Source organism: Ranitomeya imitator, chromosome 5 (genome assembly GCF_032444005.1).
Source record: "Ranitomeya imitator isolate aRanImi1 chromosome 5, aRanImi1.pri, whole genome shotgun sequence".
In the NCBI taxonomy this organism is placed as follows: Eukaryota; Metazoa; Chordata; class Amphibia; order Anura; family Dendrobatidae; genus Ranitomeya; species Ranitomeya imitator.
This window is the reverse complement of record NC_091286.1, coordinates 360100975-360389332: the sequence shown is the minus strand read 5'-3', so window position 1 is coordinate 360389332 and position 288358 is coordinate 360100975. Positions and strand designations below refer to the sequence as shown.

At 43.5% G+C, this 288358-nt stretch overlaps 1 protein-coding gene across 1 annotated transcript; it reads left to right on the top strand.

Moving 5' to 3' along the window:
• Positions 1–115736: 115736 nt before the first annotated feature.
• On the top strand, positions 115737–273036 carry LOC138637692 (CD109 antigen-like). Its single transcript, XM_069726554.1, has 34 exons — positions 115737–115888; positions 120003–120163; positions 124937–124965; positions 127274–127507; positions 148228–148353; positions 156293–156332; positions 157267–157354; positions 161578–161668; positions 163020–163125; positions 181234–181343; positions 191006–191137; positions 191930–192091; positions 192959–193054; positions 193231–193293; positions 194077–194262; positions 194347–194484; positions 194716–194742; positions 196247–196292; positions 202046–202139; positions 202333–202450; positions 214332–214445; positions 215250–215468; positions 215570–215714; positions 219659–219835; positions 229742–229823; positions 240198–240429; positions 249049–249220; positions 250713–250903; positions 251517–251669; positions 252809–252874; positions 259417–259553; positions 260736–260880; positions 261725–261827; positions 272659–273036. Exons 1-34 carry the CDS (start codon positions 115815–115817, stop codon positions 272859–272861), a joined length of 4260 nt encoding a protein of 1419 aa, XP_069582655.1. The 5' UTR covers positions 115737–115814; the 3' UTR covers positions 272862–273036.
• Positions 273037–288358: the final 15322 nt, after the last annotated feature.

Sequence of the window (288358 nt, the reverse complement as noted above, 5' to 3'; positions counted from 1 at the left end):
AGGTTCTTTTTTATCTAAGTGGTGGAAAAAAGTCTGATAAAAAAATGGCGCCATTTTCCGATACTTATAGTGTGTCCAATTTTCATGACCTCAGGTTGGGTGAAGGCTTATTTTTTGCACGCCGAGCTGACATTTTCATTGTTACCATTTTGGTGCCAATGCAATGTTTTGATCGCCCGTTATTGCATTTTAATGCAGTGTTGTGGCAACCCAAAAAATGTAATTCTGGCGTTTTGACTTTTTTCTTCTTTCGTCGTTTAGCGATCAGGTTAATTATCTTTTTTATACTGATAGGGCTTTTCTGAATGCAGCAATACCAAATATATGTGTGTTTGATTTTTTTATTGTTTTATTTTGAATGGGGCAAAAGGGGATGATTTGAACTTTTATATTTCTTTATTTTTTAAATATTTTTAAAAACATATTTTTTTACTTTTGACATGCTTCAATTGTCTCCATGAGAGACTAGAAGCTGCCATAACCCAATAGGCTCTGCTACATACAGGTGATGATCAGATCGCCTCTATGTAGCAGAATTGCTGACTTGCTATGAGTACCGACCACCAGCAATCCTGCAGTGACAACCATAGAGGTCTGCTTGAGACCTCTGGTTGTCATGCCTATGCATCGGTGACCTGGTCATGTGACATGGGCGCAGACGGTGGTATTTCCATCATGCTTGCCGGAAGCGCATGTTAAATGCCGCTATCACAATTTGACAGCGGCATTTAACTAGTTAACAGCCACGGGTGGATAGCGATTCCATCCGCGGCTGTTAGAGGTACATGTGAGCAGTTCAAAACAGCTGACATGTGCTGGAAAGATGTGGGCTCAGCGCCGCAGCCCACATCAAAGGGAGGGAATCCGACATTGGCTTACTATTACTAAACTTTATTATTAAAGGGGTTAAAGGTGTTAGAATTATCCAGGACTTTTATTATTTTTGTGTATGGGGCTAAGAACTAACTGGCAGGTAGTTGCTAACTACCTGAGTCGTCTGCATGGGGACAATACAATATCTACTGACTCAACAGGTGATTCTCCTGTTTCATGTCACCTTTTCTCAAAAGAAAACATCTTCTTTCTAGTCTTCTCTGTCGATGAGGCATCATTGCCAACTTCATGCTGATTGACAGGCAGCTTCCCACTGTTAGGCAGTTGTTCTCCCCCTCTTCTCATATGCAGAACTAATAAAAGGCCTAGATAACCTATATAACGTGTACAAAATGCTGTGAAAACACACAGAGGAACAGTAATATGCCTCGGTCAGTGGTCACTTGGCAGCTCTAAAATGACTACTACAAACAGGCTTAGTACAAGCTATTCAATTTTCCTGAGCCCTGGGGCTGACTTGGCCTTCACCCTTTAAACCCTATACAGAAATCTGCACATACACAGGGGTCCTGGGCAAGGTCCGCAGAGTCAGCTGCAATTTGGTGGCGCAAGCTGGCGAGAAGGATAGTCGGGTAGCCGGGTCAAAACAAAGAGGGCCACAAAGGTACAAAATCATCAGGCAGTGGGAACATCAAGAATAAACCTAGGTCAAAACAGGAAAACACAATTCAAAACTGAAACACAGATCCAACCAGGGAAGCACAGAGCTATATCTGGCAGCTTCCAGCATCAAACTGGAAGCTTTAGTATGATGTGGTACTTTCCAATTGGCAGGAGCAGGGAGCTAATAACTTCAGCTGGACAGCATACACACCGTCACTGTCATATTGGATAGCACATCAGGTTCCAGCCACTCTAACCTTAGTGGCTGGACAGAGCCTGCACAGTCCACAACTTCTGGTTCTGACACTTCCACTATTACCAGTGTCGCCCGCACAGTGAATATGGCAGCACCTGGAGACAGAAGAAGACATATCAGCAGTTTCTGTTAGAGATGTGACAGGAACAGAAGAGGTATGGGAAAAGTCAAGTCAAAGATCAAGTTAATAAGATGGGGATGACATACATTATTTCTGAGGTTTATAGGGGACCAAAGAGCTGCAGCTTAAAAGTAGGATGTTTTAAATTTGGTTATAGGGAGAGGGATATAGCGTTGTTCAAATTTGGGCCTGTATCAGTTTGAAATCATGGGTCCCATATATTTTGAGTCTGTTCAAGCTTATCAGAAGTAGTGGCATGTACTACGGAGGACAGAGAATGAACTTCAATCCAATATTGCAGCCAGCATGCAGCCAGCGGGTAAGGAAAGGGTGAATCAAACACCCAAAAACCCCGCCTCCATGGCTGAAGATTGTTCCCTCCAAATTCAGGTGACAGTGTCCCTTTAAGCAGTGTGTACATATAAGAAATAATTCCCCTACCAGAAGAATCATTTAGACATATGTCTCAAATCCCATGGAACCAGCTGTGCATGTGTTTACCAGCGATTAGCGAAGTATTTATGAAATAAAAGACTTAATTATTCCGTAATGATTCGGATGATAGGGATTGGAATCGTTCGGTGAATTCATGCTCCATAAATAGATTTGTTCCTAACTTAAGGTGTTTAAGTAAACCTCCATGTTTCCACTATTGGAATCATTTTGAGTCTAAACCATGTAGAAAGATTAGATTTGCATACATGCTACGAAATGTCAAAGGGTTAATTGAAACTGAAACCCTCTTCAAAGTTGAAATGAATGAACTGTAAGGCTATATTCACACTTTGCGGGTTTTACCGCGGAACCGCCGCGATTTTGATGCTGCGGGTACGCAGCAGTTTCCATAGCGTTTACAGTAACATGTAAACCCTATGGAAACCGCAAACCGCTGTGCACATGCTGCGGGAAAAACCGCGCGGGAACGCAGCGGTTTACAACCCGCAGCATGTCACTTCTTTGTGCAGAATCGCTGCGATTCTGCACCCATAGGAATACATTGAACCGCTTACTTCCCGCATGGGGCTGTGCCCACGTTGCGGGAAGTAAGCGGATAATGTGCGGTTCCTACCCGGGGTGGAGGAGAGGAGACTCTCCTCCAGGCCCTGGGAACCATATTTGGGGTTAAAAAATAAAAAATCTGGTTATACTCACCCTCTGATGTCCGGATCTCCTGGGCGCTGCACGCGGCCGTCCGGTCAGAGTTGCTGTGCGACCAGGACCTGCGGTGACGTCGCGGTCATATGACAGTGACGTCACGAAGGGTCCTTCTCGCACAGCATCTTTGGAACCGGACCGCCGGGTGCAGCGCCCAGGAGATCCGGACATCAGAGGGTGAGTATAACCAATTTTTATTATTTTTAACATTACTATTGATGCTGCATATTGCTGCATATGCAGCATCAATAGTATAGGCGGAAACCCGCAGCGGAAACCGCGGAACAAACCGCGATAAATCTGCAGGGATAACCGCAGTTGTTTTGCCCTGCAGATTTATCAAATCCGCTGCGGGAGAACCCGCAGGGACCCGACGCAAGGTGTGAACATAGCCTAAATGAGTTAGTATGCAGACTGGGAGAAACTAGTCCAGTGGCCCACATATATGGTGTTTGGATCATGTAATCTGTATTCCAGACCTACACAGTGAGGTGTGCCTGTTACTGAGGATAGCACGGAAAGAGGCTATTTGTGCAACATTGTACTAAATTTGAGGGGGATTTGCCCCTATTCATCTGTGATGGAACATGCTCTGCTGAGCAATCCTTGGTGTTATGCTACACCAGATGAATTTAGACATAGAACAATGAATGTTTTGAGGTCATGTGAAGGAATAGGGATGGGGAGGGAGTGGAATAGGTTTAAAAATCATGGTAGGGGTAACAATATTAATTGCATGAACTCAGCCCAGACATGATACATATAGTGAGTAGTGCTGGCATCCCTGCATGCTCCTCTCTTCCCCCAGCAGGGATGCTGGCTCACTCACCGAAACAGCGCTCATCCTGTGCTTCCTCCTCTTTCTCCAGCTGCTGCCCGGGGTCTGCACATAACACGCAGATTCCTGGACACTGTACTGTCCTTGAGTGTCCCTAGGCAATGTCTGGGAGACACTTATTATTTAAGGCACCTTCACCTGAATGGAGGTGCCTGAGCAATGTGTATAGTTAGTCCCCTGATTGTCTCCCTGTATTCCAGTTGTACCAGCCCCCACCTGCCAGTGCCTATCTATATACCAGCCGTACCAACCTGCACCTGCCGGTGCTTATCTGTATAGCAGCTGGACAAGCCCACACCTGCCAGTGCTTATCTGTGTACAAGCTGTACCAGCCTGCACCTGCCACTGCTTATCTGTATACTAGCCATACCAGCCCACATCTGCCAGATCTATATACCATTTGTGCCTGCTGGCATCTGTGGTTTATGTGTTCCTGCCCTGCCTGCCTGTATCAACTGTACTCTTCTACCTGGGCCCCCCCACTATCAGGGGCTCTAGTGAAGAGTCAGATACTCACAAAGTCACACCCCTTCAGGCTCTCCTCGGACCAGTCCTGTTACATAGTGTGGAACAGCCTAGAATATCCATGGACATCATCTGAATTAGGGAGAAGAAATTCTATTGAAGAACAAGTTTTTGTGAGGTTAATCCCCAGTTAAGTGATATAATGCTCTCTCTGTAGAAAATGAAAGTTTGAGATAATGTTATCTTGTTCAGAAAGGTGATATGTTCTCTGACTTCTCAATATTTACTGCTAGAGCAGAAGTAGCATCACATTTTTGTAGTAATGAGAATAGGTTATTTTATGTGATGTGAGGGTTTATGATTGTCAGTAATAAGTTATCAACAAAGAGTCAAACCTTATATTGGTCTGTGCCCTGATGAAACCGAGATACAGTGGGGGAAATAAGTATTTAATCCCTTTCTGATTTTGTAAGTTTGCCTACTGACAAAGACATGAACAGTCTATAGTTTTAAGGGTAGGTTAATTTTAACATTGAGAGATAGAATATCAAAAAATAAAATCCAGAAAATCACATTAAGACACAAAAGAGAATAGTAAAACCAAAAACACTCAGTTTGAAAAAATGTTGCAGTAATCCGCAAGTGCTAGTAAAAGATGTAAAAAACAGGGTATTTGGTTGATACGTTTTTTGCAAAAAATGTATACTAAGCTGCTCTACCAATCTTCACGGTATACCCTTATCAGAGCAGTCCTAACTAATGTATGCAATCCCTATCTGATGTATTTAAAAACCTGATCATCTGTATATAACCTGTGTGAACAGGGTTCAGAGAGGAAAAATCCATGTGTGCATACAGGGTAGAACAGCTTTTGTGCAGATAGCCCAAGAGGAGTGGTGGAACTCCCCAGTCTTGTAGACACAAGAGAACAATTATGGAAACAGGAACACATGGGCTACTTGCACAGTGAACAAGTCTGTATGATCATGTTCACACACCACCAAGAAACCTGAAGACACAAAAGAGAATAGTAAAACCAAAAACACTCAGTTTGAAAAAATGTTGCAGTAATCCGCAAGTGCTAGTAAAAGATGTAAAAAACAGGGTATTTGGTTGATACGTTTTTTGCAAAAAATGTATACTAAGCTGCTCTACCAATCTTCACGGTATACCCTTATCAGAGCAGTCCTAACTAATGTATGCAATCCCTATCTGATGTATTTAAAAACCTGATCATCTGTATATAACCTGTGTGAACAGGGTTCAGAGAGGAAAAATCCATGTGTGCATACAGGGTAGAACAGCTTTTGTGCAGATAGCCCAAGAGGAGTGGTGGAACTCCCCAGTCTTGTAGACACAAGAGAACAATTATGGAAACAGGAACACATGGGCTACTTGCACAGTGAACAAGTCTGTATGATCATGTTCACACACCACCAAGAAACCTGAAGACACAAAAGAGAATAGTAAAACCAAAAACACTCAGTTTGAAAAAATGTTGCAGTAATCCGCAAGTGCTAGTAAAAGATGTAAAAAACAGGGTATTTGGTTGATACGTTTTTTGCAAAAAATGTATACTAAGCTGCTCTACCAATCTTCACGGTATACCCTTATCAGAGCAGTCCTAACTAATGTATGCAATCCCTATCTGATGTATTTAAAAACCTGATCATCTGTATATAACCTGTGTGAACAGGGTTCAGAGAGGAAAAATCCATGTGTGCATACAGGGTAGAACAGCTTTTGTGCAGATAGCCCAAGAGGAGTGGTGGAACTCCCCAGTCTTGAGACACAAGAGAACAATTATGGAAACAGGAACACATGGGCTACTTGCACAGTGAACAAGTCTGTATGATCATGTTCACACACCACCAAGAAACCTGAAGACACAAAAGAGAATAGTAAAACCAAAAACACTCAGTTTGAAAAAATGTTGCAGTAATCCGCAAGTGCTAGTAAAAGATGTAAAAAACAGGGTATTTGGTTGATACGTTTTTTGCAAAAAATGTATACTAAGCTGCTCTACCAATCTTCACGGTATACCCTTATCAGAGCAGTCCTAACTAATGTATGCAATCCCTATCTGATGTATTTAAAAACCTGATCATCTGTATATAACCTGTGTGAACAGGGTTCAGAGAGGAAAAATCCATGTGTGCATACAGGGTAGAACAGCTTTTGTGCAGATAGCCCAAGAGGAGTGGTGGAACTCCCCAGTCTTGTAGACACAAGAGAACAATTATGGAAACAGGAACACATGGGCTACTTGCACAGTGAACAAGTCTGTATGATCATGTTCACACACCACCAAGAAACCTGAAGACACAAAAGAGAATAGTAAAACCAAAAACACTCAGTTTGAAAAAATGTTGCAGTAATCCGCAAGTGCTAGTAAAAGATGTAAAAAACAGGGTATTTGGTTGATACGTTTTTTGCAAAAAATGTATACTAAGCTGCTCTACCAATCTTCACGGTATACCCTTATCAGAGCAGTCCTAACTAATGTATGCAATCCCTATCTGATGTATTTAAAAACCTGATCATCTGTATATAACCTGTGTGAACAGGGTTCAGAGAGGAAAAATCCATGTGTGCATACAGGGTAGAACAGCTTTTGTGCAGATAGCCCAAGAGGAGTGGTGGAACTCCCCAGTCTTGTAGACACAAGAGAACAATTATGGAAACAGGAACACATGGGCTACTTGCACAGTGAACAAGTCTGTATGATCATGTTCACACACCACCAAGAAACCTGAAGACACAAAAGAGAATAGTAAAACCAAAAACACTCAGTTTGAAAAAATGTTGCAGTAATCCGCAAGTGCTAGTAAAAGATGTAAAAAACAGGGTATTTGGTTGATACGTTTTTTGCAAAAAATGTATACTAAGCTGCTCTACCAATCTTCACGGTATACCCTTATCAGAGCAGTCCTAACTAATGTATGCAATCCCTATCTGATGTATTTAAAAACCTGATCATCTGTATATAACCTGTGTGAACAGGGTTCAGAGAGGAAAAATCCATGTGTGCATACAGGGTAGAACAGCTTTTGTGCAGATAGCCCAAGAGGAGTGGTGGAACTCCCCAGTCTTGTAGACACAAGAGAACAATTATGGAAACAGGAACACATGGGCTACTTGCACAGTGAACAAGTCTGTATGATCATGTTCACACACCACCAAGAAACCTGAAGACACAAAAGAGAATAGTAAAACCAAAAACACTCAGTTTGAAAAAATGTTGCAGTAATCCGCAAGTGCTAGTAAAAGATGTAAAAAACAGGGTATTTGGTTGATACGTTTTTTGCAAAAAATGTATACTAAGCTGCTCTACCAATCTTCACGGTATACCCTTATCAGAGCAGTCCTAACTAATGTATGCAATCCCTATCTGATGTATTTAAAAACCTGATCATCTGTATATAACCTGTGTGAACAGGGTTCAGAGAGGAAAAATCCATGTGTGCATACAGGGTAGAACAGCTTTTGTGCAGATAGCCCAAGAGGAGTGGTGGAACTCCCCAGTCTTGTAGACACAAGAGAACAATTATGGAAACAGGAACACATGGGCTACTTGCACAGTGAACAAGTCTGTATGATCATGTTCACACACCACCAAGAAACCTGAAGACACAAAAGAGAATAGTAAAACCAAAAACACTCAGTTTGAAAAAATGTTGCAGTAATCCGCAAGTGCTAGTAAAAGATGTAAAAAACAGGGTATTTGGTTGATACGTTTTTTGCAAAAAATGTATACTAAGCTGCTCTACCAATCTTCACGGTATACCCTTATCAGAGCAGTCCTAACTAATGTATGCAATCCCTATCTGATGTATTTAAAAACCTGATCATCTGTATATAACCTGTGTGAACAGGGTTCAGAGAGGAAAAATCCATGTGTGCATACAGGGTAGAACAGCTTTTGTGCAGATAGCCCAAGAGGAGTGGTGGAACTCCCCAGTCTTGTAGACACAAGAGAACAATTATGGAAACAGGAACACATGGGCTACTTGCACAGTGAACAAGTCTGTATGATCATGTTCACACACCACCAAGAAACCTGAAGACACAAAAGAGAATAGTAAAACCAAAAACACTCAGTTTGAAAAAATGTTGCAGTAATCCGCAAGTGCTAGTAAAAGATGTAAAAAACAGGGTATTTGGTTGATACGTTTTTTGCAAGAAATGTATACTAAGCTGCTCTACCAATCTTCACGGTATACCCTTATCAGAGCAGTCCTAACTAATGTATGCAATCCCTATCTGATGTATTTAAAAACCTGATCATCTGTATATAACCTGTGTGAACAGGGTTCAGAGAGGAAAAATCCATGTGTGCATACAGGGTAGAACAGCTTTTGTGCAGATAGCCCAAGAGGAGTGGTGGAACTCCCCAGTCTTGTAGACACAAGAGAACAATTATGGAAACAGGAACACATGGGCTACTTGCACAGTGAACAAGTCTGTATGATCATGTTCACACACCACCAAGAAACCTGAAGACACAAAAGAGAATAGTAAAACCAAAAACACTCAGTTTGAAAAAATGTTGCAGTAATCCGCAAGTGCTAGTAAAAGATGTAAAAAACAGGGTATTTGGTTGATACGTTTTTTGCAAAAAATGTATACTAAGCTGCTCTACCAATCTTCACGGTATACCCTTATCAGAGCAGTCCTAACTAATGTATGCAATCCCTATCTGATGTATTTAAAAACCTGATCATCTGTATATAACCTGTGTGAACAGGGTTCAGAGAGGAAAAATCCATGTGTGCATACAGGGTAGAACAGCTTTTGTGCAGATAGCCCAAGAGGAGTGGTGGAACTCCCCAGTCTTGTAGACACAAGAGAACAATTATGGAAACAGGAACACATGGGCTACTTGCACAGTGAACAAGTCTGTATGATCATGTTCACACACCACCAAGAAACCTGAAGACACAAAAGAGAATAGTAAAACCAAAAACACTCAGTTTGAAAAAATGTTGCAGTAATCCGCAAGTGCTAGTAAAAGATGTAAAAAACAGGGTATTTGGTTGATACGTTTTTTGCAAGAAATGTATACTAAGCTGCTCTACCAATCTTCACGGTATACCCTTATCAGAGCAGTCCTAACTAATGTATGCAATCCCTATCTGATGTATTTAAAAACCTGATCATCTGTATATAACCTGTGTGAACAGGGTTCAGAGAGGAAAAATCCATGTGTGCATACAGGGTAGAACAGCTTTTGTGCAGATAGCCCAAGAGGAGTGGTGGAACTCCCCAGTCTTGTAGACACAAGAGAACAATTATGGAAACAGGAACACATGGGCTACTTGCACAGTGAACAAGTCTGTATGATCATGTTCACACACCACCAAGAAACCTGAAGACACAAAAGAGAATAGTAAAACCAAAAACACTCAGTTTGAAAAAATGTTGCAGTAATCCGCAAGTGCTAGTAAAAGATGTAAAAAACAGGGTATTTGGTTGATACGTTTTTTGCAAAAAATGTATACTAAGCTGCTCTACCAATCTTCACGGTATACCCTTATCAGAGCAGTCCTAACTAATGTATGCAATCCCTATCTGATGTATTTAAAAACCTGATCATCTGTATATAACCTGTGTGAACAGGGTTCAGAGAGGAAAAATCCATGTGTGCATACAGGGTAGAACAGCTTTTGTGCAGATAGCCCAAGAGGAGTGGTGGAACTCCCCAGTCTTGTAGACACAAGAGAACAATTATGGAAACAGGAACACATGGGCTACTTGCACAGTGAACAAGTCTGTATGATCATGTTCACACACCACCAAGAAACCTGAAGACACAAAAGAGAATAGTAAAACCAAAAACACTCAGTTTGAAAAAATGTTGCAGTAATCCGCAAGTGCTAGTAAAAGATGTAAAAAACAGGGTATTTGGTTGATACGTTTTTTGCAAAAAATGTATACTAAGCTGCTCTACCAATCTTCACGGTATACCCTTATCAGAGCAGTCCTAACTAATGTATGCAGTCCCTATCTGATGTATTTAAAAACCTGATCATCTGTATATAACCTGTGTGAACAGGGTTCAGAGAGGAAAAATCCATGTGTGCATACAGGGTAGAACAGCTTTTGTGCAGATAGCCCAAGAGGAGTGGTGGAACTCCCCAGTCTTGTAGACACAAGAGAACAATTATGGAAACAGGAACACATGGGCTACTTGCACAGTGAACAAGTCTGTATGATCATGTTCACACACCACCAAGAAACCTGAAGACACAAAAGAGAATAGTAAAACCAAAAACACTCAGTTTGAAAAAATGTTGCAGTAATCCGCAAGTGCTAGTAAAAGATGTAAAAAACAGGGTATTTGGTTGATACGTTTTTTGCAAAAAATGTATACTAAGCTGCTCTACCAATCTTCACGGTATACCCTTATCAGAGCAGTCCTAACTAATGTATGCAATCCCTATCTGATGTATTTAAAAACCTGATCATCTGTATATAACCTGTGTGAACAGGGTTCAGAGAGGAAAAATCCATGTGTGCATACAGGGTAGAACAGCTTTTGTGCAGATAGCCCAAGAGGAGTGGTGGAACTCCCCAGTCTTGTAGACACAAGAGAACAATTATGGAAACAGGAACACATGGGCTACTTGCACAGTGAACAAGTCTGTATGATCATGTTCACACACCACCAAGAAACCTGAAGACACAAAAGAGAATAGTAAAACCAAAAACACTCAGTTTGAAAAAATGTTGCAGTAATCCGCAAGTGCTAGTAAAAGATGTAAAAAACAGGGTATTTGGTTGATACGTTTTTTGCAAAAAATGTATACTAAGCTGCTCTACCAATCTTCACGGTATACCCTTATCAGAGCAGTCCTAACTAATGTATGCAATCCCTATCTGATGTATTTAAAAACCTGATCATCTGTATATAACCTGTGTGAACAGGGTTCAGAGAGGAAAAATCCATGTGTGCATACAGGGTAGAACAGCTTTTGTGCAGATAGCCCAAGAGGAGTGGTGGAACTCCCCAGTCTTGTAGACACAAGAGAACAATTATGGAAACAGGAACACATGGGCTACTTGCACAGTGAACAAGTCTGTATGATCATGTTCACACACCACCAAGAAACCTGAAGACACAAAAGAGAATAGTAAAACCAAAAACACTCAGTTTGAAAAAATGTTGCAGTAATCCGCAAGTGCTAGTAAAAGATGTAAAAAACAGGGTATTTGGTTGATACGTTTTTTGCAAAAAATGTATACTAAGCTGCTCTACCAATCTTCACGGTATACCCTTATCAGAGCAGTCCTAACTAATGTATGCAATCCCTATCTGATGTATTTAAAAACCTGATCATCTGTATATAACCTGTGTGAACAGGGTTCAGAGAGGAAAAATCCATGTGTGCATACAGGGTAGAACAGCTTTTGTGCAGATAGCCCAAGAGGAGTGGTGGAACTCCCCAGTCTTGTAGACACAAGAGAACAATTATGGAAACAGGAACACATGGGCTACTTGCACAGTGAACAAGTCTGTATGATCATGTTCACACACCACCAAGAAACCTGAAGACACAAAAGAGAATAGTAAAACCAAAAACACTCAGTTTGAAAAAATGTTGCAGTAATCCGCAAGTGCTAGTAAAAGATGTAAAAAACAGGGTATTTGGTTGATACGTTTTTTGCAAAAAATGTATACTAAGCTGCTCTACCAATCTTCACGGTATACCCTTATCAGAGCAGTCCTAACTAATGTATACAATCCCTATCTGATGTATTTAAAAACCTGATCATCTGTATATAACCTGTGTGAACAGGGTTCAGAGAGGAAAAATCCATGTGTGCATACAGGGTAGAACAGCTTTTGTGCAGATAGCCCAAGAGGAGTGGTGGAACTCCCCAGTCTTGTAGACACAAGAGAACAATTATGGAAACAGGAACACATGGGCTACTTGCACAGTGAACAAGTCTGTATGATCATGTTCACACACCACCAAGAAACCTGAAGACACAAAAGAGAATAGTAAAACCAAAAACACTCAGTTTGAAAAAATGTTGCAGTAATCCGCAAGTGCTAGTAAAAGATGTAAAAAACAGGGTATTTGGTTGATACGTTTTTTGCAAAAAATGTATACTAAGCTGCTCTACCAATCTTCACGGTATACCCTTATCAGAGCAGTCCTAACTAATGTATGCAGTCCCTATCTGATGTATTTAAAAACCTGATCATCTGTATATAACCTGTGTGAACAGGGTTCAGAGAGGAAAAATCCATGTGTGCATACAGGGTAGAACAGCTTTTGTGCAGATAGCCCAAGAGGAGTGGTGGAACTCCCCAGTCTTGTAGACACAAGAGAACAATTATGGAAACAGGAACACATGGGCTACTTGCACAGTGAACAAGTCTGTATGATCATGTTCACACACCACCAAGAAACCTGAAGACACAAAAGAGAATAGTAAAACCAAAAACACTCAGTTTGAAAAAATGTTGCAGTAATCCGCAAGTGCTAGTAAAAGATGTAAAAAACAGGGTATTTGGTTGATACGTTTTTTGCAAAAAATGTATACTAAGCTGCTCTACCAATCTTCACGGTATACCCTTATCAGAGCAGTCCTAACTAATGTATGCAATCCCTATCTGATGTATTTAAAAACCTGATCATCTGTATATAACCTGTGTGAACAGGGTTCAGAGAGGAAAAATCCATGTGTGCATACAGGGTAGAACAGCTTTTGTGCAGATAGCCCAAGAGGAGTGGTGGAACTCCCCAGTCTTGTAGACACAAGAGAACAATTATGGAAACAGGAACACATGGGCTACTTGCACAGTGAACAAGTCTGTATGATCATGTTCACACACCACCAAGAAACCTGAAGACACAAAAGAGAATAGTAAAACCAAAAACACTCAGTTTGAAAAAATGTTGCAGTAATCCGCAAGTGCTAGTAAAAGATGTAAAAAACAGGGTATTTGGTTGATACGTTTTTTGCAAAAAATGTATACTAAGCTGCTCTACCAATCTTCACGGTATACCCTTATCAGAGCAGTCCTAACTAATGTATGCAATCCCTATCTGATGTATTTAAAAACCTGATCATCTGTATATAACCTGTGTGAACAGGGTTCAGAGAGGAAAAATCCATGTGTGCATACAGGGTAGAACAGCTTTTGTGCAGATAGCCCAAGAGGAGTGGTGGAACTCCCCAGTCTTGTAGACACAAGAGAACAATTATGGAAACAGGAACACATGGGCTACTTGCACAGTGAACAAGTCTGTATGATCATGTTCACACACCACCAAGAAACCTGAAGACACAAAAGAGAATAGTAAAACCAAAAACACTCAGTTTGAAAAAATGTTGCAGTAATCCGCAAGTGCTAGTAAAAGATGTAAAAAACAGGGTATTTGGTTGATACGTTTTTTGCAAAAAATGTATACTAAGCTGCTCTACCAATCTTCACGGTATACCCTTATCAGAGCAGTCCTAACTAATGTATGCAATCCCTATCTGATGTATTTAAAAACCTGATCATCTGTATATAACCTGTGTGAACAGGGTTCAGAGAGGAAAAATCCATGTGTGCATACAGGGTAGAACAGCTTTTGTGCAGATAGCCCAAGAGGAGTGGTGGAACTCCCCAGTCTTGTAGACACAAGAGAACAATTATGGAAACAGGAACACATGGGCTACTTGCACAGTGAACAAGTCTGTATGATCATGTTCACACACCACCAAGAAACCTGAAGACACAAAAGAGAATAGTAAAACCAAAAACACTCAGTTTGAAAAAATGTTGCAGTAATCCGCAAGTGCTAGTAAAAGATGTAAAAAACAGGGTATTTGGTTGATACGTTTTTTGCAAAAAATGTATACTAAGCTGCTCTACCAATCTTCACGGTATACCCTTATCAGAGCAGTCCTAACTAATGTATGCAATCCCTATCTGATGTATTTAAAAACCTGATCATCTGTATATAACCTGTGTGAACAGGGTTCAGAGAGGAAAAATCCATGTGTGCATACAGGGTAGAACAGCTTTTGTGCAGATAGCCCAAGAGGAGTGGTGGAACTCCCCAGTCTTGTAGACACAAGAGAACAATTATGGAAACAGGAACACATGGGCTACTTGCACAGTGAACAAGTCTGTATGATCATGTTCACACACCACCAAGAAACCTGAAGACACAAAAGAGAATAGTAAAACCAAAAACACTCAGTTTGAAAAAATGTTGCAGTAATCCGCAAGTGCTAGTAAAAGATGTAAAAAACAGGGTATTTGGTTGATACGTTTTTTGCAAAAAATGTATACTAAGCTGCTCTACCAATCTTCACGGTATACCCTTATCAGAGCAGTCCTAACTAATGTATACAATCCCTATCTGATGTATTTAAAAACCTGATCATCTGTATATAACCTGTGTGAACAGGGTTCAGAGAGGAAAAATCCATGTGTGCATACAGGGTAGAACAGCTTTTGTGCAGATAGCCCAAGAGGAGTGGTGGAACTCCCCAGTCTTGTAGACACAAGAGAACAATTATGGAAACAGGAACACATGGGCTACTTGCACAGTGAACAAGTCTGTATGATCATGTTCACACACCACCAAGAAACCTGAAGACACAAAAGAGAATAGTAAAACCAAAAACACTCAGTTTGAAAAAATGTTGCAGTAATCCGCAAGTGCTAGTAAAAGATGTAAAAAACAGGGTATTTGGTTGATACGTTTTTTGCAAAAAATGTATACTAAGCTGCTCTACCAATCTTCACGGTATACCCTTATCAGAGCAGTCCTAACTAATGTATGCAGTCCCTATCTGATGTATTTAAAAACCTGATCATCTGTATATAACCTGTGTGAACAGGGTTCAGAGAGGAAAAATCCATGTGTGCATACAGGGTAGAACAGCTTTTGTGCAGATAGCCCAAGAGGAGTGGTGGAACTCCCCAGTCTTGTAGACACAAGAGAACAATTATGGAAACAGGAACACATGGGCTACTTGCACAGTGAACAAGTCTGTATGATCATGTTCACACACCACCAAGAAACCTGAAGACACAAAAGAGAATAGTAAAACCAAAAACACTCAGTTTGAAAAAATGTTGCAGTAATCCGCAAGTGCTAGTAAAAGATGTAAAAAACAGGGTATTTGGTTGATACGTTTTTTGCAAAAAATGTATACTAAGCTGCTCTACCAATCTTCACGGTATACCCTTATCAGAGCAGTCCTAACTAATGTATGCAATCCCTATCTGATGTATTTAAAAACCTGATCATCTGTATATAACCTGTGTGAACAGGGTTCAGAGAGGAAAAATCCATGTGTGCATACAGGGTAGAACAGCTTTTGTGCAGATAGCCCAAGAGGAGTGGTGGAACTCCCCAGTCTTGTAGACACAAGAGAACAATTATGGAAACAGGAACACATGGGCTACTTGCACAGTGAACAAGTCTGTATGATCATGTTCACACACCACCAAGAAACCTGAAGACACAAAAGAGAATAGTAAAACCAAAAACACTCAGTTTGAAAAAATGTTGCAGTAATCCGCAAGTGCTAGTAAAAGATGTAAAAAACAGGGTATTTGGTTGATACGTTTTTTGCAAAAAATGTATACTAAGCTGCTCTACCAATCTTCACGGTATACCCTTATCAGAGCAGTCCTAACTAATGTATGCAATCCCTATCTGATGTATTTAAAAACCTGATCATCTGTATATAACCTGTGTGAACAGGGTTCAGAGAGGAAAAATCCATGTGTGCATACAGGGTAGAACAGCTTTTGTGCAGATAGCCCAAGAGGAGTGTATAAATTATATAAAGATTTTTACGTTTTGCAGTGAGAAATAAGTATTTGATTCCTCTGTCAAACAGGACTTAATACTTTGTGGCAAAACCCTTGTTGGCAAGCACACACAGCCAGACTTTTTTTGCAGCTGATGATGAGGTTTGCGCACATGTCAGGAGGAATTTTGGTCCACTCCTCTTTGCAGATCATCTCAAAATCATTAAAATTTTGAGGCTGTCGCTTGGCAACTCAGAGCTTCTTTTTGAGCCACTCCTTTGTTGCCATGGCAGTATGTTTTGGGCATTGTCTTGCTGGAAGACCCGGCCACGACCTATTTTTAATCACTATTAAGTAATTTTAAACTTTACCACCAATGTAATTGTGATCAAAATAAAAAAAAAATATTAAATCAAACCCCCCCATTATCACCCCCTTGGTTAGGCAAAAATAATAAAATTAAAAAAATGATTTTTTTTCCGTTAGGGTTAGCATTGAGGTTAGATCTAGGGTTAGAGTTGTGGCTAGGGTTAGGGTTGGCGTTAGGCTGGTTTCACTTCCTCCGTAAAGCTCTGCCCGCCGCCACACCTTTTCCGGTCAGCTCCGCCTATGTCGGCATGCGACGTGCGTACCCTATGTTTACCATTAGGTACACAGGCCATGCCAATGTACATGGATGCCTCCGCATGCGTAGTTTTGACGGTTCGGCTTCACAGAGGAAGTCCGCAGCCCTCCGCAGACCTGCCAAACGCTACTGTGAAATTAGCCTTAGAGATAGGGTTAGGGATGGGATAGGGTTAGGGTTGGGGCTCGGGTTAGAGGTAGGGTTACGGTTGGGCTAGGGTTAGGGTTTGGTCTAGACTTAGGGTTAAGCCAGGGTTGGGGTTAGAGTTGTGTTGGGTTAGGGTTGTGTTGGGTTAGGGTTGTGGTGTTGGGGTTAGGGTTGTGGTTAGGGCTGTGGTAGGGTTGGAGTTAGAATTAAGGGGTTTCCACTGTTTAGGTGCATCAGGGGGTCTCCAAATCGATATGGCACCCGCCATTGATTCCAGCCAATTTTGCGTTCAAAAATTCAAAAGGTGCCCCATCCCTTCTGAGCCCTGCTATGTGCCCAATGAGTGGCTTTCCCCCACATACAGGGTATCGGTGTACTCAGGAGAAATCGCACAACACGTTTTGTGGTCCATTTTCTCTTGTTACCCTTGTGAAAATAAAAAAAGTTTGGGTCTAATGTAATTTCTTTTTGTGAAAAAAGCGAAAAATTTGTTTCTTCCTTTCACATTGCTTTAGTTCTCATGAAGCACCTGAAGGGTTAACCCCTATCTGACCTTGGACGGGATAGTACGTCCAAGGTCAGATCCCCTGCTTTGATGCAGGGCTCCGCGGTGAGCCCGCAGCAAAGCCGGGACATGTCAGCTGTTTTGAACAGCTGACATGTGCCCGTAATAGGCGCGGGCAGAATCGCGATCTGCCCGCACCTATTAACTAGTTAAATGCCGCTGTCAAACGCAGACAGCGGCATTTAACTACCGCATCCGGCCGGGCGGCCGGAAATGACGTCATCGCCGACCCCCGTCACATGATCGGGGGTCGGCGATGCGTCTCCATTGTAACCATAGAGGTCCTTGAGACCTCTATGGTTACTGAACGCCGGTGGCTGTGAGCGCCCCCCTGTGGTCGGCGCTCACAGCACACCTGCATTTCTGCTACATAGCAGCGATCAGCAGATTGCTGCGATGTAGCAGAGCCGATCGTGCTGTGCCTGCTTCTAGCCTCCCATGGAGGCTATTGAAGCATGGCAAAAGTAAAAAAAAAAAAGTTGAAAAAAATGTTAAAAAAATAAAAAAAATATAAAAGTTTAACCCCTTCGCGCCATGCGCCGTACTAGTACTGCGCTGCCGGCACTGCATTTGTGCCAGCAGCAGTACTAGTACGGCGCACCGATCGGGTGCGGGTGTCAGCTGTATATGACAGCTGACACCCCGCAGCAATGCCAACGATCGGCGCTATCGCCGATCGCGGGCATTTAACCCCTCTGATGCCTCTGTCAGTAGTGATCTAATACAGAGATGTCCCACCCTGGGACAATGTTAGAAAGTTCAAAAAAAAAAAAAATAGAATGTGTAAAAAAAAAAAAAAAAAAAAAAAAAAATCCCCAAATAAAAAAAAAAATATTTCCCAATAAATCCATTTATTTATGTAAAAAAAACAAAACAATAAATGCACACATATTTGGTATCGCCGCGTCCATAACGACCCGCTCTATAAAACTATCCCACTAGTTAACCCCTTCAGTGAACACCGCAAAAAAAAAAATTAAAAACAAGGCAAAAAAGATTGCTTTATTATCATACAGGCGAACAAAAAGTGGAATAACACGCGATCAAAACGACGGATATAAATAATCATGGTACCGATGAAAACGTCATCTTGTCCCGCAAAAAAAAAGCCGCCATACAGCATCATCAGCAGAAAAATAAAAAAGTTATAGCTCTCAGAATAATGCGATGCAAAAACAATTATTTTTTTATATAAAATAGTTTTTATTGTGTAAAAGCGCCAAAACATAAAAAAAATTACATAAATGAGGTATCGCTGTAATCGTACTGACCTGAAGAATAAAACTGCTTTATCCATTTTACCACACGTGGAACGGTATAAACGCCCCCCCTAAAAGAAATTCAGGAATTGCTGGTTTTTGTTCATTCTGCCTCCCAAAAATCGGAATAAAAAGCGATCAAAAAATGTCATCTGCCCGAAAATGTTACCAATAAAATCGTAAACTCGTCCCGCAAAAAACAAGACCTCATATGACTCTGTGGGCCAAAATATGGATAAATTATAGCTCTCAAAATGTGGTGATGCAAAAACAATTTTTTGCAATAAAAAGCGTCTTTTAGTGTGTGACAGCTGCCAACCCTAAAAATCCGCCAAAAAAATGTTATAAAAGTAAATCAAACCCCCCTTCATCACCCCCTTAGTTAGGGAAAAATAATAAAATGTAAAAAAATGTATTTATTTCCATTTTCCCATTAGGGCTAGGGTTAGGGCTAGGGTTAGGGTTAGGGCTAGGGTTAGGGCTAGGGTTAGGGCTAGGGTTAGGGCTAGGGCTAGGGTTAGGGCTAGGGTTGGGGTTAGGGTTTCAGTTATAATTGGGGGTTTCCACTGTTTAGGCACATCAGGGGCTCTCCAAACGCGACATGGCGTCCGATCTCAATTCCAGCCAATTCTGCTTTGAAAAAGTAAAACAGGGCTCCTTCCCTTCCGAGTTCTCCTGTGTGCCCAAACAGTGGTTCCCCCCAACATATGGGGTATCAGCGTTCTCAGGACAAGTTGGACAACAACTTTTGGGGTCCAATTTGTCCTGTTACCCTTGGGAAAATAAAAACATAGGGGATAAAATATCATTTTCGTGGAAAAAAAAATATTTTTTATTTTCACGGCTCTGCGTTATAAACTGTAGTGAAACACTTGTTGGTTCAAAGCTCTCACAACACATCTAGATAAGTTCCTTGGGGGATCTAGTTTCCAATATGGGGTCACTTGTGGGGGGTTTCTACTGTTTAGGTACATCAGGGGCTCTGCAAATGCAACATGACGCCTGCAGACCAATCCATCTAAGTCTGCATTTCAAATGGCGCTCCTTCCCTTCCGAGCTCTGCCGTGCACCCAAACAGTGGTTCCCCCCAACATATGGGGTATCAGCGTTCTCAGGACAAGTTGGACAACAACTTTTGGGGTCCAATTTGTCCTGTTACCCTTGGGAAAATAAAAACATAGGGGATAAAATATCATTTTCGTGGAAAAAAAAATATTTTTTATTTTCACGGCTCTGCGTTATAAACTGTAGTGAAACACTTGTTGGTTCAAAGCTCTCACAACACATCTAGATAAGTTCCTTGGGGGGTCTAGTTTCCAATATGGGGTCACTTGTGGTGGGTTTCTACTGTTTAGGTACATCAGGGGCTCTGCAAATGCAACGTGACGCCTGCAGACCAATCCATCTAAGTCTGCATTTCAAATGGCGCTCCTTCCCTTCCGAGCTCTGCCGTGCACCCAAACAGTGGTTCCCCCCAACATATGGGGTATCAGCGTTCTCAGGACAAGTTGGACAACAACTTTTGGGGTCCAATTTGTCCTGTTACCCTTGGGAAAATAAAAACATAGGGGATAAAATATCATTTTCGTGGAAAAAAAATATTTTTTATTTTCACAGCTCTGCGTTATAAACTGTAGTGAAACACTTGTTGGTTCAAAGCTCTCACAACACATCTAGATAAGTTCCTTGGGGGGTCTAGTTTCCAATATGGGGTCACTTGTGGTGGGTTTCTACTGTTTAGGTACATCAGGGGCTCTGCAAATGCAACGTGACGCCTGCAGACCAATCCATCTAAGTCTGCATTTCAAACGGTGCTCCTTCCCTTCCGAGCTCTGCCGTGCACTCAAACGGTGGTTCCCCCCCACATGTGGGGTATCAGCGTACTCAGGACAAATTGGACAATAACATTTGTGGTCCAATTTCTCCTGTTACCCTTGGGAAAAAATTGCGGGCTAAAACATCATTTTGTGGAAAGAAAAAATGATTTTTTAATTTTCACAATGCTACATTTTAAACTTTAGTGAAACAATTGGGGGATAAAAGTGCTCACCACACATCTAGATAAGTTCCTTAGGGGGTCTTCTTTCCAAAATGGGGTCACTTGTCGGGGGTTTCCACTGTTAAGGCACGTCAGGGGCTCTCCAAATGCGACATGGCGTCCGATCTCAATTCCAGCCAATTTTGCATTGAAAAGTCAAATGGCGCTCCTTCCCTTCCGAGCTCTGCCATGCGCACAAACAGTGGTTTATCCCCATATATGAAGTATCGATGTACTCAGGACAAATTGCACAACAACTTTTGGGGTCCAATTTATCCTGTTACCCTTGGGAAAATAAAAAATTTGGGGCAAAAAGATCATTTTTTGTGAAAATTAATATAAATTTTTTTTTACGGCTCTACATTATAAACTTCTGTGAAGCACTTGGAGGTTCAAAGTGCTCACCACACATCTAGATTAGTTCCTTAGGGGGTCTACTTTCCAAAATGGTGTCACTTGTGGGGGTTTCCACTGTTTAGGCACATCAGGGGCTCTCCAATCGTGACATGGGCTCCGATCTCAATTCCAGCAAATCTTGCATTGAAAAGTCAAATGGCGCTCCTTCCCTTCCGAGCTCTGCCATGTGCCCAAACAGTGGTTTACCCCCACATATGGGGTATCGGCGTACTCAGGACAAATTGTACAACGGCTTTTGTGGTCCAATTTCTCCTGTTACCCTTGGTAAAATGAAACAAATTGGACCTGAAGTAAAAATTTTGTGAAAAAAAAGTTAAATGTTCAATTTTTTTAAACATTCAAAAAATTCCTGTGAAGCACCTGAAGGGTTAATAAACTTTTTGAATGTGGTTTTGAGTACCTTGAGGGGTGCAGTTTTTGGAATGGTGTCATTTTTGGGCATTTTCTGTCATATAGACCCCTCAAAGTCACTTCAAGTGTGAGGTGGTCCGTAAAAAAATGGTTTTGCAAATTTTGTTGCAGAAATGAGAAATCGCTGGTCAACTTTTAACCCTTATAACGTCCTAACAAAAAAAAATTATGTTTCCAAAATTGTGCTGATGTAAAGCAGACATGTGGGAAATGTTGTTTATTAACTATGTTATGTGATATAACTCTCTAATTTAAGGGCATAAAAACTAAGAGTTTGAAAATTGCTAAATTTTCATAATTTCCGACAAATTTTTGTTTTTTTCACAAATAAATGCAAGTCATATCGAAGAAGTTTTACCACTATCATGAAGTACAATATGTCACGAGAAAACAATGTCAGAATCACCAGGATCCGTTGAAGCGTTTCAGAGTTATGACCTCATAAAGTGACAGTGGTCAGAATTGTAAAAATTGGCCCTGTCACTTAGGTGAAAACAGGCTTTGGGGTGAAGGGGTTAAATCACCCCCCTTTCGCCCCAATCAAAATAAATCAATAAAAAAAATATAAAATCTACACATATTTGGTATCGCCGCGCTCAGAATCGCCCGATCTATCAACTAAAAAAAAGCATTAACCTGATCGCTAAACGGCGTAGCGGGAACAAAATTCAAAACGCCAGAATTACGTTTTTTTGGTCGCCGCGACATTGCATTAAAATGCAATAACGGGCAATCAAAAGAACATATCTGCACCGAAATGCTATCATTAAAAACGTCATCTCGGCACGCAAAAAATAAGCCCTCAATCGACCCCAGATCACGAAAAATGGAGACGCTATGGGTATCGGAAAATGGCGCAATTTTTTTTTTTTTTTTTTTTTAGCAAAGTTTGGAATTTTTTTTCACCACTTAGATAAAAAAGAACCTAGTCATGTTAGGTGTCTATGAACTCGTACAGGTCAGTTTTAGCATTTAGTGAACCTAGCAAAAAAGCCAAACAAAAAACAAGTGTGGGATTGCACTTTTTTTGCAATTTCACCGCACTTGGAATTTTTTTCCCGTTTTCTAGTACACGACATGCTAAAACCAATGAAGTCGTTCAAAAGTACAACTCGTCCCGCAAAAAATAAGCCCTCACATGGCCAAATTGACGGAAAAAAAAAAAAGGTAAGGCTCTGGGAAGGAGGGGAGTGAAAAACGAACACGGAAAAACGAAAAATCCCAAGGTCATGAAGGGGTTAATAAACTTCTTGAATGTGGTTTTGAGCACACTTTTGGGTATTTTCTGTCATATTGATTCCCTGACGAAGGACTTAGTTCAGAAACACGCGGGAAATCCACGAAAAATCCACAAAATTAATGAACAGGATGCTCTTTTTTTTCGCGGAAAAAACGCAACATATGCACAAAAAATGCGGATTGTATTCTATTAATAGAATGCTTAATGTATGCATTTTTTTGCGGCTTTATCGCATTTTTATAGCGAAAAAACGCGGAAAAAAACATGAAAAATCCAGAACGTGTGCACACAGCCTAACACTTTTACTCTTTATCTACATTTACTTTGTGCTTGAACTGAAACTAAGTATTTATTGTATTTATATCCCCCCTTTTCCATGCATGGCTATAAGCTTATTATTATATTTCGTATTTTTTATTTCACGGGAAAAGACTGTTACATCTATTAACTCTTTATGGTACTTGTCCTTAGTGCATACGAAAATACTCTAATATTTTAACTTTTTAGTTTTTTATTATTTTTTATTCTTCTAGGTATATATCTTACTTTGTGTTAATAGTAGGGGCTATACAAATACCGTAGATATAAAAAATATGTATTTACGTATTTTCTGACACTAAACCATCCTTTCATAAAAACTTGATATGTTTTAGGGGGTCAATATGACAAAGGACTTCTGAAATGCGAGTCGAGGTGTTTGCAGTACTTGACTGGCGGACCTTAAAGGTATATACCCCCTCTATTTCTCCTGAGCTGCTTTTCATTGCACTTTAAGGCCATGTTCACACATAGCGTCCTGTCCTGCGGGTTCTCCCGCAGCGGATTTGATAAATCTGCAGGGCAAACCCGCTGCGGTTATCCCTGCAGATTTATCGTGGTTTGTCCTGCGGGTTCCGCTGCGGGTTCCGCTGCGGGATTTACCCCTATTATTGATGCTGCATATGCAGCAATATGCAGCATCAATAGTAGTGTTAAAAATAATAAAATCATGATGATATACTCACCCTCTGACGTCCCGATCTCCTGGGCGCTGCAGGCGGCGGTCCGGTTCCAAAGATGCTGTGCGACCAGGACCTTCGGTGACGTCACGGTCATGTGACCGCGACGTCACCGAAGGTCCTGGTCGCATAGCAAACCTGAGACCGGACGGCCGCGTGCAGCGCTGAGACTTCAGAGGTGAGTATAACATAATTTTTTTATTTTAATTCTTTTTTTTTTAACACAAATATGGTTCCCGGGGCCTGGAGGAGAGTCTCCTCTCCTCCACCCCGGGTATAACCCGCACATTATCCGCATTACTTCCCGCATGGTGTGCACAGCCCCATGCGGGAAGTAAGCGGATCAGTGCATTTCTATGGGTGCAGAATCGCTGCGATTCTGCACAAAGAAGTGACATGGTCCTTCTTTTTTTCCGCAGCAATTCAGCACGGTTTTTTTCGGGTTTTTCCGCATCATGTGCACTGCGGTTTTTGTTTTCCATAGGGTAACATTGTACTGTTCCCTGCATGGAAAACAGCTGCAGACCCGTAGCGGCAAGATCGCCGCAGTTCCGCAGTAAAAACCGCATAGTGTGAACATGGCTTAACACTTTTACTCTTTATCTACATTTACTTTGTGCTTGCACTGCCACTAAGTAATTATTGTATTTTTATGCCCCCTTTTTCCATGCACAGCTATAGGCTTGTTATTATATTTTGTATTTTATGTTTCACGGCAAAAGCCTGTTACATCTATTAACTCTTTATGTTCTTAGTGCATACAAATATACCCTAATATTTTGTATTTATTATTATTATTTATTCTTCTAGGTATATTTCTCATTTTGTGCAAATAGTATGGGCTATACATATCCATATAAAAAAATATCTATTTTCTGACGCTAAACATCCTTTCATTAAAACACTTCATATATACCGTGTATATATATATATATATATATATATATATATATATATATACAGCTCTAGCAAAAATTAAGAGACCACTGCAAAATGTTCAGTTTGGCTGATTTTTTTCTGTATAGGTATATTTTTGAGTAAAATTTAAATTTTATAATTATTCTATAAACTACTGACACACTTCTCCGATTTTCCAAGCAATGTATTTTGTACTTTTTTTTTCTGAAAAGGAGAAATGGTTAATATTACAGACTTCAAATAATGCAAAGAAAACAAGTTCATAATCATTTAGAAACAACAATACTAAAGTTTTAACTCAGGAAAAGTTCAGAAATTAATATTTTGTGGAATAACCATGATTTTTAATCACAGCTTTCATGCGTCTTGGCATGCTTTCCACCAGTCTTTCACACTGCTTAAGCAGTTCTTCTTTGTTTGATGGCTTGTGACTATCCATCATCCTCTTGATTACATTCCAGAGGTTTTCAATGGGGTTCAGGTCTGGAGATTGGGCTGCCTATGACAGGGTTTTGATGTGGTGGTCTCTTAATTTTTTGCCAGAGCTGTATACATTATATATATATATATATATATATATATATATATATATATATATATATATATATATATATATACATACATACATATATATGTATATATATATTATATAAAATCCTTTTATGATTTCTGCTACAATATTATCTGTCATCTGAGGCTCTATTTATGTTACCATTATGTGTTTAATATCAATAGCCTTCTTTTGGTCCGCTGTTTTTTCCATCATTGTATGTTTTTATTTATTCATTATTGATTTTATATTCCAAGTTAAGGGCACACTTTTGCTATGGTGCTACCGTTTACCATTTCTGTTCAATAAAGGTAATTTTATTTAAAGCAATTTTCAGTCCTTGTACCTTTTTCTTTTGACCCAAGTTGTTTTTTTTCTTTTCGGTTTCTCTCAATTTTTGAATGGTCCACCATTTCTCTGCCTAGCAACTATATATCATTTACTGCATTATACTTATTGATTGATATGTTATTTTCAGATATATAGGTATTGCTACGTTCAGCTTGTGTTAATTTTCAGCAAGATATAAGGTAGGATGGATTGTTTAGCCTGTTCAAGTTTGGATAATTTTTACTTGAGATCAATTTTTGTAGAGCCAACCCCTCTTTTTTTTCTTTTTGAGGCTAGGTGCATGAGGGTGCCTGTGACATATTTTTTGTGAGCCATCTGCATGGAACGCATCAACACATACTAGGTGACATTAAAGGAAAAATAATTATATAAGTCATATTCAACCTGCTCTTTCATCTAAGGATCAATGAAAAGTGTTTTGTTTAATCTCCACCTATCCAGGTGTGATGTGGGGATATCAAACATGGGAATAGTAAGAGCACAGAGTCATGATGAGACCATGCTGAAGGCATTCAGCACATGCAGTGGCACCTGAAAATCCCACAATAATATATAATCTCAATAAAATATTATAAATGTGCTAGTACATTAATTACCAGGTGCACTGAGAAAGAAAGTGGAGACCACTCAAAAATGTAGAACCCGGAGAAAAGTACCCCAAAACAACGGACTGAAGGAAATATCCGACAACAGAAGTGTTCAAATAAAGTTGCCTTTATTACAAAAAATTGGCAAACAAGTAGTACTACATATGAATAAAAGCATGTACCCATGCTAGGATAATTAAGATGGTATATACAAAATAAAAAATAAAAATTAAGATTAAATATATATCTCAAATATTCAGAAAGACGGACCAAGGAAAGAAAAATGAATAAACAATATAATAATATGTTCACATAAAAGTCAATAAAGCTATGTGGTCCAAGTAGAAAGCCTGAAAGGAATTGATTCAATTATTCATATCAAATAAGTAAGTGAAAAATTAATATACAAAGAAGTGAATACAAACAATAACACATCCACAAGGGAAATATATATCACTAATTAAACAAAGAAAAATCCCTATCCAATGTAGGAACAATTTAAAGTGCAATAATGCAATGAAAAAAGTAGAAACAATGTGATATATAAGGTGCCAAAAGTGCAGTGAGTTATAGTATGGAATCCAGGGGCGGGCTGGGCTGGGTGGTAGGATGGCAGATGCCCCCCGGGCCGGTCCCCCAGCAGCAGTTTCAGGCCGCTGTCTGTTTGATGGGTAGAAATCAGGTGTCGGCACTGTACCTTTAAATAATGTGTACAAGTGTCGGAAGCCGCATCCCAGCACTGCACACATGGCCACACACTGTGTGCAGTCAGTGTCAGCTAAACTCACCTCACCTCACTATCTGGCCGGACAAGAGTGGGAGCAGGATGGAGATCATGATGAGCCCCAGGAGAAGCAGGAACTGAGGCAGAAGAATGAGGAGGTAACAGGAAGATGTTTATCTGCAGTCTGTGGCTTACACTGATTTATTGCAGCAACCTGAACTTTCACCCCATCTGTGTAGAAGTTCAGTCTGCATCAATAACTCACAGCCAGGGTCAGATAGAGACTGCAGGCCATGTGTACAGCACCCTGCTCTGACTGATCCGAGGCCTACAGGACATGATATAGTATTTGCATTACCATATATTATAGCATGTGAGGTCCTGTAGACTGAGAATCAGTCAGTGCATATTATACTGTATATCTGTACACAGTAGAACACCCAATATTGTTATATACCCTTTGATCTCTGTAGCCCAGTACATTATATACTAATCTATATGCTGGTTGTGCTGTACTTTGTGCACAGACGTCAGAGGGACAGTGGCATAACTAGAATCCTACTGACCCAGGTGCAAAATTTGGACTGGTGCCCCTAATATGTTGGTTGGATCTATGGGCCCTGTAATAACATCCCCTGTCCAGTAATATAGTCCCCCATCCTGTAATAACATCCACCGTCCAGTAATAACGTCCCCTGTCCTGTAATAATGTCCCCGACCTGTAATAACACCCCCGACCTGTAATAACATCCCTGTCCTGTAATAATGTCCCCAGTCCTGTAATAGCGTATCCCATCTTGTAATAACATCCCCATCCCGTAATAACATCCCCGTTCTGTAATAACGTTTCCAGCTCCGTAATAACATGCCTTATTCTGTAATAAAAGCCCCAGTCCTGTAATAACGTCCCCGGACCTGTAATAACATCCCTTGACCCGTAATAACATCCCTTGTCCTGTAATAACATCCTTCAATCTGTAATAACATCCCTTGTCGTGTAATAATGTCCCCTGTTCTGCAATAATGTCCCTTGTCCTGTAATAACGTCCCCAGTCCTGTAATAAAGTCCATTGTTCTGTAATAACATCCTCTGTCCTGTAATAAAAGTCTCCTGTCCTGTAGTAATGTTCCATGTCCTGTAATAACATCCCCTGACCGCTGTCACGTAATAAGTCTCCCATCCTGTAATAACATTTCCTTTCCTTTAATAAGAGCCTCCCATCCTGTAATAACATCCCTCATCCTGTAATAACAGTCTTCTGTCCTGTAATAACAATCTCCTGTCCTGTAATAAAGGTCTCCTGTCTTGTAAGCGGGATTACAAGGTCCCTTCCTCAGGAAGTCTGCAGCGGCAGAAGTGGGGCAATGCTGCGAGCCCTGAGCGCGAGGAGGGGATGTCTCAGCGGTGCAATGCTGCGGGCCTGGTGTTGGTGGTGAGCAAAGAGGAGTGCATTGCTTTCCTGGCGGCCATGTTCCTAAAACTTTTGGCCACCGAAGATTGGGATTTTGGTCCAGCTAATATCTCAGTCTGCTCATGTGTCGCCTATGGCATCCATCTTCCTGAACCCCTTACGCCAGGAAAGCAATGCACCCCACTCTGCCTCACCGCCGCCAGTGGGCCTGCAGCATCGCACCGATAGGACACCCCTCCTCCCTCTCAAGGCCGGCAGCATCGCACCACTGGGACACCCCCTCCTCACACTCAGGGCCGGCAGCATCGCACCGTTGGGACACCTCCTCCCACTCAGGGCCGGCAGCATCGCACCACTGGGACACCCCCTCCTCACACTCAGGGCCGGCAGCATCGCATCGCTGGGACACCCCCTCCTCCCACTCCCACATAGCTTTTTTAACAGGGATATGGTGCCCACATTGCTATATACTACGTGGCTGTGCAATATACTATGTGGCTGTGCTATATACTATGTGGCTGTGCGATATACTACGTGGCTGTGTTATATACTGCGTGGGCTGTGTTATATACTGCGTGGGCTGTGCTATATACTACGTGGCTGTGCTATATACTATGTGGCTGTGCTATATACTATGTAGCTGTGCTATATACTACGTGGCTGTGCTATATACTACGTGGCTGTGCTATATACTATGTAGCTGTGCTATATGCTACGTGGCTGTGCTATATACTACGTGACTGTGCAATATACTACGTGACTGTGCAATATATTATGTGGCTGTGCTATATACTACGTGGGCTGTGCTATATACTATGTGGCTGTGCGATATACTACGTGGCTGTGTTATATACTGCGTGGGCTGTGTTATATACTGCGTGGGCTGTGCTATATACTACGTGGCTGTGCTATATACTACATGGCTGTGCAATATATTATGTGGCTGTGCTATATACTATGTAGCTGTGCAATATGCTACGTGACTGTGCTATATACTACGTGACTGTGCAATATACTACGTGACTGTGCTATATACTACGTGGCTGTTCTATATACTATGTAGCTGTGCTATATACTATGTGGCTGTGCTATATACTACGTGGCTGTGCAATATACTATGTGGCTGTGCTATATACTACACGGGCTGTGCTATATACTATGTGGCTGTGCGATATACTACGTGGCTGTGTTATATACTGCGTGGGCTGCGTTATATATTGCGTGGGCTGTGCTATATACTAGGTGGCTGTGCTATATACTACGTGGCTGTGCAATATATTACGTGGCTGTGCTATATACTATGTAGCTGTGCTATATACTACGTGGCTGTGCTATATACTACGTGACTGTGCAATATACTACGTGGCTGTGCCATATACTACGTGGCTGTGCTATATACTATGTAGCTGTGCTATATACTATGTGGCTGTGCTTTTGCTACGTGGCTGTGCTATATACTACGTGGCTGTGCTATATACTTCGTGGCTGTGTTATATACTACATGCGCTGTGTTATATACTATGTGGGCTGTGAGACTCTTTCGCTGGGGCCCTCAAAAACCTGAAGCTGGCCCTGGCTTCACTGATTGGTCATGCCCGGCCGAGCATGACCAATCAGCGACAGATGCAGTCTGGCCGCGAATTGGCGCGGGATTTGTACCACGCTTCACTAATTGGTCGCGCACGGCCGGCCCAATCCTGTATATTCATTGCATTATTCTAAAATCTTTATAAATAAACTACATACATATTCTAGAATACCCGATGCATTAGAATCGGGCCAACATCTAGTTGATTCTATAAACTTCTGACAACATGTCTCCGAATTTCCAAGCAATAAATTTTGTATTTTTTTATATTCTGTATTTATGCTAATGATTTCTTCCAGGGCTCGGAGCATGCGGTGCTGTAAGAAATCCCTGCCTCCTCTCCTCATTACAATACTAACCCCTCCCATCAGTGTCAGTTATGGCCCTGGAATCCTGCGCCCTGCTCTCCCTCAGAAATCCATACCTCATCCTCCCTTCTATGGGTGCTGCATTCAGGGATCTTCTGAGCAGGCGAGTCACTGTGACCCCTGGCATGTGCGTGCCTATAAGGTGCTCTCCCCACATCGTTGCTGCAGAGTCATTGCTAGGAACCATGTGTACATGGCGATGACTATGCAGGGAGGAAGTGGGGGGAGCACCTTATCGGCACACACTCCAGAGGACCGGAAGTCGCCGGCGCCTGCGCAGAACATCCCTGAATGCAGCGCCCATAGAAGGGAGGTTGAGGTATGTATTCCTGAGGGAGTGCAGGGCTGTAACTGACGCTGATGGGAGGGGTTAGTACTGTAATGAGGACAGGAGGCAGGGATTTCTTTCAGGTGCCGCACGCCCCGGAGCCTGGAAGAAATCATTAGCATAAATATAGAATATAACATTTCTCTACAACACTACCATTAATATGAGGCATACAGGTAGGACCAGTGTAATATTTCTATTACCTGTATGCCCATAATAATAGGTCATACACGTCCCAGGGTGGTGGGGGGGTGGACAGATTACCTTTAATGGAAGGCCTCTTAAAGTGGACCGTTTTATCTTTTTTACTGTGGATAATGAAATGGTATATAGGAATGAATTCTATGAAGACAACTTGCCACAAACTGTTTTTTTTTTCACTTTGCAAGTAACTTTGCAGTATTGTTGCTTCAATTACAATTACAATATTAAGCCTCGTTCACACGAGCATATAACACAGCTGAGCGCTATGTGATAATTTATCGGGTAGCACTCGGCTCATTGTTATACTATGAGGCAGTGTAGATCTTAATTTCTTATGACGTTACGTCAGCATGCTGCGATTGGCAGCGAGATTCAGCTCACTCGCATCCCATGCAAGTCTATGGGTGCAGGTGAGACATCGGACTGCACTCGGATGTGATCCCACTGCAGTCCGATATACGCCAAGACATGCAATGTGAGAGATGGAGAAATTACTATCTCAGTATCCTCCACAGCTGTGCAGTAATGCTCTCATGCTGAGGATAGGAGCACAGGGCACTGACACTCGGATCACACTCGCAGCAAAGCTGGAGCCGAGGGTCATTAGCATCTCGCATCGGATGTTATACTGTAGTGTGACACCGGCCTTACGTATGGTATAGGACAGTCCCAATTTGAGAACATCTTGTCGTGGTGAGATGGCTTTTCCGCTTTTTTTTAATCAAAAACAGTGTTTACAAATTATCCTATGTTATTCCTATGCACCATTATGTTTTACTTACTTACGGCAGGGTAGCTGCTCATTTTGTTTCCCATCTTAGGTTTTGTCTGTTTAATGGCCGTTGTGAATATGCTCCTATACGTTGCATGCATACTTATACTGCGGCTCATTATTTTCAGTATCTGCAAGTAGTTGTAGTAAACTTGGTTGTTGTTGTACCTGTACAGTACACTTGGATCTGTTATTGCCTTTTTAGGTTAAAGGGGTTTTACGGGTTTTATAGGCAAATTTCTGTAGTCCACCTATCCCTGCAGATTGCTGAATCGCAATAGCGCGCTGTGCACACACTGTCACGATTCCTCTCCATTTCCAGCATAGTTAACACAATTGTACAATTCGCATACAGTAGTTGTGTTTAAATGCCGACTAGAGTCTCAGCTGCTTCTCTAGTCGGCATTTATCCGCAATTGTAAAAATCACATATCTGGGATCACTAGAACTCCCGCTCACGCTGGGAATAGACTGGAATCGTGACAGTGTATTATTATTATTTATTTATATAGCACCATTGATTCCGTGGTGCTTTACATGAGAAGGGGTTACATAAAAGTTACAGATATCACTTACAGTAAACAAACTAACAATGACAGACTAATACAGAGGGGCGAGGACCCTGCCCTTGCGGACTTACATTCTACAGGATTATGGGGAAGGAGACAGTAGGTTGAGGGTTGCAGGAGCTGCGGTGTTGGTGAGGCGGTAGCTTCGGTAGTGATGAGGCGGCAGCGGGGTCAGTGCAGGCTGTAGGCTTTCCTGTAGAGATGGGTTTTCAGGTTCCGTCTGAAGGATCCGAATGTGGTTGATAGTCGGACGTGTTGGGGCAAAGAATTCCAGAGGATGGGGGATATTCGGGAAAAGTCTTGGAGGCGGTTGGATGAGGAGCGAATAAGTGTGGAGGAGAGAAGGAGGTCTTGGGAGGACCGGAGATCACGTGAGGGAAGATATCGGGAGAATAGTTCAGAGATATATGGAGGAGACAGGTTGTGGATGGCTTTGTAGGTCAGTATTAGTAATTTGAACTGGATATGCTGAGGGAATGGGAGCCAGTGAAGAGACTTGCAGAGGGGGAAGAAGAGGAGTAGCGAGGAGAGAGATGAATTAGTCGGGCAGCAGAGTTAAGAATGGACTGGCGAGGTGCAAGGGTGTTAGCAGGGAGGCCGCAGAAAAGGATGTTGCAGTAGTCAAGGCGGGAGATGATGAGGGCGTGCACAAGCACAAGTGTATGAGTCATTGGCAATGTTTCCGAAAACCCATTATGGGTATGTGCACATCTGGTCAACCAAGTTTTTCAAGGCAAAGATGCTTCAGAAAAATGCCAGTGTAAGCCACGTATAGGGTGTATAAAAATATGATACCCCTAGAGGTCCTCAGACAACAACAGGCACAAAAGCTAAGAGAACAACTCATATATATAAATATCTAAAATATAACTTTTATTAAAAAGTAACTAAAATATCATGACACGGGTGTTACCTGCCGACGCAGGGACTCCCTTATCTCAAAGAGAAAAAATCCCCACACATATATTTCAGCTAGTTCCCCTGAGGATTCTCCCCTATGGGAGAAGAAACGCATAGGGAAGGTTACCTTGTCGTGGTGGGTACAACATATTAGACTGACTTGGGAACTGCCCTTGTCAGGGCGGGAGCCACGCAGGGGCACGACTGAGGTAGTATAGAGATTTTTTCCTCCCCTCCCCCGTCAGGTATTGCAGTGGATACTCCCGGAAAAAGGATTATGTGGTGAGACAAAACCATTTTTTAATAGAGCACTGGTATTATGAGCACTTTTTTGCACTGTTCACAAGCGACGTCATTATCCATTTGATATTTTAGTATGGTCTAATAAAAGTTATATTTTAGATATTTATATATATATTGTTCTCTTAGCTTTTGTGCCTGTCAGAAAAATGCCAGTGCTCATTTTCCTAAAGCACTTTCACTGGTGGCTTTGCCATAGTTTTCCGTGATGGCCCCGGCGCCAGAGTCTTTTCTCTTTATTTTACACAATAGTGGGAGAGTAACTTTAGCAAAAAAAATGAGCGCATCACTTCTTTTAACCTATTCACAGTTTCTAAGCCCTGAAGCGGTGAAAAGAGGTAACCAAACACTAAACGTGCACAGCAATGTCGTTTATACATTGCTGTGCAGTATGTTCATTTTTTTGTGGCATTTTGCAGCTCTTTTTCAGGCAGAATCCACCCGAATAAGATATTACACTAAGTTTGGTTTTGGCACCATATCTGTGTAGCAGGGTTTTGTTTTTTCAGTGCTTCTATGTATGTGTATGTAGCCCACTCAATGGTGAATTTCAGACTGTAAACACTATAAGGCCGGCATCACTCTAGTGAGTTTTACGGACGTATGAGAGGTGCAGAAAATACGGATTGCATACGGTACAATGATCCTCTATGGCCCAGCTCCTATCTGCCGTATTTTAGTGATCCGTATTATACGGTCTTCTACGGCCGTAGAAAATCGCAGCATGCTGCGTTTGTCACCGTATTGCGTAAAAAAATCGCCAATGCTGGATGTCCTCATATGAACTCGATCCTGGGAAAATATTCTGAAAAGTTCCCATACCCCATATCTCACCGCTACACGGGAATGGGAAGAGAGTGGCCAAGTGTCAGAATAGGTGCATCTTCCAGGTGTGCCTTTTCTGGGGTGGCTGGGGGCAGATGTTTTTAGCCTGGGGGGGGGCAATAACCATGGACCCTCTCCAGGCTATTAATATCTGCCCCCAGTCACTGGCTTTACCACTCTGGCGGAGAAAATTGCTTGGGAGCCCACGCCAATTTTTTCTGCGATTTAACCCTATAATTTAATAGGTAGAGCGCCCAAATTTTGCACATACACACTACTAACATTAGTAGTGTGGAATATGCAAAAAAAAGGGATATGAGATGGTTTACTGTATGTAAACCATGTCTCATATCATGTCGGGTTTGAGAAGGAGATGGCTTAAAAGCCAGTAATTCAATTGCCGGCTTTTCCTATCAAGCGCCGTATGATATATTAATATATATATATATATATATATATATATATATATATATATATATATGTGTGTGTCTCACTGACATATATATATATAAACAGTATATATGTTTTTACGATTATTTGAGCCCATGGATCCATTGAATGTCGGTTTTGCAAGCCTGCGAGAAAATCTCGCAGTACGGATGCCATACGGATTACATATGGAGGATTCCATGCGCAAAATACGCTGACACACCCTGCCTACGGATGACATACGGATCACTATTTTAGGGACTTTTCTGCGTATTACGGCCGTAAATAACGGACCGTATTTTCATACGCTGAGTGTGACGCCGGCCTAAAGATGGGCCGCTGTTCATGGGCCACTGCTGTCTGCTTGCCCCCCAGGCCAAAATTTGCCAGCCAGCCCCTGATGGAATCAATAAAAGGGGCTTATACCTTTAAACCCTTAACCCCCAAGGGTGGTTTGCTTGTTAATGACCGGGCCAATTTTTACAATTCTGACCACTGTCCTTTTATGAGGTTATAACTCTTGAACGCTTGCATGGATCCCGGTGATTCTGACAATGTTTTCTTGTGACATATTGTACTTCATGATAGTGGTAAAATTTCCTTGACATTACTTGTGTTTATTTGTGAAGAAATGGAAATTTGGCGAACATTTTGAAAATGTTTCAATTTTCCAACTTTGAATTTTCATGCCATTCATCACAGAGATACTGTATGTCACACAAAATACTTAATGAGTAACATTTCCTACATGTCCACTTTACATCAGCACAATTTTGGAACCCAATTTTTTTTTTATTAGGGAGTTATAAGGGTTAAAAGTTGACCAGCAATTTCTAATTTTTACAACACCATTTTTTTTTTAGGGACCAAATCACATTTGAAGTCATTTTGAGGGGTCTATGTGATAGAAAATACCAAAGTGTGACACCATTCTAAAAACTGCACCCATCAAGGTGCTCAAAATCACATTCAAGAAGTTTATTAACCGTTCAGATGTTTCACAGGAAGTTTTGAAATGTTTTTTAAAAAATGAACATTTAACTTTTTTTCACAAAAATTTGCTTCAGATCCAATTTGTTTTATTTTACCAAGGGTAACAGTAGAAATTGGACCCCAAAAGTTGTGCAATTTGCCCTGACAGATACCTCATATGTGGGGGGAACCACTGTTTGGGCGCATGGCAGAGCTCGGAAGGGAAGGAGTGCCATTTAACTTTCCAATGCAAAAGTGGCTGGAATTGAGATAGGATGCCATGTCGCATTTGGAGAGCCCCTGATGGGCCTAAACAGTGGAAACCCCCCACAAGTGACACCATTTTGGAAAGTAAACCCCCTAGATATGTTCCATATCTAGATGTGTGGTGAGCACTTTGACCCACCAAGTGCTTCACAGAAGTTAATAATGTAGAGCCGTAAAAATAAAAAATCATATTTTTTCACAAAAATGATCTTTTCGCCCCCAATTTTTTTCCCAAGGGTAACAGAAGAAATTGGACCCCAAAAGTTGGTGTGCAATTTGTCCTGAGTGCCCTGATACTCTATATGTAGGGGTAAACCACTATTTGGGCGCATGGCAGAGCTCGGAAGGGAAGGAACACCGTTTCACTTTTTAATAAAAAATTGACTGGAATTGAGATAAGAAGCCATGTCGCGTTTGGAGAGCCCCTGATGTGCCTATACAGCGAAACCCCCACAAGTGACACCATTTTGGAAAGTAGACTCCCTAAGTAACTTATCTAGATGTGTGGTGAGCACTTTGAACCCCCAAGTGCTTCACAGAAGTTTATAATATAGAGCCATAAAAATGAAAAATCATATTTTTTCACCAAAATGATCTTTTTGCCCCAATTTTTTTATTTTCCCAAGGGTAACAAAAGAAATTGGACAACGAAAGATGTTGTGCAATTTGTCCTGAGTATGCTCATACCACAAATGTGGGAGTAAACTACTGTTTGGGCGCATGGCAGAGCTCGGAAGGAAAGGAGCGCCATTTGACTTTTCAATGCAAAATTTCCTGGAATTGAGATTGGATGCCATGTCGCATTTAGAGAGGCCCTGATGTGCCCAAACAGTGCAAACTCCCCACAAGTGACACCATTTTGGAAAGTAGACCCCCTAAGGAACATTATCACGACCGCGCATACTTACCGACCTTCTCCCATCCATCGGCGCATCCCCGACTCTGTCCCTCGCCTCTCCTCCTCTGTCTTTGCTGGTTCCTGGCTCATTGTTTCTTCGCGCATGTGCTGTCGCGCCTCCTGTGCCACAGGGCTCCCTGGGAGGTCACAACCTGATGGCTCCACCCCAACATGGCGGCGCCCATCGGGTATTTCTTCCCGGCGTCTTCCCAGGTAAGACGCCTGAGCTTCTGAGGTTTCTGCTGTACCTTGTTGTCAGCGTTCCTTTTTCCTTTCAGGCTCCTCCGTGTCTCCGTCAGCCCTGTGCCTGAACTCAGTGTCTCCGCCTTATCTGCCTTGTGCCTGTGTTCCGTGTCTCCACCATACCTGCCCTGTGCCTGTACCCCGTGTCTCCACCGTATCGGCCCTGTGTCTCCGCAATACCTGTCCTGTGTCTTAGCCCTGTGTCTCCGCCGTATCGGTCCTGTGTCTCAGCCATACCTGCTCCGTGTCTTCGCCATACCTGCCCTGTGCCTGTGCCCCGTGTTTCCCAAATTATGTCGAGGTTTTTTAAATCAATGCTGCCTCCATTTTGAACTTTTGCCCCAGCAATACCCTACTGATCGGGCAAAGGTAACCTTTTTGATTTCCCATTTGGACGGTGATGCCTTGTCATGGGTTAATCCCCTCTGGGAGCGAGACGATCCCATTGTCTCCCAGTTATCTGTATTCTTGGAGACTTTTGGTCATGTTTTCGATGAACCGGGACATCTGGCCTCTACTACAGAGGCTCTCTTTAATCTCCATCAAGGGTCCCTAACTGTAGGCCAGTACGCCATCCAGTTTCGCACCCTATCTTCCGATTTAGGCTCGAATAATGAGGCTTTGGTGGGTGCCTTCTGGTGGGGCCTCTCCGGGCGTATAAAGGATGAGCTTGCCGGTAGGGACACTCCAACGGTCTTGGAGGATTTGATTTCCCTGGCTACCCATATTGATCTTCGTTTCCAGGAGTGTGCCCTGGAGAGGAGACTTCTTCGGCCTTCCCCTGCTACTCGTAGACCATTCAGTCCTCAATCCGGGACATCTTCCATGGCGTCCACTCCTGAACTGATGCAAGTCGATCGTCTCAGGATGTCTGAACAATGATGTAAGGAGGGATCTACTCAAGGGCTTTGCTTCTATTGCGGCAGCTCCCCTCATCTGTTGCGGACTTGTCCTGCACATCCGAAAAACTTCTCCGCCTAAGTCAGGTAAGAGGCCTCCTTAAGTGTATGTGATACCTGTCTACCCCTCACTTTGTCTGTTTTATTGTACATTTGTGGTAAGGGTTTCTCTTTAGAAGCTTATGTGGATTCAGGCGCTGCAGGGAATTTTATTAGGCACGAGGAGATCATAAAATTTTCTGTCAGGACCTTGGAGAACCCTCTGATCCTTGCATCTGTAGATGGTAAACCTTTACAGGAGACCATTACGCAAGTTACACATGAGATGGAGCTTCAAGTAGGGGCTTTGCATAGGGAGAAAATTGCATTTTTTGTTTTAGCCGGTCTTTCTTATCCTGTACTTCTTGGTCTTCCTTGGTTGCGGAACCACGAGCCCTCTTTAGATTGGCATAATGGTATTGTTTTGCTCTGGGGAGAGTTCTGCCAACAACAGTCTTCTTCTTCCTTCATCCTTTTTCCTTCTTTCTTCTTCCTTCTTTCTTCTTCTTCTTTCTTCTTCTTCCCATTGATCTTGCTCCTGCTGCTACCCCTCCTAGAGGTAGGATCTATCCTCTCTTGCCTATAGAGACACAAGCCATGTCGGAATTGTGGTGCAGTAACCAATGTGACAGCCAGGGGGTGCTGTGTGTGCTGTGTCTGCGCTGCAGGATGCGCTTGGTTGTATAACTGTGTCGATGAGACAAAGTCCGGCAGGATTATAAATGGCCATTATGTGTGTCGCAGAGGAAGACACCCTGTGTTGTCAGTCTAAAGTTATTTTGTGTTCTGGGACCTGTAGTCCCACAAGTAATGTTGTAGTTCTAATGGGAGACTGGCAGGGCTAGTTATGAGAGATGGGAGGGTCAAACTAGCCACACACACCCACACTCCCACCCAGGGGAGTGGTTACAGGTATATAATGTGGTTCATGTGGGTCATGTGGGTTCCTGTGTGTGGATCTGAATGATCCAAGTGCAAGGCCCTGGAAGCCTGCGTTAGAAGTCCTGTGGAATAGGATTCCTGAATAGCACATGGTTGGGTTTTGGCACTGAGTGGACGGTTAGTCTTGAAGTCTCCTGGCAGTGGAGATGTCCTGGAAGCACTGAGAGACCATCGACCTAGACGATCAGTGTTGGAGTCTCCTGGCAGTGGAGATGTCCTAAAAGCACTGACAGACCATCGACCTGGACAGTCCGTGTGGAGGACTTGGAACTGACGTGGAGTCAACCTGTGGAGCAGGAGCTCCTGAGAGGTAACCCCTGGTATGAGGAAAAGAACTGTGCACAAACATACGACAGTTGTGGAACTGTGTAGTCACCTGGTTGCTGGAGAGTTACAGGCGTATCTACTGAGTGCTTGGTAAAACCACATGTGTTAAAGCAACAGACTACGTGTAAGCTGGTGATGTACAACCTGACATACGGTGCGGTTTATGACAATTAATAAACCGTATGGATTGATTTGTGTGAGATATTGTGCCTGTATGCGTTATTCCCGTGCAAAGCGAGTGTTCCCCAAGACCCGAAATAAGGGAAAAGCTACAGAATATATTCAAGAGAATCTTCCGAAGGATTTTATTCGGAAGTCCTCCTGCCGGAGCAGGCTTCTTCTTCGTGAAGAAGAAGGATGGCTCTCTTCATCCTTGTATTGATTATAGAGGTCTAAACAACATTACAGTGAAGAACAAATACCCACTGCCACTTATTCCTGAACTCTTCGATCGCCTGAGGGGAGCGCAGATTTTTACCAAACTTGATCTACGTGGAGCGTACAATCTGGTTCGAATTCGTGCTGGGGATGTGTGGAAGACCGCATTCAACACTTGTGATGGTCACTATGAATACCTAGTTATGCCGTTTGGCCTCTGCAATGTTCCAGCTGTATTCCAAGAGTTTGTAAACAATGTATTCCGGGATCTCCTCTACTCCAGTGTCGTGGTATATCTTGACGACATTCTCATCTTCTCTCCAAATCTTTCCACCCATAGACGAGATGTTCGTCAGGTTTTGCAACGACTAAGGGAGAGTCATCTTTTTGCGAAGATTGAGAAGTGCGTCTTCAAGCAGTCGTCTCTGCCCTTTCTTGGTTACATCGTCTCGAAGTCCAGTCTGGAGATGGATCCCGAGAAGGTATCTGCTTTTCTTAACAGGCCTCGTCCTCTTGGAATAAAAGCAATCCAACGTTTTCTTGGCTTTGCCAATTACTATAGACAGTTCATCCCTCATTTCTCTTCGATTGTCAAGCCTATTTCTGCTCTTGTTCGCAAAGGAGTTAACTCCAATATTTGGACCTCTGAAGCTGAAGTTTTGTTCTAGTCTCTGAAGCAAAAGTTTGCTGCGGCTCCTGTGCTTCATCGCCCTGATGCAAATAGGCCATTTATCATCGAGGTTGACGCATCTTCCGTCGGAGCTGGTGCAGTCCTCTAGCAAAGATCCTCCTCTGGCCACTTAGTTACTTGTGGCTTCTTCTCCAAAGCCTTCTCTTCCCCTGAACGGAATTATTCCATAGGAGATAAGGAACTACTGGCTATTAAGTTAGCTTTAGAGGAGTGGTGTTATCTTCTTGAAGGGCCCTTTCATCATATACACAGACCACAAGAATTTAGCCTATGTTCAGTCTGCTCAGAGGCTCAATCCACGGCAAGCTAGGTGGTCCTTATTCTTTGGACGGTTTGATTTTGAACTTCATTTCCAACCTGGTAATAAGAACGTCAAGGTGGATGCTCTTTCCAGATCCTTTCCTGATCCTTTCAGCCAATGGACGTAGAGGAATGTCCGGCACATATCATCGATCCTGTGAGAATCATCACTCTAGCCCCTCTGAGGGTGGTCTCTACACCACCTGGCAAGACGTTGGTGTTGGACCATGACAAGGAGAGTTTTGCATTGGGGACATTCCTCCAAGTTTGCAGGACATATTGGATCCAAGAAGATACTCGCTCTTACCTCTCGCCACTATTGGTGGTCGTCCCTTCGCCAAGATGTCTCAGAGTTCATTGCTTCTTGTCCTTCCTGCACCAGAAACAAGGTTCCCAGACAACTACCGTCTGGACTCCTGCATCATCTGTCAGTGCCTTCTGTCCCTTGGAGCGATATCGCTATGGATTTTGTTACTGATTTGCCTCGCTCTTCGAATTGTGCTGTCATCTTGGTAATCGTAGATCGGTTTTCCAAGATGGTCCACTTTGTTGCTTTGCCAGGTCTGCCTTCCGCTCCTGAGTTGGCGAAAATCTTTTTACATCAAGTCATCCGTCTTCTTGGCTTCCCACAGCATATTGTCTCTGACTGAGGGGTCCAATTTACCTCTCGTTTTTGGAGAGCTCTTTACCGATTAATGAAGATCAACTTAGACTTCTCTTCCGCCTACCATCCACAATCCAACGGTCAAGTGGAGCGAGTTAATCAAGTACTATCTACCTTCGGCATTTCTCCAATGCTCACCAGGATGATTGGGTTTCCTTCTCCCTTCGGCTGAGTTCGCTCATAACAATCTTCCCAGTGAATCTTCTTCCAAGTCTCCTTTCTTTGTAGTTTTCGGTCAACAATCTGGCATTCCTCTTCCTGTTTCTCTCACCTCAGGTGTACTGGCGCCAGATTTCTTGTCCTTGGAATTCTCTAAAGTCTGGAGGGAGACCAAAGAGGCTCTCGAAAGAGCTGGTTGCAGAATGAAGAGATATGCCGATAAGAAGCGTCTGGACGCTCCCCCATATATTCCCGGTGATAAGGTTTGGCTCTTTTCATGCTATATTAAACTTAGGATTCCTTCTCACAAACTAGGTCCCCGTTACATTGGTCCCTTTCCGATCTTAAGTCGCATCAATGACGTATCCTACAAATTGAGACTACCTGCTTCGCTACGAATTCCCAATGCCTTCCATGTGTGTCTTCTCAAATCTGCAGTGTTTAATCATTTTCATTCTTCTCCCTCTCACTCTCCTCAACCCAGCACTTCTGGTGATTGTCTTTAATGTAAAAGATATCCTTGCCAAAAAGATTATTTGGGGGGAAAACTTATTTTTTGATTGATTGGGAGGGATTTGGTCCTGAGGAGAGATCGTGGGAGCCCCGAGAAAACATCAATGCTCCTCTTATCATGAAGAGGTTTCTCTCTATCACTATAAAGAGGGGGAGTAAAGGGGGTACTGTTAAGACGCCTGAGCTTCTGAGGTTTCTGCTGTACCTTGTTGTCAGCGTTCCTTTTTCCTTTCAGGCTCCTCCGTGTCTCCGCCAGCCCTGTGCCTGTACTCAGTGTCTCCGCCTTATCTGCCCTGTGCCTGTGTTCCGTGTCTCCACCATACCTGCCCTGTGCCTGTACCCGGTGTCTCCGCTGTATCGGCCCTGTGTCTCCGCCATACCTGTCCTGTGTCTTAGCCCTGTGTCTCCGCCGTATCGGTCTTGTGTCTCAGCCATACCTGCTCCGTGTCTTCGCCATACCTGCCCTGTGCCTGTGCCCCGTGTTTCCGCCGTACTGATCCTGTGTCTCTGCCATACCTGCTCCGTATCTCTGTCATACCTGCCCTGTGCCAGTGCCCCGTGTCTCCGCCGTACCACTCCTGTGTCCCAATCATACCTGCCTCGTGTCTCCGTCATATTTGTCCTTGAGTCTCTGTCTTTCTTGTCATAACATATACTTGTCCTGCATCTAGCCTCGTCTTCCTGGCTTTATTACATTTTGTCTCCTTTTTTGCAGCATCGTTTTTGTCCATGTCCAGCTCCTGAAGTTCCATCATATACCCAGCTTTCCCAGTTCCAGTCTTTTCTGTTCTGTCTTCTGTCTCCTTTTCTCTGTCTTATTTGCCCCTTTGGCTTTAGCAGTTGTGTCTCCATCCCCCTTGGGCCTGCTCCTAACGCTCCCTGTATAGGGGGTGGTTCCATCTGGTCCGCTAGTCCTTGGGGCTCTAGAGTCACGACCCTCTGAAGGACTCTCAACTCCGTGGCGGAAAGAACATAATCAGAAAGATTTATGACATGTGTTTTTTTAAATGTTGTTTTAGATATTAATAAAGATAGTCTTTATACCAAATATTTACATATTATTCACGTCTGTAATTTGTATTATGTACATATGTTTGCATTGATCACTATCTGACTGTCATGGACAGGGCTTTTTTGTCTTTGTGTTTTTTCATTATGCTTTATTCTCATGTGGTGTGTCAATAAAAATCTTGTGTTTTCATATTCTTCAGTATCATGTTTCTATTTTTGTAGATGTGGTGTGCATATTTGGAGTGATGCTTTTCTCTTTTTTATTGTTCAGTATGAGGTAGTGACGCACACTGAGCTGTCTACAACTGGCTGTGGCTACAGAACAGACTACAGCGTGAGCTGCACTCACACAGAGACCTTGCAGACAGCCTTGAACCGCACTACAAGGCCTAAAAAAGCTCCTCTATGTAATCCTAATAGTGTTTTTCCACAATCTAGCAGGATATGGATGGAAACCCACTAATAGGATAATTCAGGACAAAATGTGCAGCAGGCAGCACTAATTGAAAAAAAGGACAATGGAACAGTATGAGGCAGAACAGACTACAAAGTGAGCTGCACTCACACACACAGAGACCTTGCAGACAGCTGTGAACAGCGCTGCAAGGCAAAAACAAGGTTCTCACACAGCGATTGCTAAATTAGCCTGGGTAAAGCACAATGAAGCAAATCACTATCTCAAACTGGCCCTCAGTCAGAACACAGCGTCCTGTCCCTAACTGAATTCACAGCAGAGTGAACCCAAAATGGCGGCGGCGACTTTTATAGTGCATTATGACATAATTTCAGCAGCCAATCACAGCCATGCCAGTAGTTACATGACTAACATGCATAACAGGATGTGCCCACACTTCTTAGGCTTCCTCATTGGCTGAATTAAATCAAACAGGCTCAGTGAATTATGGGAACTTCCGATTCCGGTATCCGATATTGAGAAAGTATCGGAACTCAGTATCGGAATTCCGATATTGAGAAAGTATCGGAACTCAGTATCGGAATTCCGATACCGCGAATATCGGCCAATACCCGATATTTGCAGTATCGGAATGCTTAACACTAGTTAATAAACTTCTTTGATGTGGTTTTGAGCACTTTGAAGGGTGTAGTTTTTAGAATCATCTCAATTTGGTGTATTTTCTGTCATATAGACCCCTCAAAGTCACTCAAAATGTGATGCGGTTGTTAAAAAAATTTGTTGCAATAATGAGGTCAACATTTAACCCTAACTTCCTAACAAAAAAGTTATGTTTAAAAAATTATGCTGATGTAAAGTTGACATGTGTGAAATTTTATTTGTTAACTATTGTGTGTAACATAACTCTCTGATGTAAGGGGATAATAATCAAAGGTTTGAAAATAGCGAAATTTTAAAAAATTTCACTAAATTTATGATTTGCATATAGTGGCACTGGCCAGAATTGTAAAATTTTGCCTGGTCATGAGTGAAAATAGGCTTGGGAGTAAAGGATTTAAAGGTGTCCAGCTTCTTAGGTGAGAAGTTTGAACCTTTAAGCTTTTTTCTTTAAACTTTTCCTTTAAAGATCCATGAACTTCAGTACCTCTGAGCTTCACCAATGCTGTAGAATTAACCCCTTCATGACCTTGGGATTTTTCGTTTTTCCGTGTTCGTTTTTCACTCCCCTCCTTCCCAGAGCCATAACTTTTTTATTTTTCCGTCAATTTGGCCATTTGAATGCTTATTTTTTGCGGGACGAGTTGTACTTTTGAATGACATCATTGGTTTTAGCATGTCGTGTACTAGAAAACAGGAAAAAAATTCCAAGTGCGGTGAAATTGCAAAAAAAGTGCAATACCACACTTGTTTTTTGTTTGGCTTTTTTGCTACGTTCACTAAATGCTAAAACTGACCTGACATTATGATTCTCCAGGTCAGTACGAGTTCATAGACACCTAACATGACTAGGTTCTTTTTTATCTAAGTGGTGAAAAAAAATTCCAAACTTTGCTAAAAAAAAAAAAAAAAAAAAAAAAAAAATTGCGCCATTTTCCGATACCCGTAGCGTCTCCATTTTTCGTGATCTGGGGTCGGTTGAGGGCTTATTTTTTGCGTGCCGAGATGACGTTTTTAATGATAGCATTTCGGTGCAGATACGTTCTTGTGATCGCCCGTTATTGCATTTTAATGCAATGTCGCGGCGACCAAAAAAACGTAATTCTGGCGTTTTGAATTTTTTTCCCGCTACGCTGTTTAGCGATCAGGTTAATGCTTTTTTTTAATTGATAGATCGGGCGATTCTGAGCGCGGCGATACCAAATATGCGTAGATTTTATATTTTTTTTTATTGATTTATTTTGATTGGGGCGAAAGGGGGGTGATTTAAACTTTTATATTTTTTTTATTTTTTTAACATTTTTTTCAACTTTTTTTTTTAACTTTTGCCATGCTTCAATAGCCTCCATAGGAGGCTAGAAGCCGGCACAACACGATCGGCTCTGCTACATAGCAGCGATCTGCTGATCGCTGCTATGTAGCAGAAATGGAGGTGTGCTGTGAGCGCCGACCACAGGGTGGCGCTCACAGCCAACGGTCATCAGTAACCATAGAGGTCTCAAGGACCTCTATGGTTACAATGGAGACGCATCGCCGACCCCCGATCATGTGACGGGGGTCGGCGATGACGTCATTTCCGGCCGCCCGGCCTGATGCGGTAGTTAAATGCCGCTGTCTGCGTTTGACAGCGGCATTTAACTAGTTAATAGGTGCGGGCAGATCGCGATTCTGCCAGCGCCTATTACGGGCACATGTCAGCTGTTCAAAACAGCTGACATGTCCCGGCTTTGGTGCGGGCTCACCGCGGAGCCCTGCATCAAAGCAGGGGATCTGACCTCGGACGTACTATCCCGTCCGAAGTCAGATAGGGGTTAAAGCTGCCTGTGCTAGGAGCATTAGAGGGTGCACCATTTTGACCAGTGGAATGACCATGCCTTTAGTTTAATTGGTCAATGTTGAAGAGTGCAGAGCCCCCGACAAGAAGGAAGCTAGGAGACACTGGTTCCAAAGTTGGAAGATGAGCAAACTCCTTTGAACATTCTTTCATATTTACTTTTTATATTATTTTGTGCTAATTATTTTACGTTTGTGTTTTCTTCCATTTGTATCATTCTACCCAAACATTTTATTTTCTGTTTTTCACCTTATTTTAATCTTTGATGTTATAGAAAGCAGTTCCTGAAAATACATTGTGTCATGAAACTTCAGACAAGAAAGAGCTTGTGGGAGTATCATTAATATTTCACAACGTATTCTTGTTGCGCAATGAAATTGTCATATTTCTTGTAGACTTAATCAATACATAGTGACGTAATCTTTTTCCTCCTTTTGGATACCTCATAAATGTATTTATCCCTTTATGTCTGTACTGAAAATAATTATTAGTTATCAATTATAGCTCTGAGTCCTCATAGTGAATCCTTTATGGTCTTGGTACATGAGGAAACTACAATTTCTCCTGGCTTTTCTTTGCAAAACTGCCAAACTTTGTCAAGTTGTATACAGTAGCTATTTTAAGTCAACAGAACATTTTTCAGATATTCATAAAATCATAGAATGTTAGAGTTGAAAGGAATCTTCAGGGTTATCATGGCCAACTTTCCACTCAATTCAAGATTCATTGAACAATCTCAGACAAATGTCTGATCAGCCTTTGTTTCAAGACTTCCAATGAAGTAAAACTTACCACTTCTCATGGCAGCCTGTTCCATTCATTGATCATGCTCACTGTCATTTTATTTTTCTAATATCTAATCTGTTTCTTCTCCCTTTCAGTTTCATTCCATTGCTTCTTGTGTTTCCATGCGTAATGAGAACAAAGGTGATCCCTGTACACTGTGACATCTCTTCAGATATTTGTAGACAGCTATTAAGTCTCCTCTTAGCCATCTTTTTTTGCAAGCTAAACATTCCCAGATCCCTTAACTGTTCCTCATAGGACAGTTTGCAGTCCGGTCACCATCCTGGTAGCTCTTCTCTGAACTTTCTCCAGTTTTTCGATATCTTTCTTAAAATGTGATAGCCAGAACTGGACACAGTATTCCAGATGAGGTCTGACAAAGGAGTAGTAGAAGTGGATAATTACTTCACGTGATCTAGGCTCTGTTTCTCTTCATACATCCCAGGACCTTGTTTGCCTTTTTTAGTGCTGCATCATACTGTTGACTCATGTGCAATCTGTGACCTACTAGTATACCCAAGTCTTTTTCATCACACATGCTGTTACTTAGTTCTATTCCTCCTATTGTGTAGATGTCATTTTTATTGCCCAGATGTAGAATCTTGCATTTCTCCCTGTTAAATACCATTCCATTAGTCTCTCCTAATTGTTCAAGCTAGCTAGATCCTTCTAAATTATTTTTCTGTCTTCTCTAGTGTTAGCTATCCTTCCTATCATCTGCAAATTTGATTAGTTTACTTTCAGTCCCCTTATCTAGATCATTTATAAAAATGTTGAACAACAAGGGGGCAGGCAAAGCCTTGTTGTAGCCAACTTGAAACACTTTCAATTGGATGCAAAACCATTTATTACCACTCTTTGAGTGCGATCACCAAACCAGTGATGAATCTACCTAACCATAGCCTTATCAATCGCATACTTGGTCATTTTTTCAATAAGGATAGTATGAGATACTTCAGAAAATGCTTTTTCTGAAGTTCAGATATAATTAGTGTTGAGTGATACCTTCCGATATCCAGAAGTATCGGTATTGGATTGGATCGGCCGATATCCAAAAAATATCGGATATCGCCGATACTGATACCCGATACCAATGCAAGTCAATGGGACACAAATATCGGAAGGTAAATAAGCCCTTTCTGTCCTTCTACATCCTGTTCCGGAGGGGGGAAGAGTGTGAGTGGTGCGTGGGCGGACACTGCGCGTGTCTGTGTGTGCGGGCGGGCTCTGTGCGGTCTGCCGGGGATCTGTACTGGCCTCTCGGGGGTCTGTGCAGGCTGCTGGGGGTCTGTGCGGGCTTCTGGGGGTCTGTGCGTGCCTGACAGGAGTTTGTGCGTGCTGCCGGGGGTCTGTACGGGCCTGCCGGGGGTCTGTGAGTTAACATCGTAGATGAATAGTTTGCCTTTCTCCTTCCACAGTTGTTGCATCTCCTGCGGATCATTTGGACCAGGGTGTGAATCTGCCTGCGTCAGCAGCTCTTTCACCAGAAGTAGTGTTAAGCATTCCGATACCGCAAGTATCGGGTATCGGCCGATATTTGCGGTATCGGAATTCCGATACCGATTTCCGATATTTACCGCATATCGGATACCGGAATCGCAAATTCCCAGAATTCAAACTGCACGAATTCAGCCAATGAGGAATGATTGGAAGTGTGGGCACATCCTGTTTAGCATGGTGGGCATGTAACTACTGGCAAGGCTGTGATTGGCTACTGAAATGATGTCATGATGCACTATAAAAAACGCTGCCGCCATTTTGCGCTCACTCCACTGTGAATTCAGTTAGGGACAGGATGCTGTGTTCTGACTGAGGGCCAGTTGAGATAGCGAATTGCTTCATTGCGCTTTTCCCAGGCTAATTTAGCAACCGGTGTGTTCACCTTGCTTTTGCCTTGCAGCGCTGTTTTAACAGCGTTCTGCAAGGTCTGTGTGTGTGTGCAGCTCACTCTGTAGTCTGTGTGCAGCCATAGCCGGTTGTATTCAGCTCAGGGGGGTTCACACTGCCTCATACTGTTCTATCCATTGTCCTTTTTTGCTAATAGTGCAGCCTGCTGCACATTTTTTCAAAAATTTCCTATTAGTGGCTTTCCACCCGTATCCAGCTAAATTGTGGAAAAACACTACATAGGATAACATAGAGGAGGTTTTTTGGGCCTTGCAGCGCCGTTTACGACTGTCTGCACGGTCTCCGTGTGAGTGCAGCTCGCCCTGTAGTCTGTGTGCAGCCACAGACGGTTGTATTCAGCTCAGGGTGCGTTACTGCCTCATACCGTAAAATACAGTGTACTTTTTTGCTAATAATGCATCTTGGTGCACATTTTTTCAAAAATTTCCTATTAGTGGCTTTCCACCCGTATCCAGCTAAATTGTGGAAAAACACTACATAGGATAACATAGAGGAGGTTTTTTGGGCCTTGCAGCGCCGTTTATGACTGTCTGCACGGTCTCCGTGTGAGTGCAGCTCACCCTGTAGTCTGTGTGCAGCCACAGCCGGTTGTATTCAGCTCAGGGTGCGTTACTGCCTCGTACCGTAAAATACAGTGTCCTTTTTTGCTAATAGTGCATCCTGGTGCACATTTTTTCAAAAATTTCCTATTAGTGGCTTTCCACCCGTATCCAGCTAAATTGTGGAAAAACACTACATATGATAACATAGAGGAGGGTTTTTTGGGCCTTGCAGCGCCGTTTACGGCTGTCTGCACGGTCTCCATGTGAGTGAAACTCGCTCTGTAGTCCGATCTGCCACCCAAAAAAAAAAGTAAAGTTGACCAAACACACCACTTAACAGTCCACACTTTAGAAAATTAGTGTTTCTTATACCTGTTAGGAGGAGCTGTTCAGGAATAAGCACACTAAGGCCTTGGTACTTTTCTGCTTATCTTTATCTGTCAACCAAGATGAAGAGGGCAGGGAGTAAGGCGCGTGGGCGTGGTCGCGGTGCAGGGAGAGGAGCAGGGAGAGGACGTGGTGATTCTGTGCCTGCTGCGGGCATCGGTGACTCATCATCACCCTCCATAGAGAGAGAGAATTTTAGTCTAGGAAGAGGTTTCACATGTACCCATTCAGATGTAGACGTTTATTCTCAGCGAGGTAAGGCAAGCGTAGGACCTGGTATAAGAGAGATGCCGTAAAGTGGCTACCAGGTACACATAAAATTGGCCATTTTTATGCGCTAAACGCTCTCATTTTTCATATTTCTAGTGCAGTAATGCAGTTCAAATTTCGTATTTCAAGTTTGTATGTTCTAGCGCTGCAGTGTGCTGCCTTATTTATTTAACTATATACGAGTTGGCGACTCTAGGTTCAGCACCTGTTCACACTTAGTCTATGTTTGGATGTGCAGGTCAGGTTTTTGAAATGTCATCATCAGCCAGGTTCAGTAGGGAACAGTCCTTCATGCGCAGCTTTGTAGGAGAGCGCCGTACACCGCTGCTGCGTGAAGATCAAATTGAAGCCGTTGTCAGATGGATGGCAGCTAACACATCCACTTCAATTAGTGCCACATCCTCACAGGCACAGAGCACTGGAGAGCATCCATCTGTCTCTTCACCACCTGCCAAATTGCCCAGGCAGTCAGAGAGCCCAGGACAGGAGCCATCTCTACTTCTGTTCTCTGAATCTCTTGGCTTGAAAACAGGGGGCCAGCCAAGCAGCATTGGAGAAATGGAAGAAGAGGCAGTGTGCAGTGATGCCCAACAGCTTTGTCTCCCTGACTCTGAAGAGGCGGGTGGGCCAGTGCCTCCGGTCACCACAGCGCATTATGCATCTGATGATGAGACTCAGGTGCCGCTTTCTGGTGCGTACTGTGCTGCCGAGACTACCCAGGAGGAACAGTTGGTGGCAGAGGGTAGGGTAGATGATGAGGTCCTTGACCCATCGTGGCGTGAGGTACAGGAATGTGGTGGGAGCAGCTCTGAGGTAGAGATTTCCCGAACGGGCCAAAGAGGGAGAGGGAGGGGGAAAACTGCGGAGCCTGTAGCCTCCACTTTGGCACTCGTTAGGAGCTTGTCTCTTCCAAAAGCCAAAAAGGGCGCTCCCAAGACTTGTAGTGCCTGGTCCTTTTTTGACACAGTTGCAGATGACATTTGCTTTGTCAAATGCAAGCTGTGTAATCAGAAAGTCAAAAGCGGGAAAAGTGTCAGCAACCTCAATACCACAAATATGTGGAAACATGTGCGGAACAGGCATGCGGTGGAGTTACAAAAACACACTGAAGACCTAGACCAACCAACAGCGGCAGCTACCACCTCTTCAGCTTGTGCTGACTCTTCCTCCAGCTCACACACAGCTGGTTCGGCTTCCTCCCAGGATCGCCATAAGAAGACCCTCTGGCACTGTTGTCCAGAGACCCACTGTAATTCCACCCACAGCACCACGTTCCCAGTCATCCTCACACTCCCAGCCCAGTCTACAGCCATCGGTAGTGCAGGCATGGGAGAAAAGGCGGCCATTCTCGGCAAACCACCCCCGAGCACAGACTCTGAATGCAGGCATTGCCAAACTTCTGTCACTGGAAATGCTCTCATTCAGGCTGGTGGAGACTTGATGGCATTGGCAGTCCCACAGTACAATGTGCCCAGCCGCTTTTATTTCAGCAGGCAAGCCGTCCCTGCCCTGCACAAGCATGTGGAGGGACAAATAAAACACGCGCTACTGAACGCCGTCAGTAGCAAGGTCCACCTCACCACCGATGCGTGGACCAGTCAACATGGACAGGGGCGATACCTTTCCCTCACTGCCCATTGGGTTAATGTTGTTGAGCCGGGTACAGATCGTGCGAGAGGCGCAGGACGTGTCCTGCCCACTCCAAGGATTGCAGGAATCCAGTCTGTACGCATTGACTCCTCCTCATACACAAGTTCCTCAGAATCATCGCTGCAGGAGCCGTCACAGTCCACCTCCACATGGACCCGTGAACGTTTACCTGTTACGACCGACATGAGCACAGCCGTGGCCAAACGTCAACAGGCCGTCTTGAAATTAGTTTCTTTGGGGAATCGAAGGCACACAGCGCAGGAGCTCTGGAATGCCATCAGCCAGGCATGGTAGTGTGTGACAATGGCCGAAATCTGGTGGCAGCTTTGGCCCTTGGCAACCTCACTTTATTATGATGGAATATAGGCTGAACTGGATGGACAAATGTCTTTTTTCGGCCTTACTAACTATGTTACTATGTTACTATGTTACTCACATCCCATGTCTGGCACATGTGCTCAATTTGGTTGTGCAGAGTTTTCTGAGGGACTATCTGTATCTTGATGCACTGCTGCACAAGGTCCGCCTAGAATGTGCTCACTTGCGGCGTTCCAGCACGGCAAGATCGCGCATTGCAGCTCTGCAGCGCCGATTCCGCCTTCCGGAACATCGCATCATATGTGACCTACATACCAGGTGGAATTCCACGTTACATATGTTGGAGCGGTTGTGTGAGCAGCAGCAAGCAATAATGGAGTACCAGCTGCATCAGGCGCAAATAAGTCACACTCCGCGCTGTTCAGACTTCACAACCACAGAGTGGGCCACTATGAAGGATATCTGCCGGGTTTTGCATCCCTTCGATTATTCCACGCGGATGGCGAGTGCAGATGATGCAATAGTCAGCATGACTGTCCCCCTTATCTGCCTGCTTGAAAGAACACTGCAAGCGCTAAGGGATGATGTTGTGGAAGAGGTGGAGGATGAGGATTCACCATTTCCATCAGCTTCTGGACAGTCAGCGCCACGTGGTTCCTCACAAAGGCGTAGGCAGGGGACACTTTGTGAGGAGGATGAGGAGGAGTCAATGGAGGAGGAAGACATCCGTCCAGAGGAGGGAGTTACACAATTGTCCAGTAGTCAGTGTGTACAGCAAGGGTGGGGTGATGAAGAGCGGGCAGAGATCACGTCTCCAGCAGGGGACAGCGTTTCTTGGCCAGTTGGCAGTCTGCAGCACATGGTTGATTTCATGCTTCAGTGCCTGAGAAACGACCACCGCATCGACCACATTCTCAACATGCCTGATTATTGGGTGTACACCCTCCTCGATCCTCGCTACCGGGACAACGTACAAAACCTCATCACACCGTTGACCCGGGAGCGTAAAATGCGGGAGTACCAAGACACACTGGTGAATTCCTTCATCTTCTCCAGTCCAACTGAGAGGAGTGCTGCTAGTGCTTTACAAAGCAGCTCAGTGCGTCGAGGCAGTGGAGGAGGCTCTGCACAAAGAGGGAGCAGAAGCAGTGCCTCTGCCCAAGGCAAGACCAGTATGGCCCAACTGTGGCACAGTTTTGTGTGCCCGCCCCAAATGTCTACATCATCACCGGCGGCTCCAGTCAGCAGGAGGCAACGGTTCCGTCAGATAGTGACAGACTACATGTCTTGCCCTCTTACTGTACTCCCAGACGGCTCTTCCCCTTTCAAGTTTTGGGTCTCTAAGCTGGATACATGGCCAGAGCTAAGCCAGTATGCAGTGGAGGTGCTGGCTTGCCCTGCGGCTAGTGTCTTATCGGAACGCGTCTTTAGTGCCGCAGGTGGTGTACTAACAGACCGTCGCATGCAACTATCCTCCGATAATGTTGACCGGCTTACTTTTCTGAAAATGAACCAGGCCTGGATCTCGCAGGAATTTGCCACTCCTCTGCCTGATTAAATAATTGGGTGTCATCCAGGTCCCCTGATGTGTTCATCTTTCTACCACCTGAACTGTAATTCCTGGGCTCCAACACCGCCAGTTGAGGCTCAGAAGTGCAGGCTGCACAGTCAAAACATACGACCCAGTGTTATTGGGTTTCAGTAACGTCAGCTGATCCCCAGCTGTGTAGCCGGCAATGTGTCCTGCGACCGCCACGCTGACACAACAACTGAAATGTAAGGGAACCTGTCCCTCCCCCCCAGGCATTTGTTACTGAAAGAGCCACCTTGTGCAGCATTAATGCTGCACAAGGAAAAGGTAGCTCTTTTAGTTTAGCTCCTTGAACACTTATAAAATGTATCCACTGATACCTTTAAACCGTCCCGGAGGTGTGACTTTCCTTCGTAATGTGACGCAGCACAGCCGTCATTCATACCCCCTTGGTGCCGTGCGCCGCCTCCTCAGCGTTGTTTTAAGCTGTCACTGAGCCTGCACTGTTCTGTTATCCCTTGGCCATGCACAGTTAGCGCTGCCTGTCTTCTGACATAATTTGGTGTCAGGCTGGCTGGGCCTGTGCGGCCGCGCTGCCCGAGATCCCGCCTCACAGTGTCTTCTGATTTAATCACACTGCGGGCCTGGGATCCATGGGCATGTGCAGTGCATATCTTCACCTCAGGCTCTCGCTCATCTCCCTCCGCCTTCTTCAGACTGTACGCCGTCAGCTGATCCCTAATAGCATGCCACGGCCGTGATGCTGCACAGTCTGAAGAAGCCGGAAGGAGGGGAGTGAGAGGCGAGGATATGCACTGCGCAAGCCCAAGTATCCCAGGCCCGCAGTGGCATTACATTAGACAACACTGCGAGGTGGGATCTCGGGCAGCGTGGACGCACAGGCACTGCCAGCCTGACACCTAAATTATGTCAGAAGACGGGCAGCACTAAGTGTGCATGGCCAAGGGATAACATTACAGCGCAGGCTTCGTGACAGCTTCAAACAACGCTGAGGAGGCGGCGCACGGCACCAAGGGGGTAGGAATGACGGCTGTGCTGCGTCCCATTACGAAGGAAATTCCAACCTCCAGGACAGTTTAACGGTATCAGGGGACACATTTTATAAGTGTTTAGTTCTGTGTTTGCAAGGAGCATAATTAAAAGAGCAAGCTTTTCCTTTTGCATCCTTAGTGCTGCACAACATGCCTCTTTCATAAGAAACCAGAGGAAAAGAAACATGCAGAGAAGCAGGGATCACAAAAATATAACAAAATTTATTTTTAACATGTCACAAGCCACATATATAAGATTAAAAACACTTAAAAAGAAATTCACAAACAGAAATAATACACGTAAACCCAAGAAAAACCACACAGGATAATCTGCCCTCGCCTCCCTTTCCCACCGAGCAAAACCTTTCCTACTAATAATAAAGCGACAAATATCACCTAGTAATAGCTAACCCAAATGCATCCTAAGCCTCTATATATATGACAGAAACTAAATTTTAATCCAGGCAAAGTAGAGACAGAGCTATTACAGAGCTATCAATATAGGTGCTACATATGTAGGCCCCTAAACACAAAAGTGCAGTGTACCTATAATGGACAAGTTCATATCGCATACTCAAGGTTGAATCATACCGCTCAGGAGGCACCAAAGGGAGGGGAGGGCCAGTTCCCGTGTGGTCAGAGCTTCGGCCTACACTCTGCTCCTCCTGCTGTCCCTGGGCTCCAACACTGCTGGTTGCTGCCCGGAAGTGCTGTTTGCACAGAGCCAAACACCTCGCCAAATGTGTTAGTGGGGTTCAGTCACGCCTGCTGCTCCCCTGCTGTGTATCCGGCAACGTGTCATGCGACCGCCACGCTGGCACAACTAAAATTTAAGGGAACCTGTCCCCCCCAGGCGTTTGTTACTGAAAAAGCCACCTTGTGCAGCAGTAATGCTGCACAAGGAAAAGGTGCCTATTTTCGTTGTGCTCCTTGCACATGCTGAACCTAACACTTATAAAATGTGTCTCCTCACACCGTTAAACCGTCCTGGAGGTAGGACTTTCCTTGTGACGCAGCACAGCCATCATTCCTACCCCCTTGGCTCCATGTGCCGCCTCCTCACCTTTGTTTGATTCTGTCACGGACCCTGCGCTGTTATGTTATCCCTTGGCCATGCACAGTTTGCGCTGTCCATCTTCTGACATCATTTGGTGTCGGGCTGGCTGCGCCTGTGCGCCCACGCTGCCCGAGATCCCACCTCGCAGTGTCGTCTAATGTAATCCCACTGCGGGCCTGGGAGCCATGGGCATGCGCAGTGCATATCCTCGCCTCTCACTCCCCTCCTTCCGGCATCTTCAGACTGTGCGGCGTCAGCTGATCCCTAATAGCATGCCATGGCCGTGACGCCGCACAGTCTGAAGAAGCCGGAAGGAGGGGAGTGAGAGGCGAGGATATGCACTGCGCATGCCCATGGATCCCAGGTCCACAGTGGGATTACATTAGACGACACTGCAAGGTGGGATCTCGGCAGCTTGGCCGCACAGGCGCTGCCAGCCTGACACCTAAATGATGTCAGAAGATGGCCTGCACTAAGTGTGCATGGCCAAGGGATAACATAACAGCGCAGGCTCCGGGACAGCTTAAAACAACGCTGAGGAGGCGTCACACGGCACCAAGGGGGTAGGAATGACGGCTGTGCTGTGTCACATTACAAAGGAAAGTCCCACCTCCGGGACGGTTTTACGGTGTGAAGGGACACATTACATGAGTGTCTAGTTAAGCGTTTGCAAGGAGCATAATTAAGAGAGCCACCTTTTCCTTTTGCAGCATTAGTGCTGTACAAGATGGCTCTTTCAGCAACACACGCCTGGGGGGGTTAAAGGTTCCTTTTCAACTTGCTCCAGTGCAGGCTTCGTCCTACACTCTGCTCCTCCTGCTGACCCTGGGCTCTAACACCGCCAGTTGGTGCCCGGAAGTGCTAGCTGCACAGAGCAAAACAACCAATGTGTCAGTGGGGTTCAGCAACGCCAGCTGTTCCCCTGCTGTGTAGCCGGCATCGTGTCCTGCAAACACCACGCAGACACCTGAACTGAAATTAAAGGGAACCTGCCCCCCCCCCAGGCGTTTGTATGTATAACAGCCACCTTGTACAGCAGTAATGCTGCATTTGTACAAGGTGGCTCACTTAATCTCCTTGCACACATTGAACTCAACACGTAAAAAATGTGTCCCCTGAGACAATTAAACCGTCCCTGAGGTGTGACTTTCCTTTTTAATGACCCGCAGCAACCCCCTTGGTAGCGCTGCCCGTCTTCTGACATCATTGGTTGGCTGGCTGCGCCTGTGCGTCCGCCCTGCCCGACACAACACCCCTCGTTGTCTTATTTATTTTGACTGCGAGGGTGTGATTGATGGGCATGAGCAGTGCATATCTTCGACTGTCACTCATCTCCTTCCGCCTTCTTCAGACTGTGCGGCTTCATGGCCGTGGCATTCGATAATGGATCAGCTGACGCCGCACAGTTTGAAGCAGGTGTAAGGACATGTGTGAGAGGCGAACATATTTACTGCGCAAGGCCATGAATCCCAGCCCCGCAGTGTGAATTTATGAAAAGACACTGCGGGTCTGGGATTCATGGGCATCGCTAACCGCACAGGCCGACATGAAATGAGGTCAGAAGACGGGCAGCGCTAACAGCGCATGGCCAAGGGATAACACAAGAGCGCAGACTCCTGTACAGCAAATAACGCCGCTCAGGAGGCTGCGCCCAGCACCAAGGTGGGATTTTTTGACAGCTGTGCCGCGTCTCATTAAGAAGGCAAGTCACGCCTCCAAGACAGTATGACTGTATAAGGGGCTAAATTGTATACGTGTTACATTCAGCGTGTGCAAGGAGCAAAATGTAAAGCGCAACCTTTTACTTGTGCAGCGATTCTGCTGCACAAGGTGTGGCTCTTCTAGTTTGTAACACCTGAGGGGGGGTTAAAGGTTACCTTTGAAATTGGTTCAATTAGGCTTCGGCCTACACTCTGCTCCTCCTGCAGACCCTGGGCTCTAACGCCGCCAGTTGGTGCCCGGAAGTGCTGACTGCACAGAGCAAAACACCCACCAATGTGTCAGTGGGGTTCAGCAACACCAGCTGTTCTCCTGCTGTGTAGTCGGCAACGTGTCCTGCAAACGCCACGCAGACACAAAGCTGCGCCAGTGCAGGCTTCGGCCTACACTCTGCTCCTCTCCTCCTCCCGCTAACCCTGGGCTCTATGTCATGATTCCAATGGCAGGGAATCACAAAAGGACAAGCACCAACGAGCTCTAGGGTGATGGAACTTGAGCTGACCGCGACCCTAAACCTGAACACACAAATAACAATAGCCGGGGAACGTGCCTACGTTGATCCTAGACGTCTCGCACCAGCCGAAAATCTAACTTCCCCTATTAGAAGAAACACAGACCTCTCTTGCCTCCAGAGAAATACCCCACAGAAATAGCAGCCCCCCACATATAATGACGGTGAAATGAGAGGAAGGCACATACACAGTATGAAAACAGATTCAGCAAAATGAGGCCCGCTAAAACTAGATAGCAGAGGATACAAAAGTAAACTGCGCGGTCAGCAAAAAACCCTTCAAAAAACCATCCTGCAATTACTTGAACTCATGTTCCAACTCATGGAACATGAGGAGCAATTACAGCCCACTAGAGCAACCAGCAGCAAAGAAACAATTATATGCAAGCTGGACAAGACAAAAATAAAGCAAAACGTGGAACAAGAAAATCAAAAACTTAGCTTGTCCTGAAGATTACTGAAGCCAGAAGCTGAGGTAACAAAACACTCTGATAACCTTGATAGCCGGTGGGGAAATGACAAGAAAGCCCGGTTAAATAGGAAACTCCCAAATCCTAATAGAACAGGTGGACACCAGAGACAGCAGAACACAAATCACCCAGTACCATCAGTAACCACCAGAGGGAGCCCAAAAACAGAACTCACAACAGCTCTAACACCGCCAGTTGGTGCCCGGAAGTGCTGACTGCACAGAGCAAAACACCCACCAATGTGTCAGTGGGGTTCAGCAACACCAGCTGTTCCCCTGCTGTGTAGCCTGCAACGTGTCCTGCAAACGCCACGCAGACACAAAGCAGCCGCCAGTGCAGGCTTCGGCCTACACTCTGCTCCTCTCCTCCTCCTGCTAACCCTGGGCTCTAACACTGCCAGTTGGTGCCCGGAAGTGCTAGCTGCACAGAGCAAAACACCCGCCAATGTGTCAGTGGGGTTCAGCAACGCCAGCTGTTCCCCTGCTGTGTAGCCGGCAACGTGTCCAGCACAAGCCACGCTGGCACAACAGACCTAAAGCTGCCACCAGTGCAGGCTTCGGCCTACACTATACTCTTCTCCTCCTCCTGCTGACCCTGGGCTCTAACACCGCCAGTTGGTGCCCGGAAGTGCTGGCTGCACAGAGCAAAACACCCGCCAATGTGTCAGTGGGGTTCAGCAATGCCAGCTGTTCCCCTGCTGTGTAGCCGGCATCGTGTCCTGCAAACGCCACGCAGACACCTGAACTGAAATTAAAGGGAACCTGCCCCCCCAGGCGTTTGTATGTATAACAGCCACCTTGTACAGCAGTAATGCTGCATTTGTACAAGGTGGCTCACTTATTCTCCTTGCACACGTCGAACTCAACACATAAAAAATGTGTCCCCTGAGACCATTAAACCGTCCCTGAGGTGTGACTTTCCTTTTTAATGACACGCAGCATCCCCCTTTGTAGCTCTGCCCATTTTCTGACATCATTGGTTGGCTGGCTGCGCCTGTGCGTCCGCCCTGCCCGACCCAACGCCCCTCGTTGTCTTATTTATTTTGGCTGCGAGGGTGTGATTGATGGACATGAGCAGTGCATATCTTCTCCTGTCTTCACTCATCTCCTTCCGCCTTCTTCAGACTGTGCGGCTTCATGGCCGCGGCATGCGATAAGGGATCAGCTGACGCCGCACAGTCTGAAGCAGGTGTAAGGACATGAGTGAGAGGCGAACATACTTATTGCGCAAGGCCATGAATCACAGCCCCGCAGTGTGAAAAAATTTAAAGACACTGCGGGTCTGGGATTCATGGGCATCGCTAAACGCACCGGCCGACATCAATTGATGTCAGAAGACGGGCAGCGCTAATAGCAGTGCTGCGTCTCATTAAGAAGGAAACTCCCGCCTCCAAGACAGTTTGACTGTATAAGTGGCGAACCTTTATACGGGTTTCATTCAGCGTGTGCAAGGATCAAAATTTAAAGAGCAACCTTTTACTTGTACAGCATAAATGCTGTACAAGGTGTGGCTCTTCTAGTTTGTAACACCTGAGGGGGGGTTAAAGGTTACCTTTAAAATTGGTTCAATTAGGCTTCGGCCTACACTCTGCTCCTCCTGCTGACCCTGGGCTCTAACACTGCCAGTTGGTGCCCGGAAGTGCTGGCTGCACAGAGCAAAACACCCGCCAATGTGTCAGTGGGGTTCAGCAACGCCAGCTGTTCCCCTGCTGTGTAGCTGGCAACGTGTCCTGCAAACGCCACGCAGACACAACAGACCTAAAGCTGCCACCAGTGCAGGCTTCGGCCTACACTATGCTACTCTCCTCCTCCTGCTGAACCTGGGCTCTAACACCGCCAGTTGGTGCCCGGAAGTGCTGGCTGCACAGAGCAAAACACCCGCCAATGTGTCAGTGGGGTTCAGCAACGCCAGCTGTTCCCCTGCTGTGTAGCCGGCAACGTGTCCTGCAAACGCAACGCAGACACAAAGCTGCCTCCAGTGCAGGCTTCGGCCAACACTCTGCCCCCCCGCTGACCCTTTGCTCCAACACCGCTAGTTGGGGCTCTAGGAAGACAATCTTGAATAGGTCCACATCCTGGTTCCAGCACCGTCAGCTGGTTCCGGGTAGTGTCAAGGTCACTTACACGCCTATACGTTGTCCCATCGTGTTGCGGTTGGGTTATTATTATTATTATTATTATTCATTTTTATAGCGCCATTTATTCCATGGCGCTTTACATGTGAATGGGGAAAATATAGACAAGTACAACAAACATGAGTAAAACAAGGCACACACAAGTACAGGAGGAGAGAGGACCCTGCCCGCGAGGGCTCACAGTCTACAGGGGATGGGTGAGGATACACTAGGTGAGGTTAGAGCTGGTCATGTGGCGCTTCAGTAGACTGGGGATCACTGCAGGTTGTAGGCTTGACGGAAGAGGTGGGTCTTCAGGTTCCTTTTGAAGGTTTCCGTGGTAGGTGAGAGCCTGATGTGTTGGGGTAGAGAGTTCCAGAGTGTGGGGGAAGCACGGGAGAAGTCTTGGATGCGGTTGTGGGAGGAAGAAATGAGAGAGGAGTAGAGTAGGAGATCATGAGATGATCGAAGGTTGCGTGTAGGTAGGTAGCGGGAGACCATGTCACAGATGTATGGAGGAAGAAGCAAAAGACCAGCGCTCCATCCGGGTGTAGTATTCCAAAATGCAAACTTTATTGGGCCATGTAGCAGCAACGTTTCGACCCGGAGGTCTTTATCAAGCATACCTAAACATGCAGGGCAGCGGCCTTAAATAGTGTGGATACCACACATGCACCAATCACCATCAGGTCAGCCCCCTGTCTCATAATATCACATAGAAATAACAAAACACACATCAGATACATATCGTTAAAAAACCACCACCGCAGATACAAACACCATAGAGGAGACATGGAAAAGATCTATAGCATATACAATACATAAGTTGTTTACCTTTCCATCCACCAATAAGGTAGATGCATCAATCGTTACCATAGAGATGTGAACCAATCATAGATAAAACAGACTCCACCAATACATAACCGTTGTAAACGGCGCCTAAATATACAGATGGCCTATCAGATAGTTCCGGACATATGAGCAAACATCTAACGACCAACCGACCCCCCTGTAACATGCCGCATCACTCACGTCATGTCCTGCTCTCGTCTCCACAGCTTACTGAGCCGATCACCGTAGCCGGCGATATCAGCGTCATCACAGTGACGCGCATGCGTACATCAAGCCGCAAGAGCATATCGCGGAAAACAGGGAAACCAATCAGCGGAGGAGACCGCCCATACCTCCGGTCACATGACTAAAGAAACCATGTAACCAAGGTAACATAAACAAAAGCAGTGCTCCTAAGCTACCTCATCCAAAGCCGCCCAGATAGAAGTCCTATATGCAGCCTCTGTATGAGAGAGTGTACCCGCAACTGACACGGCCAGTGCACCACCACCAGATAGTGCAACCCGCCGGTCAGCGCGTGCACCTCCACAGATAACAGAAGCGCAATAAGGGCACAACCAGGAGCAACAACCGCTAATCTCCTTAGTATACCCATAAGCCAGATGGCTATAACGCCCTGGAGAACTATAAAAGACAAAAAGGCGCCTGTTGTGAATTCTGTGGCTGAGTTCACTTCTGTGGTCACAAGTGGTATTGCAGTCTCTGGGCTTCCTCCCTCAGGTGTTTTGGTGAGCTCGTTGGCTGCCTTGCTATTTAGCTCCACCTGAGTCTGTCTTCCTTGCTCCTTGTCAATGTTCCAGTGTTGGATCTGAGCTACTGCATCTTTCCTTGGGCCTGCTGCTCTGCTAGATAAGTGCTTCTAGTTTGTTTTCTGTTTTTTCTGTCCAGCTTGCTATTTACTTTTGCTGGAAGCTCTGAGAAGCAAAGGGGTGCACCGCCGTGCTGTTAGTTCGGCACGGTGGGTCTTTTTGCCCCTTTGCGTGGTTTTCGTTTTAGGGTTTTTTGTAGACTGCATAGTTCTCTTTGCTATCCTCGCTCTGTCTAGAATATCGGGCCTCACTTTGCTGAATCTATTTCATTCCTACGTTTGTCTTTTCATCTTGCTAACAGTCATTATATGTGGGGGGCTGCATATTCCTTTGAGGTATTTCTCTGAGGTAAGTCAGGCTTGTATTTCTATCTTCAGGCCAGTCAGCTCCTCAGGCAGTGCCGAGTTGCATAGGTAGTGATAGGCGCAATCCACTGCTGCTTATAGTTGTGTGAGGATAGATCAGGTACTGCAGTCTACAGAGATTCCACGTCTCAGAGCTCGTCCTATTGTTTTTGGTTATTGCCAGATCTCTGTATGTGCGCTGATTACTGCACGCTGTGTTGCCTGATTGCCAGCCATAACAGTACAAGGAGCCACACCAATGGTTCCCAATAGAGGGAAAAAAGAAATCCTGACATCATTTTTTTTTCTTAGCTCTGTCTTCAGTCTTTTTTTTCCCCTAGACATTAGAGTGCTTCAGGACACAGCTGTGGACATGGATATTCAGGCTCTGTGCTCCTCAATGAATAATCTCGTTGTAAATGTACAAAAGATTCAAGATACTATTGATCAGAAATCGATGCTAGAACCAAGAATTCCGATTCCTGATTTGTTTTTTGGTGACAGAAAGCTTCAGAAATAATTGTAAGCTATTTTTGGCCTTGAAACCTCATTCTTCTGGTAATCCTATTCAACAGGTTTTGATTATTATTTCTTTTTTGCGCGGCGACCCTCAGGACTGGGCATTTTCTCTTGCGCCAGGAGATTCTGCATTGAGTAATGTTGATGCATTTTTCCAGGCGCTGGGATTGCTTTACGATGAGCCTAATTCAGTGGATCAGGCTGAGAAAAATCTGCTGGCTTTATGCCAGGGTCAGGATGATGTAGAAGTATATTGTCAGAAATTTAGGAAGTGGTCAGTACTTACTCTGTGGAATGAATCTGCACTAGCGGCTTTGTTCAGAAAGGGTCTCTCTGAAGCTCTTAAGGATGTTATGGTGGGATTTCCTATGCCTGCTGGTTTGAATGAGTCTATGTCCTTGGCCATTCAGATCGGTCGTCGCTTGCGCGAGCGTAAATCTGTGCACCATCTGGCGGTATTGTCTGAGAGTAAACCTGAGCCTATGCGGTGCGACAGGACTATGACTAAAGTAGAACGGCAAGAACACAGACGTCTGAACAGACTGTGTTTCTATTGTGGTGATTCTACTCATGCTATTTCTAATTGTCCTAAACGCACTAGGCGGTTTGATAGCTCTGCCGTTATTGGTACTGTACAGTCCAAATTCCTTTTGTCCATTACCTTAATGTGCTCTTTGTCATCGTATTCTGTCATGGCGTTTGTGGATTCAGGCGCTGCCCTGAATCTGATGGATTTGGATTATGCTAAACGTTGTGGATTTTTCTTGGAGCCTTTGCGGTGTCCTATTCCGTTGAGAGGAATTGATGCTACACCTTTGGCCAAGAATAAGCCTCAGTACTGGGCCCAGCTGACCATGTGCATGGCTCCTGCACATCAGGAAGTTATTCGCTTTCTGGTACTGCATAATTTGCATGATGTGGTCGTGTTGGGGTTGCCATGGCTACAAATCCATAATCCAGTATTGGATTGGAACTCTATGTCGGTAACCAGCTGGGGTTGTCAGGGAGTACATGGTGATGTTCCATTTTTGTCTATTTCGTCATCCATTCCTTCTGACATCCCAGAGTTCTTGTCGGACTTTCAGGATGTATTTGAAGAGTCCAAATCTGATGCCCTCAGATTTGCCAAAGCTTCCAGGTGTCCTGCCGAGAGTGAAAGAGAAAGTTCTCGACCGGACACCTGGATTTAACCCCTGTAGGAGTGGCCGTAGGACCCCTCCCCTCCAGTGCCCACTGGCCGGCTGGGGGTCTTCCAATCAGTGCATCACTAAGGGGGAGTGATGCTAGGGGGGGATCTGGCACTTACAACCTTTACGTGCAGCTCTCTCTATGTGCTCCCCAGTCAGAGACGCGTTCCTTAATCAGTACCGCGTCTGCCAGACTGCGGAGACCTGGGTGTCGTAACCAGTGCCTTCCCCCCTCCCATCAGTCCCGTAATGAAACACACACAGTCCTAGTTGGGTTGAACAGGTCGGTCACAGTTTATTAATTAAATAATCGGAGAAAGGGCAATTACATATCGTAACGAGCGGCTCGCGCCGAGCTCCTGTCCGTGATCGACAGGGGAATTGGCCCAACGAGCGGTTACGACCTTTGCCCTCCTCCGCTTTTTCCGCCACGGAGGATCCCGTGTATTAACTACGCGGGACTCCGACCCCACCCCTCGATGCTAGGGCCTGTTCAACCCCATCCTGTAAACCAGACAGAAAAATATCGATGCCAATGTCCGTTAGGTGAACTCCGTCCGGCCTTAATTGTGGCGTGTTATCCCCTTGTAGCTGGTGGTGACGAATCACGATACGATACCGCCTCTTCCTCTCACATATTTTCCAATCCGCGCGTTGAATTTCCTTCTTGTCCGCTCTATGGCTTTTTTATCTCTTACACCTCGCCACACGGCCCGTGGTGTTATATCCGACCACACCAGTATTATGTTCCTGAATAGGCAGGTGAACCTTTCCATATCCGTTGTCACCCATTTGTACAATTCGGCCACCTTTTGTTTGCCGAGGTCATTGCCACACGCATGCACCACCATTCTCACCAGGTGTTCCGCCATCCTTGCTATGCCAACCATCTCTTTGAACACCTGTCTCCACTGGAGGCCTCTGACACCCCTCCAGTTAACTTTTTTTTTTTTTTTTTTTTTTTTTCCGGGAGGTAAAGATTTGTCCCTCCTGGCCGCCGTTCGGCCCTCTTTTCGGCCCAGTAAACGTAGGAATCTCCTACAACCCAAACTTCAACCCCTGTAAGAGACAACACATGTTAATTAAGCAAGTCGGGTCTTATGTATCTGGCGAAGCATGCGGACTTCCAACGACCCATTCTCTGCAACTCGGCCTCTGACACTCCTGCCCTGGCCGCTTCTGTGGCTGCACCTATGCGAAACGAATGTGTTCCGTACTCCTTTGGATTTGCGCCGGCTTTTTCCAAGCATAGCTTGAACATCGCCTGAAATTGGTACTTGGTCAGAGGGGACCCGTCTGTATGAGTGAAGAAAAATCTACCAGCGTGTCTTATCCCGGCGTATCTTCTAACCATTTTTAGTGGGCCAGCTGGGCCATCTGTGGAGTTAACCAGTACCCATGTGCCCCTACCGGTGGGGTCGCATTTGGATTTTCTAACCCTGATGCGCAGGGCGTCACTGCATATAACTATGTCCTCATTAATTAGGCCTCCTTCCGACGCGTTTTTTTTTTTTTTTTTTGACCGCGGTAGCAATTCGCTGATACGCAGTGCTCCGAAAAAGACGGTCGCAAAAGCTGCTGATATGAGGGCCGCCTCATATTGCGATAAGCAGACCGACGGGGATATCGCAATCAGTTCCTGCAATAATCTCAGTGAAATGGGGCGGCGACATTCTTGACTTGGCTGAAGCCTCTTCCAACCTTTTATGGCTTGTCTTATGCAGAAGGACTTAGTTACGTCTACCCAACCCAATAATTGAAAGAAAAATGCTAGCCCCGATAATTTCCGTTGTGCCGAGGTGCCCGACGCCCCACCTTCCCTCATCCGTAATAGGAAATCGGTTGTCACCGCGCTTCGTGCTCGGTTGCATTTATCGACTGGCCTACCCTGAATTAATGAGCACCACTCCTCCCAAGCCTTACCATACACCTGCCAGGTAGCTGGCGAAACGGAGGCCCGGATTAAGGGCATCAATGATTGGCTACTGTGTCCCACAGGGACTGTGGACACAGAATACCCCGGTGTTGCGCGTTGGGCTGCTGGATTCTGAAAGCTTGCCAATTGGAAAATAACAATGGGTTAAAGATATTATCGTCAACTTCCGCCACCTCAATGGTGCCTCCGGTTTAGGAGCTTACTATGTGGGCTGCGGGAAGTGGCAATCAAGGCTGGTTCTGTAGTGCCAGTAGGCCAAGCTCCCCCTGTAGGACTGTTGGTGTTCGGTAACTGCGGCAGCCTCGCGGCCTAGCTGTTCTCTCTTCTCCTGTGGACCTTCTGGTCCACATCCTGGTTCAAGCACCGCCAGCTGGTTCCGGGCAGAGCCTTTGGCTTAGGTGCCTCCTTCTGGGTATCTGAGTTCCGCCAACGTCCGGCGGTCCTTGGTAGTGCTTTTTAGCACGGGTACCTCCTGCTTAGTAACCGGGTTCCAGCACCGTCAGCTGGTCCTCGGTCATGCCATTGGCTCTTGCACACTTGGGCAACGCATCCGGGTTCCAGTACCGTCAGCTGGTTCTCGGCAGTGTCTTTGTCACGGGTACTCCCTCCTGCCCTGCCTGGTTCCAGCACCATCAGCTGGTTCCGGGTAGTGTCAAGGTCACTTAGACTCCAATACGTTGTCCCGTCGTGTTGCGGTCGGGTTAGCCAACTCCATGGTGCCTCCAGTTTAGGAGCTTCCTATGTGGGCTGCGGGAAGTGGCAATCAAGGCTGGTTCTGTAGTGCCAGTAGGCCAAGCTCCCACTGTAGGACTGTTGGTGTTCGGTAACTGCGGCAGCCTCGCGGCCTAGCTGTTCTCTCTTCTCCTGTGGACCTTCTGCTCCACATCCTGGTTCCAGCACCGTCAACTGGTTCCGGGCAGAGCCTTTGGCTTAGGTGCCTCCTTCTGGGTATCCGAGTTCCACCAACATCAGGTGGTCCTTGGTAGTGCTTTTTAGCACGGTACCTCCTGCTTAGTAACCGGGTTCCAGCACCGTCAGCTGGTCCTCGGTCGTGCCATTGGCTCTTGCACACTTGGCCAACGCATTCGGGTTCCAGTACCGTCAGCTGGTTCTCGGCAGTGTCTTTTGCTCTTGTACCTTCTGCTCCCCATCCTGGTTCCAGTACCGTCAGCTGGTTCTGGGCAGAGCCTTTGGCTTAGGTGCCTCCTTCTGGGTATCCGAGTTCCACAAACATCAGGTGGTCCTTGGTAGTGCTTTCAGGCACGGGTACCTCCTGCTTAGTAACCGGGTTCCAGTAACATCAGCTGGTCCTCGATAGTTCCATTGGCTCTTGGACCATCGGGTAGCCATCCGAGTTCCAGTTCCATCAGCTGGTTCTCGGCATTTTCTCAGACTTCTTGTACCTTCTGCTAGATTTCCAAGTTCAAGACCCTAAAGACGACGACCCGGAAGACCACCCCTAAGATGACGACGACACCAGAGACGACAACCACTGAGATGACGAAGACCCTGGAGACGACGACCCTGAAGACCACCCCGATGACGACGACGACGACTCCGGAGACGACGACCCTGGAGACGACGACATGGAAGACCGAGAAGCAGAAGAACAAGAGGCTGCAGAACAAAGAGCAGAAAAACATTAAGCATAACACTTAATATCAGAGCAAAAGATATTATCTAAATTATAAGCAGAAGAAGACTAAGCAGTGCATGGGGGTGAGTCCGTTCCTCCTCGTGGTGCCCCTGGATAAAGCCTGATGCAGCAGGCTAAACTGAACGCGGACAAATGTAACTCTTTTGTGACAGGCAGAACGGAAGGTGTAATCTTCAAACTTTTCTAGATAACAACTACAGGAATGCCTGCCACAAATAAGAATATGATGAAGAAGTAGAATATGAAGAAGAATAATGGTTGAATAAAAAGAATATGAAGAATGTAACAAAAAAAAAATAGGTAGAAGATGAAGAAGAAGATGAATAAGGTGAAGAAGAAGTTGATGTCAAAGATGCTGATGATGATGAAGAAGAAAGTGTGGGAAAAGTAAAAAAAAAAGGTGAAGGGCGTGGAAGTAGTGAAACATCAATATCTGACAAAATAAAAAAAATCTTAACATAGTCAATATCTTTGTAACTCCGAACATCTTTAAAAAAAATAAAATTCCTGCTATTCTATTTGATTGGGCTAAACCTCTATGCCTTTAATGTCTCCGCCACCTCCCCCAATACATCCTACATTATTCTTAGTTGTTTTCCTTCATGTAGAATGAACCTACAAGGAAAGAAAGGGTTTATTTTAATTCCGATATTTTGGTCCCATTGACTTGCATTGGTATCGGGTATTGGTATCGGCGATATCCGATATTTTTTGAATATCGGCCGATCCAAACCGATACCGATACTTTCCGATATCGGAAGGTATCGCTCAACACTAACCAGAAGGACACTGGTGAACACAGGCTCACTGTTCTGAGTTTCTGGCCATCCATGGTGGGGCAACGGGTTCAGCGTGGCTTCTTGTTTGTTTTTTGTGCCTGTTTCTCACATAATGTGAGTACTGAGTCGCTCCAGGGCGATGGAAAGCTGGCAGCTCTACTTCCTCAAGTTCCTGTCTTACATCTGGTAGGTTGGGCATTCTGGATAACAAATCGGCATTGGCATTTTTGTTCCCTGCACGGTACTTGATAGTGAAGTCGTAATTAGACAACCGGGCCATCCATCGCTGCTTCAAGGCACCTAGCTTTGCCATCTCCAGGTGAGTCAGCAGATTGTTATCAGTATAGACTGTACATTTTGCTGAGGCCAGGTAGTGCTTGAACATTTCTGTCACTGCCCAGATGATGAACTCCAGCCTAAAGGAACTATAATTTTCAGGGTTCCTTTCTGTGGGGAGCAGCTTCTTGCTGGCATACACAATTACACTCTCTTTGCCTTTCTGTACCTGGGACAGTACTGCTCCCAATCCCAATTTCCTGGCATCCGTGTACAGCACAAACGGTTGGTCATATTCTGGGTAGGCCAGTACCTCATCTCCTGTGAGAGCCAACTTCAACCAGGTGAAGGATCCTTCCAGCCCATCGTTCCAGTCAAATGGGGTATTCTTACCCTTGGTTTTCTTAGATTGGCCCAATAACAGGTCTTGCAGTGGTGCGGCTACCTTGGTGAAGTCTTTAATAAATCTTCTGTAATAGCCTACCAACCCGAGGAACTGTCGGACTTCATGGAGGTTACTGAATTTTGGCCAGTTCTTGATCACGGTGACTTTGTCAGGGTCTGGGGCCACTCCTTCAGAGCTCACCACATGGCCCAGGTACTGTACTTTGAATTTCCACAGGTGACATTTAGATGGTTTTACCTGCAAGCCAAAGTTGGACAGGGCTTCAAACACCTCGGCTAGGTGCTTCAGGTGATCTTCATACGTCTTGGAGAAGACAATGATGTCGTCCAGGTACAACAAGACAGTTTAGAAGTTCTTGTGCCCGAGACAGCACTCCATCATTCTTTGAAATGTCCCTGCGGCGTTGCACAGTCCAAAAGGCATGTAATTAAATTCAGCGAGTCCCATTGGTGTTATGAAGGCCGTCTTCTCCTTGTCCGCCTCTGCTGCGGGAACCTGCCAGTACCCAATGGTGAGATCCAAGGTAGAAAAGTAATTAGCAGATTTTAACGCAGCCAATGACTCCTCTATTCTAGGCAATGGGTATCCATCCTTGTGTGTAATGCAGTTTATCTGCCTATAATCTACACACATTCTCATGGTGCCATCCTTCTTTCTGACGAGGACTAATGGAGCTGCCCAGGGGCTACAACTATCTCTGATTACCCCAGCCTCCCTCATCTCTCGCAACATACTTTTGGCACACTGGTAATGAGCTGGAGGTACAGGCCGGTACCTCTCCTTGATGGGTGCATGACTTTCCGTGTGGATGTGATGTTGTACCCCTTTTACCTGCCCAAAATCTAGTGGGTGCTTGCTGAATACCCATTCATACTCATGGACCACCCAGAAAGCCCCTTGTTTCTGGTGTGAAGGTGTAGAATCAGTACCCACGTGTAGTTTCTGACACCAATCTTCCATTTGTCCTGCAGAGCCATTGTCGTCTGCCTGGTTGGACGGGACCAATGGTCCTGTCACCTGTATCACATTATTATCAACAGTAAACAGTTTGGCAATCATGGCATATCTGGTTACGTGAACCTCCTTCTCCCCACAGTTGACAACACGTACTGGCACCCTCCCCTTGCGGATTTCAACCACCCCTCTGGCAGTCAGGATTGTAGGCCTACTGTCCGAATACACAGGTTCTACCAGGGCCTGGTAGTCTTTACCTTGGATACCTATTGCTGCCCGACACCATATCAACATTTCACTCCTGGGGGGTATTGCAATGGGGATAGGATCACTCACTGTTGCTCTGCCAATTTCTCCACCAGATAGTTCTACCTGTTGTCTTTGTACCAGGGCTCTGATTTTCTTCTGCAGGACTCTCTGTTCACTGGAACCAGCAGTTTCTGCCACCTGTTGTAACAAGACAATAACCTCTGCCAGACAATTTTCAATAACATTAGTACCAATGGTCATCATAGGGTTACATTCATGTCGATCAATATCAACAATCACCATCCCTTGGGCTTTTAATTCTACCCACCCCACTTTAATGGTGACCTCCTTGTATCCCACCTGTGGCAAAGGCTGACCATTACTGGCTACTATAGTTAAGTCACTATCTGGACCATGGGTAATTTCTGTATCGGCCCAATAACGCTTATAAAGGATGTAAGGCATGGTTGTAACCTGTGAACCGGTATCCAACAAAGCGTTCATCGGGATGCCGATGAACACAATGGGGAGAACTGGTCGTCCTCCGATGTATTTGCCTCACCAGTTGTGTGAGCCTGGTCTTCCTATTCCTAGGGGTTGGCCCTCTGCCCCAGGTGTCGCTTTTTTAAATGACAGTACCTTGCAATGTGTCCTGCCTGGTTGCAGCGGCGGCAGATGGATCCTCCATCCTGGTGATAGCGGTCGTCGTTTCTCCCTCTGGTCAGCGGGATCCTCTTCTGTCATCGCCAGGGGACGTCCTCCGATCTGGAAGCCAGCTCGATCCACTCCTTCGGGGATTTCTGTAGAGACTGTACAGTCTGGGCTAATGCAGCTAGACTCTTGGTCAGCTCCTGCACCTGGAGGCGTAATCCTGAAGAAGAATCTTCATCTAGGACCTGTGCATCAACTTCAATAGGAACCTGAGGATATGATGCCACCTCCTGGTGGTACGTGAGGGCTGGATGCTTAAGAGGCACTGCACGGCTGGGTGGAGGTTTGTGTAGCACCCGGATGGCTCTGTCCTTGATTTGCTGTACGGGGTCTTCACTTCTGGCATTCCTCTCAGCAGCACCCGTTTCTCCTTTTTGCGCTCTTTTTGGCTGTTTCCACCCACGAAGGTATGTTTCCTCCCTCGCCTTGCGCTTTACGCGGCGCGGCAATGGAGGTTTTGGCGGCAAACTGTTAGTCACTGGCACACAGTACCTGGCGATGTCAGGGCATGAAATCCTGTTTGTGATGCTAAAAGTTGACGTGCCCACAGGGCAGTGGGATACTTGATGCAGGGTCCGGTCTCAAAGGGGGATGTCACGGTGGCTGCTACCCATGATGTTCCTCTGTCATTTGAGCAGTGTTTCCATCATTTTCTAATGTTTTTAGACCTTAAAAGGACCCGCTGGGGGGATCGCTGTAAAAATGCTTGGGTTTCCCATAGACTTACATTGGGCTCGGTGCTCGGGTCAAGTACCCGAGTATTCCAATTTGCTCGACCCAAGCAACGAGCACCCATGCATTTTAGTGCTCACTCATCACTAGTTATCAGCCACATGGCAGTGCCAATATTGAGATTTATGCCTTGTTGTACTCGGTGAGCTAATTTGGTCTGATTGCTTATCCTGTTTTGGTTTACCATACCTGAACCGTTCATTTTCTTAATATATAATTAGACTGTCTGGGTCTCAAATTAAATTAAATATGGTGTAAAGGTCAATTTACTAAACATGTATGATTTGACAGGGCCCATCACCCTTATTTGGTGGATATGTGTACAGTCACAAGCCAGACTTTTAATTGTTTTTAATTGTTAGTAGTCTGCATTAATAAAAAACTTTTTCGTACATACAGTATCATTCTGGTGATTCCTTTTTGTATAGCATGATCTTTTTTCTTCGTTCCTTGCATATTCTCACTGCATGCTATAGGTGATCCTAAATCTATATACCGTGGTGCCCTATATTCCTTCTCTGCTTTAGATTATAGCTTTGGGTTCTTATTACCCAGTGTTTTCTAAAGTGTTCGCACACTGAGAATATTCTTATTGGTATTAACAGTCAAGCTGTTATTATGGATCTGGAGGCAAGGGAGGTGGCCTGGAACAACCAGTCATCAGGTATTTTTTCAGGTACGGCTAGTTTAGTACAGGACAGTGGTGGTGAAACAGGTTTTCAGAGTATCTCACGTGAAATTGCTAGATTACATAAAACCCTAACAAGGGTGTCGTGGAACATTAAAAGTTTTGAAGAATATAAAAAAATGTTGTCCCAAAAGGTTTAAGGGTACAAATCGTTCCTGCTTGGGAAGCAGATGACAGCTTTCAGCACACATGGGAGGTTGGTCTCCTCAGGTGTTCTTCGATTATTATCAATATACTTGAACATAATCGTGCTCTCTTGATCAAAATCAAGGAGAACATTAAAAGTAGTGAGGCCAAGCTTAGTTAATTTGATGTCAGTGGTGTTGTTATCCCATTCCAACTAAAAATTACTATAGTTCAATATGAGAAAGATAAAATGGACTTTGACAACAAGCGTGCCTAAAAATGGGTCCATCGTGGCAACAACAGGTCATCCATGGCACCAATGATGAGTATTAACAATCCAGCTGGTACGCATGAGCTGTCATCCAGTGATTTAAATTTTTTTTTATCCTCAGAGCAAATTGATCAAAAAGGCGCCACATGAAAGGGAGACAAAACAATCAGAAAGAGAAGAAGAGGATACAGGAATTGGTCACCATCGTTCAAGCAAAACACCAGATGGAACAAGAAATGATAACTCCAATGCATGCTTTGGGGGAGCATAGTACAGGGTAGCTTGCAGATTGTTAACCTATCTAATTACCAACGGTCTGACATTAAAAGATCGGTTCTGTCACGAGGGTTGTCTTTCTCTCCAACAAATAGTCTAGCTAAGTTTACACTTATCAAAAACTTGTACCTCTTTTGTAGGCAATTGACTTTTAAATTGCTGTACCATCAGCCAAGTATTATTGATAGCCTATCTGGGGATGAAAAACAAGCTTTTAGAGTTTTAGTTGAATTATTACAGGAAAACGAGGATACTGACACCATGAGGAAAAGATTTATGGGGAGATTAACTTCTCAAGCTACCCCTTCCTTCTCTTTATTTCCTGTTATTCAGATCTTTTTCAATGCTGTCTCAAGAGAAATCCAAGATTTGAAACTACATCCCAATAGTTTCAATAATTTGAATCAAGCCAAGAGACAGGTGATACAAGGACTTAGATGAAACCAGGACATCGTTAAACGCAATGCAGATAAAGGAGGTAATGTTGTCATTTGGCCTACAGATATGTATGTCAGAGAGCCAAACATCAACTCAGTAACTCGGCATGTTATCGTTCACTACCTTCTAACCATACCTCTTTTTTTTAAGACCAGATTTGATGATCTCTTACAGAATGCCTTTCCATCTAGCATATTGAATCGGAAGGAAATGGACTTTCTTACAAACTAGTATCCTAATGTCCCTACCTTTTAGATACTGCCTAAAGTGCACAAAACTCTACTTGATCCTCCAGGTAGGCCGATATTTGCCGGAATTGAGGGTCTTTTCTCCAGCCTCTGGACTCGTCACTTGATTAAATTATCTGCGACTCATCACATCTTATCCAGTTGCTTGAGGATATTGTGGTTCCTCCGGACACAATTCTGATTACACTGGATGTAGAGTCATTGTATTCTAATATTGAACATGATCTAGGCATCCGAGCAGTATCTTATTTTCTGGACCAACACTCTATTGACGACAGGCAACATGATTCGTACCTCCTTAATCTACTTCATTTCGTTCTGGATAAAAACTATTTTGTTTTTGATCAAAACTTTTATAGGCAAGTATCCGGGACTGCAATTGGGGTGTGATGCGCCCCTTTATATGCTAACCTCTTTTTGGGTTTGTGGGAGGAGACTGTTGTTTATCATCTTCAGGCATTTATGAAATTTACTTTTCATTGGTATAGGTTTATTGATAATGTTCTGCTGCCCTGGATTGGATCTATTGAGGAATGTCATGCCTTCATTGGGGAACTCAGCAACAACCCCTGGAACATTGTTCTAAAGTCCAATGTGTTGACAACATCTGCTGAATTCCTGAACCTATCAATACGAATCCAGGGTACTAGTAAGAGTATTACGACAACTATGTTCTGGAAACCCATAGCAACGATTGTCCTCTTGCATTTTTTGAGCTTTCACCCCAGTCTTCTTACGAAAGGAATACCGAAGGCCATTTCTTACAGCTAAAGGCTACTTTCACACTTGCTTCGGTACGGGTCCGTCGCTAAGCATTGACGCGACATACCGACAGAGTTATGAAAATTTGGCACGATGTGGGCAGCAGATGCAGTTTTTCAACGCATTCGCTGCCCATTCTAAAGTCCAGGGAGGAGGGGACGGAGTTCCGGCCGCGCATGCGTGGTAGGAAATGGCGGACGCGATGTACAAAAAAGTTCCCTTGAATGTTTTTTCGTGCCGACGGTCCGCCAAAACACGATGCATCCAGTGCACGACGGACGCGACGTATGGCCATACGTTGCGATCCATCGGCAATACAAGTGTATGGGCAAAAAACGCATCCTGCGGGCACATTTGTAGGATCCGTTTTTTCCCCAAAACGACGGATTGTGACTGAAGCTGAAAAATGCAAGTGTAAAAGTAGCCTTAGGAGAAACTGTTGTAACTTTGACAAGTTCAAAACGCAAGCAGGGGGTCCCACATAGTGTTTCTCTCAGAGAGGTTATCCATAAAACTGTTAAACTGTGAAGTGCTGCGGAATCTGTTGGCGCTATATAAATAAAGATTATTGCTATTATTATTATTATAGATGCTGCTTTTCGTTTTGCCAAAGAAAGTGACTGAAGGAACCTTTTTCACAAACAATGAAAGGATGGAACAAGATCAATCTATGTCATCACAACTTGTAACAACCAGTGACAGGACATACGTAACATCCTCACTCACAATTTGGGGATTTTATTACGTGAACCTAAATTAGCTTCCTCTCTTTCCACCACCTCAACTCTTGTGGCCAGGCGAGGCCAACAACCTTAAGGATAACCTTACCTGTAGTCACCTTAAGAGACTGACAAAAAACTAAACTGTGGTGGTTGTTGTGAATTCCATTATGGAGCTCCCTCCTGTGGTTGCTAATGGTATTTTTGTGAGTTCTGCCCTTGGGCTCCCTCTGGTGGTTTCGAGTGGAACTGCTGCTCCTTTAGGTAGCTGTAGCAGCTGCCTTCACTAATCGCCTTGCCTGGGTTTGTTATTTAAACCTGCTCTGGGCTTTAGTTCATGCCTGCTGTCAATGTTCTTGGTTGGATTTAGTTCTCTCCTTGGATTTCTCATATGGCCCGTCCCTGTCAGCAAAAGATAAGTTTTTGCTAGTTTTTGTTTGTCCATTTGTTTGGACTCTACTGCTCTGCAAATATGTCTCTTTTTGTCCAGCTTGTCACTATCTTATTCAGGCTAGCTGGAAGCTCTGGGAAAGCAGATTTGCCCCTCCACACCGTGAGTCGGTGTGGAGTTCATTTTTGTAAACTCTGCGTGGATTTTGTAGTTTTTATACTGACCGCACAGTATCCTTTTCTCTCTGTCTATCAAGTTTAGTATTGGCCTCCTTTGCTGAATTCTGATTTCATTTCTGTGTTCGCCATTAACCTCTCCATTCACAGTCAATATTTGTGGGGGGCTGTCTTTCCTTTTGGGGGTTTCTCTGAGGCAAGATAGCTTTCTATTTCCTTCTTTAGGGGTAGTTATTTCTTAGGCTGTGAAGAGGTGTCTAGGTAGAGTCAGGAACATCCCACGGCTATTTTTAGTGTTGTTGTTAGGATTAGGGACTGCGGTCAGTAGAGATACCACCTTCTCAGAGCTTGTCCCATGTTGCGTTTTAGCCACCAGGTCATATCAGTGTGGCCTCTTAACCACCAGGTCATAACAGTACAGCAGGCCAAAAATGAATTAAATGCATCTCAAAAGAAGGAAAAAAAAAGAGTTCTGAACCATTTTTTTTCTGTGCTCTGTTCTGTCTTTTTTTTCCTCTTGATATCTGGGTGATGCTGGATATATGCTCTGGCATGGAGGTTCAGGGTTTGTTTTATCGTGTGGATCAACTTGCTGCAAGAGTCCAGAGTATCCAAGATTATATTGTCCAGACTCCGGCTCTAGAGCCTAGAATTCCTACTCCTGATTTGTTTTTTGGGGACAGATCCAAGTTTTTGAACTTTAAAAATAGCTGCAAATTGTTTTTTGCTTTGAAACCCCGTTCTTCTGGTGATCCCATTCAGCAAGTAAAAATCATCATATCCTTGCTGCGTGGTGATCCTCAAGACTGGGCTTTTGCTCTTGAAACAGGGGATCCGGCATTATTGAATGTAGATACATTTTTTCAAGCGCTCGGATTATTGTATGACGAACCTAACTCTGTAGAGCATGCTGAGAAAACACTGTTGGCCCTGTGTCAGGGTCAAGAAGTGGCAGTTATACTTCCAGAAATTTAGAAAATGGTCTGTGCTCACTAAATGGAATGAAGAGGCTCTGGCTGCTATTTTCAGAAAAGGTCTTTCTGAAACCCTTAAAGATGTTATGGTGGGCTTTCCTACGCCTACCGGTTTGAGCAAATCTATGTCTCTAGCCATTCAGATTGATCGGCGCTTGCGTGAGCGCAAGGTGGTGCACCATATGACAGTGTCCTCTGAGCAAAGTCCTAAGCCTATGCAATGTGATAGGATTTTGACTAGAGCAGAAAGACAGAAATTCAGACGTCAGAATGGCCTGTGTTTTTACTGTGGTGACTCTGCTCATGCTATTTCTGATTGCCCTAAGCGTACTAGGAGGGTCCCTGGGTCTGTTACCATTAGTACTGTACAGCCTAAATTTCTCTTGTCTGTTACCCTGATTTGCTCATTGTCGTCCTTTTCTGTTATGGCATTTGTGGATTCTGGTGCTGCCCTGAACTTAATGGACTTAGAATTTGCCAAGCGCTGTGGTTTTTCCTTGGAGCCTTTGCAGAGTCCTATTCCCTTAAGGGGGATTGATGCTACGCCATTGGCCAAGAATAAACCTCAGTACTGGACACAGTTAACCATGTACATGGCTCCAGCACATCAGGAAAATATTCGCTTCTTGGTGTTGCATAATTTGCATGATGTTGTTGTGCTGGGTTTTCCATGGTTACAGGTACACAATCCAGTGCTGGATTGGAGATCTATGTCTGTGACTGGTTGGGGTTGTCAGGGGATACATAGTGATATTCCTTTGATGTCCATTTCCTCGTCCCCTTCTTCTGAAGTTCCTGAGTTTTTGTCGGATTTCCAGGATGTATTTGATGAGCCCAAGTCCAGTTCCCTGCCTCCTCATAGGGACTGCAATTGTGCCATTAATTTGATTCCTGGCTGTAAGTTCCCTAAGGGCCGACTTTTCAATCTGTCTGTGCCAGAGCATGCCGCTATGCGGAGTTATGTAAAGGAGTCCTTGGAGAAGGGGGCATATTCGCCCGTCTTCGTCACCGTTGGGAGCGGGATTTTTTTTGTTGCCAAGAAGGATGGCTCCTTGAGACCCTGTATAGATTATTGCCTTCTCAATAACATCACGGTCAAATTCCAGTACCCGTTACCTTTGCTTTCTGATTTGTTTGCTCGGATTAAGGGTGCCAGTTGGTTTACTAAAATCGACCTTCGTGGGGCGTATAATTTCGTGCGTATTAAACAAGGTGATGAATGGAAAACAGCATTTAATATGCCCGAAGGCCATTTTGAATATCTTGTGATGCCATTCGGGCTCTCTAATGCTCCATCGGTATTTCAGTCCTTTATGCATGATATCTTCCGGAATTATCTGGATAAATTCATGATTGTGTATTTGGATGATATTTTGGTTTTCTCCGATGATTGGGAGTCTCATGTGAAGCAGGTTAGGATGGTATTTCAGGTCCTTCGTGCTAATGCGTTGTTTGTGAAGGGGTCTAAGTGCCTCTTTGGAGTTCAGAAGGTTTTTTTTTTGGGTTTCATTTTTTCTCCCTTGGCTATTGAAATGGACCCTGTTAAAGTCCAGGCCATTCATGATTGGACTCAACCTACATCTGTAAAGAGCCTTCAGAAATTTTTGGGCTTTGCCAATTTTTATCGCCGCTTTATTGCTAATTTTTCTAGTGTGGTGAAGCCTCTGACCGATTTGACGAGGAAGGGCGCTGATGTGGTGAATTGGTCCTCTGCGGCTGTTGAGGCCTTTCAGGAGCTTAAACATCGTTTTACTTCTGCCCCTGTGTTGCGTCAGCCAGATGTTTCTCTCCCTTTTCAGGTTGAGGTTGATGCTTCTGAGATTGGGGCAGGGGCGTTTTGTTTTAGAGAAATTCTGATGGCTCTTTGATGAAACCATGTGCTTTCTTCTCCAGAAAGTTTTCGCCTGCTGAGCACAATTATGATGTCGGCAATCGGGAGTTGTTGGCTATGAAGTGGGCATTTGAGGAGTGGCGACATTGGCTTGAGGGAGCCAAGCATCGAGTGGTGGTCTTGACTGATCACAAGAATTTGATTTACCTCGAGTCTGCTAAGCGGTTGAATCCTAGACAGGCTCGGTGGTCTCTCTTTTTCTCACGTTTTGATTTTGTGGTCTCGTATATTCCGGGATCTAAGAATGTGAAGGCTGATGCCCTTTCTAGGAGTTTTTTGCCTGATTCTCCGGGAGTTCTTGAGCCGGTTGGGATACTCAAGGAGGGGGTGATTCTTTCTGCCATCTTCCCTGATTTGCGGCGGGTACTTCAGGAGCTTCAGGCTGATAAACCTGACCGCTGTCCTGTGGGGAAATTGTTTGTTCCTGATAGATGGACTAGTAGGGTAATTTCTGAGGTTCATTGTTCGATGTTGGCTGGTCACCCTGGGATTTTCGGTACCAGAGATTTGGTGGCTAGGTCCTTTTGGTGGCTTTCCTTGTCACGGGATGTGCGTTCGTTTGTGCAGTCCTGTGGGACCTGTGCTCGGGCTAAGCCTTGCTGTTCCCGTGCCAGCGGGTTGCTTTTGCCTTTGCCTATTCCTGAGAGGCCCTGGATGCATATTTCCATGGATTTTATTTCTGATCTTCCTGTTTCTCAGAAGATATCTGTCATCTGGGTGGTTTGTGACCGGTTTTCTAAGATGGTCCATTTGGTGCCGTTGCCTAAGTTGCCTTCCTCCTCTGATTTGGTTCCATTATTTTTTCAGCATGTGGTTCGTTTGCATGGTATTCCGGAGAATATTGTGTCTGACAGAGGTTCCCAGTTCGTTTCTAAGTTTTGGCAGTCCGTTTGTGCTAGAATGGGCATTGATTTGTCTTTTTCTTCAGCATTCCATCCTCAGACAAATGGCCAAACGGAGCGAACCAATCAGACCTTGGAAACCTATTTGAGATGCTTCGTGTCTGCTGATCAGGATGATTGGGTGACCTTTTTGCCGTTGGCCGAGTTTGCCCTTAATAATCGGGCTAGTTCGGCTACCTTGGTTTTGCCTTTCTTTTGTAACTTTGGTTTTCATCCTCGTTTTTCTTCAGGGCAGCTTGAGCCTTCTGACTGTCCTGGTGTGGATTCCGTGGTAGACAGGTTGCAGAAAATTTGGACTCATGTGGTGGACAATTTGACGTTGTCTCAGGAAAAGGCTCAGCGTTTTGCTAACCGTCGTCGGTGTGTTGGTCCCTGGCTTCGTGTTGGGGATTTGGTCTGGTTGTCTTCTCGTCATGTTCCTATGAAGGTTTCTTCCCCTAAGTTCAAGCCTCGCTTTATTGGGCCTTATAAGATTTCTGAAATTATCAATCCAGTGTCTTTTCGTTTGGCCCTTCCAGCTTCCTTTTCCATTCATAATGTGTTCCATAGATCCTTGTTGCGGAGATATACCTATGGTTCCCTCCGTTGATCCTCCTGCTCCGGTGTTGGTTGAGGGGGAACTGGAATATGTGGTGGAGAAGATTTTGGATTCTCGTTTTTCGAGGCGGAAGCTTCAGTATCTGGTCAAGTGGAAGGGTTATGGTCAGGAGGATAATTCTTGGGTTGTTGCCTCCGATGTTCATGCTGCCGATTTGGTTCGTGTTTTCCATTTGGCTCATCCTGATCGGCCTGGGAGCTCTGGTGAGGGTTCGGTGACCCCTCCTCAAGGGAGGGGGGGGGTACTGTTGTTATGGAGCTCCCTCCTGTGGTTGCTAATGGTATTTTTGTGAGTTCTGCCCTTGGGATCCCTCTGGTGGTTTTGAGTGGAACTGCTGTTCCTTTAGGTAGCTGTAGCAGCTGCCTTCACTAATCGCCTTGCCTGGGTTTGTTATTTAAACCTGCTCTGGGCTTTAGTTCATGCCTGCTGTCAATGTTTTTGGTTGGATTTAGTTCTCTCCTTGGATTTCTCATATGGCCCGTCCCTGTCAGCAAAAGATAAGTTTTTGCTAGTTTTTGTTTGTCCATTTGTTTGGACTCTATTGCTCTGCAAATATGTCTCTTTTTGTCCAGCTTGTCACTATGTCTTATTCAGGCTAGCTGGAAGCTCTGGGAAAGCAGATTTGCCCCTCCACACCGTGAGTCGGTGTGGAGTTCATTTTTGTAAACTCTGCGTGGATTTTGTAGTTTTTATACTGACCGCACAGTATCCTTTTCTCTCTGTCTATCAAGTTTAGTATTGGCCTCCTTTGCTGAATTCTGATTTCATTTCTGTGTTCGTCATTTCCCTCTCCATTCACAGTCAATATTTGTGGGGGGCTGTCTTTCCTTTTGGGGGTTTCTCTGAGGCAAGATAGCTTTCTATTTCCTTCACTAGGGGTAGTTATTTCTTAGGCTGTGAAGAGGTGTCTAGGTAGAGTCAGGAACATCCCACGGCTATTTTTAGTGTTGTTGTTAGGATTAGGGACTGCAGTCAGTAGAGATACCACCTTCTCGGAGCTGGTCCCATGTTGCGTTTTAGCCACCAGGTCATATCAGTGTGGCCTCTTAACCACCAGGTCATAACAGTACAGCAGGCCAAAAATGAATTAAATGCATCTCAAAAGAAGGAAAAAAAAAAAGAGTTCTGAACCATTTTTTTTCTGTGCTCTGTTCTGTCTTTTTTTTCCTCTTGATATCTGGGTGGTGCTGGATATATGCTCTGGCATGGAGGTTCAGGGTTTGTTTTATCGTGTGGATCAACTTGCTGCAAGAGTCCAGAGTATAATCAACCACAATCTTACCCCCATATGGAAGAAGCCTGGTAGGCGAAACGGCGCTGTCGGGGTGGCAGCACGGACCAGTTAGGTATACCTTTACACAACATGTAAGTTACACTCACTTTGTATACAAGCCTTATATATGGCGTTTGGGCTTCTTTAATAATGTTTAGTAGGTAAGGCAGGAAGCTGGCAAATGCTAATTTCTTTGTGTACTTGAGCACTTGTAGTGATCTGCGGTTCCATGTAGGCTGCTTTTCTTTAGCACTGAGCACTTTAACCCCTTAGCGACCGCCGATACGCCTTTTAACGGCGGCCGCTAAGGGTACTTAAACCACAGCGCCGTTAATTAACGGCGCTGTGGAAAAAGTCAATAGCGCCCCCCAGAGGCCGATTTTCTCCGGGGTCTCGGCTGCCGAGGGTAGCCGAGACCCCAGAGAACATGATTCGGGGGTTTTTTAACCCACCCCGCATTTGCGATCGCCGGTAATTAACCGTTTACCGGCGATCGCAAAAAACAAAAAAACAAAACGCGATCTCTTTTTAATTTCTCTGTCCTCCAATGTGATCGCACATCGGAGGACAGAGAAAAGGGGTCCCAGGTTGCCCCCCAATACTCACCTAGCTCCCCCGATGCTTCTCGTGTCTCCCGGTGGGCGCCGCCATCTTCAAAATGGCGGGCGCATGCGCAGTGCTCCCGCCGGCCAGCACCGGGAGAATCTTTGGGGTCTCGGCTGCCGGGGGTAGCCGAGACCCCCAAAGAGCATGATCGGGGTCGGTATTACCGACCCCTGTTTTGCGATCGCCGCTAATTAACTGTTTACCAGCGACCGCAAAAAAAAAAAAAGTAAAGTGTAATTCTCTGTCCTCTGATGTGATCGCACATCAGAGGACAGAGAAATAGGGGGATTCGGGGACCCTAGCATACTCACCTAGGTCCCTGGATCCTCTTCTGCTCCTCCTGGCCGCCGGCAGAAGAAAATGGCGGGCGCATGCCCAGTGCGCCCGCCATCTGTCTCCATCTGCTGGCCGGCAGGAGAACAGCAGTTGGGGCTAAACTTAGGGTTAGGGGTAGGGTTAGGGGTAGGGTTAGGGGTAGGGTTAGGGTTAGGGTTAGGGTTAGGGGTAGGGTTAGGGTTAGGGTTAGGGTTAGGGGTAGGGTTAGGGTTAGGGGTAGGGGTAGGGTTAGGGGTAGTGTTAGGGTTAGGGGTAGGGTTAGGGGTAGGGTTAGGGGTAGGGGTAGGGCTAGGGTTAGGGTTGGGGCTAAATTTAGGGTTAGGTTTGGGGCTAAATTTAGGGTTAGGGTTGGGGCTAAATTTAGGGTTAGGCTTCTTTCACACTTACGTCGGTACGGGGCCGTCGCAATGCGTCGGCCCGACATACCGACGCACGTTGTGAAAATTGTGCACAACGTGGGCAGCAGCTGTAGTTTTTCAACGCATCCGCTGCCCAATCTATGTCCTGGGGAGCAGGGGGCGGAGTTACGGCCACGCATGCGCGGTCAGAAATGGCGGATGCGACGTACAAAAAAACGTTTCATTGAACGTTTTTTTGTGCCGACGCTCCGCCAAAACACAACTGATCCAGTGCACGACGGACGCGACGTGTGGCCATCTGTCACGATCCGTCGGCAATACAAGTCTATGGGCAAAAAACGCATCCTGCGGGCACATTTGCAGGATCCGTTTCTTGTCCAAAACGACGGATTGCGACGGAATGCCAAACGACGCAAGTGTGAAAGTAGCCTTAGGGCTAGGGTTAGGGTTGAGGCTAAAGTTAGGGCTAGGGTTGGGGCTAAAGTTAGGGTTAGAGCTGGGATTAGGGTTAGGGTTTGGATTAGGGTTGGTATTAGGGTTAGGGTTGGCATTAGGATTACGCTTGGGATTAGGGTTAGGTTTGGGATTAGGGTTAAGGTTAGGGTTGTGATTAGGGGTGTATTGGGATTAGGGTTAGGTTTGAGGTTAGGGTTGAGATTAGGATTAGGGGTGTGTTGGATTTAGGGTTTTGATTAGGGTTATGGTTAGGGTTGACATTAGGGTTATTTTGGGGTAAGGGTTGTGATTATGGTTAGGGTTAGTGATTAGGATTATGGATCAGGTTGGGATTAGGGTTAGGGGTGTGTTGGGCTTAGGGTTGGAGCTAGAATTGGGGGGTTTCCACTGTTTAGGTACATCAGGGGGTCTCCAAACACGACAGCCAATTTTGCGCTCAAAAAGTCAAATGGTGCTCCCTCCCTTCTGAGCTCTGCCGTGCGCCCAAACAGTGGGTTACCCCCACATATGGGGCATTAGCGTACTCGGGATAAATTGGACAACATCTTCTGGGGTCCAATTTCTCTTGTTACCCTTGTGAAAATAAAAACTTGGGGGCTACAAAATCTTTTTTGTGAAAAAAAAAATATTTTTTATTTTCACGACTCTGCATTCTAAACTTCTGTGAAGCACTTGGGCATTCAAAGTTCTCACCACACATCTAGATAAGTTCCTTGGGGGGTCTAGTTTCCAAAATGGGGTCACTTGTGGGGGGTTACTACAGTTTAGGTATATCAGGGGCTCTGCAATCGCAACATAATGCCCACAGACCATTCTATCAAAGTCTGCATTCCAAAAAGGCGCTCCTTCCCTTCCGAGCTCTGCCGTGCGCCCAAACAGTGGTTTACCCCCACATATGGCGCATCAGCGTACTCGGGATAAATTGGACAACAACTATTGCAGTCCAATTTCTCCTGTTACCCTTGTGAAAATAAAAACTTGGGGGCTACAATATCTTTTTTGTGGAAAAAAAAATATTTTTTTATTTTCACGACTCTGCATTCTAAACTTCTGTGAAGCACTTGGGCATTCAAAGTTCTCACCACACATCTAGATAAGTTCCTTGGGGGGTCTAGTTTCCAAAATGGGGTCACTTGTGGAGGGTTTCTACTGGTTAGGTACATCAGGGGCTCTGCAAACGCAACATAATACCCGCAGACCATTCTATCAAAGTCTGCATTCCAAAACGGCGCTCTTTCCTTCCGAGCTCTGCCGTGCGCCCAAACAGTGGTTTACCCCCACATATGGGGTACCAGCATACTCAGGACAAATTGGACAACAACTTTTGGTTCTCACCACACATCTAGATAAGTTCCTTAAGGGGTCTAGTTTCCAAAATGGGGTCACTTGTGGGGGATTTCTACTATTTAGGCACATCAGGGGCTCTCCAAACGCGACATGGCGTCCGATCTCAATTCCCGCCAATTCTACATTGAAAAAGTAAAACGGCACTCCTTCTCTTCCAAGCTCTGCGGTGCGCCCTAACAGTGGTTTATCCCCACATATTGGGTATCAGCATACTCAGGAGAAATTGCACAACAACTTTTGTGGTCTAATTTCTCCTGTTACCCTTGTGAAAATAAAAATTTGTGGGCAAAAAAATCATTTTTGTAGAAAAAATGCGATTTTTTTTTTTTCACGGCTCTACATTATAAACTTCTGTGAAGCACATGGGGGTTCAAAGTGCTCACCACACATCTAGATATGTTCCTTAAGGGGTCTAGTTTCCAAAATGGTGTCACTTGTGGGGAGTTTCCACTGTTTAGGCACATCAGGGGCTCTCCAAACGCGACATGGCGTCCAATCTCAATTCCAGCCAATTCTACATTGAAAAAGTAAAACGGCGCTCCTTCACCTCCAAGCTCTGCGGTGCGCCCAAACAGTGGTTTACCCTCACATATGGGGTATCGACGTATTCAGGAGAAATCGCACAACAACTTTTGTGGTCTAATTTCTCCTGTTACCCTTGTGAAAATAAGAATTTGTGGGCGAAAAGATCATTTTTGTGTAAACAAAAGCGATTTTTTTATTTTCACGGCTCTACGTTATAAACTTCTGTGAAGCACTTGGGGGTTCAAAGTGCTCACCACACATCTAGATAAGTTCCTTAAGGGGTCTAGTTTCCAAAATGGTGTCACTTGTGGGGAGTTTCCACTGTTTAGGCACATCAGGGGCTCTCTAAACGTGACATGGTGTCCGATCTCAATTCCAGCCAATTCTGCATTGAAAAAGTCAGACGGCGCTCCTTCATTTCTAAGTTCTGCGGTGCGCCCAAAAAGTGGTTTACCCCCACATATGGGGTATTGGCGTATTCAGGAGAAATTGCATAACAAAATTTATGGTTACATTTCTGTTTTTACACTTGTGAAAATAAAAAAAATTGTTCTGAATTAAGATGTTTGCAAAAAAAAGTTAAATGTTCATTTTTTCCTTCCACATTGTTTCAGTTCCTGTGAAGCACGTAAAGGGTTAATAAACTTCTTGAATGTGGTTTTGAGAACCTTGAGGGGTGTAGTTTTTAGAATGGTGTCACACTTCATTATTTTCTATCATATAGACCCCTCAAAATGACTTCAAGTGTGATGTGGTCCCTAAAAAAAAATGGTGTTGTAAAAATGAGAAATTGCTGGTCAACTTTTAACCCTTATAACTCCCTAACAAAAAAAAATTTTGTTTCCAAAATTGTGCTGATGTAAAGTAGACATGTGGGAAATGTTATTTATTAACTATTTTTTGTGACATATGTCTCTGATTTAAGGGCATAAAAATACAAAGTTTGAAAATTGCAACATTTTAAAAATTTTCGCCATATTTCCGTTTTTTTCATAAATAATCGCAAGTAATATCGAAGAAATGTTACCACTAACATGAAGTACAATATGTCATGAAAAAACAATCTCAGAATCAGCGGGATCCGTTGAAGCGTTCCAGAGTTATAACCTCATAAAGTGACAGTGGTCAGAATTGCAAAAATTGGCCTGGTCATTAAGTACCAAATTGGCTCTGTCACTAAGGGGTTAATAGTGATGTATGTACACATATACAATTGGTTTGCATATATTATTGCCAAGCGCCTTGATGCCATAACTTCATTGCCCATGCCATTATTTGGCAGTTTTTTCATTCATCTGTTCCTACTTTGGTCCGTTGCTGTCTGTTTTTATTGAGTTTTTTCTGTATTTATATATGCGTTTGGCTTATCATAATTTTTGTTTTGTTGTTTCTTTAATAAAATTTTGTATACAATTTTTCACCTTTGTATGCCTCGGTTTTTCTCCTTTCTTTTTGGGGAAATGAGTATATTATTTAAGAGTCCAGAGTATCCAAGATTATATTGTCCAGACTCCGGCTCTAGAGCCTAGAATTCCTACTCCTGATTTGTTTTTTGGGGACAGATCCAAGTTTTTGAACTTTAGAAATAGCTGCAAATTGTTTTTTGCTTTGAAACCCCGTTCTTCTGGTGATCCCATTCAGCAAGTAAAAATCATCATATCCTTGCTGCGTGGTGATCCTCAAGACTGGGCTTTTGCTCTTGAAACAGGGGATCCGGCATTATTGAATGTAGATACATTTATTCAAGCGCTCAGATTATTGTATGACGAACCTAACTCTGTAGAGCATGCTGAGAAAACACTGTTGGCCCTGTGTCAGGGTCAAGAAGCGGCAGAGTTATACTGCCAGAAATTTAGAAAATGGTCTGTGCTCACTAAATGGAATGAAGAGGCTCTGGCTGCTATTTTCAGAAAAGGTCTTTCTGAAACCCTTAAAGATGTTATGGTGGGCTTTCCTACGCCTACCGGTTTGAGCGAATCTATGTCTCTAGCCATTCAGATTGATCGGCGCTTGCGTGAGCGCAAGGTGGTGCACCATATGGCAGTGTCCTCTTAGCAAAGTCCTGAGCCTATGCAATGTGATAGGATTTTGACTAGAGCAGAAAGGCAGAAATTCAGACGTTAGAATAGCCTGTGTTTTTACTGTGGTGATTCAGCTCATGCTATTTCTGATTGCCCTAAGCGTACTAGGAGGGTAGCTAGGTCTGTTACCATTAGTACTGTACAGCCTAAATTTCTCTTGTCTGTTACCCTGATTTGCTCATTGTCGTCCTTTTCTGTTATGGCATTTGTGGATTCTGGTGCTGCCCTGAACTTAATGGACTTAGAATTTGCCAAGCGCTGTGGTTTTTCCTTGGAGCATTTGCAGAGTCCTGTTCCCTTAAGGGGGATTGATGCTACGCCATTGGCCAAGAATAAACCTCAGTACTGGACACAGTTAACCATGTACATGGCTCCAGCACATCAGGAAAATATTCGCTTTTTGGTGTTGCATAATTTGCATGATGTTGTTGTGCTGGGTTTTCCATGGTTACAGGTACACAATCCAGTGCTGGATTGGAGATCTATGTCTGTGACTGGTTGGGGTTGTCAGGGGATACATAGTGATATTCCTTTGATGTCCATTTCCTCGTCCCCTTCTTCTGAAGTTCCTGAGTTTTTGTTGTCGGATTTCCAGGATGTATTTGATGAGCCCAAGTTCAGTTCCCTGCCTCGTCATAGGGACTGCGATTGTGCCATTAATTTAATTCCTGGTTGTAAGTTTCCTAAGGGCCGACTTTTCAATCTGTCTGTGCCAGAGCATGCCGCTATGCGGAGTTATGTAAAGTAGTCCTTGGAGAAGGGGGCATATTCGCCCGTCTTCGTCACCGTTGGGAGCGGAATTTTTTTTTGTTGCCAAGAAGGATGGCTCCTTGAGACCCTGTATAGATTATCGCCTTCTCAAAAACATCACGGTCAAATTCCAGTACCCGTTACCTTTGCTTTCTGATTTGTTTGCTCGGATTAAGGGTGCCAGTTGGTTTACTAAAATCGACCTTCGTGGGGCGTATAATCTCGTGCGTATAAAACAAGGTGATGAATGGAAAACAGCATTTAATACGCCCGAAGGCCATTTTGAATATCTTGTGATGCCATTCAGGCTCTCTAATGCTCCATCGGTATTTCAGTCATTTATGCATGATATCTGTTGTGAATTCTGTCGTCGAGCTCCCTCCTGTGGTCATAAATGGTACTTCGGCTTGTTCTGTCCATGGACTTCCTCTGATGGTTGTGGGTGTTTCTGAGTTTCCTTCCACAGGTGACGAGCTTAATTCGTTAGCTGGCTACTCTATTTAACTCCACTTGGATCATTGCTAGATTCCAGCTGTCAATGTTGTTCTATGGTCTAGTTCGCTCCTGGATCGTTCTGGTTACCTGTTTTCTCCAGCAGAAGCTAAGTTCCTCTTGCTATTTTCTTGTTTTCTATTTTTTTCTGTCCAGCTTGCTATTGTGAATATTTCCTTGCTTGCTGGAAGCTCTGGGATGCAGAGGGGCACCTCCGCTCCGTTAGTCGGTGCGGAAGGTTTTTTTTTTCCCTGCACTCTCTGCGCGGCTTTTTGTAGGTTTTTGTGCTGACCGCAAAGTTATCTTTCCTATCCTCTGTCTGTTCAGTAAGTCGGGCCTCTCTTTGCTAAATCTATTTCATCTCTGTGTGTGTGATTTCATCTTTACTCACAGTCAATATATGTGGGGGGCTGCCTTTTCCTTTGGGGAATTTCTCTGAGGCAAGGTAGGCTTTATTTTCCTATCTTTAGGGCTAGCTAGTTCTTAGGCTGTGAAGAGTTGCCTAGGGAGCGTTAGGAGCAATCCACGGCTATTTTTAGTGTGTGTGATAGGATTAGGGGATTAGGGATTGCGGTCAGCAGAGTTCCCATTTCCCAGAGTTTGTCCTGTGTTTTTGTAGCTATCAGGTCTTTCCGTGTGCTCCTGACTATCAGGTCCATTCTTGTCCTAACCACCAGGTCATAACAGTGCAGCTGGCCCAAAGTATTAATGCATCTCAATAGAGGGATAAGAGAAGTTCTGAGACCATTTTTTTTTCTTTGCAGCGTGTTTTGTCTCTCATTTCCCCTTTACCTCTGGGTGGTTCAGGACACAGGTATAGACATGGACATTCAAGGTCTGTCCTCTTGGATGGATAATCTCACTACAAGGGTACAAAACATTCAAGATTTTGTGGTTCAGAATCCGATGTCAGAGCCTAGGATTCCAATTCCTGATTTGTTTTTTGGTGATAGATCTAAGTTTTTGAATTTCAAAAATAATTGTAAATTGTTTCTTGCCTTGAAACCTCGCTCCTCAGGTGACCCTGTTCAACAAGTAAAGATCATTATTTATTTATTACGTGGCGACCCTCAAGACTGGGCATTTTCCCTTGCGCCAGGAGATCCGGCATTGCGTGATGTTGATGCGTTTTTCCTGGCGCTTGGATTGCTTTATGACGAACCAAATTCAGTGGATCAGGCAGAGAAAGTCTTGCTGGCTCTGTGTCAAGGTCAGGATGAAGTAGAGACATATTGTCAGAAGTTTAGAAAGTGGTCTGTGCTCACTCAGTGGAATGAGTGTGCCCTGGCAGCAATCTTCAGAAAGGGTCTCTCTGAAGCCCTTAAGGATGTCATGCTGGGATTTCCCATGCCTGCTGGTCTGAATGAGTCTATGTCTTTGGCCATTCAGATCGATCGACGCTTGCGTGAGCGTAGAGCTGTGCACCATTTGGCGGTATTATCTGAGCATAGGCCTGAGCCTATGCAATGTGATAGGACTTTGACCAGAGCTGAACGGCAAGAACACAGACGTCGGAATGGGCTGTGTTTTTACTGTGGTGATTCCACTCATGCTATCTCCGATTGTCCTAAGCGCACTAAGCGGTTCGCTAGGTCTGCCACCATTGGTACGGTACAGTCTAAATTTCTATTGTCCATTACTCTGATTTGCTCTTTGTCATCCTACTCTGTTATGGCATTTGTGGATTCAGGCGCTGCCCTGAATTTGATGGACTTGGAGTATGTTAGGCGCTGTGGTTTTTTCTTGGAGTCCTTGCAGTATCCTATTCCATTGAGAGGAATTGATGCTATGCCTTTGGCCAAGAATAAGCCTCAGTACTGGACCCAATTGACCATGTGCATGGCTCCTGCGCATCAGGAGGATATCCGCTTTTTGGTGTTGCATAATCTGCATGATGTGGTCGTTTTGGGGTTACCATGGCTACAGGTTCATAATCCAGTATTGGACTGGAAATCTATGTCTGTGTCCAGCTAGGGTTGCCAGGGGGTACATGGTGATGTTCCATTTTTGTCAATTTCGTCTTCCACTCCTTCTGAAGTTCCGGAGTTTTTGTCGGATTATCGGGATGTATTTGATGAGCCCAAAGCCAGTGCCCTACCTCCTCATAGGGATTGCGATTGTGCAATTAATTTGATTCCTGGTAGTAAGTTTCCTAAGGGCCGATTGTTCAATTTATCTGTGCCAGAACACGCCGCGATGCGGAGTTATATAAAGGAATCCTTGGAGAAACGCCATATTCACCAGTTGTCATCACTGTTAGGAGCAGGGTTCTTTTTTGTGGCCAAGAAGGATGGTTCTTTGAGACTTTGTATTGATTACCGCCTTCTTAATAAAATTACAGTCAAATTTCAGTATCCTTTGCCATTGCTGTCTGATTTGTTTGCTCGTATTAAAGGGGCTAGTTGGTTCACCAAGATAGATCTTCGAGGGGCGTATAATCTTGTGCGTATTAAACAGGGCAATGAATGGAAAACAGCATTTAATACGCCCGAGGGCCATTTTGAGTACCTGGTTATGCCATTCGGGCTTTCCAATGCTCCATCAGTGTTTCAGTCCTTTATGCATGACATCTTCCGAGAGTACCTGGATAAATTCCTGATTGTGTATTTGGATGATATTTTGGTCTTTTCGGATGATTGGGAGTCTCATGTAAAGCAGGTCACAATGGTGTTCCAGGTCCTTCGTGCGAATTCCTTGTTTGTAAAGGGGTCAAAGTGTCTCTTTGGAGTTCAGAAGGTTTCATTTTTGGGGTTCATTTTTTCCCCTTCTACTATCGAGATGGACCCTGTTAAAGTCCAGGCCATTTACGATTGGACTCAGCCGACATCTGTGAAGAGCCTGCAGAAATTCCTGGGCTTTGCTAATTTTTATCGTCGCTTCATCGCTAATTTTTCTAGTGTTGCTAAACCATTGACTGATTTGACCAAGAAGGGTGCTGATGTGGTCAATTGGTCTTCTGCGGCCGTGGAAGCTTGTCAGGAATTGAAGCGTCATTTTTCTTCTGCCCCTGTGTTGTGCCAGCCAGATGTTTCGCTCCCGTTTCAGGTTGAGGTGGATGCTTCTGAAATTGGAGCAGGGGCTGTTTTGTCGCAAAGAAGTTCTGATGGCTCGGTGATGAAGCCATGTGCTTTCTTTTCTAGAACGTTTTCGCCTGCTGAGCGCAATTATGTTGGTAATCGAGAGTTGTTGGATATGAAGTGGGCATTCGAGGAGTGGCGTCATTGGCTTGAAGGAGCCAAGCATCGCGTGGTGGTCTTGACAGATCACAAGAATTTGACTTATATTGAGTCTGCCAAACGGTTGAATCCTAGACAGACTCGATGGTCGCTATTTTTCTCCCGTTTTAATTTTGTGGTTTCGTACCTTCCGGGCTCTAAGAATATGAAGGCTGATGCCCTGTCAAGGAGTCTTGTGCCTGACTCTCCGGGTGTTCCTGAGCCAGCAGGCATTCTCAAAGAGGGGGTAATTTTGTCTGCCATCTCCCCTGATTTGCGGCGGGTGCTGCAAAAATTTCAGGCTGATAGACCTGACCGGTGCCCAGCAGAGAAACTGTTTGTCCCTGATAAATGGACTAGTAGAGTTATCTCTGAGATTCATTGTTCAGTGTTGGCTGGTCATCCTGGAATCTTTGGTACCAGAGATTTTGTGGCTAGATCCTTTTGGTGGCCGTCTTTGTCACGGGATGTGCGTTCTTTTGTGCAGTCCTGTGGGACTTGTGCTCGGGCTAAGCCCTGCTGTCCTCGTGCCAGTGGGTTACTTTTGCCCTTGCCGGTCCCGAAGAGGCCCTGGACGCATATTTCTATGGATTTTATTTCGGATCTCCCTGTCTCTCAAAAGATGTTGGTCATTTGAGTGGTTTGTGATCGCTTTTCTAAGATGGTCCATTTGGTACCCTTATCTAAATTGCCTTCCTCCTCTGATTTGGTGCCATTGTTTTTCCAGCATGTGGTTCGTTTACTTGGCATTCCGGAGAACATCGTTTCGGACAGAGGTTCCCAGTTTGTTTCAAGGTTTTGGCGATCCTTTTGTGCTAGGATGGGCATTGATTTGTCTTTTTCCTCGGCTTTCCATCCTCAGACGAATGGCCAAACCGAACGAACTAATCAGACTTTGGAAACATACAGTGGGGCAAAAAAGTATTTAGTCAGTCAGCAATAGTGCAAGTTCCACCACTTAAAAAGATAAGAGGCGTCTGTAATTTACATCATAGGTAGACCTCAACTATGGGAGACAAACTGAGAAAAAAAATCCAGAAAATCACATTGTCTGTTTTTTTAACAATTTATTTGCATATTATGGTGGAAAATAAGTATTTGGTCAGAAACAAACAATCAAGATTTCTGGCTCTCACAGACCTGTAACTTCTTCTTTAAGAGTCTCCTCTTTCCTCCACTCATTACCTGTAGTAATGGCACCTGTTTAAACTTGTTATCAGTATAAAAAGACACCTGTGCACACCCTCAAACAGTCTGACTCCAAACTCCACTATGGTGAAGACCAAAGAGCTGTCAAAGGACACCAGAAACAAAATTGTAGCCCTGCACCAGGCTGGGAAGACTGAATCTGCAATAGCCAACCAGCTTGGAGTGAAGAAATCAACAGTGGGGGCAATAATTAGAAAATGGAAGACATACAAGACCACTGATAATCTCCCTCGATCTGGGGCTCCACGCAAAATCCCACCCCGTGGGGTCAGAATGATCACTAGAACGGTGAGCAAAAATCCCACAACCACGCGGGGGGACCTAGTGAATGAACTGCAGAGAGCTGGGATCAATGTAAAAAGGCCTACCATAAGTAACACACTACGCCACCATGGACTCAGATCCTGCAGTGCCAGACGTGTCCCACTGCTTAAGCCAGTACATGTCCGGGCCCGTCTGAAGTTTGCTAGAGAGCATTTGGATGATCCAGAGGAGTTTTGGGAGAATGTCCTATGGTCTGATGAAACCAAACTGGAACTGTTTGGTAGAAACACAACTTGTTGTGTTTGGAGGAAAAAGAATACTGAGTTGCATCCATCAAACACCATACCTACTGTAAAGCATGGTGGTGGAAACATCATGCTTTGGGTCTGTTTCTCTGCAAAGGGGCCAGGACGACTGATCCGGGTACATGAAAGAATGAATGGGGCCATGTATCGTGAGATTTTGAGTGCAAACCTCCTTCCATCAGCAAGGGCATTGAAGATGAAACGTGGCTGGGTCTTTCAACATGACAATGATCCAAAGCACACCGCCAGGGCAACGAAGGAGTGGCTTCGTAAGAAGCATTTCAAGGTCCTGGAGTGGCCTAGCCAGTCTCCAGATCTCAACCCTATAGAAAACCTTTGGAGGGAGTTGAAAGTCTGTGTTGCCAAGCGAAAAGCCAAAAACATCACTGCTCTAGAGGAGATCTGCATGGAGGAATGGGCCAACATACCAACAACAGTGTGTGGCAACCTTGTGAAGACTTACAGAAAACGTTTGACCTCTGTCATTGCCAACAAAGGATATATTACAAAGTATTGAGATGAAATTTTGTTTCTGACCAAATACTTATTTTCCACCATAATATGCAAATAAATTGTAAAAAAAACAGACAATGTGATTTTCTGGATTTTTTTTTCTCAGTTTGTCTCCCATAGTTGAGGTCTACCTATGATGTAAATTACAGACGCCTCTCATCTTTTAAAGTGGTGGAACTTGCACTATTGCTGACTGACTAAATACTTTTTTGCCCCACTGTATCTGGGATGCTTTGTTTCTGCTGATCAGGATGATTGGGTGTCCTTTTTGCCTTTGGCTGAGTTCGCCCTTAATAATCGGGCCAGCTCGGCTTTGGTTTCGCCGTTCTTCTGCAATTCTAGTTTCCACCCTCGTTTCTCTTCAGGGCAGGTTGAGTCTTCGGACTGTCCCGGTGTAGATACTGTGGTGGATAGGTTGCAGCAGATTTGGACTCATGTGGTGGACAATTTGACATTGTCCCAGGAGAAGGCTCAACGTTTCGCTAACCGCCGGCGCTGTGTGGGTCCCCGACTTTGTGTTGGAGATTTGGTTTGGTTGTCGTCTCGTTATGTTCCTATGAAGGTTTCCTCTCCTAAGTTTAAGCCTCGTTTCATTGGTCCGTATAAGATTTCTGAGGTTCTCAATCCTGTGTCATTTCATTTGGCCCTTCCAGCTTCTTTTGCCATCCATAATGTGTTCCATAGGTCGTTATTGCGGAGATACGTGGCGCCTGTGGTTCCATCCGTTGATCCTCCTGCTCCGGTGATGGTTGAGGGGGAGTTGGAGTATGTGGTGGAGAAGATTTTGGATTCTCGTATTTCGAGACGGAAACTCCAGTACCTGGTCAAGTGGAAGGGTTATGGTCAGGAAGATAATTCCTGGGTTTTTGCCTCTGATGTTCATGCTGCCAATCTCGTTCGTGCGTTTCATTTGGCTCATCCTGGTCGGCCTGGTGAGGGTTCGGTGACCCCTCCTCAAGGGGGGGTACTGTTGTGAATTCTGTCGTCGAGCTCCCTCCTGTGGTCATGAATGGTACTTCGGCTGGTTCTGTCCATGGACTTCCTCTGATGGCTGTGGGTGTTTCTGAGTTTCCTTCCACAGGTGACGAGCTTAATTCGTTAGCTGGCTACTCTATTTAACTCCACTTGGATCATTGCTAGATGCCAGCTGTCAATGTTTTACTATGGTCTAGTTCGCTCCTGGATCGTTCTGGTTACCTGTTTTCTCCAGCAGAAGCTAAGTTCCTCTTGCTATTTTCTTGTTTTCTATTTTTTCTGTCCAGCTTGCTATTGTGAATATTTCCTTGCTTGCTGGAAGCTCTGGGACGCAGAGGGGCACCTCCGCACCGTTAGTCGGTGCGGAAGGTTTTTTTTTTTCCTGCACTCTCTGCGCGGCTTTTTGTAGGTTTTTGTGCTGACCGCAAAGTTATCTTTCCTATCCTCTGTCTGTTCAGTAAGTCGGGCCCCTCTTTGCTAAATCTATTTCATCTCTGTGTTTGTGATTTCATCTTTACTCACAGTCAATATATGTGGGGGGCTGCATTTTCCTTTGGGGAATTTCTCTGAGGCAAGGTAGGCTTTATTTTCCTATCTTTAGGGCTAGCTAGTTCTTAGGCTGTGAAGAGTTGCCTAGGGAGCGTTAGGAGCAATCCACGGCTATTTTTAGTGTGTGTGATAGGATTAGTGATTGCGGTCAGCAGAGTTCCCATTTCCCAGAGCTTGTCCTGTGTTTTTGTAGCTATCAGGTCTTTCCGGGTGCTCCTGACCATCAGGTCCATTCTTGTCCTAACCACCAGGTCATAAAAGATATCTTCAGGAATTATCTGGATAAATTCATGATTGTGTATTTGGATGATATTTTGGTTTTCTCCGATGATTGGGAGTCTCATGTGAAGCAGGTTAGGATGGTATTTCAGGTCCTTCGTGCTAATGTGTTGTTTGTGAAGGGGTCTAAGTGCCTCTTTGGAGTTCAGAAGGTTTCTTTTTTGGGTTTCATTTTTTCTCCCTTGGCTATTGAAATGGACCCTGTTAAAGTCCAGGCCATTCATGATTGGACTCAACCTACATCTGTAAAGAGCCTTCAGAAATTTTTGGGCTTTGCCAATTTTTATCGCCGCTTTATTGCTAATTTTTCTAGTGTGGTGAAGCCTCTGACCGATTTGACGAGGAAGGGCGCTGATGTGGTGAATCGGTCCTCTGCGGCTGTTGAGGCCTTTCAGGAGCTTAAACGTCGTTTTACTTCTGCCCCTGTGTTGCATCAGCCAGATGTTTCTCTCCCTTTTCAGGTTGAGGTTGATGCTTCTGAGATTGGGGCAGGGGCCATTTTGTCTCAGAGAAATTCTGATGGCTCTTTGATGAAACCATGTGCTTTCTTCTCTAGAAAGTTTTCGCCTGCTGAGCGCAATTATGATGTCGGCAATCGGGAGTTGTTGGCTATGAAGTGGGCATTTGAGGAGTGGCGACATTGGCTTGAGGGAGCCAAGCATCGCGTGGTGGTCTTGACTGATCACAAGAATTTGATTTACCTCGAGTCTGCTAAGCGGTTGAATCCTAGAAAGGCTCGGTGGTCTCTGTTTTTCTCACGTTTTGATTTTGTGGTCTCGTATATTCCGGGATCTAAGAATGTGAAGGCTGATGCCCTTTCTAGGAGTTTTTTGCCTGATTCTCCGGGAGTTCTTGAGCCGGTTGGGATCCTCGAGGAGGGGGTGATTCTTTCTGCCATCTCCCCTGATTTGCGGCGGGTACTTCAGGAGTTTCAGGCTGATAAACCTGACCGCTGTCCTGTGCGGAAACTGTTTGTTAGGGTAATTTCTGAGGTTCATTGTTCGGTGTTGGCTGGTCACCCTGGGATTTTTGGTACCAGAGATTTGGTGGCTAGGTCCTTTTGGTGGCCTTCCTTGTCGCGGGATGTGCGTTCGTTTGTGCAGTCCTGTGGGACCTGTGCTCGGGCTAAGCCTTGCTGTTCCCGTGCCAGTGCATTGCTTTTGCCTTTGCCTATTCCTGAGAGGCCCTGGATGCATATTTCCATGGATTTTATTTCTGATCTTCCTGTTTCTCAGAAGATGTCTGTCATCTGGGTGGTTTGTGACCGGTTTTCTAAGATGGTCCATTTGGTGCCGTTGCCTAAGTTGCCTTCCTCCTCTGATTTGGTTCCATTATTTTTTCAGCATGTGGTTTGTTTGCATGGTATTCCGGAGAATATTGTGTCTGACAGAGGTTCCCAGTTCGTTTCTAGGTTTTGGTGGTCCTTTTGTGCTAGAATGGGCATTGATTTGTCTTTTTCTTCAGCATTCCATCCTCAGACAAATGGCCAAACGGAGCGAACCAATCAGACCTTGGAAACCTATTTGAGATGCTTCGTGTCTGCTGATCAGGATGATTGGGTGACCTTTTTGCCGTTGGCCAAGTTTGCCCTTAATAATCGGGCTAGTTCGGCTACCTTGGTTTCGCCTTTCTTTTGTAACTTTGGTTTTCATCCTCGTTTTTCTTCAGGGCAGCTTGAGCCTTCTGACTGTCCTGGTGTGGATTCCGTGGTAGACAGGTTGCAGCAAATTTGGACTCATGTGGTGGACAATTTGATGTTGTCTCAGGAAAAGGCTCAGCGTTTTGCTAACCGTCGTCGGTGTGTTGGTCCCCGGCTTCGTGTTGGGGATTTGGTCTGGTTGTCTTCTCGTCATGTTCCTATGAAGGTTTCTTCCCCTAAGTTCAAGCCTCGCTTTATTGGGCCTTATAAGATTTCTGAAATTATCAATCCAGTGTCTTTTCGTTTGGCCCTTCCAGCTTCCTTTTCCATTCATAATGTGTTCCATAGATCCTTGTTGCGGAGATATGTGGTACCTATGGTTCCCTCCGTTGATCCTCCTGCTCCGGTGTTGGTTGAGGGGGAATTGGAATATGTGGTGGAGAAGATTTTGGATTCTCGTTTTTCGAGGCGGAAGCTTCAGTATCTGGTCAAGTGGAAGGGTTATGGCCAGGAGGTTAATTCTTGGGTTGTTGCCTCCGATGTTCATGCTGCCGATTTGGTTCGTGCTTTCCATTTGGCTCGTCCTGATTGGCCTGGGAGCTCTGGTGAGGGTTCGGTTACCCCTCCTCAAGGGGGGAGGGGGGGTACTGTTGTTATGGAGCTCCATCCTGTGGTTGCTAATGGTATTTTTGTGAGTTCTGCCCTTGGGCTCCCTCTGGTGGTTTCGAGTGGAACTGCTGCTCCTTTAGGTAGCTGTAGCAGCTGCCTTCACTAATCGCCTTGCCTGGGTTTGTTATTTAAACCTGCTCTGGGCTTTAGTTCATGCCTGCTGTCAATGTTCTTGGTTGGATTTAGTTCTCTCCTTGGATTTCTCATATGGCCCGTCCCTGTCAGCAAAAGATAAGTTTTTGCTAGTTTTTGTTTGTCCATTTGTTTGGACTCTATTGCTCTGCAAATATGTCTTTTTGTCCAGCTTGTCACTATGTCTTATTCAGGCTAGCTGGAAGCTCTGGGAAAGCAGATTTGCCCCTCCACACCGTGAGTCGGTGTGGAGTTCATTTTTGTAAACTCTGTGTGGATTTTGTAGTTTTTATACTGACCGCACAGTATCCTTTTCTCTCTGTCTATCAAGTTTAGTATTGGCCTCCTTTGCTGAATTCTGATTTCATTTCTGTGTTCGTCATTTCCCTCTCCATTCACAGTCAATATTTGTGGGGGGCTGTCTTTCCTTTTGGGGGTTTCTCTGAGGCAAGATAGCTTTCTATTTCCTTCTTTAGGGGTAGTTATTTCTTAGGCTGTGAAGAGGTGTCTAGGGAGAGTCAGGAACATCCCACGGCTATTTTTACTGTTGTTGTTAGGATTAGGGACTGCGGTCAGTAGAGATACCACCTTCTCAGAGCTTGTCCCATGTTGCGTTTTAGCCACCAGGTCATATCAATGTGGCCTCCTAACCACCAGGTCACAACAGGTGGTATACTAGTGGGTACTTAACCATGTAGGAACTGTACAATCTGTCCTTTTACCCTGGCAAAGGAGGGTGTTTCTCTCACAACCTTTCCTTCATTCATCAAGTCCACAGTTTACTTTAATTGTCGATCAAGGAATGCTCTGGTGTATGACATGACCCAGGTCTTGTCAGCACATGGTGGTGCCGGCTCTACAGGTGGAGATAAGTGGACATCCTCCTACCCACTCTATCGATGTCCACATAAAAGCCAGCCTATTTGTGCAACTCAGCTTAATCTCACAATATGTAGTGTACTGGAGGAAAATATTTTGGGTTTCACATCACTGACGCCATTAGGATTAGTTACACATATGTCCCCTCCAGTACTTTATCAGTGACTTTGTCACAACACACACAGATTCCTTTAATTGCCAAAAGCACACCCTGACAATTACCCTTTTACCCATTTAATAGAAAAAAATAAAGTAATCCACAAGAGTCTGTCATAAATCCATAAGAAGGAGGTCCTACGATGATCCCCCAACTCTTAGGATTGTCATCCGGAGGCAGTGAAGAGCTGTGACATCAGTAATGTTACCACTCACCACGGCCACCGGAACACAATTAGAGTAGCAGGAGAACCCGGCTGCAGTGACAAGCAGTAACATCAGTAAGATTATCTCGGTTCACAGCCGATGAACCTTAGTGACGTCACTGCTTGCAGAGTGAGAGCCGGCAGTATGTTCACCCGCTGCAAGCAGTGATGTCAGTAAGGTTACCACAATTCGTCAGCTGTAAACTACGATAGCCTTACTGACATCACCACTCATCACTGCAGCAGTCACTGCAGTGCTTTTCACAATTAACCCCTTAGTGACAGAGCCAATTTGGTACTTAATGACCAGGCCAATTTTTGCAATTCTGACCACTGTCACTTTATGAGGTTATAACTCTGGAACGCTTCAACGGATCCCGCTGATTCTGAGATTGTTTTTTCGTGACATATTGTACTTCATGTTATTGGTAACATTTCTTCGATATTACTTGCGATTATTTATGAAAAAAACGGAAATATGGCAAAAAATTTTAAAATTTTGCAATTTTCAAACTTTGTATTTTTATGCCCTTAAATCAGAGAGATATGTCACGAAAAATAGTTAATAAATAACATTTCCCACATGTCTACTCTACATCAGCACAATTTTGGAAACAAAATTTTTTTTTGTTAGGGAGTTATAAGGGTTAAAAGTTGACCAGCAATTTCTCATTTTTACAACACCATTTTTTTTAGGGACCACATCACATTTGAAGTCATTTTGAGGGGTCTATATGATAGAAAATAATGAAGTGTGACACCATTCTAAAAACTACACCCCTCAAGGTTCTCAAAACCACATTCAAGAAGTTTATTAACCCTTTACGTGCTTCACAGGAACTGAAACAATGTGGAAGGAAAAAATGAACATTTAACTTTTTTTTGCAAACATCTTAATTCAGAACCATTTTTTTTATTTTCACAAGTGTAAAAACAGAAATGTAACCATAAATTTTGTTATGCAATTTCTCCTGAATACGCCAATACCCCATATGTGGGGGTAAACCACTGTTAGGGCGCACCGCAGAACTTAGAAGTGAAGGAGCGCCGTTTGACTTTTTCAATGCAGAATTGGCTGGAATTGAGATCGGACGCCATGTCACGTTTAGAGAGCCCCTGATGTGCCTAAACAGTGGAAACTCCCCACAAGTGACACCATTTTGGAAACTAGACCCCTTATGGAACTTATCTAGATGTGTGGTGAGCACTTTGAACCCCCAAGTGCTTCACAGAAGTTTATAACGTAGAGCCGTGAAAATAAAAAATCGCTTTTGTTTACACAAAAATGATTTTTTCGCCCACAAATTCTTATTTTCACAAGGGTAACAGGAGAAATTAGACCACAAAAGTTGTTGTGCGATTTCTCCTGAATATGTCGATACCCCATATGTGAGGGTAAACCACTGTTTGGGCGCACCGCAGAGCTTGGAAGTGAAGGAGCGCCGTTTTACTTTTTCAATGTAGAATTGGCTGGAATTGAGATTGGACGCCATGTCGCGTTTGGAGAGCCTCTGATGTGCCTAAACAGTGGAAACCCCCCACAAGTGACCCCATTTTGGAAACTAGACCCCTAAGGAACATATCTAGATGTGTGGTGAGCACTTTGAACCCCCATGTGTTTCACAGAAGTTTATAATGTAGAGCCGTGAAAAAAAAAATCGCATTTTTTCTACAAAAATGATATTTTTGCCCACAAATTCTTATTTTCACAAGGGTAACAGGAGTAATTAGACCACAAAAGTTGTTGTGCAATTTCTCCTGAGTACGCTGATACCCAATATGTGGGGGTAAACTACTGTTAGGGCGCACCGCAGAGCTTGGAAGAGAAGGAGTGCCGTTTTACTTTTTCAATGTAGAATTGGCTGGAATTGAGATTGGACGCCATGTTGCGTTTGGAGAGCCCCTGATGTGCCTAAACAGTGGAAACCCCCCACAAGTGACCCCATTTTGGAAACTAGACCCCCCATGGAACTTATCTAGATGTGTGGTGAGAACCTTGAATGCCCAAGTGCTTCACAGAAGTTTATAATGCAGAGCCGTGAAAATAAAAAATATTTTTTTTTTCCACAAAAAAGATTTTTTAGCCCCCAAGATTTTATTTTCACAAGGGTAACAAGAGAAATTGGACCCCAAAAGTTGTTGTCCAATTTGTCCTGAGTATGCTGGCACCCCATATGTGGGGGTAAACCACTGTTTGGGCGCACGGCAGAGCTCGGAAGGAAGGAGCGCCGTTTTGGAATGCAGACTTTGATAGAATGGTCTGCGGGTATTATGTTGCGTCTGCAGAGCCCCTGATGTACCTAACCAGTAGAAACCCTCCACAAGTGACCCCATTTTGGAAACTAGACCCCCCAAGGAACTTATCTAGATGTCTGGTGAGAACTTTGAATGCCCAAGTGCTTCACAGAAGTTTAGTATGCAGAGTCGTGAAAATAAAAAATATTTTTTTTTTTCCACAAAAAAGATATTGTAGCCCCCAAGTTTTTATTTTCACAAGGGTAACAGGAGAAATTGGACTGCAATAGTTGTTGTCCAATTTATCCCGAGTACGCTGATGCGCCATATGTGGGGGTAAACCACTGTTTGGGCGCACGGCAGAGCTCGGAAGGGAAGGAGCGCCTTTTTGGAATGCAGACTTTGATAGAATGGTCTGTGGGCATTATGTTGCGATTGCATTGCCCCTGATATACCTAAACTGTAGTAACCCCCCACAAGTGACCCCATTTTGGAAACTAGACCCCCCAAGGAACTTATCTAGATGTGTGGTGAGAACTTTGAATGCCCAAGTGCTTCACAGAAGTTTAGAATGCAGAGTCGTGAAAATAAAAAATATTTTTTTTTTCACAAAAAAGATATTGTAGCCCCCAAGTTTTTATTTTCACAAGGGTAACAAGAGAAATTGGACCCCAGAAGTTGTTGTCCAATTTATCCCGAGTACGCTGATGCCCCATATGTGGGGGTAACCCACTGTTTGGGCGCATGGCAGAGCTCAGAAGGGAGGGAGCACCATTTGACTTTTTGAGCGCAAAATTGGCTGTCGTGTTTGGAGACCCCCTGATGTACCTAAACAGTGGAAACCCCCCAATTCTAGCTCCAACCCTAAGCCCAACACACCCCTAACCCTAATCCCAACCTGATCCATAATCCTAATCACTAACCCTAACCATAATCACAACCCTTACCCCAAAACAACCCTAATGTCAACCCTAACCATAACCCTAATCAAAACCCTAAATCCAACACACCCCTAATCCTAATCTCAACCCTAACCTCAAACCTAACTCTAATCCCAATACACCCCTAATTACAACCCTAACCTTAACCCTAATCCCAAACCTAACCCTAATCCCAAGCGTAACCCTAATGCCAACCCTAACCCTAATACCAACCCTAATCCAAACCCTAACCCTAATCCCAGCTCTAACCCTAACTTTAGCCCCAACCCTAGCCCTAACTTTAGCCCCAACCCTAACCCTAGCCCTAAGGCTACTTTCACACTTGCGTCGTTTGGCATTCCGTCGCAATCCGTCATTTTGGACAAGAAACGGATCCTGCAAATGTGCCAGCAGGATGCATTTTTTGCCCATAGACTTGTATTGCCGACGGATCGTGACGGATGGCCACACGTTGCGTCCGTCGTGCACTGGATCAGTTGTGTTTTGGCGGAGCGTCGGCACAAAAAAAGGTTCAATGAAACGTTTTTTTGTACGTCGCATCTGCCATTTCTGACCGCGCATGTGTGGCCGTAACTCCGCCCCCTCCTCCCCAGGACATAGATTGGGCAGCGGATGCGTTGAAAAACTACAGCTGCTGCCCACGTTGTGCACAATTTTCACAACCTGCGTCGGTATGTCGGGCCGACGCATTGCGATGGCCCCGTACCGACGTAAGTGTGAAAGAAGCCTAACCCTAAATTTAGCCCCAACCCTAACCCTAAATTTAGCCCCAACCCTAGCCCTAACCCTAGCCCTAACCCTACCCCTAACCCTACCCCTAACCCTACCCCTACCCCTAACCCTAACCCTACCCCCAACCCTACCCCTAACCCTAACCCTACCCCTAACCCTACCCCTAACCCTAACCCTACCCCCAACCCTACCCCTAACCCTACCCCTAACCCTACCCCTAACCCTACCCCTAACCCTAATTTTAGCCCCAACTGCTGTTCTCCTGCCGGCCGGCAGATGGAGACAGATGGCGGGCGCACTGGGCATGCGCCCGCCATTTTCTTCTGCCGGCGGCCAGGAGGAGCAGCAAGAGGATCCAGGGACCTAGGTGAGTATGCTAGGGTCCCCGAATCCCCCTATTTCTCTGTCCTCTGATGTGCGATCACATCAGAGGACAGAGAATTACACTTTGCTTTTTTTTTTTTTTTTGCGGTCGCCGGTAAACAGTTAATTACCGGTGATCGCAAAACAGGGGTCGGTAATACCGACCCCGATCATGCTCTTTGGGGTCTCGGCTACCCCCGGCAGCCGAGACCCCAAAGATTCTCCCGGTGCCGGCCGGCGGGCGCACTGCGCATGCGCCCGCCATTTTGAAGATGGCGGCGTCCACCGGGAGACACGAGGAGCATCGGGGGAGCTAGGTGAGTATTGGGGGGCCACCTGGGACCCCCTTTCTCTGTCCTCCGATGTGCGATCACATCGGAGGACAGAGAAATTAAAAAGAGATCGCGTTTTTTTTTTTTTTTTTGCAATTGCCGGTAAACGGTTAATTACCGGCGATCGCAAATGCGGGTTGGGTTAAAAAAAACCCAAATCATGTTCTCTGGGGTCTCGGCTACCCCCGGCAGCCGAGACCCCGGAGAAAATCGGCCTCAGGGGGGCGCTATTGACTTTTTCCACAGCGCCGTTAATTAACGGCGCTGTGGTTTAAGTACCCTTAGCGGCCGCCATTAAAAGGCGTATCGGCGGTCGCTAAGGGGTTAAACGACTATTCTATGTGTGTGTTTCTTTTACTTATGGGGTTAGTAATGTCTGATAGACACCTCTTTATTACTAACCCCTGGGCTTAATGTCAGCAGACATTAACCCCAAAACTATTATTTTGATTGCTAATGCACCAGGACCATCTGGAAGAGCCAAGGTTAAGCGCCAGAATTGGTGCATCTAATGAATGCACCATTTCTGGGGCGGCTGAGGGCTGCTATTATTAGTCTTGGAAGGGGCCAATATCCAGCCTTATGGCCCCTTTTTAGCCTTATAATATCAGCCTGCAGTTGTTAGCTTAGCCTTTGCTGGTTATTAAAAATAGGGGGACCTTACATCATTTTTTTTGGGTTTCCTCTTTTAAGTATCCAGTAAAGGCTACACAGACCACTGTGAGGTGATGTTAATATGCTGGGAAGACCTACGTATATTTGCCCCTTCCCAGAATAACACCAGTTCACAGCTGTCTGCTTTCCCTCAGCTTGTTATTAAAAATAAGGGATACCCCATTTTTTTCATTTATTTTTATATTTTTTTATCTAGATAGATGTACAATAAACTACACACACACACACACTGCACAAAATATATCTCTCACTGACATATTTCTATCTTTCTATCTATTTTATTCTGATGGTTCTTGCTGTGAATTTTCTGTACTTGGCTGATGAAATGTTGGATTTCCCTTGAGGGTGGGTGCATAAAAATCAGACAGCAACTCATGGTCCGTGTGCCGTGCAATTTTTTTTCTTGCACCCACTGACTTACACCAGTGAGTTTCGGACATTTAACGCTGCAATGCCGCGGCATGCTGCGATTTTTTCCTCACCAAAATTCCAGGTGAGTAAAAACTCGCAGATGAACACTACCCCATTGAGTATCATTGATGCGAGTGCAATGCAATTTTTTTCTCACATTGCACTCGTAGATTTTATACACAGATATAAGTGAACCCTTAGGCTAGGGTCACACTTTCGTGTGTAATGCGAGAAACTCATGCGAGTCTCTCACATCAATACCCAGCACTTCCGCCTGCACTCGGGACCGGAGTGTGCGGCTGCATAGAAATACATGCAGCTGCACACTCAGGTCCCAAGTGCCGGCAGCAGTGCTGGGCATTGATGCGAGAGACTCTCGCGAATTTCTCGCATTACACACGCAATTGTGACCCGGCCTAAGAAAAATTCTAAGTTATTTGATGCAAATCGAATTTCTTTTTCAAATTGGAGTGAATTGCCAAATTCAAATATTGGCAAATTCACTCAACACTAATGATAACTTATTGCACTTATAATTTATTCTTTGTGTTGAAAATGCAAAAGTAACACTGAAAAAACAGCTCCATATTCATGTACAGAACTGATTTTCAGTTGCAAGAATTTAACACTTTTGTTAGCTTCGAATCTTTCTTCACATCAGCTCACAAGTGCAGGCAATGATCCACAAGGGGTGCGTTGCATGGACAAATCCTTGCTCCTGTTTCAGGTCAGTGGACGTGAATATAAAATGGTAGAAAGTCTAGCTATCACAAAAAAAAGTTAAAAAAATTCTTTAAAACATTTATTTGAAATTTATTTGAATGCTCTAAAAACCAAGAAAAAACATAGCATTAGGCCTTTGCGTTTCGATCGCTACCATTACTGCTACCATAGCTATGATTAAGAGTGTGGTAGCGCTCGATACGGTAGACCTAATGCTATGTTATATCATGTTTTTAGAGCATTCAAATAAATTATGTTTTAATAATATTTTTTCGCTTGTTTTTCTAAAATATATATATATTTTTGCTGTAGCTGTGACCACTGAATAAGTGAATTTGTGTGCCCACTACCACACATGTATTACCACCCTGAAGGTACCCTAAAGTACTGTGCAAGTAAAAATGTTTGTGTTAGTAGTTATTTTTTTCAATTAACAAAGGGCAAATGAATGAACAATATAGAAATACAGGTAAATACTTATTCATCATAAAAGCGTCTGATAGTCTCCAAATTTATTCTTCAGCAAGACACCAACCCCAAACATACAGCTTATGTGGTTAGCACTGCAGCCTTGCAGTGCTGGAGTCCTGGGTTCAAATCCCACCAAGGAAAACATCTGCAAGGAGTTTGTTTGCTTGTTTGCGTGGGTTTCCTCCGGGTACTCCGGTTTCCTCCAAAGACATACTGGTAGGGATTCTAGATTGTGAGCCCCATCGGGGACAGCAACAATAATGTGGGCAAAACTGGAAAGTGCTGCAGAATATGTTAGCGCTATATAAAAATAAAGATTATTACTATTATTATTGTTATTATTAAAAGGAATCATTCAGCAAGTGTTTTCTCTCTCATCTAAGAGCAGCAAGATGTAGTCAAATAGACCCTGAATCCAACTGTGTATCATTTAGTTTATTGGGTGCAGCAGTTTTGGCACAATAAGAGTTCTTAGATTTCGCAGAGGTGACAAAGTTAACCCCATCCACAACAAACTGTATGTATATTGTCCACTGACAGTGAGATGATTATCATGGGGAGGGGCAGAGTTGGACTAGCATGCCCTGTTGCAGTCCAGGCAATCATAATCCCAGGTGATAAAACCTTCAGTGTATGTAGACGACCCCATAGCTTGATATTTGACACATTGATGAAATCAGTGTATCAGACCCTACCTCATGCTGTCCTCAGATTACATAGCAAAAACCTGTTGACAGATTCCATTTAAAGCACCATTCTAGTGTGTTTTTTTATTTCACCATCGGAGTGGTATCATTAATATCTGTTCCCAGCCCATAGCAGAATAGTTACCAGTCAAGATTTTCTGTTGTTCTTGAGCTACAGTAGTCTTTTGATAGTTGTGACTAGCTGAACTTCTTCAGTATGTCCAAGCTATGACTCACTTCTCAATGAACAAAGCTCTCATAGACTTACCTTGAAAGCTTGTGACTGTTTAGGTACCTTCACACATAACGATATCGTTAACGATATCGTTGCTTTTTGTGACGTAGCAACGATGTCGTTAAGGAAATCGTTATGTGTGACAGCGACCAACGATCAGGCCCCTGCTGGGAGATCGTTGGTCGCTGAAGAAAGTCCAGAACTTTATTTCGTCGCTGGACTCCCTGCAGACATCGTTGGATCGGCGTATGTGACACCGATCCAGCGATGTCTTCACTGGTAACCAGGGTAAACATCGGGTTACTAAGCGCAGGGCCGCGCTTAGTAACCCGATGTTTACCCTGGTTACCAGCGTAAAAGTAAAAAAACAAACAGTACATACTTACCTACCGCTGTCTGTCCCCGGCGCTGTGCTTCTTTGCACTCCTCCTGCACTGGCTGTGAGCACAGCGGCCGGAAAGCAGAGCGGTGACGTCACCGCTCTGCTTTCCGGCCGCTGTGCTCACAGCCAGTACAGGAGGAGTGCAGAGAAGCACAGCGCCGGGGACAGACAGCGTTAGGTAAGTATGTAGTGTTTGTTTTTTTTACTTTTAGGATGGTAACCAGGGTAAACATCGGGTTACTAAGCGCGGCCCTGCGCTTAGTAACCCGATGTTTACCCTGGTTACCGGCATCGTTGGTCGCTGGAGAGCTGTCTGTGTGACAGCTCTCCAGTGACCAAACAGCGACACTGCAGCGATTCGGATCGTTGTCGGTATCGCTGCAGCGTCGCTTAATGTGAAGGGGCCTTTAGCTGTGACTTCCATTCAGTTAGCAGCTGTGGTCACAAGACGGCAAAACAGGACGTAAGCAGTGCAGAGAAGAGCATAAGATAGCGGCGAGTACGTATTTTACTAGGGGCTGGGAACAGACCCATTAGTGATTCCACTCTGACGGTGAAGTAAAAAAATGCTGGAGTGGTGCTGTAAGAACTATCTTCACAATAAAGAAGCACCTGGAGCCCTGAAAATGGCAATATCGCTCCCACAGAACCCTGACTTAAACATATTCCAGTCTCTCTGTGATGACATGAAAAGACTCAAGAATTTGTGCAAAGCTACATCCACGGAAGATTTGTGGTTAGTTCTGTGGTTGGTTCTCTAAGATGTTTAGACAGTCTCCATGCCGAGTTTCTTCAAAAACTGTAAGTGTATCTAGAAGAATTGATGCTGTTTTGAAGGCAAAGGCTGGTTACACCAAATATTGATTTGAGTTTTTAGATTTCTCATTTGTTCATTCACTTTCAATTTTGGTAATTGCTAAAAATAAACTATTACATTTATACTTCATTAAAGCATTCTTACTTTCCAACATTTTATCCACACCTGTCCAAAACTTTTGCATAGTACTGTATAAATGATCCACTGGTGCATATTAGAGGGACAGAGCCTGGAAGAATGGCACTAAAGTGAACCTGTCAGCAGTTTTGGCAGATATAAGATACATCCATCACCTTTCAGGGCTTATATACAGCATTCTATATTCTATAGCATTCTACAGCAGGTCTCTGTTCCTCTGCACTGACCTTGGACTCGGCCAGCAGGCAAGGGGTTTCTCGGTCCTGCCACGGTTTGATTAGATTCATGTAGTATACTTGGTAGGGCTTCCGCTTCAATGGTTGATAGATTTTGTAATTGACCTCTCCAACTTTTTCCACTACCTCATAGGGACCCTGCCAATTGGCCAGGAATTTGGTCCCCACCGAGGGCACCAGCACCAGCAAGTGATACCCTGGGTTGAACTGCCTCACCTTTGCCAACCTATTGTAGATCCTCGACTGCGCCTCTTGTTCTTTGAGGAGGTGTTCTCTCACTAAGGGTATCACTTTAGCAATCCTTGCATCTGGACCACATGCTTGATCACACTCGGTAGGGTGTAGACTCCACCACCCACATCTCTTTTGCTACGTCGAGGAGTCCATGTGGGTGTCGGCCAGAATGTCTATCAGCCATATCTTCCTTCTTCTCCTCTCGCTTCCTCAAACTCAATATGGACAAAACCAAAATAATTATCTTTCCTTCATCTCGCACACCTTCCCTACCTGATCTATCTATCACAATAAAATAATTCTCACTTTCCCCTGTCCCGGTAATCCACTGCCTCGGAGTAACCCTTGACTCTGCCCTGTCCTTTATACTGCGCATCCAAGCTCTCACAACCTCCTGTCACTGCTATCACAAAAATATTTCCAGAATCCATCCTTTCCTTGACCCTCACTCTACCAAAATGCTTATGCATGCCCTAATCATCTCCCGCCTCGACTACTGTAACATCCTCTCACACCCCTCCAGTCCATCCTTAACTCTGCTGCCCGACTAATTAATCTCTCTCCTCACTGCACTTCTGCTTCCCCTCTTTGCAAATCCCTTCACTGGCTCCCAATTTCTCAGTGCATCCAGTTTAAACTACTAACACTGACCTACAAAGCCATCCATAACCATTCTCCTTCGTATATTTCCAAACTAATCTCTTAATATCTTCCCTCACATAATCTCCGGTCCTCCCAAGACCTCCTTCTCTCCTCCACACTTATTCGCTCCTCATCCAATCGCCTCCAAGACTTCTCCTGAATATCCTCCATCGTCTGGAATTCTGTGCCCCAACACGTCCGTTTATCCACCACACTTGGACCCTTCAAACAGAACCTGAAAACCCATCTCTTCAAAGAAGCGTACAACCTGTAATGACCACACGGCCTCCTAAGCACCATCGGAGCTATCGCAACTCCCGACCTACTGTCTCCTTCCCCACAATCCTGTAAAATGCAAGCCTGCAAGGGCAGAGTCATCTCCCCTCTGTATCAGTCTGTCATTGTTAGTTTTGTTTACTGTAAGTGATATTTGTAATTTGATGTAACCCTGTCTCATGTACAACACCATGGAATTAATGGTGTTATATAAATAATAATAATAATAATAATAACATGGCCAATAAGGTTTTGTTAAACCTTTCTACCAAGCCATCCATCTGTGGATGATAGACTGAGGTCCGGAGTTGTGTGATTTGTAGAGTTTTGCACAACTCCTTCATCACCTTTGAGATAAACGGGGTACCTTGGTCCATCAGGATCTTTTTCGGCAACCTTGTTCTAGAGAAGACCTAGACCAACTCTTGGGCGATATACTTGGGGGAGGAGTTACGTAGAGGCGTATTGCGTAGCATAGTCCAGTATCACCAGGATATACTGATACCCTCTGGTGAACTTGACCAGGGGTCCCACTAGATCCATAGTTATGCGATCAAATGGAACCTCAATAATGGGCAATGGCACCAACGGGCTACAAAAATGGGCCACTGGGGAAGTTAGCTGGCAGATGGGACAGGATCTACAAGAGTTCACAATATCACGGTGATAACCTTGTCAGTAGAACCTCTGGAGGATCTGTTCCTGGGTTTTCTCTTCCCCCAGGTGACCACCTAAGACATGTGTATGGGCCATGTTTATCTCTCTGCGTCTGTACGGTCCTGGCACCAGTAACTGCTCAATAACCTCCTTTCTCAGCTTGGTGACGTGATATATCGCCACCCCATTCATGGCAAAATGTTGGTATCGAGTGTCAGCCCAAGGCTATTGGTCTACACTATTAAGTACTGTTACATTATTAAATGCCCCTTTTAGAGGTAAATCCCTGAGTTGGGTGGTTCCAAAGTTTCCCCTGGACACCTCAAGCTCAGGGACACTGGCCTCAGTGGATGCTGCCTCATCCTCAGCTCCAACAAGCACACAAAATGGAAACCTGTCATCTGCAGCTTGCGTCAAAGGTTTCTTCGGGAGCAACCTGGCTGTCGTCCGGGCAACCAGGTCCTCCCTGTTCCCCACAAGGCCCAAAATAACACATAATAGGATGCAAGAGGTCCTTGACCATGCCGACCTCATGGGACTCAGTGCCACAATTTGTGTTTATGACTACCTGGGCCACAGGTTAGTATTCCTCATCACCATAGCTACAGCGGATGCCCATCCTCTTTCCAGGAATCAGCCGATGTGGAATTTTGGCCGTCACTAGAGTTACCAAACTTCCTGAGTCCAGCAGATGAGTCACTTGCACCCCGTTTAGTGTGATGGGGCATGCCTGCAGCCTCTCTCCCATTTGGGGAACAGCACTGCAGGCCGGATGTGCAAAATACAAACAGAGCCGTCCTGTCCTGCAGTCCATTGGCTCAGTGGTCATGGAACAATGGGTGGCTATGTGGCCAGGGGTATGACACTTCCAACATGTTACACTATGGGAAGGGACCTTGGTCACTAACTCCAGTGATCTCGGCGCCCCCCAGGTGTGGCTCTAGCTCCCCTCTTTTGGCTTTCAGCCCCGCTTTGGGAACCCCAGTATGGGGATGCTACCATCCCTTGCTTCCCCAAGGACCTCTCGACCGCCTAGTACCTCTCCACCAAGCTCACTATGTCATCGGCAATATGAAGATCTACCTGGGCAACCCAGGATTGCAGCGGCCTTGGTAGGGAGTGTATTAACCTGTTCATACCAACCTTCTCCACCACTATCTATGCTGGGAAGGAGGATTCAGGTTGCAACCATTTTGGGCCAATTGTAGGAGATTGAACATTTGGGACTCTATAGGCTTGTCACTGTGATATGCCCACTCGTGCACCCGTTGCGCCCTGACAGTCAGAGTCACTCCTAAGCGTGCAAGGATCTCAGCCTTTAACTTGGCATACTCTTTTGTGTCCTGCAACGCCATGTCATAGTAAGCTTTCTGTGGTTCACCCGTTAGATATGGCACCAGAACCTCTGCCCACTGCTCCGGAGGCAATTTCTCCTGCTCTGCCGCCCTTTCAAACATCACCAGGAATGCCTCAATGCCATCACCCAGAGTCATCTTTTATAATGCTCTTCTTACTGTCTTCTCACATGAGAGTCATCACCTCGATTTGGGTTTTGTGGCGGTGTCTCTGCTGCAGATGTCTCCCGCCAGGAGTTCCATCTGCCTTTGCTACTGTTGATTTTGTTGCATCAGGAGTTTGTCTCCTGCTCTATCTGCTGCTGCTCACGGTAATGCTGCTCTTGGTGCTGCTGCTCTCTATGCAGCTGGTGTTGTTGCTGCCATATCTGTTGCTGCTGGAGATTAGCCTGCATGAGTTGCTTTACCAATTCATCCATGTTGTCAGATGTTCCTCCTGCAGCCGCTTTCACCCAGGACATGTGATATCTGTGCTGCAGTCATACTGTCCCTTGTGATTCGTGCCCGCATTCTCCACCTATTGTAGGGATCTGTACTCACTCAGCTCTCGAGGTAGGCACAGGAGGCGGTTTTCATGCAATAGTCCAGGCAAGTTTGTTTCACTTCATAAACCACTCTGGGAGGCAAAACAAAACAGAGCCTTTTTTTGTATAAAGTGAAAACAAAACTTAAAACAAATAGTCTATGTAGTATTGCGGGTCCGCCTGCTCCGGTCAGTGTCTTTAGCACCACACACTGAAGGTAAACACGAACTGCAGGAAAATAGTCCATATAGCCCTACAGGTCCGCCTGCTCAGGTCAGTGTTTTTGACAACACACATTGGAGGTCTCCTCACCTCCAGCCACAGACACTGAATGATAGACTAGGCCTCCATTTTATCTGCCAAACCACGCCCCTGCGGTTGGCATATGTGAGTGGTCATTCCCACCCATCTCTTATGACCGCTCGTAAAATCCAGCCCGGGAATGGCCTAAAACAACTCTCTCCACTATAGGTGCTGGAGCATACATCCGAGCTCACATCACCGCAGCTAAGAGCCGCAATGACACATATCTCCCCTCCAGGACTTGTCCGGTGGCCATCTTACAGTATGTATTGCAAATAAGCAGGAAACTGAAAATTTAAAATTAAGACATCTATCCTGTGCTGATAATCCTGGGTGGAGTAGATAAATTGCTTTTTCATTGCGACATATAGCTGAATACTTGTGAATTTGCCATGTACATCCTGATCTAATTGAATGATGTCACCCATGTTATGGTTGATTAGTTTAAGAATAGTCTTGTGTGCTTTTGTGTTTTACTTTAATGTAGAGCATAGACAGCTTTGAAAACAGGAGGAGTGTGTCATATCATGCCATATGAATATCACACAAATGCTCTTATTAGCTGAAAAAAATTTGCCTGTTATTTATCAAAATAAAATAAAGTACCCGTTTCAGTGGTGAATCTTGATGTGGCCATTTTTGCTTAAAAGGCTTGTCTCAAAAGCTCCCATGGGAGGTTTTACAGCTGATTTTCCTAGTGTCAACCAGTTGGCCATTCCTTTCATGGTGGTCATTCTGTAGCATTACAGAGCAGCTCTCACTTCTGGCTCACAGAAGGGATCCAAAGAGAGGGACCCTCTCTGTAACATTCTCAGAGGACAGTGCTTGAAAACCACTTTGCTGAATGATCTAATGACATACTACATAACACCAAGAGCCCCACTGCTGGGAGGAAATTATCTTTATTTTCGCCCCAGCAGCCTTCAATCTTAGGGGTGGCGCTGGCACGGGTTTATTCACCGCTCAGTGTATAGAGAGCAGTGACTGCATTCCCAGCACTGACTACTGACCCTTGGGCTCATCATAAGAGATGTCTGTCAGTTCGTGCTGAGGGTGTGTTTACAGCTGCCACTCTCTACAGACAGAGCAGTGACTGGCGCCACCCCTGTGACTGGTAGCCTGGGAGAATAACGTTAATTTCCTCCAAGCATTGGGGCTCTCAGTGTGGGCACCACACTGTGCCAGAATGCTATTAACCTGCAGATTAACTACATATCTATAGGTTAATAGCTTTATTTTACATGACAGATTTCCTCTTAAAAATAGCTGCCACTAGGTCAAAAATGTGCAATTTTTCTTCTCATTTTACTCCTTTTGCATCCTTGAATATTGTGTTGTTTTTTACTATTAATTTTTCCAGAGGACCGCAGCATCTAATTTCTCCTACTCCTGCACTGATTATAAGCACTTTACCTTCATATTAAATGCTGTAAATGTCTTTTAGTAGTGCAGGGGTTAGTATGCTCAGATGAGAGCTACTAGAAGCTTTCCTGCATTAAGGCTCTCAGCTCAGTACTGTTAGCCACACCCATCTCACATAGTCTAGGCCCTGGCTAGCACTCATTGTCAGAAATAATTTATGCTGAATGGCTGGAGGTTATTGGTGATTATTGTTGGAGAAGGTGTTTGGTGAATTTATCTGTGACTGTTGCTAAGTTTTGAATGAGTGATAATTCCCTTTCTTCTCCTATTTTGGTTTAACGACATCCTCCACTCTCCGGTGTTTACCTCTGTAGTTTATGAGTGTATATTTGTATGATTGGTATTTTCATTTATCCCTGTTCATATTACCTTGTTAGCCTGGTTGGTGTATTATGATACATTACTAATCTCCTCTTCCCTGGGTGGGGGAACGTTACAGACTGAGGGCTGATTCAGGAGTTTAGGCAAGGTACATGGCCCTAGCATCTTCACCATTAGAAGTCCGGGGAACAGCACGAACTAGGGTGTCACTAACCTTACGGACAGGGAAGGAGTCCCTGGTCCTGGGACACCTGACAGCAGAGTCATAACTTAGGCCTTTTTCTAGTGCTAAGTTTTATAATCTTTACCAATGCATTGCTAACACTGTAAATATGCAGGGCAGTCTAAAGACATGCCCCAAGGTAATCCTGGGAGCCCCATCTCCTAGGTAAAGACCATAAAAATAGAACTAAGTAAAGGGCACCAATCTCTGAAACCAGATGGCCGATTTACAAAAAGCGGAATGCTAAGAGAAGGGGGAAGAAAAAAAATAAAAGCAACAATTGGCCACTTTTGACCGTGTGACAGGTCCTTTTTAAAAGTTTAGAATAACCTGTGCCCTATTGACAAATTAGATATCCAAATTAAATTAAAAACTGAGAATTGGATATACAGCATGTAAGGAGATGATAGATGTTCTTCATATAACACAATGATATCATACAATATCAGAAAATAAACAATAATATCTATTATGGTATAATTATGAGGTTACTTTGTTACATGGAGAAGAAGGAAGAGCAGAGAACCCAGGTAAACATATCAGTGTGTTCTTTGCATTTCCCCATGTACAGATAAGTACTATTGACCATGTATTGGTTAGATTATATGTAATTTTATGTTTACCAAGTGTTTTGATTGACTCTTAAACAAGACATTTACATAAATAAGGAAACATAGGAAAAGAGGACTTCTAATCTAAATCCCTTGCACTTGTAATAGGTACTGTACATAGGAAAAGCAGGGAAGGCACAAATAATATATTTCCTGACACCCCAGCAGTGAAGGAAAAATACTGTTTATGGTAAATGTCATTGTATGTCTCACCATATGAAAGGATGTCAAAATTAGGATATTGGTGCCATGTAGATATAATAAGGAAACCTGATCTGTACCACAAAAAAAATGGGGACAATAAGACATAGATCAATACACTTTGAGTACAAAAAAATTACATTTTATGGTGGATCTGATGGACTAAAAGACTATGAAACTTGGGATTGTAAAAATCTGTAAGGTGATGCACTTCACAGGATGTTTGCTGCAGGTAGAGTTAGGCAATAGTGATTATCAGACTCACGTTTGCTTGTGTCTTTGTTCACAAGGTGTGTAATGAGTATCAGATTCCTGAGGGCTGGGTTTCTTACAAGGGCAAGCTTAAATTGTGCTGTAATTCTGAAGACAAGATCATTCTTTTGTTGTATCTGGAAGTAATTCATTTGTAATCTCCGTGGAAAGTCAAGGATGTACCCATTGAGGCCTCCTGTTTTGAGGCACACGGTCTTCTTTTTCTTGTATCTAGTCTCCTGTAATGGCAGGTAAGTATAAGTGATGTCTCCATTGCTTGTCTGTAGTGTAACACATTTCATTACAATGTTACTGTCTTTTTATAAAATAACCATGAATATTTTCTTTAAAGTAGCTTTACTAATTTTTTTTGTATATATTTTTGTGGAAATGTATATGTAATGATGCGTAAGTGTGATAATGTGTCAATCATAGTCTTCTCCTGTCTCCAGCATCGCTCTAGTCTCCCTCTCTTGTACGTGACTTCTATTCTGACCTGTTGGACCACACTGGAGTTTGTGTGGACCAGAGGTCACGTTTACAATGAAGGCCTATGGAAAGTCAAAACGAGGTGGCGGGTAAGAAAGGAAGTCAAGTGAGTGAGATAAGAACTGGTGGAGCGATGCTGGAAAATTATTATTATTATTATTATTTATTTATATAGCACCATTGATTCCATGGTGCTTTACATGAGAAGGGGTTACATACAAATTACAGATATCACTTACAGTAAACAAACTAACAATGACAGACTGATACAGAGGGGCGAGGACCCTGCTCTTGCGAGCTTAATGAGGAGGATGGCAATCAGTGAGGATACAACACTCTTACACGAATATAGACACACTAGCTATTGAACCCATTCTACGCCCGGGTGGCGAGCATTTATATTGGTATATGGTCTCCATCCTGGTATGTGCTGCTCCATCCTGCGTCCCCATCCTGTCATGAGCTGCTCCATCCTGCATCCCCATCCTGTCATGTGCTGCTCCCATCCTGCGTCCACATCCTGTCATGTGCTGCTCCATCCTGCGTCCCCATCCTGTCATGTGCTGCTCCATCCTGCGTCCCCATCCTGTCATGTGCTGCTCCATCCTACGTCCCCATCCTGTCATGTGCTGCTCCATCCTGCGTCCCCATCCTGTCATGTGCTGCTCCATCCTGCGTCCCCATCCTGTCATGTGCTGCTCCATCCTGCATCCCCATCCTGTCATGTGCTGCTCCATCATGCGCCCCCATCCTGTCATGTGCTGCTCCATCCTGCGCCCCCATCCTGTCATGTGCTGCTCCATCCTGCGTCCCCATCCTGTCATGTGCTGCTCCATCCTGCGTCCCCATCCTGTCATGTGCTGCTCCATCCTGCGTCCCCATCCTGTCATGTGCTGCTCCATCCTGCGTCCCCATCCTGTCATGTGCTGCTCCATCCTGCGCCCCCATCCTGTCATGTGCTGCTCCATCCTGCGCCCCCATCCTGTCATGTGCTGCTCCATCCTGCGTCCCCATCCTGTCATGTGCTGCTCCATCCTGCGTCCCCATCCTGTCATGTGCTGCTCCATCCTGCGTCCCCATCCTGTCATGTGCTGCTCCATCCTGTGCCCCCATCTTGTCATGTGCTGCTCCATCCTGCGTCCCCATCCTGTCATGTGCTGCTCCATCCTGCGTCCCCATCCTGTCATGTGCTGCTCCATCCTGTGCCCCCATCCTGTCATGTGCTGCTCCATCCTGCGTCCCCATCCTGTCATGTGCTGCTCCATCCTGCGTCCCCATCCTGTCATGTGCTGCTTCCATCCTGCACCCTCGTTCTGTCATGTGCGGATCCTGTGCACACGCTACCTGATTCCTTTCCGCCGCCATTTTCTTGGTCCTCCTGCTGCCGGGATCGGCGCCTGCGCAGTCCGCGCTTTCCGGCGCCATTTTCATGAAGACACACTGCAGTGTGTCTTCAAGAAAATGGCGCCGGAAAGCACGGACTACGCAGGCGCCGATTCCGGCAGCAGGACCAAGAAAATGGCGGCGGAAAGGAATCAGGTGGCGTAAGTAACAAATTGCTGGGCATGAAGTCCCCCTGCTCCCGACCCCCTGCTCCCAGCAGTCCGCGCCTTCCAGCGCCATTTTTTTCTGACACTCTATAATGTAACGCTAGGAGCGACGCGCCTGCGCAGTCTATAAAGGCTTCGGACAGAGTGACGCGCCCAGCGTTATATTATAGATTTACACTGGTAAAGGACAGAATTGCAGATTTTCTGCAACTTCATATTTCAGCTTTCTAATTTATTTTTAAATAAATTTACTATTTGTACATTGTAGTACCTTGGCAATAATAACTGATTATGCAAATTTGTAAAACTGTGCTTGCATTTAGGTAATACATTTCATAGATATCCTATGTAATATCGGCTTTGTATATAATGTGATTCTTTGGCTTAGAGAAACCATGGTGCTGATGCCGTAGCACCATTCTAAGAAAAATATGATGGTATGTAGTAATATTAGGCTGTGGCTTTGGATCGCCCCCGTGTAGGGCAGTGGGGAACTCGGTACCGGGCCCTTCGGTTCTCAAGGGGGATGTCACGGTGGCTGACCTGGTCCGTGGCCCTCGGGAGGTCCGTTATTAAAAGGGGAAAGGTTTTAAAGGGGAAATGTTCGTGACGCCACCTGTGGTATTCGGTCAAGGTGACCGACGCTGCGTAGGCGTCCGCTGGGGTGATGTTATGGCAGCTAGATGGTATGCCTTCCCACAGGTGAAGTATGTCCCCAGGGCTTCCCAGAAGTGTAGATGGTGGATGGTGTGAGGCGCAGTGAAGAACAAGGACACAAGGTTGCGGTCTCTTTACTTTTTTACTGAAGACTTCAGCATCCACAGTCCAGAGCACCAGATCACGGGGTCTGAAGGCAAATCCAGAGTCCCCTTATCCAGGTGGAAATCAGTAGCCTTCCTCTAGTGCCTGAGTGTTGTAGTCCCTTCCTGCTGAGCTTCTCGGTAAGGTCCTCACAACTATTGTAGATGTTATTTCTCTCTCTGTCCCCCAGATGGATAGGACAAGCCCATATGACTAGTGGCTTGAAGCTTTTTACAGGGACTCTAGCACGCCCTGGCCTCCACAAGTTGCCACCGTGCCTCCTGGGTATAGGTGCGGATCAGTAATATGGAATTAGCTGTCCTGCCGGTCTCTGGAGCAAGGCATGGAGACGATTGCTCCCTCGGTGTTCCAGGCCACCGGATTCTGCGCCTCAGAAGGAGGCAGCCTGCTGCAGGGCAGAACTCCTTCTGGTTTCCTCTCCTTTTGCTATGACTTTGTTTCTCCCCCTCTACAATACAATTCTCCTTCAATGTCTCTTTCTTAGGATGCTGCCGCACGTGGGGCAGGCACAGCTCCGTGTCCCTCTGTCCATGCCTCTGACACGATCCCACCCCTGTTAGGGACCAACTACCTGAGCGGAGCTCAGATAGCAGCTCACTGGGTGAAGCCCAGCTCGCTTCTGCCTACTTCCTATCCAGACCACCAGTTTTACCTAATTGTGAAGAGTGCCCTACTAAATAGGAGCATAGCTCCCCCTGGTGGACAGGAGTGTGAAGTGTGTTGTGTGGTTTGTGATACCTGGTAAAGTGATCTCCTTTATTGCCTTCAGACGTAACATCACTCCCCCTGGTGGAAGAATGACATTACTGCAACGACCAGGACCCTGGGGGACTGCAGTTTAATGACGGGTATCCTGCAACCCCTTCATGATAGAAACAATTAAAATTTTTGCATTTTTGTTTTTTTCTTCAGCTTATTCCCAGAACCTTACCTCTTTTATTTTTATGTCCACATAGACATATGGGGTCTTGTTATTTTGCAGAACGAATTGTACTTTTGAATGACACATACCAGATGAAAAATGGAAAAAAATTCAAATGGGGAGAAATTGTGAAAAAAACACAATTCTGACATTGCTTTTTGGGAATTGTTTTTGCGCTGTACATTTTGTGGTAAAAAGGACCCCGCAATATGATTCTGCTCATCAGTTTAATTACAGCGATACCAAACATGTACAATTTTTTTATTATTAAAGTGGTAAAAAAAAAATTTGAAGTTTAAAAAAACATTTTTCGGTTGCTGGAGCTGCATGATGGCTTCTTTTTTGTGGGATGAAGCAATGTTTTTATTAAGGGCATCAAATGCCTTCACATCCAGCTGAAGTGGGGCTGGGGTTGTTACGCCCCTGCACACAACCTGTCCACACATCACAGTTTGTACTCGAATGGCATTTTATGGATATGTGAATTCAAGCTTATTGGGTTCTTACCCAAAGTAAATCATCATGGAGAGAACCTAATAAATGTATATTGGCTGAGGTTAACATATTTGCTTTGCTTTCCAGCCCATCATACTACATTTCTACACCTGCCAGTATAATCCCTGGTGTTAACACTTCCTTGGCTGTTCACTGGTTTGGTGAGAAATACTCTGGAATTACTGTAAATGCCGCTATTATAAATAATAGCACCATTATAGCGAGTGCAAGCAAAGTCTTCCAAAATGGTGAGGCAACATTTATTTCTATTTAAAGTTTGCTTTTATAAAATCTAACCATTCAGATGCACAGGCTCCAAAAATATTACTACATACTGTAATTGCACTAGTTTTTTTTTAAAGGTGGAAACAATTTTACTTAGAGTCACTGAACAAGAAAAAAAGTCACTATAGAGTATTAATGATTGTAATATAAAAAATGTAAAAATGTTCTAAATAAGTAAATAAATGATGTATTATATTATACAGGTGCTTCCCACAAAATTAGAAAATCATCAAAAGTTAGTTTATTTCAGTTCTTCAATACAAAAAGTGAAACTCATATATTATATAAAGTCATTACAGACAGAGTGATCTATTTCACGTGTTTATTTCTGTTAATGTTGATGATTATGGCTTACAGCCAATAAAAACCCAAAAGTCATTATCTCAGTAAATTAGAATACTTTATAACACTAGCTTGAAAAACGATTTTAAAATCCGAAATGTTGGCCTACTGAATTGTATGTTCAGTAAATGCACTCAATACTTGGTCAGGGCTTATTTTGCATCAATTACTGCATCAATGCAGCGTGGCATGGAGGTGTTCAGCCTGTGGTGCTGAGTAGTGATGAGCGAATACATTCATTACTCGAGATTTCTCGAGCATGCTCGGGGGTCCTCTGAGTATTTTTTAGTGCTCAGAGATTTAGTTTTTCTTGCCACAGCTGAATGATTTACATGTTAGCCAGTACATGTGGGGGTTGCCTAGTTGCAAGGGAATCCCCACATGTACTTATGCTGGCTAACAGATGTAAATCATTCAACTGCAGCAAGAAAAACGAAATCTCCAAGCACTAAAAAATACTCGGAGGACCCCCGAGCATGCTCGAGAAATCTCACGTAACGAGTATATTCGCTCATCACTAGTGCTGAGGTGTTATGGTAGCCCAAGTTGCTTTGATAACAGCCTTCATTGGTGTATTGTCAAAAGTCTGCATTCTTGGGTCTGGTGTTTCTCATCTTCCTTTTGACAATACACCATAGATTCTCTATGGGGTTACAGGACCACTGTCACACCCCTCCAGCTGTTATAAACTAAAAGAGCCACCTTGTGCAGCAGTAATGCCGCATTCTAACAAGGTGGCTCTTTTAGTTTTGTGTTCAGGTATTACTAAAATTAAGCATTTTGAAACTTTGCAAAAATACCTATCTTTGTCCACGGAGGCGGGTCCTCACTCCCCAGATTGAACGGTACTCTGCCATCACTCACATCTTCAGGGGCTTTCGGCGCCGCCCCCTCCGCGCTGTTTTCTTTTCAAATCTGGCGCCGGCGCTGTGTAAATGTTTGTGGGGCAGGCGCAGTAAGCTCTGGCGGTCTGATGTCCCAGCCAGGCTTGCAGACTGCGCCTGTGCTGGCAGTGCGGCCACCCACCTCGGTAATCCCTGCCCCGCACTGTGTTATGCATTGTGCACAGAGCGGGGCAAGGATTCCTGGGCATGCGCACTGCGCTTTTCAGCCTGTCACCCATGTTCCCCGCCCCCGCCCCCCGCCTTACAGCGTCTTTATACTGTAATCAGCTGATCATGCCTCCTCCTTCTCTCACTAGCAGTCGCTGGGAAAGAACCAACATTGGAAACTTGCCTGCTAGCTGGTGTGTGTTTTTTCTAGGTGTATTCTTTAGGTGTATGGAATCTGTTACTAAATTGGTGGCGAAATTTACCCAGCGAGAATGAAAGTTATATACTGATGTGGACATATCTTATACCGCACTGTGGATGCATATTGGTTGCTGGGGGGCATTAGACCACACTGCAGCTGAATATACGGAGATATTGGGGAGCATTATGCCGCACATATGCCGTATATTCCACTGCAGTGTGGTCTAATGCCCCCCAACAACCAATATGCATCCACAGTGACCTTTTGTGGCTTACCCTCCTTGTTGAGTGTGTCAATGACTGCCTTCTGGACATCTGTCAAGTCTGCAGTCTTCCCCATGCATTTCATTGACTGTAAGCCATAGTCATCAACATTAACAGAAATAAACGCTTGAAATAGATCACTCTGTTTGTAATGACTTCATATAATATATGAGTTTCTCTTGCTATAGTGAAAAACTGAAATAAATTAAATATTTCATGATATTCTAATTTTGTGAGAAGCACCTGTAACACTCAAGCTATGTGAACTGCAACTCTTTCTTGACCTTGAGATTTTATGTTTTTGTTTTTTGCTCTTCTTCCCAGAGCCATAATTTTTTTTATTTTTCTGTCAATATGGCCATGTGAAGGCTTGCTTGTTTGTGTGACGAGTTGTACTTTTGAATGACACCATTGATTTTACCATATAATGTATTAGAAAACTGGAAAAAAATTCCAAGTGTGGTGAAATTGCAATAAAAAGTGCAATTCCACAATTGTTTATTTTTACCACATTCAGCTGAGCTGACGTCTTTATTGATACCATTTTGGGGTAGATACAATGTTTCATCCCATGTTATTACATTTATTGCAACCAAAAAGCTACAATTCTGGCATTTCCTGAAAAGCAGAATAAAATTCCAAGTGTGTTGAAATCGCAAAAAAAAATGTATTTACCATGTTCACTTTAGTGTAAAACTGACCTGGTAATATGATTCACCAGGTCTGATCGTGTACGCAGATACCAAACATGTATAGTTTTTTTTTTTTAATTTAAGAAGTGAAAAAAACATTTGGAAATTTGTAAAAAAAAAAACTAAATTAATTTTTTTTTTTGTGCTTGTGTCGCATTTTTTCGAGACCCACAACATTTTAAATGTTTTGGGATATGGAGCTGTGTGAGAGCTTGTTTTATGTGAACTGAGCTGATGTTTTTATTGACAGCACTTTAGGGTAGATACAATGTTTTGATCGCCTCTTATTAAATCTTATTGCAATGTTGCAGAGACCAAAAATACATAATTCCAGCAAATACACAAATATGTGTATTTATTTATGGCAAGTAGAAGCTGCATTGATGATTTAGAGTCATCCATCATCTTGTAGGATTAAAATGGTTACATCAGACAGGGAGTGGTCAGCACAGCCCCTGGGGATTTCAGGAAAGTTGTTTTTGTGTCCAGAACCTGCAGGAAAAAGAGTGTTTCCTGTCAGACTAAACTAAGATAAGCTGCCATAACTAGTTCTTTCAGGGAAGTGACTGCGGGAAGCATAGAGGTAGTCAGGACAGACAGGAACTAGCATTGTTTCCTCAAGATAAGAGTGTGACACCATACTCATCCCTTCAACCCCCCACCTCTCTGCATGATGAAGGTATAGTGCTGTGACGGTCTTCAGTAAGGAAGGCGGGGGGGTCTCAAACTGTCCCTGTAACTGGGACCCTTACTATCCCTTTCCTGGGGGCACCCTTAAAGGTGCAGGAGGCCTGGGGCAGATTTTATAGAGGGCTAAAATGAGCAGGTCAGGAGCAGCTGTGAGATGGAGCTGCATGTCTCTAAGCATCTAACCAAGAGTTGTAAGCCTCTTCAGCACCAAAGGAAACAAAGTTAATTTAATAGGAGGAACAAAACACACAGGTTAAATGGAAGACCTGCAATTCACAGTACGTAAAGATCCCATAACCCCAGATCTCCCAGGAGGACATGACACACTTGTGACTGAAAGATTAAGGTTAGTGATGAGCGAATATACTTGTTACTCAAGATTTCCCAAGCACGCTCGGGTGTCCTCCGAGTATTTTTTAGTGCTCGGAGTTTTAGTTTTTAGCGCCGCAGCTGAATGATTTACATCTGTTAGCCAGCTTGATTACATGAGGGGATTCCCTAGAAACCAGGCAACCCCCACATGTACTTATGCTGGCTAACAGATGTAAATCATTCAGCTGCGGCGCTAAAAACTAAAACTCCGAGCACTAAAAAATACTCGGAGGACACCCGAGCATGCTCGGGAAATCTCGAGTAACGAGTATATTCGCTCATCACTAATTAAGGTTAATGGTCGCCCTGAGTAAAATCCTTTGAAGATTCTAAAGAATAATTTTTAATTCTTTTATTTTTAATGAGGAAAAAGGGGGTTGATTTGAACTTGTTTTTTTACTTTTTTTCATATTTTACAAACTTTTTTCACATTTTACTATTTTTGATAGTCCCTTTAGGAGACTTGAAACTGCGATTGTTTGATCACTTGTACTGTACATACTGTATCTGTGCATCAGTATCATTGCATCCTATAAACGGCAGCTACAAGCTGGCTTTCTCAGGAGAACTGTCATCACAAGCTCAGAGGTCTTCAGTATAACCCAACTGTCATGACAACCCATCTCCAACCCGTGATTACATCATGGGCATCGATGGGCATGTGGAATGACTTTCCCCCCTGCCGGTGCACATTTAATATTTAACAAGTAAACAGCCACCGGTGGAGCTTGTGAACCCCTTTCAAAGTCAGGGACCTGACATATGAAAGAACTGTACTTCATATGTCAGGAATGGGTTAATGCTCTGTTTATATTGGCATCATGACTATTTTGCTTTCTAATATGAGACAAAAGGGAACCCCCAAAACTGACAATATGCCTTTATTGAACCAATTTTTTATTGATCTTATTTTACTTTATATTTTAAGAACTAAACATTGTACTTTTCTCATCTTTATTAACAGAGATGAAAATTGTATAGATTCTGTTGATTTTTCTATACTACGTTTCATTAATACACTTTTTTTTTGCTTAAAACAACTATTTTTAGCACAGCTAGTTAATGTTAATACAGATAAATATATACCCAAATCACTTAGATCTATTTTTTTTATTCCTTTCAGATTCAATTGGAATTATGACTCTCCCAGCAGTAAGTTATTGGATACATTTCATTTTATACAATCATTTATTTTTGAGGCTATAGTTTCGAAGTTTTTAAAAGGAATATCATAGCACATTTTTACACATTGAAGATGTGGTATGGCTGGAAATGTGCTTGGTCCCCAATAAAAATAGTATCTTGCTTTATAGAGATCTGATGTGCCAGTCATGAGAACTCTAGTATAAAAGTCATATGTAAAAACGTGATAACATAGTAACATAGTAACATAGTAAGGCCGAAAAAAGACATTTGTCCATCCAGTTCAGCCTATATTCCATCATAATAAATACCCAGATCTACGTCCTTCTACAGAACCTAATAATTGTATGATACAATATTGTTCTGCTCCAGGAAGACATCCAGGCCTCTCTTGAACCCCTCGACTGAGTTCGCCATCACCACCTCCTCAGGCAAGCAATTCCAGATTCTCACTGCCCTAACAGTAAAGAATCATCTTCTATGTTGGTGGAAAAACCTTCTCTCCTCCAGACGCAAAGAATGCCCCCTTGTGCCCGTCACCTTCCTTGGTATAAACAGATCCTCAGCAAGATATTTGTATTGTCCCCTTATATACTTATACATGGTTATTAGATCGCCCCTCAGTCGTCTTTTTTCTAGACTAAATAATCCTAATTTCGCTAATCTATCTGGGTATTGTAGTTCTCCCATCCCCTTTATTAATTTTGTTGCCCTCCTTTGTACTCTCTCTAGTTCCATTATATCCTTCCTGAGCACCGGTGCCCAAAACTGGACACAGTACTCCATGTGCGGTCTAACTAGGGATGACAGGTTCTATTTAAAAATGTTGTAAAAACACTGCAAGTTATCACCCATCATGGGATAAGTGATTTCATGCTGCATAGTGGGGCTTCAAGAATGGAGCTGTAAGTTGCACCCTTCAAATAAGGCAATAGCAACATAATTGTTTATGGATCTCCGCTAATCTCACAGACAATGAAGGTAGTGGTAGCACACTTGCACTATCACTGCGCCACTTAAACAGGCGCTTTACAGCCCAATTCTCTGAATCATTGGGATTAACAGCTGTAGGACCCCCAGCAATCAGCATGTTATAATTAGTGATGAGCGAGTGTACTCGTTGCTCGGGTTTTCCCGAGCACGCTCAGGTGGTCTCCGAGTATTTGTAACTGCTTGAAGATGTAGTTTTTGTTGAGGCAGACGCATGATTTGCGGCTGCTAGCCAGCCTGAGTACATGTGGGGGTTGCCTGGTTGCTTGGGAATCCCCACATGTATTCAAGCTGTCTATCAGCCGCAAATCATGCAGCTGAGGCAAGGAAAACTAAATCTCCGAGCAGTTACAAATACTCGGAGAAGACCAGCTGAGTGTGCTCGGGAAAACCTGAGCAACAAGTACACTCGCTCATCACTAGTTATAATCCATCCTGTGAATATATGATAACTTGCAAAGTCGATAGAACACCTAGAGGGTTTTTTCGCATAGTTTAATAATGAAACATGGGAAGCAACAAAATCAAATAAAAATTAGCCCAGTAGCATGAGCAACAAAACTGCTCCTGGAACCCCTTGGAGAAATGTCCATACCACTGGTTCCAAGATTCTGATCCTCTCAGTTTGTGACAAGTGGTGAAAATTGGCATATCGACGAACAGGAGGCATTGCTCAATCATTCCATAATTCATATAGCTAAAACAATTTGCTTTCCATCAAACTTCTATGCCTATCCCACATGCCACAAATTAGAGTTAGGTGGTTGCAAATGTGATCACTTGCAGATCTTGGCGACACTTGTTACTTCCTCAATTTGCAAAACCTTATGGCTTGTCCTTCTTGGTGTTGTCATTTCAGTGATGAAGACAGTATTTTTTTATATTGACTGTAGCAAGACTGTGTGAAATCTGTATACTTCTGTTCTCAAGAAAGACATCTGGTGACAGATTCACTTTAAAGGGACACTGTCACCTGGATTTGGAGGGAACAATCTTCAGCCATGGAGGCGGGGTTTTTGGGTTTTTGATTCACCCTTTCCTTACCCGCTGGCTGCATGCTGGCTGCAATATTGGATTGAAGTTCATTCTCTGTCCTCCATAGTACACGCCTGCGCAAGGTAAGATTGCCTTGTGCAGGCATGTACTACGGAGGACAGAAAATGAACTTCAATCCAATATTGCAGCCAGCATGCAGCCAGTGGGTAAGGAAAGGGTGAATCAAAAACCCCAAAACCCCGCCTCCATGGCTGAAGATTGTTCCCTCCAAATTCAGGTGACAGTGTCCCTTTAAGTTGTAGACTAAGATTTCATTTTTTTTGTATGAAAGGTCCCAACAAATTTTACATCCACTTCCTACACGCTGGCTGTGAATGGATCAGCTCAGAACACAGTGATCTTCTCGGAGATGACATTGATCAATGTTGAAATGAGGAATGTGCATGTGCTGATTCAAACTGACAAATATGTGTACAAGGCTGGAGAAAATGTAAACATCAGGATAATCACAGTAAATCCTGACAAGAAGCCATATAAAGAAGGAGCCGTGGACATCGTCATCAGGGTACGTCTCTAAGATTTGGAACTTTTTTGTTCGTCTTATACAGTAGATACGGATGACATGTTTTCATAGACTTGTACAAAGAGTATACATATAAATTTATTTATATATATATACACGCTCACACATATACAGTACAGACCAAAAGTTTGGACACACCTTCTCATTTAAAGATTTTTCTGTATTTTCCTGACTATGAAAATTGTACATTCACACTGAAGGCATCAAAACTATGAATTAACACATGTGGAATTATATACTTAACAAAAAAGTGTGAAACAAATGAAATTATGTCTTATATTCTAGGTTCTTCAAAGTAGCCACCTTTTGCTTTGATGACTGCTTTGCACACTCTTGGCATTCTTTTGGTCTGTACTGTATGTATATATACTCTATCTACTATATAATTGTCTAAAGGTCACTTCCGTCTTTCTGTCTGTCTGTCCTTCTTTCTGTCACGGTTATTCATTTGCTGATTGGTCTCGGCAGCTGCCTGTCATAGCTGCCGCGACCAATCACCGACGGCCACAGTCCGGAAGAAAATGGCCGCTCCTTCCTCCCCGCAGTCAGTGCCTGGCGTCCGCATACTCCCCTCCGGTCAGCACTCACACAGGGTTAATGGCAGCGTTGACCGCGGTGTAACGCACTCGGTTAATGCTGCTATTAACCCTATGTGACCACCTTTTTACTATTCATGCTGCCTATGCAGCATGAATAGTAAAAATATCTAATGTTAAAAATAATAATAATAATAAAAAAAAAATAGTTACATACTCACCCTCCGGTGGCCCCCCCGGATCAGGAACCGGCCTCTCCCGCTCCGCGCGACGCCCCGGTGACCGCTGCATGCATTGCGGTCTCGCGAGATGATGACGTACAGTCTTGCGAGACCGCTACGTCATCATCTCGCGAGACCGCAATGCAATCTTCAGACCGGAGCGCGCGACAAGCATCGGGAACCGGCCGCTTCGATCCGGAGGTTCCAGGAGGTGAGTATGTAACTATTTTTTATTTTAATTTTTTTTTTTAACAGGGATATGGTGCATACTACGTGACTGGCCAATATACTACGTGACTGTGCTGTATACTACGTGGCTCTGTGCTGTATACTACGTGCCTCTGTGCTGTATACTACGTGGCTCTGTGCTGTATATTACGTGGCTCTGTGCTGTATACTACGTGGCTCTGTGCAATATACTATGTGACTGGGCAAGCTGGGCAATATACTACGTGGCTGGGCAATATACTATGTGGCTGGGCAATATACTACATGACTGGGCAATATACTACGTGGCTCTGTGCTGTATACTACATGGCTCTGTGCAATATACTATGTGACTGGGCAAGCTGGGCAATATACTACGTGGCTGGGCAATATACTATGTGGCTGGGCAATATACTACGTGACTGGGCAATATACTACGTGGCTCTGTGCTGTATACTACATGGCTCTGTGCAATATACTATGTGACTGGGCAATGTACTATGTGGCTGAGCAATATACTACGTGACTGGGCAATATACTACGTGGATGGGCAATATACTACGTGACTGGGCAATATACTACGTGGATGGGCAATATACTATGTGGCTGGGCAATATACTACGTGACTGGGCAATATGCTACGTGACTGGGCAATATACTATGTGACTGGGCAATGTACTATGTGGCTGAGCAACATAGTAACATAGTAACATAGTAACATAGTTAGTAAGGCCGAAAAAATACATTTGTCCATCCAGTTCAGCCTATATTCCATCATAATAAATAAATACCCAGATCTACGTCCTTCTACAGAACCTAATAATTGTATGATACAATATTGTTCTGCTCCAGGAAGACATCCAGGCCTCTCTTGAACCCCTCGACTGAGTTCGCCATCACCACCTCCTCAGGCAAGCAATTCCAGATTCTCACTGCCCTAACAGTAAAGAATCCTCTTCTATGTTGGTGGAAAAACCTTCTCTCCTCCAGACGCAAAGAATGCCCCCTTGTGCCCGTCACCTTCCTTGGTATAAACAGATCCTCAGCGAGATATTTGTATTGTCCCCTTGTATACTTATACATGGTTATTAGATCGCCCCTCAGTCGTCTTTTTTCTAGACTAAATAATCCTAATTTCGCTAATCTATCTGGGTATTGTAGTTCTCCCATCCCCTTTATTAATTTTGTTGCCCTCCTTTGTACTCTCTCTAGTTCCATTATATCCTTCCTGAGCACCGGTGCCCAAAACTGGACACAGTACTCCATGTGCGGTCTAACTAGGGATTTGTACAGAGGCAGTATAATGCTCTCATCATGTGTATCCAGACCTCTTTTAATGCACCCCATGATCCTGTTTGCCTTGGCAGCTGCTGCCTGGCACTGGCTGCTCCAGGTAAGTTTATCATTAACTAGGATCCCCAAGTCCTTCTCCCTGTCAGATTTACCCAGTGGTTTCCCGTTCAGTGTGTAATGGTGATATTGATTCCCTCTTCCCATGTGTATAACCTTACATTTATCATTGTTAAACCTCATCTGCCACCTTTCAGCCCAAGTTTCCAACTTATCCAGATCCATCTGTAGCAGAATACTATCTTCTCTTGTATTAACTGCTTTACATAGTTTTGTATCATCTGCAAATATCGATATTTTACTGTGTAAACCTTCTACCAGATCATTAATGAATATGTTGAAGAGAACAGGTCCCAATACTGACCCCTGCGGTACCCCACTGGTCACAGCGACCCAGTTAGAGACTATACCATTTATAACCACCCTCTGCTTTCTATCACTAAGCCAGTTACTAACCCATTTACACACATTTTCCCCCAGACCAAGCATTCTCATTTTGTGTACCAACCTCTTGTGCGGCACGGTATCAAACGCTTTGGAAAAATCGAGATATACCACGTCCAATGACTCACCGTGGTCCAGCCTATAGCTTACCTCTTCATAAAAACTGATTAGATTGGTTTGACAGGAGCGATTTCTCATAAACCCATGCTGATATGGAGTTAAACAGTTATTCTCATTGAGATAATCCAGAATAACATCCCTCAGAAACCCTTCAAATATTTTACCAACAATAGAGGTTAGACTTACTGGCCTATAATTTCCAGGTTCACTTTTAGAGCCCTTTTTGAATATTGGCACCACATTTGCTATGCGCCAGTCCTGCGGAACAGACCCTGTCGCTATAGAGTCACTAAAAATAAGAAATAATGGTTTATCTATTACATTACTTAGTTCTCTTAGTACTCGTGGGTGTATGCCATCCGGACCCGGAGATTTATCTATTTTAATCTTATTTAGCCGGTTTTGCACCTCTTCTTGGGTTAGATTGGTGACCCTTAATATAGGGTTTTCATTGTTTCTTGGGATTTCACCTAGCATTTCATTTTCCACCGTGAATACCGTGGAGAAGAAGGTGTTTAATATGTTAGCTTTTTCCTCGTCATCTACAACCATTCTTTCCTCACTATTTTTTAAGGGGCCTACATTTTCAGTTTTTATTCTTTTACTATTGATATAGTTGAAGAACAGTTTGGGATTAGTTTTACTCTCCTTAGCAATGTGCTTCTCTGTTTCCTTTTTGGCAGCTTTAATTAGTTTTTTAGATAAAGTATTTTTCTCCCTATAGTTTTTTAGAGCTTCAATGGTGCCATCCTGCTTTAGTAGTGCAAATGCTTTCTTTTTACTGTTAATTGCCTGTCTTACTTCTTTGTTTAGCCACATTGGGTTTTTCCTATTTTTAGTCCTTTTATTCCCACAAGGTATAAACCGCTTACACTGCCTATTTAGGATGTTCTTAAACATTTCCCATTTATTATCTGTATTCTCATTTCTGAGGATATTGTCCCAGTCTACCATATTAAGGGCATCTCTAAGCTGTTCAAACTTTGCCTTCCTAAAGTTCAATGTTTTTGTGACTCCCTGACAAGTCCCCCTAGTGAAAGACAGGTGAAACTGCACAATATTGTGGTCGCTATTTCCTAAATGCCCAACCACCTGCAGATTTGTTATTCTGTCAGGTCTATTAGATAGTATTAGGTCTAAAAGTGCTGCTCCTCTGGTTGGATTCTGCACCAATTGTGAAAGATAATTTTTCTTGGTTATTAGCAGAAACCTGTTGCCTTTATGGGTTTCACAGGTTTCTGTTTCCCAGTTAATATCCGGGTAGTTAAAGTCCCCCATAACCAGGACCTCATTATGGGTTGCAGCTTCATCTATCTGCTTTAGAAGTAGATTTTCCATGCTTTCTGTTATATTTGGGGGTTTGTAACAGACCCCAATGAGAATTTTGTTACCATTTTTCCCTCCATGAATTTCAACCCATATGGACTCGACATCCTCATTCCCTTCGCTAATATCCTCCCTTAAAGTGGACTTTAGACAAGACTTTACATAGAGACAAACCCCTCCTCCTCTCCGATTTTTACGATCCTTTCTAAACAGACTGTAACCCTGTAAGTTAACTGCCCAGTCATAGCTTTCATCTAACCATGTCTCGGTTATTCCCACTATGTCAAAGTTACCTGTAGATATTTCTGCTTCTAGTTCTTCCATCTTGTTTGTCAGGCTTCTGGCGTTTGCGAGCATGCAGTTTAGAGGATTTTGTTTTGTTCCAATCTCCTCACTGTGGATTGTTTTAGAAATGTTCTTACCTCCCTTCTGAGTATGTTTTCCTGGGTCGTCTTTGTTTGAGTCTAATGTTTTTCTTCCCGTCCCCTCTTCTTCTAGTTTAACGCCCTCCTGATGAGTGTAGCGAGTCTTCTGGCGAATGTGTGTTTCCCAGGTTTGTTGAGGTGTAGTCCGTCTCTGGCGAGGAGTCCATCATACCAGTAATTCACACCGTGGTCCAGGAATCCGAATCCTTGTTGTCTGCACCATCGTCTTAGCCAGTTGTTTGCATCAAGGATCCTGTTCCATCTCCTGGTGCCATGCCCGTCTACTGGAAGGATAGAAGAAAAAACTACCTGTGCATCCAGTTCCTTTACTTTCTTCCCCAACTCTTCAAAGTCCTTGCAGATTGTCGGTAGGTCCTTCCTTGCCGTGTCATTGGTGCCAACATGTATCAGAAGAAATGGGTGGACGTCCTTGGAGCTGAAGAGCTTTGGTATCCTATCGGTCACATCCTTGATCATCGCACCTGGAAGGCAGCATACTTCTCTTGCAGTTATGTCCGGTCTGCAGATGGCTGCTTCTGTGCCTCTCAGTAGTGAGTCTCCCACCACCACCACTCTTCGTTGCTTCTTGGCTGTACTTTTTGCTGTCACTTGTTGCTGTGTGCCCTTTTCTTTTTTGCTTGCTGGTATTGCTTCATTCTTAGGTGTGCCATCTTCATCCTCTACAAAGATTTGATATCGGTTCTTCAGTTGTGTGGTTGGTGATTTCTCCATGGTCTTCTTGCTTCTTTTGGTCACATGCTTCCACTCATCTGCTTTTGGAGGTTCTCTGACACTTTTTGCACCTTCTGTGACCAGTAGAGATGCTTCTGTTCTGTCTAGAAAGTCTTCATTCTCTTTGATGAGTTTCAAAGTTGCTATTCTTTCTTCCAGACCCCGCACCTTTTCTTCTAAAAGGGCCACTAGTCTACACTTCTGACAGGTGAAATTGGATTCTTCTTCTGGTCGATCTGTGAACATGTAGCACATGCTGCAGCTCACCATGTAGGTTGTCACATCTGCCATGTTGCTCCTAGATCCTGCTGACTTGCTGTGTGTTTTCCTCCTTGTGTAATCTACTCAGCCAAGCTCTCTTGCAATAATGTCCTACAGGCAAAAACCCTAAGGTTTGGTGATGCTTTCCAAGCAGCTGGTCCCGGCTGTACCCAACGATCTTCTAGCTTAGGGAGACTTCGCTTCTCCCAGAAGGCACCTGGAATATGCAAATTAGCCTCCTGAAGCTTGAATCCCTGGTTTGGTGATGCTTTCGAAGCAGCTGGTCCCGGCTGTACCCAACGATCTTCTAGCTTAGGGAGACTTCGCTTCTCCCAGAAGGCACCTGGAATATGCAAATTAGCCTCCTGAAGCTTGAATCCCTGGTTTAGGGATACTACGTGATATACTACGTGACTGGGCAATATGCTACGTGACTGGGCAATATACTACGTCACTGGGCAATATACTACGTGGCTGGGCAATATACTACGTGGCTGGGCAATATACTACGTGGCTGGGCAATATACTACGTGACTGGGCAATATACTACGTGGCTGGGCAATATACTACGTGGCTGGGCAATATACTACATGACTGGGCAATATACTACGTGGACATACATATTCTAGAATACCTGATGCGTTAGAATCGGGCCACCATCTAGTAAATATATAGTTATGCTTGTGGATGATATCTTCTCACATAATAGTGCAAAAAGTAATTAATATATTAATAGGTATATAAGCATTTTGGTTTTCTGACCAGGATCCTGAAACCTGTTCCCATTCCTGCAAATTACCATAGTGGTGCTGTTCTCTCTATTTTCTCCAAATGAAAATAGTAAAATGTAACAAATAAAATGTAAATGTAAAATGTAACAAATAAAAATTAACATTTTATATTTCCATGTACATATATGTCCGAGCTAATACAGTGTATAAATATATACTGTCATATAAGGTAAATACTGGAGGAAAAAAAAAAAAAAACAAACTAACAGATTTGGTGATGTTTCATTGCCATATTTAACCCCTTCATGACCCAGCCTATTTTGACCTTAAAGACCTTGCCGTTTTTTGCAATTCTGACCAGTGTCCCTTTATGAGGTAATAACTCAGGAACGCTTCAACGGATCCTAGCGGTTCTGAGATTGTTTTTTCGTGACATATTGGGCTTCATGTTAGTGGTAAATTTAGGTCAATAAATTCTGCGTTTATTTGTGATAAAAATGGAAATTTGGCGAAAATTTTGAAAATTTCGCAATTTTCACATTTTGAATTTTTATTCTGTTAAACCAGAGAGATATGTGACACAAAATAGTTAATAAATAACATTTCCCACATGTTTACTTTACATCAGCACAATTTTGGAAACAAAATTTTTTTTTGTTAGGAAGTTATAAGGGTTAAAATTTGACCAGCGATTTGTCATTTTTACAACGAAATTTACAAAACCATTTTTTTTAGGGACCACCTCACATTTGAAGTCAGTTTGAGGGGTCTATATGGCTGAAAATACCCAAAAGTGACACCATTCTAAAAACTGCACCCCTCAAGGTACTCAAAACCACATTCAAGAAGTTTATTAACCCTTCAGGTGCTTCACAGCAGCAGAAGCAACATGGAAGGAAAAAATGAACATTTAACTTTTTAGTCACAAAAATTATATTTTAGCAACAATTTTTTTATTTTCCCAATGGTAAAAGGAGAAACTGAACCACGAAAGTTGTTGTCCAATTTGTCCTGAGTACGCTGATACCTCATATGTGGGGGTAAACCACTGTTTGGGCGCAGGGCTTGGAAGGGAAGGAGCGCCATTTGACTTTTTGAATCAAAAATTGGCTCCACTCTTTAGCGGACACCATGTCACGTTTGGAGAGCCCCCGTGTGCCTAAAAATTGGAGCTCCCCCACAAGTGACCCCATTTTGGAAACTAGACGCCCCAAGGAACGTATCTAGATGCATAGTGAGCACTTTGAACCCCCAGGTGCTTCACAAATTAATCCGTAAAAATGAAAAAGTACTTTTTTTTCACAAAAAAATTCTTTTAGCCTCAATTTTTTCATTTTCACATGGGCAACAGGATAAAATGGATCCTAAAATGTGTTGGGCAATTTCTCCTGAGTACACCAATACCTCACATGTGGGGGTAAACCACTGTTTGGGCACATGGTAAGGCTCGGAAGGGAAGGAGCGCCATTTGACTTTTTGAATGAAAAATTATTTCCATCGTTAGCGGACACCATGTCGCGTTTGGAGAGCTCCTGTGTGCCTAAACATTGGCGCTCCCCCACAAGTGACCCCATTTTGGAAACTAGACCCCCCAAGGAACTTATTTAGATGCCTAGTGAGCACTTTAAACCCTCAGGTGCTTCACAAATTGATCTGTAAAAATGAAAAAGTACTTTTTTTTCACAAAAAAATTCTTTTCGCCTCAATTTTTTCATTTTCACATGGGCAGTAGGGTAAAATGGATCATAAAATTTGTTGGGCAATTTCTCCCGAGTACGTCGATACCTCATATGTGGGGGTAAACCACTGTTTGGGCACTCGGCAGGGCTCGGAAGGGAAGGCGCGCCATTTGACTTTTTGAATGGAAAATTAGCTCCAATCATTAGCGGACACCATGTCGCGTTTGGAGAGCCCCTGTGTGCCTAAACATTGGAGCTCCCCCACAAGTGACCCCATTTTGGAAACTAGACCCCCCAAGGAACTTATCTAGATGCATATTGAGCACTTTAAATCCCCAGGTGCTTCACAGAAGTTTATAACGCAGAGCCATGAAAAAAAAAAAAAAAATTATTTTCTCAAAAATGATCTTTTAGCCTGCAATTTTTTATTTTCCCAAGGGTAACAGGAGAAATTTGACCCCAAAAGTTGTTGTCCAGTTTCTCCTGAGTACGCTGATACCCCATATGTGGGGGTAAATCACTGTTTGGGCACATGCCGGGGCTCGGAAGTGAAGTAGTGACGTTTTGAAATGCAGACTTTGATGGAATGCTCTGTGGGCGTCACGTTGCGTTTGCAGAGCCCCTGATGTGGCTTAACAGTAGAAACCCCCCACAAGTGACCCCATTTTGGAAACTAGACCCCCAAAGGAACTTATCTAGATGTGTGGTGAGCACTTTGAACCCCCAAGTGCTTCATAGAAGTTTATAATGCAGAGCCGTGAAAATAATAAATACGTTTTCTTTCCTCAAAAATAATTATTTAGCCCAGAATTTTTTATTTTCCCAAGGGTTACAGAAGAAACTGGACCCCAAAAGTTGTTGTCCAGTTTCTCCTGAGTACGCTGATACCCCATATGTGGGGGTAAACCACTGTTTGGGCACATGCCGGGGCTTGGAATTGAAGTAGTGACGTTTTGAAATGCAGACTTTGATGGAATGCTCTGCGGGCGTCACGTTGCGTTTGCAGAGCCCCTGATGTGCCTAAACAGTAGAAACCCCCCACATGTGACCCCATTTTGGAAACTAGACCCCGAAAGGAACTTATCTAGATGTGTGGTGAGCACTTTGAACCCCCAAGTGCTTCATAGAAGTTTATAATGCAGAGCCGTGAAAATAATAAATACGTTTTCTTTCCTCAAAAATAATTATTTAGCCCAGAATTTTTTATTTTCCCAAGGGTTACAGGAGAAATTGGACCCCAAAAGTTGTTGTCCAGTTTCTCCTGAGTACGCTGATACCCCATGAGTGGGGGTAAACCACTGTTTGGGCACACGTCGGGGCTCAGAAGGGAAGTAGTGACTTTTGAAATGCAGACTTTGATGGAATGGTCTGCGGGTGTCACGTTGCGTTTGCAGAGCCCCTGGTGTGCCTAAACAGTAGAAACCCCCACAAGTGACCCCATTTTAGAAATTAGACCCCCCAAGGAACTTATCTAGATACGTGGTGAGCACTTTGAACCCCCAAGTGCTTCACAGACGTTTACAACGCAGAGCCGTGAAAATAAAAAATCATTTTTCTTTCCTCAAAAATTATGTTTTAGCAAGCATTTTTTTTGATTCACAAGGGTAACAGGAGAAATTGGACCCCAGTAATTGTTGCGCAGTTTGTCCTGAGTATGCTGGTACCCTATATGTGGGGGTAAACCACTGTTTGGGCACACGTCAGGGCTCGGAAGTGAGGGAGCACCATTTGACTTTTTGAATACGAGATTGGCTGGAATCAATGGTGGCGCCATGTTGCGTTTGGAGACCCCTGATGTGCCTAAACAGTGGTAACCCCTCAATTCTACCTCCAACACTAACCCCAACACACCCCTAACCCTAATCCCAACTGTAGCCATAACCCTAAACACAACCCTAACCGCAACACACCCCTAACCACAACCCTAACCCCAACACACCCCTAACCATAACCACAACCCTAATTCCAACCCTAACCCTAAGGCTATGTGCCCACGTTGCGGATTCGTGTGAGATATTTTCGCACCATTTTTGAAAAATCCGCGGGTAAAAGGCACTGCGTTTTACCTGCGGATTTTCCGCGGATTTCCAGTGTTTTTTGTGCGGATTTCACCTGCGGATTCCTATTGAGGAACAGGTGTAAAACGCTGCGGAATCCGCACAAAGAATTGACATGCTGCGGAAAATACAACGCAGCGTTTCCGCGTGGTATTTTCTGCACCATGGGCACAGCGGATTTGGTTTCCATATGTTTACATGGTACTGTAAACCTGATGGAACACTGCTGCGAATCCGCAGCCAAATCCGCACCGTGTGCACATAGCCTAATTCTAAAGGTATGTGCACACGCTGCGGAAAACGCTGCGGATCCGCAGCAGTTTCCCATGAGTTTACAGTTCAATGTAAACCTACGGGAAACAAAAATCGCTGTGCCCATGCTGCGGAAAAACTGCACGGAAACGCAGCGGTTTACATTCCGCAGCATGTCACTTCTTTGTGCGGATTCCGCAGCGGTTTTACAACTGCTCAAATAGAAAATCGCAATTGTAAAACCGCAGTGAAATGCGCAGAAAAACCGCGGTAAATCCGCCATAAATCCGCAGCGGTTTAGCACTGCGGATTTATCAAATCCGCAGCGGAAAAATCCGCAGAGGACCAGAATACGTGTGCACATACCGAAACCCTAACCCTAGCCCTAACCCTAACCCTACCCCTACCCCTAGCCCTAACCCTAACCCTAACCCTAGCCCTAACCCTACCCCTAACCCTACCCCTAACCCTACCCCTAACCCTACCCCTAACCCTACCCCTAACCCTATTCTAACATTAGTGGAAAAAAAAAAATTCTTTATTTTTTTATTGTCCCTACCTATGGGGGTGACAAAGGGGGGGGTCATTTATTATTTTTTTTATTTTGATCACTGAGATAGATTATATCTCAGTGATCAAAATGCACTTTGGAACGAATCTGCCGGCCGGCAGATTCGGCGGGCGCACTGCGCATGCGCCTGCCATTTTGGAAGATGGCGGCGCCCAGGGAGAAGACGGACGGGACCCCGGCTGGATCGGTAAGTATGATGGGGTGGGGGGGGACCACGGGGGGGGGATCGGAGCACGGGGGGGGGGATCGGAGTGCGGGAGGGGTGGAACGGAGCACGGGGGGGCTGGAATGGAGCACGGGGGGGTGGAACGGAGCACTGGGGGGGTGGATCGGAGTGCAGGGGGGGTGATTGGAGCACGGGGGGGTGATTGGAGCACGGGGGGAGCGGACAAGAGCACGGGGGGGAGCGGAGCACTGGACGGAGGGGAGCCGGAGCAGTGTACCGGCCAGATCGGAGGGCTGGGGGGGCGATCGGAGGGGTGGGGTGGGGGCACACTAGTATTTCCAGCCATGGCCGATGATATTTCAGCATCGGCCATGGCTGGATTGTAATATTTCACCCGTTATAATGGGTGAAATATTACAAATCGCTCTGATTGGCAGTTTCACTTTCAACAGCCAATCAGAGCGATCGTAGCCACGAGGGGGTGAAGCCACCCCCCCTGGGCTAAACTACCACTCCCCCTGTCCCTGCAGATCGGGTGAAATGGGAGTTAACCCTTTCACCCGATCTGCAGGGACGCGATCTTTCCATGACGCCGCATAGGCGTCATGGGTCGGAATGGCACCGACTTTCATGACGCCTACGTGGCGTCAAAGGTCGGGAAGGGGTTAAAAATGATTGCTCTTGGAAAGTTATGACTCTTGGAATAAGGGAGGGTATGCATACCACAGGCATTACTTCTTTATTTTTCAATCTAAATAGATGGTTAATGGCTTGCTTTTTGCATGACGAGTTGTAGTTTTGATTGACACCATTCATTTTACCAATAAATTGGTAACACGGTAAAATGGTGAAAAAAACCATAACTGAATTTTTCTTCCATTTTCCATTGATGGACCTGTGCATGTGCTTATACTTTGCATGTCAAGCTGTAGTCTTTATTAATACCGTATTGGTGCACGTACAATGTTTTTATCACTTTTTGTTACAGTTGATAAAAGAATTTATAAGCAAGGTTTCCTGGGAATCTACAGCTTTTGTGTTATGTATGTAAAGACAATAGCTGAATTTGATTGATTCTGATCCATTTAAAACTCTTTTGGTAGAAATCCAGTTCTTAGTAGAGAGATGGTTTTGTTGACCGTGGAACGCAGACACTGGGCTACCAAAACTGTAACCTGTCTCTGGAATTGCTTAGAATAGAGTAATTTATTGTAAGGTATCCGTGGATAAATGACATAAAAGAAAACAAAATATAACAGACATTTTTTTTAGATTAAAGGGAACCAGTCACGTACATACATACAGTCCGATCTGTGGAGAGAACAGTGCAGAGAAGGAGAGGTGGAGCAATCCTACTTGGTGATTGACAGCTATCTCTGCATGCACAGTCAAATAAGGGAGTCTGTCATTTACTAGTAGGACCACCGACTGGACACAGTTCACATGTTGTGTATTTGGTCAGTATTTTATATCAGCATTTGTAAGCCATAATCAGGAGTGGAACAATCAGAGGAAAAGTATAATAGAAATATGTGACGCCCGAGAGACCGGGGTACCCAGCACCGGACCAATGGGGTCTGTCTCTTGAGGGGGATGTCACGGGTGGCTTGACCCGGTGCTGTGGCCTCAGGCAATGCACAGTGTAAAGGGTATCGTGAGGGAACAGGCACTTACTTGATCAGCAGCAGGTTCTCCCAGCGGTGATGATCCCAATCCTGGATAGATGGCTATTGTCCAAATAAAAGACTGAGGCACTGAAACGTTTAACCAGTTTACTTTAACAAAAAAGGATTTACAACCAGTCCTGTCACCGGAGTCTGTATGGGAACTCTGAGTTACTTTGACACTGCCGGGGTCTTCGCCTCTTATTGTACGCAATATCTGTGTGGCCCTGCTGCTGTATGTGAACTGGCTGCTGGCCCAATCTGTCCCCTCCGGGTCCTGGTTCGACGGGCAACCCGAGTCCTTTTATCGGCTTACCCCCTCCGGGAGTACCGCTGAACTCTGTGTCTGTTGCTGCGTCCGACCCTAGTGAAGCTGATATCACCTCACGTTTTTCCGGTTGCTGTATTATATGTAATGAATACAGCCACGGATCCGGTATCCGTCTTTGCGCCTGTTCTGGGTAGTGATTAATGCTACCCGGTTCTCACAATGTCCTTTTTCTCTATCCCTCTTCTCCTCAGGCCGGTGATTTGGGCCTGGAAACCGTCATAGGGCTGTTAGAAATTCAGCTGTATGACCTCTCACTTTCAGCTCCTTAGCCCAACTGCCCAACTGCCAGTTCTTCTCTCAGACCAGAATGGATCAAGGGGAGTCTCTGGAGCTCCCCCTTCTGGCCGGAGGAGGTAGTGCAGTCTTGCTATTTTAGTATTTGTATTCAGTGTCAGTAACTATATTTGTGGCAAATACCTCTAGGGGTGCCACATTCCCCCTTAGTTAAGAACAGTACTCCGGGACTGTGGGACGATAACATTTTGAAATAACATATGTACAGAGTCTTAAAAATGAAAAGTTACAAAAACCACTCAAGGAAACAAAAATAGAGTTCTGTAAAAAGTCACTTCAAATAGCGTCCATTAATACAGTTCTATCCTTGAAGGTACTAGGAAAGGCACTGCACTTTGTGTCCAAGAATTTAGTTCCATTTTTCCAACGGAATTATCAATATAACGTCTAAAGAAAGTTCAAAAAGAGCAAAAAGCAAAGTTCAAAAAGCAGTCTTTCCGGAGCTTTGATTTAGTGCCTCCGGGCTGATAAAAAGTTCAAGAATATGCAAGAAGTTCATACAGACAAGTCTCTGTAGGTACTGGGCTTAAACGTTGCAGAATGATAACAATGACTACAGTTTTATAGTTGGTAATCTGCATACCTGGCCGGTAATTGACCCTGGGTACTACGCTGTGATCTACGTAACAGCGGTATCTCTCCATGTGGTGTACTACTGTCTACTGCGGATGTAGTATCTGCCCGCTCTGCTAAAGATAATTCCATGACTATGGAGTTGGCAAGTCCACCGTGAATGGGATCACTCTGATCAGGAATCTGTTCTTCCTGGCCTGGAATCTCCTGTAGTACAGGGTCAGCCTCTTCCTGTCTTGGGACTTCTGGTATTGGGTTCGGTGTTGGGTAAAAGGCCACCATGGGAACCACTACTGCACCATGATATGTTAGTAGGGTTTTGGGAAAGTCTCCTATACAGGTGTGATACATTTCCTCTTCTTTTTCCTTTACTGGTTGGACCTGCATGGGTTGAATAACTTCTGGTTCTGGCTGGACAACTTCTGTCTCTTTCAATGCTTCCGGACATAATTTAAGATTGTCTCTTGACACTAGTACAGATGATAAGCCCCCGTTTTTGCTAATGAGACACATTTTAGGATTATCCATTCTTGTTGGTAAAACTGTGTAGGGTACGGCTTCCCACTGATTGTCTAGTTTATTGGTTCGACGATTTCTCTTGAGCACTTGGTCACCCGGTCTTAATGGGGTCGCTAGAGCATTCTGGTTGAAAGTTCGCTCTTGTCTTTCTCTAGTTTGCTGAAGGCTTCTTTCCACACTCTCTTGCACTTGGCGATACTGCTTTTGCCGTATGATATCCCAATTGGAGTCTTGGACTTCTGCGTCTGGTTTCAGAATTCCCATTTCTAGATCGATTGGTAATTGGCCGGGTCTTGCACGCATAAGGTAAGCTGGGGTGCAATTGGTGAAACTCACCGGGACATGATTATACAGATCCACCAAGTCAGGCAATTTCTCTGGCCAATGATTCCTTTCTGCCTCAGGTAAAGTCTTTAGTAGTTCTATTACAATATGGTTCATCTTCTCGCATAAGCCGTTTGTTTGTGGATGATAGGCCGCCGTCCGGATCTTTTTGCAACCATACATATTACAGAATTCTCTGAAGATCTCTGATTCAAAGGCTGTACCTTGGTCGGTGAGAACCTGTTCCGGATATCCATGGGGTCTACAAAAGTACGTTTGGAACGCTTTGGCTGCTGTTCTTGCTGTCAGATCTTTTACGGGTACTACTACCAAGAAGCGTGAATAATGGTCCACGATGGTCAAGGCATAGACATAGCCGGACCGGCTTGGTGTCAACTTCACGTGGTCCATGGCTACAAGTTCAAGTGGTTGTTTGGTGATTATGGGCTGCAGTGGTGCTCTTTGGTTCTTTTGATCGTTTCTTCTGAGGTTGCACGGGCCACAATTTCTGCACCACTGTTCGATTGATTTTCTCATCCCGACCCAATAAAATCTTTCTCTTAGAAGTACTTCTAACTTTTTCCAACCGAAGTGACCAGCACCATTATGGTAAGCTTCGAGGACCATCTTGACATCTTGTTTAGGCACGATAATCTGCCAAACCAATTCATGTGTTTTCGGATTGGTGTACCTTCTACAGAGCTTCCCTTGATACAGGAACATTTTGCCTCTCTCTTTCCAGAGTTGATTCGTCTCTTCTGGGGCATCCTCATCGGGATATGCACTTTGCTCAGTTAACAGTTCCTTCACCAACTTCACAGCCGGATTGCTGTCTTGGGTGTCAGCCCATCTATGGTGTGCTAATGGATTAAAATTCACCTCTTGTTGTTTCTGATAGGTACTTGACTGATGATGTTTTGCCTTGGGATGATGGAAGGCTGGTAGTTCAATTTCTTCAAGCTCCCCCGTTTCTTCTTCTACATCTCTCAAGTGTGGCATCCGGGATAGGGCATCGGCATTTCCATTCTTGCGACCTGCTCGATACTTGATCTTGAAGTTGTAATTGGATAACCGGGCTATCCATCGCTGTTCTAACGCACCTAATTTGGCTGTGTCCAGGTGGGTCAACGGATTGTTGTCAGTATAGACAATAAATTCTGCAGCAGCCAGATAGTGTTTGAAATGTTCAGTCACAGCCCAAACTACTGCCAGTAGTTCCAATTTGAAGGAGCTATAATTTTCTGGATTTCTTTCAGTAGGCCGGAGCTTTCTACTTGCAAAGGCGATGACTTTCTCCCGACCTTCTTGCTTTTGTAACAGCACCGCTCCTAGTCCCACATTACTGGCATCGGTGTAGAGGATGAAAGGTTGATGGTAATCTGGGTATGCCAGAACCTCTTCACCGGTTAGTGCCTTCTTTAGTTGTTCAAAGGAGTCTTCCCTTTCGTCGTTCCACTGGAAAGGAGGGTTTCGGTTTGAAGGTTTCTTCGTCTGCCCTACCAAGGCGTCTTGCAAGGGTGCTGCCAACTTGGTAAATCCTTTTATAAATCTGCGATAGTAACCCACCAATCCCAGGAATTGCCTCACTTCCTTTGCGCTGGTAGGTCTCGGCCAATCCCTTATGGCGGTTATTTTCTCGGGATCCGGTGCTACTCCCTCCGAACTCACGATGTGTCCCAAGTACTGTACCTTTGGCTTGAGAAGGTGACATTTGGATGGCTTGATTTTCATGCCATACCTGGATAAGGCTTCGAACACTTCTGCCAGGTCTTTTAAGTTTTGTTCGTAAGTCTTTGAGTAGACGATCACATCATCTAGGTACAGGAGGACGGTCTCGAAGTTCTTGTGTCCGAGGCAGCATTCCATCAGCCGCTGGAAGGTACCGGATGCATTGCAGAGTCCGAACGGCATGCGATTAAATTCACTTAGACCCATTGGTGTGGTGAATGCCGTCTTTTCCTTATCTCTCTCAGCATCAGGGACTTGCCAATACCCGCTTGTTAAGTCTAAGGTGGAAAAATAATTAGCAGATTTCAAAGCGGTCAAGGACTCTTCTGTCCTAGGCAAGGGGTAGGCGTCTTTATGGGTGATGTTATTAATCTGCCGGTAGTCTACGCACATTCTCATGGTTCCGTCTTTTTTTTTTACAATCACTAGAGGGGCCGCCCAGGGGCTACAGCTGTCTCTTATTACCCTAGCCTGTTTCATCTCCCTCAGCATATCTTTTGCACATTGATATTGAGCGGGCGGTATGGGTCTATATCTTTCTTTTATTGGGGGATGATCACCGGTGGGGATTGTGTGTTCTACCCCTTCTATCCGTCCGAAGTCCAATGGGTGTTTACTGAAGACTTGTTCATATTCCGTCACTAGCCTATACACCCCTTGTTTTTGATGGGTAGGTGTTGAATTTATGCCCACGTGTAGCTGTTGGCACCAATCCTCCAATTCTCCATCTGAGCCGTTGACTTCCACCTGACAGGTTGGTTCTAAGGGCTCAATGGTTGTGATGGCATTGTTGTCAACAGTATATAGCTTTGCCACTGTAGCATACCTTGGCAAAGTGACCTCTTCCTCTCCACAGTTCAAAAGTCGTACCGGCACTCGTCCCCGGTGTACCTCGACTACCCCTCGTGCTGTGAGTATAGTGGGCCTGCTGTCGGTGTACACTGGTTCTATTAAGGCTTGATAATCACGTCCCTTAGTACCAATGGCTGCTCTACACCATACCAGCATTTCTGTTTTTGGTGGGATTACAATAGACGTTGGATCACTTACCCTCACACTGCCGATTTCTCCACCTGCAACTTCTACCTGTTGCCTTAACATCAATACTTTTTTTTCCCTCTGGAGAACTCTCTGCTGGTAGGATTGGGCAGTTTCAGCAATTTGCTGTAAGACAGAAATAACTTCGGCAAAGCAGTTCTCTAACACATTCATTCCTATCAATACAGTTGGTTCACAGTTCCACCGGTCAACATCAACAACAATTATACCCTGTTTCTTCAATTCTACTTTACCTATCTTTATGGTCATCTCCCTGAATCCTAGTTTCGGTACCAACTTACCATTACTGGCCCATATATCTAGTTCAACATCAGAGGGCCCTTTATCAATATCTGTATCAGCCCAGTACCTCTTATAAAGGATATACGGTATAGATGAAATCTGGGAACCTGTGTCCAGCAAAGCGTTGAGGGGAATTCCGTCCAGCATGATAGGGATAATGGGTCGTCCTCCGATGTACCTGTCGTGCCAGGGTGTTGGGCCTTAAAAGTTCATTCCTGCGAAGCGGCCCGCATTCCCAGGGGATTCCCGTTTAAATCACAATCTCGTGCAAAGTGGCCTGGCTGCTGGCAACGGCGGCAAATGGGCTGTCCATCCGGTTGGTAGCGGTCGCGGGGTCGTCCTCTCCATGTCGGGTATCTCCGGGGTCTCATCCATGGAACATCTTCTCTACGGTTTGCCAACTCCATCTTGGGTCCTCTCATCTCCTGCATGGTTTTAGCCATTGAAGCAACAACATCAGTTAAAGAGTCAAGCTTTTGTTGAAGAACCTCATTAGTACTGGGCCCCAGGGGCTTAGCAATGGCCCCGGACATAGCTGATGTCACTGGCACTCCCTGTTGTTGAGGAGCCTCTGCCATGGGTTGCGCAGGCTCCTGATCCCGAGGTGCCTCTGCCAGCTGGAGACGTATAGCGCTCTCCTTTAATTGGGCAAATGTCAATTCAGGGTTCTTAAAAACAAGCATGCTCACATGCCCCCGGTGAGAAGGGGTGTAGAGTCCCTAAATAAATTGATCTCTTAGCAGTTTATCCGCTCCGGTGTTAAAAATGGGTTCAGCCAGTGTAAGTGATTTAAGGGCTTCCTGCAGGTTTAAGGCAAAGTCTCTCACGCCTTCATTAACTTTTTGTTTGCAATTAAAGAATCGTACTTTAGCTTTGCTGCTGGCAGTGGTTTCAAATGTAGCTCTTAATCCAGCAAATATGCGTTCAACAGTGCCTTTTAGATCAGCTGCCCATGCTGTGACTTCTCGCTTAGCATGGCCACTTAACTGCATCATCAGGAGACTAACACGCTGAACTTCACCCACGGGGAACATGTCAAAATGGGCTAGCATCTTTTCTCTGAAATCGTCAAGGGTATTAGGCTCACCTTCATACATTGGAAGCCACGGGCCACCCGGGGTATATGGCATCAGCACCGGCATGATGGGAGCCACTCCTTGCACCGCTGCGCTACCGGACTCTCTATCGACACTCTGTCTTTCAGCTGCATTAGCGTCGCCGGGTGCTGCGGCGTCTCCGTGCTGCGACATACTGTGCCCCCTTAGTTAATCCGGACCCTTCCGGTCCTCCGCTTCCGTCGGGATAGTGTAGATTCGTTCTGCTGTGCAGCAGGATTGGTTTTCCTCTTGCTCTGACGTCAGAGCGCTCAGCTTGGTGCCGCCCACAATGACACGCCCCCTGCTGCTCCCACCCGCCGCGCGCTCTGTAATGGCGGATTCTGAAGTTTTTCAGTCAGACTGGGGCTCAGGTAATGGCGTAGCTCAATTAACAGTCTCGTGCCTAACGGTTATGAGGTGATGGCGGCCATCTTTACTCCATTATAACTAATGGGGAAAAGTCACTTTCAATAGTTTTTAATGGGAAATGGAATTTTCTTTAATAAAGTCAATTTTCACGATTTTTCATCCAAGTTTTCAAAGTTTTGGGCTCCAATCACGGCACACAATACCCGGTATATGGGCTGGCTCTATCCTGTTCGTGACGCCAATTGTGACGCCCGAGAGACCGGGGTACCCAGCACCGGACCAATGGGGTCTGTCTCTTGAGGGGGATGTCACGGGTGGCTTGACCCGGTGCTGTGGCCTCAGACAATGCACAGTGTAAAGGGTATCGTGAGGCAACAGGCACTTACTTGATCAGCAGCAGGTTCTCCCAGCGGTGATGATCCCAATCCTGGATAGATGGCTATTGTCCAAATGAAAGACTGAGGCACTGAAACGTTTAACCAGTTTACTTTAACAAAAAAGGATTTACAACCAGTCCTGTCACCGGAGTCTGTATGGGAACTCTGAGTTACTTTGACCCTGCCGGGGTCTTCGCCTCTTATTGTACGCAATATCTGTGTGGCCCTGCTGCTGTATGTGAACTGGCTGCCGGCCCAATCTGTCCCCTCCGGGTCCTGGTTCGACGGGCAACCCGAGTCCTTTTATCGGCTTACCCCCTCCGGGAGTACCGCTGAACTCTGTGTCTGTTGCTGCGTCCGACCCTAGTGAAGCTGATATCACCTCACGTTTTTCCGGTTGCTGTATTATATGTAATGAATACAGCCACGGATCCGGTATCCGTCTTTGCGCCTGTTCTGGGTAGTGATTAATGCTACCCGGTTCTCACAATGTCCCTTTTCTCTGTCCCTCTTCTCCTCAGGCTGGTGATTTGGGCCTGGAAACCATCATAGGGCTGTTAGAAATTCAGCTGTATGACCTCTCACTTTCAGCTCCTTAGCCCAACTGCCCAACTGCCAGTTCTTCTCTCAGACCAGAATGGATCAAGGGGAGTCTCTGGGGCTCCCCCTTCTGGCCGGAGGAGGTAGTGCAGTCTTGCTATTTTAGTATTTGTATTCAGTGTCAGTAACTATATTTGTGGCAAATACCTCTAGGGGTGCCACAAATACGTCACAACTTCTGTATTTTCACCCACTCCTGGTTTTGGCCTATGAATACATATGTAAAATACTGATGAACTACTGAACGTGTGAATGTGGCCTTATTGAGAAATTTAACACAAACGTCTAGAAATCTGATCATCTTCTCTTGTCTTTTAACATCCGTCCTGCAGATCAGAAACCATTTTCAACTTTAAAATAAAATCTGTAACATATCTCCATGCATGTTAATTTTTCTTTAATTATAGGATTCTTCATATAACATTGTCCAGAAGAAACTGAGCATGAATACAGACCTAGGGGTTGTTTCAACTGTGTTTTCACTCTCTAACAAACCCATGCTTGGTGCTTGGACTATACAAGCAAATTGTAATGTAAGTAATTTATGCCACAAAGTGCAATAAATGTTTCCGGAACCCTAAGTAATTATTCATATTCTCATATGTTGGTAATATTGCAGTTTTCCCTGAATTACAGTACTTTAAACTAAGGTCAATATCTCTCTCTCTCTCTCTCTCTCTCTCTCTCTCTCTCTATATATATATATATATATAGTAAAGTAGTAAGTTAAAAAAATACTTTAGTCCATCTAGGTCAACCTATTTCCCTGCAGTGCTGGTCCAAAGAAAAACTAAAAACTCCCCATGAGGCAAAAAAATGTTGGTGAGAAAAAAAATATAGCAGAACCAGGTTGGGGTTCCAGCTGTTAAGAACAACACTGAAGCTCTTTTTATAACTATTTAGAGATGAGTGAGCACTAAAATGCTCAGATGCTCGTTACTTGAACCAAGCAATTCCTGATGTTCGAATGCTTATTTCAAGTAACAAGTATAATGGACGTCAATGGGAAATCCAAACATTTTTCTGACAGACCCTACAAAGAGGTCTTTGGGGGCAGAGAAAATCTTGAAATAGAAGTGCTAAATGGAAGGAGAACAGGATCGGGAAGACCCTTGGAAGCATGTCTGACTCCCAGATCGCTGCTGAGAACAATGGTGTCACATTTTTATTCCACTTTAAGGACTGTCAAAAAGAAAACATTCAAAATCGACAAAAAGTTTGAGTTTACAAGAAATGAAATGTTAAGAAACATTATTTCCTATATAATGACTTTAATATAAGGAAAAATGTAATTGTTTTGTAAAAAAAATGGAAATTTCAGTATAATTTATGAAGGAAGTAAGAACTACCAAAAATGTGTTGTAAGAGGGACTCAAATACACCCTGTATTAGACATAAAGGAGGGCCTCATACACATTGTGTTCAAATTCTGTAGTGGTACTCCTAGACTCATAAAGGTTATGCAAAGCATTCTAAAAATTACAAGCATTGTCCTCCATATACACTTGATGGCACCAACTGTAGAACCTTATTCAAATATTGTGAGCCAAGTATAGTTGTGGTCCTCCTAAATGCCTAAAAGTTATGCAGAGTGCAAAGCCTTCCAAAAATTACAAGCAGCGTCATCTATACACCCTTGAAAGCAACAACTGGGTGGCCTTATTAAAATATTAAGAAAATTTCTCATAAACCAATTTCTATAGTATATATGACAATAGTCTATTTTTTACCATAAATATTTTGTGAACTGTACCAGGTCAAGTTGTTTTGAAAAATTTTAGTCCACCGTAGTTTTACACAAAGCACGTTAAACTGTGTTTTTTAGAGTATATTATACCAGCGAAATGCAACAAAAACTGCGTTACAGGGTATGGATGAATCATTGAAAACAAACATTTTTTTTAAATTTTTTTTATTTTTATATAACACTGAATTGTAACAACGAGCACATAAAACTGTGTGGATCAGCAACTGAATCCAGACAAATTTCTTACTGCTTTTTGTTTGAACAATTATTGAGGGTTAGATACAACCGCAAAGCAGCCAAGAAGACGTAATACTCTATGAATTAATAATACAAAACCAATACATTTTTTAACAATTTTTTTTTAGGCTTAAACAACCGCAATGTACCCCAGAGAAAGTAATAGTATAAGGATGAGTAATTGAATTCAGACAAATTTTGAGACTCCTTTTTGGAGGGTTATATAGCAGCGAAATTTACCCCAGAGCACTCTATGCTGAATCCATAAATAATTTTCAGGCCCCCGGGAGAGACAGCAGCCGGAGGAGTTGTTGAGGCAGCGACAGAGGATGTTTTCAGGGAAACCAGGGTACACTTGCCTCGCATAACACAAGGTTGAGACCCAGGATCAGACCCCCCTGCGACAACCCCCCTTCCGCGTCCCTGAGTCTGTATGAGAAGGGATGCGACAAGAGATACAAGAGATGTTGTGTTTAGGGAACATTGAAGAGTCAGATAGTCCCTGGGCATCTCCCGTAGTGTTAGTGCCCAAGAAGGATGGGACTACTCGGTTTTGTGTAGACTATCGTAAGCTCAATGAGAAAACAGTGACGAATGCGTATCCCATGCCGCGTGTAGATGAGTTGTTAGACCGGCTGGCGGGGGCAAAGTATTTAACCATCATCGATCTATGCAAAGGCTACTGGCAGATTCCCCTTAGTCCTGACGCTATTCCCAAGTCAGCATTTGTTACCCCGTTTGGCTTTTTTCAGTTTCAAGTTATGCCATTCAGGATGAAGAATGCCCCGGCAACCTTCCAGAGGCTGGCTGACCGGCTTCTGGATGGTCTCCAGGACTATGCTTGTGCCTACCTGGACGACATCACCATCTACAGCGCGACATGGGAAGAGCATCTAAGTCACATAGAGACAGTATTGGACAGGATCCACAAGGCCGGAATCACCCTGAACCCAAACAAGTGTCACGTGGGCAAAGCAGAGGTTCAGTATTTAGGGCATTGGGTGGGAAACAGAGACCAGAACCAGCCAAGATTGAGGCCATAGCCAAATGGCCCACCCCACGCACTAAAACCCAGGTTATGGCATTTCTAGGGACAGTGGGGTATTACAGGAAATTTGTTCCCAATTACAGCAGCGTAGCCAAGCCCTTCACTGATCTGACCTGTAAGAACCAACCCCGCCAGGTAACCTGGACCCCAGAGTGTGAGGAAGCCTTCTGCCAACTAAAGGACACCCTCACCAATGCCCCTGTATTGGCCGCACCCGATCCAGCTAAACGTTTCCTGGTTCCCACAGATGCTTCTATGTTTGGATTGGGGGCAGTACTGAGCTAAGTTGGGCCGGACGGCCAAGAACACCCGGTAGCTTACCTGAGTGGGAAACTACTGCCCCGTGAAGTAAGCTATGCAGCCATCAGGAAGGAGTGCCTGGCATTAGTATGGGCACTCAAAAAGTTGCAACCATATTTGTATGGACGACAGTTTTCCCTCCTAACGGACCATAATCCCCTAGACTGGCTTAATCAGGTCTCCGGAGACAACGCCAAATTGCTGTGGTGGAGTTTAGCCCTACAACCTCTGGACTTCACCATCCACTACAGACCCGGCAAACAAAACGGTAACGCCCATGGACTAAGTCGACAAACGGAACTTGTACCAACCCTATAAACTTCGGTCATCCCCAAACCGATGCGTTAAGGATCAGACTGTGTATGCCGATCGCGTCGCTGAAAAGGGGAGCCGTGTTACGTGTTACGGAACCACTCAGCATTCAGAATATGTTGTGCAGTTATATGCATGTGTAATAGGTTCCATGTGAGATGCATCAGCCCACAGGCTGCGCCTCTGGGCAGAGGGGACAAGATATCCCCCTTCTGTCCTCCCCCACCTTTGTAATTCCCACGGTAAATATCGGCAGGCTCCGGCCCCCTGCGGCTATTGTAATGTATGTCTGGCCTGCCCTCTGTATATGTGTGATATATTCTGTGTCCTGTGAATAAAGTGTTGTCAGACTGGAAATGTCTGGAGAAGCAGTGATATTTTATATGCTCCCAGGTAACCAAGGAATTCCAGACAGCGTCCTTCATTCAGACTCCAGCCAAAGCAGAGTGGACCTCCTGAAACACAGGGTGGTACTGAAAGAGGTACCGCAGCTTGGTAGACCCCGTTACAGACCCCTTTAAATTTGTCACTCTTTACTTCATTGCAGCCATTTGGTAAATTAAAAAAGTTCATTTTTTCTCATTAATAAGCACTCTGCACTCCATCTTGGCTAAACCCCCCCCCCCCCCCCTCAGAAACATAGACATTTTTGCAAATTTATTAAAAAAGAAAAAATGAAATATTGCATGGTCATAAGTATTCAGACCCTTTGCTCTGTATGGAGTAGAAGCAGCCTTTTGAGCTAGTACAGCCATGAGTCTTCTTGGGAATGATGCAACAAGTTTTTCACACCTGGATTTGGAGATCCTCTGCCATTCTTCCTTGCAGATCCTCTCCAGTTCCGTCAGTTTGGATGGTGAACGTTGGTGGACAGCCATTTTCAGGTCTCTCCAGAGATGCTCAATTGGGTTTAGGTCAGGGATCTGGCTGGGCCAGTCAAGAATGGTCACATACTTGTTCTAAAGCCACTTGTTTGTTATTCAGCTGTGTGCTTAGGATCATTGTCTTGTTGGAAGGTGAACCTTCGGCCAAGTCTGAGGTCTAGAGCACTCTAGAAGAGGTTTTCATCCAGGATATCACTATACTTGGCTGCATTCATGTTTCCTTCAATGGCAACCAGTCTTCCTGTCCCTGCATCTGAAAAACACCCGGATAGCATGATGCTGCCATCACCATGTTTCACTGTTGGGATTGTATTGGGCAGGTAATGAGCAGTGCCTGGTTTTCTCCACACATACCACTTAGAATTATCATGAAAATGGTCTATCTTCATCTCATCAGACCAGTGAATCTTATTTTTCATAGTCTGGGAGTCCTTCATGTGTATTTTAGCAAACTCTATGCAGGCTTTCATGTGTCTTGCACTGAGGAGAGGCTTCAGTCGGGCCACTCTGCCATAAAGGCCCGACTAGTGGAGGGCTGTAGTGATTGTTGACTTTGTGGAACTTTCTCCGATCTCCCTGCTGCACCTCTGGAGCTCAGCCACAGTGATCTTGGGGTTCTTCTTTGCCTCTCTCATTAAGGCTCTTCTCTCACGATTGCTCAGTTCGGCTGGACAGCCATGTCTAGGAAGACTTCTGGTGGTCCCAAACTTCTTCCATTTAAGGATTATGGAGGCCACTGTGCTCTTAGGAACCTTGAGTACTGCAGAAATTCTGTTGTGACCTTGGCCAGATCTGTGCCTTGCCATAATTCTGTCTCTGAGCTCCTTGGCCAGTTCCTTTGACCACATGATTTTCATTTGGTCTGACATGCACTGTGAGCTGTGAAGTCTTATATAGACAGGTGTGTGCCATTCCAAATCAGTCCTATCAGTTTAATTAAACAGCTGACCTCCAATGAAGGAGTAAAACCATCTCAAGGAGGATCACAAGGAAATGGACAGCATGTGACATAAATATGAGTGTCTGAGCAAAGGGTCTGAATACTTATGACTATGACCATGATTCATTTGCAAAGATTTCTACATTTCTGTTTTTTTCAATCAAGATTGGGTCCAATTTATATTGTTTTCTTATGTTTTACTACTTTTGCACACGAAAACTACTTTTTAACAAAAACTTTTTAAGTTTTCTAAATTCAGACCTATATGAGAGCTTGTTTTTTCTATAGGTTTTATTGGTACCATCTTGGGATACATACATTTTTTCATTTTTTGAGAGGCAACATGAACAGAAACAACCATTTTGGCAGAGTTTTTAATATTTTTTTTACGGCATTTAGTGCCTTGCAAAAGTATTCGTCCCCCTGGAACGTCATTGAAGGTCCTTCACTCACTGCATTCTTAGGAATGGAGGCAGACGCTTGCAGAGCAGAGAGCCAGGGTCCGTCGGAGGGGTGAGTATATCCATATATTTTATTTTTATTCTTTATTTTTTACATGAATATAGATCCCAGGGCCTGAAGGAGAAGATGACTGGGCGTATAAGATGACCCCCGTCTTATACGGCGGGTATATCCCAAATTCCATATTTTATATGGAAAAGTTGGGGGTCGTCTTATACGCCCAGTCGTTTTATACACCAGAAAATACGGTACATTTAAAAAATTATGTGTGTTCCTCCCTATTTTATGAAACCAGCAGAGGTAGAAGCAGACAACTGTGAGCTAATAATATAAGGCTGGGAGGGTCTGTTGTAATTGAGCCCTTCCCAGCTTAAAAACACCAGGCCTTTGCCTCCCCAGACGTGGAGCATCACATGAGATTTACCAAGTCAGGCGCTTCGACTTGGCTCTTCTCGTTTGCCCTGGTGCATTGGCAATCGAGGTAATGAATTGTCCAAAAACACAGCTAACATCAAGCCCTGGTGTTAGTAATGGAGAGGTGTCTGTCAGTCTCCCCTATTACTAACCCAGTACTAAAAACTAAAAACATAAAAAAGAGTTCATTTTAGAAAACACTCCCCAAATTTTTCCCTGGTTCACCAATTTATTTTAAAACAAAAAATAAAACCCATGTTCAACATACTGCAAGGAATCTGACGTAGACCACAAATGGAAAACAGACAAATGAAAGAAATAGAAAGAAAACACTGTCCCTCGTTCACCAATTTATTATTAAAAAAAGGCCTGTCACAGGTCAGACGTAGTCCAGTGCTTCCCACGACATTCCCCAATTCTGTCATACCAAGCCTATGGAGCCTCGTTCGATGTTCAAAGAACTCCCTGAAGATCTGAAAAAAAGAATTGTTCCTCTACATAAAGATCGCCTAGGCTATAAGAAGATTGACAACACCTTGAAACTGAGCTGCAATATGGTGCCCAAAACCATACAGTGTTTTAACAAGACAGATTCCACTCAGAACTGACCTCACCATGGTCGTCCTAAGAAGTTAAGTGCACGTGCTCAGTGTCATATACAGAGAGATTGTCTTTTCAAAATAGACGCATGAGTGCTGCTAGCATTGCTGCAGTAGCTAAAGGGGTGAGGGGTGAGTCAGCGCTCAGGCCATATGCCGCACACTGCATCAAATTGGTCTGCATAGCTGTTATTGCTGAAGGAAACCTTTTTTCACAGATGATGCACAAGAAAGCCTGCAGCACTTTGCTGAACACAAGCATACTAAAAACATGGATTACTGGAACCATGTCCTGTTGTCTGTTGAGACCAAGACCAAAAGAAGCGTACAAAGACAAGTGTGTCTTGCCTACAGTCAAGTATGGTGGTGGGAGTGTCATGATTTAGTGCTGCATGAGTGCTGCTGGCTGTAGGGAACTACAGTTCATTAAGGGAACCGTGAATGCCAACATGTACTGTGACATAATGAAGCAGAGCATGATCCCCTCATTTCAGAAATTGCGCCGCAGTGCTGTATTCCAACATAATGAATCCAAACAAACCTCCAAGATGACCACTGCCTTGTTAATGAAAATAAGGGTAAAGGTGCTGGACTAGCCAAGCATGTCTTCAAACCTAAACTCTATTAAACGTTTGTAGGGCATGCTCAAATAGAAGGTGGAGGTGCGCAAGGTCTCTAACATCCACCAGCTCCGTGATATCATGATGGAGAATTCCAGTGGCAACCTATAAAACTCTAGTTAACTACATGCCCAAGTGAGTTAAGACAGTGCTTGAAAATAATGGTGGCCACACAAAATATTAACATTTTGAGCACAACTTGGCCATTTTCACTTAGGCGTCTACTCACTTTTGTTGCCTGCAGTTTACACATTAATGGCTGTGTGTTGTGTTATTTAGGATGCACACCAAATTTACAGTGTTATGCAAGCTGTACACTGAATACTTTACATTGTATCAAAGTGTCATATATTCATAAAAATCCTTTAAACCTGAAGTTTGGAAGCTTTTTATCATTGGAATATGAGATAAATTTTTGACTGCTGGGGACAGATGTGACCCCAATGTTCCTGAGGACCAGGGCTCTGAAGAGAGCCCCATGTAAATGGAGAGGTGGTTGATAATGCGCACTGCAGCTCCATGTGGCTTTTAAAACTAAAGTAGTGAGGAACATGACCAAGCAAAATTAGCTGAACCTTGCATTGTGTCTCAAGGGGGGAAGGTATTTTAGTATGTGGGCTAGTGGGGTTTGTGTTTTTGGGCTGCTTTTTCTTCCCAGTCTAGTCCTAGTGCAGACGCATTATTGGAATCACTGGGGATACCAGCACTCAGAGCTCCAGAAATTAATAAGTTATTCACTATTAGGATGATTGGGAACAGCAAGCAATTTTGGGAAAACATCTTTAATTATTCTATCTTAGGTCATTACTTCATACCACATTAAATTTCTAATTAGTGCATTTTCTAAAATTCTATTAAGTCAAAACATTTTTATCATTTTTTAAAGCCTTTATGTGTCTTTTGTTTTAGGGTTCTGAAAAAACTGCACAATTTTCTGTTGAAGATTATGGTATGTGATTATATTGTTGCTGAATAGATCACGGTTTTAAAAAATGTTTTGCACATACCGCTGTAACCTGTAGTGGTGGTATCTGGGTGCAGCCTGACATGCAGGTGAACTTGCAAACAAAACAATTTTACTGAAAGAGGTAACAGGGTACAGTCTCTCTCTTAAAGGCAAAGTTCACAGCATATTGTGCATATGTGCATATAAAAATAATTGCTCTCTCCTCATGAGATAAGTTAGGTTATGGCCTCTCAGGGCGCTGGAGCAGAGTTCTCTTCACATGCTATTAGAGGAAATGCTATGTGCAGTCCACAAAATATTACACTGATTGGCTCTCCGTGGAAACACACTAAAGTGTGGAAGTACTCACAGTTTTGAGCCTTCCATTCCCTTTAGCAGGGGATAGGTTAAACAAAATCGGTAGCGTGGCAGCCACGTGGCTCTAGTCCTGGCTAGAAGCAAATAGGATAACCAGCCTGCAGGAGAGCACATGTGCAGCTTATCTCTCCTGACCGGATGAGGCTTCACTCCTTTGTGGAGGAGATTATGTGGAGAAAAATGTCCCCTCAGCATCGAATGGAAAATTATGCTGGGAGCAGTAGTGTCTGCTTCCCCTCTATTCCTGGGCTGCTTGAATCGAACTCAACCGGTTTGCAGAAGTGTTCAGGAAGTGTGTGACTCGTCTGTATACAATGCAATGTATTACATCCCCTAACTCACAGTGCCCAAACTAATTCTGACACACTGGAACAAATCTACTGCCACACGACAACTGTCTCATTCAGCAGCAGTAGAACAGGGACCAAGATACCACAAGTTTACTTAACTTTCATTAATTTCAGTGCAATGATGAGGCCCAAGCATAAGTCAGACAAAAGTGACATTGCTGTGGAGTAAAGGCACTATTAATGTGCTAACTTTTTTCATATTCTTACAGTTCAACCAACATTTGATGTTACACTGGATACTCCATCTTTCTACATTTCTTCAAAGAAACTCAACCTCAGTGGTACAGTAACAGCAAAGTAAGTTATATAGTGAAATAATCTATTTCCATATCTGTCATCATGTTTTTAACTCTATGTGAGGCTACATTCACGGGTATTCGAGTGCTGTCCTTGAAAAAACTGACATGACATGGACAGCACTCGAACCAGTGCTATGTGCTTGGGCTGTTCAGATGACAGTTTTTTTTTACTGAATGAAGTAGTGAATGTGCACATGAAAAAAAATGGCAGCATGCATTAGTGTTTTCTGCATTTTGGGTGAGACTTGCCTATTTTAGTCTATGAGTACACAAGAAAAATTGAATTCCATATGGATCAACCCAACCATTTGGCATACGATTTTCACAGTTACATTGCAATACACTTGATATAGGAAACTGTACTTGGTTCTGTACATTGTTTTAACTGCTGATTTACAAAAGCGGATGCCATACAGATGACAATACAAATGAAAAATCGTCCATTTTTTCTAGATAAAAATTTGACAATTTTGTATACGTCAGACAGATGTGTACAGTAAGGTTACATTCACACAACCATATTTTTGCTTTAAGTACTGCCCGTGATAAACTGACCTCACAAGGACAGCACTCGGACTAATAATATTCAATTGGGCTGTTCACATGACAGTTTTTTCACACAGACTAAATGTCTGCATGAAAAAAAATCAGTGGGCACTAGTCACTGCTGTATTTCAAGTGATATTCACCAATTCCAGTCTTTAAAAAACTCCATGTGAACATGCCCTATCTCTGCTCCTATAGAGGAGGGCATATAGGGTAAATGGGCATTCCACTCAGTATATATGTGTAGAGGATGTAAATACGGTATGTTTTTGTTCCCTCTTCTCCCCAAACCCTTTAAGAATGCACATATTGTATATTATTAATGAGTTCGTACATGGTGGTACTGCTACACATAAAGTGTATTACCACTGTGTACAAGAGCATTGCTATACCTTCTGTATATTGCTCTGTATATTTATGTAATGCCATTGTTTGCTGTGCACATATTGTTTATAGGGAAAGTTTGTCCCCGGGCCCAGTATAGTGTCCATAGTTGGCCATTAGATGGGGCCCTGTAGTATAAAGCTAGAGTAGGAGGGGCACACTGGAATAAGAATAGTTAAGCTTTCTGGTTTTATTCACTCGGGGGCTAGGTGCCCGTGCAGCTCACAGGGCTGCCTGGCCAGAAGTCGCCGTGCCCCGCAATGTTAAAGAAAGGGGACCAGCATAGAACAGCTACACTAAAGGCTCCTCCTGGAGGAAGAAGCATGGAAGCGCTGCGGAAACGGCTGATAGAAATCTGTCCCTACAAAGAGAGAAGTCTGGTCAGCACGGGTAGCACACACGAGATGTGGCAGATCTTTGCCTGGGTGGCAGTTGTTAGAACCGGGGCGAAGTGGTGTAGGACTCCCCAATGTGAGGCAAGAGTTCCCGATGGAACAGATTCTGCAGGACCGGAAGATACGGTCTCACCCGGAGCTGAGCATAGTGAAGGAAAGGACAGAGAAGGGAAAGAAAGGAAGAAATGTGTTACTTGAAGTGCCTGTATTTGAACAAGCTGTGCTGAGTAAAAGAGTTAACATTGAAGTTAAGCCGGAGTGTGTCTCCTTTATTGTGGAACCGTTTGTGAGGAATACATCCCCGTACCAGGCAAGTCCAGATAGTGCAGAGAGCTAGCTACAAGGTACTGCAACAGAGAGATGAGATCTTATGCAGGAGGGTGTCCAGGGAGTGATACAGGGATTGCTGTTGGCCATGGCTACCTCTTTGGCTTCCCCTTCCTACATATGTGCCTTTCTTATTTCCCAGTTGACAGATTGGGGTCTATGTAGTCAGCAGAACTGCTTGATTAGATACCATATGCGCTGAGGTTCGGATTAAGGTTAGTTGTAGCCCCCATTCTACACAAACCATTTGACTTAAAGCAGACAAACCTATAGGTGACATTAAAATAATGACACAAGTATAAATTGGCCTGGACAGGTAGAGGCTTCTCGGTGTAGTGGAGAACTGATAAAAAAGAGACAAGATAAAAATACGTGTACCTCTTTCATATCATTACGTGTCTCACCTAATGATTTGGCTTCCAAAATTACACAGTAATTATTTTGATAACAACTACTGAGGAGCCTCAATTTTTTTTAATTCCCTAAAAATTGGAATACCAGAAGAGATTAAGCTCTTCTTACAACCATTTCTTTTAATATGACCTCAGATGTTAGGTATACATTGCATCCAGTTATATGTGAGAACGTACAATAGAAATAAAGTATTGTACATGTTCAAGGAACTATAATTAACAGTAGTTCTGGTTAAATATTTTACGATGTCAACATCCTGTGCTACCAAGAATTGTGTCATGTTTGTTGTAAGGGAGGAGATGAAAATAAATATTCCATTGTATTAATAACCTTAAAGCAAGTTGATTCAGAAGTTTGAAAAAACAATCCTGGCATATTAAGTCCTCTCTGATCTCTCTCTCTCTATCTATCATTACTCCAAAGAAAAAGAGGCAGCACTCTAATGCCATTCAAGTGAAAAAAAAACTGATAAAAAAATTCACCCATTAATGTTAAATAGTAACCATCATTTTAATTTTTAATTCATGATTCAATAGGACACATGAAAATAAGCAGAGAAATCTGCTTCTTTTGATCCTGGACTGATCACTTATTTTCCAAATTCCCAATTCACGAGTAAAATCTGTATTCAGTGAAGACAGATTGTTACATTTCTCAGATTGGAGATGCAACTGATAAAATTCGATGTGTAGGGAGCAGCTCTGCCTATAGCACCTGGTAATCCCCTCTACAGACAATCCCATCAATAGCAGCCACCATCTCTTATCTCAATAATCTAACAATTTATTTTCACAGAATACAAATTTTACCCGTAAATAGAGCATTAGGAAGATGATCAGTTCAGGAGGACAAAGCAGATTTTTCTGATAAGATACATTTTAAAGTTTCTAATTTTCATGTAAAACATTGATTAATGAATGATATAAAAATTAAAATGATTGGTACTCTTTCATTCATAATATTTTGTCTGCAAACACAATCCTGAGCCTTCCCAAGCTTGGAAAAAAATCTTAGTTTTGTGTTTGGAGCTGAAACAAAATATAGCCTGGCTGAAAAACAGACAAAGCTACTGCTTTTGCTTATTTGCTTACTGCAGGGTATTGATTTATTTTGTTTCTGTCCTGGGCTTTGTCTGTTTTTCGGCCAATGTGAACATGTTCCTATTTTGCATGCGCACCAACTTGACTCCGGTTCATTTCTTTCAGTTTTTCTACTGTATATGATCATATTTTTTATATTGGCTCTATATTTCACTAAACTATCATTTATTTTGAGGCACTATTTTGGACCTTATAGAATTCTGAGTTTTCACTATAACTGCTGTCAATACATGTACACTACTGTATGGCATTTTTTACCTTTGGAGGTTGGTGTTTTAAAGAAGCACTCCCATCAAAGTTTTTATCCTCTTAATATATTGCAACCATCATATTATATAGCACTTTGTACTTACAATTGCTCATTTTGCCTTTCTACCAGCTAATTCTGTCTTCTCTGATCTACAGTATGTAGAAACAGGAAGTCTCTTGTCCCTGCATAAATCATTTTCCTCTTCATCTCCTGACTCAGCTGCTCCCTCCTCCCCCTGCCATTGACATCTGCAGAGACTTATGAGTCATACAGGGAAAATTGTCCTCCTGTTTCTACATAGAGCTTACAGTGATTCAGCTAGTCAGTTTTTAATCGTGTGATGTAATAGACCTAATGGAAAGAGAAGAACTAAGTGGGTAGAAAGGCAAAATGAGCAATTGTAAGTACTCAGTGCCATATAATATGATGACTGTAATACTGTATATTAAGAGGATAAAATTTCTGATTAGAGTGCTTGTTTAACTTGGGTCAGTAGCCTTTCTAGTGGGGGGATATTTTTGTGTTTTAACTATTGTTCCATCCTGGTAATTCCTCATTGATGTCATTTTTCTGTCTGGCATTCTCCTAATGTGCTTCCAGAGTTTAGGTCTCCTGTATTTTGATCTTTTCAGACAAATGTCTACTTGTAATATAGTTCACTGAATGCCACTATATGTATGGCACCTGGCAGAGTGTGGTACAGCTCTACACAATGTCCTTGCACCTCTGTAGTACATGAGTCTTTATCAGTAAAAGGCATTGTAATAGTATAATCTCTGCTCTGAATACATCTTTTCTATCCTAGATACTTTTATGGCAAACCTTTAATAGGAAACGTGTCCGTGACTGTGAGGAGTGTGTATTATTCAGAACCTGAAATTAGCAAAACTTACCAGGTAGGTGCTCTGTCATCAGATTGTTTAGAATTACTAATGGCCATATAAAGCTATTAAACAATTAGGGAGATATCTTGTATGTTCTGACTTGCTGCTAAAATCCCTACCTGGGAGATAAACTATATGCAATTAAGCTGATAATGTATCAGAGTTTTCAAATTAGACTTTTCTATATCGTATATGTAAATAACCTCTTCAGAGACAAAGACAACAGTGATTCTAGTGCTACCTATTGGGGATAGCAACTCTTAAAGTCAACATCAACCCGTTAAATGGCCTTGAGTTAGATCACATGACTAAATAGTTTAGTAAGACCCTTTAAGGGCGCAGTCAGATGGCCGTATAACATGGGCAACAATCGCATTGCAATTCTCGGATTGGCTGTCGGCTCTCTTGACCTGGGCGTGACCGCTGCATAGAAATACATGCTGTCATTCTCGGGTTAACAGAGCCAACGGCCAGTCCGAGCATTGTGATGTGATCGTCGTCCGTGTTATACGGCCATCTGACTACGCAATGAGTGATTGATATTGAATTTTAGGAGGGAACTAGAGTTCTAGTCCTCACCTTCTCTAAATGTATTGAATGGCTTCTAGCTCTTCCTACATCAATTTGGGGCTCTCCAAAAGGAGAAACTTTATCCCATAGACCTTTAATTACACAGCCATTTACAGTATATGCAGTAGGACACGTGTGGTATGCAATGCAATGGTAAACTATATGTTTTATGAACATAACATACACATTTACACCCCAATTCATCATTTGCATTTTTTTAAAGTCATCTTCATTTTTGTTTTGGGGTATTAAATGCCAGTTTTGGCGCCAAATTTATCAAAATAAATTGAGATTCATGAATTTGGAACAAAGTAAAAGATGGGCCTTCTTGCCTGGAACTGGTTTTGCAACTTTTGGTGCCAAAATTCGCAATAATTTAGCCAAATACTGGCATAATAAAAAAAATACACCAGGAAGAGGACTGGAGCAATGATTTACCAAATTTATGTGTGTGTTTCTGGTGGAGTTTGTAAAATATCCTGTAGCCTACAGATATAATTTCACATATGGCCACCTTTACATGACAAGTGAAGCAACTCTAACATATAATTCATTGGGGGCTTCATTTACTTTAATTTTTTGGGCCTGATTCATCATAATTGACATTTCTCAAGCCAGTCTTCTTGATGAGGGGATGTGCTAACTGGAGCATCTGACGAGTGCCGTGTGTCTCTGTGCAATACGCCTGACATCTCACTCTAGTCAGCGACTGGAGTGAGATCTCTGGCATACGAAATGCCACCGCTCGTCTATTTATTAATTAATATTAATGGATTGTTTTCTTATTTCTCAGATCTCAGGGTCCACAAACTTCAGTTTCACGCATCAAGAAATACAAACTCTACTGTCATGGGGATCTTTAATTACTATAACAGCCTCAGTAGCTGACGAATTCACAGGTAAATATCTTTTGTGCACTTCTTTATAAAATAGACTAGAATTTAATCTAGAAGCAATTTATTCTCATGTATTGCTTATTAGTAGTAGCAATTGCAGTGGGTAATGGTTTAACCCCTTAGTGACATGCGCAGTGTGTGGTAAGACCCATTTCACACATCAGGTTTTTGCCGTCAGGCACAATACTGGGAAATTTTGAAAAAAAAAAACGGATCTGTTTTTTCTCATAGACTTGTATTAGCACCAGATTGCGACATATGGCCTCACGTTTCATCCGCTTTTTGCCGGATCTGTCCAAAATTAGCTTTCCGGCGGCAAGAGAAAACATACAGAGGAACGTTTTTTCTGTCCGGGGAAAAAATGCACAGTGACGGATCCGTCGAAAAATGGATGAGACGTGAGGTGAAATGATGGAATCCGGCGACTGATTCCATTTTTTTTAAAGAAATCATGCATTTTCTATTCTAGTCTCTCGCTCTCCTCCACGGAATAAGAAGCCCAAACTCTATCACCAGGTTAAAAAAAAAATTGAAATGGATCCAGCAGAAAATTGGATCCGTCTCATCAGTTTTTCACAATTTGTAACGAATCGGTTTTTTTCAAGATTGTGCCTGATGGCTAAAAACTGATGTGTGAAAGGGGCCTAAGCCATGGGAGAAGTACCAGATGTTGCAAAGCGGTCAGCTGGAACACGTAGTTCCATTGGCAGCAGATGGTAATGTCACAGTAGCTGAAGTGGGCTGCTGGACCCCTAAACGCTTCTCTTGTGTTCACAATTGTCAATAACAGGAGGTTCCACTTATGTAGTTGATATAAGACCCCCGCAGGGTATGGTATGGGTACGTGGTGTTGGAGCAATCAAACACATGTGTGAACTTGCAAACATAACACTTTACTGAAGGAAATAACAGGTTACCGTGTGTCTGGGCTCTCTCACACCACCATATAAATTAGATGAGTGCTATCTGATTTGTTATTGGATAACATACTAACCAATGTTATTCAATGGGGCAGTGCTGATGCAATTTTTTTTTCACTGACAGAAATAGGATGGGTGTAAGAAAAATGGATGCCATACGGAGCCCCAGTAAAGCATCCGATTGTTATGGATACATTGCAGTTCTGTAACATAGAAACTGTACATGGTCCTATAAATGATTAATAGCTGCTGTAAAAGAACTGATTGTATATGGATGGCAAGTGAGAAAAAAACCCGTAGCACTTTTCTGGATGAAAACTGGGCTAATTTTTTATACTGCCGTGTGACCCTAGCCTTAGTGGCACAATGGATGTACTGTAGTTCACAGCGTAGGATACACTCAATGTTTTGCGCATGATCGGAGGTTTCATCTCCTTGTGAAGCAGCAGGGTTAGGGCCTGGAGTACCATTTACACTACTTGCTGTAGGAAAGTATTCTGTTTAAGATGGGGCCCCTAAAGGGCCATTGAAACTAACATAAATCTCACTTTGAGTTGCATCATGTAGTCTAATACCTGGGTCAGAGGATCCAGTGGATCCAGCACTCAGATCAGACCTACCCAAAATCGATGAACCAACCAGCGCCACAATGGGAGCCGCTGTACTAGGAATCTTATCTAGGAGGGCAGATACTTTCCCTTTTCTATCCCCCACCCAAGCACTAACAGGATTAACCGGTCCCACTGACTGTGAAGAAAACTGCAACATTACACTTCTAATACATTTCAAAAACCTGACCGGCACATCCAAACATAGACTCAGTGTGAACAGGTGCTGAACCTAGAGTCGCCAACTCGTATATAGTTAAGTAAATAAGGCAGCACACTGTAGCGCTGAAACATGCAAATATGAAACACGAAAATTGAACTGCATTACTGCACTAGAAATATGAAAAATGAGAGCGTTTAGCGCATACAAAATGGCCAATTTTATGTGTACTTGGTAGCTTGCTCAGAGCTCCTGTGCCTTACCATTAGAGGCCATGTCCAAGACCCATTTGCAGTTGTGCCCCATTGCAGGGCAGCATCATTCCCAAATCCTGAAAAATGGCTGCCGCCATGTCACAGGCCCCTGGAAAATGGCCTCTGCATCCGCAATGGAATTGCCATGACATCTCCACTAGACCCTGAGAAAATGGCCGCCATGTGCTCACATGACCCCGGGAAAATGGCCTCCGAAGTTTTGCAAAAGAAAGCAGAGCCCGGAAGCTCCCTTCTTGTCCTCATGCCACTGCCTCGTCTTCCCACTGGAGCTTCTGCCAGCAGACTGATTCCTCCTGGAGGCTGGATGGGGCGGCACCTCATTCTTCTGCTCCTGCAAGATACGTTTGGGCTCAGGCATTTAGCAGCGCGGCAGCATCTCGCTAGAGGTCGTGCAGGACTGCTGTCATCTCAAGAGGCAGGAGGACAATCTGGGCTTCTGTCTTCTTGGATTTCAGGGTCGGCTCTAAGGAGAGAGTTCAGCTGCTCTTGCAGCCATTCATGGCTGTGCTTTTCTGCTACATCCATCAAGGCATTCATCAGGGAAAAATAAATATCTCAGAATAAGCCCTCAGAATAAAGCGATGCAAAAATAATTATTTTTTTTATAAAATAGTTTTTACTGTGTAAAACTGCCAAAACATAAAAAAGATATAAACGAGGTATCGCTGTAATCATACTGACCTGAAGAATAAAGCAGCCTTATCAATTTTGCCACACACGAAACGGCCTAAGCCTCCCTTCAAATAAAATTCCCGAATTGCAGGTTTTTGCTCATTCTGTCTCCCAAAAATCGGAATAGAAAGCGATCAAAAAATATCATGTGCCTGAAAATGGTACCAATAAAAACATCATCTTGTCCCACAAAAAACAAGCCCTCACGTGACTCTGTGGGCTAAAATATGGAAAAATTATAGCTCTCAAAATATGATGATGAAAAAACTAGTTTTTGTAATAAAAAATTGTCTTTTAGTGTGTGACATTAGCCAAACATAAAAACCTAAAATAAATCTGGTTTCGCTGTAATCGCACCGACTCAAAGAATAAAGTTGCTTAATCACTTATAATGCACGAGGAATGGCGTAAAAATAAATAAAACCAATTCTTCACCTGCTGTTGATTTTTTCATTCTGCCTCCAAAAGATTGCAGTAAGACTCGGCGCACATTTATCCTGTGCTCTGCACTGGGCACTTACCCCAAAGTTTCCATGTAAATCTCTAAAATATGTGATTGAGATGGAACCTCTGGCAGAAGATTCTCTATAATAAAGCAAAAGGCACAGTGGACGCTGCTGCCTCATTATAGTGAATGCATGCCTATGGGGTTTCATCTGAACCACGTCACTCAGAGACTTAGATCGAAACTCCAAAGTAAGTGGTCAGCGTAGGGCGCCGGATAACTGTGATCCCTAACGTTATGTAAAATGTTCCCAATAAAAGCTTCAACTCAATCCACAAAACAAAGCAAGTCCTCACTCAGGTTTATCATCTGATAATGGAAATATAGTGGACTTTCACGTTACTTGTAGTGAAAGGCACTGGAAAAGCAAAATGACTCCTCACCTCCCAAAAGTAATTCAGCAAATTCTGCGCTCCCAAATCCAAATGCCCCCTCCCTTCTGAGCCCCACATTGTACTTAAACTACAAATACTGTCCATGTTTGGCATTTTCTGAAGTGATGAGAGCCCACCTAACTTACGGGTGCATGTCTCCAGAAGCACAGGCTAGGCATAATGTACTGGTGACTGCAACGCACTGATCACTTCGGCATACTGGTCACTACAATGGCAGTTTACAATTTTCACTCAGCAACATTCATTGCTGCTTGTTTCTGGAAAATACCCATGTAGTCAAAATAGTCACTACACCTGTAGATAAATTGCCAAAGGGGTATAATTTGCAAAATGAGGTCACTTGAGGAGGGATTCTGCTCTTCTAGCAATTAGGGGATCTGTATATGGAGTCATCAAACTGTTCTAGGAAAATCTGTGCTCCAGGAGGCAAATAGTGCTCCATTCCTCCCAAGTCTCTCCGTCTGGCTAAATAGTATTGTACAGCCACATATGGGGTATTGCCATTTTCAGTAGAAATTGTGGGACAAATTATGGTGCCATTTTTATCCACTTCTTCTGAGAAAATGTAAAATCTGGGGCTAAGGCTACTTTCACACTAGCGTTTTCTGCAATCCGTCACAATGCGTCGTTTTGCAGAAAAAACGCATCCTGCAAAAGTGCTTGCAGGATGCGTTTTTTCCCCATAGACTTGCATTGCCGACGCATTTGCGACGGATTGCCACACGTCGCATCCGTCGAGCGACAGATGCGTCGTGCTTTTGCGGACCGTCGGGAGAAAAAAACGTTACATGTAACGTTTTTTTTCTCCTGACGGACCGCTTTTTCCGACCGCGCATGCGCGGCCGGAACTCCGCCCCCACCTCCCCGCACCTTACAATGGGGCAGCAGATGCGCCGGAAAAATGCATCTGCTGCACCCATTGTGCAATGCAGCAAACGCTAGCGTCGGAATCTCTCCCCGACGCATTGCGACGGGGAGATTCTGACGCTAGTGTGAAAGGAGCCTAAAACTAAATTTTGATGGTAAAAATGTAGTTATTTTTTGCTCACTGCCCAATGGTATATAAACTTCTGTGACACACCCGTGGTGTCGATATGATCACTGCACCCCTAGATGAATTCAATGAGAGATATAGTTTGTAAATTGGGATCACTTATGGGCGGTTCTGCTTTTCTGGATCTTCATGGGCTCTCCAAGTGGGTCATGGCACCTGTAAACCATAACAGTAAAATCTGGTGCCCTTTGCGATTAGATGTAGGGTATTGGCACACTCAGGAAAAAATGGACCTCAGTTTGTTGTAAAAAAAATTCCTGTTAGCCCTTAGAAAAATTAAAAACTTGGGGCTAAAACAACATTTTAGTGGCAAAAATGTAATTTATTCTTCCTTCACTCATTGGTATAAAATTCTGTGAGGAATCTGAAGGATTAATAAACTTCCTGACTGGGGTTTTGGGAACATTGAGGGGTGTAGTTTTTAGAGTGGTGTCACTTTTGAGTAACTTCTATTATATAGACCCTCAAAGTGACTTCAAACGTAATGTGGTCCCTAAAAAAATGGTTTTGTAAATTTTGTTGGGAAAATGAAAACTCTTTGATCAAATTTGAACCCTTATTACTTCCTAACATAGAAAATAGTTGGTCCCAAAATGTTGCTGATGTAAAGTAAACATGTGGGAAATGTTACTTACTAACTATTTTGTGTGACATACAGTACAGACCAAAAGTTTGAACACAACTTCTCTTTTAAAGATTTTTCTGTATTTTCATGACTATGAAAATTGTACATTCACACTGAAGGCATCAAAACTATGAATTAACACATGTGGAATTATATACTTAACAAAAAATGTGAAACAACTGAAATTATGTCTTATATTCTAGGTTCTTCAAAGTAGCCACCTTTTGCTTTGATGACTGCTTTGCACACTCTTGGCATTCTCTTGATGAGCTTCAAGAGGTAGTCACCGGGAATGGTTTTCACTTCACAGGTGTGCCCTGTCAGGTTTAATAAGTGGGATTTCTTGCCTTATAAATGGAGTTTGGACCATCAGTTGTGTTGTGCAGAAGTCTGGTGGATACACAGCTGATAGTCCTACTAAATAGACTGTTGGAATTTGTATTATGGCAAGAAAAAAGCAGCTAAGTAAAGAAAAACAAGTGGCTGGCCATCATTACTTTAAGAAATGAAGGTCAGTCAGTCCGAAAAAATTGGGAAAATTTTGAAAGTGTCCCCAAGTGCAGTGGCAAAAACCATCAAGCGCTACAAAGAAACTGGCTCACATGAGGACCGCCCCAGGAAAGGAAGACCAAGAGTCACCTCAGCTTCTGAGGATAAGTTTATCTGAGTCACCAGCCTCAGAAATCACAGGTTAACAGCAGCTCAGATTAGAGACCTGGTCAATGTCACACAGAGTTCTAGCAGCAGACACATCTCCATAACAACTGTTAAGAGGAGACTTTGTGTAGCAGGCCTTCATGGTAAAATAACTGCTAGGAAACCACTGCTAAGGACAGGCAACAAGCAGAAGAGACTTGTTTGGGCTAAAGAACACAAGGAATGGGCATTAGACCAGTGGAAATCTGTGCTTTGGTCTGATGAGTCCAAATTTGAGATCTTTGGTTCCAACCACCGTGTCTTTGCGTGATGCAGAAAAGGTCAACAGATAGACTCTACATGACTGGTTCCCACCGTGAAGCATGGAGGAGAAGGTGTGATGGTGTGGGGGTGCTTTGCTGGTGACTCTGTTGGGGATTTATTCAAAATTGAAGGCATACTGAGCCAGCATGGCTACTGTTATGGCTGGCAATCAGGCAACACAGCGTGCAGTAATCAGCGCACATACAGAGATCTGGCAATAACCAAAAACAATAGGACGAGCTCTGAGACGTGGAATCTCTGTAGACTGCAGTACCTGATCTATCCTCACACAACTATAAGCAGCAGTGGATTGCGCCTAACAACTACCTATGCAACTCGGCACTGCCTGAGGAGCTGACTAGCCTGAAGATAGAAATACAAGCCTGACTTACCTCAGAGAAATACCCCAAAGGAATAGGCAGCCCCCCACATATAATGACTGTTAGCAAGATGAAAAGACAAACGTAGGAATGAAATAGATTCAGCAAAGTGAGGCCCGATATTCTAGACAGAGCGAGGATAGCAAAGAGAACTATGCAGTCTACAAAAAACCCTAAAACGAAAACCACGCAAAGGGGCAAAAAGACCCACCGTGCCGAACTAACAGCACGGCGGAGCACCCCTTTGCTTCTCAGAGCTTCCAGCAAAAGATAATAGCAAGCTGGACAGAAAAAACAGAAAACAAACTAGAAGCACTTATCTAGCAGAGCAGCAGGCCCAAGGAAAGATGCAGTAGCTCAGATCCAACACTGGAACATTGACAAGGAGCAAGGAAGACAGACTCAGGTGGAGCTAAATAGCAAGGCAGCCAACGAGCTCACCAAAACACCTGAGGGAGGAAGCCCAGAGACTGCAATACCACTTGTGACCACAGAAGTGAACTCAGCCACAGAATTCACAACAGTACCCCCCCCTTGAGGAGGGGTCACCGAACCCTCACCAGAACCCCCAGGCCGACCAGGATGAGCCACATGAAAGGCACGAACAAGATCTGGGGCATGGACATCAGAGGCAAAAACCCAGGAATTATCTTCCTGAGCATAACCCTTCCATTTGACCAGATACTGGAGTTTCCGTCTAGAGACACGAGAATCCAAAATCTTCTCCACAATATACTCCAATTCCCCCTCCACCAAAACAGGGGCAGGAGGCTCCACAGATGGAACCATAGGTGCCACGTATCTCCTCAACAACGACCTATGGAATACATTATGTATGGAAAAGGAGTCTGGGAGGGTCAGACGAAAAGACACCGGATTGAGAATCTCAGAAATCCTATACGGACCAATAAAACGAGGTTTAAATTTAGGAGAGGAAACCTTCATAGGAATATGACGAGAAGATAACCAAACCAGATCCCCAACACGAAGTCGGGGTCCCACACGGCGTCTGCGATTAGCGAAAAGCTGAGCCTTCTCCTGGGACAAGGTCAAATTGTCCACTACCTGAGTCCAGATCTGCTGCAACCTGTCCACCACAGAATCCACACCAGGACAGTCCGAAGACTCAACCTGTCCTGAAGAGAAACGAGGATGGAACCCAGAATTGCAGAAAAATGGAGAGACCAAGGTAGCCGAGCTGGCCCGATTATTAAGGGCGAACTCAGCCAACGGCAAAAATGACACCCAATCATCCTGGTCAGCGGAAACAAAACATCTCAGATATGTTTCCAAGGTCTGATTGGTTCGTTCGGTCTGGCCATTAGTCTGAGGATGGAAGGCCGAGGAAAAAGATAGGTCAATGCCCATCCTACCACAAAAGGCTCGCCAGAACCTCGAGACAAACTGGGAACCTCTGTCAGAAACAATATTCTCAGGAATGCCATGTAAACGAACCACATGCTGGAAGAACAAAGGCACCAAATCAGAGGAGGAAGGCAATTTAACCAAGGGCACCAGATGGACCATTTTAGAAAAGCGATCACAGACCACCCAAATGACCGACATTTTTTGAGAAACGGGAAGGTCAGAAATGAAATCCATCGAAATATGTGTCCAAGGCCTCTTCGGGACCGGCAAGGGCAAAAGCAACCCACTGGCACGTGAACAGCAGGGCTTAGCCCTAGCACAAATTCCACAGGACTGCACAAAAGCACGCACATCCCGTGACAGAGATGGCCACCAGAAGGATCTAGCAACCAACTCCCTGGTACCAAATATTCCTGGATGACCGGCCAGCACCGAACAATGAAGTTCAGAGATAACTTTACTAGTCCACCTATCAGGGACGAACAGTTTCTCGGCCGGACAACGATCAGGTTTATTAGCCTGAAATTTCTGCAACACTCTCCGCAAATCAGGGGAGATGGCAGACACAATGACTCCTTCCTTGAGGATACTCGCCGGCTCAGATAACCCCGGAGAGTCGGGCACAAAACTCCTAGACAGAGCATCCGCCTTCACATTTTTAGAGCCCGGAAGGTATGAAATCACAAAATCAAAACGAGCAAAAAATAACGACCAACGGGCCTGTCTAGGATTCAAGCGCTTGGCAGACTCAAGATAAGTAAGGTTCTTATGATCAGTCAAAACCACCACGCGATGCTTAGCACCCTCAAGCCAATGACGCCACTCCTCGAATGCCCACTTCATGGCCAGCAACTCTCGGTTGCCCACATCATAATTACGCTCAGCAGCAGAAAATTTCCTGGAAAAGAAAGCACATGGTTTGAACACTGAGCAACCAGAACCTCTCTGTGACAAAACCGCCCCTGCACCAATCTCAGAAGCATCAACCTCGACCTGGAACGGAAGAGAAACATCAGGTTGACACAACACAGGGGCACAGCAAAAACAACGCTTCAACTCCTGAAAAGCTTCCACGGCAGCAGAAGACCAATTAACCAAATCAGCACCCTTCTTGGTCAAATCGGTCAATGGTCTGGCAATGCTAGAAAAATTACAGATGAAGCGACGATAAAAATTAGCAAAGCCCAGGAATTTCTGCAGACTTTTTAGAGATGTCGGCTGAGTCCAATCCTGGATGGCCTGAACCTTAACCGGATCCATCTCGATAGTAGAAGGGGAAAAGATGAACCCCAAAAATGAAACTTTCTGCACACCGAGAGACACTTTGATCCCTTCACGAACAAGGAATTAGCACGCAGTACCTGGAAAACCATTCTGACTTGCTTCACATGAGACTCCCAATCATCTGAGAAGATCAAAATGTCATCCAAGTAAACAATCAAGAATTTATCCAGATACTCACGGAAAATGTCATGCATAAAAGACTGAAAAACAGATGGAGCATTGGCAAGTCCGAACGGCATCACCAGATACTCAAAATGACCCTCGGGCGTATTAAATGCCGTTTTCCATTCATCTCCCTGCCTGATTCTCACCAGATTATACGCACCACGAAGATCAATCTTAGTAAACCAACTAGCCCCCTTAATCCGAGCAAACAAGTCAGATATCAATGGCAAGGGATACTGAAACTTAACAGTGATCTTATTAAGAAGGCGGTAATCAATACACGGTCTTAGCGAACCATCCTTCTTGGCTACAAAAAAGAACCCTGCTCCCAATGGTGACGACGATGGGCGAATATGTCCCTTCTCCAGGGACTCCTTCACATAACTGCGCATAGCGGTGTGTTCAGGTACGGACAAATTAAATAAACGACCCTTAGGGAATTTACTACCAGGAATCAAATTGATAGCACAATCACAATTCCTATGCGGAGGTAGGGCATCAGACTTGGACTCTTCAAATACATCCTGAAAGTCCGACAAGAACTCTGGGATGTCAGAAGGAATGGATGACGAAATAGACAAAAATGGAACATCACCATGTACTCCCTGACAACCCCAGCTTGTTACCGACATAGAGTTCCAATCCAATACTGGATTATGGGTTTGTAGCCATGGCAACCCCAACACGACCACATCATGCAAATTATGCAGTACCAGAAAGCGAATAACTTCCTGATGTGCAGGAGCCATGCACATGGTCAGCTGGGCCCAGTACTGAGGCTTATTCTTGGCCAAAGGTGTAGCATCAATTCCTCTCAACGGAATAGGACACCGCAAAGGCTCCAAGAAAAATCCACAACGTTTAGCATAATCCAAATCCATCAGATTCAGGGCAGCGCCTGAATCCACAAACGCCATGACAGAATATGATGACAAAGAGCATATTAAGGTAATGGACAAAAGGAATTTGGACTGTACAGTACCAATAACGGCAGAGCTATCGAACCGCCTAGTGCGTTTAGAACAATTAGAAATAGCATGAGTAGAATCACCACAATAGAAACACAGTCTGTTCAGACGTCTGTGTTCGTGCCGTTCTACTTTAGTCATAGTCCTGTCGCACTGCATAGGCTCAGGCTTACTCTCAGACAATACCGCCAGATGGTGCACAGATTTACGCTCGCGCAAGCGACGACCGATCTGAATGGCCAAGGACATAGACTCATTCAAACCAGCAGGCATAGGAAATCCCACCATTACATCCTTAAGAGCTTCAGAGAGACCCTTTCTGAACAAAGCCGCTAGTGCAGATTCATTCCACAGAGTGAGTACTGACCATTTCCTAAATTTCTGACAATATACTTCTACATCATCCTGACCCTGGCATAAAGCCAGCAGATTTTTCTCAGCTTGATCCACTGAATTAGGCTCATCGTAAAGCAATCCCAGCGCCTGGAAAAATGCATCAACATTACTCAATGCAGAATCTCCTGGTGCAAGAGAAAACGCCCAGTCCTGTGGGTCGCCGCGCAAAAAAGAAATAATAATCAAAACCTGTTGAATAGGATTACCAGAAGAATGAGGTTTCAAGGCCAAAAATAGCTTACAATTATTTCTGAAGCTCAGGAACTTAGTTCTGTCACCAAAAAACAAATCAGGAATCGGAATTCTTGGTTCTAGCATCGATTTCTGATCAATAGTATCTTGAATCTTTTGTATATTTACAACGAGATTATCCATTGAGGAGCACAGAGCCTGAATATCCATGTCCACACCTGTGTCCTGAAGCACTCTAATGTCTAGGGGAAAAAAAAGACTGAAGACAGAGCTAAGAAAAAAAAATGATGTCAGGATTTCTTTTTTCCCTCTATTGGGAATCATTGGTCTGGCTCCTTGTACTGTTATGGCTGGCAATCAGGCAACACAGCGTGCAGTAATCAGCGCACATACAGAGATCTGGCAATAACCAAAAACAATAGGACGAGCTCTGAGACGTGGAATCTCTGTAGACTGCAGTACCTGATCTATCCTCACACAACTATAAGCAGCAGTGGATTGCGCCTAACAACTACCTATGCAACTCGGCACTGCCTGAGGAGCTGACTAGCCTGAAGATAGAAATACAAGCCTGACTTACCTCAGAGAAATACCCCAAAGGAATAGGCAGCCCCCCACATATAATGACTGTTAGCAAGATGAAAAGACAAACGTAGGAATGAAATAGATTCAGCAAAGTGAGGCCCGATATTCTAGACAGAGCGAGGATAGCAAAGAGAACTATGCAGTCTACAAAAAACCCTAAAACGAAAACCACGCAAAGGGGCAAAAAGACCCACCGTGCCGAACTAACAGCACGGCGGAGCACCCCTTTGCTTCTCAGAGCTTCCAGCAAAAGATAATAGCAAGCTGGACAGAAAAAACAGAAAACAAACTAGAAGCACTTATCTAGCAGAGCAGCAGGCCCAAGGAAAGATGCAGTAGCTCAGATCCAACACTGGAACATTGACAAGGAGCAAGGAAGACAGACTCAGGTGGAGCTAAATAGCAAGGCAGCCAACGAGCTCACCAAAACACCTGAGGGAGGAAGCCCAGAGACTGCAATACCACTTGTGACCACAGAAGTGAACTCAGCCACAGAATTCACAACAGGCTACCACAGCATCTTGCAGCAGCATGCTATTCCATCCGGTTTGCATTTAGTTGGACCATCATTTATTTTTCAACAGGACAATGACCCCAAACACATCTCCAGGCTGTGTAAGGGCTATTTGACCAAGAAGCAGAGGGATGGGGTGCTACGCCAGATGACCTGGCCTCCACAGTCACCAGACCTGAACCCAATCGAGATGGTTTGGGGTGAGCTGGACCGCAGAGTGAAGGCAAAAGGGCCAACAACTGCTAAGCATCTCTGGGAACTCCTTCAAGATTGTTGTAAGACCATTCCCGGTGACTACCTCTTGAAGCTAATCAAGAGAATGCCAAAAGTGTGCAAAGCAGTCATCAAAGCAAAAAGGTGGCTAGTTTGAAGAACCAAGAATATAAGACATAATTTCAGCTGTTTCACACTTTTTTGTTAAGTATATAATTCCACATGTGTTAATTCATAGTTTTGATGCCTTCAGTGTGAATGTACAATTTTTATAGTCATGAAAATACAGAAAAATCTTTAAATTAGAAGTTGTGTCCAAACTTTTGGTCTGTACTGTATCTCTGTGATTAAAGGGCATAAAAATTAAAAGTTGGAAAAATTGCAAAATTTTCCAAATTTTTATCAAATTTTCATTTTTTTCACAAATAAACACAAGTCATACCAAAGAAATGTTTCCACTATCATGAAGTACAATATGTCTAAAAAAAACGATCTCAGAATCAGGTTGATCCATTGAAGCGTTTAAGAGTTATTACCTCATAAAGTGACAGTGGTCAGAATTGTAAAAATTGGCCTGTTCATTAACATGCAAACCACCTTCGGGGGTAAAAGGGTTAAGTAAAGCTAAAGATTTTGTAATGAAAGTTATATTATTAACCTTACTTTCATGTTATGAGTTAAAAAATGTTCTACAGAACTCATTCTAGAAACATTTTTTTAAATTGTTCTTATGTCCATTAACCCCTTTCTGACATGGGACGTACTATCCCGTCGAGGTGGGGTGGGCCCCCATGACCATGGACGGGATAGTACGTCCAGCGCGATCGGCGGCGCTCACGGGGGGAGCGCCGCCGATCGCGGCCGGGTGTCAGCTGTTTATCGCAGCTGACATCCGGCACTATGTGCCAGGAGCGGTCACGGACCGCCCACGGCACATTAACCCCTGGCACACCGCGATCAAAGATGATCGCGATGTGCCGGCGGTATAGGGAAGCTTCCCTGAGCCCCCCGCAGCAACGCGATGTGATCCCGTTGCTGCGAGGGTCTCACCTCCCTCCCTGCTTCCTCCAGCCCCGGATCCAAGATGGCCGCGGATCCGGGTCCTGCAGGGAGGGAGGTGGCTTCACAGAGCCTGCTCAGAGCAGGCACTGTGAAGGCTGCAGCGCTGCATGTCAGATCAGTGATCTGACAGAGTGCTGTGCAAACTGTCAGATCACTGATCTGTGATGTCCCCCCCTGGGACAATGTAAAAAAGTTAAAAAAAAATTTTCAAAATAAAAAAATATTCCTAAATAATGAAAAAAAAAAAAAAATATTATTCCCCTAAATACATTTCTTTATCTAAATAAAAAAAAAAACAATAAAAGTACACATATTTAGTATCGCCGCGTCCGTAACGGCCCGACCTATAAAACTGGCCCACTAGTTAACCCCTTCAGTAAACACCGTAAGAAAAAAAAAAAAACGAGGCAAAAAACAACGCTTTATTATCATACCGCCGAACAAAAAGTGGAATAACGCGCGATCAAAAAGACAGATATAAATAACCATGATACCGCTGAAAGCGTCATCTTGTCCCGCAAAAAACGAGCCGCCATACAGCATCATCAGCAAAAAAAAAAAAAGTTATAGTCCTGAGAATAAAGCGATGCAAAAATAATTATTTTTTCTATAAAATAGTTTTTATCGTATAAAAGCGCCAAAACATAAAAAAATGATATAAATGAGGTGTCGCTGTAATCGTACTGACCCGAAGAATAAAACTGATTTATCAATTTTACCAAACGCGGAACGGTATAAACGCCTCCCCAAAAGAAATTCATGAATAGCTGGTTTTTGGTCATTCTGCCTCGCAAAAATCGGAATAAAAAGCGATCAAAAAATGTAACGTGCCCGAAAAAGGTTACCAATAAAAACGTCAACTCGTCCCGCAAAAAACAAGACCTCACATGACTCTGTGGACCAAAATATGGAAAAATTATAGCTCTCAAAATGTGGTAACGCAAAAAATATTTTTTGCAATAAAAAGCGTCTTTCAGTGTGTGACGGCTGCCAATCATAAAAATCTGCTAAAAAATCCGCTATAAAAGTAAATCAAACCCCCCTTCATCACCCCCTTAGTTAGAGAAAAATTAAAAAAATGTATTTATTTCCATTTTTCCATTAGGGCTAGGGTTAGGGTTTGGGCTAGGGCTAGGGTTAGGGCTAGGGTTAGGGCTAGGGTTAGGGCTAGGGTTAGGGCTAGGGTTAAGGCTACAGTTAGGGTTGGGGCTAAACTTAGGGTTAGGTCTATGGTTAGGGCTAGGGTTAGGGCTAGGGTTAGGGCTACAGTTTGGGTTGGGGCTAAAGTTAGGGTTGGGGTTTAGATTACATTTACAGTTGGGAATAGGGTTGGGATTAGGGTTAGGTGTGTGTCAGGGTTAGAGGTGTGGTTAGGGTTACTGTTGGGATTAGGGTTAGGGGTGTGTTTGGATTAGGGTTTCAGTTACAATTGGGGGGTTTCCACTGTTTAGGCACATCAGGGGCTCTCCAAACGCGACATGGCGTCGAATCTCAATTCCAGCCAATTCTGCGATGAAAAAGTAAAACAGTGCTTCTTCCCTTCCGAGCTCTCCGGTGTGCCCAAACAGGGGTTTACCCCAACATATGGGGTATCAGCGTACTCAGGACAAATAGGACAACAACTTTTGGGGTCCAATTTCTCCTGTTACCCTTGGGAAAATACAAAACTGGGGGCTAAAAAATAATTTTTGTGGGAAAAAAAAAGATTTTTTATTTTCACGGCTCTGCGTTATAAACTGTAGTGAAACACTTGGGGGTTCAAAGTTCTCACAACACATCTAGATAAGTTCCATGGGGGTCTAGTTTCCAATATGGGGTCACTTGTGGGGGATTTCTACTGTTTAGGTACATTAGGGGTTCTGCAAACGCAATGTGACGCCTGCAGACCATTCCATCTAAGTCTGCATTCCAAATGGCACTCCTTCCCTTCCGAGCCCTCCCATGCGCCCAAACGGTGGTTCCCCCCAACATATGGGGTATCAGCGTACTCAGGACAAATTGGACAACAACTTTTGGGGTCAAATTTCTCCTCTTACCATCGGGAAAATACAAAACTGGGGGCTAAAAAATAATTTTTGGGGGAAAGATTTTTTTTTTTCAATTTTCACGGCTCTGCGTTACAAACTGTAGTGAAACACTTGGGGGTTCAAAGCTCTCACAACACATTTAGATGAGTTCCTTAGGGGGTCTAGTTTCCAAAATGGTGTCACTTGTGGGGGGTTTCTACTGTTTCGGTACATTAGGGGCTCTGCAAATGCAATGTGACACCTGCAGACCATTCCATCTAAACCTGCATTCCAAATGGAGCTCCTTCCCTTCCGAGCCCTCCCATGCGCCCAAACAGTGGTTCCCCCCCACATATGGGGTATCAGCGCACTCAGAACAAATTGGACAACAAATTTTGGGGTCCAATTTCTCCTGTTACCCTCGGGAAAATACAAAACTGGGGGCTAAAAAATAATTTTTGTGGGAAAAAATTTTTGTTTCATTTTTACGGCTCTCCATTATAAACTTCTGTGAAGCCCTTGGTGGGTCAAAGTGCTCACCACACATGTAGATAAGTTCTTTAGGGGGTCTACTTTCCAAAATGGTGTCACTTGTGGGGGGTTTCTACTGTTTAGGTACATTAGGGGCTCTGCAAACGCAATGTGACACCTGCAGGCCATTCCATATAAGTCTGCATTCAAATGGCACTCCTTCCCTTCCGAACCCTCCCATGCGCCCAAACAGTGGTTCCCCCCACATATGGTGTATCATCGCACTCAGGACAAATTGGGCAACAAATTTTGGGGTCTACTTACTCCTGTTACCCTCGGGAAAATACAAAACCGGGGGCTAAAAAAAAATTTTTGTGGGAAAAATTTTTTGTTTTATTTTTACGGCTCTGCATTATAAACTTCTGTGAAGCACTTGGTGGGTTGAAGTGCTCACCACACCTCTAGATAAGTTCCTTAGGGGGTCTACTTTCCAAAATGGTGTCACTTGTGGGGGGTTTCAATGTTTAGGCACATCAGTGGCTCTCCAAACGCAACATGGCGTCCCATCTCAATTCCTGTCAATTTTGCATTGAAAAGTCAAACAGCGCTCCTTCCCTTCCGAGCTCTCCCATCCACCCAAACAGTGGTTTACCCCCACATATGGGGTATCGGCGTACTCAGGACAAATTGTACAACAACTTTTGGGGTCCAATTTCTTCTCTTACCCTTGGGAAAATAAAAAATTGGGGGCGGAAAGTTAATTTTTGTGAAAAAATATGATTTTTTATTTTTACGGTTCTACATTATAAACTTCTGTGAAGCACTTGGTGGGTCAAACTGCTCACCACAAATCTAGATAAGTTCCTTAAGGGGTCTACTTTCCAAAATGGTGTCACTTGTGGGGGGTTTCAATGTTTAGGCACATCAGGGGCTCTCCAAACGAAACATGGCGTCCCATCTCAATTCCAGTCAATTTTGCATTGAAAAGTCAAATGGCGCTCCTTCGCTTCCGAGCTGTGCCATGCGCCCAAACAGTGGTTTACCCCCACATGTGGGGTATTGACGTGCTCAGGACAAATTGTACAACAATGTTTGGGGTCTATTTTCTCCTGTTACCCTTGGTAAAATTAAACAAATTGGAGCTGAATTAAATTTTTTGTGAAAAAAAGTTAAATGTTCATTTTTATTTAAACATTCAAAAAATTCCTGTGAAGCACCAGAAGGGTTAATAAACTTCTTGAATATGGTCTTGAGCACCTTGAGGGGTGTAGTTTTTAGAATGGTGTCACACTTGGGTATTTTCAAGCATATAGACCCCTCAAAATGACTTCAAATGAGATGTGGTCCCTAAAAAAAAATGGTGTTGTAGAAATGAGAAATTGCTGGTCAACTTTTAACCCTTATAACTCCCTAATAGAAAAAAATTTTGGTTCCAAAATTGTGCTGATGTAAAGTAGACATGTGGGAAATGTTACTTATTAAGTATTTTGTGTGACATATCTCTGTGATTTAATTGCATAAAAATTCAAAGTTGGAAAATTGCAAAATTTTCATAATTTTCGCCAAATTTCCGTTTTTTTCACAAATAAACGCAGGTACTATCAAAGAATTTTTACCATTGTCATTAAGTACAATATGTCACGAGAAAACAATGTCAGAATCACTGGGATCCGTTGAAGCGTTCCAGAGTTATAACCTCACAAAGGGACAGTGGTCAGAATTGTAAAAATTGGCCCGGTCATTAACGTGCAAACCACCCTTGGGGGTAAAGGGGTTAAGATATTTATTAAAATATACATTTTCAAATGGGGTGTACTAATTTATGCTTAACACTGTACATAGGGAATATTTTGCTGAAGGTTGGAGAATTCCGATCCCTGGAATCCCTGGCAATCAAGAGATTGGGATTCTGTAGCCCCCATAACAGGACTCAGCAGTATGCAATCTCAACTTCTGCTTTATTCATTGTCAATGTAACTGCTGAAGAATAACCGAAGTGTTGTTGCCGACCATGCAAAAGACCATGCAAAACTCTGATCTATTCAGGACAGGGCTGTAAAGCTGTATTCCCAGTGTTCAAAGATAATGATCTCGGGATCACTGGAAATCCAATTAGTCAGATCCAAGCAATCAGAAAGTTGTCTCCAATCTTATGAATAGGGGATAACTTGATTTTTTATGGAATAACTCTTTAATATGATAGTATACAGTCTTCACTACCATAATTATACCATGTAATACATGGATATACTTTATAAAAAATTACAACACAGATTGTAAATAGCTGTTGCAAATGGATATTAATTTGAATTGTTTCTAATGACTATTTACAGGTGTTGTTGTTGATGAATCATCCAATGTACAAAGAGCAGATTCTGAATACAGTCTCCATCTTTTTGGCCAGCCTGAAGCTTTTATACCTGGTCAAAATTTCACATTGAAGGTACTGTATGTAAGCATTGTCTGGTTATTGGATATAAATATGTCATCAAGAACAGTGACAAGTGGAGATGAGCACATCTGACAAGATTCAAATTCACCAGATCTGTCTGATTTTACCAGGAAACTCAATTTGCAGTGAATTTATTCTCTGCAAATTGAATATTCTTTTTATGCTATGGGGTCTGGATAGAGAGTAAATGTAAGATGTATTAAAACAAATTAACAACCAATACTTACGTCCCAGCTCACTTTTACTGCTCATTATCTACAATAGGATCCTCAGCACCTTGTCTTACCGCCACCACAATTTTTACTTGCAGCTGCAGGAGGACTTTTATAGGGTCCTCTGCATCTCCAAGTTTTGCTAATGTATTCATGAACATGATTGAGACCAGTTTCATGTTTGCATCAAATTCCATAAAATAGTTGAAAAAGTGACTTTGTTTCGTAGATGATATATTTGTATTATGTTTGGGAAAGTAGGAGGAATTTATAGTATTTTTCATTAACTCAATTCATGTCATGTACTAAATTCTCTTTGGTATATAATGACATCCATATATGTATGGCGCATGTTGAGTCTCCCCCTTTGGTATGGGCTCCGGTGATGATTTTTTCTGGCTCATGTCAGCTGATTTAATCAGCTGACATGTGCCCCTGACAGCCGCGGGTGGAATCGCGATCCACCCATGGCTGTTAACATTTTAAATGCCACTGTCAATCTCTGATAGGGGCATTGAACATGCACACGCTGGAAATTTATCACATACCCATCGGCGCACATGTCACATGACCGTGGGTTGCCGATAGGTTGGCATAAAAAATCGGGGTCTTCAGGAGTTCCCTGTGGTCATCATAGCCAATCTGCTATGAGTACCACCCAATGGCCAGCGTTCAGAGCAGAAGAGCATTTCTGCCACACAGAGCAGGGATGAATCAGATAATCGCAGCTTAAAATTTTCTATGGAGACTATTGAAGCAAGTAAAAAGTGATAAAAAAGTTTTAAAAAATATTAAAAATATATAAAAGTTCAAATCACCTCCCTTTTGCCCCGTTCAAAACAAAACAATAAAAAAAGCATATATTTGGTATTGCTGCACTCAGAAACGCACACTATATCAAAATATGAAAAATAATTAATCATATCAGTAGATGACCTAATCAGTAAAAATTTGAAACCGCCAAAATTATGATTTTTTGCTTGCCACAGCATTGCAATAAAATGCAATAACAGTCGATCAAAAGATCGTATCTACCCCACAATGGTATTGATAAAATCGGCAGCTTGGTGCGCAAAAAAGTAAGCTCTGACCCAGCCACAGATCCCAAAAAATTTAGACTCTTCGGGTCTCATAAAATTAAAATTTTGGACTTTTTTTTCACTATTTAAATAAAAAACAACCTAGACATGTTTGGCATCTACAAACTCGTAATGACCTGGAGAATTATAATGGCAGGTCAGTTTTAGCATTTGATGAACATGGTTAAAAAAAAAAACAATTGTGGGATTGCACTTTTTTTTCAATTTCACCGCACTTGGAATTTTTTTTCCAATTTTCCAGTACACTGTATGGTAAAACCAATGATGTCATTCAAAAGTACAGCTCGTCCTGCAAACAACAAGCCCTCACACAACCATATTGATGGAAATTTTAAAGCGTTATGGCTCTGAGAAGTTGAGCAAAAAACAGAAACGCAAAAGCAGAAAATGGCCCTGGCGCGAAGGGGTTAAGTTAATTAAATAATTAAATAAATTTTGCAACTACATTATATACAAAAGCACTGATCATAATAATATTTTGCAAAGATATAAACATCTTAGAAGAATAACTGAAAGAAAAGGTACCGTACATATGCATGTTTAAATTGCCAAATTTATCAATTTATCAAAAAAGAGGAATATATATGTATATGTAGTCTGCTAAATAAGAATAAAATCCCTATGAAAAAAATTAGAGTTAGAAAGGGGTGTGTGTCTTCCGAATCGGAGCGGGATGCTGCTGCTCACGCAGTGTACTACATTCAGGTCTCATACTTTATGTTTCTAAAAGCTATCTAAGAATCATTTAAACTCTGCATTGAGCTTGATAGCGGCATAGTACATGGAAGTGTAATGACCAGAAGTATGGTGTCTGAAGATGAAATGAATATGAGCATCTCAGGTCATATATAAAATGCATTGAATGGACTGCACTGACGTGATCTATGTACTGTTGAGGGAGGATCTAAAGTGACCCTTCACGGTTGACCTTAGTGAATTTCAAATTAATTAACAGGGCGTTGCCGGCAACTGAAAATGGCCAGACGGAGACGCGTGCCTCTGTGTGGGGGATCGAGCAGATCTCTGGGCCCCTGTTTATTGTGTTGCAGTTTTATCATATTAGCAAATTCTACTTCAACCAATCAGCATAAGAACACGCTCACAGTTCTTAACCTATAAGAATGCAGGAAAAACTTAACCCATAAAGATACAGGAAAAAACGGAAACTACAGATATGGTCATGTCTTTTTGGCATAAAAAACATATTAACAGATGCCTCAGTCTTGTATAGCGATACACCCCCGAGTCCCCTCCCTGGCTCGAGTTAGAACACTCAAGGTCTTTATACCAATTATAAACCATAGCCTAGTTGAATAACAAAATGTTATCTTCGTGAGAAACAGGACAGAGTTACTTCACGGCAGCTGTAACCTTCTACCTAAGTAAATAACAGAATTTATCTTTAACCAACAACAAAATGGAGTCAAAGCATAAAATGGAGAATCTAGCACAAAATGGAGAATCTTTCATAATTTTTTCCTTCATGTTCCCCCCTAGATAAATTTTGTTAATTAATGTCCAGCATCAGAGGTACTATCCCAGGCTATAAGCTCGAGGGGTACTGGTCTTCACATGACTGGTGCCATGTTACCAGCCATGGCTGTTGCGGCGTACCCGTCCCCCCTGTATACTAGAATTTACGAATAACAATTATTGATAACGGTGGTGGGGATCTTTTGAAGACAGCCATGCGCTTGGCTTCAACATCTTCATCAGGTAACTTTGTGAAATCGGTGTAGAGAAGAGCAGGGGTGGCAACGCTTATGGTTTCATCATTAGTTGTCTTAGTGCAGAATTTCCTAATACATACAGAAATAAACCAAAAAACAAGTTTTAGTATTACATACATGACAAGGATAAAGGCAGCGATGTGAAACAAACTTTGCAAGATTCCAGCTATCCAGCCCCCAAGTCCCTCAAACCAATTGGCTGGATTAAGAAAGGAGAAGGTGTCTGCCCACCAACTGTCCTTATTACGGTCTTTGTCTTTATCATATTGATCTCTGAGTTTTTGAATATCTTTTAACTTTAACTTTAAAGTACTATTGGGATCTGTATAATGACAGAAAGCGGGTCCAATAATCTTGACACATACCAACCTGTGCTGCTGTCAAGTCCAGTACTACAGTGTGTTGATTAGTGACTATAATAAGTTGGTTTTGGACTGCAACAGTAGTATTAAGTATATGCAATATATCCCTAATTTGATCATCTAGATAATCTGTGGCCCTAAACAATTTATCCCACATTTGTGTAATCATAGGGTAAATGAAAATAGAACTGACAATTTTATTGGCTACACCCATCTGTACTACTAATCTTTCATAATATTGTACAAACTTATTATTCAAGGATATTGGAGAATTTAGGCTGTCCCATGCGGTTACCAATATTATTAAATGGAAATACGAAAAACTAAAACATTATGTCCCCTTATTTGCTACTTGTCTGTTTGACCAGCTTTCAGTGCGATACGTGGATCTATGTCGGCCTTCCTTCCAGCTTTACTGATATAGGAGTAATAAGGAGGACTTGGTAGGGACCGTCATACAAGGGTTCTAGTCTGTGTTTTCTGACATGCCTTTTCACGACCACAAAATCACCAGACTTCAAGTTGTGACAAGTGTCGGTTTCTGCTGAATCTGGAAGGGAAGAATAAACTAAAACATGGGTGTTAGCAACATTTTTACTAAGCTGAATAACATATTGAACAGCACGGTCAGTTTCTTCTGACAACTACTGAGACTGGAAATTTGCAACTGAGGACCTAGCACCAAACAATATCTCATATGGGGACAGGCCATGTTTTGCAATAGGGGAAGTACAAATGTGGTACAGTACAATGGGTAGGAGCTGTGGCCATGGAGCCGTAGTCTCCTGCATCATTTTTGTCAATTGTCCCTTCAGTGTGCCGTTCAGCCTCTTAACTTTCCCACTAGATTGTGGATGGTACAGAGTATGGAGGGCTACAGTGGATCTAAGCATTGTCAGAACCTCCTGATACACATGAGAAGAAAAGGCCGGGCCTTGGTCACTTTCGACAACTTCTGGAACACCATATCTGCATATAACTTCCATCACCAGTTTCTTCGCTGTGGTCTTTGCAGTCATGTTGGTAACGGGGAATGCTTCCGGCCAATTGGAGAACATATCGACAACCACCAGACAATATTCATACCTTCCAGACTTAGGCAACGTGATGTGGTCCACCTGGAGCCTTTGGAAAGGATAGTCGGGCTTAGCAAGATGCTTTGGGGGTACACCTTGAAGTTGACCGGGATTGCAGGTCTGACAGATATTACATATACAGTTGAGTGCTGTCAGGACTGTAGAAATACCTGGAGCCCAGTAGAATTTTTGTACCAGGGCAAGGGCCTGGTTTTTTTCCTCGATGTGTGGGCCCATGTGCCCACGTGGCAATAGCAGGGTACATCCGCTTAGGGAGACACACAAGTTGGTCTTTTTTCCAGAGACCATGTCCATACGTGCTCCATCAGCTTTCCACTGTTTCACTTCTTCCTTTGGAGACGTTATCTGCATCGTCATTAAGCGGTCTTGCGGGGTCCGGCAGAAAACCTCAGTCTGGCATAGATCATCAGGTTCCTGTAGAGTCAGTGTTTCTTGTAACTGTTTACGCTGAGAGAGTGTGGTCACCATAGTTGGTATGGTCTGTTCAACGGGTAGGAGAGCAGCAGCTTTTGCTTGCATATCCGCAAAGGCGTTACCAACAGTCTGTGGACTGTTCCTAGGACCGTGTGCCTTAACTTTGATAATGGCCACCTGAGTAGGTAATTTGATTGAGTCCATGAGGGTTTTAACAGCTTGAGCATTCTTCACTGGAGTCCCGGCGGTAGTAATAAACCCTAGATTGGCCCATAGGGCTCCGAAATCTTGAGCAATACCAAATGCATACTGTGAGTCCGTGTATATATTAGCCCACCTGTCTTTGGCTAGAACACATGCAATAGACAGAGCCTGAAGTTCTGCTTCTTGTGCTGACAGTGAGGGAGGGAGGGAGTGCAGCTCCGTGCAATACAGTATCTTCCGTAGTAACAGCGTATCCGGTGTGGAATCTGCCAAAATCATCAGCATATATTGAACAGTCTTTCAGGGCATTGTAGAGAGGTTGCATTATACGGGATGCGTCCGGTATCCACTGACAACAATAAGTACATAGTCCAAGAAAACGCTGGAGTTCAGACTCATCTTTTGGGAAAGGAAGGGAGCTGACGGCTATTTTTCTTTCTTCTGTGAGGTGTCTGACACCCTGAAGGAGACAGTGACCCAAAAATATCACTTGACCAAGGCAGAACTGAAGTTTCGAGGCCGAAACCCGACAGTTCAGATCTGCCAGATACTTGAGGAGGCTAACAGTGGCAACAATGGCTTCCTGCTCTGTCCATACACACAAGAAAAGATCAGCCACATATTGAAGCAGCGTGACACAGGGGTGATTTAACTGCCAGGGTAAAAGATATTGGCCCATATTTTTTGCAAACTGATTGGGACTGTTTTGGGCCCCTTTTGGCATAACTGTCCACGTCAATTGTCGTCCCTGATAAGTGAATGCAAACAGAAACTGGCAATCTGGGTGTAATGGAATGCTGAAGAAGGCATTGGCGAGGTCGATGACTGTGAACCAAGCAGCATCCTGAGGTATCTGGGACAAGAGAGTGTGTGGATTAGGCACCGGAGTTTCCAGAACAGTAGCTGCATTAACTGCCCATAGGACTTGTACCAGCCGGTAAACAGGGGGATGGCTGGGTGGGGTCTTTTGCTTAACGGGAAACAAAGGCGTGTTACATGGGGAAACACGGTACCATTATCGAGTAACGTTTGTATTTGCCCCTTGGGGCCCTGCTCCTGATCATGTTTCAAAGGGTACTGATGGACTTTGGGAAAAGGGGCACAAGATTTGAGAAACACTTTTACTGGTTCTACAGGCATTATTGGGGGGTGGATCTGCGCCTATCAGGGCCATCATAACCATGGGAAGGGCATGTAAGATACACATCTCATTATGTTCATTTGCATAGGGGTAATATACCGTAAATACCATCTGACCATCATCTTGGAATTATATTCTGGAGCGGAACTGTGATAATAAATCTGTCCCCAGTAAATTTACCGGACATGTGGGAGAGATTAGGAACTGAGCAGTAACTTCAGGGAAAGGTCCCACAGGAATGGGTTTTGTGAGAGTATATTTATTGGGTCTGCCATCTACTCTAATTAAAACAAGCTCTTGAACTGAGAATTAACATGGTGAGGGAGATTCCCAGACATAGGGTTTAAAAGGGATATTGGAGTATGGGACTAGATTTGTGTAAGGCAGGAAGGCTGGAGCTGGAGTCTGGGCCACTGATAAGGAACCAGCTGCGGCCTTGTAACTGGGGGGGGGGCTGAGATTGGAGCAGAAATCGCTGTGGCTACTGGTTTAACCCCTTGCTTTCCCTGTTGATGCAGAGCGGGTTAAGTTCTTCTGAAAACTTTGTACTACTTTTTTTGCATTGTCCAGAATGGAAGTCTCAATATCGGGTCTGACTGACATTGCCTCTTTCAATTCAGATTTAAGGCCGGACATCAAAGCTGCCACAAAAAGGTGTGAATGGGCTTTATTATACAGTGAAAACCCCAGATCTTTAAATACTACCATAAGACGCCCATAGAACTTCTCGGCAGTCCAGGATATATTGGTGCCTTGGGGTTAAGTCGGGAGAAGAGGCTTAATTTCCTGGGGAGGGACCATATTACCTAACAGGGAGCCCCCTGTTTCAGATTATTATTTTTAATTATTTGTCTTTCTAACACATTACCCTCAATCACTTTCTCAGTTCCTTCTTGCACCACAAACATCCAGTTTTTGTCATAGTAATAGACAACTTTCCTTTTTAACGTAACAAAAACAAATCAGAATTCACTTCCTCTGTTAATCCTTAATTTGCTATATATCAACCATTCAACTTGAAGCAGATGAATCTTTTACCAATCTTTCAATTACACTGATAACCAAACAATCTCTTACAAGTTTCCTTCTAAAACTAGGCGCCATTTTTTTACTTTAAACTTACAATATTTCTTTCTAATTCAATACAATATTGTTGTTTTAAACAAAACACAGATCTCCCAGCGTGTTCTACACCAAGGACATAAAATTCAGAGAGGAGGCAGCTACGTGCCCCCTCCATACCAGAGACACATCAGAGATAAGAATATCACAACATTCCTCAAGACAAAAGAAAACAATAACGCATCTGTTTGACTCCCCTCTCCCATCGGGTATCTTAAAAATTTCACACAGAAACGGAATACAGCAGTTCTCAGACTTAATTAATTTCTACAAAACCTTCATCACACAATTCATATGCCAGAACACCTTAGAAAATCCAATGATTGAGAATATTTTCCTCATCTTTGGGCTAACAATATCAGATTCATCACACAAATTCAAAGTCTTCTCTTACTTCCATGGAAACATGATTCTCCTTTAGAGCTAAATATCCTTACTTAGTCGTGCATAGTACTAGAGCCGCCGTATATAGTCTATTCGACTGGGTCTACCTGTCCCCCGCTGGGACAACCCATAAACGCAGTACTCAGTGAAAGGAGGAGGGCATCTCAGACCATCCCTCCGGACACCTCTGGATATATATACTGTATACTTCTATATATTCCTGAGTTACGTATCCTACCCAATCTTCGATCACCTCACCGCACCTGATTCTAACAATGATCAGGAATTCAGGATATTTTGACTATAAAGAGAATTACATCACTGGTCAATCCGGGGTGTCCGTCCCTTATGAGGTACGGTTCGAGCACTGGGCTCCCAACGGAACTACACCTCTATATGATTCCACCCAAAAATCACCCCATCATCGGGGACAAACCTCAGATCCTCTTTGCAGCACAAACACAGGAAAACCACACCAAACGGTCAGTCTGGACAGTATAACTGCCAACTTACCGTGGTTGTTGTGGGGGATGATCAGTCCCAATTTTCCAGTGCCTGTGTCCGGTCCGAGGGTCCTTTGTCTTGTTGTCCTCCGGGGGCAGAGGCGTTCCTGTTTGGGGCCCCACGTTTCAGGCGCCAAGCTGTTGAGGGAGGATCTAAAGTGACCCTTCACGGTTGACCTTAGTGATTTTCAAATTAATTAACAGGGAGTTGCCGGCAACTGAAAATGACCAGATGGAGACGCGTGCCTCTGTGTGGAGGATCGAGCAGATCTCTGGGCCCCCCATTTATTGTGTTGCAGTTTTATCATATTAGCAAATTCTACTTCAACCAATCAGCATAAGAACACACTCACAGTTCTTAACCTATAAGAATGCAGGAAAAACTTAACCCATAAAGATACAGGAAAAAACGGAAACTACAGATATGGTCGTGTCTTTTTGGCATAAAAAACATATTAACAGATGCCTCAGTCTTGTATAGCGATACACCCCCGAGTCCCCTCCCTAGCTCGAGTTAGAACACTCAAGGTCTTTATACCAATTATAAACCATAGCCTAGTTGAATAACAAAATGTTATCTTCGTGAGAAACAGGACAGAGTTACTTCACGGCAGCTGTAACCTTCTACCTAAGTAAATAACAGAATTTATCTTTAACCAACAACAAAATGGAGTCAAAGCATAAAATGGAGAATCTAGCACAAAATGGGGAATCTTTCATAATTTGTTCCTTCACAGTGCTAATGTTTTTCAAGCAATGTATGCAATTGCACCCTTCAGTGTTGCTCTGACCAAAAACAGGAAATGCACTAAATGCTACAGTTTAGGAAATCTTCTGATGTCATGGACTGTACCTGAACTAAAGCTTATGGAGCATAGGAGTCACATAATTCATTAAGAGGCACATTCCACTCAAGGAATTTGGGGCCGCTGCTGAATGGTGTGTTCTGTTTCTGTGTGTCACTATGGATATGCTACCTCAGTCTGTGACTGGAGTAGCATTTCTGGAGTACAAAACAATGGCATTTTTACCATGCCCCCATCCCGATGTGGCTCTGCCCCAGCTCTGCCCATTCTGGGGGCGCGGATTCAAATTAGCGTGAAATCGCCAAAACTCGCAAAACCTTTACACAACTCCATGTTGCATAGAAATGTTGCTAGTTGCTACTTTTCAAAGCTTTTACGCCACAAATGAAAGCTTTGATGACTCCATCCCTATGTTGTCTATGACAGAATCACCAATTATACTACAGTATGATTATGTTCACTGAAATATGGAGAGAATTCTGTAATAACAGATGATAATTCAAGCAATTTATTAAATATAAGCGTACATTTCCATAGAGAAATAAGACTTATCATGTTCATTCTACGTTTTCTTCCAGGTTCAGATACAAAGGATTGACAATAAGAACTTAACTGAGGAGGAAAAGAGTAAAGTGGTTTCTGTTAATATAACGCAGTCTTCAAGCAATAATTTATTTAGCAGCCATTCTGTAATAGGATTCATTTTAATTGTGAGTATAAAGAAATTATAAAAACAAGTATGACCACAATGATCCAGATAAATCCAGATAAAGGGGTCAGAAATGCATTTTTTTCCTAAAGCGGTGGAAAGTGGCAAGCGGTCAGAATGAAGCCATTTAATTTTTGGCTAGTATAAAGTAAAGAAGGGAATTTGGGGTTTTATCTAAAAAAAAGGAGTCACAAACCCTGTGAAACTAACTAGTTATACAAATAATTATGAAACTAATCAGAATTTTTCTCCGTAAAACTGTATCTAATGGTGAACTTTGATCATAGCAAACATTTTTAGACCTGCCATGAAGTTCAGGATTATTTCCCTTTCATTGAAAATGTTTTCATAAAATATTCACACCAAGTCTATTGCAGCTTGTTGTTTTATTTGCCATTTATATGCCACTTTTACTTATTTTGAGGCCTAAACAGACCCCACCAGAGTGGATTCTATGCAAACTTTATGTAACGGTATCTCTGGACATACAATCAGAATCAATGTTACATTTTCCTTGTACATAGCCCTTTTATGTGTAGGTCACATTTATGATAGTATTTAAAGTAAATCTATGGGCAAAAACTGGAAAAACAGTATCTAAATGCCGCAGTTTATGAAATCCCCTAATGATCTGGACTAAGCCTCCATTAAAGTCTATATTGTCTCGGACAGCATCGCCGATTTCCTATACTACGGTATGATCATGTGCAATTTATTAGTATTGGAAACAAATGGATTTCAAAACTGAAATATTTTATGTATGATCGTGTCTTTTTGCTTTTTTTCCCCTCAGAATTCAAGTAGGGATACAGCTTCTACAATGGTTCCCTCTACAACATCTCAGTCTTCAGGAGCTTCTCAGAGTGTCACACAGCAAAATTACACCATTCCAGAATCTGGCATAATTACCATAGAATTCCCTCTTCTTCAGTCAGTCCAATATGTAAATGTAAATGTAAGTAAAAAGAAAATGATTTCTTATAGATTTTAAATGGGATGTGTTGAAATGACAATAACACATGACCACTTCCTCCTAGAACCGATGCCATGCTTGTCCATGGCATGCGTTAGCCTCATTCACTTCGATGGCTCTGTATAACACAAGGCAAAACCTAAAGAATCTGAACCCCTCCCAGATGCAGCCAATATTTCTTTTTCTGCTTTCGTTTTTTCTTCCCCTTATTCCAAGAGCCATTCGTTTTTTATTTTCTCATCGACATAGCCATATGAGGGCTTGCAGAGACTGAGTTGAAGTTTCAAAGCACTTTATCATTGAATATACTGAAAAATAAGAAGACAAATTCTGAGAAAAATGCAATTCAGTTGTTTTTTTTTTTGTTTTTTTTTTTTACAGTGTTCACTGTGCAGTAAAAATGATATGGAAAGATGATTTTCCGGGTCAGCACAATTAGGGTTATATTAAACTTGCACTTCTTTAAGTGGTTAAAAAACATTAAAATGTTTATGACTTTTTTATTTTTTCTATCGATGGATCTGTATGAAGGCTTGGATTTCTGATATATTGAAATGTGTGATATTGTTTTTTTAATTTTTTTTTTATTGCGATTACCATGCAGGTTGATTCGTCTTTATGCTTTCATACATCAGTCATGGCAATTTTATTATTTTACTTTTTACATTTGGAAAGGGGTAATAGAGCATTTGTATGTAGAAATATATCTGATTGTTCTATGCAGACCCTTACCTTTAAATTTACTTTATTTCATTTTTCCTTTTTCTTTTTGACTTGTTTCTTTAATTTATGCCAAAATTAATAACATCAAATGGTGTAAATTAATAATCTTTGATACTTTTGACACAGGTTTCTTACCAAAACGCCACACAGTTATTTTACTTTGACGAGTACTATTGGATAAATCCTTCCATCCACCTACAAATATCCGAAACAGTTTTAAAGGTAAGGAGTTCTTTTTCACAGAAATCAATTATTTATTGGATTCCTAAATAATTTATTTCTGAAGTGAAACAATAGTTCACGGAAAACCCATTATGCTGTATTTGTTTTGTGAAGATGCATTTAGAATGGCTATCTGTCCGTACGATTTTGTTAACATTGTTGTTCTTATCATGAAGGTTGGAACACCATTTAATGTGCAAGTTGAAACCAGCCCAAATGTACAGGATATTTATTATATGGTATGTATTACTTAAGGTGATTTAATCTTTCATCACATATTCTAATCTTGCCTTCTATTGAATGCTCCCATTGAACTTAAAAAAAAGAGTTAGTAAGAACACAAAGATTTTTTCTTACCATGGCCTCTCTTTAAATGGCTTAGAGATTTGTTTCCACCCCCCACACACGCACCCCTCCCCTGTGTGTATCCTACCTCCATTTAGATAGATATATGTGCAATTTTCAAAATTAAAAAAGCAACAAAATAAACTTTTTGCATGCTTAAAGATGTGGGATAAGTGATAATTTGCTAATCATGGGGGTTCAGCCACTGGCACACTCAGCGTTCCCAAGAATGAGATTGTAGGATAGCCAAAATTCAATGAATTATCTCCTATCCTATTGATACGGTATATAGTACATTTGAATTTTAGCTACAACTCTTCAACATTTAACATTTAGCAGTTACTAAAAAGTTACAAGATCAAACACAGTTTGCTATGTATCTGTAAAAATCTGATAATTTTTTTTTGCGTTCCCACAGACTTGAAAGGGCGAGTTTCGTCCGACACCCCGATGCACCTTAACACAATATAAAATTATTACTTGCTTTACTATGCACTTCTAATCTATGCTTTGATAACATAAGCCTTATCTGAGATTTTCAAGCACAGTGATTTAAAACTAAATTAATATAGACAGTTTAATGCAAATCTAGAGCCACTGTTGTGCCGAGCTCTGTGAGTTTTTTTGCGTTAAAACCTTTCATTACACACATAATGCTAATTATTATTTTTTATTAGGTTGTGGCCAATGGGACCATTGTGTCTGCAGGAAAGAACAAAACCACATTTAGTCTCACTCCTGACCAATCCTGGACTCCGACTGCTCAGCTTGTGGTGTATTTCCTGAGCATTAATAGTAGCTTTGGTGATATTGTGCAAAATACCTCTCAAGTGTTTTCTGTCAAAAGCGAATTAGGAAACAAGGTACAGTATTTATTTCCATCACATTGCTTTATTATTATTTTATGTCCCGTTTTGTCAGAATGATATATTTTATTGTTTTTTTAGGTGACCTTATCATGGAGTAAAAGCAGAGCAAACCCATTAGAAAATGTGACCTTATCTATCAGTGTGAAAGAGACCCGGTCTTTGGTGGGTTTGCAAGTTTTTTCCCTAGAAGACAGAAATAACATAAATATTACCAGCGTGAGTATTCATAGAGAGACTGCAGACTTGTACCTCAAAGCCGGGCAACTCATTTAAAATTCTACCAAAGTGTGTATGCGAGCCCAGAGATTTTTTTTCCAGACTTTTTCTATGATGCAGTCATTTGTCAATTTTTACTGTAAAAAATGTAAACCTAATCCCACCAGTCATTGTTATTTACAAAAAGAAACAATATATACTTATAACATTTTTCTTTGCTTTCTTTTATAGATAGGTGAACTAAATTTAGATTATCAGGTGGGTTCATATATAAAAATATATTTTATTGTATAATTTGCTTTTGATTTATAAGTAACTAGATGGTGGCCCGATTCTAACGCATCAGGTATTCTAGAATATGCATGTCCACGTAGTATATTGCCCAGCCACATAGTATATTGCCCAGTCACGTAGTATATTGCCCAGTTACATAGTATATTGCCCAGTTACGTAGTATATTGCCCATTGACGTAGTATATTGCGCAGCCACGTAGTATACTGCCCAGTTACACAGTATATTGCCCAGTTATGTAGTATATTGCCTAGCCACGTAGTATATTGCCCAGCCACGTAGTATATTGCCCAGTTACGTAGTAAATTGCCCAGTGACGTAGCATAGTATATTGCCCAGCCATGTAGTATATTGCCCAGTTATGTAGTACATTGCCCATTGACGTACTATATTGCCCAGCCACGTAGTATATTGCCCAGATACGTAGTATATTGCCCAGTGACGTAGTATATTACCCATTGACGTAGTATATTAACCATTGATGTAGTATATTGCCCAGCCATGTAGTATATTGCCCAGCCACATAGTATAGCATTTTGCCCAGCCACGTAGTATATTGCCCAGTTACGTAGTATATTGCCCATTGACATAGTATTTTGCCCAGCCACGTAGTATATTGCCCAGTTACGTAGTATATTGCCCAGCCACGTAGTATATTGCCCAGCCACGTAGTATATTGCCCAGTTACGTAGTATATTGCTCAGTGATGTAGTATACAGCACAGAGCCACGTAGTATATTGCCCAGCCACGTATGTCACAGGTTAAAAAATAAAAATTAAACATATACTCACCTTCCGAGGGCCCCTTGTAGTTTGGTCACATGACCATGACGTCATGGCAGGTCCTTCTCGTGCTGGCGCGCAGGACCTGTGATGACGTCCGGTCACATGACTGTGACATCATGGCAGGTCCTTGTCGCATACCATCCTTAGCACCGGAACATGCCGCTTGCATGAAGCGGTCACCGGAGCGTCGAGAGGAGCGGGAAAGGCGGCGGAAGGTGAGTATATAATGATTTTTTATTTTTTATATTATTTTTAACATTAGATCTTTTTACTTTTGACGCTGCATAGGCAGCATCAATAGTAAAAACATGGTCACACAGGGTTAATAGCGGCGTTAACGGAGTGAGTTACCTGCGGCATAACGCGGTCCGCTGGCATTAACCCTGTATGAGGAGTGACTGCGGGGAGTAAGGAGCGGGTGCCAGGCACTGACTGCAGGGGAGTAGGGTGGGACTAATCGGACTGTGGCCGTCGCTGATTGGTCGCGGCAGCCATGACAGGCAGCTGGCAAGACCAATCAGTGACTTGGATTCCATGACAGACAGGGGCCGCGACTAATGAATATCCGTGACAGACAGAAGGACAGGCAGACAGACAGAAGTGACCCTTAGACAATTATATAGTAGATGGCATCAATTTGTTTCCTGAATACTTAAGTAAAGTTTATATTTTTGTATTTCCAAGAGTTCCCTCACAAGTCTATCTGATGCTGTAGTACAAATTTTTTATGGTAAGTTTGTTATTAATTTTTATACAGGAAAGATATATATCTTAGTACCGTGTTAACCAGTAGATATACACATATTTAGAATTGAGAGTCCACAGTGGTTGATACCTTTTAATGGCTAACTGAAAAGATGGTAACAAATTGCAAGCTTTCGAGACTACTCAGGTCTCTTCATCAGGCATAGAGTAATACAAATTCTGAAGAATCACATATTTATGCACAACACATCACAGAAAAAACGCCATAGATAAGACAGGTGACTCAGAAGCTTTGCCCCCCTGAACCAAAACCCTAGCTACGCCTCTGTTCAGCTATCATTGGTTTGTTCTGAACGCTACATTGCTGTCACTGTATTTACATATAGAGATGAGTGGGCATTTGAATAAGCACACAGCTCATGACAGTAACAGCAATGATGCTTACACAGGACTGATAGCTGCAACGTATCAGGAGCTGAGAGGAAGGAGAGAAGCTAGTTGCTGTAAAGAAGCCAATGGGCTAGAAAGAGGTGGAGGGAATTTTAGGAGTTAACTCCTCCCCTGGAATGTAGCTACTTTGCACGCTCGCCATGGTTTGGGGAGAGTCTGGTCCTTGATCTTCTTGGAAACCAGCTGTAAACTATGTCAGATAAAACCTTTTACAGCAAGAAAATAAGAGCAAATAGAAAAAGAAAACTAATTTCAAGCTTGCTTATTTTCATCCAGTCTAAATAATTAACTAAAGCAAATTAATAACATGAGAATACTCTGTAAATATCACTTACCTGTAGTTGTCACCTCAATGTAATAATTATATTAACCCTGCTGTTCTGTTGGTCAAAAATGACCGACCTTGAACTTCAATATTCTTTAAAATATTCAAGATGCGGCTCTGAAACCCGTGGCCGACCGACCCATCCTCATTTAAGTCAATCAACCACAAGTTTCAGAACCGCATCTTGAACACCCCAAAAAATACCAAAGTTCAAAATAGGTCTCCCCAGACCGAACAGAACAGCAGGGTTAACTGGCACAAGCTTGACTAGCCTAAATATTCACATTCTGTACATGTAAATCTACAGTATGTCTGTATACTGGAAGTCTTCCACCAAACTTCTGCTTGCTACTCACGGGGTTCTAGTGGAGAATTATATGGTTGCTCTTGCTTATGTCTCCAGGTATTTCCCTGACAAGTTCCTTACATTTTGTGTCATCTAGAATTATTCTCAAACCACCTGCCCTTAGTACAATTTAATATAAAAAAAATTTTTTTTGTTTTTTTAATAGTTTTCTGCTAAAATGATAAGAATTTGAATTGGTCCAGTAGAATTAGTAATAAAAGCTGACAAAACACAGACTCCATGTATTGTATGCTGTATGAACACTTTTTGTCCCACTGCCAGGAAGAGTAGCGTAGAGGCTCAGACCATTATACTTAGTTTTGGCTATCTAGTTACAATATAAGTTATTTTATTTATTTGTGCACAAAGTAATTTGGACAGAACAAAGTTGGAGTTTTTGTATCCTTAGTTGACATTTTTTAGCCAATGTGAGGATAATGGTTTGGTCTTCCTGGTCTTGGCAATGCCTTTAAGAATTTATGTCATGGTAAGATTCAAGCAAGATAATCAATTCATAACTTATTATAACATCCAAACACCCCCACAACACCAGAGGCTACAAAGCCTTTTTCTTGCAGTGCAGTTTAGCTTTTGGATTCTATAGAAGGTATTACCCAAAAAGAACACATAGTATGTGGAGATATCTATTTTAAAAGGAACATGTCATAAAGTTTTACCACCTCAAACCATTAATATGACTGGTTAGCCTTTAAAAGGTAAGCGTGTCAATTCCTTTATAACCCGAAAGCATTGCTCCAGTAGTGAGAAATCACATTTTCAAGTTGTGTTTGGAAGTGCATTAGGGCGTGACGATGAGCTTTTAGTTTTTCAGCCTTAGGCCGGGATCACACATGCGAGAAACACGTCCGTGTCTCGCATGTGAAATCCAAGCTCTGGCGCCGGCACTGTGGAGCGGAGCGTGCGGCCGCATAGCAACACATGGAGCCGCACGCTCCGCTCCCAAGTGCCGGCGCCAGAGCTTGGATTTCACATGCGAGAAACGGACGTGTTTCTCGCATGTGTGATCCCGGCCTTACACTGAATTTCCTACCTAGCAGCAACCTCCCCTTACAGGTCAGTGGCTATGTACCAGAGCAAACAACCTGTCAGCCAGGGAAGGGTGCTGCAACTTCAGGAATACAGCTGAGGGTGAGACGTTGTAAGTGCATTGTCACACCACAACGCACATCCAGGCACAGCTCCTATACATGCCTTTCTACTGATGGAGCAGGGCTTTTGGATTATAAAGCGATCACCTGGCTTATTTTTTAAAGGGCTACATAGAAATGTAAATTATTTCAGAGAGTGTGGGGGGTGGTCATTTTCCCTTTAATTACATTAATAACTTGAACCATTAAGAAACACTTGAGAAAAAGATGCAAATATTAAGGTAATACATGTATGTTGTGTGACTGGCAAAGTGCTGGAGGGAAGAAACATTTCACTGCGGCTGTCAGCTTCAATGATTTGAAACCCAGAAGTTTCCTTCAGCACACTATATTTTTAGGAACAACATTACATTTGAAGTGACTTTGAGGGGTCAAGCTGCTCAAAACTACGTGCAAGAAGTATATTACACCTTCAGCTCCTTCACAGGAATTAACCCCTTCATGACCTTGGGATTTTTCGTTTTTCCGTGTTCGTTTTTCACTCCCCTCCTTCCCAAAGCCATAACTTTTTTATTTTTCCGTCAATTTGGCCATGTAAGGGCTTATTTTTTGTGGAACGAGATGTACTTTTGAACAACATCATTGGTTTTAGCATGTCATGTGCTAGAAAATGGGAAAAAAATTCCAAGTGCGGTGAAATTGCAAAAAAAGTGCAATCCCACACTTGTTTTTTGTTTGGCTTTTTTGCTAGAATCACTAAATGCTAAAACTGACCTGCCATTATGATTCTCCAGGTCATTACGAGTTCATAGACACCAAACATGACTAGTTTTTTTGTACCTAAGTGGTGAAAAAAAATTCCAAACTTTGCTAAAAAAAAAAAAAAATTGTGCCATTTTCCGATATTCGTAGCGTCTCCATTTTTCATGATCTGGGGTCGGTTGAGGGTTTATTTTTTGCATGCCGAGATGATGTTTTTAATGATAGCATTTCGGTGCAGATACGTTCTTTCGATCGCCCGTTATTGCATCTTAATGCAAAGTCGCGGCGACCAAAAAAGTAATTCTGGCGTTTCGAATTTTTTTTTCGCTACGCTGTTTAGCGATCAGGTTAATGCTTTTTTTTAATTGATAGATCGGGCGATTCTGAACTCAGCGATACCAAATATGTGTAGATTTGATTTTTTTTTATTGATTTATTTTGATTGGGGCGAAAGGGGGGTGATTTAAACTTTTATATATTTTTTATTTTTTTCAGATTTTTTTAACTTTTTTTTAACTTTTGCCATGCTTCAATAGCATGGGAGGCTAGAAGCTGGCACACAACGATCACCTCTGCTACATAGCAGCGATCTGCTGTTCGCTGCTATGTAGCAGAAAATCAGGTGTGAGCGCCGACCACAGTGTGGCGCTCACAGCTACCGGCGATCAGTATCCATAGAGGTCTCAAGGACCTCTATGGTTACAATGGAGAAGCATCGCCGACCTCCGATCATGTGATGGGGGTCGGCGATGCCGTCATTTCCGGCCGCCCGGCCGGATGCGGTAGTTAAATGCCGCTGTCTGCGTTTGACAGCGGCATTTAACTAGTTAATAGGCGCGGGCAGATCGCGATTCAAAACAGCTGACATGTCCCGACTTTGATGCGGGCTCACCGCCGGTGCCCGCATCAAAGCGGGGCTTCTGACCTCGGACGTACTATCCTGTCCGAGGTCAGAAAGGGGTTAATGCAATGTGGAAGGCAGAAAAAGTGTCATTTGACTTTTTGAATTCAAAATTTGCTGGAATAATTAGCAGATGCCATGTTGTGTTTGGAGAGCGCCTAAACAATGAAAACCCTCCACAAGTAATACCATTTTGGAAACTAGACCGTTTAAGGACTGTATTTAGATGTGTGTGTGGTGAGCTCCTTCAACCCCCAAATGCTTCACAGACGTTTATAATATCGAGCCAAGAAAATACTACAAGCATCCAATTTTTCCCACAAAAATGTTTTTTAGCCCCAAATGTGGAAATTTTCTGAGGGTAACAAGAGTACAATTTGTTGAACAATTTCTCCTGAGTACACTGATACGTGTGAGGTAAACTACTGTCTGGGCACACGACAGGATAGAGAAAAGAAGGAGTGACGTTTTAGAACACAAACTTTGATGGAATGGTCTGCTGGTTTCATGTCAAGTTTGGAGAGCCCCTGATGTGCCTAAACAGTGGAGAAGCCCCACAAGTGACCCTGGAAACTAAACCCCTCAAGGAATTTATCTAGATGTGTGGTGAGCACCATGATCCCCCAGGTGCTTCACAGAATTTTTCTACGTTGATCTGTGGAAATGACAAAATGTTTTTTAGCCTCATATTTTTTTATTTTCACAAAGATAGCAGGAGAAAATTGATATGAAAATTTGTTGTTCAATTTCTTCTGAGTACACTGATTTTTTAAAAAAGATATTTTAACATTTTTTTTTACTTTATCTTTTACTTTTTTTACTAAGTCCCTCTATGTGGCTTTCACTTTCTGCAGTCTGATTGCAGTTCTATTGCATTGCATTGCATTAGAACTGTCAGTCCTGCAGACACATGTTAGTTAGATCATGCAGTGCAGTAACTTTCTAGTGTCTAGTGATGCAGATGTTATCATGATGACATCTGGTCAACATGGCAACAATCAGGCCCCAATGACGATGTCGCGGGAGGGGAGCCGACTGAAGGGCAGAGGGGGCTCCCTCCCTCTGCATGCCTGCTAAATGCTTCGATCTCTAGCAATCACAGTATTTAGGGGGTTAAAGCACCTCTCCTTCACTAAGTGCCAGGTGTCAGCTGTCAGATTCAGCTGACACACAGCAACGGTCATTCACGTAGCAAAATTGCCATGATGTATCCATACTTCCAAGGTTGGTAAGCACCTAGCGACCTGGACGTATGGATACTTCCAAGACTGGGAAGGGGTTAATATCTGCCTGTCACTTGGATTAGCTCCCGCATTTTTCTCCTGGTTGTTCTTCCTACCATTGCACACTAATATTCTTGATCTATAAAATATTGTACTTGTTAATATTACTACTGACCCTTTTGTCTATTTTTCTCTTGCTCTGTTCTTAGTAACTTGAACCATGTATTAGATGGCCTGAATCCAGGACTGTCCAAATGAGCAAGGGCGCACCCTTCTCTCACTATGCCTAACATTTATAGGCAGTGTCTATTGTTATGTGGACACTGACTTACACTTTTATTAGCAACTGTATCTTGTTCTGCTTGCTCTCTATTGAGGTCACGACACATAGTCATATTCAAACCCGTATTTTCAGTCTGCGATACCTCATATGATATTTTGCCACAAAGAGCAGATTTGGTCAGGAACAAATATGAAGGGGCCATTGACAACAAGACTCTGTAAACAGCTCTAAATGTGTATGTGTGCGCGTTCTCCCTTAGGGAGCATGAAACATGACTCTCCATATTCTCCTCCATATGTGGCAAGGAGGTTGTCACACTGTCCTGCTTTACTTTGTACTTTTTGCCATCCAATGGAAATTACAATTATCATTTCTTTAGGATACACTGTCAGAAACAAAGAGGAAATAGCTCTTCCAAAAAACAATATACCCGTTTTACAAGAAACGTGGATCTGGTTAGACACCAATATCAGGTATGTTAAATATGCACTACTTGCACATGCATTACTTGCATTACAGATTCTAATGCTAATAACCATTTACTTAATGGTAAAACAATTCAAAATAACAATTATTCCTGGAGCACATTAATTATTGGATAACTATTAATGGTGAATTATTATGTCAGTTTTATAGGATTGTAAATTAAGTACCCATTTTTCACAGTTCATCGTTAACAACTCAACTTCAGCTAACGGTCCCTAACAAAAACGCCACTTGGGTGGCTTCTGCATTTGTTATTTCTGAGGGGCTTGGACTTGGAGTAACAGATATACCTGTGGAGGTGAGTTTCTTCTTTAAGTTACTTTATAACAAAATGGCATTGTGCTTTTAATGATCATGTACCCTGTACTATGTGCTCACTTAATCAAATCTTGAAACCAATCTAATATGTGGTGATGGCAGGGAGATACTGGGACTGAAATTCAGTCCTGGCATTTGAAAACACACAGGTCCATGCCATCTCCGCCCCTGAGCCCCAGATGGGGATATCTATTATTAATATAACACTACCTAGGGGAAATAAAGATTTACTACAAGACTTATATTTCTAATAATACCAGTAATATCACTATATAAGATTGAATTGTAATAATAATAATACTGGACTGAAGACTTTAACTTCAAGCCTGGAGAACCTTTCTCCAAAACCACTGTACTTGGACTGATATCACCACCATACATTGACCATTTAATGGGAATATCAGTTCTGCACCAGTGCTCTACAGACTGTAGATATAGAAATATAAACCCCATAAACATAAACTCCTCCTATAGAAAAACACACTGACACCATAATAACTTCTTTTATGGATGGAATTGGCCACAGCTTTATTAACATGAAATTAACCAAACCATATATTTTTTCTTTAACCATCATCAAGTTGAAACGGTATGCACCAACGGACTCCCGGTGGGCAAGTCCATCTTCATTTCGTATAAAGCTCAAAACCATGTAATTGTACTGTAAGCTGTGAATTGATACAAAACATTAGAAACAGTATCAAAATCATTATTTTTGTAATAACGTATAAATAACCATGTAAGAAACGGGAAGGAAGCTCCTAATCAGCGGATATTGGAGAAGAGGGAGAAAAAACATGGAAAGGGGTTTTTATTGCTGCTGGGCACATTAACATACAAAAAAGAGATGGGGGGAGGGGACTGGGAGTGGAGAGTAGCTGAGGAGTGGAGAGTAGCTGATGCAGAGGCAAAACCAAGAAGCAGTCTCTGTAAGTAACAAATACCAGTACAAAAAATACTTTGAAGGTACAACCTATATTAACCCTACTCATGCTAAACATACTAAGACAAACTGGAGACCTATGGTTTAACAAGGAAGGGGGGAGGGCAAATCCCCAACATGGAGAGGGCAATCCTATCCCCAGTCCAGGACCCTTTCCCTATACGAATTGTGGTCCACTAGACCATATATGTGTGTGTTGTACAGGTTCTCACTAGTGATGTTCTCACGGATTGTCATCATGCCATGCCATGACCTCTTCTTCAACCTAATTCATCCCTGTAAAATGTAACACACAACCTTGACTTACATTTTTTCCATGACCTTCCTCAAATTCATGAAACCCGACCCGACCCCTGTGTGGGGTCGGCCATGAGGTCAGCGATCTTCTGAATCTGGTTTCAGAATTCCGATACCGAGTTCCGATATGTTTGCAATATCGGAAATCAGTATCGGAATCCATATTTAAGTGTAAAAGAAAGAATTAAAATAAAAAATATTGCTATACTCACCCTCTGACGCGCCCTGGTACTAACCGGCAGTCTTCCTTCCTTAGAATCAGCACTTGAAAGACCTTCGGTGACGTCGCGGCTTGTGATTGGTCGCACGACGGCCCATGTGACCGCTCACGCGACCAATCACAAACCGCGACGTCACCGAAGGTCCTTCAAGCGCTGATTCTTAGGAAGGAAGGCTGCCGGAAAGAAGCAGGGCGCGTCCGAGGGTGAGTATATTCTTATTAGGTCCACCTCACAGTCCCCTATATAGTATGATGATAGGTCAGGGCTCTGGCTGGGCCAGTCAAGAATGGTCCCAGAGTTGTTTTGAAGCCACTCCTTTGTTATTTTAGCTGTTTGTTTATGGCCATTGTCTTGTTGGAAGGTGAAGCTTTGGCCAAGTCTGAGGTCCAGACAATCTGGAAGAGATTTTCATCAAGGATATCTTTGTACTTGGCCGCATTCATGTTTCCTTTAATGACAACCAGTCATCCTGTCCCTGCATCTGAAAAACATCCCCATAGCATGATGCTGCCAACACCATGTTTCACTGTTGGGATTGTATTGGGCAGGTGATGAGCAGTGCCTGGTTTTCTCCACACATACCACATAGAATTATCACCAAAAGGTCTATCTTCCTCTCATCAGACCAGAGAATCTTATTTCTCATAGTCTGGAAGTTCTTCATTTGTGTTTTAGCAAACTCTATGCAGGCTTTTATGTGTCTTGCACTGAGGAGAGGCTTCCATCAGGCCACTCTGCCATAAAGGCCTGACTAGAGGAAGACTGCAGTGACAGTTAACTTTGTGGAACTTTCTCCCATCTCCCTACTGCATCTCTGGAGCTCAGCGACAGTGATCTTGGGGTTCTTCTTTACCTCTCCACCAAGGCTCTTCTCCCACGATTGCTCAGTTTGGCTGGACTGCCAGGTCTAGGAAGACTTCTTGTGGTCCCAAACTTCTTCCATTTAAGGATTATGGAGACCACTGTGCTCTTAGGAACGTTGAGTACTGCAGAAATTCTTTTGTTAACTTGGTCAGATCTGTGCCTTGCCACAATTCTGTCTCTGAGCTCCTTGGCCAGTTCCTTTGACCTCATGATTCTCATTTGGTCTCATTCTTTTCGAGTGTTATATAGTAATGTATGCCAGACCACAGAATACGATAGCAGTGAGCAATTTAACTCACAAAAAATTTTTTTAGAACAATTTTTTTTATGTTTTTTTGTAGTGTTAGATATCATATAAATGTAGCTCAGACCAGGGAATAATGCATAGATGAGGAATTTGACTCAGCAAAACTTTTGAACAATTTTTTCGAGTGATAGATATCACAGTAATATACCCCAGACCATGGAACATGGGTGAATAATATTAACCCAGAAAAAATTTTAAACGCTTTTTTGGAGTGATAGATTTCACATATACCACTTTTTATTGCACTTTTTGGGAGGCAAAATGAACAAAAAATACCATTCTGAATGTGTTTTTTTTCTAAACCATTCAGTGTAATCTTTGCTTTGTTTTGACACTTTTGTCCCCAAAAATATTTTTTGGTCTCTATATTCTAATACCCATAACTTGTTTTATTAGATGAAGTTGTATAAAGGCTTGTTTTTTTTAAGTGATAAGTTTTAGTTTTTAACAATTTTTAGATACAGTGGGGCAAAAAAGTATTTAGTCAGTCAGCAATAGTGCAAGTTCCACCACTTAAAAAGATGAGAGGCGTCTGTAATTTACATCATAGGTAGACCTCAACTATGGGAGACAAACTGAGAAAAAAAAATCCAGAAAATCACATTGTCTGTTTTTTTAACATTTTATTTGCATATTATGGTGGAAAATAAGTATTTGGTCAGAAACAAAATTTCATCTCAATACTTTGTAATATATCCTTTGTTGGCAATGACAGAGGTCAAACGTTTTCTGTAAGTCTTCACAGGGTTGCCACACACTGTTGCTGGTATGTTGGCCCATTCCTCCATGCAGATCTCCTCTAGAGCAGTGATGTTTTTGGCTTTTCGCTTGGCAACACGGACTTTCAACTCCCTCCAAAGGTTTTCTATAGGGTTGAGATCTGGAGACTGGCTAGGCCACTCCAGGACCTTGAAATGCTTCTTACGAAGCCACTCCTTCGTTGCCCTGGCGGTGTGCTTTGGATCATTGTCATGTTGAAAGACCCAGCCACGTTTCATCTTCAATGCCCTTGCTGATGGAAGGAGGTTTGCACTCAAAATCTCACGATACATGGCCCCATTCATTCTTTCATGTACCCGGATCAGTCGTCTTGGCCCCTTTGCAGAGAAACAGCCCCAAAGCATGATGTTTCCACCACCATGCTTTACAGTAGGTATGGTGTTTGGAGGAAAAAGAATACTGAGTTGCATCCACCAAACACGACAAGTTGTGTTTCTACCAAACAGTTCCAGTTTGGTTTCATCAGACCATAGGACATTCTCCCAAAACTCCTCTGGATCATCCAAATGCTCTCTAGCAAACTTCAGACGGGCCCGGACATGTACTGGCTTAAGCAGTGGGACACGTCTGGCACTGCAGGATCTGAGTCCATGGTGGCGTAGTGTGTTACTTATGGTAGGCCTTGTTACATTGGTCCCAGCTCTCTGCAGTTCATTCACTAATTCCCCCCGCGTGGTTCTGGGATTTTTGCTCACCGTTCTTGTGATCATTCTGACCCCACGGGGTGGGATTTTGCGTGGAGCCCCAGATCGAGGGAGATTATCAGTGGTCTTGTATGTCTTCCATTTTCTAATTATTGCTCCCACTGTTGATTTCTTCACTCCAAGCTGGTTGGCTATTGCAGATTCAGTCTTCCCAGCCTGGTGCAGGGCTACAATTTTGTTTCTGGTGTCCTTTGACAGCTCTTTGGTCTTCACCATAGTGGAGTTTGGAGTCAGACTGTTTGAGGGTGTGCACAGGTGTCTTTTTATACTGATAACAAGTATAAACAGGTGCCATTACTACAGGTAATGAGTGGAGGAAAGAGGAGACTCTTAAAGAAGAAGTTACAGGTCTGTGAGAGCCAGAAATCTTGATTGTTTGTTTCTGACCAAATACTTATTTTCCACCATAATATGCAAATAAAATGTTAAAAAAACAGACAATGTGATTTTCTGGATTTTTTTTTCTCAGTTTGTCTCCCATAGTTGAGGTCTACCTATGATGTAAATTACAGACGCCTCTCATCTTTTTAAGTGGTGGAACTTGCACTATTGCTGACTGACTAAATACTTTTTTGCCCCACTGTATATAGGACTTTTTGATCACTTTGTGAATTATTTTTCGTAGATCCATTACAGAAGCGATACAGTGGGTACGGAAAGTATTCAGACCCCTTTAAATGTTTCACTCTTTGTTTCATTGCAGCTATTTGGTAAATTCTAAAAAGTTCATTTTTTCTCATTAATATACACTCTGCGCCCCATCTTGGCTAACCCCCCCAGAAACATAGAAATTTTTGCAAATTTATTAAAAAAGAAAAACTGAAATATTACATGGTCATAAGTATTCAGACCCTTTGCTCAGTATGGAGTAGAAGCACCCTTTTGAGCTAGTACAGCCATGAGTCTTCTTGGGAATGATGCAACAAGTTTTTCACACCTGGATTTGGGGATCCTCTGCCATTCTTCCTTGCAGATCCTCTCCAGTTCCGTCAGGTTGGATGGTGAACGTTGGTGGACAGCCATTTTCAGGTCTCTCCAGATATGCTCAATTGGGTTTAGGTCAGGGCTCTGGCTGGGCCAATCATGAATGGTCACAGAATTGTTCTGAAGCCATTTGTTTGTTATTTCAGCTGTGTGCTTAGGGTCATTGTCTTGTTGGAAGGTGAACCTTCGGCCAATTCTGAGGTCCAGAGCACTCTGGAAGAGGTTTTCATCCAGGATATCTCTTTACTTGGCTGCATTCATGTTTCCTTCAATGGCAACCAGTCGTCCTGTCACTGCAGCTGAAAAACACCCCCGTAGCATGATGCTGCCACATCATGCTGCTGAAAAATTTAAAGGGGTCTGAATACTTTCCGTACCTACTGAACATGGGAGGGTTAGTGCACATGATCAGTGGGCCACTGCAGCACATCTCAGAGGATGCCGAAACACAGTTGCCAACTGCAGTTTGTAGACCGGCAAGGAGGGCAGGGAAGAGGAGTGGATGGAAGATTATATGGGTAATGATGAGGTCCTAGACCCCACACGAAGCGAAGGCCATACTAGTGACGTGCACAGGGAGCAGCTTGTAAAGGCACAGCTGAAATCCCCCTAGCCCATATGTTGTCTACTACTGCCCACCAAAACCGGCTCAAAAACCTCCCTGACATGGCATTTCTTCAGGTAATGTGTCGATGACAAGTGATGGGTGGTTTGCATGCTGTGCTATCAGAGCCTGAAGCAAGGTATAAGTCTTCTAAACCTGAGCACCACCAGCATGATGAGACATCTGAATACCAAGCATGAGGTGCAGTGAAGTACACACCTTAAAAAACATGACAGATCTGGGCCCACCTTCTTGCTCCCTCTTATGCTGCGGTCTTGGTGTCTTCCTCCCATTCACAATCAACAGGGCCACCTGCCTCCTCACAAAGAGCGGATGTAACAGCACCACCAGTGTCACCGATAACCTCCACACCGTCCCATGGAAGTGTTCAGCTTTGCATCCCCCAAACCCTTGAGAGAAAAAGGAGATACACCATACCCACCCATGAATGACAGCATTTTCAAATTATTGGCCATTCTGACTGGAGGAGATGGATAGCTTCAAAAAACTGATGGCGTTGGCTGTCCCTTAGTATATTCTTCCCAGCTGCCAGTACTTTTCCAGTATGCCATCCCTGTCCTGCACACACTTGTTGAAGACAAATAAAAGGTGTGCACTGCATAACGCGATCAGTGGCAAGGTCCACATATCCACCGATAAACAGACGAGCAGTGGCGTACCACCAATGGCGGCAGGCCACGCGACTGCTTTAGGGCCCGGATGGCAGAGGGACTCAGATTCAGTTAAACTCTATTGCCATGTGGGTCTGCACGGCAATAATTAAAAGCCACCAGCCAATTGGAGGCTAGCAGCTGACGTCAGCGCGCACGTCGCTGGCGTATGATGTCATTCTCATTCACCGGAGAGTGCGCGCTTGAACTGCATAGAGGGATCATCACTGCAGGAGCACGGCCAGGTAAGGAGAAAGTTTTTTTTTAATTTTTATTGAAAGCGGTAAGGGGGAAGGATGGGACACACGGGGGCAGGATGGGAGAAAGTGGCAGGATGGGAGACACAGTGGCAGGATGGGAGACACAGGTGGCAGGATGGGAGACACAGGTGGCAGGATGAGAGACACTGGGCAGGATGGGAGACACAGGTAGCAGGATGGGAGACACAGGTGGCAGGATGGGAGACACAGGAGGCAGGATGGGAGACACAGGAGGCAGGATGGGAGACACGGGGCAGGATGGAGACAGATGTGTCAGGATCACGGGGCAGGATGGAGACAGATGGGGCGGGATGGAGACAGATGGGGCAGGATCACAGGGCAGGATGGAGACAGATGGGGCAGGATGGAGACAGATGGAGCAGGATCATGGGGCAGTATGGAGACACATGGTGCAGGTTTATGGGGCAAGATGGAGACACATGGTGCAGGATCATGGTCAGGATGGATACAATGGAGACAGATGGGGCAGGATCATGTGGCAGATGGGGCAGGATCATGGGACAGACGGAGCAGGATCACAGGACAGATGGAGCGAGATCACGGGACAGACGGGTCAGGATCACGGGACAGATGGGGCAGGATCATGGGACAGATGAGGCAGGATCATAGGACAGATTGGGCAGGATCATGGGACAGATGGGGTAATAATGGCAATGATGATACTAGTATTGTGTTCTTTATTAATGATCAGTATTGTAGCATTCAGTCACTATGTGGTGGTAATATGTTGTCCGGCCATGATGTGGCACTATTTGTTCCTTGTATGTGCTATTTGGTCACTTTGTGGTGGTAATATGTGGTCTGGTCATGGTGTGGTCGTATTTGTTCCTTGTATGTGGTATTATTGGTCACCATGTGGTGGTAATATGTGCTCTGGACATGTTGTGGTGGCATTTGTCACTTCTATGTGATATTATTTGGTCACTGTAGTGGCAATATGTGTTCTGGACATGGTATGGCAGTATTTGTTCCTTGTATGTGGTATTATTGGTCACCATGTGGTGGTAATATGTGTTGTGGACATGGTGCAATGGTATTTGTCCTTGTCTGTGATATTATTTGGCCACTGTGGTGGTAATATGTGTCTGGACATGGTGTGGCAGTATTTGTTCCTTGTATGTGGTATTATAGGTCACTATGTGGTGGTAATATGGTGTCTGGTCATGGTGCGGTGGTATTTGTCCCTTGTATGTGATATTATTGGTCATTTTAAAAATGGAAAAATAAATAAAAATATTCCTAAATTGTATTGGATAGTTTAACAAATGATTAATAGGACAGAGTAGAATAGAGCTCGGCCAAAAGAGTCTTCCCTGTCATTTTGCCTGCTTAAAAAATCTTTTGGCCAAAGCAAAAGCTGCTGGCTATATTTGTGATCTGGTGATGGGAACTGTTAATGTGTGATTGGTTAAAAGTGGAGTTTTTCCAAGACAGAGCGGTGGGGCTGTGAGCAGTTTGAGGGGTGGAGCTTGGGCAGAGTCTCAAGGGGGCCCCAAAAAATGTTGCCAGTTTGGGGTCCCCAAAATTCCAGGTGGCAGCTCTGCCCACCGGAGATAGACCTCAACGGCTGTGCTGTCCCGTGTGCTTTTAATTAAATATGCGTTCCGCCGTCACTCTGTACCTGGCTCTTCTTAACTCCTCCTTTCTAATTCTGCACTGCTCCCGGCTGAACTCTCTGGCTGGATTTGCATAAGGGTGGCACACTTCGTGCTGAAGTAGCTTTCCAACCAGAGAGAGCAGTGTATGCTGGGCCCGGCTGGAAGTAGTCGCACATGCAGGGGCGACACTGCACTTTTAATTGTGCTTGTGTGTCGCCCCAGCCATGTGATTACTAGAAGACACAGCCACACTGCTATGTCTGTTGAAGTGACCGCACTCAAACATTGGGGGAGCGGCCTTGGCCTCGACGGCCAGTGGGCCCCTCTGATGGTCCAGGGCCATGTCTATGACTGTGGAAGTCCTGCACTACCACATGCCTAAGAAGCTTCATGGGACACACACAGGCTGGGGGCAGGTGAGCGAGGCTTGTTGCAAGCTTCCCCAATCCCCATATTAAAAAATATTTCTAATGTGTGTGTATGTATGAGGGGAATATCTATGTATGTTAGTGTGTATGACTGTGTTCAAATATGTATCTATGTCTGTATGTGCACATATCTGTGTATATGTCTTCTATTTCAAGGCAATCTCTATCTTGGACAATGTTTCGCCTATATCTATAACATGCATGCTTGGAACTAAGAGTACCTGTTGATTATTTTATTTATTGATTTTTTTTGTGGGGGGCCCATTCAGACTTTTGCTATGGGGCCCCATGATTTCTATGTATACCTCTGTAGACCAGTAAGCATGGCTAAGGACGTTTCATCTCCCTAACTGCCCACTGGGTAAATGTAGTGCTGGCTGAGACAGAGGAGGAAGCTGTTCTAGCCCATGTCCTACCACCATCGATGATTGCTGGACATTTCTCTGTCCAGGTTGCCTCTTCCTCTTACTTCGCATCCTCCACTGCCTCCTCATCCGGTCACAGTAATAACATGCACATCCCTTTACTGGCGCATGTGCTGAATTTGGTAGTGCAGAGCTTCCTGAAACACTACCCACATATGTCATAGCTGCTGCTGAAAGTGCAGGCAGTGTGTATGCACTTTTGGTGTTCTTACACTGCTGTTGCTCACCTGTCTGCGCAGCCTTACTGCTTACTGTATCATATGCAACTAATCAGCAAGGTGGAATTCCACCCAGCATATGGTACAGAGTCTGTGTGAGCAGCAGGCAACAACACCACTTCATCAACAATGCGTGGGCATCCATGTGTGAAGTGTGTGCCATGTTGCGCGGTTTCGAATACTCCACAAATATGGCCGGTGCTGATGAAGCCATCATTAGCATTACTATGCCACTTATATGCATGCTGGAAAAAACAATTCAGGCAATGATTAATGAGGAGTGGCACAGGAGGAAGAGGAGGAGGAGCAAAGCCAATTCACACCATTATCAGGTCTGTCATCCATACATGTGAAGGTACAGATGAATGACGTCGGGGAGACCAAAACATCCAACACCGCGGAGACACCATCACGTGTTTCTCAACGCAGTGATCCAGAACACTGCCCCCATCCCTTATGGGAAATATGCAAATGCATGTAACGTAAGCTGTGGAGACACCATTACGTGTTTCTCAACGCAAGCAATGAATAGCCAGGCCTTTCCCCGGGAAGGAACAACCACGGGAAGGGCAGCATCCAATAAAGGAAACATCCAATAAAGGAAAACCACCTATGCCAAGCATGGTATCCATCCACAGACAGCTGTTTCAGGGTTTTTGCCCCTCATCAGTGTGGAGTAGGAAACTGGCTATTAGGAGCAGTGCCTAGTAAAAGTCTGTGAAGGTACAGATGAATGACCTCGGGGAGACAAAAACATCCAAAACCGCGGAGACACCATCACGTGTTTCTCAACGCAGTGATCCAGAACACTGCCCCCATCCCTTATGGGAAATATGCAAATGCATGTAAAGTAAGCTGCGGAGACACCATCACATGTTTCTCAATGCAAGCAATGAATAGCCAGGCCTTTCCCCTGGAAGGAACAACCACGGGAAGGGCAGCATCCAATAAAGGAAACATCCAATAAAGGAAAACCACCTATGCGAAGCATGGTATCTTGCTGTCTGTGGATGTCTCTGCAGCTTACTTTACATGCATTTGCATATTTCCCATAAGGGATGGGGGCAGTGTTCTGGATCACTGCGTTGAGAAACACGTGATGGTGTCTCTGCTGTGTTGGATGTTTTGGTCTCCCCGAGGTCATTCATCTGTACCTTCACAGCCTTTTACTAGGCACTGCTCCTAATAACCAGTTTCCTACTCCACACTGATGAGGGGTAAAAACCCTAAAACAGCTGTCTGTGGATGGATATCATGCTTGGCATAGGTGGTTTTCCTTTATTGGATGTTTCCTTTATTGGATGCTGCCCTTCCCGTGGTTGTTCCTTCCCGGGGAAAGGCCTGGCTATTCATTGCTTGCGTTGAGAAACACATGATGGTGTCTCTGCAGCTTACTTTACATGTCATTCATACATGACTTGGAGAGTGGGTTACTGTCCCAACAGCGGTCAGGTACCCAACTGTACAGTCAGTGGACAGTTTGGGAGGATGATTATGAGGAGGAGGAGGAACAACCGTGCTTCATCAGCTAAGAACTCCGGTGATCTTTCTCACGTCACAACTACACACTGCAGTAGCATTCTGATGCTCTTGTCTCAGTGTGAGCCAGGTGGCATGCATAGCAGTTGCATCACTGACGTGACCGCTGTCTAAATTATCCGGATTACAGTTGGACATGCCCATTAATTAATTATCGTCAGACAGGTGAGGAATATGGTGTATTATTATTTTTTTGTCTTTTACAGGGGACATGGGCTTCAGTGGATTGTGCCAATTGGAGCAGAGTGAAAGCCCCTCCCTCTGCAAGCCAATATATGTCACTATCACTACTAAGGGGCATCACAGGGGTTTAACATCCGCGATTGGCGCTAGCATTGATCTTGTGCCTCAGGGTGTCAGCTATCATACAGTGCTGACACTCGCTGATGATTGCGCCAGCAGTGGGAGTCAGCCCCCAAGATCGCCACACCATACATCTATGGCAGTATGCAGGAATGCACCCCCTGCGGTGCTGTGCATGTAGAGCAGATGTCATGAAGGAGTTAAGAAGGACCGATTATCGAGTATTAAATGAACAGTTTTTGCTCTTATTGTATTTCCACTGCTCGTGTAATTACGCCATTTAGAGTGAGCAATTTCAACAATAGCATTATACAACAGGATCAGTAAAATCTAATGAATGTTGAATATTACTGGGCAGTTATGGGAAAGTATGTATATTTTTGGTGTAGGAGTACAGAAGAAACTAAAGGAGCTTGGATTTAAATTTGTTATCAGTCTTCAGCTTCCAGTCATGTAAAAGCCCAGGTTATTTTGTAATTCTGTTTAAGAAATATTTTCAGCACCATTGGAATTTTGGCATTTTAATTATGAAACTGTAAATTATGCATTCGCCTTATACACCAACACTCCATTCATGAGTGAAACCCTTTGGTATGCCAAGTGCAAGGTGTTTGCCCCTCATTTAGACATAAGCAATATAATGCACCAATGCATACTGAAGTTAAAATACTCTTTTGTAATTGTGGTTTTCTAGATATCTGTTGTCAAGTCACTGATAGCTGTACTCAACACACCATTTTCACTAACAAGAGGTGAACAATGTATTATAGAAGTCGGTTTATTTAACTCCTTGCAAGAAAACTTACAGGTATGTTTTTCCTCATTTAATACTTTTACTTAAAGAAGTATTCTGGGAGTGATACCTTTATTGGCTAACCAGAAAATAAAGGTATCACTCCCAAAATACTTCTGTCATCATTGGGCAGAAAAGTATTCACATCGATTTTTCTGGCTAACACGGTACCACAATACAATTTGTTATTGTACATCATACTTTTACTTACTAATTGTTTTTTCCCTGTCTGTTCATTTCACTTCAACACCCACAATAATAATTGTTGATTAAAAGCATGTCCGCTTCCTTCAAGAAATAGTGCCACTGTGATAATATCAGAATAGGTTATCAATATCAGATCGATGGGGCTGCGACATCTGGCACCCCTGTTGATCAACTATTCTCGGTGGCAACAGCAGTCGAATGTGCTCAGTTGCCTAGAGGAACTACCCATCTCTGTCAGCTACGTAATGGCCACAGCGTGGAACTGCAGATTCAACCCTATTCAAATGTATGAATTTAATTGAAGATGTGGATCTGCAGGACCCTCACTATACAGTTGATGGAACTGTTTAGTTTCGCTCCGCAAGTTAGCACATTTGGCCCCTGACAGTTCTGCGAACCGATGATCGGTGGAGGTGCTGAGCATTTCACCCCCACCGATCTGATATTGACGACCTATCGTAAGGATAGGCCACCAATATAAAAGTACTAGACAAACCTGTTAATACATTCAATCTTGTCTTAGGAAGACCAAACATCTAGGCGAGTTTTAGAGTGTCAATTACCCTTAGCTATTATTATTCATTCTAATTATTTTCCCTTATATGTTTACAGGTTATGGTCACTTTGGAATCCAGCAATTCATTTGACATGCTTATACCTAATAACAGTGCAGATTCTGTACCAGGCCAATATAACGTGACAGTTCAAGGTGAAGCTGGAACATCCGTTCTGTTTCCAATAAACCCAAAAAAACTGGGAAACGTTACAGTCAAAGTGACAGTGACATCAAAAGCATCTTCTGAAGTTTTAACCAAAACTATTCTAGTGAAGGTAAAATATATACTTTATCCAAATCCTGGTGGCAAGTTTTATAAGGATTTTATAATGATTAATAAAAATATATACCAACTTCTTGTGTACCTGTTCTACAGGCTGAAGGAGTGAAATACTTCTACTCACAATCTGCTCTCTTGGAGCTTACTGATACTGCAGTGACGACTGCATCAAAGAACTTCTCATTCACATTCCCTAGTGATGTTATAGCAGACACCATAGAAGGGTTTGTCACAGTTGTTGGTAAGAAGTTTCTAACATTAAAGAGAACCTTTCTGCACGATTTTGTAATGTGAAGACATGACTGTAATGACGCTGTAATAGTGTTTACATTGATACATTTGGTGAAAAAATCCGCTTTGTTGTACTTCTTTAATTACTATTCCAAATTTTCTGCTAATTAGATTTCGGTGCACAGGGGCCTGACTGTGCACTAGGTCTTCTCCTCCCTGTCTGTGATTCCCTGCCCCTCCATCTGCCTCATCTGGTTGAAGAGGAGAATTCAAACAAAGGAGGCAGGTCACAGGAAAGACAATGACTTGTCATTCAAAGACCGGACGAGGCAAAAGCCCTGTGCACCGAAATAAAGTGTATTTCTTCAAAGGATTTAAGCTCATTGTGGTAATATAGCCTTAGTCTACGTACTCATGATGAGTCTTTGGTAAGTTTTTGATGTTGCATATTTTTTGCAGCATTTTTTAACCCATTCGATAAGTTCGGCAACTTTTTTTTTATTTTTCATTGCGTTTTTTTGTGCGTTTTTTTACCAGCATTATTAGTGCATTTTTTATACTGCGGTTTTTGTCTCTTTTTTTTGTGATGTCATGCCTTAAATAAAGCTACATTGTTTTTGTTATCAATGAAGGAAAGGTATCCAGCAATAGATCCATTGGAAAATAATTATTTAAAAACAAAAATCTTTAATGTATAACATGGTTAAAATTATGATATAAAACCATTAGTTTAGAAAAAAGGCAAGTAGCCCGGGAAACTCATGGCCTTATGTGTTTCAAACCGACTGGTTCTTAATTATAGTTCAGAGTGTTCCACATTAGTGTGGGAACACTCTGAACTATGATTAAGAATAGTATGGGAACACTCTGAACTGTGATTAAGAACCAGTAGGTTTGAAACGCGTAAGACCATGAGTTTCCTGGGCTACTTGCCTTTTTTCTAAACTAATGGTTTTATACCATAATTTTAACCATGTTATACATTAAAGATTTTTGTTTTTAAATAACTATTCACTGATGGATCTGTTGCTGGATACGTTTCCTTCTTTGATATTGCTTTTTTGCCGCTAACACGAACTTCTTTCTGTGCATGACCATTGGATTCTACTGCGGTGAGCTGGATTTTTTCTACAAAATTGTTTCTTTGTTTTTGATACTTCCTCCTGGTATTTGGGTGTAACAAAACTTTATTGATATAATAATGTTCGTGCTACATGCGTTTTCTGTGCGTTTCTGCACAAAAAAAAGTGTGCTTTTTTACCTGTGGATTTTCTGCATTAAATGCAATTCTATGGGGAAAATATGCACATAAAACTCAGCGTGTTAGGTGTCGAGTTCCCGCTGCTGCACAGGGGAAATCTCAAACTATTTCTGCTGTGGTCCCCCATTCTACATCAGCCTCAGTGGAGCCTGCTCAGTGGAGATGTCGGTCCCAGCATCTGGCTCAGCCTGATACTGTGCGAAGGGTTACTGCTGCCTTTCCAGGCTCTCCCTTTGCAGCCAGCACTAGTCAGCGGCATGCAGGCTTTTCTGGGACTAAGTCCTGCTTTGCACACACTGAGTATGCCCACAGGAGGACCTCTCTTTAGAGTTCGGGGGTTACACGCTCAGGCCCTGTAGCAGCTCCGATTGGTCCTCCAGGAAGGTCATGAAAGAGCTGCAACTATAAAAGGTTCGCAATGACCGCACGGCTATGCGCTAGTATCAAATGTATTTGGCTTATGCCAGTGGATACTTTACCACTCTTTATATATATATGTGGTGTGAGACTGTAGCGCTAGGACTGTACACTCAGGCAGGCAGTTAGCGGCAGTGGGGGCAATTAGCCGTTGGCTTGCTTGCAAGCACAACCCTAGTTAGGGCAATAGTTTTTGTGTACAGTGTGACTCTGTGCGGCAACAGAGATCGCTTTCAGTTCACACGGGGTGAAGCTTAACCCACATGTGAGTTCTGAATTTATCCGCCATTACTTAGCAGCAGATATCTCGGCACGGTGGACCCCGGGCTGCGAACACACCTTGTTGCTTCTTACCCATACTTGGTGCGTTCCGCTAGTCCTAACACAGCGTACCCGCAAGAGAAAGCGACTGTTGCGGTTTTCAACCAATCACCACACGTCAGTTTATATAGCGTAATAAAAAGCAAAATGGTATGAGATTTCTATAAATCTCTTCCACTTTTCAGCATCAAAAACTCACCAAAAACTCATCATGGGAGTGTAATTTAGAACTCTGTGTGAACACACCGCAAGAGATTTCTATAATACAAATTGAATCTTGGTATTATTGGTTCTTTTACTTTAATAGTTTTCAAAGCTCTTTTAATATTGTCTTCCTCTCTATACTTATATCTCTCTCAATATTACGTACGTTTACATCCTATATATTAGGTACCACTGTATGGAGCAGACTCAGAAGCTGAGCAAGGTCTACACACAGTGTATGTGGCCGGAGGGTGGACGCCATTCAGCTGGGCGCCTGTTGAATTAGTACTCCTGAGAAGCACAGCCACAGATTAAGCTTCATATTAGTTGGTCTTCTTATATACTGCAATACTGTACTATTACAGTATATAGAACAATCAATTACTGGCTCAAGTCCCTCAAGTTTCTCTAAGATTTAAATGCATAAAAAACATGCAAATTTCAGTTATCTATCTTTTCCCTTTTCAAAGTATAAACAATAAAAGCATAAAAAAGTATTATCTCCCTTGTCACCATTAAAATTAAAAAAATAAACATATTTGATATAGCTGCATCTGTAAAATTTCAATCTCCAAAAATATAAAATTGCTTAACCCGTAAGATAAATACTGTAAAGGAATATTTTATGGCATAATTGTCATCTTTTAGTCACTGTGCCTACTTTAATTGGTACAAGCAAAGACATCAGTTTATCAAACAAAAAACAAGTCCTCATACAGATCTATAAACTGAAAAGTGTTCATGTTATTGGTTTCTTTTTCTCTTTTCCAATCCATTTGTATGGTAAGATGAATAGTGTCTCTACTGAAAAGTAAAGCAAAATACAAAAAACGAACCTCTATACAGCTATGCTGATGAAATGATTAAATAATTGTGGCTTTTGGAAGAGAGGTAGTTACTAGTAATGAGCGAATATACTCGTTACTCGAGATTTCCCGAGCACGCTTTGGTGTCCTCCGAGTATTTGTAAGTACTCGGAGATTTAGTTTTCATCGCCGCAGCTGAATGATTTACATCTGTTAGCCAGCATAAGTACATGTGGGGGTTGCTTGGTTGCTAGGGAATCCCCACATGTAATCAAGCTGGCTAACAAATGTAAATCATTCAGCTGCGGAGCTGAAAACTAAATCTCCTAGAACTTACAAATACTCGGAGGACACCCGAGCATGCTTGGGAAATCCCGAGTACCGAGTATATTCGCTCATCACTACTAGTTACAAATAACATGCAAAAAATTGAAAATTGCCTGATCGTGAAGGGGTAAAAGAGGGTTTCCACGGTAAACTAAAGATGGCTATATATTAGTAAAACGGGAGAGCAGCAGTCAAAATTCAGTATTTATATTTCTTTTACTTGAATCGATATTTTTTTTGCAGTAGGGACAGGAAGTGCAGCCATATTGATCATCACCCACTTCTCAGTAATGGGATGGTAAAAACAAATTCTGACAAATGACGCTTTGCTCAAAGAGATGCTAACTAAAAGGGTCAGCCAGTATGACTACTATTTTTTTTTTCTTAATTTTTATAAGATAGCTGATAGCAAATAAACAAGCTTTGATGGTTGGGCTTCTGATTTACTAATATAAGGACATTGCTATTAGTTTGAAAAGCCTTTTAAAAGGATTGCACAAGATGACATGAGAGAGACTGAGTGAGATTGTATTGTCTGTAAAGGAAAATGCATTTAATGAAAATAGTGTCATTTACATGGCTATGGCAAAATCCAATATATGCTATTTTTTTTAACAGGGGATGTCCTTGGACCTTCAATAAATGGACTTGAATCACTTATTATGATGCCATATGGATGTGGAGAGCAAAACATGATCAACTTTGCGCCGAACATCTATATTCTTTTATATTTAACAGCAACTAAGCAGCTTAAACAGGATACCAGGAACAAAGCCATAGAATATATGGAGCTAGGTAATTTTACTGCAGTAGAATAATACTTACTTTGGGAAATCATTTTGTTTAACGCACCACTCCAGCACTTTTTTCTACTTTACCGCTAGAGTGGTTCAACTAAGGTAAGTTTTCTGACCCAAGTATAATACTCACCCGCCGCTGTCTTCAGCTCTTCCCAGCGATACTTCATTAACGTACTGCCATCTTGTAACTGCAGCTTCTGAGAGGAAGTCAGAGGTAACGGTCACAAGCTCTCGGTGTAAGTCTATAAGAGCAACGTTCTCGAACTCATTGACTTACAAAAATGTCAGCTGATTCATGGTTCAAACTATGGGCAGCATGAATCAGAGCTTGAGGGCAAGGCTGCCGCCTGTTATATTTTTTCTCTGAATGACTTCGGTGTTTCAAAGAAAATATAGTTCAAAGTTCCCGCTGAGGAACATAGCAGGAGACAAGACTAGTTCTCTACATACCGGTGTAGTTGATTGAAAGATTTTTCCCTATGAACACACATTGGAGAGACCTGTGACTCACCTGGAGTGATAATGGGAAATGCCAGCTAGGGGCAGCACTGGACTTTAACCTATATTTGATCTGTCACCAGGTCTTCTAACTATATATTCCCTGAAATGACAGAGTGTTTCAGACAAATACATACACGGCTGCAATCAGGGCCGGACTGGCCATCTGGCAATTCCGGCAAATGCCAGAAGGGCCTGTCTGGTTGTGGGCCACCTTGTCTGCTTCGTTGTTAACAGAATCTATGTTCTCAAGACACCGATACTGTTAAGAGTTGTGACGGAGATATCATTAGAAATATTGGTCTTGTAGTAAATCTTGCTTTCCTCCATGGAGGATAATATTAGTAATATATCCCATCTGGTGCTTGGGGATGAGGATGGCATGGGCCTGTCTGATTTCAAATGCCAGGGCTGAATTTCAGTCCCAGTCCATACCTGGCTGCAATCATCCAGCCAGACCTTGATTCATGCTACCCGTGATTTGGGCAGCATGAATCAGCTGACAAATTCCCTTTAAAAGGAGTCTATCAGTTTAATTTACGTACCTAAATAAGTGGCATGCTGCTATACCTGACCTGTGCAAAGTACACAATCTACATCTAGCTGTTTGCTATTCCTGTCCAGCCAACAGGCCAGGACAGCTGAGGTCCCAATTTCGCTTGTATATTCATCATCTTAAAGGGACTCTGTCACCTGAATTTGGCGGGCTCTCTGTCCGGTCTGATAGGCGTTGTTTTCTCTCCTTTCATGCACCCCTTCCTTTCCCGCTGGCCGCAATATTATCTTGAATATGAGTCTGTTTCCTCCGTAGTTCACGCGTGCGCAAAGCAATCTTGCCTTGCACACGCCCAGTATGCTTTGCCCAACTGCGGGCAAAGCCGAAAAGCATTAGTGCACATGCGCCGGCGCACTATGTCCTGGAGCACAGCGAAATACTTCCGGGACATAGTGCGCCGGCGCATGCGCACTAATGCTTTTCGGCTTTGCCCGCAGTTGGGCAAAGCATACTGTGCGTGCGCAAGGCAAGATTGCTTTGCGCACGCGTGAACTACGGAGGAAACATTTTCTCTCCTTTCATGCACCCCTTCCTTTCCCGCTGGCCGCAAAATTGTCTTGAATATGAGTCTGTTTCCTCTGTAGTTCACGCGTGCGCAAAGCAATCTTGCCTTGCGCACGCGCAGTATGCTTTGCCCAACTGCGGGCAAAGCCGAAAAGCATTAGTGCGCATGCGCCGGCACACTATGTCCCGGAAGTATTTTGCTGTGTTCCAGGACATAGTGCGCCGGCGCATGTGCACTTATGCTTTTCGGCTTTGCCCGCAGTTGGGCAAAGCATACTGGGCGTGTGCAAGGCAAGATTGCTTTGCGCACGCGTGAACTACGGAGGAAACAGACTCATATTCAAGATAATTTTGCGGCCAGCGGGAAAGGAAGGGGTGCATGAAAGGAGAGAAAACAACGCCCATCGGACCAGACAGATTCAGGTGACAGGTTCCCTTTAAGTACAATGAATATGTTTTTTTCTTTTCAATTGTCAGTCAAATTTGAGGTGAATATATGTACGCAATATAACATTTTGGGGGCTGTGAGGTCATTATTCTGTCTATGGAGAGTTATGGGGTCCATCATACTTTGTGGGTTGCTGTGAGGGCCATGATTCTGTGTACGTGTTTGAGGCTGTGTGGGAGACTGTGTGGGTGGCTGTTATGAACATCATACGGTATGTGCAAGGATGTGAGGAACATCATACTGTGTGTGTGGGGGCTGTGTGGTCCATCGTGCTGTCTGTGGGAGAGTCATTATTAGCGATGGGCGAGTGTACTCGTTGCTCGGGTTTTCCCGAGCACGCTCGGGTGATCTCCAAGTATTTGTTAGTGTTCGGAGATTTAGTTTTCCTTGTTGCAGCTGAATAATTTACAGCTACTAGCCAGGCTGAGTACATGTGGGGGTTGCCTGGTTGCTGGTTGCCAGGGAATCCCCACATGTAATCAAGCTGGCTAGTAGCTGTAAATCATTCAGCTGCCCCAATGAAAACTAAATATCTGAGCAGTCATAAATACTCGGAGACCACCCGAGCGTGCTCGGGAAAACCCGAGCAACGAGTATACTTGCTCATCACTAGTCATTATACTTTGTGGGAAGCTCTAGGACCATCATACTATGTGGAGGTCCATCATACAGCATTGGGGAGCTGGGGGAGTATTATACTATGTTGGTGGGCAGTGGAGTGTGTGAGAGTCTGTGGGGACATTGTACTCTTTGGGGGTCTGTAGATATAATGTTGTGTGGGTTGGGCTGTTGAGGTAAAAAAAGGCTGAATAACAGGGGCATATGATTTATAAAGTGTATAAAAAGCAGTAAATTATTTGGTGTTTGTTAGCTGCTAGTGGTAAGACTGCATGTTACAATAAGATCTATTGTATCATGTTTTAGCAGTAGCACCTAATCAACAAACTTAATTATGCTCAATATTAAGTGATGCAATTAATATTAATCTAAAATAATAATCATTATAATTAAATTGTTTATATTAATAATGAACAGAATTAATTTCAGCCTATTGGTTCAGCCCTCCACAACAGTCCACAAGTATGTACCCTTTACGTAGTCTCCTCTTCATGGCTGAGTTGCTGTCGTTTTTAAATCACTTTTACATTCCAATAATACCACACAGAGTTAATTCATGAATATTTAGGAGAGAAAAAATTTAATGACCTGACTTGTGATAAAGGTAGCATCCCATTACAGGATTACACTCAAATTCAGAAAACTCTTTGGAATGATCTATCCTTTCTTAAATATTTTAAATGAAGAAATGTATTGAATAATGAAAAGCTTGTTATTGATCTCTTTTGAACAGTGTCAGAAAATAAAGTAGATTTGGAACCAGTCAAGGAACTTAAGTTGTGCACTTCAGAGATGCTCTGTGAGATAGTAATAAAGTTGCATATATATTGATATGAATAGTAATACTCCCATTGGCGTACCACTAATAGTGGCAGACCATGAGGCTGCTATGGCGCCTGTGATTCGGGTGGGCTCAGTGCCAGCACCGACTCCAGGCCCCACCGACTGTCATTGCATGTTCAACTATATCGATATCCAGGGCTACAAGGAGTCATTATACAGTTTGCAGTGCTATTTGGGGCCATTATGCAATTTACAGTGCTATATAGGGACCATGATAGAGTTTGCAGGGCTATGTGGGGGACCATGATACAGTTTGCAGGACTATGTGGGGTCATTATACAGTTTACAGGGCTATGTGGGGGCCTTAAAATAGTTTTCAGAGTTATATGGGGGCCATTATTCAGATTTTAGGGCTATTTGGGGCCATTATACAGTTTAAAGGGAACCTGTCACCCCGTTTTTTGAGATTGAGCTATAAATACTGTTAAATAGGGCCTGCGCTGTGTGTTCCTATAGTGTATGTAGTGTACCCCGATTCCCCACCTATGCTGAGAAATAACTTACCAAAGTCGCCGTTTTCGCCTGTCAATCAGGCTGGTCAGGTCGGGAGGGCGTGGTGACATCGCTGGTTCTTCCTCAGCTTTACGTTGGTGGCGTAGTGGCGTAGTGGTGAACAAGCAGCGCGCGATCTGCACTGTCATCCCTTTCGTCGGTGGGGGCGGCCATCTTCCTGGGGCCGCGCGTGCGCAGATCGAGTGCTCTGCTGCACGGGGCTTCAGGAAAATGGCCGCGGGATGCCGCGCGTGCGCATTAGAGATCGCGGCGGCCATTTTCCCAAAGCCGAGTTTGCATCTCGGCTTTGGGAAAATGGCCGCCGCGATCTCTAATGTGCACGCGCGGCATCCCGCGGCCATTTTCCTGAAGCCCCGTGCAGCAGAGCACTCGATCTGCGCACGCGCGGCCCCAGGAAGATGGCCGCCCCCACCGACGAAAGGGATGACAGCGCAGATCGCGCGCTGCTTGTTCACCACTACGCCACTACGCCACCAACGTAAAGCTGAGGAAGAACCAGCGATGTCACCACGCCCTCCCGACCTGACCAGCCTGATTGACAGGCGAAAACGGCGACTTTGGTAAGTTATTTCTCAGCATAGGTGGGGAATCGGGGTACACTACATACACTATAGGAACACACAGCGCAGGCCCTATTTAACAGTATTTATAGCTCAATCTCAAAAAACGGGGTGACAGGTTCCCTTTAACCCCTTTCTGACATCGGACGTACTATCCCGTCCATGTGGGGTGGGCCCCTATGACCATGGACGGGATAGTACGTCCAGCGCGATCGGCGGCGCTCACGGGGGGAGCGCCGCCGATCGCGGCCGGGTGTCAGCTGCCTATCGCAGCTGACATCCGGCACTATGTGCCAGGAGCGGTCACGGACCGCCCCCGGCACATTAACCCCTGGCACACCGCGATCAAAGATGATCGCGATGTGCCGGCGGTGCAGGGAAGCACCGCGCAGGGAGGGGGCTCCCTGCGGGCTTCCCTGAGCCCCCCGCAGCAACGCGATGTGATCGCGTTGCTGCGAGGGTCTCACCTCCCTCCCTGCTCCCTCCAGCCCCGGATCCAAGATGGCCGCGGATCCGGGTCCTGCAGGAAGGGAGGTGGCTTCACAGAGCCTGCTCAGAGCAGGCACTGTGAAGCCTGCAGCGCTGCATGTCAGATCAGTGATCTGACAGAGTGCTGTGCAAACTGTCAGATCACTGATCTGTGATGTCCCCCCCTGGGACAAAGTAAAAAAGTAAAAAAAAAAATTTCAAATGTGTAAAAAAAAATTTAAAAAAATATTCCAAAATAATGAAAAAAAATATATATATATTATTCCCATAAATACATTTCTTTATCTAAATAAAAAAAAAAAAACAATAAAAGTACACATATTTAGTATTGCCACGTCCGTAACGGCCCGACCTATAAAACTGGCCCACTAGTTAACCCCTTCAGTAAACACCGTAAGAAAAAAAAAAAAAAAAACGAGGCAAAAAACAACGCTTTATTATCATACCGCCGAACAAAAAGTGGAATAACACGCGACCAAAAAGACAGATATAAATAACCATGGTACCGCTGAAAACGTCATGTTGTCCCGCAAAAAATGAGTCGCTACACAGCATCATCAGCAAAAAAATAAAAAAGTTATAGTCCTGAGAATAAAGCGATGCCAAAATAATTATTTTTTCTATAAAATAGTTTTTATCGTATAAAAGCGCCAAAACATAAAAAAAGATATAAATAAGGTGTCGCTGTAATCGTACTGACCCGAAGAATAAAACTGCTTTATCAATTTTACCAAACGCGGAACGGTATAAACGCCTCCCCCAAAAGAAATTCATGAATAGCTGGTTTTTGGTCATTCTGCCTCACAAAAATCGGAATAAAAAGCGATCAAAAAATGTCACGTGCCCGAACATGTTACCAATAAAAACGTCAACTCGTCCCGCAAAAAACAAGACCTCACATGACTCTGTGGACCAAAATATAGAAAAATTATAGCTCTCAAAATGTGGTAACGCAAAAAATATTTTTTTGCAATAAAAAGCGTCTTTCAGTGTGTGACGGCTGCTAATCATAAAAATCCGCTAAAAAACCCCCTATAAAAGTAAATCAAACCCCCCTTCATCACCCCCTTAGTTAGGGAAAAATTAAAAAAATGTATTTATTTCCATTTTCCCATTAGGGCTAGGGTTAGGGTTAGGGCTAGGGTTAGGGCTAGGGTTAGGGCTAGGGTTAGGGCTAGGGTTAGAGCTAGGGCTAGGGTTAGGGTTAGGGCTAGGGTTAGGGTTAGGGCTAGGGTTAGGGCTAGGGTTAGGGCTAGGGTTAGGGTTAGGGCTAGGGTTAGGGCTAGGGCTAGGGTTAGGGCTAGGGTTAGGGCTAGGGTTAGGGCTAGGGTTAGGGCTAGGGTTAGGGTTAGGGCTAGGGCTACAGTTTGGGTTGGGGCTCAAGTTACAGTTAGGGTTTAGATTACATTTACGGTTGGGAATAGGGTTGGGATTAGGGTTAGGGGTGTGTCAGGGTTAGAGGTGGGGTTAGGGTTACTGTTGGGATTAAGGTTAGGGGTGTGTTTGAATTAGGGTTTCGGTTATAATTGGGGGGTTTCCACTGTTTAGGCACATCAGGGGCTCTCCAAACGCGACATGGCGTCCGATCTCAATTCCAGCCAATTCTGCGTTGAAAAAGTAAAACAGTGCTTCTTCCCTTCCGAGCTCTCCCGTGTGCCCAAACAGGGGTTTACCCCAACATATGGGGTATCAGCGTACTCAGGACAAATAGGACAACAACTTTTGGGGTCCAATTTCTCCTGTTACCCTTGAAAAATACAAAACTCGGGGCTAAAACATATTTTTTGTGGGAAAAAAAAAGATTTTTTATTTTCATGGCTCTGCGTTATAAACTGTAGTGAAACACTTGGGGGTTCAAAGTTCTCACAACACATCTAGATTAGTTCCCTGGGGGGTCTAGTTTCCAATATGGGGTCACTTGTGGGGGGTTTCTACTGTTTAGGTACATTAGGGGTTCTGCAAACGCAATGTGACGTCTGCAGACCATTCCATCTAACTCTGCATTCCAAATGGCGCTCCTTCCCTTCCGAGCTCTGCCATGCGCTCAAACGGTGGTTTCCCCCAACATACGGGGTATCAGCGTACTCAGGACAAATTGGACAACAACTTTTGGGGTCGAATTTCTCCTCTTACCCTCGGGAAAATACAAAACTGGGGGCTAAAAAATAATTTTGGGGGGAAAGATTTTTTTTTTTAATTTTCACGGCTCTGCGTTACAAACTGTAGTGAAACACTTGGGGGTTCAAAGCTATCACAACACATCTAGATGAGTTCCTTAGGGGGTCTAGTTTCCAAAATGGTGTCACTTGTGGGAGGTTTCTACTGTTTAGGTACATTAGGGGCTCTGCAAATGCAATGTGACACCTGCAGACCATTCCATCTAAGTCCTCATTCCAAATGGAGCTCCTTCCCTTCCGAGCCCTCCCATGCGCCCAAACAGTGGTTCCCCCCCACATATGGGGTATCAGCGCACTCAGGACAAATTGGACAACAAATTGTGGGGTCGAATTTCTCCTGTTACCCTCGGGAAAATACAAAACTGGGGGCTAAAAAATAATTTTTGTGGGAAAAAATTTTTGTTTTATTTTTACGGCTCTCCATTATAAACTTCTGTGAAGCCCTTGGTGGGTCAAAGCGCTCAGCACACATCTAGATAAGTTCCTAAGGGGGTCTACTTTCCAAAATGGTGTCACTTGTGGGGGGTTTCTACTGTTTAGGTACATTAGGGGCTCTGCAAACGCAATGTGACACCTGCAGACCATTCCATCTAAGTCTGCATTCAAATGGCAGTCCTTCCCTTCTGAGCCCTCCCATGTGCCCAAACAGTGGTTCCCCCCACATATGGTGTATCATCGCACTCAGGACAAATTGGGCAACAAATTTTGGGGTCCAATTTCTCCTGTTACCCTCAGGAAAATACAAAACTGGGGGCTAAAAAAATAATTTTTGTGGGAAAAAAATTTTGTTTTATTTTTACGGCTCTGCATTATAAACTTCTGTGAAGCACTTGGTGGGTCAAAGTGCTCACCACACCTCTAGATAAGTTCCTTAGGGGGTCTACTTTCCAAAATGGTGTCACTTGTGGGGGGTTTCAATGTTTAGGCACATCAGTGGCTCTTCAAACGCAACATGGCGTCCCATCTCAATTCCTGTCAATTTTGCATTGAAAAGTCAAACGGCGCTCCTTCCCTTCCGAGCTCTCCCATCCGCCCAAACAGTGGTTTACCCCCACATATGGGCTATCAGCGTACTCAGGACAAATTGTACAACAACTTTTGGGGTCCAATTTCTTCTCTTACCCTTGGGAAAATAAAAAATTGGGGGCGAAAAGATAATTTTTGTGAAAAAATATGATTTTTTATTTTTACGGTTCTACATTATAAACTTCTGTGAAGCACTTGGTGGGTCAAAGTACTCACCACACCTCTAGATAAGTTCCTTAGGGGGTCTACTTTCCAAAATGGTGTCACTTGTGGGGGGTTTCAATGTTTAGCCACATCAGGGGCTCTCCAAACGAAACATGGCGTCCCATCTCAATTCCAGTCAATTTTGCATTGAAATGTCAAATGGCGCTCCTTCGCTTCCGAGCTCTGCCATGCGCCCAAACAGTGGTTTACCCCCAAATGTGGGGTATTGGCATACTCAGGACAAATTGTGCAACAATGTTTGGGGTCCATTTTCTCCTGTTACCCTTGGTAAAATAAAACAAATTGGAGCTGAATTAAATTTTTTGTGAAAAAAAGTTAAATGTTCATTTTTATTTAAACATTCAAAAAATTCCTGTGAAGCACCAGAAGGGTTAATAAACTTCTTGAATATGGTTTTGAGCACCTTGAGGGGTGTAGTTTTTAGAATGGTGTCACACTTGGGTATTTTCTATCATATAGACCCCTCAAAATGACTTCAAATGAGATGTGGTCCCTAAAATAAAATGGTGTTGTAGAAATGAGAAATTGCTGGTCAACTTTTAACCCTTATAACTCCCTAACAAAAAAAAATTTTGGTTCCAAAATTGTGCTGATGTAAAGTAGACATGTGGGAAATGTTACTTATTAAGTATTTTGTGTGACATATCTCTGTGATTTAATTGCATAAAAATTCAAAGTTGGAAAATTGCGAAATTTTCATAATTTTCGCCAAATTTCCGTTTTTTTCACAAATAAACGCAGGTACTATCAAAGAATTTTTACCATTGTCATGAAGTACAATATGTCACGAGAAAAGAATGTCAGAATCACCAGGATCCATTGAAGCGTTCCAGAGTTATAACCTCATAAAGGGACAGTGGTCAGAATTGTAAAAATTGGCCCGGTCATTAACGTGCAAACCACCCTTGGCGGTAAAGGGGTTAAAGGGGCTATGTGGTGGGACCATGGCACAGTTTGCAGGACAATGTGGGGCCATTATGGAATTTGCAGGGCTGTGTGTGGGTCCTTAAACAGTTTACAGAGTTATGTTGGACCATTATATAGTGGACTATGTAAGGTCTATTATACAGTTTGCAGGGCTATGTGTTGGCCATTATACTATTTTCAGCACTAGGTGGGAGCTTTTATGCAGTTTTTAGGACTATGCGGGGATTATTATACTATTTGGAGGCTACGTGGGGGCTATTATTATTAGTAATTACCCTTTTCCCTCCATGTTGTGTACCCCAACCATTATGAGGTTTGAGTTTACCGCATATAGTAGAAGGTTTCAGTGCTCTTTTCTGGTGGCCGTGGACTACCAATATGGCCGATGGACCAGGGTCGTTTGAATCTTTTTCCTCCACACTACATGTTTGCTAAATTTTGAGTTGTATTCTAAAATCTATGTGTGCAACACACTGCAACATGCTATTGAAAACCTCTGCATATATTATACCCACAGGCTATCAAAACGAGCTGAATTACAAGAGATATGATGGTTCTTTTAGTGCTTTTGGAAACTCTGATAGTAGTGGAAGTACCTGGTGAGCATTATTTACTTTAAATGTTACAAGAAATTACATTTTTAAATGGATTTTAATTCATCCAAATCCAAGAACAAGACATAATTTTAGAGAAAATGTTTTCAGGTGTTGAACATTTTGTTCTAGATGCTCTTGAAAATGCGTGTAATAATGGCCGTAACCTGGTTGCGACTCTGAAGCGGCAAGCTAGCACATGTACCATGCCTGACTAATTTGCTCAACTTAGTGGTTCAGCGCTTTCTGAAAACCTACCCAGATTTGCCTCAGCTACTTGTGAAGGTACACTGCGTGTGCCCCATTTCCGCAAGTCACCTGCAGCTGCCGCCAGTATGGCAGTGGTGCAGCAGCGCTTACAACTGCCACTTCATTGACTAGTTTGCGACATGCTCAAGCGCTGGAACTAAAGATTAAATGATTAAAAGGCTTTGTGAGCAGCATAGGGCAGTAGTTGAATTCCAGCTACAACATGCCCATCGGTATTCAGCTTTGCCTCCGCACATAACAACCGAGTAGCCATGAATGTCTGACATTTGTGCAGTGCTTCAAAACTTTAAGGAATAAACCAAGATGGTGAGTTGCGATGACGACATAATCAGCTACTGTTTCTTCTCAAACGGTCACTGCTCAAAATGAAAGAGGAAGCTTTCCCTGCAGACCAGGTGGCGATAGAGAAAGAAAGTAGGGTGATACAACCCAGCACAGTCTCATCTCTTCTTCTCAACATGAATTGGGTGATAATGAGGAGGAGGAACAGGAGATAGCTGCCTGTGCTACAGAGGGTAATACCAACACCAGCTTCTCATCTGTTCAGTGTGGATAGCCTGAAAAGGAGGATATGCAGGTGGTAGAGGAGACGGAGAGTCATCCTCCTGGTGGGGAAAGGGAAGTCTTGCCTTTTGGGACTCTGGCACACATGGTAGGCTTTATGTCCCACTGCCTTTCACGTGACCCCCTGTTATTATACACAATCTGGCCACCACCAATTACTAGTTGTTCACACTTCTAGGCCCACACCACAAGGAAAACTTGCCATTTCTTCCTGCGGCAGAGAAGTCTACAACAATGGTGCAATACCAGAAGGCCATAGTTGACGAATTAGCCAAATTATTTCCATATGAGAATGCTGGTGGCAGAAGTCAGAGTTCTTTTAACTACCAAGGATTAGAGAGGAGGGATGCACACACCAGGTCCAACAGAGACAGCGGAACACTATCAAAGGTCTGGGACAGTTTCATTAGACTCTCCCAGTGCTCAAGAATTGATTTAAGGGGTACTCTGACAAGGAGGGAAAAGTTTATGGTTAGGTACTCCTTCACCATCTTCAATCATACCAGTGTCTTCCATAATTCTTCTGTGCCGTACAGCTATTGGGTGTCCAAGCTGGACACATAGCATGAACTGTCCCTCTACGTCTTGGAGGAGCTGGCATGCACTGCTGCTAGCATTTTGTCAGAGCATGTTTTTAGTGCCGCTGACAGGCTGACTCTTACCAAAAGAAATAAGTAAGTGAAACTCATACTACAAAAACACATGGTAATAGTAATCATAAGAGAAAACATATCAGGAGTGTGGGCCATGTGTATATGTAAAAGAACTAACATGGGCCTATAGTCATGAAACATGAGCAAAACAGGAAGTAAAAGACGACATACCAGTCCAAATTAATGAGAAAGATAGGCTTTATTAATACAAAAAGATAACAACAGGTGTGAGGGGAAGGGAATATGTATTATATGGCACAAAATGTGTGCTGTAAAAGACTTGGACACATACAACATGGGCATAGCTGAATATAACAGAGTATAAGACAGGACAAAACTGACAATTGTTATAATATATATGTATATCTATCTTGCAGTTATCCAAGAAGTATCGTTTCTCCTTACGGAGATCAACATGCTAAGCATGCCGAGATGAGGAGACTTAAAGCCGCAATGCTCCTCTGGGTAATATGCTGATTAGCATATTACCCAGAGGAGCATTGCGGCTTTAAGTCTCCCCATCTCTGCATCCTTAGCATGTCGATCTCCGCAAGGTGAAACGATACTTCTTAGATAACGGTCTGACGCTTCTCACGCAGCCAAACCAGATCTCTGCTTTGCACTGACGAGGGGCAGTACCCCGAAACACAGTGTCTGCAAATTGAGATTCTGGTTTGGCTATTATCCTAAGTCATGTGACAAGGCTCGTTAAAGGATTAACATTGACTTGTAGGATTGCTAGAGTTCTAGCTCTCTTCCTCTCTGAAGAGACAATTTGCATAATTAGCATATCTTGCAGTTACAAATAGTAATGCCATGATATTAGATGGCTAAAAGATAGAGTCCCTGCATAGAAAGCAAATGTTGAATAGCATTGCTATGGAAGTGTGTCCAATTATATGCTAGTAACCATATAGTAACCAAGTGCAGGTAAACATTTAAAAAAAACGCTACCTATGCAAGGAGCAGCAGAGATCCCAAGGGAGTGTGCTACAGCCATGACACTCATTTCAGTCAGGTAAAAAAAATTTAAGGCCTTGGACATGTGCATTGGCTTCACCAGTCTACGAGTCCTAGTCCTTCCAAATGGTAAAAACAAAATATTTTCAGAGTCCCTCCTCTGCATGTCTTCCATCACCTATTGGAGTACCTCTCTCTAATGTTTGGCAGCCCTAGCAAATGCTAATGCATATGCTTTACCACTTTAGGAGTCCCACTCCTTCAAAATGGTAAAATAATGTTTTCTGAGGCCCTCCTCTGCATGTCTTCCATGGTGTATTGGAGTGCCACCTAATTTTTGGAAGCCCTTGCACATAGTGCATACGTTTTACCACTCTTGAAGTCCCACTCCTTTAATAATGGGGAAAAAATGTTTTCTGAGTCACCCCTCTTTGTCATCCAGGGTGTTTTGCAGTTCCTCCTTCGAATTTTTGGAAGCCCATGCACTTAGTGCAAAGGCTTTGAGTCTAGGAGTTCCACTATCTAAAAATTTTAACTGAATGTATATGAGGCCCTCCTTTATGTCTAACACAGGGTGTATCACAGTTCCTCTTCCTTGTAACTTTTGGTAGTTCTTGCAATGTCCGCATAGGCTTTGTTAATTTCAGAGTCCGAATCAAACACACCACATGCCCAGATAAAGTTGTAAAATTTTAAAACTACATTTACCAGTGATTTTTTCTTTAACCATTGAAAGCAATGAGAAAGCACAAAAAAGCTACATACAGTATAAACACGGGGTGGAGGAGGCATTTTTTAAATTATTTCTTAATTTTCTTTACATAGGCTTTGCACTTAGTGCATAGGCTTTACCAGTCTAGGAGTCCCACTCATTACAAATGGGAAAAAAATCAGAGATCTCAGGCACATGGTTTCTTTTGTTTTCTGACTGAAATAGAGAACTGCTGCTTTTTTTTAAAGAACTAACATGTCAATTCTTTCAGCGTTTTTCCACCATTGGGTGGTATTCTTTTTAAGCCCTTCATTACCTTGCGATTTTCGGTTTTCATTTTTTACTCTTCTTCATCCCAGAGCCATAACTTTTTTATTTTTTCCATCAAAATGGCCACATGAGGGTTTTTTTTTGCAGGACGAGTTGTACTGTTGAATGATACCATTAATGTTACCATATTGTGTACTGGAAAACGAGGAAAAAATTACAAGTGCAGTGAAATTGCAAAAAAAGATTTTCCCCATTGAATAAAATTTGTTCAATGGGCTGAAATGAGGAAAATGTGTGCGTATTTGTTGCAAGCTACACAGATGGTCCATGTGGCGTCCGAGTTTTTCTTGCGCCCATAGGCTTGCACTGGCGAGTCGCAGATGATATATGAGTACAATTGCAGCATGCTGCGATTTTACATGCACGTAGAATACGCCCGAGAAAAAAATATGGTGATGTGAGCTGCTCCATAAATTAACACTTTTTTCGCATAGCACTCACCCGTATTCTACGCTAGTGTGACCCCAACCTAATACTATTCATCAGTATACAGTTGTGCTCAAACATTTACATACCCTGGCAGAATATTAGCTTTCCTGGCCTTTTTCAGAGAATATGAATGATAACAGCAAAACTTTTCCTCAACTCATGGTCAGTGGTTGGGTGAAGTCATTTATTGTCAAACTACTGTGTTTTCTCTTAAATCATAATGACAACCCAAAACATCCAAATGACCTGATCAAAAGTTCACATACCCTGGTGGTTTTGGCTTGATGATATGCACAGAAGTTGACACAAATGAGTTTGAATGGCTACTAAAGGTAACATCCTTACCTGTGACTTGTTTGCTTGTAATTAGTGTGTGCATAAAAGTTAAGTGAGTTTCTGTGATCCAGACAGACTCTTGCTTTCATCCAGCCACTGACGTTTCTGGATTGTGAGTCATGGGGAAAGTAAAAGAATTGTCATAGGATCTACAGAAAAAGGTAGTTGAACTGTATAAAACAGGAAAGGGATACAAAAAGATATCCAAGGAATTGATAATGCCATTTAGCAGCATTCAAACTGTGATTATCAAATGGAAAATCAGCAGGGGCTCTGTAAAAACAAAACAACGGTCAGGGAGACCAACAAAAATGTCGTTCACAAATGCGAGGAAAATTGTTTGGGATGCAAAGAAAAACCTACAAACAACATCAGCTGAAATACTGGACTCTCTGAAAAATAGAGGTGTGGCTGTTTTAAGAAGCACAATAAGGATGCACTTGAAGAAAAATGGGCTGCATGGTTGAGTCGCCAGAAGAAAGCCATTACTGCGCTAAAGCCACAAAGTATCTCACCTACAATACACAAAATAGCACAGAGACAAGCCTAAAAACTTCTGTAACGAAGTAATTTGGAGTGATGAGACCAAAATTGAACTTCTTGGCAACAACCATAAACTCTACATTTGGAGAGAGGTCAACAAGTCCTATGGTGAAAGGAACACCATTCTTACGGTAAAGCACAGAGTTGGATCGCTGATGTTTTGGGGATGTGTGAGCTACAAAGGCACAGGAAACTTGGTCAAAGTTCTGGAGTGACCATCTCAGTCTCCTGACCTCAATATCATTGAGCCACTCTGGGGAGATCTCAAGTGCACAGTTCTAGACAGCCCAGGAATTTACTGGAACAGGGGGCTTTTTACCAAGAAGAGTGGGCAGCTTTACCATCTGAGAAAATAAAGAACCTCATCAACAACTACCACAAAAGACTTCAAGCTGTCATTGATGTTAGAGGGGGCAATACACGGTATTAAGAAATGGGGTATGAAAACTTTGATTAGGGTCATTTGGATGTTTTTTTTTGCCATTTGGGTTGCCATTATAATTAGAAAACACAGTAGTTTGACAATAAATGGCTTCACCCAACCAATAACCATGAGTGGATAAAAAGGTTTGGTGTTATTCATATTCTCTGAAAAAAGGCCAAGAAAGCAAAAATTCTGCTGGGGTATGTAAACTATTGAGCACAACTGTATATAGTAAGAAAGTGGAAACACTGGTGCTCACAAATGATAGGTAGACTGTAGCTGCTAATGTTAAGCCAGGCTATTTCCATCCTTCTGTCTGGATTGCACAAGTGCTGAAAACATGCCCCCATTGCTATGGCTCTCCTCGGGTACACGGAGATGTGGGCTCACTGCCATAGTAATGGGAGGATGATCCCAAGGTTCTCTACTTGCTGCACGGAGCCTGTCCCACCATTGGATCATTGCGCTGTGCACTACTAATATATATTTAAACACAGTCACAGTAGAGAAACCAGCCGACCGGCACTGAACGACCTCTCACAAAATCAAACAGCTGCAGTATACACCCAGGAGACTAGACGGACCAAGCTTCTTCTGAAGGTAGGGAGGTGCATGCAGTAAGAACAGATGAATCACCAGCAAACGAAGAGATAAATGAATGCAGCACTCACCCACAGTCTTCAATAGTGTAATTGTCCTTTAATGACCATGGCACAATGTTCCAAACTTGGGACAAGACAGGCTAAGACATGAGGAGGGAGCGGTGGGGGAGCGTGCAGAGACGAGACGGACGACGGCCGTTTTGCGCACAAGTGCTTCAACGGGTCCAGTGAGTTGTGTTGGTGATGTCATATCCTTTTATAGGAGTGGACACACCACCTATCACACATATGTGCAATCAGATACAAATAAAAACAACATAACTCATACATAGTAACATAGTTAGTAAGGCCGAAAAAAGACATTTGTCCATCCAGTTCAGCCTATATTCCATCATAATAAATATCCAGATCTACGTCCTTCTACAGAACCTAATAATTGTATGATACAATATTGTTCTGCTCCAGGAAGACATCCAGGCCTCTCTTGAACCCCTCGACTGAGTTCGCCATCACCACCTCCTCAGGCAAGCAATTCCAGATTCTCACTGCCCTAACAGTAAAGAATCCTCTTCTATGTTGGTGGAAAAACCTTCTCTCCTCCAGACGCAAAGAATGCCCCCTTGTGCCCGTCACCTTCCTTGGTATAAACAGATCCTCAGCGAGATATTTGTATTGTCCCCTTATATACTTATACATGGTTATTAGATCGCCCCTCAGTCGTCTTTTTTCTAGACTAAATAATCCTAATTTCGCTAATCTATCTGGGTATTGTAGTTCTCCCATCCCCTTTATTAATTTTGTTGCCCTCCTTTGTACTCTCTCTAGTTCCATTATATCCTTCCTGAGCACCGGTGCCCAAAACTGGACACAGTACTCCATGTGCGGTCTAACTAGGGATTTGTACAGAGGCAGTATAATGCTCTCATCATGTGTATCCAGACCTCTTTTAATGCACCCCATGATCCTGTTTGCCTTGGCAGCTGCTGCCTGGCACTGGCTGCTCCAGGTAAGTTTATCATTAACTAGGATCCCCAAGTCCTTCTCCCTGTCAGATTTACCCAGTGGTTTCCCGTTCAGTGTGTAATGGTGATATTGATTCCCTCTTCCCATGTGTATAACCTTACATTTATCATTGTTAAACCTCATCTGCCACCTTTCAGCCCAAGTTTCCAACTTATCCAGATCCATCTGTAGCAGAATACTATCTTCTCTTGTATTAACTGCTTTACATAGTTTTGTATCATCTGCAAATATCGATATTTTACTGTGTAAACCTTCTACCAGATCATTAATGAATATGTTGAAGAGAACAGGTCCCAATACTGACCCCTGCGGTACCCCACTGGTCACAGCGGCCCAGTTAGAGACTATACCATTTATAACCACCCTCTGCTTTCTATCACTAAGCCAGTTACTAACCCATTTACACACATTTTCCCCCAGACCAAGCATTCTCATTTTGTGTACCAACCTCTTGTGCGGCACGGTATCAAACGCTTTGGAAAAATCGAGATATACCACGTCCAATGACTCACCGTGGTCCAGTCTATAGCTTACCTCTTCATAAAAACTGATTAGATTGGTTTGACAGGAGCGATTTCTCATAAACCCATGCTGATATGGAGTTAAACAGTTATTCTCATTGAGATAATCCAGAATAACATCCCTCAGAAACCCTTCAAATATTTTACCAACAATAGAGGTTAGACTTACTGGCCTATAATTTCCAGGTTCACTTTTAGAGCCCTTTTTGAATATTGGCACCACATTTGCTATGCGCCAGTCCTGCGGAACAGACCCTGTCGCTATAGAGTCACTAAAAATAAGAAATAATGGTTTATCTATTACATTACTTAGTTCTCTTAGTACTCGTGGGTGTATGCCATCCGGACCCGGAGATTTATCTATTTTAATCTTATTTAGCCGGTTTCGCACCTCTTCTTGGGTTAGATTGGTGACCCTTAATATAGGGTTTTCATTGTTTCTTGGGATTTCACCTAGCATTTCATTTTCCACCGTGAATACCGTGGAGAAGAAGGTGTTTAATATGTTAGCTTTTTCCTCGTCATCTACAACCATTCTTTCCTCACTATTTTTTAAGGGGCCTACATTTTCAGTTTTTATTCTTTTACTATTGATATAGTTGAAGAACAGTTTGGGATTAGTTTTACTCTCCTTAGCAATGTGCTTCTCTGTTTCCTTTTTGGCAGCTTTAATTAGTTTTTTAGATAAAGTATTTTTCTCCCTATAGTTTTTTAGAGCTTCAATGGTGCCATCCTGCTTTAGTAGTGCAAATGCTTTCTTTTTACTGTTAATTGCCTGTCTTACTTCTTTGTTTAGCCACATTGGGTTTTTCCTATTTCTAGTCCTTTTATTCCCACAAGGTATAAACCGCTTACACTGCCTATTTAGGATGTTCTTAAACATTTCCCATTTATTATCTGTATTCTCATTTCTGAGGATATTGTCCCAGTCTACCAGATTAAGGGCATCTCTAAGCTGTTCAAACTTTGCCTTCCTAAAGTTCAATGTTTTTGTGACTCCCTGACAAGTCCCCCTAGTGAAAGACAGGTGAAACTGCACAATATTGTGGTCGCTATTTCCTAAATGCCCAACCACCTGCAGATTTGTTATTCTGTCAGGTCTATTAGATAGTATTAGGTCTAAAAGTGCTGCTCCTCTGGTTGGATTCTGCACCAATTGTGAAAGATAATTTTTCTTGGTTATTAGCAGAAACCTGTTGCCTTTATGGGTTTCACAGGTTTCTGTTTCCCAGTTAATATCCGGGTAGTTAAAGTCCCCCATAACCAGGACCTCATTATGGGTTGCAGCTTCATCTATCTGCTTTAGAAGTAGACTTTCCATGCTTTCTGTTATATTTGGGGGTTTGTAACAGACCCCAATGAGAATTTTGTTACCATTTTTCCCTCCATGAATTTCAACCCATATGGACTCGACATCCTCATTCCCTTCGCTAATATCCTCCCTTAAAGTGGACTTTAGACAAGACTTTACATAGAGACAAACCCCTCCTCCTCTCCGATTTTTACGATCCTTTCTAAACAGACTGTAACCCTGTAAGTTAACTGCCCAGTCATAGCTTTCATCTAACCATGTCTCGGTTATTCCCACTATGTCAAAGTTACCTGTAGATATTTCTGCTTCTAGTTCTTCCATCTTGTTTGTCAGGCTTCTGGCGTTTGCAAGCATGCAGTTTAGAGGATTTTGTTTTGTTCCAATCTCCTCACTGTGGATTGTTTTAGAAATGTTCTTACCTCCCTTCTGAGTATGTTTTCCTGGGTCGTCTTTGTTCGAGTCTAATGTTTTTCTTCCCGTCCCCTCTTCTTCTAGTTTAACGCCCTCCTGATGAGTGTAGCGAGTCTTCTGGCGAATGTGTATTTCCCAGGTTTGTTGAGGTGTAGTCCGTCTCTGGCGAGGAGTCCATCATACCAGTAATTCACACCGTGGTCCAGGAATCCAAATCCTTGTTGTCTGCACCATCGTCTTAGCCAGTTGTTTGCATCAAGGATCCTGTTCCATCTCCTGGTGCCATGCCCGTCTACTGGAAGGATAGAAGAAAAAACTACCTGTGCATCCAGTTCCTTTACTTTCTTCCCCAACTCTTCAAAGTCCTTGCAGATTGTCGGTAGGTCCTTCCTTGCCGTGTCATTGGTGCCAACATGTATCAGAAGAAATGGGTGGACGTCCTTGGAGCTGAAGAGCTTTGGTATCCTATCGGTAACTCATACTACAATCTCAAAATTTCAAACGGATTTAGATGAATACCGCCATATCTAGTTTGTCATTAAGACTCCAGACCCCAGGGCCCTTGCGCATCAGTTTTTAGGATCTCGCGAAACCTGACCAGACCCCTGTTTGTCAGGTTTCGCGAGCACTATAATTCTGTGCTTACAGGGAAGGGGCGAGTGCGCCTAGTAAAACACATACACGATGTGCATGGCGGCGATCCCAGTTCCCTTTGTTTTGCCGGCTTAGAGGTAGTTAAATTCCCTCAGCAAGGAGGCAACCACAATAAATTATTGCTACAACGTGAAGCCCGGTGGATCCTAAAAACTGATGCGCAAGGGCCCTGGGGTCTTAATGACAAACTAGATATGGCGGTATTCATCTAAATCCGCTTGAAATTTTGAGATTGTAGTATGAGTTATGTTGTTTTTATTTGTATCTGATTGCACATATGTGTGATAGGTGGTGTGTCCACTCCTATAAAAGGATATGACATCACCAACACAACTCACTGGACCCGTTGAAGCGCTTGTGCGCGAAACGGCCGTCGTCCATCTCGTCTCTGCACGCTCCCCCACCGCTCCCTCCTCATGTCTTAGCCTGTCTTGTCCCAAGTTTGGAACATTGTGCCATGGTCATTAAAGGACAATTACACTATTGAAGACTGTGGGTGAGTGCTGCATTAATTTATCTCTTCGTTTGCTACTAATATATATTTCCTTTGTGAAGTGTTTGAAGAAATGTTAACATATTGAATGTTTTTAGGCCTTTGTTTTTATGTTGACAATAAAATATATGTATATTTTTTAGGCTTACATCATTTGTATTTAGATGCTTTCTACAAGCCCGGCCCTTCATATATATAGATTCTGGTATTTTAGATCAAGCAGTAGAATGGTTGGTACAACATCAAGATACAGTTACTGGCAAATTTTCTGAACCTGGACGAGTTATTCATTATGAATTACAAGGTGGCCAGAGTGGTCCCATAACCCTCACTGCTTACATAGTGACCTCACTGCTGGAAGATGAACTCTACAAGGTAAGCACAATCTTCAATATAAAGTTTTTTTCTGACACTGAAATATTCCCATTTAGCATTTGGTCCTGCAAGTGGGTGGCTGGGAACTTTCTTTTTCGTTCCAAGCGCTGGGGTAGGGACAGATGAGCGCTGTGTTAGAAGAAGGATTTGGAAGTGCCTGATGATGGTACCAAAGCATGTGCAAGGACGGTGCAGTGCGGGAGGCTTCTGCACCAGTTTCATGGACAGGGGTCTGGGAAGCACTTAGCACAGAGGAAGAGGCAGTGGTGTCACCTGCTGACACCAATTGGGATCCAGACATTCAACCCACTGAATCAGGTGCTTAAATGGCATGTGCCTGATCATGATGCTGGTGGTAAGGCTCTTAGTGTTCAGGCCTCTGCTTATCTTGGCATGTCATAGGTTTCAAATAACCAATTTTTTGACTCAGAACTCTCTTTAAAAATTGTAACAGACTGGGGAATACCTACCTCTTTGACGGAGAAATTTACAAATCTAGGTTAAACTGTATGGATGACAAAAGTCAATTTGGGGGCAAAAAATGTTGTTCACCTACATCAGGCAAAGTGTTTTTTCTTTTTTTTTTAATTTCAGACCACCATAACTTTACAGGAAGCAGGTTAGAGTGCATGGATGACAATACAGTAAGTTTTTCACCCCCCTCCCAAAAAATAACGCGGTCACCTGTAGCAGCTATATATTTAATCACGACATGCGCCGTAGTAGTACAGCGCATGTCGTGTCTCCCCCTTTGATGTTGGTTCCGGCGCTGAGCCCACATCAAAGTCGAGACATGTCAGCTGTTTTGTACAGCTGACATATGCGTGCAATAGCGGCAGGTGGAATCGCGATCCACCCGTCGCTATTAACTAGTTAAATGCCGCGGTCAAACTCTGACAGCAGCATTTAACTACCGTTTCCGGCATCGGGCCGGAAATGCGCGCATCGCCGACCCTGTCATGTGATCGGGGGTCAGCGATGCGTCGGCATTACAACCTGAGGTCTCCATGAGACCTCTATGGTTGTTGATGCTGGCTTGCTGTGAGTGCCACCCTGTGGTCGGCGCTCATAGTAAGACTGTAATTCAGCTGCATAGGAGCCAATCCACTTGTGCCAGCTTCTAGCCTCCCATGAAGGCTATTGAAGCATGGTAAAAGTTAACAAAAAGTTTTAAAAAATATGAAAAAAATAAAAAATATATAAAAGTTTAAACCACCCCCCTTTTGCCCCATTCAAAATAAAAGAATAAAAAAAGCAAATATACACATATTTGGTATCGCTGCGTTCAGAATCGCCTGATCTATCAAATAAAAAAAGGATTAACCTGATCGCTAAACGGCGTATCGAGAAAAAAATTTAAAACGCCAGAATTACGTTTTTTTGGTCGCCACAACATTGCATTGAAATGCAATAACGGGCGATCAAAATAATATATCTGCACAAAATTGGTATAATTAAAAACGTCAACTCGGCACGCAAAAAATAAGCCCTCACCCGACCCGAGATCCCGAAAAATGGAGACGCTACGGCTATCGGAAAATGGTGCAATGTTTTTTCTTAGCAAAGTTTGGAATTTTTTTTCACCTCTTAGATAAAATTAACCTAGACATGTTTGATGTCTATGAACTCACATTGACGTGGAGAATCACAATGTCAGGTCAGTTTTAGCATTTAGTGAACCTAGCAAAAAAGCCAAACAAAAAAACAGTGTGGGATTGCACTTTTTTGCAATTTCACCACACTTGGAATTTTTTTCCCGTTTTCTAGTGCAAGACATGGTAAAATCAATGGTGTCTTCCAAAAGTACAACTCATCCCGCAAAAAAACAAGCCCTCACATGGCCATATTGCCAAAAAATAAGAAAGTTATGGCTCTGGGAAGGAGGGGAGCAAAAAACGAAAACGCAAAAACGAAAAAGGGCTGCGTCTTGAAGGGGTTAACAATGCACTGCAAATCTCTAAACCTGCCTAAAGGCTGTATTCAACCACTCTTCCTACACTGGTAGCTGACCCTAGGCTAAATGCAGAATGTATAACATAGAAACAGCAAAGCACAAGGCAGTCCTAAGGAGGACTTTTTGTATGGTAGTTCAGCAACAGTGTCACTACCAGAGGACTCTGATTCCTGAAACTGTGCACACAGGCCTGGACAACTACTCTCTTGCTCCAATTTCAATTGTGCCTGAGCTGTGCAATAGCATCAGTGTGCAGAGGAAGGTGACGCCAGTCTTTTTATAACCTCTTATGAGTTAATGTGGACAACCAATCACAGTAATGCTAATATCAAGACTGCTATACCACAACAGCATGGCAGATAATCTGTGCATGTTTATTGGCTGTTTGACAGGTGCTAAACATGTGGGGTGGGGATTTGTGCACTAAATCCGAGCAAAAGACAATGTTCGGCGAATGTTGAGCTCATCCGAGCACGCAGATATTCGAGTGATATCCGAGTATCATTGAGCACGTTCACTCATTACTATCTGATATAACTTTGTAATGACGGACAATTTTAGATTCTCTGCTGTCTGAGGTGAAAATTGAAAAAGCTCCCCTCCCCACATTGAAATTTAAACCTGCAGTAAACAAACACAACTCAGTCATTGTTTTTTGGGTTTTACTTTTACAGTATTCATTAATTATTAGTCCCTTAAGGGGACTTAATCCTGCAATTGTCTGATTGCTTTTACTGTATATTGCAATGCCACAGTTTTTAAGTATATAGAACAAATCACTGTCTCCTATGATGGCATACAGCACTGAATCCACTATGAGTACAGGAATACAGCATCATAACCACCCTCAATATGGCAATATAGCACCAAAACCATTATAAGAGCATGACGTTCACACCAGAAGTGCTATCAGTGCATGAAAACATTACCAGTATCAGCAACAGTATATGAATATAGCACCTGAACCACCAATGGTACAAGAATACAGCACCATTAAAACCATCAGTACACAGCACCAGAACCATTATCAGTAGAGGTATACACCATCTGAATCACCATCAGTACATGAAGACATCACCCGAACCACTAACAATACATGAATGGAAACAGGAACACATGGGATACTTTGTACAGTGAACAAGTCTGTAGGAACATGTTCACACACCACCAAGAAACTTGAAGACACAAAAGAGCATACTAAAACAAAAAAAACCTCAGTTTCAAAAAATCACAGTAATTCGCAAGTGCTAGTAAAAAGATATAAAAAACAGGGTATTTGGGTGATACGTTTTTTGCAAATGAGGTATGTAATCCCTGATGTATTTAAAAATCTCTCACAGAAATCCTCTCTGAACTCTGTTCACACAGGTAATATACAGATGATCAGGTTTTTAAATACATCAGATAGGGATTACATACATCAGTTAGGACTGCTTTATATGGGTATACCTTGACGTTTGGTGGAGCAGCTTAGTAGACATTTTTTGCAAAAAATATATCAACCAAATACCCTGTTTTTTACATCTTTTTACTAGCATTTGCGGATTACTGTGATTTTTTTGAAACTGAGTGTTTTTGGTTTTACTATGCTCTTTTGTGTCTAACAGTACATGAATACAGCACCAGAACCACCAACAGTAAGAGAATAAAACACCAAAGCTACTATTAGTACATACATACATACATACATACTATCAGTACATAGAATACAGTACCAGCACCAACATTAGTACCTGAATACAGCACCAAGCTTAGTATAACGATCAATTGCAATGTCATGTCAGCCCCCAAAATATACATTGGTATTGCATGAACCTAGAAATTCTGGAACTGTTTTTAACAATAAGGGGATACTAGGAATTTCTCCCCAGATCAACACCTGGTCCTCTAATGGTTAGACGGAGACCTGGAGAGGCATACAAGCCACAGTGTCTTGCACCCACTGTGAGATTTAGTTTAGGATCGGTGATGATCTGGGGATGCTTCAGCAAGGCTGGAATTGGGCAGGTTGTTCTTTGCAAAGGACGTATGAATCAAGCTGCATACAAGGTTATCCTGGAAAAAACAGTTGATTCCTTCTGCTCAGGCAATGTTCCCCACCTCTGAGGACTGGTTTTTCCAGCAGGACAATGCGCCATGCCACACAGCTAGGTCAATCAAGGTGTGGATGAAGGACCACCATATCAAATCCCTGTCATGGCCAGCCCAATCTCCAGACCTGAACCCCATTGAAAACCTCTGGAATGTAATCAAGAGGAAGATGGATAGTCACAAGCCATCAAACAAAGAAGAACTGCTTAAATTTTTGTACCAGGAGTGGCATAAGGTCACCCAAAAGCAGTGTGAAAGACTGGTGGAAAGCATGCCAAGACGCATAAAAGCTGTGATTAAAAATCATGGAGAAATAGGTAGCTACTCTACCTAACACAATCAAATTATTTGGCAGCATGGTGGCTTAGTGCATTTAAATCACACCAAGGACAACATCTATTAGGGGTTTACAGTTAGGGCCAGAAATATTTGGACAGTGACACAATTTTCGCGAGTTGGGCTCTGCATGCCACCACATTGGATTTGAAATGAAACCTCTACAACAGAATTCAAGTGCAGATTGTAACGTTTAATTTGAAGGGTTGAACAAAAATATCTGATAGAAAATGTAGGAATTGTACACATTTCTTTACAAACACTCCACATTTTAGGAGGTCAAAAGTAATTGGACAAATAAACATAACCCAAACAAAATATTTTTATTTTCAATATTTTGTTGCAAATCCTTTGGAGGCAATCACTGCCTTAAGTCTGGAACCCATGGACATCACCAAACGCTGGGTTTCCTCCTTCTTAATGCTTTGCCAGGCCTTTACAGCCGCAGCCTTCAGGTCTTGCTTGTTTGTGGGTCTTTCCGTCTTAAGTCTGGATTTGAGCAAGTGAAATGCATGCTCAATTGGGTTTAGATCTGGAGATTGACTTGGCCATTGCAGAATGTTCCACTTTTTGGCACTCATGAACTCCTGGGTAGCTTTGGATGTATGCTTGGGGTCATTGTCCATCTGTACTATGAAGCGCCATCCAATCAACTTTGCAGCATTTGGCTGAATCTGGGCTGAAAGTATATCCCGGTACACTTCAGAATTCATCCGGCTACTCTTGTCTGCTCTTATGTCATCAATAAACACAAGTGACCCAGTGCCATTGAAAGCCATGCATGCCCATGCCATCACGTTGCCTCCACCATGTTTTACAGAGGATGTGGTGTGCCTTGGATCATGTGCCGTTCCATTTCTTCTCCAAACTTTTTTCTTCCCATCATTCTGGTACAGGTTGATCTTTGTCTCATCTGTCCATAGAATACTTTTCCAGAACTGAGCTGGCTTCTTGAGGTGTTTTTCTGCAAATTTAACTCTGGCCTGTCTATTTTTGGTATTGATGAATGGTTTGCATCTAGATGTGAACCCTTTGTATTTACTGTCATGGAGTCTTCTCTTTACTGTTGACTTAGAGACAGATACACCTACTTCACTGAGAGTGTTCTGGACTTCAGTTGATGTTGTGAACGGGTTCTTCTTCACCAAATTAAGTATGCGGCGATCATCCACCACTGTTGTCATCCGTGGACGCCCAGGCCTTTTTGAGTTCCCAAGCTCACCAATCAATTCCTTTTTTCTCAGAATGTACCCAACTGTTGATTTTGCTACTCCAAGCATGTCTGCTATCTCTCTGATGGATTTTTTCTTCAGCCTCAGGATGTTCTGCTTCACCTCAATTGAGAGTTCCTTTGACCGCATGTTGTCTGCTCACAGCAACAGCTTCCAAATGCAAAACCACACACCTGGAATCCACCCCTGACCTTTTAACTACTTCATTGATTACAGGTTAACGAGGGAGACGCCTTCAGAGTTAATTGCAGCCCTTAGAGTCCATTGTCCAATTACTTTTGGTCCCTTGAAAAAGAGGACGCTATGCATTACAGAGCTATGATTCCTAAACCCTTTCTCCGATTTGGATGTGGAAACTATCATATTGCAGCTGGGAGTGTGCACTTTCAGCCCATATTATATATATAATTGTATTTCTGAACATGTTTTTGTAAACAGCTAAAATAACAAAACTTGTGTCACTGTCCAAATATTTCTGGCCCTAACTGTATATAAAGAAAATTCTCCAATCAAACATATGATTAATTATGCATGTATACGCACGAGGCCCAACAATAAATATGGTAGCAACTTTGCTAAATATATATGCAAGGAGAAACCTAAGTCCATGCTACTTAAAAAAGCATATCATTTTATTAAAATTATCAATCACAATTATAAACACACAAGTAATGGGCAAGAAAAATAGATGGGATAAAACAGTGATAAATAGCCCAGAGATAGTGGGGCCAGAAGCGTTACATGTAAGGTAATAAACAAAGGGTACTATAGAAATCATCAATGATGGTAAGTATAAACAGTAACTATCCTGAAAGAAGTAAAAAAGGTGCATGATTAACCAAAAATGGAAACTGCACAGATAGTTAGCCTAATTTGTGTAGTATGTGCTTGCATGAAAGTGGGTCTCCATCAGTCTGTGCACTATGGCAAAATTTACTTGAGCTCCACATCCATGCCGACCAACACACTTGAATATGGCAGTAGCCTGGGTGATAAACATACCCAGAAGTGCATGAAAGCACACATTAATCAAGCAAGCGTAAGAGTGATAGTAGCACAAACAGTAAAAGTAAATTAAACAAATACCCACAACCACAAATGTAGTTGTAAGAGTGAACCGTCCTGCTGTCCCCAACTTATGTTTCGCAGATAGTTGCTTCCTCAGGGGGCATGGCATGATATATCATGTGTCTCTCTATATATGTCCGGTTCTTGCACCAGTGCCACAGAGTCCCGCAACTGCTCATCCACCCTTGAGTCTGATATGATCATGTGGGGTGGCTAGCACCTGACCGCAACCACATAACTGCACCAGGCTGGGGAGAACAGGAGGATGATCAGGGTAGGACACAGGGAGAAAACTCATATGCGCTCAGATTTTGAACACCATGCAAAAAGTTTTATACATAGACATAGTGTGTTCGTGTAGAGTAAGGTATTAGATGGGCTAAGAGAACCATGTCATATGCTGCACAAATAAGGGATAATAGTAGTCACATATACATCCGCTGAGGGTTATAAAAAGGCCAGTAACAGAATTTGGCCACATAATAACATATATGTAAAAACACATTTTTCTCAATAATAGATAAGACAATAAGATGTGCATAAGTAAATGTAAGTAGACATAAGCAGAGTACACTAGATCGCCAAAAAATGTAATAAAATATCACATAGATTAGTAGATGTTACGAGCAGCATAATTTGAAGTCCCTCTGTATTCAATGGGTTTCTTCCAAGGGCAACACGCACATGGTAGTGTATATGGTTCAAAGATGCACAGTGGTGGAGTGGATTTCCAAAACTTGGAGCATTGCAAGTATTCAAGAGATGTTAGAAAAAGGACAAATATGAAAAATAAAATTAAATAGGGAAACAAAAGTTAAAAGCCATAAAACATCAAATGAGGGAGATGGCAGAGACTAATAGGCTTATAGAGATCAAATTGAGTGTTTATAGGAAAGAGGCAAATCCCAGTGACTCATTCAATCCGTGGGCTGTCATTGTTCCCAACACGGTGAACCATCTACATTCCTTTTATGCAAAGAGGCGCTTAGTATTCCCTCCTCTAATTCCACATTGGATATGTTGGATTCCTCTTATCATGAAGGACTTAGGGTTGCAGTGATGGAACATTTTATAGTGCTGGGGTATCATTTTTAAATGGGACAGATCGGTTGCAGTTTCGGCAGCCATTATATCGCGCATGTGTGCTTTTGTACGAGTTTTGAGCTGAAATGATGTTACTCTGATTTAAATTTTATTACAGCTGCAAGTGGCATAATAGATTACTTGAGTGGTGATACATGTGATATACTGTTTTATGGAGTAAGTTTGAATTCCATCTGCCGAATCAAAGCAGCGGCCGCCGGCCAGTAGGATATTTTTGTACGCAACACAATTGCCGCAGAGAAAACATCACTGTGGAGAACCATGAGATTTTAAATGGGTTTTTATTATTGGGGGCATTGTGACTGTGCACCAGTATGTCACCCAAATTTCTACTTCTTCTAGAGGTCATGAGTGGTATTCCTGCAGATGCTTAGTGTTGGCTCTGTTTGCAAGATGTGCCAATGTTGTTGGAGGCATTCCCTTACTATGAAACATACATTGGGGACAGCGGGCCAGTTCACTCTTACAACTACATCTATGGGTATTTGTTAAATTTACTTTTACTGTTTGTATTACTATCTCATTTAATGTGTGCTTTCATGCACTCCTGGATGTGCTTATCACCAGGGCTACTGCCATATTCAAGTGTATTGGTCGCCATGGATGTGGAGCGCAATTAAATTTTGCCATAGTGCACAGACTGATGGAGACCCACTTCCATGCAAACTTCACATTGGCCTTTCTTCTCTCTATCGACAAATCACAGTTGACAATACCAAAGAGAACACTATAGGGGGATTATATTGTCAAACTCTTCATCCCTGTTAGATAAAGTAAAAGTAGCTTTATGACTACCGTAATTGAAACTGTGATGAAAATTTGTTTTCTTTTCAGAATCTGTATCAGAGCATCATTGATAAAGCTATTCAGTACCTTGAAAGCACATTTGATGAAGGCATAGCTAATAATTACACACTGTCTGTTGTGGTCTATGCTCTATCACTTGCCAAGAGCAACAAAACAGAAGCTGCTCTGAATGAGCTAAATTCAAGAGCAATCACTACAGGTATAGACAATTAAATGTAAACTAATAATTATCGATTCATCTTTAGTGTCAAAATCGGGAAATTGTGGGGTTGCTGATCTGAGGCCCATTTACCGGTGATGACCACTTCCAATGATATTTTGTTTAAAGTCCCATTTCGGTGTTTTTTTTTTATTTCAGCATTTCTTAGCTATCACTAGTGCATTAAAATACTGGTTGTAGTCTTCTGCCATTTCCAGCACTATTCCGATCCCCCTCCTGCATCATGTGACCGTAGCTCTTTCTTACCGCATCTCACTTTGAATTGTTTCTTAATATAAGGGCTCTTTTCCATTTGCGAGAAACACGTCCGTGCCTCGCATGTAAAAACCAAGCTCTGGCACCGGCACTTGGGAGCGGAGCGTGCAGCCGCATAGCAACACATGGAGCCGCACGCTCCGCTCCCAAGTGCCGGCACCAGAGCTTGGTTTTCACATGCGAGACACGGACATGTTTCTCGCAAATGGAAAAGAGCCCTAAGTCTGAGAGCCTTGTTCTAAGTCCACGTTCACACTAGCAGTATTTGGTCAGTATTTCACATCAGTATTTGTAAGCCAAAACCAGGAGTGGAAAAGTCAGAGGAAAAGTATAATAGAAACATATGCACCACTTCTGTATTTATCACCCACTCCTGGTTTTGACTTATAAATACTGAGGTAAAATACTGACCAAATACCCAATGTGTGCATGTGGCCTAACTCTGAAAATCTCACATTTACTTCACTGATGTGTAGTAATTTGACTAATCAAAACTGTGGCCACATGATGCAGAAATGGGCCAGAGCAGCACTGTGCACGGCAGAAGACAGTGACTGGTAAGTATTGTAGTGCAAACAGTGTGCATACATTACTGATAGCTACCATAATTGATAGTGAAATAATAATGGAAAACTCTCTGGAGTGGTGCTTCAAAGTGTACAGTATATTTCATTATTTTGCATTAAAGTAGAACATGTACTAATACATTTTGTTAAGAAAAGTGTCATTTTCCAGTCCTTACTTTCTAGTAGCCTGCATTTCCTAGACTCTTTTAATGATTTCAAAACTCTTCAGTTTCTAAAAAGATAGTGTTCATTAATAAAGTGATTAAAGAGAGAGAGAATGAGAGGAGGGGGATGCAGCTGCAGACTCTTTGTTGAATTGTATGCAGGATTACATGCTGTATTTGCATGAACGCACACATCTTTATGAGTGCATCACTGTGTATACTAGAAAGAGAGGGCAAATGATTAGTGATTGGTTTCCAGGCACTTGGCATGAGGGTGTGTACTGGCCGCAAGACATTTGGGTCAATGTTATTTTGCTTACAGACAAAAGAAATCACATTATAATTTCCCATTATGTATATTTAGTGAAGTATTATATTTGATGAAAATATGTTCTTTGTGTTCTATGTATGTTAGTAATTAGGACGTAAGTACTGATCTATTGGACAAACCTCAATGCTATTTTATACCAACCATTGTGTGTCTAGGAAATAAGAAATACTGGTCTTCATCAAATCAACAAACGTACACCTACTGGCAGCCAAGAACAACTGATATTGAGACAGGAGCCTATGCCCTGCTTTCCTTCTACCAGCAGAGTAGAATCGGTGATGGTCATTTTGTCATGAAATGGCTGAGTGAACAAAGAAATCATCTTGGAGGATATGGATCTACTCAGGTAATGAGAAAAAAATGTTTAAATAATTTTTTATTTATTTTTTTCTACTTTGTGAATATCTATAAGAAGTATAAAATGGCTTGTTTCAGGAAGTCTTATTATTTTCTGAGGGGCCAAATTGACGTATCATACACATTTGAAACCTTTTCACTGTTTTTATTGGGAAATTAATCATGCTTATTTTCCTTCTCCATCCCTTCTTAATATTGCTTCTTTGGCTTCCTCCTCAATGAGTGGGGTTTCCATCTGTCCACATGTGACTGCCCTGCAGTGAAGAGCCAGAGGTCCATGTTGGTCAACAAAGCATTGTCTCCCCAAGTGTCGCTACACACCATAACCGGCCTGCTGCCATGCACTACACTTCGAGATCTTCCCTATCATAATAATGTTTATTGCATGAACACATTCTATAGTGCGGTGCTATAAACAGGAGGCCAGGTCCAGTCTCATAATGCCCCATGGCACTTTGCTATAGGAGATGTACGCTACACCAGGAAGGTTGTTCACGTAGGCATGGTATAAAATGTGCTCGTTGACATTATGTATGAATTATGAATGTTGTATTGTACGTCATCTTCGTGTTCTCTGACAATGTTTTATTTGTCTTACAAAGGACACGGTAATGGCTCTGCAGGCTCTTTCCAAGTACCAGAGTGGTGCTGATGGTACAACATCACTTACATTGACAGTGACTGGATCAGGTTCATTTGTGACAAAAACATTTCAGTTGAACAGCAACAATTATTTAGAGCTACAACGTCAGCAGGTGGGAGAAAAAATATATTCATTCAGTATTTATAAGATACATATAGTGCAGATATTTGACCTATATATCTTTATTTCTAACTTACTTTTACTCCCTGGGCTTTAACGACTCAATATAAGCTAAGGTTAGGTTCCTAGGCTAGCATTCCTAGGATTCTGCTCTTCTTTTCCATGATAAGAAAATAGAAATGGAATTCAATAAATAGATTTATTACATGACACAATGCACCTAATAGACCCAATTGACTTTATTGGGGTTCATTAGGTTTCCATGAGGCTTGACTGTCATTCTCAACAAAAAAGTATCTCAGCATGCTGCACAGTTTCTTCTGATTAAAGAGGTGTAACGTGCAACGTAACCTCAGACACAAACATGAATAAAACCTAAATTATAGTACAAGCTATAATACAATATGTCACCCTCTGAAGTTTATGAGATACCATTGAACCATGTATGTTGACTAAAGGGCTTGCTCTCACGAGAATATCAGATGGCCAAATGCTATCCGATGTTTTATCGGATAGCACTCGGCCCAATGTTATTCTACGTGGCAGTGCAAATCTGCAATTTGTTTCTCATGCCGAATCGGTATGCTGCAAATGGCTCCGATATATTCAGATCACATACACCCATACGAGTCTATAGGTGCATGTGAAAAATCAGATTGCACACGTATATCATCTGAGTGCAGACTGACATCCATGTACTCAGACAATAGAGAAGATGGAAAAATAAAGTTCGCCATCTTCTCTATGCCTGTACTGCGATTCTGTCATGCGAGAGAATTAGATCACACTAAGGTGACACTTGGGTCGAACACTGACAGAGTTTGACCCCAGTGTCATTAGCATAATAGGCCCAATTCTCTCACATTAGAGAATATATGGCTTTCAGTCGCAATCTAATAAAATTCAATAGAGAAAAATCATTTTTATCTACTATCAAATACGTTGCTTTAGGGGAAAAAATATGGTGCTAATTTTTTACGCAAAGATTTTTGTTGTCAAAGATCGCAGAAAGCTCAATACACCCTTCACACTAGTATGAGCAAAGCCTTTCAAAAAGTTATGTCGTCAATAATATGAGGTTGAAAGTGGAAGCGCTTATGTCAATATTAACTTTGTGTTTTGTTAAAACAGATTATTGTACCGCAGCCCCTTTTTATTAACGCCACTGCTGTTGGAAGAGGATTAGCTATTTTTCAGGTACAAAATTCTATTAACATGTTTATGGACCTTTTTGTGATTAGTATTCTAAAATTATTGAACTGAGAGTATTCTCGATGTGTATACGGTATACAACAGGGGTCAACCTGCAGTATTTCACCTGTTTTGATACTACAACTCCTAGCATGCATTGACAGCCACATGCTAGGAGTTTCATTAGAGCTGGAGTGGCACATGTTAGTCTCCCCTGGTTCAAAAGATACTAATAGAGAAATAAATATTTTTTGTTTCATGTACTAAACTACATGTTGCTTTCTGTTATACAAACAGTGGTTTGCAAAAGTATTCACGCCCATTGGTTTTTGCCTATTTTGCTACATTACAATCTGTGTTTTAATATTTATCAAAATCCGATTTGTGTGCGATTCATGAGCACTAAATAGTCTAAGTTGGTAAAGTGAGAAAAATATCAGCATAAATTAAATTTATGAGATCAAATAACTAAAAATTGGCGTGTACATATGTTTCCACCCCTTTTGCGATGAAGCCCCTAAACATTTTTTCTGGTGCGAGCAATTACATTCCTAAGTCACATGCTTAGTGAAAAGAACTATGCACTAAGTGTCACATGGTCTGTCAGTATATACACTTTACCTTTTCTGAGAGGCCACAGAGGCTGCAACACCATTACACAAGAGGCACCACTAACCAAACAACACCATGAAGACCAAGGAGATCTCCAAACAAGTCAGGGACAAAGTTATTGAGAAGTCCAAGTCAGTGTTGGGTTATTAAAAAAAATTCCATTCTCTGATGATTTTATGTAGCACCTTCAAATTCATTATCATCAAATGGAAAGAACATGGTGCCCCAGCAAACTTGCCAAGAGAGGGCCGACTACCAAAACTCTCAGCCCGGGCAAGGAGGGCATTAATCAGATAGGCAGCACAGAAACCAAAGGTAACCCTGAAGGAGCTGTAGAGTTCCCAGCAGAGACTGGAGTATCTGTCTATACGGCCACAATAAGCTGTGGGCAGAAAAAAGCCTTTAATTACACCCACAAATTGTATGGCTTGTTTTGAGTTTGCCAAAAGACATGTGGGATACTCACCAAAAGTGTGCAGGAAGCTGCTGTGGTCAAATGAGACCAAAGTAAAGATTTTGACCACCAAAGTGAACACTATGTCTGGCGCCAAACCAACACAACTCAGCACCCCAAGAACACCATCGTCACAGTGAAACATAGCGGTGGCAACATCATGGATGGTGCAAAATATAGGGATATTCTTGAGCAAAACCTGTTTCAGTCTGTCAGTGATTTGAGACTGGGACGAAGGTTAACCTTCCAACAAGACAATGACCTAAAGCATACTTCTAAAGCAACATTGGAGTGGTTTAACCCCTTACCAGCATCGGACGTACTATACCGTCCGATGCCGGCTCCCCTGCTTTGATGCAGGGCTCCGCGGTGAGCCCGCACCAAAGCCGGGACATGTCAGCTGTTTTGAACAGCTGACATGTGCCCGTAATAGGCGCGGGCAGAATCGCGATCTGCCCGCACCTATTAACTAGTTAAATGCTGCTGTCAAACGCAGACAGCGGCATTTAACTACCGCTTCCGGCCGGGCGGCCGGAAATGACGTCATCGCCGACCCCCGTCACATGTCCGGGGGTCGGCGATGCGTCTCCATTGTAGCCATAGAGGTCCTTGAGACCTCTATGGTTACTGATTGCCCGTCGCTGTGAGCGCCACCCTGTGGTCGGCGCTCACAGCACACGTGCAATTCTGCTACATAGCAGCGATCAGCAGATCGCTGCTATGTAGCAGAGCCGATCGTGCTGTGCCTGCTTCTAGCCTCCCATGGAGGCTATTGAAGCATGGCAAAAGTTAAAAAAAAAAGTTTAAAAAAATGTGAAAAAAATAAAAAAAACATAAAAGTTTAAATCACCCCCCTTTCGCCCCAATCAAAATAAATCAATAAAAAAAATATCAAATCTACGCATATTTGGTATCGCCGCGCTCAGAATTGCCCGATCTATCAAATAAAAAAAAGTATTAACCTGATCGCTAAACAGCGTAGCGGGAAAAAAACTCGAAACGCCAGAATTACGTTTTTTTGGTCGCCGCGACATTGCATTAAAATGCAATAACGGGCGATCAAAAGAACGTATCTGCACCGAAATGCTATCATTAAAAACGTCATCTCGGCACGCAAAAAATAAGCCCTCAACCGACCCGAGATCACGAAAAATGGAGACGCTACGAGTATCGGAAAATGGCGCAATTTTTTTTTTTTTTTTTTTAGCAAAGTTTGGAATTTTTTTTCACCACTTAGATAAAAAATAACCTAGTCATGTTTGGTGTCTATGAACTCGTAATGACCTGGAGAATCATAATGGCAGGTCATTTTTAGCATTTAGTGAACCTAGCAAAAAAGCCAAACAAAAAACCAATGTGGGATTGCACTTTTTTTGCAATTTCACCGCACTTGGAATTTTTTTCCCGTTTTCTAGTACACGACATGCTAAAACCAATGATGTCGTTCAAAAGTACAACTCGTCCCGCAAAAAATAAGCCCTCACATGGCCAAATTGACGGAAAAATAAAAAAGTTATGGCTCTGGGAAGGAGGGGAGCGAAAAACGAACACGGAAAAACGAAAAATCCCCCGGTCATGAAGGGGTTAAGGGGAAACGTCAAAGCCCAGACCTTAATCCAATAGAGAATCTGTGATAAGACTTGAAAATTGCTGTTTATCTGAGGAAACCATCTAACTTGAAGGAGCTGGAGCAGTGGGCAAAAATCCCAGTAGCAAGATGTGGAAAGCTCATAGAGACTTATCCAAAGCGACCTGCAGCTGTAATTGCTGCAAAAGGAGGCTCTACAAAGTACTGACTTTAAATGATGAATAGTTATGTACATTAAAGTTTTCTGTTATTTTTTCCTATTTGTTGTTTGCTTCGCAATAAAAAGAAAACCAAATGTTCACAGTTGTTCACATGTTCTTTACATGAACTGATGCCAACCTTAAAAAAATCTTCCAGGTTGTGAGGTAGCAAAACATGAAAAATTCCAAGGGGCTTATCATTTTCGGGGAGATATGATGATTTAATCTCTTGACCTCTTATTGCATTGTTGCGGCTGCCAAAAAACCCCATAATTCTCGCATTTATATTTTATCCTTGTAACTATTACCGATTGGATTAATTTATTCCATATTTTGATAGATTAGACTTTTGCGAATGCTGTGATATCAAATGTGTATTTTTTTCCTTTTAACTTTTGTGTTTTTTTAATTTTTTTTTTCATATTTTTAAAAACTTTTTTTTACTTTTTACTGAATTTAGCAGTCCTCTTAGAGGACTTGATGCTGCAATCATCTGATCGCATGCACTATAAATAGTAGTGCATCAGCACTGCTATGTATAGCTGAAATCACTATATCCTATGAACACCAACTACAGACAGGCTTTCACAGGAGGATCATGATGACAAGCATAGGGGTCTTCAGCAGACCCTCAGCTATCATGGCAACATATCATCAACCAATGATCATGTCAAGGATGTGACGATGGATGAGTGGAATGACACAATCCCCTGCAGGCGCACATTAAATGTCGCTGTCAGAGATTCACATACGCAGCCCTCCGCAAAGCCCCCGAACGCAAATGTGAACCCGGCCTAAATCAGCCATTATCTGCCGGGAAAAGCGGGGGATTTTTAAGAGCCTGCATCAAAGGCAGGCACATGACCTTTGACTTACATGCATGTGAAAGGTTGTGAAGGTGTGCTAAAAGGGTGGTAAAAAACAGCTAAATTGCCCTGCATGAAATAAGAAAAAACATATACTTACCTCAAGGAGCAGTGTCGTTCTTCCAATGTTGGTACTGTATTACATGTATATGTATATATTACATCATAGTTATGTCACATGACCACTGCAGCAGGTAGCGGTCAATGATTGGTCACGTGACAGAGACACAGTGCCTATGTGAAGGAGGGCCAGGGCCGTAGTCGTGGCTGAGGCTAATAGTCTTTGCACACCCTGGCCTCCTGTCACATGCAAAGAGCGTACTTCTATGAGGGCATTTACCTCTCTGTTATCCAAGCTTTCCGGTTCTCTTCTGAGCTTTTGCAGACTCTGTTCACATGAATTCACACAAATTGAGACATAGTCCAACTTGAACATCAAACATAAAACTTTACTTGTTTCTGTTCGCAGCACATCCTTTCCAATTACATTTACAGCAGCAGGTTCCATACAATCCACATTTCTCACTTTTCCTGCTTCTCCTCTTTCGGCCTCGAGTACATGCCCGGGTCGTACCGCCTCTTGCGGTAACACAGCATTCTCCCTGTCCAAGCTCACTTTTCTTGGGGTTTCCTTCAGCCGTTTTGTACCGGATCTGAGGGCATCAGCTCATGCTACGAGTTGCCACACCATGGAGCCACCTGCGTCCCCGTACTGTCCTGATCCTGCTTTCAGCCTCCGTTTCAACATTGCTGTCAGTCCAGTACTCAACTATACTTCTGGCCCAGTGGGCCCTGTATGCTGGGTACTGCACTTTACTGTTGCAGAGCTGCTGGGTAGGCTGGTCTCTGTCCATGCTGCCTGGGCACTTAGGCCCTCCTGAGTTGTTCAGCTCCCTGGCTTCATTACCCTAAAAGCAGGAAGCTCTCTATCTTATCCCCCAGTTAAACCCTCCTACAATTAACTATTAACACTTCTCCTTATAATAAGACATCTTGGGCTCCATCCAGTGGGCCGAACAGGGTACTACGCTTTCCCTATGTTTAACATGACATGTTAAAAGAACATATTTATATACGTACACAGTTGTAACATAAAGGGTAACATTTACATAAAGGGAGGGAGTAGAGTATCACACGGTCCCGGTATACCCCTTACACCTACACAGGAAGAAAGGCACTGGTCCTGAAGGTAGATATACATATTATTAAGAAGTGGAGAAACCACTTTAGAAAGCTTAGGCCGGGGTCACACTTGCAAGTGCAATGTGAGAAACTCGCGCAAGTCTCTTTCCTCAATATCCAGCACTGCTGCCAGCACTCGGGACCTGAGTGTGCGGCTGTATGTATAAATGCCTTATGAGAAGTATACAACTCAGAAACTGAATGAATGCAAAAAAAAGAAACAGTAACAAAAATTTGGCAAATGTGATGAATCATTGATATGAAATGATACTGGATTTTTTTTATTGGTTAGAAGTTATTTAGTAGTATGGGTCACATGAACAAAAAACACGTTAGCTAATCAGATTGATGTACATTTTTTTTCTGGGAAAAGTTTCAGTAAACCTTGCATTTTATTAATTGACAACTCTTGTATTAGTATGCATGTGAGTCCAGTGGGTTGTCCTATTCTGTGATTAACAGACTACCCTAATATGACTGTGTATGCAGAGATAACTGTCAATCACTAGTAGGACGGGAGCATCCGCTAGGACCGAGGGGTACTTGCTCTGGGTCCGGCGGTACTTAAAGGGGTGGTCTCAGTGGCAGTGACCCGGTCCATGGCCCTCGGCGTCCAGTTAAAGGGGATGAATGGAAGTGGAGAATAAAGTCTATAAAGGATAATTCATGACGCGACCTGTGGTATTCGGCCAGGGATGGCTGACACTGCTTAAAGGGGTCCACGGGGGCTGATGGAGTTGCAGCAGAGTTGGTATGGCTCCCTACAGGTAGAGCTTAGTCCAAGGGCTACCGATACAGTTGGTAAGAGGGATGATTGTCGGTGGGGTGCAGGACTGAGGGTTCAGAAAATAATTGAAGGACACAGGGATAGCAGTTTTCTTTACCTTTTACTGATGAAATGCAGGTACAGTCCAGGGTACAGGTAACAGGTGGTGATGGGGTCCGTGCAGCCTGGAAACAGTTTGGGATCCACCTAGCCAGGTGGGTTCGGAGGCCTTTCTTCTGCACTGTATACTCTGACCATTGCTACCTGAAACTCTGCACAAGTCCTCTCAGTGTCTGCACTGCCAACCTGTATGGCTGGCAGTCTGAGCCTGCCATGGGCACTGCCTTCTCACTGGCAGCCCCAGGCTCCTGACTTGCTGTGGTACCTCTAGGTTTCAGGTTGGCCAGGAGACCTGCAATCTCCTGCCCTCCGGGTATGCAATCCCCATACCACCATTGACTCCGATGTCTGGTTTCTTGGCGCTTTCCTCTGGGGTGAATCCAGTCACAGCTCCAGACCCCAAGCTTCTCTCCTTTGGCCCCTTCTCCTTTCACTGTCCCTTCACACACTAACAGACTCCCTAACCCCGGCCCAAGGCCAGAATTTTATAGGGAAGCTCCCCTGAAACCGGGTTTAGAGCTCCCCCTTCTGGTCTGAAGTCAGGATGGTGTTCCATGTCAGTATTACCTGATTAGGGGATCCCTCCTTGCTTCCAGGCATGACACCCCCCCCCCCCCCCCGTGAGGAAGGCAATGCCATTGTGGCAAACAGACTCCTGGTGTGCCAAAGGTCCGCCCACTGAACTCATGCACACAAAAAACAGGAATTTCCATAAAAGAATATAACTTATAAAGAATGTAACTTTCTACTTTATTTGCAGCTTAATTTAGTATATAATCAAAAGCCATCTTCCAGAGCCAAGAGAGAGACTCCTGAACCAGACACCTTTGTATTATATGTGACAGGGCAAGAAGACAAAAGTAACATTTATAGACTGACTGTGGACGTATGTACCAGGTAAGACCCCGCTGCCCAGAGTCACCCCAACCTGTCCTGCCTACATTTTATGAAGCATTGAATCTCCGCTACTGTAAGAGTAGCCATTGAATAATTCAGGGGTATATTATTTCTTATAATACGTATGTTGGGAACATCCTGCCCAACATCCTCATCCTTTTAATATAGCAGCCTTTGTTCATTAGTTCTGCCATCTAAGTCACAATACTTAGCCTCTTTGCAAAATATGGGGCTCTGCATACCAGTCAACCAGTGGTTGAAACAAGAAAAAAAAATCCTGCAAAAATCTGTGACGCACCATCTTGCCACAACATAAATAGTGAAGCCTCTTTGTAATCTAAAACTATAAAGTAGAAGACATTGCAACATCCATTAACATTTCATCTTTAATGGTTTTTTAATTGAAATGCATACTTACTAAACCTATTAAAGGGAATATGTCATAAGATCTTTGCTATGTAATGTAAGAGTAGCATGATGAAGGGACAGAGACCCTGATACCAGCGATGTATCGCTTTGTGTATTGTAAATAAAATCAGTGTTTTATAAGCAAAAGATTATCACTGCATGACTAGGTCTCTCATGCCTCCTAGTCCTCCTGCTCTATGTAACCCCCCCAGCACTGATTAGCAGCTTTCTGGCAATATACAGTGTAAGTGAAAGCTGTCAACCAGCGATTTAGGCGGAGTTAAACAGTGATTTGATCACAACTGATGCATCCAGTAAACTAAGTGATACATCAGTGAAATCAGGGTCTCTATCCCTATGTCATGCTTCCATCAGAATATATAGCAAAAACCTGCTACACTGAGCTCTTTCATAAGTTTATTAAGTATACATTTCAATGAAAGAGGCACCATTAAAGATGAGATATTAATAGATTTCCACAAACCACTGTCCATTAATAGATGTCCACAAAATCGCTGATTTATGCATCTTCTAATGTAAAGTTTTGTATTTCAAAGAAGCTTCAATATTATCTTCTGGCCAGGTGGCATGTCACAGATTTGTCCTTTTTCTACCACTGGTTCATTGATTGGCTTATACACTGCATCCATCCATTCTTGACTCTTTGCTGGCTATATTCAGGAGACTGGATCCTTATTATGGCCTTAATTTATGGTCTTAATTTTAAGCTTCACAGAAAAGGTTTCTAAAACAACTCCGCTTTTCTGATTTCAGCTACTTTGGGAACAACAGTGGTATGGTTCTTCTGGAAGTGGGGCTCCTCAGTGGTTTCACATTGAGCCCTATGGGAATTCCCACAACAGACACTATCAAAATGGTGGAGTTGAAAGATGATAAAGTTTTCTTGTACTTGGATTCGGTAAGTTATAAAAAGTGAATATTTGTTAGCAAAAAAAGACAAAACAGCTGAATATACTATTAAAAAACCACGAGAGGCGATGTGACTGCTGTAGTAAGTGTGCTGTTCTAATTGGGACATTTGTCGACTCCATGAAGTGATGGCACAAATTTGTGGCTTTCGAGGCTCTTTGCTTTAGTTTTGATAAAACAGTGTTTTGCCAACAGGAGATTATCACTGAGAGGACTAGCAAACCTGAAGCTATGTAGTCCTCCATATCCATTAACTCTATTTGTCCCCACCTACACTACTGATTAGCAGCTTTCTGCCTATGCATAACGTACACAGAAAGATGTCAATCAGTGGTGTATGTGTGTTAAGGGAGGTTTATAAAGCGCTCGTCACTGAGATGACTAGCAGATAAAACAGTGATTTTATGAAAACTACAGCATGGACTTCGTAAAGTTCCATTTGCAAGGTTTTTTTCAATGTCTCTCAACAACCGTCTAACTCCTCCTCCAGACCAGAACACTTAAAGCTGGGGAAGCTCCCCTGAATCCAGGTTCAGAGCTCCCCCTTCTGGCCTGGATTCAGAATGTGTTGGATGTAGGTGCTTACCTGGTAAAGGGAATCCTCCTTGCCTCCAAGCATGATATCATGCTCCCTGAAAGGAAGGCGACATCACTGTAACAACCGATTACCTGGGGTGTTACAATATTCTAAATAAAACATTGGTAGGATGCAGAGATTTTGACATCTTAGACTTTTAACTCCATATACAATATTCTCCCTTCTTGTTTTTTTTTATTATATGATGAATATGAACACACACAAACTATTTTATTATTACTTTCTATTCTATTAGGTTTCCTATGAGGAGATCTGTATTTCTGTGCCATTAGTCCGTTTTTCAAGTGTTGCAAGTTCTCAAGATGCTGTAGTTAAAATTTCTCAATATTATGAACCAAGTAAGTAAAAACATTTTGGAATATTTTATCTGATATACTGTGTGAATTGTTCTGTAAGCTAATTTTTTTAACCCCTTCCCGACCTTTGACGCCACGTAGGCGTCATGAAAGGCGGTGCCAATCCGACCCATGACGCCTATGTGGCGTCATGGAAAGATCGTGTCCCTGCAGATCGGGTGAAAGGGTTAACTCCCATTTCACCCGATCTGCAGGGACAGGGGGAGTGGTAGTTTAGCCCAGGGGGGGTGGCTTCACCCCCTCTTGGCTACGATCGCTCTGATTGGCTGTTGAAAGTGAAACTGCCAATCAGAGCGATTTGTAATATTTCACCTATTATAATGGGTGAAATATTACAATCCAGCCATGGCCGATGCTGCAATATCATCGGCCATGGCTGGAAATACTAATGTGCCCCCACCCCACCGATCGCTCCCCCCAGCCCCCCGATCTGTCCGGTACACTGCTCCGGCTCCCCTCTGTCCTGTGCTCCGCTCCCCCCGTGCTCTTGTCCGCTCCCCCCGTGCTTCAATCACCCCCCCGTGCTCCGATCACCCCCCCTGCACTCCGATCCACCCCCCTCCGTGCTCCGTTCCACCCCCCCGTGCTCCGTTCCACCCCCCGTGCTCCGTTCTACCCCCCGTGCTCCGTTCCACCCCTCCCGCGCTCCGATTCACCCCCCCATGCTGGGTTAGGGGTAGGGTTAGGGTTAGGGGTAGGGTTAGGGGTAGGGTTAGAGCTAGGGTTAGGGCTAGGGTTAGGGGTAGGGTTAGGGGTAGGGCTAGGGTTAGGGGTAGGGCTAGGGTTAGGGGTAGGGTTAGGGGTAGGGTTAGGGCTAGGGTTAGGGCTAGGGTTAGGGGTAGGGCTAGGGTTAGGGGTAGGGTTAGGGCTAGGGTTAGGGCTTGGGCTAGGGTTAGGGGTAGGGTTAGGGGTAGGGTTAGGGGTAGGGTTAGGGCTAGGGTTAGGGCTAGGGCTAGGGTTAGGGGTAGGGTTAGGGGTAGGGTTAGAGCTAGGGTTAGGGCTTGGGCTAGGGTTAGGGGTAGGGTTAGGGGTAGGGCTAGGGTTAGGGGTAGGGCTAGGGTTAGGGGTAGGGTTAGGGGTAGGGTTAGGGCTAGGGTTAGGGCTAGGGTTAGGGGTAGGGCTAGGGTTAGGGGTAGGGTTAGGGCTAGGGTTAGGGGTAGGGTTAGGGCTAGGGTTAGGGATTGGGCTAGGGGTAGGGTTAGGGGTAGGGCTAGGGTTAGGGGTATGGTTAGGGGTAGGGTTAGGGCTAGGGTTAGGGGTTGGGTTAGGTCTAGGGTTAGGGCTAGGGTTAGGGGTAGGGCTAGGGTTAGGGCTAGGGTTAGGGCTAGGGTTAGGGTTAGGGCTAGGGTTAGGGGTAGGGTTAGGGTTAGGAGTAGGGTTAGGGGTAGGGTTAGGGGTAGGGTTAGGGCTAGGGTTAGGGCTAGGGTTAGGGCTAGGGTTAGGGGTAGGGTTAGGGGTAGGGCTAGGGGTAGGGTTAGGGGTAGGGTTAGGGTTTCGGTATGTGCACACGTATTCTGGTCCTCTGCGGATTTTTCCGCTGCGGATTTGATAAATCCGCAGTGCTAAACCGCTGCGGATTTATGGCGGATTTACCGCGTTTTTTCTGCGCATTTCACTGCGGTTTTACAACTGCGATTTTCTATTTGAGCAGTTGTAAAACCGCTGCGGAATCCGCACAAAGAAGTGACATGCTGCGGAATGTAAACCGCTGCGTTTCCGTGCAGTTTTTCCACAGAGTGTGTACAGCGATTTTTGTTTCCCATAGGTGTACATTGAACTGTAAACTCAGGGGAAACTGCTGCGGATCCGCAGCGTTTTCCGCAGCGTGTGCACATACCTTTAGAATTAGGCCATGTGCACACGGTGCGGATTTGGCTGCGGATCCGCAGTGGATTGGCCGCTGCGGATTCGCAGCAGTGTTCCATCAGGTGTACAGTACCATGTAAACATATGGAAACCAAATCCGCTGTGCCCATGGTGCGGAAAATACCGCGCGGAAACGCTGCTTTGTATTTTCCGCAGCATGTCAATTCTTTGTGCGGATTCCGCAGCGTTTTACACCTGTTCCTCAATAGGAATCCGCAGGTGAAATCCGCACAAAAAACACTGGAAATCCGCGGAAAATCCGCAGGTAAAACGCAGTGCCTTTTACCTGCAGATTTTTAAAAAATGATGCTGAAAAATCTCACACGAATCCGCAACGTGGGCACATAACCTTAGGGTTAGGGTTGGAATTAGGGTTGTGGTTAGGGGTGTGTTGTGGTTAGGGTTGTGATTAGGGTTATGGCTACAGTTGGGATTAGGATTTGGGGTGTGTTGGGGTTAGGGTTAGGGTTAGGGCTGTGATTAGGGTTATGGCTACAGTTGGGATTAGGGTTAGGGATGTGTTGGGGTTAGGGCTGTGATTAGGGTTATGGCTACAGTTGGAATTAGGGTTGTGGTTAGGGTTAGGGTTGGAATTAGGGTTGTGGTTAGGGTTAGGGGTGTGTTGGGGTTAGGGTTGTGGTTAGGGGTGTGTTGGGGTTAGGGTTGTGATTAGGGTTATGGCTACAGTTGGGATTAGGGTTAGGGGTGTGTTGGGGTTAGTGTTGGAGGTAGAATTGAGGGGTTACCACTGTTTAGGCACATCAGGGGTCTCCAAACGCAACATGGCGCCACCATTGATTCCAGCCAATCTCGTATTCAAAAAGTCAAATGGTGCTCCCTCAATTCCGAGCCCTGACGTGTGCCCAAACAGTGGTTTACCCCCACATATGGGGTACCAGCATACTCAGGATAAACTGCGCAACAATTACTGGGGTCCAATTTCTCCTGTTACCCTTGTGAAAATAAAAAAATGCTTGCTAAAACATCATTTTTGAAGAAAGAAAAATGATTTATTATTTTCACGGCTCTACGTTGTAAACGTCTGTGAAGCACTTGGGGGTTCAAAGTGCTCACCACATATCTAGATAAGTTCCTTGGGGGGTCTAGTTTCTAAAATGGGGTCACTTGTGGGGGGTTTCTACTGTTTAGGCACACCAGGGGCTCTGCAAACGCAACGTGACGCCCTCAGACCATTCCATCAAAGTCTGCATTTCAAAAGTCACTACTTCCCTTCTGAGCCCCGACGTGTGCCCAAACAGTGGTTTACCTCCACACATGGGGTATCAGCGTACTCAGGAGAAACTGAACAACAACTTTTGGGGTCCAATTTCTCCTGTAACCCTTGGGAAAATAAAAAATTCTGGGCTAAATAATTATTTTTGAGGAAAGAAAACATATTTATTATTTTCACGGCTCTGCATTATATACTTCTATGAAGCACTTGGGGGTTCAAAGTGCTCACCACACATCTACATAAGTTCCTTTCGGGGTCTAGTTTCCAAAATGGGGTCACTTGTGGGGGGTTTCTACTGTTTAGCCACATCAGGGGCTCTGCAAACGCAACGTGACGCCCGCAGAGCATTCCATCAAAGTCTGCATTTCAAAACGTCACTACTTCAATTCCGAGCCCCGGCATGTGCCCAAACAGTAGTTTACCCCCACATATGGGGTATCACCGTACTCAGGAGAAACTGGACAACAAATATTTGGGTCAAATTTCTCCTGTTACCCTTGGGAAAATTAAAAAATTCTGGGCTAAATAATTATTTTTGAGGAAAGAAAACATATTTATTATTTTCACGGCTCTGCATTATAAACTTCTGTGAAGCACTTGGGGGTTCAAAGTGCTCACCACACATCTAGATAAGTTCCTTTCGGGGTCTAGTTTCCAAAATGGGGTCAATTGTGGGGGGTTTCTACTGTTTAGCCACATCAGGGGCTCTGCAAACGCAACGTGACGCCCACAGAGCATTCCATCAAAGTCTGCATTTCAAAACGTCACTACTTCCGAGCCCCGGCATGTGCCCAAACAGTGGTTTACCCCCACATATAGGGTATCAGCGTACTCAGGAGAAACTGGACAACAAATTTTGGGGTCAAATTTCTCCTGATACCCTTGGGAAAATAAAAAATTGCAGGCTAAAAGATCATTTTTGAGAAAATAATTTTTTTTTTTTATTTTCATGGCTCTGCGTTATAAACTTCTGTGAAGCACTTAGGGGTTCAAAGTCCTCACCACACATCTAGATTAGTTCCTTTGGTGGACTAGTTTCCAAAATGGGGTCATTTCTGGGGGATCTCCAATGTTTAGGCACACAGGGGCTCTCCAAACGTGACATGGTGTCCGCTAATGATTGGAGCTAATTTTCCATTTAAAAAGCCAAATGGCGTGCCTTCCCTTCCGAGCCCTGCCGTGCGCCCAAACAGTGGTTTACCCCCACATATGGGGTATCAGCGTACTCAGGACAAACTGCACAACAACGATTGCGGTCCAATTTCTCCTATTACCCTTGGAAAAATAGAAATTTCCAGGCTAAAAAATCATTTTTGAGGAAAGAAAAATTATTTTTTATTTTCATGGCTCTGCGTTATAAACTTCTGTGAAGCACCTGGGGGTTTAAAGTGCTCAATATGCATCTAAATAAGTTCCTTGGGGGGTCTAGTTTCCAAAATGGGGTCACTTGTGGGGGAGCTCCAATGTTTAGACACACAGGGGCTCTCCAAACGCGACATGGTGTCCGCTAACAATTGGAGCTAATTTTCCATTCAAAAAGTCAAATGGCGCGCCTTCCCTTCTGAGCCCTGCCGTGTGCCCAAACAGTGGTTTACCCCCACATATGAGGTATCGTCGTACTCGGGAGAAATTGCCCAACAAATTTTAAGATCCATTTTATCCTATTGCCTATGTGATAATGAAAAAATTGAGGCGAAAAAAATTTTTTTGTGAAAAAAAAGTACTTTTTCATTTTTATAGATCGATTTGTGAAGCACCTGAGGGTTTAAAGTGCTCACTAGGCATCTAAATAAGTTCCTTGGGGGGTCTAGTTTCCAAAATGGGGTCACTTGTGGGGGAGCGCCAATGTTTAGGCACACAGGAGCTTTCCAAACGCGACATGGTGTCCGCTAACGATGGAGATAATTTTTCATTCAAAAAGTCAAATGGCGCTCCTTCCCTTCCGAGCCTTACCATGTGCCCAAACAGTGGTTTACCCCCACATATGAGGTATCAGTGTACTCAGGAGAAATTGCCCAACAAATTTTAGGATCCATTTTATCCTGTTGCCCATGTGAAAATGAAAAAATTGAGGCTAAAATAATTTTTTTGTGAAAAAAAAGTACTTTTTCATTTTTACGGATCAATTTGTGAAGCACCTGGGGGTTCAAAGTGCTCACTATGCATCTAGATAAGTTCCCTGGGGCGTCTAGTTTCCAAAATGGGGTCACTTGTGGGGGAGCTTCAATTTTTAGGCACACGGGGGCTCTCCAAACGTGACATGGTGTCCGCTAAAGAGTGCAGCCAATTTTTGATTCAAAAAGTCAAATGGCGCTCCTTCCCTTCCAAGCCCTGCCTTGCGCCCAAACAGTGGTTTACCCCCACATATGAGGTATCAGCGTACTCAGGACAAATTGGACAACAACTTACGTGGTTCAGTTTCTCCTTTTACCATTGGGAAAATAAAAAAATTGTTGCTCAAAAATAATTTTTGTGACTAAAAAGTTAAATGTTCATTTTTTCCTTCCATGTTGCTTCTGCTGCTGTGAAGCACCTGAAGGGTTAATAAACTTCTGGAATGTGGTTTTGAGTACCTTGAGGGGTGCAGTTTTTAGAATGGTGTCACTTTTGGGTATTTTCAGCCATATAGACCCCTCAAACTGACTTCAAATGTGAGGTGGTCCCTAAAAAAATGGTTTTGTAAATTTCGTTGTAAAAATGAGAAATCACTGGTCAAATTTTAACCCTTATAACTTCCTAGCAAAAAAAAATTTTGTTTCCAAAATTGTGTTGATGTAAAGTAAACATGTGGGAAATGTTATTTATTAACTATTTTGTGTCACATAACTCTCCAGTTTAACAGAATAAAAATTCAAAATGTGAAAATTGCGAAATTTTCAAAATTTTCGCCAAATTTCCGTTTTTATCACAAATAAACGCATAATTTATTGACCTAAATTTACCACTAACATGAAGCCCAATATGTCACGAAAAAACATTCTCAGAACCGCTAGGATCCGTTGAAGCGTTCCTGAGTTATTACCTCATAAAGGGACACTGGTCAGAATTGCAAAAAAAGGCAAGGTCTTTAAGGTCAAAATAGGCTGGGTCATGAAGGGGTTAATGGTGCGTTCTCATTTGTGTTGTGACCTGTCAATGGCCAGCCAATTACTGTTCGTCAAAGTGGCATATGTTTTACCGTGTGTTGTTGCAGTACCGTATATACTCGAGTATAAGCCGACCCGAGTATAAGCCGACCCCCCTAATTTTGCCACAAAAAACTGGGAAAACTTATTGACTCAAGTATAAGCCTAGGGTGGAAATGCAGCATTTACCGGTGAATTTCAATAATAAAAATAGATCATTATTTCCCCATAGCTGTGCCATATAGTGCTCTGCACCGTTCATTATTTCCCCATAGCTGTGCCATGTAGTGCTCTGCACCGTTCATTATTTCCCCATAGCTGTGCCATATAGTGCTCTGCACTGTTCATTATTGCCCCATATAGTGCTCTGCACCGTTCATTATTTCCCCATAGCTGTGCCATATAGTGCTCTGCGCCGTTCATTATTGCCCTATAGCTCTGCCCCATATAGTGCTCTGCGCCGTTCATTATTGCCCTATAGCTCTGCCCCATATAGTGCTCTGCGCCGTTCATTATTGCCTTATAGTTCTGCCCCATATAGTGCTCTGCGCCGTTCATTATTGCCCTATAGCTCTGCCCCATATAGTGCTCTGCACCGTTCATTATTTCCCCATAGCTGTGCCCCATATAGTGCTCTGCACCGTTCATTATTGCCCTATAGCTGTGCCCCATATAGTGCTCTGCACCGTTCATTATTGCCCTATAGCTGTGCCCCATATAGTGCTCTGCACCGTTCATATTTCCCCATAGATGCTCTGCCATTGTCACTGCTGCTGCTGCAGTAAAAAAAAAAAAAAAACACATACTCACCTCTCTTGCTTGCAGCTTCCAGCATCCGGTCCCGGCGTCTCTCTGCTCTGACTGATCAGGCAGAGGGCGTCCCACACACTATATGCGTCATCACGCCCTCTGACCTGCACAGTCAGAGCGGAGCGGCGCCGGGAAGATGGAGCGGCGCCCGGCGGCTGGAACGTGGACAGGTGAATATGCGATACTTACCTGGTCCTGGCGTCCGGCTCCTTCCCCCGGACAGCTGTCTTCGGTGCCGCAGCTTCTTCCTCTATCAGCGGTCACCGTTACCGCTGATTAGAGAAATTAATATGCGGCTCCACCCCTATGGGAGGTGGAGCCGCCTATTCATTTCTCTAATGAGCGGTCCCACGTGACCGCTGATAGAGGAAGAACTGCAGCACCGAAGACCGTGGGACGGCAGGGGGAGCGCCAGGATCGCTGGAAGCAGGTAAGTATGCCTCAGCGCCCTCTCCCCCTCACCCGCCGACCCTGCCACCCACCTTGACTCGAGTATAAGCTGAGAGGGGCACTTTCAGCCCAAAAATTTGGGCTGAAAATCTCGGCTTATACTCGAGTATATACGGTAGTTTATAACATCTTAGAACTATTTTGCCATCAATATCTGATTGCTGGGGCTTTGATAGCTGACATTGGCTCCAGATCTGCAGGATGTAAACAGTTAAAGGAGCTGGAACAGCACAGATCTACTCTCTGTGTAATGGCTATTACCGAGAACTGCACACCAGCTTCTATTGAATTGAATACTCAGATCAGAGTGTGATCTGAGTGTGATCCAAATAACATGGGGACAAGTGGTATTGGCCTAAACGCTGCACATCATTCGTTCAATTTTTACAATCGTGTGTACAAGCCCTAAGGATAGATCATCGATATCATAATCCCAGACACCTCTTTAATTACTATTAAGCATATGAGGTTGCATTTAGTAAACATTATAGTTACAATGATTGAAAAAAGACCCAGGTCCATCAACTTCAACCTTTCTCCTCCAATTGTTCATTTTGTCACTAAATTAAAGGGAACCTGTCACCCCGGTTTTTCAGATTGAGATAAAAATACTGTTAAATAGGGCCTGCGGTGTGCGTTACAATAGTGTATGTAGTGTACCCTGATTCCCCACCTATGCTGCGAAATAACTTACCAAAGTCGCCGTTTTCGCCTGTCAATCAGGCTGGTCAGGTTGGGTGGGCGTGGTCACAGCGCTGTTTCTTCCTCAGCTTTACGTTGGTGGCGTAGTGGTGTGCGCATGTCGCAGTGACGAATCCACTGCGCGCACGTGAAGAAGCAGCGCGCGATCTGCGCTATTACCCCCTGTCATCGGTGGGGGCGGCCATCTTCCTGGGACCGCGCGTGCGCAGATGGAGTGCTCTGCTGCACGGGGCTTCAGGAAAATGGCAGCGGGATGCCACGCGTGCGCAGAAGAGATCGTGGCGGCCATTTTCCCAAAGCCGAGATGCAAACTCGGCTTTGGGAAAATGGCCGCCGCGATCTCTTCTGCGCACGCGCGGCATCCCGCGGCCATTTTCCTGAAGCCCCGTGCAGCAGAGCACTCCATCTGCGCACGCGCGGCCCCAGGAAGATGGCCGCCCCCACCGATGACAGGGGGTAATAGCGCAGATCGCGCGCTGCTTCTTCACGTGCGCGCAGTGGATTCGTCACTGCGACATGCGCACACCACTACGCCACCAACGTAAAGCTGAGGAAGAAACAGCGCTGTGAACACGCCCACCCGACCTGACCAGCCTGATTGACAGGCGAAAACGGCGACTTTGGTAAGTTATTTCGCAGCATAGGTGGGGAATCAGGGTACACTACATACACTGTTGTAACGCACACCGCAGGCCCTATTTAACAGTATTTTTATCTCAATCTGAAAAACCGGGGTGACAGGTTCCCTTTAACTATAACCCCCAATGTTATGTGCATTGATGAAATTACCCAGCCCTTTTTTAAAGTCTGTTATAGTGTCTGCCATTACTACCTCTTGTGGTCGGGCATTCCACAGTCTGACTGCTCCAACTGTAAAGAACCCTTTCCTGTTTAGCTGTCAGAATCACCTTTCTTCCACCTGTAACAAGTGCCCCCACTCCTTAGTATGGTCCTTGGAAGGAATAAGTCATCTGAAAGCCCTTGGTACTGGCCATTTATACATATAAATTATATCCCCTCTGAAGCGTCTTTTTTCCTAAGCTAAACAAGCCCAATTTTTCCAACCTCTCATCATATGAGAAGCCTTCCATCCCTTCTAATAATCTAGTTGCCCGTCTTTGATCTTACTCTAATTTCTGAATGTCCTTTTTCAAATATTCTAGATGTGGCCTCACTAGTGATTTATAAAGTGGCAATAATACGTTGGGATTGCGGGATTTAATCTCTGTTTTTATACATCCTAAAATCTTGTTTGCTTTTGCGGCCACTGCTTGACATTGAGTGCTGCTCAGCTTACTTGTAACCAGAATACCCAAGTCCTTCTTCTGTTCTGTAGTCCCAAGTATGGTCCCATTTAATGTATATTCAGCAATATGGTGCATTACTCTACATTTATCTACATTAAACCTCATTTGCCAAGTGTTTGCTCATTCAGACAGATCGTTTTATAAAATTGTACTGTCAAGGTCAGATTTTAGTATCCTACATAGTTTGTTGTCTTCAGCAAAGACAGACACTTTGCTCTCAATCCCATCCACAAGGTCAGGATAAAAAGAATCGGTCCTAGCACAGACCCCACTGCTGACTATATCCCATTTAGAGAACGTACCATTTATGACAACTCTTTGTTTCCTGTCATTTTGCCAATTTCTTACCCATCTGGATATAGTTTCCCCCAGTCCCTGCATATGGAGTTTAAATCTAAGGCTGTTATGTGGTAGAGTATCAAATGCCTTTGCAAAGTCCAGATAAATCCCATCAGCCACATGACCAACATCCAGATTTGCACTAACCTCCTCATAGAAACCCATCATGACAGTTAGACACACTCTGTCCTTCAGGAATTCTTGCTGATGTTATTCATTATATTATTCTCTGCAATATATTTTTGCAGGTCATCTCTTATAAGAAATTTTGCACCCTACCGATGTCAGGCTTACCGGACAGTAGTTGCCCGGGTCCACCTTCTTACCTTTCTTAACTATTGGTACCACATCAGCCATTCTACAATCCTGTGGCACCACCCCTGTTACAAGAGAGTCTAAGAATATAAGATACAGCGGTCTGTCAATTACTGAGCTCAATTCCCTCAGCATCCATGGATGAATGCCATCCTGGCTGGGGGATTTGTCAATATTTAATTTGCTCATATACAGGTGTACTTCTTCTTGTGATAAACTAGTTATATCAGGTGGTGAATTTTGATTTTTGCCTTGTTGAATGATCCCTGTAACTGTCAGTTCATTGGTGAACACAGATGAAAAGTGCCTGTTTAATATCTCAGCCTTTTCTTTGTCCTTTACCGTGATCTTGTTATTATCATCTTTTAAGGAGCATATGCCATCTTTTTTTTCCTTTTCGGCATTGATGTCTTTATACATTTTGGGGGGATTTATTGTACTGTCTCTGGCAATTTGTTTCTCTGTGGATAACCTTGCCAGGTTGATTTCTTTTTAGCTTCAGCAGAAAACATAACTGGGGGGCACTGTGGAGGGGGATGGGGGGCTTCGTTATTGTGGGGGCCACAGTGACTCCCACAATATTGAAAGGATTTTGAGTCATGCTGTTAAATAACTGTACGTTTATTTGAATTCATGTGTTATTCTTTATTTTCTCTCACAAACAGGCAATTTCGCAATACAGACGTATAATTCTCTGACATTGAAAAATACATCATTTTGTGACTTCTGTGGACCCAACTGCAATCAGTGTAAATCAAATGTGAAAGTGAATATTAATGTGCCAGTAACAACTCCGACCAGCAGTTCTACCAAACCAATATTCTACTGGTTGTGTCTCTGCATCATGCTTATTTTTAATCTGTTGTAACTAGTGTTGAGCATTCCGATACCGCAAGTATCGGGTATCGGCCGATACTTGCGGTATCGGAATTCCGATACCGAGATCCGATACTTTTGTGGTATCGGATATCGGTATCGGATCCACATTAATGTGTAAAATAAAGAATTAAAAAAAAAATATTGATATATTCACCTCTCCGACGGCCCTTGGACATCACCGCTGGTAACCGGCAGGCTTCTTTGTTTAAAATGAGCGCGTTTAGTACCTGAGAATGACGTCGCGGCTTCTGATTGGTCGCGTGCCGCTCATGTGACCGCCACGCGACCAATCACAAGCCGCGACGTCATTCGCAGGCACTAAACTCCTCATTCTAGGAATTTAGGACCTGCGAATGACGTCGCGGCTTCTGATTGGTCGCGTGGCGGTCACATGAGTGGCACGCGACCAATCAGAAGCCGCGACGTCATTCGCAGGTCCTAAATGCGCTCATTTTAAAAAAAGAAGCCTGCTGGTTACCCGCGGTGATGTCCAGGGGCCGCCGGAGAGGTGAATATATCAATATTTTTTATTTTAATTCTTTATTTTACACATTAATATGGATCCCAGGGCCTGAAGGAGAGTTTCCTCTCCTTCAGACCCTGGGAACCATCAGGATACCTTCCGATACTTGGTGTCCCATTGACTTGTATTGATATCGGATATCGGTATCGGTGATATCCAATACTTTTCGGGTATTGGCCGATACTATCCGATACCGATACTTTCAAGTATCTGACGGTATCGCTCAACACTAGTTGTAACTTCTTATTGTGTTGCCATTTTATCAGTACCAAACGTTTGATATTTTAATGAATAATTGTGCTAATATACAGTTATATGAAAAAGTTTGGGCACCCCTATTAATCTTAAGCTTAATGTTTTATAAAAATTGTTTTTTTTTGCAACAGCTGTTTCAGATTCATATATCTAATAACTGTTGGACACAGTAATGTTTCTGCCTTGAAATGATGTTTCTAACAGAAAATGTGCAATCTGCATTCAAACAAAATTTGACAGGTGCATAAGTATGGGCACCCCACCAGAAAAGAGACATTAATATTTAGTAGATCCTCCTTTTGCAAAAATAACAGACTCTAGTCGCTTCCTGTAGCTTTTAATGAGTTCCTGGATCCTGGATGAAGGTATTTTTGACCATTCCTCTTTACAAAACAATTCCAGTTCAGTTAAGTTTGATGGTCGCCGAGCATGGACAGCCCTCTTCAAATGATCCCACAGATGTTCAATGATATTCAGGTCTGGGGACTGGGATGGCCATTCCAGAACAGTGTAATTGTTCATCTGCATGAATGCCTGAGTAGATTTGGAGCAGTGTTTTGCATCATTGTCTTGCTGAAAGATCCATCCCCTGCGTAACTTCAACTTTGTCACTGATTCATGAACATTATTGTCAAGAATCTGCTGATACTGAGAGGAATCCATGCGTTCCTCAACTATAACAAGATTCCCGGTGCCGGCATTGGCACACAGCCTCAAAGCATGATGGAACCTCCACCAAATTTTACTGTGGGTAGCAAGTGTTTTTCTTGGAATGCTGTGTTTTTTGGCCGCCATGCATAACGCCTTTTTGTATGACCAAACAACTCAGTCTTGGTTTCATCAGTCCACAGGACCTTTTTCTAAAAAGATATTGGCTTCTCCAAATGTGCTTTTGCATACCTCAGCCGACTCTGTTTGTGGCGTGCTTGCAGAAACGGCTTCTTTCGCATCACTCTCCCATACAGCTTCTCTTTGTGCAAAGTGTGTTGTATAGTTTACAGATGCACAGTGACACTATCTGAAGCAAGTTGATGCTGCAGCTCTCTGGAGGTGGTCTGAGGATTGTCCTCGACTGATCTCACCATTCTTCTTCTCTGTCTTTCTGATGTTTTTCTTGGCCTGCCACTTCTGGCCTTAACAAGAACTGTACCTGTGTATTTCCATTTCCTTACTAAGTTACTCACAGTGGAAATTGACAGGTTAAATCTCTGAGACAGCTTTTTGTATCCTGCCCCTGCACAACTATGTTGAATAATCTTTGTTTTCAGATCATTAGACAGTTGTTTTGAGGAGCCCATGATGCCACTCTTCAGAGGAGATTCAAACAGGAGAACAACTTGCAAGTGGCCACTTTAAGTAGCTTTTCTCATGATTGCATACACCTGGCTATGAAGTTCAAAGCTCAATGAGGTTAGAAAACCCAAAAAGTGCTTTAGTAAGTCAGTAAACAGTAGGTAGGAGTATTTAAAACAAGAAAATGATAAGGGTGCTCATACTTATGCACCTGTCAAATTTTGTTTGAATGCAGATTGCACATTTTCTGTTAGTAAAATAAACCTCATTTCAAGGCAGAAACATTACTGTGTCCAACAGTTATTAGATATATGAAACTGAAATAGCTGTTGCAAAAAAAAACAAACAATTTTTATAAAACATTAAGCTTAAGATTAATAGGGGTGCCCAAACTTTTTCATATAACTGTATTTATTCAACAAACCAAAAAACACATGGGCTACTTGCACAGTGAACAAGTCTGTAGAAACCTGTTCACACCACCAAAGAACTTGAAGACACAAAAGCACACAGCGAGGTCAAAAATACTCTGTTGTAAAAAAAGTCACAGTAAATAAGCAAGTGCTAGTCAAAAAATGAAAAAAATACAGGGTATTTAGTTAATACTTTTTTTGCAAAAAAATGTATGTTAAGCCGCTCCACCAATCGCCAAGGTATACCCATAATAGAGCAGTCCTATCTAATGTATAATCCCTATCTGATTTATTTAAAAACCTGATCATCTGTATAGTACCTGTATAAGCAGGGTTCAGAGAGAAAATATATCCATGTGGACGTGCAGGATGAAACAGCTGTAATGCAAATGACCCACAGAGGAGTGGTGAACTCCCCAGTCTTGTAGAAACAAGAGAACAATTATAGAACCAAAAAACACATGGGCTACTTGCACAGTGAACAAGTCTGTAGAAACCTGTTCACACCACCAAAGAACTTGAGGACACAAAAGCGCACAGCGAGGTCAAAAATACGCTGTTTCATCCTGCACGTCCACATGGATATATTTTCTCTCTTAACCCTGCTTATACAGGTACCATACAGATGATCAGGTTTTTAAATACATCAGATAGGGATTATATACATTAGAAAGGACTGCTCTATTATGGGTATACCTTGGCGATTGGTGGAGCGGCTTAACATACATTTTTTGGCAAAAAAACGTATTAACTAAATACGTTGTATTTTTTCATTTTTTGACTAGCACTTGCTTATTTACTGTGACCTTTTTTTACAACAGAGTATTTTTGACCTCGCTGTGCGCTTTTGTGTCTTCAAATTTACTCAACAAAGTCCATTACTAATTTTATGACATTGTATTAAACGTAGTAGTGAAATTAGAAAATGTAGTGTTTTATTTTGCCATATATTAAAAAACATGTCTTCCATACATAAATATGATTTACATATAATAATCAATAAAACTGTATGCTCAATTACAAGTAGAAATGAGCGTTTTTTTTAAGATTTGTTCTATCTGTTTAATATAATATTCACTAAATGTCTGCTTGTACGGAGACACAATAAACCTTTCTCAAAGGTGCATGAGCCTTATATATTACCTCCATAAAATTGTCATACCTCATTTCTAGGGGAGAATATGTCTGTACTTCGAATGTGTCTGAACATCAGTGCATGGAGTCTGTAGAGGTCAAAGCTAAAAGACTCGCACAGGCTGCATTCGGTATCATGCAGATTTTGTGCCAGTGTACACGAGACCTAAAGATTTTGTACTAGATTTAAAGCAGTTCTGTTATGATCAGGTGGCCTTGGAGCAGCATGAAAACTTTCTCTGGAGTAGGTGGTAACTATACGGACTGCAAACCCTGATCTTAACACCGCAACTAGAAGTAGCCATGGGGTGTGCCTAACAAAACCTAGACACCTCGACACAGCCGGAGAACTAAATACCCCTAAAGATGGAAATAGGAAAACTATCTTGCCTCAGAGTAGACCCCCAAAGGATAGGCAGCCCCCCACAAATAATGACTGTGAGTTGGAGAGGAAAAGACACACGCAGGCAGAAAACAGGCTTAGCAAAGGAGGCCACTTCTAGCTAAATAGAAAAGGACAGGACAGGATACTAAGCGGTCAGCATAAAAATACTACAAAAATATCCACAGCAGAAAATACAAAACTCCACCACCTAACTAAAGATGTGGAGAGTATAACTGCAACTCCAGAAAATCCAACCAGACTGAGAAAAGCAACTGACACAGTCAAAGCTGGAGCAAACAGAAACAAAAGATCAGCACTGAAAATAAGCACACAGCAAGTGTGCTTCAGAAAAAGAAATAAAAGATATAAGCGTCTTTATAAATAAATTGTAATTGACAAGTCATTTCTGTTTTGTCTAAGGAAGAAATCACTTAAACACATCTTGTTGCACAGATAGAAAACTGTACTACAATGTTAATAGGGCAGCACGTTGGCTCAGTGGTTAGCACAGCAGCCTTGCAGCGCTGGAGTCCTGGGTTCAAATCCCACCAAGAACATCTGCAAAGAGTTTGATGTTCTCTCTGTGTTTGCATGGGTTTCCTCCGGGTTCTCCGGTTTCCTCCCACATTCCAAACACATACCGATAGGGAATTTGGATTGTGAGCCCCAATGGGGACAGCGATGATAATGTGTGCAAACTGTAAAGCGCTGTGGAATATGTTAGTGCTATATAAAAAAAAAATAAAGATTATATAGGTGCCTGTGAGAATGTGCAGTAAGAAGCTTTGCCCCTTCCCTACATATTATACTGAAGATACCAGGGGTGCTGAGGTAAGAAGAGGCTTTTTACATTTCTGTTCTCTTGTCTTTCTGATCTAATATTGGAGATAACAGGGCTGATTCTAGCTGTTCTGCTTCCTAAGGCAAAAATTGAAATGGCGTGCTCCCCACAGTTCAATTTAAATTTGCTGTGATCAAACATAATTCAGCCATTGTTTTGGGGTTTTGTTTTCATGATGTTCATTATTATTTAGTCTCCTTAGGGGTCTTGAACCTTCCATTGTCTGATTGCTTATGCTATATACTGAAATACCACTGTATCGCAGTATGTAGATTAAATCACTGTCTCATGAGAAGGAATATAGCACCAGAACCATCATCAGTTCAGAAATACAGCAGCAGCAGCAGTACTTGAATACAGCACCAGAACCTACATCAATACTTGAATACAGCACCAGAACCTACATCAATACTTGAATACAGCACCAGAACCTACATCAGTACTTGAATACAGCACCAGAACCTACATCAGTACTTGAATACAGCACCAGAACCTACATCAGTACTTGAATACAGCACCAGAACCTACATCAGTACTTGAATACAGAACCAGAACCTACATCACTTGAATACAGCACCAGAACCTACATTAGTACTTGAGTACAGCACCATAAGCATCATTAATACATGAATACATCCCCAACACCAACATGAGTACATGAATATAGCAACAAGCTTAGTACAGTGATCAACTGCATAAGGAGTTAATAGGAGTTGCTGTTACCAATCATCAGGCTGAGCACAATATAGAAACCACATTGCTGATTAGACTTAGGCTGTATCACACATAAAAATGTACACTGAGCTACCTTATTGGTAACATCTTCTCTAATTAGAGTTGTTCTCATACCTTTCCTCTTCTTCCGATCCAGATGCCATGATAACTTCAGACATCCACAGCTCGTCACTGCAAACTTCTCACTTGTCTAGTTTTATGCAACACATACTTACACGGTGACTTTAAAAATAAGTGTCATTATAGTGCTCCTGAAAAAAAAAATATCTGCCAATGCTGTTCCTCTGAATAATAATTTCCCCTCCCTGTGCTCCCTGTTAAAAATATGATCGGACTCCCACACTGTCCTTGTCATGATACATGGCCTCCATATTGTCCTCTCCAATAAAATATTGGCTCTACACCAACAGGCCCTAATGAAGTATAACTCACCCATTACCGCTTGTTAATTATAACCACCACACCGCCCACCTTTATGAACTATAACACATTATTTTTTAATTTGACCTATAATCTCCATTCCATCCCCTTATGAACTATAACCACCACACTTCCCTACTTCATGCTGACCCCTCTGTGTTCTCCCAAAACTTGCCTCCAGACTGCTCCTCATCCTGCTCCCTACAATTTGTTACCATACTTATTGTCCATTCCTCGCTAAACTATGCCTCCTCTGTATAGCTGGCCGTACACTATATAATACCCCATACACAGTACAGTGTCCCAGTAGCCTATCCATACCCAGAATGATGGCCCTATAGTAAATTATACACAGTGTAATGCCTCATAGCCTCATACACAGTATAGTGCCTCCATAGAACCCATACACATTGTGAGGATTCACTCACTTTTAGGTGGTACTGTTCACACAGGCAGGCATTGCGGTCTGCTCCAAAAAAGCTGATGTTTTTCATTTCTATAAATGTCCAGGTAAAATCCAAGCTAAACAGCCTCTACTGGACACAAAAGGTATAATAGAATCAAAATAGAAAATAAACAGGCCATATACAGTATAGCACACCCTCGTCTATTCAGATGTCAGTTCTTCATGCAGTCTTATAGCAGAGACTGAGCCACACAAGCAGTGTTTACACTTTGCAGACACTTACAGTTGTGCTCAAAAGTTTACATACCCCGGCAGAATTTTTGCTATCTTGGCCTTTATTCAGAGAATATGAATGTTAACACCAAAATTATTTCTCCACTCATGGTTAGTGGTTGGGTGAAGCCATTTATTGTCAAACTACTGTGAAGGGACAGCTGTTGTGTGGGTGCGCCACATCACAAATTTAGGGTGCAATCTCCGCTTCTAGGTAGGCCATCAGATTCTAGGGCCTACCAGAGGGAGTATAACGATAAAGGGAGTAGCAATCCAAAATGGAATGCCGTCAGGAAAAGGCAAATATATATAGAAAAAACCTGAGGCATAAAAATCAAGTTCCTTTATATTTATTGGTATGATCAGTCACACAGTACCACCAATGTTTCGGCCAATAAAGCCTTTATCAAGGTATTTATCTGGATAAAACAGAATAAAGAAAATTAGAAATTACAGGACAGATCATATATCACATATTGAACGAGAAAAGAAGTAAAGAAAAAAGGGGGACATAGTTCTGACTCAAAATGAATCATTTTAACTTGTTTATTAAGGGCCCACATAACTTCAATGGAGAAAAATAAATTCAAGCTGTGAAAGCAAAAGGATAAGGTATATACTGTAAGTATGAAATTGCCATAATAATGTACACACTTAATGCAATGTCGCAAAAAACACATAGACCTAAGGCAGTTATCAGGTAGAGGGAAAGAAACAGACTGAGAATAGTTCTGAGAACAGAGAGAGGGGAATACCATAAGTAAATGACATTATCTAGACCCAATATTATCTAAGATAAGAAAAAGGGAGAAAATACCTGTGTGGCTTAGGTGCATAGAGCCATTTTCTGAAGGCATAAGAAAAAGAAAAGGGGAGTAGCAATGAGTATTGGTAAGTGATGTCCGCAAGATGAAAATTAAGCATATTAGAAAAGAAGATTGTTACTTACATGTGGATAAAAAAAGGAATCAGTGAATAGCAACTGTAGTGGAAGCAGGTGTCTGCGGAGTGTGGGTGTCACCTATATATAGGGAAAAGTGATGAGCGAGTATATTCATTACTCGGGTATCCCCGAGCATGCTTGGGTGATCTCCGAGTATTGGGATGTGCTCAGAGATTTAGTTTTCCTCGCTGCAGCTGCATGATTTGCGACTGCTTAACAGGCTGAACACATGTAGGAATTCCCTAACAAGCAGACAACCTCCACATGTATTCAAGCTGTCTAGCAGTCGCAAATCATGCAGCTGTAGAGAGGAAAACTAAATCTCTGAGCACATCCAAATACTCGGAGACCACCCGAGCATGCTCGGGAAAACCCGAGCAACGAGTATACTCGCTCATCACTAATAGGGAACTAGGTGTCAGGGCGGGACTGGCCATCGGGCAGTTCTGGCATGCCAGAAGGGCCGGTGCTAGTAGTGGGCCGCTGCGCGCCGACTCACCCTTCCCCCCCCAGCGCCGCAGCTGCCGCATTCAACTAAACCGGCATCTATGACGGTGGTACACTTGAATGCAATGATGGAGGAGAGAGCGTCACCTGACGCTCCCTCTCCCATCATTCCCCACTCTGCCTCTGACACTGCGGGTGCGCGCGCACTCACTGTGTCCCAGGCAGTGCAGCGGCAGCTGCCGAGACAGGAGCAGGGAGCACCGCAGGCATGAGTGGAGGTGAGGAGTGTTTCTTTTTTTTACTGGACTATGGGGCCATTCTAGGTGGGAGGACAGATGTGGACTCTGATGTATACTACTATGTGGGCAGTGCTGTATACTACTGTGTGGGCAGTGCTGTATACTACTATGTGGGCAGTGCTGTATACTACTGTGTGGGCTCTGCTGTATACTGTGTGGGCTGTGTTGTATACTGCTATGTGAGCTCTGCTGTATACTACTATGTGGGCTGTGCTATAAACTACTATGTGGACTGTGCTGTATACTACTATGTGGGCTGTGCTATATACTACTGTGTGGGCTCTGCTGTATACTACTATGTGGGCTGTGCTATACACTACTATGTGGACTGTGTTGTATACTACTATGTGGGCTGTGCTATATACTACTCTATGGGCTTTTCTGTATACTACTATGTAGGCTGTGCTACATACTACTATGTGGGATGTGCGGTATACTACTATGTGGGCTATGCTGTATACTACTATATGGGCTGTGCTGTATACTACTATGTGGGCTGTGCTATATAATACTGCGTGGGCTCTGCTGTATACTACTGTGTGGGCTCTGCTGTATACTACTATGTGGGCCATGCTATATACTACTGTGTGGGCTGTGCTATGCACTACTATGTGGACTGTGCTGTATACTACTATGTGGGCTGTGCTATATACTACTCTATGGGCTTTGCTGTATACTACTATGTGGGCTGTGCTACATACTACTATGTGGGATGTGCTGTATACTACTATGTGGGCTATGCTGTATACTACTATGTGGGCTGTGCTGTATACTACTATGTGGGCTGTGCTATATAATACTGCGTGGGCTCTGCTGTATACTACTGTGTGGGCTCTGCTGTATACTACTATGTGGGCCGTGCTATATACTACTGTGTGGGCTGTGCTATACACTACTATGTGGGCTCTGCTGTATACTACTATGTGGGCTGTGCTATACACTACTATGCGGGCTCTGCTGTATACTACTATGTAGGCAGTGCTGTATACTACTATGTGGGCAGTGCTGTATACTACTGTGTGGGCAGTGCTGTATACTACTGTGTGGGCAGTGCTGTATACTACTGTGTGGGCTGTGCTGTATACTACTATGTGGGGAGTGCTGTATACTACTATGTGGGCTGTGCTATATACTACTATGTGGGCAGTGCTATACCCTACTATGTTGGCTCTGCTGTATACTACTATGTGGGCTCTGCTGTATACTACTCTGTGGCCTCTTCTGTATACTACTATGTGGGCTGTGCTATACACTACTATGTGGGCTCTGCTGTATACTACTATGTGGGCAGTGATTTATACTACTATGTGGGCTGTGCTGTATACTGCTACGTGGGCTGTGCTGTATACTGCTACGTGGGCTGTGTTGTCTGCTATGCGGGTTGTGCTATATACTATGGGGGTATATTATATTCTATGGGGAGGCCATGTTATATACTATGTGGCTGTTATATACTATTGTGGGGGTATATTATATTCTATGGGGAGGCTGTGTTATACTATGGGGGGCTGCATTATATTCTATGGGGCTACATTATATATTATGTGGAGGTGGGTGGTATTATATTCTATGGGGTGGCTGCATTATACTCTGGGGTGGCTGCATTATACTCTGGGGTTGCTGCATTATATTCTGTAGGGTGGTGGCTGCATTATACTATATGTGGGCTGCATTATACTGTATCGAGGATTATGGGGAATACGTTATACTATATGAAGAGCTATGGGGTGCTTTATACTATGGGAAGTGAATTGTACTACATGGATAACTCTGGCGGTGCATTATACTATATGGAGCACTATGAGGAGTGTATTATGCTATATGGAGGACTATGAGGAGTGTATTATGCTATATGGAGGACTGAGCAGTGTATTTTAATATATGGAGGACTATAGGGAGTGTATTATACTATATGGAGGACTGTGGTGCACATTATAATATATGGAGGACTATGGGGTGTATTTTACTAAACAAGTAAAATGCTGCATATTCAGATTGTTTTTGCTGGAACAAAAATCCTTGTTCTCAGCACATTGCTGGTGTAAACTGTAGATGTGCTGCTGATAACATGATAATGTATGGTAATCTGTTAGTGATCTATTAGTGATCGTTCTGTCCCATCATTATTCCTCAGCTGGTGGAAAGAGGCCGGGAAACAAACGTTGAACAACTTCAGTATTGTTGATCAAACTCATTTAGTGGCCTGAATTTAGCGCTTGTAAATACAACCGAAATGCTTTTGTGTGATGTGCAATATGTTAGCATTTGGGGCCCCATTTTAAACTTTGACTAGGCATAGGGCTCCACTTTGCCTAAAACCGGCCTTGCCTACAAGTGTGCAAAGATATTATACAGTCACCATGTGACAATTGGGCCTGTGTAACTTCAAATGCCAGGGCAGAAGTTTAGTCCCAGTCCGGCCCTGCTAGGTGCTGATTATGTCGTACAGCTGTGGAAACCGGAAGTGGTGCGTTCAGGTAAAAAACATATTAAAAGACGCTATAGCGAATGTTCAATTGCGCAAGCGCCGAAGTAATGGACTGTGCATGCGCACAAGGCCAGAACGGCCGGAAGTGGGGCATAATAGAGCAAAGCTATTGTGCTGTATTATAGTGAGAGGCACATGTGGCTGCTGGAAGTGGGACATAATGAAACAAAGCTTGTGCTGTTAATCTCTTCTGTATATACCTGTATTTCATCTGCTCCTATATATAGTATATACCTGTATGTCACCTAATGTATATAGTATATACCTGTATGTCATCTCCCCTGTATATAGTATATACCTGCTGTATGTCATCTCCTCTGTATACCTATGTGTCATCTCCGCTTTTACATAGTATATACTGTACCTGTATGTCATCTCTTTTATATAGTATATACCTGTATGTCATCTCCTCCTGTATATAGTATATACGTGTGTCATCTCCTCCTGTATATAGTATATACCTGTATGTCATCTCCTATATATAGCATATACCTGTGTGTCATCTTTCCTGTATATAGTATGTACCTGTATGTCATCTCCTCCTGTATTAGACCTCGTTCACATGTTATTTGGTCAGTATTTTTACCTCAGTATTTGTAAGCTAAATTGGCAGCCTGATAAATCCCCAGCCAACAGGAAGCCCTCCCCCCTGGCAGTATATATTAGCTCACACATACACATAATAGACGACTCATGTGACTGACAGCTGCCGTATTTCCTATATGGTACATTTGTTGCTCTTGTAGTTTGTCTGCTTGTTAATCAGATTTTTATTTTTGAAGGATAATACCAGACTTGTGTGTGTTTTAGGGCGAGTTTCATGTGTCAAGTTGTGTGTGTTGAGTTGCATGTGGCGACATGCAAGTAGCGACTTTTGTGAGATGAGTTTTGTGTGGTGACATGCGTGTAGCAACTTTTTGTGTGTCGAGTTGCACGTGACAGGTTAGTGTAGCAAGTTGTGTGCAGCAAGTTTTGCGCATGGTGAGTGTTGCGTGTGGCGAATTTTATGTGTGGTGCATTTTGAGTATGTGCAAGTTTTGTGTGAGGCAACTTTTGCAGGTGTTGCAACTTTTGTGCATGTGGCAATTTTTCCGCGTGTTTAAGTTTTGTCTGTGGCGAGTTTTCCATGAGGTGAGTTTTGCACGTGTGGCTAGTTTTGCGTGAGCCTAGTTTTGCATGTGGTGAGTTTTGCATGTGGCGAATTTTGCACGTGACGAATTTTGAGTGGCGACTTTTGTGTTTTGACTTTTATGTGGCGAAGTTGGTGAATGTGTGGTGAAATGTGTGCTGAGGGTGGTATATGTGTTCAAGCACGTGGTAGTGTGTGGCGCATTTTGTGTGTGTGTTCATATCCCAGTGTGTGGTGAGTATCCCATGTCGGGGCCCCACCTTAGCAACAGTACGGTATATACTCTTTGGCGCCATCGCTCTCATTCTTTAAGTCCCCCTTGTTCACATCTGGCAGCTGTCAATTTGCCTCCAACACTTTTCCTTTCACTTTTTCCCTATTATGTAGATAGGGGCAAAATTGTTTGGTGAATTGGAACGCGCGGGGTTAAAATTTTGCCTCACAACATAGCCTATGACACTCTCAGGGTCCAGACGTGTGACTGTGCAAAATGTTGTGGCTGTAGCTGCGACGGTGCAGTTGCCAATCCCGGACATACACACATACACACACATTCAGCTTTATATCTATAATATAACGCTGGGAGCGTCACTCTGTCCGAAGCCTTTATAGACTGCGCAGGCGCAAGCGCCCGCGCAGTCTGGGCCTCACAGAGTGACGCTCCCGGGAGATCGCGGTGTGCGTTCACACTGATCGCACACCGCGATCTCCAACAGAGAAGCAGGGACCGCCAGGACGGTGAGTATCGGCCATATTCACCTGTCCTGCGTTCCATCGCTGAACGCCGCCATCTTCCCGGTCTTCGGCCTGTGACCTTCAGTTCAGAGGGCGCGATGACGCGCTTAATGCGTGCCGGCACCGCCCTCTGACTGAACAGTCACAGCCAGGAGACCGGGAAGATGGCGGCGCTCAGCGATGGAACGCAGGACAGGTGAATATAGTAAGTGCTGGGGGGCCTGAGCTGGTGGCGATACCGGCACCTGACCCCCACAGCGCGCCAGTGTCCCCGCCTGCTCAGGCCCCCGCGTGGATGCAGCACATACCAGGATGGAGACGCAGGATGGGGATGCAGCACATACCAGGATGGGGATGCAGGATGGGGACGCAGCACATACCAGGATGGGGACGCAGGATGGGGACGCAGGATGGGGACGCAGCACATACCAGGATGGGGACGCAGGATGGGGACGCAGGATGGGGACGCAGCACATACCAGGATGGGGACGCAGGATGGGGACGCAGGATGGGGACGCAGCACATACCAGGATGGGGACGCAGGATGGGGACGCAGGATGGGGACGCAGCACATACCAGGATGGGGACGCAGGATGGGGACGCAGCACATACCAGGATGGGGACGCAGGATGGGGACGCAGCACATACCAGGATGGGGACGCAGGATGGGGACGCAGGATGGGGACGCAGCACATACCAGAATGGGGACGCAGGATGGGGACGCAGCACATACCAGGATGGGGACGCAGGATGGGGACGCAGCACATACCAGGATGGGGACGCAGGATGGGGACGCAGCACATACCAGGATGGGGACGCAGGATGGGGACGCAGCACATACCAGGATGGGGACGCAGGATGGGGATGCAGGATGGGGACGCAGCACATACCAGGATGGGGACGCAGGATGGGTGCAGCACATGACAGGATGGGGACGCAGGATGGGGACGCAGGATGGGAGCAGCGCATCACAGGATGGGGACGCAGGATGGGAGCAGCGCATCACAGGATGGGGACGCAGGATGGAGACGCAGCACATGACAGGATGGGGACGCAGGATGGGGACGCAGGATGGGTGCAGCACATGACAGGATGGGGACGCAGGATTGGTGCAGCACATGACAGGATGGGGACGCAGGATGGGTGCAGCTCATACCAGGATGGGGATGCAGGATGGATGAAGCACATGACAGGATGGGGACGCAGGATGGGTGCAGCACATGACAGGATGGGGACGCAGGATGGGAGCAGCACATGACAGGATGGGGACGCAGGATGGGAGCAGCACGTGACAGGATGGGGACGCAGGATGGGTGCAGCACGTGACAGGATGGGGACGCAGGATGGGTGCAGCACATACCAGGATGGGGACGCAGGATGGGTGCAGCACATACCAGGATGGGGACGCAGGATGGGTGCAGCACATGACAGGATGGGGACGCAGGATGGGGACGGAGGATGGGTGCAGCACATGACAGGATGGGGACGCAGGATGGAGCAGCACATACAAGGATGGAGACCATATACCAATATAAATGCTCGCCACCCAGGCGTAGAACGGGTTCAATAGCTAGTATATATATATATACATATATATATACACATATATATATATACTAGATGGTAGCCCGTTTCTAACGCATTGGGTGTACTAGAATATGTATGCGTAGTGTATAGCACAGCCCATGAATTATATTGCACAGCCCACGCAGTACATTGCGCAGCCCACGCAGTACATTGCGCAGCCCGCGTAGTACATTGCGCAGCCCACGTAGTACATTGCGCAGCCCACGTAGTACATTGCCCAGCCCTATTCATAGTGATTTTTGTTCATAGTCACTATTAACAGCTTTCTTTCCTGCGCCTTAATAATACAGCTCTGGAAAAAATTAAGAGACCACCACATCAAAACCCTGCCATGGGCAGCCAAGTTAAAGACCTGAACCCTATTGAAAACCTCTACAATGTAATCAAGAGGATGATGGATAGACACAAGCTATCAAACAAAGAACTTAAATTTTTGCGCCAGAAGCAGTGTGGAAAACTGGTGGAAAGCATGCCAAGACGCATGAAAGCTGTGATTAAAAATCATGGTTATTCCACAAAATATTGATTTCTGAACTCTTCATGAGTTAAAACATTAGTATTGTTGTTTCTAAATGATTCTGAACTTGATTTCTTTTCATTATTTGAAGCAGACAGCTGGGGGCTGGTATTCTCAGGCTGTTAAGAGGCCATGGATATATTGGGTCCCTAGCCTAAAAATAGCAGCCTGCAGCTGCGCAGAAAAGTCACATTTATTAGATGCACCAATTCTGATGCTTTGCCTGACTCTTCCCACTTGCCCTGTAGTGGTGGCAAGTGGGGTTCATAATTGTAGGGTTGATGTCACCAATGTATTGTCAGGTGACATCAAGCCCATGGCTTATTAATGGAGAAGCGTCTATATGACACCCACCCATTACTAATGCGGGGGCCCGACTTTATATGATGGAGGCCCCCTGACTGGCTGGACGATTGGTACCCTTTTCCCCCTTTTTTGATTCCCGGTCTCCTGCACGTAGGGGTAGTTAGTGCTGCGGTAGCTTACACCTTCCCCCTCCCCTTCCTGGTTGCTGGGGGCGATTGCGTCACTTCTGGCGCGGGGGCTAGTTCTGTTGGCGCAGCCAGAAGAGTGCCTGAGGTGTTTTCGGCCGCCTGGAAGAAGGGACCGTTTGAGCTTTGTCCACCAGATTGTTCATGTGTTTGTGCCTTGCAGGCTTTAGTG

What these genes read in the sequence shown, in the direction of transcription:
- LOC138637692 (XM_069726554.1), top strand. Translation starts at nt 115,815, where the DNA reads ATGTACCCATTGAGGCCTCCTGTTTTGAGGCACACGGTCTTCTTTTTC. An exon ending in AAAGCGAATTAGGAAACAAG is followed by an intron (nt 194,263 to 194,346) that starts GTACAGTATTTA and finishes TTGTTTTTTTAG; the next exon opens with GTGACCTTATCATGGAGTAA. An exon ending in AACTAAATTTAGATTATCAG is followed by an intron (nt 194,743 to 196,246) that starts GTGGGTTCATAT and finishes TGTATTTCCAAG; the next exon opens with AGTTCCCTCACAAGTCTATC.